This window comes from Rhopilema esculentum, unplaced genomic scaffold, assembly GCF_057945365.1.
Source record: "Rhopilema esculentum isolate cy_ngs unplaced genomic scaffold, ASM5794536v1 HiC_scaffold_37, whole genome shotgun sequence".
Classification (NCBI taxonomy): Eukaryota; Metazoa; Cnidaria; class Scyphozoa; order Rhizostomeae; family Rhizostomatidae; genus Rhopilema; species Rhopilema esculentum.
In genome coordinates this window covers 1356801-1645158 of record NW_028300848.1, presented here as the reverse complement: position 1 = coordinate 1645158, position 288358 = coordinate 1356801, and the positions used below count along the sequence as shown (strand labels likewise).

Genomic DNA, 288358 nt, shown 5'->3' with positions numbered 1-288358 from the left:
TAAACACAAAATTAAGGTTTGTCGACCCATTTCTATGGGAATCAATGCATTTTGGAGACCTATATTTAGGGAATTTGAAGACTTCCAGCTCACCCATTTGGGCGGCACAGACCCGTTCAGCTCCACATATAAGTAACCCCACCCCCAGCCCCATACCCGGGGCTGTAAATAGGTGAGAGTGAAAGAGTCGAGGAACCAGACCATAAATATAGCTTTTTAAACAAATGAGTAAAGCAGTTAAATTCGGTTTAGAAGAACTAATGTGGAATTTTACTTACCTTTTAAAGCAATTATGGACATTGTGACACTGAGTGGAAAGCTCTACTTTCTTAGGATAGTTTAATATACTGCAAAAGCAAATTTGTCTTTGCTGAAAAGTCTGCAAGCACATTTATCCAAAAGAGGGCAGAGTCATCTTCCACATCTCTCCAAGGCGTGCTGTACATAAACAGCTTAAGTCTGGGCTTGTTCTTTGTCTGTTTTTGTGATTGTGATTGAATGCTAGATGATGCATTGAAAAATACAATCTTTTCAATATGAGAACAGTGGTAAATTATGAGAACAGTGGTAAACACAGCTCGGAGGACAATGAAGATAGCGTATCGGAAATGTTTAATGCGGAATCGAAACTGCTGCAAGGCTTATATGTATGGAGCAGGCAACTGGCTCAAGCAGCGGGTAGGAGCATAAAATACACATCATTACGAAAATATACTGGCTTGGGATGGGAACAAGAGATATTTCATTTCCCAAAATGTTTGTCAAGGTCCTTTTTATTATTGCTACACCACTCTACACGGGGCACGCACTCATGATGCCGACGTGGTTGCTTTGTGCGTCATTACTGTAGAGTTAATTCTATGAAATACCTTGGCACAATGAACACAGATTATTTATCGAACCGACTGAACTTATTGTAAACAAGACAACAGAAAAATAGGAAAGTAAGAAAAAACGATTAAGAACTTTGCTCCAGGTTTTGAATGGGTTTAAGGGTACAAACACGAACCTAAAAGCTCTAGGTTTTGATTTCATTTCGTTATTCTTTAAGGGGCTTCACCCTCCCAAAGAAGAAACTTTTTCGAATCTAGAAAAAATCCACCTTAATCAAGCTGACAATGAAAAGAAATAGAGTAAATTTAATTTCTAATACGAAAGTGAAAAATTTCTTTTTCTAATTTTTTAGCCTGTTGTACCTGGGAGTAAACTATTTCTTGAAAACTCTTCGAAGTAGCTTTTCATTTCTTGAAAACAAACAGTTTTACATGTTAACTCTCATAATATGGTACAAAATGCTGTCTGATAGCATTGCTGAATGTTGTTGAGGATTTTCACAGTTTTTTCATTATTATGAGTTTTTAAAAGAAAACTTAGTCGAAAGCGAGATTTGGTAGCAAGACTAAGAAGATATATGACTAGATGCTTTTTTACATAGCTTCGTTGTGAGAATTACATCGATTTTCTGCAGTATAATTGCACATATGCACAACGAATATGTAACGTAGTCCTGGTACTGTAAAATATAACATATAAACAAATTCTACGACTCTTAATGACTTCTTTTCTGATTCAAAATCAACCATTAACCATTAATAAATTAATAAGCCTTTTCTGTGGTCGTCTTTTCTTCAGAATTTCCTTTTCTTCAGAATTTGAGAACGTAGTTACGCCACAATCAAAGCCTCGATTACCTGAAACAGCCATACAAAAGACCTCTTTGTGGATCCGTGACAAAATCGTCTCGGATAGGTGTTTACACTGTCCCGTTCAAAAACGGAACCGTGACGGTACAAAATTCGTTCGCTTTCAAAGCAGGGTAAAAACTGTTCCGGATAGCAGAGCAAAATCGTCACGGTTCCACAGTGCTAGTGTAAACGCAAGGGCGAACCGCGACAGTTTTGTCACGGTTCCAAACTTGCACGGGACAGTGTAAACGGGGTCTAAGCCGTATGTTTTGAAAATAACTTATTAAAGCATTCCAATCTTTCCTCGAACTTAAATAATTTCCGTTACTGAATAATATCTGTCTTAAGAGATCCTTTGTCCTTTTTACCATGTCTTTCTCATACAGAAGGAGCCCATCAATCTGCAAAATTATCAATTTGCATAAACGGGTGGCATGAGGATCCCTTAGAACCCATTTTTCCAAATGATGTTGTCAGTTATCTTTTTGAAAAGTCAATAGTCTTATAAGCTCATGTTCAATGCCTGACCATAATTACGCATAATTGTACGGGCATCATACTAGGCTAGTAGGAGCTAAAGCCCCTTTTTATTCCTTCAAAGAAACGCTTTAAAACTTTCAAAAATTCATAAATTACCTTTTGAAGAGAATGAAGTCATTATTTTGCTAAATTTCAGAAGATTGCGTGTTTAATCGAAAATAATATCGTCTCCTACGCTGATAAGAGAAGTTGCTTTCTCTGTAAAATCTTAGAAGATAGTGTCGCACTAACTGAAAAATGGCTTTAGGCTTTTGGCTTTAGTCTAACTTTCAAAATCTGCAAACCATTCTACATCTAAATATTTTGCCAACCAAACTACTCATTTCACACCTAAATATTTTGCCACGCTTTCAGAGTTTCAAATACAGTCAATTTGACTGAGAATCTTCTTCTCAAAGCAAATTGTGAAAACAAAAGACATTAAATTTCGGCATTTTCTGAATTTCCAAATAGCGTGATTTAAAATATTTTCACGGGGACAACAGGGATGGCGCCACCGGGGGTGCTTGGGAGGGGGGCAAGAGCCCGGCACTTCAATTTTTGAAAAATTTTAGGCAATGTCGGCACTTTCGTAACTTCAACTTCGTGATTTTTTTTTGATTGTTTGATTTTTTTCAGTTTTTTTATCATATTTGAACTGGATTACCACAGCGGAAATGGTGTTATATTAGATCTTTGTTGGTGGTTCACTCACTGTCGGCACCCTGACAATACCCCCACCCCCACCAGCATTTCTTTTCTGGCGCCATCCTTGGGGACAAGCCCCCGTTTTGCTTGCAATATAATTCCCCATTCCGTCATACATTGCATGAGATTTTAAGAATGAATAATGACATAAATATACTAATTTGATAACGGGCTATGCTCGAAACGTCGTTTATTAATCCGTTAATTTTTTCAAGTATAATTCCTAGTTTAATTGAATTATGTAGTTTGCAGTAAACTGATTCCCAGCTACACAAAATTGAGACACACTTTGCTTATCCGACATCTCTCCTGGCTGTGTGCAAACTTTTGAGACATTCATCGCACTTGCAAGGTACACTCAAGGTAAAGTCACTTGAAGCTTTAAGATGAATAAACCTGTTTGAATAAATACAGTCATACATTGGATACATGGATGTGCCATGCGATATTGTAAAGGAGACATGCGACCAAAACCACAAACTATGGGGCGCCAAATAGGCCAAAATTTCAAGACGGGACAGAATCTTGTGAAGACCCTAAAATATCATCAAGAGTTGGATATATCTCTCTTTACAACAAATATTCTTCACAAGATAGCAAATCTTCATAAGATTCTATCCCGTCTTAAAATTTTGGCCCATTTGGCACCCCATAGCAAAGCAACGATAATCGGCTTAACAGGTCAAGAGATTTTCAGACCTCAACTAGTAGTTTTGATAGAGTAGTTATGGAAACTTCCATTTACATGGAAATTTTTGCATTTTCAAAACTTCTGCCAGTTTCAAACATGGTTATAATTGTGTGCCTTGAAAGTTCGGCTCTAGAAAAGTGGAGAAATCGAAAAATGGTTTCGCCCAGAAAACTTTTACCGTAACCTTAAAGTAAAATAGAAACCACAAGCTGTGAAAAAAGATGCAGATAAAATTGGCACCTTTTTCAATTCACAACCTTATTCCGCATGCGCAGTAGAAAAGTTAACCAGGCTCAACCCTCTTTCGTGATAACAATACATTATTTCAAACCAGAGTCAGCCCGGGCCGAGTCAGCCCGGGCCGAGTCAGCCCGGGCCGAGTCAGCCCGGGCCGAGTCAGCCCGGGCCGAGTCAGCCCGGGCCGAGTCAGCCCGGGCCGAGTCAGCCCGGGCCGAGTCAGCCCGGGCCGAGTCAGCCCGGGCCGAGTCAGCCCGGGCCGAGTCAGCCCGGGCCGAGTCAGCCCGGGCCGAGTCAGCCCGGGCCGAGTCAGCCCGGGCCGAGTCAGCCCGGGCCGAGTCAGCCCGGGCCGAGTCAGCCCGGGCCGAGTCAGCCCGGGCCGAGTCAGCCCGGGCCGAGTCAACCCGGGCCGAGTCAGCCCGGGCCGAGTCAGCCCGGGCCGAGTCAGCCCGGGCCGAGTCAGCCCGGGCCGAGTCAGCCCGGGCCGAGTCAGCCCGGGCCGAGTCAGCCCGGGCCGAGTCAGCCCGGGCCGAGTCAGCCCGGGCCGAGTCAGCCCGGGCCGAGTCAGCCCGGGCCGAGTCAGCCCGGGCCGAGTCAGCCCGGGCCGAGTCAGCCCGGGCCGAGTCAGCCCGGGCCGAGTCAGCCCGGGCCGAGTCAGCCCGGGCCGAGTCAGCCCGGGCCGAGTCAGCCCGGGCCGAGTCAGCCCGGGCCGAGTCAGCCCGGGCCGAGTCAGCCCGGGCCGAGTCAGCCCGGGCCGGGCCGAGTCAGCCCGGGCCGGGCCGAGTCAGCCCGGGCCGGGCCGAGTCAGCCCGGGCCGGGCCGAGTCAGCCCGGGCCGGGCCGAGTCAGCCCGGGCCGGGCCGAGTCAGCCCGGGCCGGGCCGAGTCAGCCCGGGCCGGGCCGAGTCAGCCCGGGCCGGGCCGAGTCAGCCCGGGCCGGGCCGAGTCAGCCCGGGCCGGGCCGAGTCAGCCCGGGCCGGGCCGAGTCAGCCCGGGCCGGGCCGAGTCAGCCCGGGCCGGGCCGAGTCAGCCCGGGCCGGGCCGAGTCAGCCCGGGCCGGGCCGAGTCAGCCCGGGCCGAGTCAGCCCCGGCCGAGTCAGCCCGGGCCGAGTCAGCCCCGGCCGAGTCAGCCCCGGCCGAGTCAGCCCCGGCCGAGTCAGCCCGGGCCGAGTCAGCCCGGGCCGAGTCAGCCCCGGCCGAGTCAGCCCCGGCCGAGTCAGCCCCGGCCGAGTCAGCCCCGGCCGAGTCAGCCTCGGCCGAGTCAGCCTCGGCCGAGTCAGCCCCGGCCGAGTCAGCCCCGGCCGAGTCAGCCCCGGCCGAGTCAGCCCCGGCCGAGTCAGCCCCGGCCGAGTCAGCCCCGGCCGAGTCAGCCCCGGCCGAGTCAGCCCCGGCCGAGTCAGCCCCGGCCGAGTCAGCCCCGGCCGAGTCAGCCCCGGCCGAGTCAGCCCCGGCCGAGTCAGCCCCGGCCGAGTCAGCCCCGGCCGAGTCAGCCCCGGCCGAGTCAGCCCCGGCCGAGTCAGCCCCGGCCGAGTCAGCCCCGGCCGAGTCAGCCCCGGCCGAGTCAGCCCCGGCCGAGTCAGCCCCGGCCGAGTCAGCCCCGGCCGAGTCAGCCCCGGCCGAGTCAGCCCCGGCCGAGTCAGCCCCGGCCGAGTCAGCCCCGGCCGAGTCAGCCCCGGCCGAGTCAGCCCCGGACTCGGGGCACTTTGTGTTCGCACAATAGAAAATATAACTTGGGTTCACTCTACCCCCTACCCAGGCTAAAACAGGGTTCGATAGTATAGTGTAGACAAGACATTTGATATTCATGATAGGGTCATACATAATGATATCACCTATAATTTAAAGATTTTTAGGGCCCCCTGCCCCCCTGTGTCACCACCTCTCTGAACCCCTGTATCATATTGCCAATGACATCACTTCTCACACTCCCTCCCCCGCCCTTCGCTATACATACATTTGAAAAGTAGAGTAAAGCAAGAAAGCATAATTTCTATTTTATAAAAATTTTTTGCAAACCTAAAGTTGCGAAAATTATATTTTTAAAAAGTTGCGAACATTAAAACAACTCTGAAAGGTACCTTCTTATGTCTGCCTAGTTCAGGATTTCTCCAGGCTCCGAATTCCCAGGAATATCCTTTATTTATGATTCTTTTTATGCAAATTTTGGTCCACAGTTTTGATTCATGTTTTATCAAAGTAATCAAGAAAATCAACAAAACTGATTTCTCTACGATGTTCGTTGCTTCAGCGTTTAGTCTATAGAAACTAATAACTTTTACAAATCTGAACGCGTTTCAAAGATATGGTGAATTTTTTGGCAGTTACTGCGATCGGAGAACAATAACTCACAGCGCTGACTTACAGCTAAAATTTAACTGTACCCAAGAGAGGAAAAGATTGAATGGTGTAACCTGTTGTTTAGAATGCATTGAGCATATTGTGTCTACGCACAATTGAACTGATAGAATGACTGATAATACATTTAGAAAACTACAATATGAGTACAAGGAAGAAATAATGTTCAAAATAGCTCGGGAAAGTGGAACAAAATTCACTTGAACTCTTCGTCCGACGCTTAATAATGAAAGCAAGTGAAATTATTTCCAGTCGAAAGCCCGGTTTACACTACAAACAGCTACCGAGGTTCAACCTGTGTTGAGTTCACCCAGGGTAAACTCTTTTCAATTTGTATTCTAAACGGAAAGTGGGTCTAAACTTGGTTTCCAAACGCAATTGTGAGTCAGCCCGGATTGAGTCAACTGCCAACTCTGATTCTTTCTTGAATACTTTTTAAAGGTTTTCTGCCAAACGTTACGTTTGTTTTCACTTACATTTTTTACCACCCCTTCCTTTCTCTTCCTGCTTTCTCCAATTGTTTCTACTGATTTCCTTCTCATTTCTTCAGCTTTTTCCATTTTTGCTGTTTGTTTTTCTTTAACTTGCTGGGATGCTGCTTGCTGATCAGCAATTGCTGCATCAAAAATCTCCCTTAAAGTGCAAGGAAAACATGTTTTTTTTTGTGTGCTCAGGATTAATTCCACTTGCACTTTCTTCTCTTCTATTTTTGGACTTTTTGTTGGTGAAAATATTCTGGAAGCGATCTCTCACTGCTCTGCAAGATACACCAAATTTTGGCCTCTCTATCTGCGAAAAATTATCCACAGTTTTTCTCCACCCATCGCTTCTCGGCCCACCAGGACACGGCGAAATTTCCCGGTACGCTCTTGCTTCGAGTTATATTTTTCAAAGAACTTTCGAAAGGCAATTATCAATATTCGCACAGAACTAAAATTGATTACAACCATCAATTGACCTCTCGAAAGAACGTTTGCATAAAAAGTTTGCCGTGGTTATGGTTTCGGCGTCATAGATTTTACAGTTTAGTTTAGCTTCACCATTAAATTGCGAAAAACTATATCAATGATGTAACAAATTTCCACCAGTTTTTGCAAATTCCTCGTAATTGTAAAATTTATTGAATGGTCTTCCGAAATCTTCAAAAACGCCCAAGACTTGTCATTAACCAAGACTTATGACCAGCGCAAATACGTTTCTTCACTTATGACTAATGCGAATTATTTCAAATGATATCGAATAGCTGAGAGGGTTCTCACTTTTGAAGCATTAACTGAGTGCAATCCTATGTTATATTTCCATTCAGAATGGTTGTATCTGGATAAGATTATCGATGCGTTGGCAGTTGGGTATGGGAACGTTCACATATTACCTACAATGCCTGCCAAAAGTACTTGGAACACCCACCAATTTACGCTGCATTTGATATCTTTCGTTCCTTTCATGAAAAAAATTTGCTACTTCCGCCCCCTTCCCCCTCAAACAATGTTGATGATTTAGGGAAATATCATAAATGAAGCGCAAAAGAAAGTGCTTCCTAAAATCCTAATCCGTTTGATGGTAAACCAACATTGTTCCGTGGGGGAGAGGGGGATGATTGGTTTTGACCTTGGAAATTGATGTCAGTGTTCCAAGACTTTTGGCAGGCATTGTCTGAAAATTATCTTGAAAACAGCAATCTGCGATATCAAAACATTGTGCTACCCTAGGGTTTTCGATGGTGCTGATCTCACTGCTACTAATGAAAATTCGAAATTTTCACTCTTTACCCAGTTAAAAGGGGGGGGGGAGGGGGTTGGGACTCTGAACGATTGATATAGTAGATATCCGAGAATTGTTATTTGTTACAAAAACATTCTACTGATTTTTTCCGTCAATATCATTTAAATCATTATTGAATACAGTTATTTTGTGCAGAATTCGATCATCGGTTTAAGAAAACTATCAATCTTCAAAGGAAAAACAGTACAGTTTAGTGCTTTTGAAAAAGTGTTTTTTTGCTGAAAAGTCCCCTTATTTATGGTTTAATTGTTGATGAAAAAACAAAAAAATTCATGAGAATGTCTACAAACCATGCATGATATAAATAATTGCGAACAACATGCTGGTGAGAAACTGTTCAAATGGCTCAATTTTATCCACCATAACCCTTTAAAAACCATCTACGAATTTAATAAATTTGCTTAGACTATGCTCCTTCGCATTCACATGTGGCAACATGGTAGCGCTCATAGACACCCCATTCCCTATTATTTTCTATCTTCCCTTGTCCCAGTAATTGGAAAATGGTTTGTGCCAATTATAATTGTTCGTTTTCCATTGTTAAAGTATGCTAGGAATTGAAAGAACGCTCCTTTCCTAATGGGCACGTGATGTAGTATGAAAATGCCTATTGCCAATGGTTACCAACGGTCTACAGCCACGGTCTACACATTTAAAATGTTCATAAAAATCGTATTTTTCAAAGAAAGTAGACGAAACCTCGTCAGTAGGTGTGCATGGCTAGTATAAAAAATATTGTAGGTTTTCAGATCGATACAAGTTGTAAAACTGAAGAAATTCAGGAAAGTGTCAACGGTCTACACTTTCTGAGAATTGAATTTGAAGTACTCTAGATCTTATTCTCCTTTTGAGTGTAGACCGTGGGATTTTCGTCATATTTTGCCGTTTTCTTCATGGAATTCATACAAAGGTTAATTTTATCTTTGAGGGGTATTATTATACACCTTTTGGGTGAATTTGGGGGCAAACCTCCCCCTGACAAGTCAGAAAATTGCGAAGAAACAGCCACGGTCTACACAACGGTCTACAAGCGTTCATTTCCGAGGGTGAGAGTTGCCTTGCGGGGCCTTGTCCTTCACATCGACGCGCGCTACATTCGATGAAATAAGATATTTTGTTGTGGCAAATGTCACGCAAACAAATACAGCAATCAATTAACGATGAAATAATCTGCCTTGCGCTTTATGAAGATAAAAGTAGCAGGTAGAGTCTAACTTAAAGGCCATTTTGGCAATGCAGTAACAGTAGGGAAGAGGGCTTTCTTTGTAGTGCTTCTGGGCCAAGCATTTAGGAGGGCAGGAAGGCGAGTGGATGTCAGTTTTATTTCAGTTCCCTTACCAACCAACATGGAATAGTAGATCAATCAGTTGGGAACTCTGATGTGGGAAACACGGGGTTCCTTTCTACAATTTAGGTAAACACTCTGAAATTTGTCATTTGGGCACTGAATTGCACAACAAGGGCCTATATGAATGACAACTTGTAAACCCGTGATAAAAGGAGAGCAACTACCCGACATAATTCTCAAATACGACCATATCTATAATTAGAAACATGAAACAGAGGAATCGATGTCACTTTTATAAAATTGCATCCTTTCCATTTTTAGATTATTTTCTAGCTGCCACTCATATTTGTCTCCTTCATCTATCCCATTATTTCTTAGACAGCCATCTGGCTACGAGCCTTTGAAAAGATTCAAAATACAATCTTGATCCTATTTATTGGAAATCGATTTTGATTTTAGCAATTTTCACCTTAATTGAAATATGGCATTTAGTTTTATGGGGGTAGCTTACCCCCACCCCCGAAAAATAACAATACCCCCATATCTCCTTATCGGTAACACGTACGATGTTGAAAATGGCAGAAATGGAATCAGCACCATCAAAAACCTATAGGAGGATATTGGTTTTGGTGGAATATCTAATAAGCTTCAAAATGAAATTCAGACAATGCCTGCCAAAAGTACTTGGAACACCCACCAATTTACGCTGCATTTGATATCTTTCGTTCCTTTCATGAAAAAAATTTGCTACTTCCGCCCCCTTCCCCCTCAAACAATGTTGATGATTTAGGGAAATATCATAAATGAAGCGCAAAAGAAAGTGCTTCCTAAAATCCTAATCCGTTTGATGGTAAACCAACATTGTTCCGTGGGGGAGAGGGGGATGATTGGTTTTGACCTTGGAAATTGATGTCAGTGTTCCAAGACTTTTGGCAGGCATTGTCTGAAAATTATCTTGAAAACAGCAATCTGCGATATCAAAACATTGTGCTACCCTAGGGTTTTCGATGGTGCTGATCTCACTGCTACTAATGAAAATTCGAAATTTTCACTCTTTACCCAGTTAAAAGGGGGGGGAGGGGGTTGGGACTCTGAACGATTGATATAGTAGATATCCGAGAATTGTTATTTGTTACAAAAACATTCTACTGATTTTTTCCGTCAATATCATTTAAATCATTATTGAATACAGTTATTTTGTGCAGAATTCGATCATCGGTTTAAGAAAACTATCAATCTTCAAAGGAAAAACAGTACAGTTTAGTGCTTTTGAAAAAGTGTTTTTTTGCTGAAAAGTCCCCTTATTTATGGTTTAATTGTTGATGAAAAAACAAAAAAATTCATGAGAATGTCTACAAACCATGCATGATATAAATAATTGCGAACAACATGCTGGTGAGAAACTGTTCAAATGGCTCAATTTTATCCACCATAACCCTTTAAAAACCATCTACGAATTTAATAAATTTGCTTAGACTATGCTCCTTCGCATTCACATGTGGCAACATGGTAGCGCTCATAGACACCCCATTCCCTATTATTTTCTATCTTCCCTTGTCCCAGTAATTGGAAAATGGTTTGTGCCAATTATAATTGTTCGTTTTCCATTGTTAAAGTATGCTAGGAATTGAAAGAACGCTCCTTTCCTAATGGGCACGTGATGTAGTATGAAAATGCCTATTGCCAATGGTTACCAACGGTCTACAGCCACGGTCTACACATTTAAAATGTTCATAAAAATCGTATTTTTCAAAGAAAGTAGACGAAACCTCGTCAGTAGGTGTGCATGGCTAGTATAAAAAATATTGTAGGTTTTCAGATCGATACAAGTTGTAAAACTGAAGAAATTCAGGAAAGTGTCAACGGTCTACACTTTCTGAGAATTGAATTTGAAGTACTCTAGATCTTATTCTCCTTTTGAGTGTAGACCGTGGGATTTTCGTCATATTTTGCCGTTTTCTTCATGGAATTCATACAAAGGTTAATTTTATCTTTGAGGGGTATTATTATACACCTTTTGGGTGAATTTGGGGGCAAACCTCCCCCTGACAAGTCAGAAAATTGCGAAGAAACAGCCACGGTCTACACAACGGTCTACAAGCGTTCATTTCCGAGGGTGAGAGTTGCCTTGCGGGGCCTTGTCCTTCACATCGACGCGCGCTACATTCGATGAAATAAGATATTTTGTTGTGGCAAATGTCACGCAAACAAATACAGCAATCAATTAACGATGAAATAATCTGCCTTGCGCTTTATGAAGATAAAAGTAGCAGGTAGAGTCTAACTTAAAGGCCATTTTGGCAATGCAGTAACAGTAGGGAAGAGGGCTTTCTTTGTAGTGCTTCTGGGCCAAGCATTTAGGAGGGCAGGAAGGCGAGTGGATGTCAGTTTTATTTCAGTTCCCTTACCAACCAACATGGAATAGTAGATCAATCAGTTGGGAACTCTGATGTGGGAAACACGGGGTTCCTTTCTACAATTTAGGTAAACACTCTGAAATTTGTCATTTGGGCACTGAATTGCACAACAAGGGCCTATATGAATGACAACTTGTAAACCCGTGATAAAAGGAGAGCAACTACCCGACATAATTCTCAAATACGACCATATCTATAATTAGAAACATGAAACAGAGGAATCGATGTCACTTTTATAAAATTGCATCCTTTCCATTTTTAGATTATTTTCTAGCTGCCACTCATATTTGTCTCCTTCATCTATCCCATTATTTCTTAGACAGCCATCTGGCTACGAGCCTTTGAAAAGATTCAAAATACAATCTTGATCCTATTTATTGGAAATCGATTTTGATTTTAGCAATTTTCACCTTAATTGAAATATGGCATTTAGTTTTATGGGGGTAGCTTACCCCCACCCCCGAAAAATAACAATACCCCCATATCTCCTTATCGGTAACACGTACGATGTTGAAAATGGCAGAAATGGAATCAGCACCATCAAAAACCTATAGGAGGATATTGGTTTTGGTGGAATATCTAATAAGCTTCAAAATGAAATTCAGACAATGCCTGCCAAAAGTACTTGGAACACCCACCAATTTACGCTGCATTTGATATCTTTCGTTCCTTTCATGAAAAAAATTTGCTACTTCCGCCCCCTTCCCCCTCAAACAATGTTGATGATTTAGGGAAATATCATAAATGAAGCGCAAAAGAAAGTGCTTCCTAAAATCCTAATCCGTTTGATGGTAAACCAACATTGTTCCGTGGGGGAGAGGGGGATGATTGGTTTTGACCTTGGAAATTGATGTCAGTGTTCCAAGACTTTTGGCAGGCATTGTCTGAAAATTATCTTGAAAACAGCAATCTGCGATATCAAAACATTGTGCTACCCTAGGGTTTTCGATGGTGCTGATCTCACTGCTACTAATGAAAATTCGAAATTTTCACTCTTTACCCAGTTAAAAGGGGGGGGGAGGGGGTTGGGACTCTGAACGATTGATATAGTAGATATCCGAGAATTGTTATTTGTTACAAAAACATTCTACTGATTTTTTCCGTCAATATCATTTAAATCATTATTGAATACAGTTATTTTGTGCAGAATTCGATCATCGGTTTAAGAAAACTATCAATCTTCAAAGGAAAAACAGTACAGTTTAGTGCTTTTGAAAAAGTGTTTTTTTGCTGAAAAGTCCCCTTATTTATGGTTTAATTGTTGATGAAAAAACAAAAAAATTCATGAGAATGTCTACAAACCATGCATGATATAAATAATTGCGAACAACATGCTGGTGAGAAACTGTTCAAATGGCTCAATTTTATCCACCATAACCCTTTAAAAACCATCTACGAATTTAATAAATTTGCTTAGACTATGCTCCTTCGCATTCACATGTGGCAACATGGTAGCGCTCATAGACACCCCATTCCCTATTATTTTCTATCTTCCCTTGTCCCAGTAATTGGAAAATGGTTTGTGCCAATTATAATTGTTCGTTTTCCATTGTTAAAGTATGCTAGGAATTGAAAGAACGCTCCTTTCCTAATGGGCACGTGATGTAGTATGAAAATGCCTATTGCCAATGGTTACCAACGGTCTACAGCCACGGTCTACACATTTAAAATGTTCATAAAAATCGTATTTTTCAAAGAAAGTAGACGAAACCTCGTCAGTAGGTGTGCATGGCTAGTATAAAAAATATTGTAGGTTTTCAGATCGATACAAGTTGTAAAACTGAAGAAATTCAGGAAAGTGTCAACGGTCTACACTTTCTGAGAATTGAATTTGAAGTACTCTAGATCTTATTCTCCTTTTGAGTGTAGACCGTGGGATTTTCGTCATATTTTGCCGTTTTCTTCATGGAATTCATACAAAGGTTAATTTTATCTTTGAGGGGTATTATTATACACCATTTGGGTGAATTTGGGGGCAAACCTCCCCCTGACAAGTCAGAAAATTGCGAAGAAACAGCCACGGTCTACACAACGGTCTACAAGCGTTCATTTCCGAGGGTGAGAGTTGCCTTGCGGGGCCTTGTCCTTCACATCGACGCGCGCTACATTCGATGAAATAAGATATTTTGTTGTGGCAAATGTCACGCAAACAAATACAGCAATCAATTAACGATGAAATAATCTGCCTTGCGCTTTATGAAGATAAAAGTAGCAGGTAGAGTCTAACTTAAAGGCCATTTTGGCAATGCAGTAACAGTAGGGAAGAGGGCTTTCTTTGTAGTGCTTCTGGGCCAAGCATTTAGGAGGGCAGGAAGGCGAGTGGATGTCAGTTTTATTTCAGTTCCCTTACCAACCAACATGGAATAGTAGATCAATCAGTTGGGAACTCTGATGTGGGAAACACGGGGTTCCTTTCTACAATTTAGGTAAACACTCTGAAATTTGTCATTTGGGCACTGAATTGCACAACAAGGGCCTATATGAATGACAACTTGTAAACCCGTGATAAAAGGAGAGCAACTACCCGACATAATTCTCAAATACGACCATATCTATAATTAGAAACATGAAACAGAGGAATCGATGTCACTTTTATAAAATTGCATCCTTTCCATTTTTAGATTATTTTCTAGCTGCCACTCATATTTGTCTCCTTCATCTATCCCATTATTTCTTAGACAGCCATCTGGCTACGAGCCTTTGAAAAGATTCAAAATACAATCTTGATCCTATTTATTGGAAATCGATTTTGATTTTAGCAATTTTCACCTTAATTGAAATATGGCATTTAGTTTTATGGGGGTAGCTTACCCCCACCCCCGAAAAATAACAATACCCCCATATCTCCTTATCGGTAACACGTACGATGTTGAAAATGGCAGAAATGGAATCAGCACCATCAAAAACCTATAGGAGGATATTGGTTTTGGTGGAATATCTAATAAGCTTCAAAATGAAATTCAGACAATGCCTGCCAAAAGTACTTGGAACACCCACCAATTTACGCTGCATTTGATATCTTTCGTTCCTTTCATGAAAAAAATTTGCTACTTCCGCCCCCTTCCCCCTCAAACAATGTTGATGATTTAGGGAAATATCATAAATGAAGCGCAAAAGAAAGTGCTTCCTAAAATCCTAATCCGTTTGATGGTAAACCAACATTGTTCCGTGGGGGAGAGGGGGATGATTGGTTTTGACCTTGGAAATTGATGTCAGTGTTCCAAGACTTTTGGCAGGCATTGTCTGAAAATTATCTTGAAAACAGCAATCTGCGATATCAAAACATTGTGCTACCCTAGGGTTTTCGATGGTGCTGATCTCACTGCTACTAATGAAAATTCGAAATTTTCACTCTTTACCCAGTTAAAAGGGGGGGGGAGGGGGTTGGGACTCTGAACGATTGATATAGTAGATATCCGAGAATTGTTATTTGTTACAAAAACATTCTACTGATTTTTTCCGTCAATATCATTTAAATCATTATTGAATACAGTTATTTTGTGCAGAATTCGATCATCGGTTTAAGAAAACTATCAATCTTCAAAGGAAAAACAGTACAGTTTAGTGCTTTTGAAAAAGTGTTTTTTTGCTGAAAAGTCCCCTTATTTATGGTTTAATTGTTGATGAAAAAACAAAAAAATTCATGAGAATGTCTACAAACCATGCATGATATAAATAATTGCGAACAACATGCTGGTGAGAAACTGTTCAAATGGCTCAATTTTATCCACCATAACCCTTTAAAAACCATCTACGAATTTAATAAATTTGCTTAGACTATGCTCCTTCGCATTCACATGTGGCAACATGGTAGCGCTCATAGACACCCCATTCCCTATTATTTTCTATCTTCCCTTGTCCCAGTAATTGGAAAATGGTTTGTGCCAATTATAATTGTTCGTTTTCCATTGTTAAAGTATGCTAGGAATTGAAAGAACGCTCCTTTCCTAATGGGCACGTGATGTAGTATGAAAATGCCTATTGCCAATGGTTACCAACGGTCTACAGCCACGGTCTACACATTTAAAATGTTCATAAAAATCGTATTTTTCAAAGAAAGTAGACGAAACCTCGTCAGTAGGTGTGCATGGCTAGTATAAAAAATATTGTAGGTTTTCAGATCGATACAAGTTGTAAAACTGAAGAAATTCAGGAAAGTGTCAACGGTCTACACTTTCTGAGAATTGAATTTGAAGTACTCTAGATCTTATTCTCCTTTTGAGTGTAGACCGTGGGATTTTCGTCATATTTTGCCGTTTTCTTCATGGAATTCATACAAAGGTTAATTTTATCTTTGAGGGGTATTATTATACACCTTTTGGGTGAATTTGGGGGCAAACCTCCCCCTGACAAGTCAGAAAATTGCGAAGAAACAGCCACGGTCTACACAACGGTCTACAAGCGTTCATTTCCGAGGGTGAGAGTTGCCTTGCGGGGCCTTGTCCTTCACATCGACGCGCGCTACATTCGATGAAATAAGATATTTTGTTGTGGCAAATGTCACGCAAACAAATACAGCAATCAATTAACGATGAAATAATCTGCCTTGCGCTTTATGAAGATAAAAGTAGCAGGTAGAGTCTAACTTAAAGGCCATTTTGGCAATGCAGTAACAGTAGGGAAGAGGGCTTTCTTTGTAGTGCTTCTGGGCCAAGCATTTAGGAGGGCAGGAAGGCGAGTGGATGTCAGTTTTATTTCAGTTCCCTTACCAACCAACATGGAATAGTAGATCAATCAGTTGGGAACTCTGATGTGGGAAACACGGGGTTCCTTTCTACAATTTAGGTAAACACTCTGAAATTTGTCATTTGGGCACTGAATTGCACAACAAGGGCCTATATGAATGACAACTTGTAAACCCGTGATAAAAGGAGAGCAACTACCCGACATAATTCTCAAATACGACCATATCTATAATTAGAAACATGAAACAGAGGAATCGATGTCACTTTTATAAAATTGCATCCTTTCCATTTTTAGATTATTTTCTAGCTGCCACTCATATTTGTCTCCTTCATCTATCCCATTATTTCTTAGACAGCCATCTGGCTACGAGCCTTTGAAAAGATTCAAAATACAATCTTGATCCTATTTATTGGAAATCGATTTTGATTTTAGCAATTTTCACCTTAATTGAAATATGGCATTTAGTTTTATGGGGGTAGCTTACCCCCACCCCCGAAAAATAACAATACCCCCATATCTCCTTATCGGTAACACGTACGATGTTGAAAATGGCAGAAATGGAATCAGCACCATCAAAAACCTATAGGAGGATATTGGTTTTGGTGGAATATCTAATAAGCTTCAAAATGAAATTCAGACAATGCCTGCCAAAAGTACTTGGAACACCCACCAATTTACGCTGCATTTGATATCTTTCGTTCCTTTCATGAAAAAAATTTGCTACTTCCGCCCCCTTCCCCCTCAAACAATGTTGATGATTTAGGGAAATATCATAAATGAAGCGCAAAAGAAAGTGCTTCCTAAAATCCTAATCCGTTTGATGGTAAACCAACATTGTTCCGTGGGGGAGAGGGGGATGATTGGTTTTGACCTTGGAAATTGATGTCAGTGTTCCAAGACTTTTGGCAGGCATTGTCTGAAAATTATCTTGAAAACAGCAATCTGCGATATCAAAACATTGTGCTACCCTAGGGTTTTCGATGGTGCTGATCTCACTGCTACTAATGAAAATTCGAAATTTTCACTCTTTACCCAGTTAAAAGGGGGGGGGAGGGGGTTGGGACTCTGAACGATTGATATAGTAGATATCCGAGAATTGTTATTTGTTACAAAAACATTCTACTGATTTTTTCCGTCAATATCATTTAAATCATTATTGAATACAGTTATTTTGTGCAGAATTCGATCATCGGTTTAAGAAAACTATCAATCTTCAAAGGAAAAACAGTACAGTTTAGTGCTTTTGAAAAAGTGTTTTTTTGCTGAAAAGTCCCCTTATTTATGGTTTAATTGTTGATGAAAAAACAAAAAAATTCATGAGAATGTCTACAAACCATGCATGATATAAATAATTGCGAACAACATGCTGGTGAGAAACTGTTCAAATGGCTCAATTTTATCCACCATAACCCTTTAAAAACCATCTACGAATTTAATAAATTTGCTTAGACTATGCTCCTTCGCATTCACATGTGGCAACATGGTAGCGCTCATAGACACCCCATTCCCTATTATTTTCTATCTTCCCTTGTCCCAGTAATTGGAAAATGGTTTGTGCCAATTATAATTGTTCGTTTTCCATTGTTAAAGTATGCTAGGAATTGAAAGAACGCTCCTTTCCTAATGGGCACGTGATGTAGTATGAAAATGCCTATTGCCAATGGTTACCAACGGTCTACAGCCACGGTCTACACATTTAAAATGTTCATAAAAATCGTATTTTTCAAAGAAAGTAGACGAAACCTCGTCAGTAGGTGTGCATGGCTAGTATAAAAAATATTGTAGGTTTTCAGATCGATACAAGTTGTAAAACTGAAGAAATTCAGGAAAGTGTCAACGGTCTACACTTTCTGAGAATTGAATTTGAAGTACTCTAGATCTTATTCTCCTTTTGAGTGTAGACCGTGGGATTTTCGTCATATTTTGCCGTTTTCTTCATGGAATTCATACAAAGGTTAATTTTATCTTTGAGGGGTATTATTATACACCTTTTGGGTGAATTTGGGGGCAAACCTCCCCCTGACAAGTCAGAAAATTGCGAAGAAACAGCCACGGTCTACACAACGGTCTACAAGCGTTCATTTCCGAGGGTGAGAGTTGCCTTGCGGGGCCTTGTCCTTCACATCGACGCGCGCTACATTCGATGAAATAAGATATTTTGTTGTGGCAAATGTCACGCAAACAAATACAGCAATCAATTAACGATGAAATAATCTGCCTTGCGCTTTATGAAGATAAAAGTAGCAGGTAGAGTCTAACTTAAAGGCCATTTTGGCAATGCAGTAACAGTAGGGAAGAGGGCTTTCTTTGTAGTGCTTCTGGGCCAAGCATTTAGGAGGGCAGGAAGGCGAGTGGATGTCAGTTTTATTTCAGTTCCCTTACCAACCAACATGGAATAGTAGATCAATCAGTTGGGAACTCTGATGTGGGAAACACGGGGTTCCTTTCTACAATTTAGGTAAACACTCTGAAATTTGTCATTTGGGCACTGAATTGCACAACAAGGGCCTATATGAATGACAACTTGTAAACCCGTGATAAAAGGAGAGCAACTACCCGACATAATTCTCAAATACGACCATATCTATAATTAGAAACATGAAACAGAGGAATCGATGTCACTTTTATAAAATTGCATCCTTTCCATTTTTAGATTATTTTCTAGCTGCCACTCATATTTGTCTCCTTCATCTATCCCATTATTTCTTAGACAGCCATCTGGCTACGAGCCTTTGAAAAGATTCAAAATACAATCTTGATCCTATTTATTGGAAATCGATTTTGATTTTAGCAATTTTCACCTTAATTGAAATATGGCATTTAGTTTTATGGGGGTAGCTTACCCCCACCCCCGAAAAATAACAATACCCCCATATCTCCTTATCGGTAACACGTACGATGTTGAAAATGGCAGAAATGGAATCAGCACCATCAAAAACCTATAGGAGGATATTGGTTTTGGTGGAATATCTAATAAGCTTCAAAATGAAATTCAGACAATGCCTGCCAAAAGTACTTGGAACACCCACCAATTTACGCTGCATTTGATATCTTTCGTTCCTTTCATGAAAAAAATTTGCTACTTCCGCCCCCTTCCCCCTCAAACAATGTTGATGATTTAGGGAAATATCATAAATGAAGCGCAAAAGAAAGTGCTTCCTAAAATCCTAATCCGTTTGATGGTAAACCAACATTGTTCCGTGGGGGAGAGGGGGATGATTGGTTTTGACCTTGGAAATTGATGTCAGTGTTCCAAGACTTTTGGCAGGCATTGTCTGAAAATTATCTTGAAAACAGCAATCTGCGATATCAAAACATTGTGCTACCCTAGGGTTTTCGATGGTGCTGATCTCACTGCTACTAATGAAAATTCGAAATTTTCACTCTTTACCCAGTTAAAAGGGGGGGGGAGGGGGTTGGGACTCTGAACGATTGATATAGTAGATATCCGAGAATTGTTATTTGTTACAAAAACATTCTACTGATTTTTTCCGTCAATATCATTTAAATCATTATTGAATACAGTTATTTTGTGCAGAATTCGATCATCGGTTTAAGAAAACTATCAATCTTCAAAGGAAAAACAGTACAGTTTAGTGCTTTTGAAAAAGTGTTTTTTTGCTGAAAAGTCCCCTTATTTATGGTTTAATTGTTGATGAAAAAACAAAAAAATTCATGAGAATGTCTACAAACCATGCATGATATAAATAATTGCGAACAACATGCTGGTGAGAAACTGTTCAAATGGCTCAATTTTATCCACCATAACCCTTTAAAAACCATCTACGAATTTAATAAATTTGCTTAGACTATGCTCCTTCGCATTCACATGTGGCAACATGGTAGCGCTCATAGACACCCCATTCCCTATTATTTTCTATCTTCCCTTGTCCCAGTAATTGGAAAATGGTTTGTGCCAATTATAATTGTTCGTTTTCCATTGTTAAAGTATGCTAGGAATTGAAAGAACGCTCCTTTCCTAATGGGCACGTGATGTAGTATGAAAATGCCTATTGCCAATGGTTACCAACGGTCTACAGCCACGGTCTACACATTTAAAATGTTCATAAAAATCGTATTTTTCAAAGAAAGTAGACGAAACCTCGTCAGTAGGTGTGCATGGCTAGTATAAAAAATATTGTAGGTTTTCAGATCGATACAAGTTGTAAAACTGAAGAAATTCAGGAAAGTGTCAACGGTCTACACTTTCTGAGAATTGAATTTGAAGTACTCTAGATCTTATTCTCCTTTTGAGTGTAGACCGTGGGATTTTCGTCATATTTTGCCGTTTTCTTCATGGAATTCATACAAAGGTTAATTTTATCTTTGAGGGGTATTATTATACACCTTTTGGGTGAATTTGGGGGCAAACCTCCCCCTGACAAGTCAGAAAATTGCGAAGAAACAGCCACGGTCTACACAACGGTCTACAAGCGTTCATTTCCGAGGGTGAGAGTTGCCTTGCGGGGCCTTGTCCTTCACATCGACGCGCGCTACATTCGATGAAATAAGATATTTTGTTGTGGCAAATGTCACGCAAACAAATACAGCAATCAATTAACGATGAAATAATCTGCCTTGCGCTTTATGAAGATAAAAGTAGCAGGTAGAGTCTAACTTAAAGGCCATTTTGGCAATGCAGTAACAGTAGGGAAGAGGGCTTTCTTTGTAGTGCTTCTGGGCCAAGCATTTAGGAGGGCAGGAAGGCGAGTGGATGTCAGTTTTATTTCAGTTCCCTTACCAACCAACATGGAATAGTAGATCAATCAGTTGGGAACTCTGATGTGGGAAACACGGGGTTCCTTTCTACAATTTAGGTAAACACTCTGAAATTTGTCATTTGGGCACTGAATTGCACAACAAGGGCCTATATGAATGACAACTTGTAAACCCGTGATAAAAGGAGAGCAACTACCCGACATAATTCTCAAATACGACCATATCTATAATTAGAAACATGAAACAGAGGAATCGATGTCACTTTTATAAAATTGCATCCTTTCCATTTTTAGATTATTTTCTAGCTGCCACTCATATTTGTCTCCTTCATCTATCCCATTATTTCTTAGACAGCCATCTGGCTACGAGCCTTTGAAAAGATTCAAAATACAATCTTGATCCTATTTATTGGAAATCGATTTTGATTTTAGCAATTTTCACCTTAATTGAAATATGGCATTTAGTTTTATGGGGGTAGCTTACCCCCACCCCCGAAAAATAACAATACCCCCATATCTCCTTATCGGTAACACGTACGATGTTGAAAATGGCAGAAATGGAATCAGCACCATCAAAAACCTATAGGAGGATATTGGTTTTGGTGGAATATCTAATAAGCTTCAAAATGAAATTCAGACTGTCTGAAAATTATCTTGAAAACAGCAATCTGCGATATCAAAACATTGTGCTACCCTAGGGTTTTCGATGGTGCTGATCTCACTGCTACTAATGAAAATTCGAAATTTTCACTCTTTACCCAGTTAAAAGGGGGGGGGGAGGGGGTTGGGACTCTGAACGATTGATATAGTAGATATCCGAGAATTGTTATTTGTTACAAAAACATTCTACTGATTTTTTCCGTCAATATCATTTAAATCATTATTGAATACAGTTATTTTGTGCAGAATTCGATCATCGGTTTAAGAAAACTATCAATCTTCAAAGGAAAAACAGTACAGTTTAGTGCTTTTGAAAAAGTGTTTTTTTGCTGAAAAGTCCCCTTATTTATGGTTTAATTGTTGATGAAAAAACAAAAAAATTCATGAGAATGTCTACAAACCATGCATGATATAAATAATTGCGAACAACATGCTGGTGAGAAACTGTTCAAATGGCTCAATTTTATCCACCATAACCCTTTAAAAACCATCTACGAATTTAATAAATTTGCTTAGACTATGCTCCTTCGCATTCACATGTGGCAACATGGTAGCGCTCATAGACACCCCATTCCCTATTATTTTCTATCTTCCCTTGTCCCAGTAATTGGAAAATGGTTTGTGCCAATTATAATTGTTCGTTTTCCATTGTTAAAGTATGCTAGGAATTGAAAGAACGCTCCTTTCCTAATGGGCACGTGATGTAGTATGAAAATGCCTATTGCCAATGGTTACCAACGGTCTACAGCCACGGTCTACACATTTAAAATGTTCATAAAAATCGTATTTTTCAAAGAAAGTAGACGAAACCTCGTCAGTAGGTGTGCATGGCTAGTATAAAAAATATTGTAGGTTTTCAGATCGATACAAGTTGTAAAACTGAAGAAATTCAGGAAAGTGTCAACGGTCTACACTTTCTGAGAATTGAATTTGAAGTACTCTAGATCTTATTCTCCTTTTGAGTGTAGACCGTGGGATTTTCGTCATATTTTGCCGTTTTCTTCATGGAATTCATACAAAGGTTAATTTTATCTTTGAGGGGTATTATTATACACCTTTTGGGTGAATTTGGGGGCAAACCTCCCCCTGACAAGTCAGAAAATTGCGAAGAAACAGCCACGGTCTACACAACGGTCTACAAGCGTTCATTTCCGAGGGTGAGAGTTGCCTTGCGGGGCCTTGTCCTTCACATCGACGCGCGCTACATTCGATGAAATAAGATATTTTGTTGTGGCAAATGTCACGCAAACAAATACAGCAATCAATTAACGATGAAATAATCTGCCTTGCGCTTTATGAAGATAAAAGTAGCAGGTAGAGTCTAACTTAAAGGCCATTTTGGCAATGCAGTAACAGTAGGGAAGAGGGCTTTCTTTGTAGTGCTTCTGGGCCAAGCATTTAGGAGGGCAGGAAGGCGAGTGGATGTCAGTTTTATTTCAGTTCCCTTACCAACCAACATGGAATAGTAGATCAATCAGTTGGGAACTCTGATGTGGGAAACACGGGGTTCCTTTCTACAATTTAGGTAAACACTCTGAAATTTGTCATTTGGGCACTGAATTGCACAACAAGGGCCTATATGAATGACAACTTGTAAACCCGTGATAAAAGGAGAGCAACTACCCGACATAATTCTCAAATACGACCATATCTATAATTAGAAACATGAAACAGAGGAATCGATGTCACTTTTATAAAATTGCATCCTTTCCATTTTTAGATTATTTTCTAGCTGCCACTCATATTTGTCTCCTTCATCTATCCCATTATTTCTTAGACAGCCATCTGGCTACGAGCCTTTGAAAAGATTCAAAATACAATCTTGATCCTATTTATTGGAAATCGATTTTGATTTTAGCAATTTTCACCTTAATTGAAATATGGCATTTAGTTTTATGGGGGTAGCTTACCCCCACCCCCGAAAAATAACAATACCCCCATATCTCCTTATCGGTAACACGTACGATGTTGAAAATGGCAGAAATGGAATCAGCACCATCAAAAACCTATAGGAGGATATTGGTTTTGGTGGAATATCTAATAAGCTTCAAAATGAAATTCAGACAATGCCTGCCAAAAGTACTTGGAACACCCACCAATTTACGCTGCATTTGATATCTTTCGTTCCTTTCATGAAAAAAATTTGCTACTTCCGCCCCCTTCCCCCTCAAACAATGTTGATGATTTAGGGAAATATCATAAATGAAGCGCAAAAGAAAGTGCTTCCTAAAATCCTAATCCGTTTGATGGTAAACCAACATTGTTCCGTGGGGGAGAGGGGGATGATTGGTTTTGACCTTGGAAATTGATGTCAGTGTTCCAAGACTTTTGGCAGGCATTGTCTGAAAATTATCTTGAAAACAGCAATCTGCGATATCAAAACATTGTGCTACCCTAGGGTTTTCGATGGTGCTGATCTCACTGCTACTAATGAAAATTCGAAATTTTCACTCTTTACCCAGTTAAAAGGGGGGGGGAGGGGGTTGGGACTCTGAACGATTGATATAGTAGATATCCGAGAATTGTTATTTGTTACAAAAACATTCTACTGATTTTTTCCGTCAATATCATTTAAATCATTATTGAATACAGTTATTTTGTGCAGAATTCGATCATCGGTTTAAGAAAACTATCAATCTTCAAAGGAAAAACAGTACAGTTTAGTGCTTTTGAAAAAGTGTTTTTTTGCTGAAAAGTCCCCTTATTTATGGTTTAATTGTTGATGAAAAAACAAAAAAATTCATGAGAATGTCTACAAACCATGCATGATATAAATAATTGCGAACAACATGCTGGTGAGAAACTGTTCAAATGGCTCAATTTTATCCACCATAACCCTTTAAAAACCATCTACGAATTTAATAAATTTGCTTAGACTATGCTCCTTCGCATTCACATGTGGCAACATGGTAGCGCTCATAGACACCCCATTCCCTATTATTTTCTATCTTCCCTTGTCCCAGTAATTGGAAAATGGTTTGTGCCAATTATAATTGTTCGTTTTCCATTGTTAAAGTATGCTAGGAATTGAAAGAACGCTCCTTTCCTAATGGGCACGTGATGTAGTATGAAAATGCCTATTGCCAATGGTTACCAACGGTCTACAGCCACGGTCTACACATTTAAAATGTTCATAAAAATCGTATTTTTCAAAGAAAGTAGACGAAACCTCGTCAGTAGGTGTGCATGGCTAGTATAAAAAATATTGTAGGTTTTCAGATCGATACAAGTTGTAAAACTGAAGAAATTCAGGAAAGTGTCAACGGTCTACACTTTCTGAGAATTGAATTTGAAGTACTCTAGATCTTATTCTCCTTTTGAGTGTAGACCGTGGGATTTTCGTCATATTTTGCCGTTTTCTTCATGGAATTCATACAAAGGTTAATTTTATCTTTGAGGGGTATTATTATACACCTTTTGGGTGAATTTGGGGGCAAACCTCCCCCTGACAAGTCAGAAAATTGCGAAGAAACAGCCACGGTCTACACAACGGTCTACAAGCGTTCATTTCCGAGGGTGAGAGTTGCCTTGCGGGGCCTTGTCCTTCACATCGACGCGCGCTACATTCGATGAAATAAGATATTTTGTTGTGGCAAATGTCACGCAAACAAATACAGCAATCAATTAACGATGAAATAATCTGCCTTGCGCTTTATGAAGATAAAAGTAGCAGGTAGAGTCTAACTTAAAGGCCATTTTGGCAATGCAGTAACAGTAGGGAAGAGGGCTTTCTTTGTAGTGCTTCTGGGCCAAGCATTTAGGAGGGCAGGAAGGCGAGTGGATGTCAGTTTTATTTCAGTTCCCTTACCAACCAACATGGAATAGTAGATCAATCAGTTGGGAACTCTGATGTGGGAAACACGGGGTTCCTTTCTACAATTTAGGTAAACACTCTGAAATTTGTCATTTGGGCACTGAATTGCACAACAAGGGCCTATAGACGGTTTCCCATTGTTTACTATTTCCGTGGCCTCTTTTGATGCGCGCGCATCCTTGTAGTCAAGAACCTTGTTTATGTTTACAATCGGGTTTGATTTACTTCTTGTTGCATCGAAAATTATCTCTCGCGTTTAGCAAAATGCCTCGAACTTGTTGTGCGGTCGGTTGTACGAACAGAAAAATTGGAGAAAAGAAAGATGTTCCTTTTTATAAGATGCCTAAAGGATCGACACCAATTGAGAAACGTCGAAGGCAAGATTGGATGACAGCGATAAGGCGGGCGGATTGGAAATCGTGGAGCGAGGAGAAAATATCAAATGCTTTCATTTGCGGGGAGCATTTCATTTCAGGTTCGTTTTCAAGTTTTCTGATTTACTAGTCATTATATGTGTTTTCCCCGTGACCAGCGTAAATACATGTAATTGATAGCTCGGACTATATCAATGTTGTGGTTGACATATAGGCCTAAGACGCCAGCCAAAATTGGTGATTCCGAAATGCTCTCTGTAAATGCTTTCTTGAGCATTTAGTGCTTCTGGAAAAACTGCATTGCGAATATGGTTAATCATATCCACATTAGCAAATAAAGCCCTGTAATATTACGAAAGAAAAACCTTTTGCAAACCGCAAGAAGGTTGGTTGTTCTTCGGTATGAAAATTAGAACATTGAACTTCATATAACATGGAACTGTATAAGATGATTGTGCTGTTTGTTAAACTGTATGATTGTGACTTTTTGCATGTTTTTTAGTTTTAAATCTAATTTGCTTCTTCAGAACCTTGAACAGAATTTCACTGTTTATTACCCTGTTTGATGCTTAGAGACAACCCCGAGTGATGACAGTGTAGGTTCAAAAAAATTTAATTTTGAGATGAAACGAAGTATTGTCTTAATTCACCAGGTAAAAGATCGGAGAACCCTGATGATCCCAACTGGATTCCTACAATATTCCAGCACACATCTGCGAGAGATATCGCAAAAGTTGAAAACAAAATTGCAAAACAAGCAAGGTATGAAACACTTAAAAAGAAAAGGGGGAGATTTCATGTCAGTTGGAAAGTAACTGGAAGGGTGTCATCGGAAGAAGCAAGTCCGCATTCCGATTCATCAAATGATGGTGTCGTGCCTCCATGTAACAAGGAAAACCAGGAAGATGATGAAAGTGTTTTGGCTACATCTACCATAGCAAAACTAACAACCAAGGTGTCTCAGCTGGAGGAAGAACTAAGGGAAAGGAATGCAGAGGTATACAAATTGAGAGAAGAAAATGAAAAACTTAAAAAAGGGAGATTCGGTTTTGAAAAACTAAAGAAATCAAATAAAGATCTAAAATTTTTTACTGGGCTACCAACTGTAGCTGTTTTCTTATGGGTTGTTTCTTTGGTAAGAAGCAATTTGAAAAAGTGCAGTTCTGTCCTGTCAGAAGAGGACCATGTTCTAATTGTGCTGATGAAGCTTAAGCTTGGCCTCATGAATGAAGACATTGCTTATAGATTTGGTTGCACAAACACCATGATCTCAAAAATTTTTCGAACCTGGCTTCCAGGACTCTCTTCATCCCTCAAGAACTTAATTGTGTGGCCTAGCAAAATAGAAATCAAGGAAAATCTTCCCCAGTCCTTCAGGAGAAAATATAGAGACTGTATCTGCATTATTGATTGCAGTGAGATATTTATTGAAAGACCAAAGAATCTGACAGCAAGGGCTCAGACTTGGTCAAATTATAAGCATAATAATACAATTAAATATCTCATTGGAATCAGTCCTGCAGGTGCAGTCACATTTTTATCTGAAGGCTGGGGGGGCAGAGTTTCTGACAAGCAGATTACCATTGATTCAGGTTTCCTAAAGAAGCTACACCCTGGCGATTGTGTTCTAGCAGATAGAGGGTTTCTAATTGAAGATGAATTGGCAAAACATGGAGCATATCTAAAGATCCCAAAATTTACACGTGGGAAGACACAGTTGTCAGCAAAGGATGTAGATGAATCCAGGCAACTATCAAACGTCAGAATTCATGTGGAGAGGGTCATTGGGCAATTGAAAAAATTCAAAATTTTACAACACACTTTACCTATAAGTCATGTAGATTTAATTGATAAAATAATGGTTGTTGTGTCCGGTATTGTAAATTTAAACCAAAGTGTTGTTAACAAATAGAACATGTTTTGATTTTATTTACATGTACTGTTTAATGAACATTAGAAATTTAATGGCTAAAATTTACAATCTCTACAGTACCAACTTTCATTTGGACGCCTTTTCATTTCTACACAAGGATAGTGGTACCATCTAATTTTACAATCTTTGTTTTCACATAAGATCATTTTTCCAAACTTTGGTCTCCTACATGTACAATATAAGGAACGATTTGTTGGTGTTCCAAGCTCTGTCTTCCTAGACACAATTTCAGGAAGGATAGATGTAAAAAATTTGCTTGTAAGAGTCTCCTTTAATTTAGTTATGAAGTCATTGTTTTTACCTACAGGGCAAATCATCCCTTCCTTTTTATTGCCAGCAAAAATGTAAAAATATCCAAACTCTGCTCCAGATAGTTCCATTTGTAGCTGAATTTGGTAGTAGTAAGGGTGGTTCTTTTTCATGATAAAGCCAGGACCAAGGCTTGCAAGTGGAAAGTTCTTATCGTGCTGCCAACCATCAAAACCATCTTTGTAATTAAAGGGACATTTTATTTCGAGCACTCCTTTTCCATGGCAGCTGCATGTAACAATACCATCTGGAGAAGCTCCAAGATATGGTTCTTCAGCATTAACAATTAGACCTGATAAAATAACACTAAAATTGGCGTGGTTGTCCTCCTCAGTTTTGATAAAGCTGCTTCTTGCCAAGGGTTCCATGGTCTTTCCGAAATCTGTGAATTTTGATGTAAAACCATCATTGTATTGCATTATATTCGAAATCAAAGATTTACTGTCTTTCATACGAGAAACTTTGTAGCAGATTGATGCTGTGATCCTTCCTGCTCTGTGCATCATCCAAGCTGGATTTAACGATTGCTTCTCTGTCAATTTTCTAAGGTTATCAAAAGCCCTTTGAAAGTTATTTTCCCGATATAAATTAAATTGTTTCCTGGCATGCTCATCCAAAGTAAAATCATCCATGTTGACAGCAGTAGGATCAAAAAGAGAAGTCAAAGGCTCAGGGATAATACTTGGGTCACTCTCAATATCAGAATCAGTGTCACTTCCCTCCATTTCTTGAGCAGCTGTGTTCTCCCTTTTGTTTTCTTCAACATTTGTAAACTCATGTATGGGCAAACTTGTAAAAACAGCAGCCTTGGGAAAAATGTTGTATAGTTCTGAAAATTTTTCAATAGGGATGGCCCCTTCTCCAATCGTTGGATCTTCACAACTGAAATTTGTACTGCTCCTTATTTTTTCATGAGATTTTGGCAATGTTCTTTTCTTTGGCCTTGAAAAATCAATGGCAGATGCAGGGGCAGGTGTTACATGTTTCCTGGCTGCATTCCAAGAGCATAACTGACTTGTAGATGCAGTTTTCTCATTGAGGTTGTAGTGTACTGCAGCCTCGAGTTTGAACAAGAGCGCAGCCAAATGGCTACATGCAGACCCTAAGCCAGCCATACAGGTGCAGTTTCCAGTAAGGACCCACCCAAATTTCTTGTTCAAACACACCCATACTTTATACAAAGTGGTTTTCTCTCCTTGGCGTTGGCTTGGCAGTACCTAAATGAGAAAGCAAAGTTTTAGTCAATTGAGAATTATGCTTGAAGCTTTCAAATATTTTAAAAAGTATTTTCTCTCAATTATTAAAATACAAGTGATAATGGAAAGCTTTAGTTCAGCCTTTTTTGTTGCTGTCAATGAAATCTAACTTGTCACGTTAAATATCTTGTTCTGTTTGAGAAATAATTTGGTATACTTTTCCTGTAGAAACATGCATCTAGGACAATCAGATTGAGGTTAAAAGGCATAATTTTCCATGTTGTCTTCATATTATCAAAGTAGCAAGGGGCTGGCTATTCCCGACCCTGTTCATACAAAAAAATATCATACAGATTAAACTTACCTCCGATTTGATAAAACAAAACTCGCTGTCTTTTGAAACTTCATGGTAATAGCAGTCATGCACATGATTGCATATGAAGTAGTCGTATGCTTCTAGAGACTTGTACGCTTTTAGTGCCTCTTTTGTAAATTTGCTCGGAGTGTCGATAAGGTACTCAGTCACGTCTCTCCAAGACAAATCTGGTAATAATGTGATGTCGTTGCTCCAGCCGCTAGTCAGTGCGAAAGGATCCGGGAGCTGTTCGCCAGTTTCAAGCCGTAACTTTGATTTATAGTGATTTCTGTCCTCTGGCTCGAGGCTCATTAAATAAACAGAATCCATGTTTCGATCAATTTGGCACCAGACTGAAGCTAACGGGAAAACACAGTTCTTTATATAGGCCTAACATTGGCGGGTTCAAAACAACATCAGCTGTGAGGATTTTGGTTCCACAGCGTGTTTTACTGCGTGTTCTTTTGAATACCTGTCACCATGTTTAACTTAAACGGTGTTCACTTGTAATTAACACGTTTGCAAACTCAGAATAAGTGTGCCCGAAACATGATCAGCTGTGCATTACCTGTTTTCACAGCGCGTTCAATTCAATCGATGTTTTTCTGACTACACGGATGCGCGCGCAGCTTGTTTACATTTCCTTATGACGTCAACCGGCAAGCCGTCTATATGAATGACAACTTGTAAACCCGTGATAAAAGGAGAGCAACTACCCGACATAATTCTCAAATACGACCATATCTATAATTAGAAACATGAAACAGAGGAATCGATGTCACTTTTATAAAATTGCATCCTTTCCATTTTTAGATTATTTTCTAGCTGCCACTCATATTTGTCTCCTTCATCTATCCCATTATTTCTTAGACAGCCATCTGGCTACGAGCCTTTGAAAAGATTCAAAATACAATCTTGATCCTATTTATTGGAAATCGATTTTGATTTTAGCAATTTTCACCTTAATTGAAATATGGCATTTAGTTTTATGGGGGTAGCTTACCCCCACCCCCGAAAAATAACAATACCCCCATATCTCCTTATCGGTAACACGTACGATGTTGAAAATGGCAGAAATGGAATCAGCACCATCAAAAACCTATAGGAGGATATTGGTTTTGGTGGAATATCTAATAAGCTTCAAAATGAAATTCAGACAATGCCTGCCAAAAGTACTTGGAACACCCACCAATTTACGCTGCATTTGATATCTTTCGTTCCTTTCATGAAAAAAATTTGCTACTTCCGCCCCCTTCCCCCTCAAACAATGTTGATGATTTAGGGAAATATCATAAATGAAGCGCAAAAGAAAGTGCTTCCTAAAATCCTAATCCGTTTGATGGTAAACCAACATTGTTCCGTGGGGGAGAGGGGGATGATTGGTTTTGACCTTGGAAATTGATGTCAGTGTTCCAAGACTTTTGGCAGGCATTGTCTGAAAATTATCTTGAAAACAGCAATCTGCGATATCAAAACATTGTGCTACCCTAGGGTTTTCGATGGTGCTGATCTCACTGCTACTAATGAAAATTCGAAATTTTCACTCTTTACCCAGTTAAAAGGGGGGGGGAGGGGGTTGGGACTCTGAACGATTGATATAGTAGATATCCGAGAATTGTTATTTGTTACAAAAACATTCTACTGATTTTTTCCGTCAATATCATTTAAATCATTATTGAATACAGTTATTTTGTGCAGAATTCGATCATCGGTTTAAGAAAACTATCAATCTTCAAAGGAAAAACAGTACAGTTTAGTGCTTTTGAAAAAGTGTTTTTTTGCTGAAAAGTCCCCTTATTTATGGTTTAATTGTTGATGAAAAAACAAAAAAATTCATGAGAATGTCTACAAACCATGCATGATATAAATAATTGCGAACAACATGCTGGTGAGAAACTGTTCAAATGGCTCAATTTTATCCACCATAACCCTTTAAAAACCATCTACGAATTTAATAAATTTGCTTAGACTATGCTCCTTCGCATTCACATGTGGCAACATGGTAGCGCTCATAGACACCCCATTCCCTATTATTTTCTATCTTCCCTTGTCCCAGTAATTGGAAAATGGTTTGTGCCAATTATAATTGTTCGTTTTCCATTGTTAAAGTATGCTAGGAATTGAAAGAACGCTCCTTTCCTAATGGGCACGTGATGTAGTATGAAAATGCCTATTGCCAATGGTTACCAACGGTCTACAGCCACGGTCTACACATTTAAAATGTTCATAAAAATCGTATTTTTCAAAGAAAGTAGACGAAACCTCGTCAGTAGGTGTGCATGGCTAGTATAAAAAATATTGTAGGTTTTCAGATCGATACAAGTTGTAAAACTGAAGAAATTCAGGAAAGTGTCAACGGTCTACACTTTCTGAGAATTGAATTTGAAGTACTCTAGATCTTATTCTCCTTTTGAGTGTAGACCGTGGGATTTTCGTCATATTTTGCCGTTTTCTTCATGGAATTCATACAAAGGTTAATTTTATCTTTGAGGGGTATTATTATACACCTTTTGGGTGAATTTGGGGGCAAACCTCCCCCTGACAAGTCAGAAAATTGCGAAGAAACAGCCACGGTCTACACAACGGTCTACAAGCGTTCATTTCCGAGGGTGAGAGTTGCCTTGCGGGGCCTTGTCCTTCACATCGACGCGCGCTACATTCGATGAAATAAGATATTTTGTTGTGGCAAATGTCACGCAAACAAATACAGCAATCAATTAACGATGAAATAATCTGCCTTGCGCTTTATGAAGATAAAAGTAGCAGGTAGAGTCTAACTTAAAGGCCATTTTGGCAATGCAGTAACAGTAGGGAAGAGGGCTTTCTTTGTAGTGCTTCTGGGCCAAGCATTTAGGAGGGCAGGAAGGCGAGTGGATGTCAGTTTTATTTCAGTTCCCTTACCAACCAACATGGAATAGTAGATCAATCAGTTGGGAACTCTGATGTGGGAAACACGGGGTTCCTTTCTACAATTTAGGTAAACACTCTGAAATTTGTCATTTGGGCACTGAATTGCACAACAAGGGCCTATATGAATGACAACTTGTAAACCCGTGATAAAAGGAGAGCAACTACCCGACATAATTCTCAAATACGACCATATCTATAATTAGAAACATGAAACAGAGGAATCGATGTCACTTTTATAAAATTGCATCCTTTCCATTTTTAGATTATTTTCTAGCTGCCACTCATATTTGTCTCCTTCATCTATCCCATTATTTCTTAGACAGCCATCTGGCTACGAGCCTTTGAAAAGATTCAAAATACAATCTTGATCCTATTTATTGGAAATCGATTTTGATTTTAGCAATTTTCACCTTAATTGAAATATGGCATTTAGTTTTATGGGGGTAGCTTACCCCCACCCCCGAAAAATAACAATACCCCCATATCTCCTTATCGGTAACACGTACGATGTTGAAAATGGCAGAAATGGAATCAGCACCATCAAAAACCTATAGGAGGATATTGGTTTTGGTGGAATATCTAATAAGCTTCAAAATGAAATTCAGACAATGCCTGCCAAAAGTACTTGGAACACCCACCAATTTACGCTGCATTTGATATCTTTCGTTCCTTTCATGAAAAAAATTTGCTACTTCCGCCCCCTTCCCCCTCAAACAATGTTGATGATTTAGGGAAATATCATAAATGAAGCGCAAAAGAAAGTGCTTCCTAAAATCCTAATCCGTTTGATGGTAAACCAACATTGTTCCGTGGGGGAGAGGGGGATGATTGGTTTTGACCTTGGAAATTGATGTCAGTGTTCCAAGACTTTTGGCAGGCATTGTCTGAAAATTATCTTGAAAACAGCAATCTGCGATATCAAAACATTGTGCTACCCTAGGGTTTTCGATGGTGCTGATCTCACTGCTACTAATGAAAATTCGAAATTTTCACTCTTTACCCAGTTAAAAGGGGGGGGGAGGGGGTTGGGACTCTGAACGATTGATATAGTAGATATCCGAGAATTGTTATTTGTTACAAAAACATTCTACTGATTTTTTCCGTCAATATCATTTAAATCATTATTGAATACAGTTATTTTGTGCAGAATTCGATCATCGGTTTAAGAAAACTATCAATCTTCAAAGGAAAAACAGTACAGTTTAGTGCTTTTGAAAAAGTGTTTTTTTGCTGAAAAGTCCCCTTATTTATGGTTTAATTGTTGATGAAAAAACAAAAAAATTCATGAGAATGTCTACAAACCATGCATGATATAAATAATTGCGAACAACATGCTGGTGAGAAACTGTTCAAATGGCTCAATTTTATCCACCATAACCCTTTAAAAACCATCTACGAATTTAATAAATTTGCTTAGACTATGCTCCTTCGCATTCACATGTGGCAACATGGTAGCGCTCATAGACACCCCATTCCCTATTATTTTCTATCTTCCCTTGTCCCAGTAATTGGAAAATGGTTTGTGCCAATTATAATTGTTCGTTTTCCATTGTTAAAGTATGCTAGGAATTGAAAGAACGCTCCTTTCCTAATGGGCACGTGATGTAGTATGAAAATGCCTATTGCCAATGGTTACCAACGGTCTACAGCCACGGTCTACACATTTAAAATGTTCATAAAAATCGTATTTTTCAAAGAAAGTAGACGAAACCTCGTCAGTAGGTGTGCATGGCTAGTATAAAAAATATTGTAGGTTTTCAGATCGATACAAGTTGTAAAACTGAAGAAATTCAGGAAAGTGTCAACGGTCTACACTTTCTGAGAATTGAATTTGAAGTACTCTAGATCTTATTCTCCTTTTGAGTGTAGACCGTGGGATTTTCGTCATATTTTGCCGTTTTCTTCATGGAATTCATACAAAGGTTAATTTTATCTTTGAGGGGTATTATTATACACCTTTTGGGTGAATTTGGGGGCAAACCTCCCCCTGACAAGTCAGAAAATTGCGAAGAAACAGCCACGGTCTACACAACGGTCTACAAGCGTTCATTTCCGAGGGTGAGAGTTGCCTTGCGGGGCCTTGTCCTTCACATCGACGCGCGCTACATTCGATGAAATAAGATATTTTGTTGTGGCAAATGTCACGCAAACAAATACAGCAATCAATTAACGATGAAATAATCTGCCTTGCGCTTTATGAAGATAAAAGTAGCAGGTAGAGTCTAACTTAAAGGCCATTTTGGCAATGCAGTAACAGTAGGGAAGAGGGCTTTCTTTGTAGTGCTTCTGGGCCAAGCATTTAGGAGGGCAGGAAGGCGAGTGGATGTCAGTTTTATTTCAGTTCCCTTACCAACCAACATGGAATAGTAGATCAATCAGTTGGGAACTCTGATGTGGGAAACACGGGGTTCCTTTCTACAATTTAGGTAAACACTCTGAAATTTGTCATTTGGGCACTGAATTGCACAACAAGGGCCTATATGAATGACAACTTGTAAACCCGTGATAAAAGGAGAGCAACTACCCGACATAATTCTCAAATACGACCATATCTATAATTAGAAACATGAAACAGAGGAATCGATGTCACTTTTATAAAATTGCATCCTTTCCATTTTTAGATTATTTTCTAGCTGCCACTCATATTTGTCTCCTTCATCTATCCCATTATTTCTTAGACAGCCATCTGGCTACGAGCCTTTGAAAAGATTCAAAATACAATCTTGATCCTATTTATTGGAAATCGATTTTGATTTTAGCAATTTTCACCTTAATTGAAATATGGCATTTAGTTTTATGGGGGTAGCTTACCCCCACCCCCGAAAAATAACAATACCCCCATATCTCCTTATCGGTAACACGTACGATGTTGAAAATGGCAGAAATGGAATCAGCACCATCAAAAACCTATAGGAGGATATTGGTTTTGGTGGAATATCTAATAAGCTTCAAAATGAAATTCAGACAATGCCTGCCAAAAGTACTTGGAACACCCACCAATTTACGCTGCATTTGATATCTTTCGTTCCTTTCATGAAAAAAATTTGCTACTTCCGCCCCCTTCCCCCTCAAACAATGTTGATGATTTAGGGAAATATCATAAATGAAGCGCAAAAGAAAGTGCTTCCTAAAATCCTAATCCGTTTGATGGTAAACCAACATTGTTCCGTGGGGGAGAGGGGGATGATTGGTTTTGACCTTGGAAATTGATGTCAGTGTTCCAAGACTTTTGGCAGGCATTGTCTGAAAATTATCTTGAAAACAGCAATCTGCGATATCAAAACATTGTGCTACCCTAGGGTTTTCGATGGTGCTGATCTCACTGCTACTAATGAAAATTCGAAATTTTCACTCTTTACCCAGTTAAAAGGGGGGGGGAGGGGGTTGGGACTCTGAACGATTGATATAGTAGATATCCGAGAATTGTTATTTGTTACAAAAACATTCTACTGATTTTTTCCGTCAATATCATTTAAATCATTATTGAATACAGTTATTTTGTGCAGAATTCGATCATCGGTTTAAGAAAACTATCAATCTTCAAAGGAAAAACAGTACAGTTTAGTGCTTTTGAAAAAGTGTTTTTTTGCTGAAAAGTCCCCTTATTTATGGTTTAATTGTTGATGAAAAAACAAAAAAATTCATGAGAATGTCTACAAACCATGCATGATATAAATAATTGCGAACAACATGCTGGTGAGAAACTGTTCAAATGGCTCAATTTTATCCACCATAACCCTTTAAAAACCATCTACGAATTTAATAAATTTGCTTAGACTATGCTCCTTCGCATTCACATGTGGCAACATGGTAGCGCTCATAGACACCCCATTCCCTATTATTTTCTATCTTCCCTTGTCCCAGTAATTGGAAAATGGTTTGTGCCAATTATAATTGTTCGTTTTCCATTGTTAAAGTATGCTAGGAATTGAAAGAACGCTCCTTTCCTAATGGGCACGTGATGTAGTATGAAAATGCCTATTGCCAATGGTTACCAACGGTCTACAGCCACGGTCTACACATTTAAAATGTTCATAAAAATCGTATTTTTCAAAGAAAGTAGACGAAACCTCGTCAGTAGGTGTGCATGGCTAGTATAAAAAATATTGTAGGTTTTCAGATCGATACAAGTTGTAAAACTGAAGAAATTCAGGAAAGTGTCAACGGTCTACACTTTCTGAGAATTGAATTTGAAGTACTCTAGATCTTATTCTCCTTTTGAGTGTAGACCGTGGGATTTTCGTCATATTTTGCCGTTTTCTTCATGGAATTCATACAAAGGTTAATTTTATCTTTGAGGGGTATTATTATACACCTTTTGGGTGAATTTGGGGGCAAACCTCCCCCTGACAAGTCAGAAAATTGCGAAGAAACAGCCACGGTCTACACAACGGTCTACAAGCGTTCATTTCCGAGGGTGAGAGTTGCCTTGCGGGGCCTTGTCCTTCACATCGACGCGCGCTACATTCGATGAAATAAGATATTTTGTTGTGGCAAATGTCACGCAAACAAATACAGCAATCAATTAACGATGAAATAATCTGCCTTGCGCTTTATGAAGATAAAAGTAGCAGGTAGAGTCTAACTTAAAGGCCATTTTGGCAATGCAGTAACAGTAGGGAAGAGGGCTTTCTTTGTAGTGCTTCTGGGCCAAGCATTTAGGAGGGCAGGAAGGCGAGTGGATGTCAGTTTTATTTCAGTTCCCTTACCAACCAACATGGAATAGTAGATCAATCAGTTGGGAACTCTGATGTGGGAAACACGGGGTTCCTTTCTACAATTTAGGTAAACACTCTGAAATTTGTCATTTGGGCACTGAATTGCACAACAAGGGCCTATATGAATGACAACTTGTAAACCCGTGATAAAAGGAGAGCAACTACCCGACATAATTCTCAAATACGACCATATCTATAATTAGAAACATGAAACAGAGGAATCGATGTCACTTTTATAAAATTGCATCCTTTCCATTTTTAGATTATTTTCTAGCTGCCACTCATATTTGTCTCCTTCATCTATCCCATTATTTCTTAGACAGCCATCTGGCTACGAGCCTTTGAAAAGATTCAAAATACAATCTTGATCCTATTTATTGGAAATCGATTTTGATTTTAGCAATTTTCACCTTAATTGAAATATGGCATTTAGTTTTATGGGGGTAGCTTACCCCCACCCCCGAAAAATAACAATACCCCCATATCTCCTTATCGGTAACACGTACGATGTTGAAAATGGCAGAAATGGAATCAGCACCATCAAAAACCTATAGGAGGATATTGGTTTTGGTGGAATATCTAATAAGCTTCAAAATGAAATTCAGACAATGCCTGCCAAAAGTACTTGGAACACCCACCAATTTACGCTGCATTTGATATCTTTCGTTCCTTTCATGAAAAAAATTTGCTACTTCCGCCCCCTTCCCCCTCAAACAATGTTGATGATTTAGGGAAATATCATAAATGAAGCGCAAAAGAAAGTGCTTCCTAAAATCCTAATCCGTTTGATGGTAAACCAACATTGTTCCGTGGGGGAGAGGGGGATGATTGGTTTTGACCTTGGAAATTGATGTCAGTGTTCCAAGACTTTTGGCAGGCATTGTCTGAAAATTATCTTGAAAACAGCAATCTGCGATATCAAAACATTGTGCTACCCTAGGGTTTTCGATGGTGCTGATCTCACTGCTACTAATGAAAATTCGAAATTTTCACTCTTTACCCAGTTAAAAGGGGGGGGGAGGGGGTTGGGACTCTGAACGATTGATATAGTAGATATCCGAGAATTGTTATTTGTTACAAAAACATTCTACTGATTTTTTCCGTCAATATCATTTAAATCATTATTGAATACAGTTATTTTGTGCAGAATTCGATCATCGGTTTAAGAAAACTATCAATCTTCAAAGGAAAAACAGTACAGTTTAGTGCTTTTGAAAAAGTGTTTTTTTGCTGAAAAGTCCCCTTATTTATGGTTTAATTGTTGATGAAAAAACAAAAAAATTCATGAGAATGTCTACAAACCATGCATGATATAAATAATTGCGAACAACATGCTGGTGAGAAACTGTTCAAATGGCTCAATTTTATCCACCATAACCCTTTAAAAACCATCTACGAATTTAATAAATTTGCTTAGACTATGCTCCTTCGCATTCACATGTGGCAACATGGTAGCGCTCATAGACACCCCATTCCCTATTATTTTCTATCTTCCCTTGTCCCAGTAATTGGAAAATGGTTTGTGCCAATTATAATTGTTCGTTTTCCATTGTTAAAGTATGCTAGGAATTGAAAGAACGCTCCTTTCCTAATGGGCACGTGATGTAGTATGAAAATGCCTATTGCCAATGGTTACCAACGGTCTACAGCCACGGTCTACACATTTAAAATGTTCATAAAAATCGTATTTTTCAAAGAAAGTAGACGAAACCTCGTCAGTAGGTGTGCATGGCTAGTATAAAAAATATTGTAGGTTTTCAGATCGATACAAGTTGTAAAACTGAAGAAATTCAGGAAAGTGTCAACGGTCTACACTTTCTGAGAATTGAATTTGAAGTACTCTAGATCTTATTCTCCTTTTGAGTGTAGACCGTGGGATTTTCGTCATATTTTGCCGTTTTCTTCATGGAATTCATACAAAGGTTAATTTTATCTTTGAGGGGTATTATTATACACCTTTTGGGTGAATTTGGGGGCAAACCTCCCCCTGACAAGTCAGAAAATTGCGAAGAAACAGCCACGGTCTACACAACGGTCTACAAGCGTTCATTTCCGAGGGTGAGAGTTGCCTTGCGGGGCCTTGTCCTTCACATCGACGCGCGCTACATTCGATGAAATAAGATATTTTGTTGTGGCAAATGTCACGCAAACAAATACAGCAATCAATTAACGATGAAATAATCTGCCTTGCGCTTTATGAAGATAAAAGTAGCAGGTAGAGTCTAACTTAAAGGCCATTTTGGCAATGCAGTAACAGTAGGGAAGAGGGCTTTCTTTGTAGTGCTTCTGGGCCAAGCATTTAGGAGGGCAGGAAGGCGAGTGGATGTCAGTTTTATTTCAGTTCCCTTACCAACCAACATGGAATAGTAGATCAATCAGTTGGGAACTCTGATGTGGGAAACACGGGGTTCCTTTCTACAATTTAGGTAAACACTCTGAAATTTGTCATTTGGGCACTGAATTGCACAACAAGGGCCTATATGAATGACAACTTGTAAACCCGTGATAAAAGGAGAGCAACTACCCGACATAATTCTCAAATACGACCATATCTATAATTAGAAACATGAAACAGAGGAATCGATGTCACTTTTATAAAATTGCATCCTTTCCATTTTTAGATTATTTTCTAGCTGCCACTCATATTTGTCTCCTTCATCTATCCCATTATTTCTTAGACAGCCATCTGGCTACGAGCCTTTGAAAAGATTCAAAATACAATCTTGATCCTATTTATTGGAAATCGATTTTGATTTTAGCAATTTTCACCTTAATTGAAATATGGCATTTAGTTTTATGGGGGTAGCTTACCCCCACCCCCGAAAAATAACAATACCCCCATATCTCCTTATCGGTAACACGTACGATGTTGAAAATGGCAGAAATGGAATCAGCACCATCAAAAACCTATAGGAGGATATTGGTTTTGGTGGAATATCTAATAAGCTTCAAAATGAAATTCAGACAATGCCTGCCAAAAGTACTTGGAACACCCACCAATTTACGCTGCATTTGATATCTTTCGTTCCTTTCATGAAAAAAATTTGCTACTTCCGCCCCCTTCCCCCTCAAACAATGTTGATGATTTAGGGAAATATCATAAATGAAGCGCAAAAGAAAGTGCTTCCTAAAATCCTAATCCGTTTGATGGTAAACCAACATTGTTCCGTGGGGGAGAGGGGGATGATTGGTTTTGACCTTGGAAATTGATGTCAGTGTTCCAAGACTTTTGGCAGGCATTGTCTGAAAATTATCTTGAAAACAGCAATCTGCGATATCAAAACATTGTGCTACCCTAGGGTTTTCGATGGTGCTGATCTCACTGCTACTAATGAAAATTCGAAATTTTCACTCTTTACCCAGTTAAAAGGGGGGGGGAGGGGGTTGGGACTCTGAACGATTGATATAGTAGATATCCGAGAATTGTTATTTGTTACAAAAACATTCTACTGATTTTTTCCGTCAATATCATTTAAATCATTATTGAATACAGTTATTTTGTGCAGAATTCGATCATCGGTTTAAGAAAACTATCAATCTTCAAAGGAAAAACAGTACAGTTTAGTGCTTTTGAAAAAGTGTTTTTTTGCTGAAAAGTCCCCTTATTTATGGTTTAATTGTTGATGAAAAAACAAAAAAATTCATGAGAATGTCTACAAACCATGCATGATATAAATAATTGCGAACAACATGCTGGTGAGAAACTGTTCAAATGGCTCAATTTTATCCACCATAACCCTTTAAAAACCATCTACGAATTTAATAAATTTGCTTAGACTATGCTCCTTCGCATTCACATGTGGCAACATGGTAGCGCTCATAGACACCCCATTCCCTATTATTTTCTATCTTCCCTTGTCCCAGTAATTGGAAAATGGTTTGTGCCAATTATAATTGTTCGTTTTCCATTGTTAAAGTATGCTAGGAATTGAAAGAACGCTCCTTTCCTAATGGGCACGTGATGTAGTATGAAAATGCCTATTGCCAATGGTTACCAACGGTCTACAGCCACGGTCTACACATTTAAAATGTTCATAAAAATCGTATTTTTCAAAGAAAGTAGACGAAACCTCGTCAGTAGGTGTGCATGGCTAGTATAAAAAATATTGTAGGTTTTCAGATCGATACAAGTTGTAAAACTGAAGAAATTCAGGAAAGTGTCAACGGTCTACACTTTCTGAGAATTGAATTTGAAGTACTCTAGATCTTATTCTCCTTTTGAGTGTAGACCGTGGGATTTTCGTCATATTTTGCCGTTTTCTTCATGGAATTCATACAAAGGTTAATTTTATCTTTGAGGGGTATTATTATACACCTTTTGGGTGAATTTGGGGGCAAACCTCCCCCTGACAAGTCAGAAAATTGCGAAGAAACAGCCACGGTCTACACAACGGTCTACAAGCGTTCATTTCCGAGGGTGAGAGTTGCCTTGCGGGGCCTTGTCCTTCACATCGACGCGCGCTACATTCGATGAAATAAGATATTTTGTTGTGGCAAATGTCACGCAAACAAATACAGCAATCAATTAACGATGAAATAATCTGCCTTGCGCTTTATGAAGATAAAAGTAGCAGGTAGAGTCTAACTTAAAGGCCATTTTGGCAATGCAGTAACAGTAGGGAAGAGGGCTTTCTTTGTAGTGCTTCTGGGCCAAGCATTTAGGAGGGCAGGAAGGCGAGTGGATGTCAGTTTTATTTCAGTTCCCTTACCAACCAACATGGAATAGTAGATCAATCAGTTGGGAACTCTGATGTGGGAAACACGGGGTTCCTTTCTACAATTTAGGTAAACACTCTGAAATTTGTCATTTGGGCACTGAATTGCACAACAAGGGCCTATATGAATGACAACTTGTAAACCCGTGATAAAAGGAGAGCAACTACCCGACATAATTCTCAAATACGACCATATCTATAATTAGAAACATGAAACAGAGGAATCGATGTCACTTTTATAAAATTGCATCCTTTCCATTTTTAGATTATTTTCTAGCTGCCACTCATATTTGTCTCCTTCATCTATCCCATTATTTCTTAGACAGCCATCTGGCTACGAGCCTTTGAAAAGATTCAAAATACAATCTTGATCCTATTTATTGGAAATCGATTTTGATTTTAGCAATTTTCACCTTAATTGAAATATGGCATTTAGTTTTATGGGGGTAGCTTACCCCCACCCCCGAAAAATAACAATACCCCCATATCTCCTTATCGGTAACACGTACGATGTTGAAAATGGCAGAAATGGAATCAGCACCATCAAAAACCTATAGGAGGATATTGGTTTTGGTGGAATATCTAATAAGCTTCAAAATGAAATTCAGATGTCTGAAAATTATCTTGAAAACAGCAATCTGCGATATCAAAACATTGTGCTACCCTAGGGTTTTCGATGGTGCTGATCTCACTGCTACTAATGAAAATTCGAAATTTTCACTCTTTACCCAGTTAAAAGGGGGGGGGAGGGGGTTGGGACTCTGAACGATTGATATAGTAGATATCCGAGAATTGTTATTTGTTACAAAAACATTCTACTGATTTTTTCCGTCAATATCATTTAAATCATTATTGAATACAGTTATTTTGTGCAGAATTCGATCATCGGTTTAAGAAAACTATCAATCTTCAAAGGAAAAACAGTACAGTTTAGTGCTTTTGAAAAAGTGTTTTTTTGCTGAAAAGTCCCCTTATTTATGGTTTAATTGTTGATGAAAAAACAAAAAAATTCATGAGAATGTCTACAAACCATGCATGATATAAATAATTGCGAACAACATGCTGGTGAGAAACTGTTCAAATGGCTCAATTTTATCCACCATAACCCTTTAAAAACCATCTACGAATTTAATAAATTTGCTTAGACTATGCTCCTTCGCATTCACATGTGGCAACATGGTAGCGCTCATAGACACCCCATTCCCTATTATTTTCTATCTTCCCTTGTCCCAGTAATTGGAAAATGGTTTGTGCCAATTATAATTGTTCGTTTTCCATTGTTAAAGTATGCTAGGAATTGAAAGAACGCTCCTTTCCTAATGGGCACGTGATGTAGTATGAAAATGCCTATTGCCAATGGTTACCAACGGTCTACAGCCACGGTCTACACATTTAAAATGTTCATAAAAATCGTATTTTTCAAAGAAAGTAGACGAAACCTCGTCAGTAGGTGTGCATGGCTAGTATAAAAAATATTGTAGGTTTTCAGATCGATACAAGTTGTAAAACTGAAGAAATTCAGGAAAGTGTCAACGGTCTACACTTTCTGAGAATTGAATTTGAAGTACTCTAGATCTTATTCTCCTTTTGAGTGTAGACCGTGGGATTTTCGTCATATTTTGCCGTTTTCTTCATGGAATTCATACAAAGGTTAATTTTATCTTTGAGGGGTATTATTATACACCTTTTGGGTGAATTTGGGGGCAAACCTCCCCCTGACAAGTCAGAAAATTGCGAAGAAACAGCCACGGTCTACACAACGGTCTACAAGCGTTCATTTCCGAGGGTGAGAGTTGCCTTGCGGGGCCTTGTCCTTCACATCGACGCGCGCTACATTCGATGAAATAAGATATTTTGTTGTGGCAAATGTCACGCAAACAAATACAGCAATCAATTAACGATGAAATAATCTGCCTTGCGCTTTATGAAGATAAAAGTAGCAGGTAGAGTCTAACTTAAAGGCCATTTTGGCAATGCAGTAACAGTAGGGAAGAGGGCTTTCTTTGTAGTGCTTCTGGGCCAAGCATTTAGGAGGGCAGGAAGGCGAGTGGATGTCAGTTTTATTTCAGTTCCCTTACCAACCAACATGGAATAGTAGATCAATCAGTTGGGAACTCTGATGTGGGAAACACGGGGTTCCTTTCTACAATTTAGGTAAACACTCTGAAATTTGTCATTTGGGCACTGAATTGCACAACAAGGGCCTATATGAATGACAACTTGTAAACCCGTGATAAAAGGAGAGCAACTACCCGACATAATTCTCAAATACGACCATATCTATAATTAGAAACATGAAACAGAGGAATCGATGTCACTTTTATAAAATTGCATCCTTTCCATTTTTAGATTATTTTCTAGCTGCCACTCATATTTGTCTCCTTCATCTATCCCATTATTTCTTAGACAGCCATCTGGCTACGAGCCTTTGAAAAGATTCAAAATACAATCTTGATCCTATTTATTGGAAATCGATTTTGATTTTAGCAATTTTCACCTTAATTGAAATATGGCATTTAGTTTTATGGGGGTAGCTTACCCCCACCCCCGAAAAATAACAATACCCCCATATCTCCTTATCGGTAACACGTACGATGTTGAAAATGGCAGAAATGGAATCAGCACCATCAAAAACCTATAGGAGGATATTGGTTTTGGTGGAATATCTAATAAGCTTCAAAATGAAATTCAGACAATGCCTGCCAAAAGTACTTGGAACACCCACCAATTTACGCTGCATTTGATATCTTTCGTTCCTTTCATGAAAAAAATTTGCTACTTCCGCCCCCTTCCCCCTCAAACAATGTTGATGATTTAGGGAAATATCATAAATGAAGCGCAAAAGAAAGTGCTTCCTAAAATCCTAATCCGTTTGATGGTAAACCAACATTGTTCCGTGGGGGAGAGGGGGATGATTGGTTTTGACCTTGGAAATTGATGTCAGTGTTCCAAGACTTTTGGCAGGCATTGTCTGAAAATTATCTTGAAAACAGCAATCTGCGATATCAAAACATTGTGCTACCCTAGGGTTTTCGATGGTGCTGATCTCACTGCTACTAATGAAAATTCGAAATTTTCACTCTTTACCCAGTTAAAAGGGGGGGGGAGGGGGTTGGGACTCTGAACGATTGATATAGTAGATATCCGAGAATTGTTATTTGTTACAAAAACATTCTACTGATTTTTTCCGTCAATATCATTTAAATCATTATTGAATACAGTTATTTTGTGCAGAATTCGATCATCGGTTTAAGAAAACTATCAATCTTCAAAGGAAAAACAGTACAGTTTAGTGCTTTTGAAAAAGTGTTTTTTTGCTGAAAAGTCCCCTTATTTATGGTTTAATTGTTGATGAAAAAACAAAAAAATTCATGAGAATGTCTACAAACCATGCATGATATAAATAATTGCGAACAACATGCTGGTGAGAAACTGTTCAAATGGCTCAATTTTATCCACCATAACCCTTTAAAAACCATCTACGAATTTAATAAATTTGCTTAGACTATGCTCCTTCGCATTCACATGTGGCAACATGGTAGCGCTCATAGACACCCCATTCCCTATTATTTTCTATCTTCCCTTGTCCCAGTAATTGGAAAATGGTTTGTGCCAATTATAATTGTTCGTTTTCCATTGTTAAAGTATGCTAGGAATTGAAAGAACGCTCCTTTCCTAATGGGCACGTGATGTAGTATGAAAATGCCTATTGCCAATGGTTACCAACGGTCTACAGCCACGGTCTACACATTTAAAATGTTCATAAAAATCGTATTTTTCAAAGAAAGTAGACGAAACCTCGTCAGTAGGTGTGCATGGCTAGTATAAAAAATATTGTAGGTTTTCAGATCGATACAAGTTGTAAAACTGAAGAAATTCAGGAAAGTGTCAACGGTCTACACTTTCTGAGAATTGAATTTGAAGTACTCTAGATCTTATTCTCCTTTTGAGTGTAGACCGTGGGATTTTCGTCATATTTTGCCGTTTTCTTCATGGAATTCATACAAAGGTTAATTTTATCTTTGAGGGGTATTATTATACACCTTTTGGGTGAATTTGGGGGCAAACCTCCCCCTGACAAGTCAGAAAATTGCGAAGAAACAGCCACGGTCTACACAACGGTCTACAAGCGTTCATTTCCGAGGGTGAGAGTTGCCTTGCGGGGCCTTGTCCTTCACATCGACGCGCGCTACATTCGATGAAATAAGATATTTTGTTGTGGCAAATGTCACGCAAACAAATACAGCAATCAATTAACGATGAAATAATCTGCCTTGCGCTTTATGAAGATAAAAGTAGCAGGTAGAGTCTAACTTAAAGGCCATTTTGGCAATGCAGTAACAGTAGGGAAGAGGGCTTTCTTTGTAGTGCTTCTGGGCCAAGCATTTAGGAGGGCAGGAAGGCGAGTGGATGTCAGTTTTATTTCAGTTCCCTTACCAACCAACATGGAATAGTAGATCAATCAGTTGGGAACTCTGATGTGGGAAACACGGGGTTCCTTTCTACAATTTAGGTAAACACTCTGAAATTTGTCATTTGGGCACTGAATTGCACAACAAGGGCCTATATGAATGACAACTTGTAAACCCGTGATAAAAGGAGAGCAACTACCCGACATAATTCTCAAATACGACCATATCTATAATTAGAAACATGAAACAGAGGAATCGATGTCACTTTTATAAAATTGCATCCTTTCCATTTTTAGATTATTTTCTAGCTGCCACTCATATTTGTCTCCTTCATCTATCCCATTATTTCTTAGACAGCCATCTGGCTACGAGCCTTTGAAAAGATTCAAAATACAATCTTGATCCTATTTATTGGAAATCGATTTTGATTTTAGCAATTTTCACCTTAATTGAAATATGGCATTTAGTTTTATGGGGGTAGCTTACCCCCACCCCCGAAAAATAACAATACCCCCATATCTCCTTATCGGTAACACGTACGATGTTGAAAATGGCAGAAATGGAATCAGCACCATCAAAAACCTATAGGAGGATATTGGTTTTGGTGGAATATCTAATAAGCTTCAAAATGAAATTCAGACAATGCCTGCCAAAAGTACTTGGAACACCCACCAATTTACGCTGCATTTGATATCTTTCGTTCCTTTCATGAAAAAAATTTGCTACTTCCGCCCCCTTCCCCCTCAAACAATGTTGATGATTTAGGGAAATATCATAAATGAAGCGCAAAAGAAAGTGCTTCCTAAAATCCTAATCCGTTTGATGGTAAACCAACATTGTTCCGTGGGGGAGAGGGGGATGATTGGTTTTGACCTTGGAAATTGATGTCAGTGTTCCAAGACTTTTGGCAGGCATTGTCTGAAAATTATCTTGAAAACAGCAATCTGCGATATCAAAACATTGTGCTACCCTAGGGTTTTCGATGGTGCTGATCTCACTGCTACTAATGAAAATTCGAAATTTTCACTCTTTACCCAGTTAAAAGGGGGGGGGAGGGGGTTGGGACTCTGAACGATTGATATAGTAGATATCCGAGAATTGTTATTTGTTACAAAAACATTCTACTGATTTTTTCCGTCAATATCATTTAAATCATTATTGAATACAGTTATTTTGTGCAGAATTCGATCATCGGTTTAAGAAAACTATCAATCTTCAAAGGAAAAACAGTACAGTTTAGTGCTTTTGAAAAAGTGTTTTTTTGCTGAAAAGTCCCCTTATTTATGGTTTAATTGTTGATGAAAAAACAAAAAAATTCATGAGAATGTCTACAAACCATGCATGATATAAATAATTGCGAACAACATGCTGGTGAGAAACTGTTCAAATGGCTCAATTTTATCCACCATAACCCTTTAAAAACCATCTACGAATTTAATAAATTTGCTTAGACTATGCTCCTTCGCATTCACATGTGGCAACATGGTAGCGCTCATAGACACCCCATTCCCTATTATTTTCTATCTTCCCTTGTCCCAGTAATTGGAAAATGGTTTGTGCCAATTATAATTGTTCGTTTTCCATTGTTAAAGTATGCTAGGAATTGAAAGAACGCTCCTTTCCTAATGGGCACGTGATGTAGTATGAAAATGCCTATTGCCAATGGTTACCAACGGTCTACAGCCACGGTCTACACATTTAAAATGTTCATAAAAATCGTATTTTTCAAAGAAAGTAGACGAAACCTCGTCAGTAGGTGTGCATGGCTAGTATAAAAAATATTGTAGGTTTTCAGATCGATACAAGTTGTAAAACTGAAGAAATTCAGGAAAGTGTCAACGGTCTACACTTTCTGAGAATTGAATTTGAAGTACTCTAGATCTTATTCTCCTTTTGAGTGTAGACCGTGGGATTTTCGTCATATTTTGCCGTTTTCTTCATGGAATTCATACAAAGGTTAATTTTATCTTTGAGGGGTATTATTATACACCTTTTGGGTGAATTTGGGGGCAAACCTCCCCCTGACAAGTCAGAAAATTGCGAAGAAACAGCCACGGTCTACACAACGGTCTACAAGCGTTCATTTCCGAGGGTGAGAGTTGCCTTGCGGGGCCTTGTCCTTCACATCGACGCGCGCTACATTCGATGAAATAAGATATTTTGTTGTGGCAAATGTCACGCAAACAAATACAGCAATCAATTAACGATGAAATAATCTGCCTTGCGCTTTATGAAGATAAAAGTAGCAGGTAGAGTCTAACTTAAAGGCCATTTTGGCAATGCAGTAACAGTAGGGAAGAGGGCTTTCTTTGTAGTGCTTCTGGGCCAAGCATTTAGGAGGGCAGGAAGGCGAGTGGATGTCAGTTTTATTTCAGTTCCCTTACCAACCAACATGGAATAGTAGATCAATCAGTTGGGAACTCTGATGTGGGAAACACGGGGTTCCTTTCTACAATTTAGGTAAACACTCTGAAATTTGTCATTTGGGCACTGAATTGCACAACAAGGGCCTATATGAATGACAACTTGTAAACCCGTGATAAAAGGAGAGCAACTACCCGACATAATTCTCAAATACGACCATATCTATAATTAGAAACATGAAACAGAGGAATCGATGTCACTTTTATAAAATTGCATCCTTTCCATTTTTAGATTATTTTCTAGCTGCCACTCATATTTGTCTCCTTCATCTATCCCATTATTTCTTAGACAGCCATCTGGCTACGAGCCTTTGAAAAGATTCAAAATACAATCTTGATCCTATTTATTGGAAATCGATTTTGATTTTAGCAATTTTCACCTTAATTGAAATATGGCATTTAGTTTTATGGGGGTAGCTTACCCCCACCCCCGAAAAATAACAATACCCCCATATCTCCTTATCGGTAACACGTACGATGTTGAAAATGGCAGAAATGGAATCAGCACCATCAAAAACCTATAGGAGGATATTGGTTTTGGTGGAATATCTAATAAGCTTCAAAATGAAATTCAGACAATGCCTGCCAAAAGTACTTGGAACACCCACCAATTTACGCTGCATTTGATATCTTTCGTTCCTTTCATGAAAAAAATTTGCTACTTCCGCCCCCTTCCCCCTCAAACAATGTTGATGATTTAGGGAAATATCATAAATGAAGCGCAAAAGAAAGTGCTTCCTAAAATCCTAATCCGTTTGATGGTAAACCAACATTGTTCCGTGGGGGAGAGGGGGATGATTGGTTTTGACCTTGGAAATTGATGTCAGTGTTCCAAGACTTTTGGCAGGCATTGTCTGAAAATTATCTTGAAAACAGCAATCTGCGATATCAAAACATTGTGCTACCCTAGGGTTTTCGATGGTGCTGATCTCACTGCTACTAATGAAAATTCGAAATTTTCACTCTTTACCCAGTTAAAAGGGGGGGGGAGGGGGTTGGGACTCTGAACGATTGATATAGTAGATATCCGAGAATTGTTATTTGTTACAAAAACATTCTACTGATTTTTTCCGTCAATATCATTTAAATCATTATTGAATACAGTTATTTTGTGCAGAATTCGATCATCGGTTTAAGAAAACTATCAATCTTCAAAGGAAAAACAGTACAGTTTAGTGCTTTTGAAAAAGTGTTTTTTTGCTGAAAAGTCCCCTTATTTATGGTTTAATTGTTGATGAAAAAACAAAAAAATTCATGAGAATGTCTACAAACCATGCATGATATAAATAATTGCGAACAACATGCTGGTGAGAAACTGTTCAAATGGCTCAATTTTATCCACCATAACCCTTTAAAAACCATCTACGAATTTAATAAATTTGCTTAGACTATGCTCCTTCGCATTCACATGTGGCAACATGGTAGCGCTCATAGACACCCCATTCCCTATTATTTTCTATCTTCCCTTGTCCCAGTAATTGGAAAATGGTTTGTGCCAATTATAATTGTTCGTTTTCCATTGTTAAAGTATGCTAGGAATTGAAAGAACGCTCCTTTCCTAATGGGCACGTGATGTAGTATGAAAATGCCTATTGCCAATGGTTACCAACGGTCTACAGCCACGGTCTACACATTTAAAATGTTCATAAAAATCGTATTTTTCAAAGAAAGTAGACGAAACCTCGTCAGTAGGTGTGCATGGCTAGTATAAAAAATATTGTAGGTTTTCAGATCGATACAAGTTGTAAAACTGAAGAAATTCAGGAAAGTGTCAACGGTCTACACTTTCTGAGAATTGAATTTGAAGTACTCTAGATCTTATTCTCCTTTTGAGTGTAGACCGTGGGATTTTCGTCATATTTTGCCGTTTTCTTCATGGAATTCATACAAAGGTTAATTTTATCTTTGAGGGGTATTATTATACACCTTTTGGGTGAATTTGGGGGCAAACCTCCCCCTGACAAGTCAGAAAATTGCGAAGAAACAGCCACGGTCTACACAACGGTCTACAAGCGTTCATTTCCGAGGGTGAGAGTTGCCTTGCGGGGCCTTGTCCTTCACATCGACGCGCGCTACATTCGATGAAATAAGATATTTTGTTGTGGCAAATGTCACGCAAACAAATACAGCAATCAATTAACGATGAAATAATCTGCCTTGCGCTTTATGAAGATAAAAGTAGCAGGTAGAGTCTAACTTAAAGGCCATTTTGGCAATGCAGTAACAGTAGGGAAGAGGGCTTTCTTTGTAGTGCTTCTGGGCCAAGCATTTAGGAGGGCAGGAAGGCGAGTGGATGTCAGTTTTATTTCAGTTCCCTTACCAACCAACATGGAATAGTAGATCAATCAGTTGGGAACTCTGATGTGGGAAACACGGGGTTCCTTTCTACAATTTAGGTAAACACTCTGAAATTTGTCATTTGGGCACTGAATTGCACAACAAGGGCCTATATGAATGACAACTTGTAAACCCGTGATAAAAGGAGAGCAACTACCCGACATAATTCTCAAATACGACCATATCTATAATTAGAAACATGAAACAGAGGAATCGATGTCACTTTTATAAAATTGCATCCTTTCCATTTTTAGATTATTTTCTAGCTGCCACTCATATTTGTCTCCTTCATCTATCCCATTATTTCTTAGACAGCCATCTGGCTACGAGCCTTTGAAAAGATTCAAAATACAATCTTGATCCTATTTATTGGAAATCGATTTTGATTTTAGCAATTTTCACCTTAATTGAAATATGGCATTTAGTTTTATGGGGGTAGCTTACCCCCACCCCCGAAAAATAACAATACCCCCATATCTCCTTATCGGTAACACGTACGATGTTGAAAATGGCAGAAATGGAATCAGCACCATCAAAAACCTATAGGAGGATATTGGTTTTGGTGGAATATCTAATAAGCTTCAAAATGAAATTCAGACAATGCCTGCCAAAAGTACTTGGAACACCCACCAATTTACGCTGCATTTGATATCTTTCGTTCCTTTCATGAAAAAAATTTGCTACTTCCGCCCCCTTCCCCCTCAAACAATGTTGATGATTTAGGGAAATATCATAAATGAAGCGCAAAAGAAAGTGCTTCCTAAAATCCTAATCCGTTTGATGGTAAACCAACATTGTTCCGTGGGGGAGAGGGGGATGATTGGTTTTGACCTTGGAAATTGATGTCAGTGTTCCAAGACTTTTGGCAGGCATTGTCTGAAAATTATCTTGAAAACAGCAATCTGCGATATCAAAACATTGTGCTACCCTAGGGTTTTCGATGGTGCTGATCTCACTGCTACTAATGAAAATTCGAAATTTTCACTCTTTACCCAGTTAAAAGGGGGGGGGAGGGGGTTGGGACTCTGAACGATTGATATAGTAGATATCCGAGAATTGTTATTTGTTACAAAAACATTCTACTGATTTTTTCCGTCAATATCATTTAAATCATTATTGAATACAGTTATTTTGTGCAGAATTCGATCATCGGTTTAAGAAAACTATCAATCTTCAAAGGAAAAACAGTACAGTTTAGTGCTTTTGAAAAAGTGTTTTTTTGCTGAAAAGTCCCCTTATTTATGGTTTAATTGTTGATGAAAAAACAAAAAAATTCATGAGAATGTCTACAAACCATGCATGATATAAATAATTGCGAACAACATGCTGGTGAGAAACTGTTCAAATGGCTCAATTTTATCCACCATAACCCTTTAAAAACCATCTACGAATTTAATAAATTTGCTTAGACTATGCTCCTTCGCATTCACATGTGGCAACATGGTAGCGCTCATAGACACCCCATTCCCTATTATTTTCTATCTTCCCTTGTCCCAGTAATTGGAAAATGGTTTGTGCCAATTATAATTGTTCGTTTTCCATTGTTAAAGTATGCTAGGAATTGAAAGAACGCTCCTTTCCTAATGGGCACGTGATGTAGTATGAAAATGCCTATTGCCAATGGTTACCAACGGTCTACAGCCACGGTCTACACATTTAAAATGTTCATAAAAATCGTATTTTTCAAAGAAAGTAGACGAAACCTCGTCAGTAGGTGTGCATGGCTAGTATAAAAAATATTGTAGGTTTTCAGATCGATACAAGTTGTAAAACTGAAGAAATTCAGGAAAGTGTCAACGGTCTACACTTTCTGAGAATTGAATTTGAAGTACTCTAGATCTTATTCTCCTTTTGAGTGTAGACCGTGGGATTTTCGTCATATTTTGCCGTTTTCTTCATGGAATTCATACAAAGGTTAATTTTATCTTTGAGGGGTATTATTATACACCTTTTGGGTGAATTTGGGGGCAAACCTCCCCCTGACAAGTCAGAAAATTGCGAAGAAACAGCCACGGTCTACACAACGGTCTACAAGCGTTCATTTCCGAGGGTGAGAGTTGCCTTGCGGGGCCTTGTCCTTCACATCGACGCGCGCTACATTCGATGAAATAAGATATTTTGTTGTGGCAAATGTCACGCAAACAAATACAGCAATCAATTAACGATGAAATAATCTGCCTTGCGCTTTATGAAGATAAAAGTAGCAGGTAGAGTCTAACTTAAAGGCCATTTTGGCAATGCAGTAACAGTAGGGAAGAGGGCTTTCTTTGTAGTGCTTCTGGGCCAAGCATTTAGGAGGGCAGGAAGGCGAGTGGATGTCAGTTTTATTTCAGTTCCCTTACCAACCAACATGGAATAGTAGATCAATCAGTTGGGAACTCTGATGTGGGAAACACGGGGTTCCTTTCTACAATTTAGGTAAACACTCTGAAATTTGTCATTTGGGCACTGAATTGCACAACAAGGGCCTATATGAATGACAACTTGTAAACCCGTGATAAAAGGAGAGCAACTACCCGACATAATTCTCAAATACGACCATATCTATAATTAGAAACATGAAACAGAGGAATCGATGTCACTTTTATAAAATTGCATCCTTTCCATTTTTAGATTATTTTCTAGCTGCCACTCATATTTGTCTCCTTCATCTATCCCATTATTTCTTAGACAGCCATCTGGCTACGAGCCTTTGAAAAGATTCAAAATACAATCTTGATCCTATTTATTGGAAATCGATTTTGATTTTAGCAATTTTCACCTTAATTGAAATATGGCATTTAGTTTTATGGGGGTAGCTTACCCCCACCCCCGAAAAATAACAATACCCCCATATCTCCTTATCGGTAACACGTACGATGTTGAAAATGGCAGAAATGGAATCAGCACCATCAAAAACCTATAGGAGGATATTGGTTTTGGTGGAATATCTAATAAGCTTCAAAATGAAATTCAGACAATGCCTGCCAAAAGTACTTGGAACACCCACCAATTTACGCTGCATTTGATATCTTTCGTTCCTTTCATGAAAAAAATTTGCTACTTCCGCCCCCTTCCCCCTCAAACAATGTTGATGATTTAGGGAAATATCATAAATGAAGCGCAAAAGAAAGTGCTTCCTAAAATCCTAATCCGTTTGATGGTAAACCAACATTGTTCCGTGGGGGAGAGGGGGATGATTGGTTTTGACCTTGGAAATTGATGTCAGTGTTCCAAGACTTTTGGCAGGCATTGTCTGAAAATTATCTTGAAAACAGCAATCTGCGATATCAAAACATTGTGCTACCCTAGGGTTTTCGATGGTGCTGATCTCACTGCTACTAATGAAAATTCGAAATTTTCACTCTTTACCCAGTTAAAAGGGGGGGGGAGGGGGTTGGGACTCTGAACGATTGATATAGTAGATATCCGAGAATTGTTATTTGTTACAAAAACATTCTACTGATTTTTTCCGTCAATATCATTTAAATCATTATTGAATACAGTTATTTTGTGCAGAATTCGATCATCGGTTTAAGAAAACTATCAATCTTCAAAGGAAAAACAGTACAGTTTAGTGCTTTTGAAAAAGTGTTTTTTTGCTGAAAAGTCCCCTTATTTATGGTTTAATTGTTGATGAAAAAACAAAAAAATTCATGAGAATGTCTACAAACCATGCATGATATAAATAATTGCGAACAACATGCTGGTGAGAAACTGTTCAAATGGCTCAATTTTATCCACCATAACCCTTTAAAAACCATCTACGAATTTAATAAATTTGCTTAGACTATGCTCCTTCGCATTCACATGTGGCAACATGGTAGCGCTCATAGACACCCCATTCCCTATTATTTTCTATCTTCCCTTGTCCCAGTAATTGGAAAATGGTTTGTGCCAATTATAATTGTTCGTTTTCCATTGTTAAAGTATGCTAGGAATTGAAAGAACGCTCCTTTCCTAATGGGCACGTGATGTAGTATGAAAATGCCTATTGCCAATGGTTACCAACGGTCTACAGCCACGGTCTACACATTTAAAATGTTCATAAAAATCGTATTTTTCAAAGAAAGTAGACGAAACCTCGTCAGTAGGTGTGCATGGCTAGTATAAAAAATATTGTAGGTTTTCAGATCGATACAAGTTGTAAAACTGAAGAAATTCAGGAAAGTGTCAACGGTCTACACTTTCTGAGAATTGAATTTGAAGTACTCTAGATCTTATTCTCCTTTTGAGTGTAGACCGTGGGATTTTCGTCATATTTTGCCGTTTTCTTCATGGAATTCATACAAAGGTTAATTTTATCTTTGAGGGGTATTATTATACACCTTTTGGGTGAATTTGGGGGCAAACCTCCCCCTGACAAGTCAGAAAATTGCGAAGAAACAGCCACGGTCTACACAACGGTCTACAAGCGTTCATTTCCGAGGGTGAGAGTTGCCTTGCGGGGCCTTGTCCTTCACATCGACGCGCGCTACATTCGATGAAATAAGATATTTTGTTGTGGCAAATGTCACGCAAACAAATACAGCAATCAATTAACGATGAAATAATCTGCCTTGCGCTTTATGAAGATAAAAGTAGCAGGTAGAGTCTAACTTAAAGGCCATTTTGGCAATGCAGTAACAGTAGGGAAGAGGGCTTTCTTTGTAGTGCTTCTGGGCCAAGCATTTAGGAGGGCAGGAAGGCGAGTGGATGTCAGTTTTATTTCAGTTCCCTTACCAACCAACATGGAATAGTAGATCAATCAGTTGGGAACTCTGATGTGGGAAACACGGGGTTCCTTTCTACAATTTAGGTAAACACTCTGAAATTTGTCATTTGGGCACTGAATTGCACAACAAGGGCCTATATGAATGACAACTTGTAAACCCGTGATAAAAGGAGAGCAACTACCCGACATAATTCTCAAATACGACCATATCTATAATTAGAAACATGAAACAGAGGAATCGATGTCACTTTTATAAAATTGCATCCTTTCCATTTTTAGATTATTTTCTAGCTGCCACTCATATTTGTCTCCTTCATCTATCCCATTATTTCTTAGACAGCCATCTGGCTACGAGCCTTTGAAAAGATTCAAAATACAATCTTGATCCTATTTATTGGAAATCGATTTTGATTTTAGCAATTTTCACCTTAATTGAAATATGGCATTTAGTTTTATGGGGGTAGCTTACCCCCACCCCCGAAAAATAACAATACCCCCATATCTCCTTATCGGTAACACGTACGATGTTGAAAATGGCAGAAATGGAATCAGCACCATCAAAAACCTATAGGAGGATATTGGTTTTGGTGGAATATCTAATAAGCTTCAAAATGAAATTCAGACAATGCCTGCCAAAAGTACTTGGAACACCCACCAATTTACGCTGCATTTGATATCTTTCGTTCCTTTCATGAAAAAAATTTGCTACTTCCGCCCCCTTCCCCCTCAAACAATGTTGATGATTTAGGGAAATATCATAAATGAAGCGCAAAAGAAAGTGCTTCCTAAAATCCTAATCCGTTTGATGGTAAACCAACATTGTTCCGTGGGGGAGAGGGGGATGATTGGTTTTGACCTTGGAAATTGATGTCAGTGTTCCAAGACTTTTGGCAGGCATTGTCTGAAAATTATCTTGAAAACAGCAATCTGCGATATCAAAACATTGTGCTACCCTAGGGTTTTCGATGGTGCTGATCTCACTGCTACTAATGAAAATTCGAAATTTTCACTCTTTACCCAGTTAAAAGGGGGGGGGAGGGGGTTGGGACTCTGAACGATTGATATAGTAGATATCCGAGAATTGTTATTTGTTACAAAAACATTCTACTGATTTTTTCCGTCAATATCATTTAAATCATTATTGAATACAGTTATTTTGTGCAGAATTCGATCATCGGTTTAAGAAAACTATCAATCTTCAAAGGAAAAACAGTACAGTTTAGTGCTTTTGAAAAAGTGTTTTTTTGCTGAAAAGTCCCCTTATTTATGGTTTAATTGTTGATGAAAAAACAAAAAAATTCATGAGAATGTCTACAAACCATGCATGATATAAATAATTGCGAACAACATGCTGGTGAGAAACTGTTCAAATGGCTCAATTTTATCCACCATAACCCTTTAAAAACCATCTACGAATTTAATAAATTTGCTTAGACTATGCTCCTTCGCATTCACATGTGGCAACATGGTAGCGCTCATAGACACCCCATTCCCTATTATTTTCTATCTTCCCTTGTCCCAGTAATTGGAAAATGGTTTGTGCCAATTATAATTGTTCGTTTTCCATTGTTAAAGTATGCTAGGAATTGAAAGAACGCTCCTTTCCTAATGGGCACGTGATGTAGTATGAAAATGCCTATTGCCAATGGTTACCAACGGTCTACAGCCACGGTCTACACATTTAAAATGTTCATAAAAATCGTATTTTTCAAAGAAAGTAGACGAAACCTCGTCAGTAGGTGTGCATGGCTAGTATAAAAAATATTGTAGGTTTTCAGATCGATACAAGTTGTAAAACTGAAGAAATTCAGGAAAGTGTCAACGGTCTACACTTTCTGAGAATTGAATTTGAAGTACTCTAGATCTTATTCTCCTTTTGAGTGTAGACCGTGGGATTTTCGTCATATTTTGCCGTTTTCTTCATGGAATTCATACAAAGGTTAATTTTATCTTTGAGGGGTATTATTATACACCTTTTGGGTGAATTTGGGGGCAAACCTCCCCCTGACAAGTCAGAAAATTGCGAAGAAACAGCCACGGTCTACACAACGGTCTACAAGCGTTCATTTCCGAGGGTGAGAGTTGCCTTGCGGGGCCTTGTCCTTCACATCGACGCGCGCTACATTCGATGAAATAAGATATTTTGTTGTGGCAAATGTCACGCAAACAAATACAGCAATCAATTAACGATGAAATAATCTGCCTTGCGCTTTATGAAGATAAAAGTAGCAGGTAGAGTCTAACTTAAAGGCCATTTTGGCAATGCAGTAACAGTAGGGAAGAGGGCTTTCTTTGTAGTGCTTCTGGGCCAAGCATTTAGGAGGGCAGGAAGGCGAGTGGATGTCAGTTTTATTTCAGTTCCCTTACCAACCAACATGGAATAGTAGATCAATCAGTTGGGAACTCTGATGTGGGAAACACGGGGTTCCTTTCTACAATTTAGGTAAACACTCTGAAATTTGTCATTTGGGCACTGAATTGCACAACAAGGGCCTATATGAATGACAACTTGTAAACCCGTGATAAAAGGAGAGCAACTACCCGACATAATTCTCAAATACGACCATATCTATAATTAGAAACATGAAACAGAGGAATCGATGTCACTTTTATAAAATTGCATCCTTTCCATTTTTAGATTATTTTCTAGCTGCCACTCATATTTGTCTCCTTCATCTATCCCATTATTTCTTAGACAGCCATCTGGCTACGAGCCTTTGAAAAGATTCAAAATACAATCTTGATCCTATTTATTGGAAATCGATTTTGATTTTAGCAATTTTCACCTTAATTGAAATATGGCATTTAGTTTTATGGGGGTAGCTTACCCCCACCCCCGAAAAATAACAATACCCCCATATCTCCTTATCGGTAACACGTACGATGTTGAAAATGGCAGAAATGGAATCAGCACCATCAAAAACCTATAGGAGGATATTGGTTTTGGTGGAATATCTAATAAGCTTCAAAATGAAATTCAGACAATGCCTGCCAAAAGTACTTGGAACACCCACCAATTTACGCTGCATTTTATATCTTTCGTTCCTTTCATGAAAAAAATTTGCTACTTCCGCCCCCTTCCCCCTCAAACAATGTTGATGATTTAGGGAAATATCATAAATGAAGCGCAAAAGAAAGTGCTTCCTAAAATCCTAATCCGTTTGATGGTAAACCAACATTGTTCCGTGGGGGAGAGGGGGATGATTGGTTTTGACCTTGGAAATTGATGTCAGTGTTCCAAGACTTTTGGCAGGCATTGTAATCAAAGATGGAGGGAACGTTCACACAATTGTTTACGGTCATGATGATCAATAAATGATGCAAATTAGATGATAATTTAGGGGGAAGAGAATTTTTCCAATGTTGCCTATATTTTGTTATGTAATTTGTGCATGTTCCTTTCTTGAATGATAATGCTCTTTCCAGGGCCTATTTTAGTGTGCAGTATTACACACTGTGCAGTATTAATTTAAAAACGTGTAGTATTGATTTCGAAAATGTACAGTATTGAATTTTGGGATTTGTGAAAATGTCTATTTGCGGCTATCCCAGATTCCTGCTTTGTTCAAAAAATGTTAATTTTCCTCGTCAGTTCGATATGGAGTTCATGTATTGTAATTCTCGCATAACCATCGGAAAGACTCTCTTATCAAAACTTAAAACAAATCGAAATTCCCAGAACCAAAAACAAAACATCTCTTGTAAATGTCAGCATTGCTGTAAATTTCGTAATTTGATCTTGTCGAAGATAAAACATCCAGTAATAATTTATGAGTTGCCCTATGATGCTCTGGGCATCTAGCAGAAGCTCACTTAACTTAACTAAAATAAAGATAAAGAGCCTAATAAAACTTTTCAGTTTGCGTAGTATTGACTGGGATATGGCTATGTCATGTAGATCGGATGACCCCAATAAGATGGCTAGCAATTTCTACGATCTCTTTCTCCCTGTCTTGGATGTGCATGCCCCGTTGAAAAAAGGACCGCAAAGACGGGGCATGCACATGTACCATGGATTTCTCCAAGCATCAAGAATTTGATGTGCGAGAGAGATCCAGCACTATGGCCAAGATATAAGCAGCTTCGAAACCAGGGGCGGTCTGGCGTCAAAATCGCAGCCAATGAATCAGCAAATTGGCCAATGACTTGCTCGTAATCAAGTGGAAAGTTTTCTCTTCTTTTGAAATTATCAGTAGCGCTGAATAATTTTTCAAAGGAAACTTGGGTGCAGGTAAGTGTCATCAAGCATTTATACGCGTTGTAGAGGGAAGGGTATGCTGCTAGGTGGAAATAAATACAATGAGCAGCCGCCCCCCTCCCCAATATGAATTTCGTTCCCACAGCACTGTCTACGACAGTCAGATACCCTGGGCATCAGAGCCACATAAATTAGAGAAGATAAGAGTATGCTCATTCGCTTCTCTGCTTGGCATTCTGTTTACGCGCTCAAGATTGAACACATGGCTGAAATAACGGAAACCAGGGTTTGGGTGGTTTGAAGCGCATGTATTGGGACTTTAATCGCAATATAATCAGTCAAGGGCATTAAGTATTTGATATTAAGTTGAACATTTTTCTCCAACGCGGAAAGGCCCGTAAATTTTTTGTACACAGGGCCCGGGTGGTGATCGCCACTTTGCCACCAGACCGCCCCTGACCACACTCGTTGCTTGTAATTATTCTTCAGCACAATGCGTCCCTCCCCGTATCTTTAGGCCTATAAAATACCTTCGGGGTACACTTTCACGACAAAGATTTCTAATTTTGCAAACTTAAAATTCAAGAATTATATATCTAAAATGGTCTATATTATTAGGTAATAGACTTAAAAAGTTTTTTCTAATCTATATGAAGATAAAAATTGCAAACACATACTTTTTCAACTCATAAAAACACGACAAGCCACTGCCATATTCCCCCCGTAACTGCGTAAACTGAAAGAGCCATAATTTTTAAAATTCTCTTTAAAAACCCCAAAATATTGTTATGTGTTGTTGATTTATATCTCCTCTAACTACCTGCATCAGAAAAGGCACTGAAATAGTTGTGAGCCACGAGAAAATCATTCATTAAAACAAGCAATTTTCCATACTGAACCCTATTGCAGCTCGCTTTTTGTCACTATTTAAAATGGCGGAAGTTAACAAATTTGCCTCACTCGGTACGCAGCATGACCCGAGTTAGACATCTAGCGCCTTCGGCGCTTCATTGAATGCGCCAGATGTTATCCAAAAAGAGGCTGAACGTAAATGTCCACTAGCAGATTGAAAAAAGAACGAAGCGATGGAGTTATTTGTACAGGATTCAAATAAAGATGAAATTATTGATCCACGAAGCGTGCTTTTGGATAAAAATCACGAAGATTCGTGTATTAGAATGCAAAAACCCGTTAAACTGAGGTTATAATCTTAATATTTTATCGCACAATTTTGTTTTTGTTACTACTACTTTCTTCCATGCTGACGTTCTATTTCAGCCTTTGGAATTTTCCCAAACATGTTCTCGACACATTTTTATTTAGTTATCTGCTTGCATTGGCTTCAAAGAGACAGTTAATTTCTCATGTGAGTCGGTCCAACTTGTCCTGACACCCCCATGAAAAATTATTATATTTGGGATCCTGTCCTCACGGTGGGGGTCAGTCTATCCTTGACATACAAGGTTGAAAAATATAAGAGCATTACCAGACTGCCAATCTTTCAGGAAAAGACAATAATGCTAGTTATGAAGGACGCCATTTTGCTGCTGGCCCCTCCAGGCGAAAAGTTCAGGCCGCCACTGGTGTGCATCACACCACACACATGGTTGCGATGGACAAAACTTTTGATCTATTTTATGTTAGACTTATTTCATTCACCTGAACTAGGGTGTCTCATTCAAGATAAGGTTATGAGCATCTTGGCTTATTCCAAAGGTTATTTGGCAAATTTTTTTTAAAGGCTTATTATTCAGTTTAACCTGTTAAAGATATCTTTCCTGCTTTTTAGTTTTTGGAGATTCAAATTTCTCATGCAACCATGCAAAGCAAGCTTATTCTGTGATAAAACAAAAAAGCTTCTTCAAGGTATAAAGTTCTTGAAGCAATGACAGAATGACAAAATATATCTTTCAAATATACAAAGGGATCCCAAAAACACACTTTTCAATGATTGAATAACTGAACAACAACCAAGATGTAGATACCACCTCTAGCCCAATATGTCCTGGATAAAACTGATGTAGAAATAGGCTTTCATGCCTACCATATTATTTGATATATTTCTTTGTTTAAAGGCTGTCCTCCATCATAGGCTCCAATAAGTTGGGTTCGTAGCAAAATGTAAGCTGCCCTTGATTATTAGCCATACCCACCAAACCATGCAGAGATACTTGGTTTGAAATGACGGACACAGAAACTGATACAAGCCTGATTGTGTAATTAAACCACAAAAGTATACATTTCGTTGTTCAACCAACAACAATATAATGCATTATCATTGCATTGTATTATCATTAGTGTCTACGAGGGTCACTCCAAAATTATTGAGATATTCAGTAACCACTTGAGGTATCAGTTTGAAATTTTTTTGGTGGCTTGTACCATCTATTTCACCCATGTTTTGTAATTTTTGTTAATTTCAAGCGCGGGAAAAAAATAAAAAAGGGTTTTGAATTCCAGCACCTTAGATGTTCATATTTGTTAAAAATGGTGCTTGAAGGATGTGATTTTCGCGCAATGATTTATTATGATTTTAAAAGGGGGCTGAAACAAGAAGAGTGCCTAGCTCAACTTCTGCAGACATTTGGAGATAATGCACCTTCAATGGCAACAGTTTTTCGATGATTTGCCGAATTTAAGAAAGGGAGGGAGAGCCTTAAAGATGAGACCCACCCAGGGAGGCCCCCAACTGCTGTTGTGCCAGAAACAGTTGCCGCTGTGGAGAAGATGCTAAGGCAAGATGGTCGGATGACTTATTCTATGATGCAGGATAGCGTAAAGATTGGATCAGCAGCATTGCACACAATTTTGCATGAAAACCTGCAAGTTCGGAAAGTGGCTGTCCGCTGGGTGCCACATTGCTTGTCAGATGAGCAAAAAGAGCAGCGCGTCAATTGGTGCCAGTTTATGCTGCAAAAATTTAATGAAGGGGAGTCGAAAAGGGTTTATGACATTGTGACAGGCGATGAAAGTTGGGTTTACCAATTTGACCCGGAGACAAAGCGCCAATCCTCAATTTGGATCTTTCCAGGTGAAAACCCGCCGCAAAAATTTTGGCGATCCAGAAGCGTCGGCAAAAGAATGGTTGCGTCATTTTTCTCAAAGACGGGTCATGTCGCAACCATTCAAGTTGAAGACCGTCGTACAGTGAACACGGATTGGTATGTTAACCACTGCATACCACAGGTTCTAGAAATTTGGCGAAATAAACGTCCAAGGACCGGCTTAAGAGGTCTACTTTGGCACCATGACAACGCTTCCGCTCACACAGCTGCTTTGACCATCGACTTTCTGTCCGAAAATTCAGTTCAGTTGATGACCCACCCGCCTTATTCACCTGATTTGGCACCTTGTGACTTCTTTCTCTTTCCAGCGGTGAAAGAGGAAATTCGCGGAACCAAGTTTGATAGCGCTGATGATGCAGTTAGTGCCTTCAACGAGGCTGTTTCTGACCTGGCTGCAGAAAAATGGGCCCATTGTTTTGATATGTGGTTTTATCGTATGAGACTTTGTGTGGAAGCCAGTGGAGAGTATTTTGAGAAACTGTGAAAATTTGAACACGATACCTCTTGCGGTCTTTGAATATCTCAATAATTTTGGAGTGACCCTCGTATAAGTATTTCTTTCTCATTTTCTACATTATCACCCTCAGCTTCAAGGTAGCAGGAAATCTTGGCAGAATCTGGATAAGATAATGTTAGCCCCCTCGTTTATAAGCCGCCCTTGATTATAAACATACCAAAAAATAATTATAAGATGCGGCTACCATTGAAGTATAATTAAGTTAATGCTGTACTTTCATATTGCATATGATTTGTTTTGTACAAATTTTAGCAAAATTGCAACTTTACTTTTTCATGCATTTTAGGTAAACAAAGAAAGGAAAATATAACATAATTGTATAAGTTTTGTTGGTTTTTTTGGTCTGAAAGTCTGTTATATTCTGTATCTAAAATTTGCAATGCTAAGTTGTTATTTGCTCAAATTCACCTTAACTATTTGCTCAAATTTAGAAAAATTACCCTTAAAAATTTCATGATTGATCAATAACCATTTTTTGTCAATCATGTTTTGTGATAGAGTTAAAATTTGTTCTGTCAAACCAGATCACTCCAAGGGACACTATGAGATAAAATGAGTTTGCCGGGTTCTTAATTGGGTTTCGAATTTGGCAAAAATAATATTTACAGTTTTAACTAAAGGGGAACAAGACCAGAATAGAATTGAATATACGGCTAACTGTGTATGCTTCCCCCCAAGAGTTGTGAAATAATATTCTATTGGTCAAACTTGTGTCACAAAGTAGATATTTGTGTTTAGGTTTGGCATCCAAGCCAGATAAATCACCTAAGAGTGCCTGCTCCACAGAGAAACAGGAATTCAAAATCTTTCTTTTGTGCTAAAGTATTAAGCTTGTTTATAAATTCACATTGAGACTAATGCAATATTTTGTTTAGCATTACTGAAAAGACTGTTCAACTATTAAGAGTATTTTCATCTTTTAGTTGTCTGAATCATATGATATGGTGTTGTTTTTTATTAGCCACAAGAAATGGAGACGAATATGGAAAAAAGAAAAAAGGAAGAAACTTCGACAAATTAAGAGAAAGGAACTGGACAAATTAGAAGAGGGTGGGTTGCAATAATGATTTAAATAACATATTCCCTTCTCTCAGGAGATATAGGGCTGAATGTCACATCACCTTCATTTTGTTTTTCAGTAGTAGTAACCAATACATGTGTTATCTTTCTTTCTCTTTTAGGAACTTATTTATCATGGATTGGCTATTTTTACATCCATTACTACAGTGGCGTACCCAGGGCTGCAGTAGTGCGGGGGAGGTCTGGGGTGCAGCCCCCAGAATTTTTTTGACCATGCCCTTCAAACACTCGCAAATGCAACATTTCTAAGCTACTAATGCCCTTTTTAAACATTACTAATGCCCTTTTTGCAAAATTTCTCCCCATTATTTGACTCATGTTAGCTACGGGAAATAGCAAAGTATTTTACAGTTGTTTTTGAAACAAGCATACAGTATACTACACCCTCCCCCCAATGAATTTTACATCGTTTTTGGACAAATCTTGAGGATCATATTTTAGAAAGGTGGGGGGGGGGTCCGGACCCCCCTATTCCCCTCTTGAGTACGCCACTGCATTACTAATGTCTTTTTTGACCTAGTAAGTTCTTTTCAACGAGAAGGGAGCACAGATCCAAAAGGCTATCCCAACTGGCCTTTTTATGAATATCTGTTACTATTCTCAACAGACAAAGTCAACTTATTTACACATCTCTATAAATAAAAAATTCTAAAGTGAAGGCTTGCTATAAATTAATGATATGATGAATCAAGATGAAAGCGATTTGAGAAATCAGGTAAGCATGATTGAGGTGAATAAGGGTGTAAAAATTGTAAAAGGGAACAATATACAATATCAGACCTGTCAACTTTCTGGTTTTGCTGAAAATTCTGGGTTTTCTCTCTTTTCTCCTTGCCTGCAAGCAAAGATGTGAATATCCCGGTTTTTCCTAAACAAAGACAAGAAACAAAAAGCAGATAAAAACAATTTGTGTGAATTCTTGTCAATCTCTTTGCTGCATGCTTGCTCCAAAAGTGACAAAGGCTGAATGCTTCCTTGTCAAGGTTTCAATCATAGCCTGTCTTGCTTTTCAAATACATCCATTCAGTTGTTCACCAAGTTTGACAAGACTCTATAGAGAAGTCAAGTCAGTAAGATATAACCTTTGTATATATTGGACAATGAATTGCACAATTTTTAATATCTCCTCTAGTAATCACCAAATCTAGATTTTGAGCTCTGAGGTGTTTCCACTTTTGTTAGCTGTGATGGGATTTCTCTATGACCAAAGAGATAATATATCACTGAAGTATCAGAAAGAGAGCTGGAATAGATTGTGAATACACTCATTTTTTAATAAGAAACTCGCTGTAAGAAACAAGTTTTTGTTAAAAGATTTTGATATAGGTCCCCAAATTTTACAATTAGTATAATGTTAATTTAGATACTCTAAAAGGCAGCCTGTCCCTAATTGTTCTCAGAACCTGTTTTCATGACCACCATATTTATGCATCGTTTGTTTGATGCACAATAACCAATCAGAATGAAGAACCACCATAGCGAACTCTCCCTGAGAGAGTTGCTGTGAATGCTGTTTTGGTGTCAAACGTATAAGTCAGTTTCGATGATATACATTAACAGCAAAAAATCACGTCAAATAAATTTTTGGCGGATAAAATTCGAGAGGAAGACCCCCCTCGAATAAGCCCCCACTGCTACCGTAAATTCTCAAATTGGACCCCTCAATTTGATGACTTTGGCCATCTGAGGCTGCGTATGGCGTTTTATTGAATTACCACAACAAATTCATACTTTTGGTAGTAATTAATTAAATGCTCATAAAGAAATTTATACTAATCAACGAGGTCTTCTTATGAAAAAGAGGATTTTTTATGTGCAGGCTGGCAGAATTGCCCTCAAGGTTGATATTCTGTCTAAAAACAACTAAAGGTAGCTGATATCCTTAGCAGTGCCTTTGTGTGAATTTTCTTCATATATCACTTTTAATTCAAGTGAAATTAGAAACTATGATCAAAACAGGCACGCCGGAGTCAGTTGGTGGGGGGGGGGGCGCTTGGAGGGCTATAGCGCCCCATTTTCCCCTGAACTTTGCTATTCAGCTTGTGGCATCAAATATTTTGTAGGAAAACTACCACAAAAGTTTGCCAATTTCTTTAGAGCCCCCCTTCCCCCCTTCAAACTGTGTTCCGGCGTTTCTGCGCATTAGAAACCGTGACCATTGTCGCTCCTGAGCCTCTTGTCTCCGCTCCTCTAGAAATCAGGCACACTTCGAATACTTGTTAAAACAGCTCAATCATACGAGGACTCGAAAGTGAAATTTTCTGTGAGAATTGACGTAAGGGTGTCTTTAGAAATAAAGTATAGTTAATAGATTTCTATTTAGTATGGAAAAAACAGTTCGAATTTACATCAATCGCGGAATATACAATAGGTTGAAGACAATGGTGTGAAATTCACAATGCTGTTCTTTGTGATAAATGAAATTCAAAATATGCGGAAAAAGGGAGTTCGGCTTAAAACTTGCCATACAAACTTTCAGTGAGAAAGACGCCGTTTTATAAGATAGAAGGGTGTCGAAAATGAAGATGGTTTCGACTCGACCGAGCCCCTCAGTTCTTTGTAAACCGACGTGCACTCTAACCATGCATCTTGAAGACACATATTATAGAGACAAATAAACTATCCATTGTTAGTTACTTTTTCGCACAAGTTAAGAAACACCTCCATAAAATTGGGAAACTTTGTCTAGTTAGGCCCTTGCTTGATTTCTTATTAAAGATGCATGTAGACTGATTGATTGCTGTCTTTTCAAAATTCTCTTGTATCGATCGAAAAATATTCCACCAATTCATCAAACCGAAAAGTGGCTTACCCGAGAAAAGCGACTTACCCGAGAAAATATTTCCTACCCAAATTTTAATCCGAAAGAAGTACCCCGTCCCAAATATACCAGAGTACTAAGGGGTATATAATGTTTAAATTTTAGGGCTATTTAACGGCTTAAATCTTCAACCAAGATGTTTCAAAGGATAACTTTAAGTACTTGACGGGGGTTTTTTATTGGAGGGAGTGTATATGGGAGAGGGGGCAAGGCCTCCTTAGCCCAATGCTTCAGGCTGCCACGTGTTAATCTGCAAGACTGCCATGCTTCTAAGTTTGAATACTGATCTTGCCGGTTGACTTGCTAAGGAATCAAGCCAAACGTTGACTGGTGGTACCATAACGTCAATAACTTTATTACAAAATTTGAAGATTGGTTAAACTATGTGAGGATTATTGATCACATGGAACGTGGTGCTATAGGTTCAGGGGGAGGGGGGTCTTAATAGATTTGAAGTACGGGGACGTACCATTATTTAAGGGTACCTATTTCTGAAAAGTGCGGAATTATTAGTCGCAGTTTTTGAAATAGGTGTGGAATTATAGGTACAATTTGAAGAAACACGCAGAGTTATGGATACAATTTTGGGATAATTATTGCAAAATTAATAGGAGGAAAATTTTGCGTTTATAAAAGAAAGTCCAGTTAGAAATAAAAGTATGAAATATATCTAATATTGAGATTTGTTCTGTTCCTAGATTTGTGTCTTGAAAAATATTTCGTTACGGGTCGAATTATGGGTCACATTTTTTCAGACATGTGTTAAATTATGGGTCCAAATTTTAAACAAAAATGACACGTCTCCGTCCAAAACTAGGCTTAGCTACCTAGTAACCCCCCCCCCTCCCCGAGGTTGAGCAACAGCTACGCATATGAGTTTTAGCTAGGCTGAAACCTACTGTTTTCGGTGTGTAGATAAGCCACACAGACAACCAGGGGTTTTCGAAGGGTTCTGTTTGATAATCAAGACAACTGTGCAGATCAAGAATATTTTATTGGCAGTGTATGTAAGGGCGTTTGACATGGCCCTTTCCTGTATCCTTAAAAATCATATTCAGCCTATTTTTATATTCCATATTACACAGTTTAGCTTATTGAACTTCGGCTGATGGTTTTTGAAAATTTTGACTTAAACCTAGAAACTCGAGAATTCATGCTCAAATTCAGATCTGGGCTGCACCTTATGGCTGTCGTGTCTGCGATGTTTTATTTCTTTATTTTCAAGTTCAATGATTATTGCGATAATGTAATGTTTGTAACTATAATGTTAATCAAGGACATGTTTTGATATTTCTCTGCCCTTTTTAGAGGAAAGGCAAAGAAATGGATTGGTAACAAGGTAACCCATGACTGTTTTGTCTCTGTTATGATTTTGTATGATATTTTGGTGAAACTTCGGCGTCATTGTCAGGGTTGCAGGGTACTGTAAATATAGAAATGCTGTTAGAGGAGGTTGATTGCACTAGTAAATATTGGGTCCAAAGCTTTAAATTTTTATTGCCACATTCTTAATAATATGTTTGAAAAATAGCCATCTTAATAATTGCTTCAAACGATGTCCCCTCTATAGAACGAAAATGGCTCTTTTACTCGGTAATGAAGGGGATCCATAGTAGTTTTTCTGTATCATTATCAAGGAAGCAATGCCTTTACGTTTGTAAGCAATATATGCCTGCTCTGACGTTTAAGCTGCGGTTTTCCAAGCCTGTTTTTAATTTTGAAAAGGAACGATAGGACAAAGACAGTGTTTTTCAAGATACCAGTGACATGACCTAGCATCAACACGTTCAAAAGTAGGTCATGCCACTTTGAAAACACGTCATATTGCATATTCTACATTTCCTCTATTCACATTAAAAAGCATTATATCGAAAAGATGCAATTTGACATTATCGAGTAGATGGTCATTTGAGGGTTTAATGGTTATTTAAGGTTAGGTTAAAAGCGCCATGAAATCAGTTTTGCTTCATTTTTACCTCCAGCTGTGCTTTGTTTTTACCATGTATAGGTGGACATTAACAATCCGGAGAAGCACCATGTTTTGGTTGATGTCATATTTCTAGGAGAGCGTTCCATGACCCTAGGCGACCTGTGATTCGTTGATGCAGTCAAAAAATTCCTCGACGTGTATGACACGAGATTAATCGGATTATCCGAACCGGATTCTTCACCTTCGCCCCATGTATAATCTTTGTAGATGAATCAGTTTTTCACGCATAACAGGGGTCATTTCTTGCTTCTTGATTACTGTCTTAGTTTTTAATTGAATTAGCCGTCTCATTTTCTCCTTAAAGGGTGCCTCACTCTTTCGAAGCTTGCAAAAATTTTGTAAAACATCAAAATTTTTGGGGTGATTTTTCTTAAGAACAATAACATTTCTGTCAAGGCGTACGAGAATTTCGTCGAGTAATATGCCCTTGGTTCTCCCCTAGAAAAATTGATAAATATCTGTAACTATATGAATCTGTTAGCTATTTGTAAGATAAATTTACAACATTTAGTACTTTCTCTTATACTGGTTTATTTTCTCAGAGAGGCCATCGAGGCCGAAGAAAAACAAAATGAGTGGAAGGAAAATCTTCAAGAAATTAGAAGGTATTCACCGTTTTTCATTTATTTCAATTGAATGTTTTGCATAGTGTAAAGTAAGCCTCCAAATGTCTCAATGTTAAAGAAAGGTTTGTTATCATTTTGCCTCTAAGGTTAACGGTCTTTAACACAGACACAACACGCTGGGCTAAAATAGACGTAAGCCTAAAAAAATACTCTAATTCAGATGAATCTTTCCAGCATTAGAACTGTCCTGTTATATACAATAAAAGCGTGTACAGCATCAAATAGTTTATGACAGACTGGTAACCAGCAATTTTCATGTCCTAACTTTTAGGCAAAAACTACACGAGGAGTGGTTAGCCAAAGAAAAAGCAGCCCAAGAGGAGTTTGAAAACAAAAAGAAAGAAGAAGAACGAAGGCGGCAGGAGAGACTTGACCAAGAGGTAATTGGTACTCCAATTTTTTAGAAGTTAGGCGTTTTACAAATAGATTTCGGAAAATGAGCAAAGCGTACGTGTGTTAGCACGCCTGTGTGAGTTCCTATTTATTTATCGGGAGTTATAAGTCTTCGTTAAAAACTGAAACTATCCTTAAATTTCGTTTTTGCAAAAGCTGGAATTTTTATTCAATTATGACATTGGTATTTTCGCATTAGATTGCCTGGGTGGTTGGTGGCTGGATGGTTGGGGGCTGGGTGGTTGGGGGCTGGGTGGTTGGGGGCTGGATGGTTGGGGGCTGGATGGTTGGTGGCTGGGTGTTGTTGGGGGGCTGGGTGTTGTTGGGGGGCTGGGTGTTGTTGGGGGGGGCTGGGTGGTTGGGGGTTTCATGGATTATAAATCGTGAAGATGAGACTCGAAAACGTAACTGAGTGACACATTTTTTCTTTCATCAAACACCCGTAGAATATTGAGACAGAGTTCTGAAATTTTTATTTGTAATTCAAGACACCGCCCTTTTATTATCCCTCAAATGATAAATGATCAAAACCCTGGCAAATGCGTAATTTTGCTGGTAGATTGTTTCTTTCAAATACCGATCGCCTTTTTTAAAAAAAGAAAAAATGGCTGATTTCCAGTGTTATATTTTAGGAAATAAAGGCTCTGTCATTGGGTTCTTGTCTAAAAGTGTATTTCGATGATACCTTGTTGGTGATTCCTAGTAGTAGGGATGTCTCTTGGTGACAACAGATGGTCCAGGGACAATGCTCTTTGAAATTTAAACCTGACCTATTTCTTAGCCCAAATATGGATCTTAAATGCAAAGTTATTCATTGATTCTTTTTTGCGGGATTCCATGTTTGCAGATTTACGTTACTGTTGGTCCTAGCCTAGATTTTATGAAGAAATATACTATGAAACTACAATGCCTGATTGCCTGCATTTATTGACCGTCTACTGTTGAATTTGCATCTTAGAGGAGAATAAAAGAGGAATGGGAAGCACAACAGAAACGGGAGCAGAGAGGAAAGGTTCTAAAGGAAAAGGCTGTCAAGGAAAGAGAGGTGATTTCTTTCGTGCTCATTTGCTTGACGGCGAATCGTATCTTTTTGTTAGTCATGTTAACAAAAACCTTTGTATTGCAAGAAAAGTCGTTTAAATTTCACATCTTCATTTTTAACTGACTCCGTCTTTAAGCCATAGATTCGTAAACTTTCTTTCTCAACCCCCCCCCCCCCCCCATTCAATTTTCCGAGTAATAATTGTTGGCCTCATTGGATGTTGCCCACGCGCAAAGGGTTGATATGTTTCTTTATATTTCTACTTTTGAAAGCAAAGGGTCTTAAGCAAAATTGGTTATTAGGCCAATCCAAGTATTGAACTTTTAGCGACTGCTATATATCTGCTATTTATGTGTTGTTGTTAATGGTGACCGTGTTCAATAGGTGATTATCAGTTTGCAGTGCAATCTAGATTCATTTTTTGTCGCTACTGTGACATAGTGAATAAAACGGTTGCCCCTTGCTACAGCGGGCAGCCGTATACCCGTTCGAGCCTACCGCTCGAAGCTCGCAGAATTGAGAGAGAAATAAAATTGAGACCAGATTATCTGCCGGAAAGATGCTTGGAAACAATCTTAAAGCGATCAAAGGTAGCTTCATTGCAAAACTATAGAACTCACTTTTGTTTCGTTATGAACAAACTTGCAAATTTGGTAAGCCTTAACGTTCAGATACGCGATTACTGAGAATCAGCCTGTACATTTGAAGCTGACTTCAGCATTTTCGAGACAGATGTCGGCGTGACGGGAAAATGTGTCGGATGGATGTGTGATTTTGTATCTTTTAATGAATTTAACAATTTACCCGTAATGTGTTGTAATGAATTTTAATGTATGCTCCCCTTCATGCTATTTTATCCAACATTATATGAATAATGTATTTACTTCCCAACAAAGGATATCTTCAGAAATTGATTCTACTTCTCATTTTAAGTATGGTATTTCGTCAAATTTCTATGAAGATAATTTTTAGTAACAGATATACTTGAATGCTTTTTAATACTTGAAAAAAGAAAGGAAACCAATTTGAATTTTTTTATAAAAGTGTTTTTATAAACTTGAACAATAAGAGATATTTTGTTCTGTCTTGACAAATAGATTAATATCTATCATTTCCTAAACTTTGCTAGTTTTTGAAGCATGTTTGCTTCCTTTTCTGTCTTAGAATATTGCTAACTTTTTTCAATAAGCTTATTTCTTTTCAAAAGGACTTGAGATTTGATAACTGTTAAATATGATAGATTATAAATACTGCACTGTAAAACTGAAAATCAGATCACTTGTCGATCTACAAATAAATTTCCCTTGACAAAGATGCGGACAGAAATTCAGATATTTCTTCAGATTCAAATATTTATGCAGTCTGCAACTTTTCAATTTTTCATTTATATTCGGTAAGTAGTTTGGTAAAAGGTAAAATGTTTCTTTGCTTCCCGAAAGAAGTAAATATTGTGTGATGTTAAAAAGTGTGAAATACATACACTTGGATTCATCTTGCTTGTATCCAAAACCTTTTAGAGCATTTTCAATTTTTTACTGAGTTTGTAGATTGCCTTTCACCCTTAATGTATATATTGATAGAGAATGCCAGGGAAAGCAAGGAAGATAGGCCTATTGTCTATAGGCCCTTATCAAAGCAAGGGATGGAAGCATTGACGTTAAAATATCAATTTTCTTTGTTGTGGCTTAACTTGAAATTTTGCGAATAGTAGCAAGAAGGGAATACTGCACAGGGGAAATAGAATTAAGCAGTGCTAAGAATGAAGGGAAATGAATGAAAGTCAGAAAGTGAAGTTGCAGGGACAACTGAAATGATAAGCCTTTAACATTTATCAAGTCGTTTAGCTTCAGTCTAAAGCCATATGGATGATTGACAGTTTGCGAAAGAGAGGCTTTTGGCTAGTGTCGAATGTTTCTTCACACTTCATTTTTGCATTTTATTTAGTAATTACGTCGTAATCACTTTTGATGACTTTTTCCAAAAAGCTAGAAGAGTATGCATATCAATCTATGCTTATTTTTCTTCGTCAGCCTTGATTTTGTATTCTTGATTTTGTATGTGTATTTTCCATTGGGATCTTAAGGGTTGGAATATCCACTTTGCTTGCTACTACCACATATTAAGCCTTTTAATTATTTCTGTTTCAATTTTCTTTTTAGGAAAATCTGAATCAAGAACTGGAAAAGTCAGGCATACTTAGATCCTCTAATCCGGTAATTTAGATATATGCAATTAGATATCGCATTGTGAAATAAACGAACAAAACGTTTGCCAATATTTTTTGTTCTTTTCAAGTGAAATTTGTTCTTAGTCTTCAACATTGATAAAGTGTAATTCTCAGGATCAGTTTCGGGTATTCCATTTTTATTTTCATTATTCTCGTCTGCTCCAATATTTGCATTTTTAGTTGACCGCAGAAGTAACTTTTAGTTGACCGCAGGTCTAATTTTTATCTTGGTTTGGTATACAGGACGACGAACAGCCTTGGCACAATCCTATTGCCACCAAAGGTGGCAACAGTACCAATCTGTATGGCACGGAAAGGGTATTTATTTTTCTCCTTCATTTCAAAAGGATTTTGTCCAAAGGAGCCAATTATGAACTCATAAATCTTCCAGATGTGTTTTGCAACCAGATATTGCCAGAAATTTTGTGAAATAATCGGGAGGCGACAGGATGTTACTATCAGTTTTTAAAAAATGATTCAACAAAAAATTGACGTAACCCAGATACCAAGCTCTGATGTATAAATTCGAATTACTTTCAACAGATTTGAAATTGTAACTGCATTATAATTTAATTTTAATTTGATTATTGCAGCTGTTTTCTTGTCTTAACAGGATCCAAATAATTGCTCTTTTTACTTGAAAACTGGTGCATGTCGCTTTGGAGAGAGGTAATTATAGCCCTCTACGGTTATTTTGAGAAAGGAGGGTCTTATTTTATAGAATCATTGTCAAGTAAACTGGGATATTTTAGCAAACAGTGTTGATCACTGTTTCAGATTTCCATCGAAGTTTCGGTAGAGAAACATGAATGCCAAGAATAAAACTTGCTTTGGACATTTTAAGAACGAAAGGGATTCTCTCAAGGAAGGCCATTCAAAACTCTTCTTTTTTTTAAACTCTATTTGATACAATCCCATTCTAGTGTCAATAATAAATTTTTTGCTACAAACTATGCAAATTATTAACAGCTTCATCTTTATGTCTTGAGGTTCGAAGTAGGAAAATTCTGGATGCAAAATTATTGTGCTTTTGAGAAGTAAGGTTAGCAGGATTCTTCGCCAGAAACCACGCCCTATTGGTCAATAACTTCGATTATTGCAGAATTGAAATGCTTTTTATGTAGTTACCACAAGTAACCGCCCAAAAACATGATGGTAATACGATAAGCGACCTTCAGGAAGGCCAACAAAAACAAAAGAAAGTAATTGCCGCACACAAACCTTGTTTTCATTGTTTCTCTAAGGGAAGTTTTTATGAGCTTAAAAAAGACAGGTTTGGAATCAGAAAACATTTCTCTGGACTCTGAATAATTCGTTTTAGATGCTCCAGACAGCACCCGAGACCACCCGTCAGCCAAACGTTGTTGATTCCAAACATGTTCCAAGATGTTCGTCTCATGGAGGTGATGTTGGATGAGAAGGATAATGATGTCGAGCTCGAGGTACTTTGTTTCATTTTTTGCCTGTATTTCTTTTGTACCATTCTTTTGCCCTAGAATATTGTAATTTATGCCGCTGGGGAAAGATACTTTTTCCTACTTTGTGACTTTTTGAACATTCTGCAACATTGCCATTCGTGAAGAAAGAGAATCGTCTTCATTATTATGCAATGCAGACGTGATGGATTTTTTTCCTGTAATCTGGCAAAATTGTATTCTTTTTTTGGGAACAAGGGCCTTGTTGCGACGAGTAACTTTGTGGATGATCTCTTGTTAAGTTTGTGCTTTAAGATGAATACTCACATTGGCTTGACAGTTTAATTGTTGAATGCAGACTTTTTCTAGAAAGCTATAAAAAGTGAACAAAAGTGCAATATAAATAATTGTTGCTTATTCTTTTACATTTCATTCATCGTGGCATACCTGTTTTTACCAAATTGGTTTTACACAACACCTGTACATGTATGCCATTTTGAAGACATTTTATCTTTGTTACAGTTTGATGAAGACGAGCTTTATAGCAATTTTAAAGATTTCTATAAAGACGTTCTTGAAGAATTCAGAAGTGTCGGACAGGTGCAGCAGTTTAAGGTAATCTTAGTTGTAATCTTAATTTACTTTATCCAAATGATTTTTTAAAGAGTCATTGACATTCAAAAAGCCCAACAGGTTATTTTAAAATTTTTCTTTAGCAGATTCGAAATGCATTTCTATTGCTAGGAAACCAGTTTTAACCACGCTAACAGAGCCTTAAGTATTGAAGTAGTTGATTAAATTCGTAGAAACAGTCATTTTTTTGTGCTGATTTAGGTTTTTTGAAAAACGCTGTTGGTAATATTTCAACATTTCTGAAATTATTATATCGATATTTTCAAAGCATTTCTTTATTAGTATTTTTTTAATTCTCACTCGTCAAGCCATGTTTTTTAGTTTAATATTAGTTCCTACATGCTCACTAGCGACTCACATCCCATGTTGTTTTGTTTCTTTAAACTTCGTCTGTAAGCAATTTTTATTCCTGCTCATTGTTCGTCTTTACAGGTCTGCTGCAATTTCGAGCCGCATTTACGTGGCAATGTTTATATTCAGTATAAAAGGTACTTTACAATTTGAAAATTTTATATTTATTAAAGATTATAAAGCAAATCATATTTCTGTTTCAATGTTTCAAAGTGTTGTTCTACATCAGAAATCGATAAGTATGAGAAAAGGCGGTTGCACGACTGATCATCCATTGTGTTGTGGATCTTGCGTTCAACGTGTTAGAATTTCAACAGAAAATTCTTCAGCTTTCGATTCGATTTGATGATTTATAAGATACAAGCTGATGACATGTTACTTTGGTGCTCAACTCCAAACCTACGCCCTCTTCCTTCACCCCCCCCCCCCCCACTCCTACCAACTCTTACTCTCCGACGATACGTGTGCTTTTCTTACTAGGGACCTGGGGCGAGGTCTCTAACACATCGAAAGGAAATTACATTAAAGAATTTTCAGTTGCCACACTTATGTCACGCCCAATTTTTTATAATTTTTAAGAAACAATGGCTCTTTTTCCAGGGAAACGATTGTTTTATTGACTTTAAAAATATGAAATTTCATGTAGATAATAAGGATAATGAAAATATGAAATGTTATATAGAATAACGATAATTTTCTATTTGTAGATCTTGCTTTGCTTAATTGATATTTATATTCGGTTCACATTGTTTGTGTTGGATGGACTGTGTTATTTGCAATTCCAATTTTTTTTTCAGTGAAAACGATGCACTAAATGCATTTGCAAAATTCAATGGTAGATGGTATGCAGGGAAGCAGCTATCACTCCAGTTTTCACCTGTTAACAAGTGGAAATCAGCAATTTGTGGTCAGTTACAACATTATATTGCGATACGATTGTTGGAAAATACGTCAAAAGCAACGTTAAATCCTTTGTCTTTATTGCCTCTCATCAGAACACAACAATGTGAATTTCTTATACCTTAAGAACTTTTACAGTTGAGAGTTTAGAAACTTTTTAACGAATAAAGGAAGACTGAAATGTTTTTGGGGATATATAATTTCTTGGGTTTCCCTAATGGTTGCTTGATCTACATTTACTATCCAACGAATCAGACTTATCGTTACAGAGTTCACAATCTTCTTCCAACCTTACATTGCTCCAGTGCCCCTGCTCTGTCAATTGTTTATACTTTCCTAGGGTGCTTCAATTATAACCATTTTTACAAAAGGCATAGATTACAACACACTGATTAGTCATTATTTTTTAGTTTTAAGCCTAAGGCTTTTAACAAGCTGTTCTGTTTTAGGTACATTTGCAAGAAATAGATGTCCTCGTGGCAAAAACTGCAACTTTTTGCATGTCTTCCGAAATCCAAACAACGAGTTTAAAGATGCAGATCGAGATATGTGGGACAGTCCTGCTCAAAGTAGAAAAAATAGTGAAAGAGAATGGAGAAGCAGCACAAGGGAACTGGAAAGGTACAAAAAGCAAGCTAGAGCAAGCATTGGTTTTCTTGTGCTCTACCTGTTTACTATAATTGTAATACATCGATTCTTGGCTAGAACATGGCTTATTTTAGTGATATAATGTTGTTCTATACTTAATTAAAATTTGAAGGCAATGTATTCCTAAATTAATACCTTACTTTCTTAATTTTCTCAGACGTTGGGATCGTGCTGAAAGCTACAGTTCCGAAAGAAGCAGATATTCCCGTGAATCAAGTAGTAGAGACTATTGGCGAAGAAGAAAACGGTCCAGATCTCGATCACGTGAACGGAGACGAGCGAGGTCTCGTTCAAAAGAAAATACCCCTTCATCAAGCCATTCACATGGACGTTCGTCTACCAAAAGGAATTATCATTCTAGCGCAAGGTCGAAGGACAGTAGACGACCAAGATCACGATCGCCAGACAGGAAACGTAAAAGGACTTATATTAGAAGTGAGAGGGAGAGGTCCAACAGCAGTTCAGATTCGCATGGTGAAAGTTCTGATGAAAGGGGTACATCAGATAGGCAAGTGTCTTTAAAAAAACGTTCTAGAAAAGTCAATGCTTTGAAAAGTACCAGTAAAAGAAATAGTGACAATGAATTTGTGCCAGAATTTGACTCTGAATAACGGAAGCAGAATGCTAACATTTGAAGGGTTACATTCCTTAACTTTATTTTGCTTTCTTCCCTTGAAGAAGATGGGTCTGTAAAGCAGACTAAAATATTGTTGGTCATATGTAATATTTTCTTTTGTACATTTATAAAATATGCTATGTACAGTGTTCTTCATCTCAAGGTTCCATCCAAGAAAGAGAATGTATCCCATTATTTCATATGTATATATATTGATATATTGTTTGTACTCTCACTTGTTCAAATCAACTACAGGAAACGCTTTTAAGGGGTGGTTTATGTGTTGAGCCTGCCATGAATTTAATGCTGGTTGGTTCGGCACAGCTTGACCTTAAAAAACTAATTTCCCACTTGGTTCGACATTGTATGGCTGAGTCAGACCATTAGCCTAGAGCTCCTCGCCCGGTTGGCCCCAGCACGGCCAGGTTCAACTTATAAGACCAAATTCATGTCTTTCCATGCTGACCCTTACAAGCACATCTGCATCATAACATCAACACAACAAATGGCAGTCGATAAACACTACCGTTTTACTATGAGAGCTTTTCTTGACAAAAAATTGGCCCGAAGAAGAAGAGAAATCAATATGATGGCAAATTTAAATATTGTGTCACAATATAATGTAGCAGAAAATCTGAACTATGTTTTACAATAGCAATTTTGCAGTCCACTGGACAAACAAGGAAAATCTAAGGTCCTATCACTGTTTGCTCCGAAACTCAAGCTGGTTTGAAAATTTATGGACAAATAACTCTGTTGAAAGATTTAAAGAAGGATTTTAGAGTACACAAGATGAACATTATGCATATAATTTGTGTGGTTGATATGTTGCACACAATCTGGTGAAGATACGACATGTAACAGCACAACTTCAGCACAGCATTATAAAAACCAAGTTGTACCACTACTTGTCATACCAATGCTAAACTACATGTCCTCAGATTCAGCTTGGCACAGCACTATGTATAAAATGGCCCCTAAGTCCTTTTCGGTTTGATGTGTGTGGCTGCAGGTGCTCAAACACAATAAAATTTTGTTGTGAGATTGAGTGATCAGTTTAATATTGATGTTCATGCTTTTATGGCTCTCAGGAACAATACATATTGCTGCTGCTGCATCCTTTGGCATTAAAGGATATATTTTATAATCTGTTCTCACAGAAGAAACAATCAAATTCAACATGCTAATTATGGAATGATATGAATGGAATGAATTCAATGCAAAATTAACATTTGCATCCCTTCTTAGGGTAGGGTTCCCAATTTTTTATAAGTGCTTGGCATTAACTGTATATTAAGCTTCTGATGAAAGTTACTGTTTTCTGGTCTGTCATGAAGTGTTCGATACTGCATAGGCAAAGCTCTAGCAAAGAGAATCATACTGTCTGATCTTGATGCTAAAATGGTTAAATAACTTCAGAAATTGTAGACAAAAAATACTAATTCAAGAATTACATCATGTTTTGCAATATGACTGAAAAATATTGAATATAAACAGCCTATAATATAAACATTATTGTACTTATCAGAAACAAGAAACTAAACAGCAGAGGTTCACTAAGGGCCTTAAAACAATGCTGTCTTAGAAGGTTTTTCAGCTTATAAAATTGAAATGAATATTAGTTTATGGTTTTTCAACCTCGTCTTAACAATCTTTACACTAAGATAACTCTAGTATGGTAATGTTTTATGCTAGTTCAGGGCAGTGAAATGATTTCCACTGGAATATCATATGAAAGAAAATACTGAATTACTTTTAATCATTATCATTTCAATGCCAGTAATTTAAGATCATAGTGTATGTAAAACCTGATACAATTTAGTTTCCACAGGTTCATGGTCAATGGAAAAACACGTAGATGTTTGCTAATTTGCAAGATGGGAGAAATATTTTAGAAATTAGCCATTCATATCAAAGTAGGGATATGTTGACATATATACACTAAATTGTTTATTTACATACAAGTGCAATAATTATACAGCACGTCCCACCATCTTGAAGACAATCAAAATATTGTTTGTTTGGTTGATTAGCTTGTTGGCACTGACAAAAACACTGTCCTGCCTGCAATGTGATAAATTATCAAATCAATCATAATATTTATGATGAATTTTAATTGCCCTTCAAAATGAATCAGTATAAAAATCTCAAAACTGTTAATTGCTAATGAGGTTGAGGCAACAATTTGTTGGCTGCAGGTAATAGAAAGTGGGTGCTAATCTCAGGATAGTGGAAGTTTTGGTCAAGTATTATGTTAAAGATATTGTGTCATTTTGTTAGTTAGTTAGTTAGTTAGTTAGTTAGCTAGTTAGTTAGCTAGCTAATTGGTTAGTTAGTTAGCTAGTTAGCTAGTTAGCTAGTTAGTCACACTTTGTCTCCTTTGACTGCTTTGGGCACTCCTTCATTTTACATGAAGATCATCATCAAGGGATTTCAGTGGGGATGAAATGCAGCAAAATTGTATGTAGTTACTTTTACATACCTTCCATCTTTGAAATACTGTTTTAGAGTGTCACTGAAACTTTTTGAATATTTCACGAATTCTCTTTTATTTTGTTCCAAAGTCTGTACGGATAGGAAAAATAATACTAGGTGCTGTGTAACATTTTTAATAATATAACCAAAGACAAATGTTTTAATAAACACCAGCATTCTGGAGATATGAACTGATACACACTCTGTTTCACTGCATATTTTAACATGAAATGTGAATGGTTTCCCGACGTTTGAAAAGGGCTTTCATTCATTTTTCATTAACAACACAAAACATAGAAATTTAATGTCTATGGTGTTTCATAATTTATCAATGTTTTACAGTCTATAGCATGGAAAAATATATGATTTTTATATCAAAGTTAAAGGTAAAGAAGCATTCTAGTAACTAATTTCTTACCTTTCTGTATTCTCTCATCTTACCCTGAGCTTGATAAGTTTTTAAAACCTCATTTACTGAATCCAATAAAAATTTAATTGCACTTGCAATGTCCCTAAACAAAAGAGAGTGTTAAAGATGTAGCCAGATAAAATTCATCTAAAGTATATCACTAAAGTATAAAATTGTGAAGAAATATATCACTAACATTGATATCAAGACACAACAAAAATAAAAATAAAGTTGAGAACTCACTTGATTGTCTGAAGAAACTTTGAGCGATCTTGTATTTCAAGAGGGATTTTCCCTAAGATTGTTTTCAATTCTAGGAGATGAATGATATTTATTTTTACATTATATACGAGTTGCAGGGGATTTCCAGTTCACATCAATTTTCTACTAACTAATAAAGGAGAACAAATGTTTTGAAAATTGAAGATCAGTTTGCTTTTTACACTATATACGAGTTGCAGGGTCTATGAAATAAAAAGCTCACATGAGATTAAACTTGATAGATAAATACACTATATATAACAAGATTGCTAATTGCAATAAACATGTGTCATATAAACTGATTTATGTCAATGTTCAGACAATATTTTAGAGTTTTAATTTTAGGTCATAAAAGGTGTTTATTTAAGTGATCATAAAAGTATATACCTTGGGCCTTTTCTCCCAATTTTACAAACTCAAGCTCTTCCCTTTCTATTTGAAAATCTGTTAAAAACAAAAATATATTGGTTAATGAAAAAATAAACTATGGCAATTGATTTTTAATTTGCACAATATTTTTGGCTTGGTTGATTTTCAATGATAATATATTTAATTATATACAATATTATTTATATTTTTCAAGACTGATTTTCAATGAGTATATATTTAAAACAAAGTTAAGAAGAAAATACCTTTGGAGTTAACGGATGAGCATCTGAGCAAGATCTCACTTATATTCATTGTGAATCCCTCTAGAATAAGATATAATACTTCATCAAGTTGCCAAAGCTTTTAGACTCAAAAAACATGCTGATACCAAAGAATAACTAAAATTTACTCCAGCAACTTAAGAGCACTATGTTCTGATGAGTTTTAATGTGCACCTAAATTTCTATTGGTTATGATTATTGTCATATTTTCCAGTGGACAATATGGATCTCATTTTTAATGATTCCTCAATTATAAATGTACTATAGAGGTTTTTATTTTTTGTGAATGCTGAAATGACAGGACAATGTGGCTTTAAAACAAACATAATAGGTTTTGAACATTTAGATTTACCTGATCTCAAAATTCCTTCAAGGATTTCTTGAGTTATTCCAGGAATAGCATCTTCCGCCTGAAGCAAAAGAGGAAATCACATTCAATGCATATAAATCAATAAATTTAGTTTCAAATATGACTCAAGCAGAAGAAACTTATAATTAGATAAGTTATCATTTCAACTTCATTGCCCTGACAGAGCAGGAAAGAGATTCCATTTGAACTTGGAGCCTTAATCTGTTTGTTCATAACATCAAATATCAACTTTAAAAGCTGCTTGAAAGTTATCAAAAATTGTAAATCAAAAGTATATAGAGGAGAAGTAAACTTAAACTAAGTTCCTAAATACCCAGAACAAACTATGAACAAGCTATAGAACAAATTTAAAAGGTGGTAACATAAGCAGACATTTTTACTTCTGGTTTGAGTCCATGTAAACCTCGCACCTGATATTGGCCATTAATGTATGAAGCTGCACTGAACGTGTAACAGTTTACATTAATACTCTATAAGTTTATGATAACAGTGCATTAAAGAAATTACTAATAAGCCTTCCCCTCTTTTTTTTGTCAGTACCCCTAACTATGAATCTTAGGTGCAGCTTCACAGATTCCCCATTGGTTCTTCCCTTATAAATCTAAAGTTTAATCTATAAAATCCTCAGATCATTTAAAGTTTAATTGGAGCAATAAACATGTTGCTGTTTTGGGATGCTACTGCAGAGTTCTTGCTAACAGAGAAGCCAATGTCACACAGGGTGAAAAACAGCATCATGGTTTGTGGCCACATCAATAAATATTTATTCAGTTCTGTGTTTTGAACTATGATACCAAATGTTGTTATTGAAATTCAACTAAACAAAGGTTGCAGAGCTGTAAGAAAGCTTTCAAAACCATCCAATGACAGAAAAAGAAGAGAAGAAGGGCCCTGGGTTGTCAGAGTCCCTCAATGATTTTAAATTTGCACTTTTTGTTGCTATTAAAATTTAAGGTGTGCAAGTACCATGCAGTTCATTACGGAAATAACATCTAACACAGAAAGCCAGTAATTAGTTTAATTATTCAATTACTAACTGCTTCAAATGCGGAGATGAGGTGATCTGCTGAGGCTTTGTCTACAGTTCTGACCTGGAATAAGAACAAGTCAACAATAACATTGTTTGTGATTAATTCATAATACAATTACTCAATATTGGATTTTAAGCCCTGGTTTCACAGAAAAGCTACTAAAATATTGCCAAAATTAAAATTCATTGCTGTAAAATGAAGTAGATTTATTTCATATTTGTCTGTCAACATTTACTTTACAGGAAGTTAACTACACAATCTGTTTTCAGACCACATAATTTCCTCAATAAAAATAAAAGGGAACTTTATTCAGCTTTAATTTATTTGCGAATAAATTGAACTCAGCTTGTATTAAAAGAATAATGATGACATCATGTTACCTGTTTCAAAGCTGGACGAATGATGGCTCGTAAAGCTAGGTTTGGGATCGGGGCAGCTTCATCTGACATGGTCGAATCAGACGAATTTTGTGCCATTTTTAATTCCGAGTCGATTCAATTAATTTTACAAACGTTCCAAAAGTGAAAGAGATGACTTGGCTTAATTAAGATACATTTGATCAGCACATAACTTGGAATCAAATACAAAATTTTCCATTATAAAACATTTTATTTTCGTATGTGTGATGCTTCTCCGCTTTCCTCCTGCTAAACCCCTGCACAGCCGCAAACGTAACACTTGACGTCGTCTCCCTGTGAACGATCAGACGTTCGCGTTGCATTGTGGTTCTGGACTCGCCTCCGCCGCTGCTCTTCAGCAAAGTGACAACAGCTCGTCAAACCTGTTTTCTGATAGACTAAACGGGTTTAAACGTCTGTATTGTTTATCCAGACCAGTCAGACCTGGTGGTTAAAGCTGATTGGTTCATAGGATAAGAGACGACCAACTTGGTCTTGGTCTAGCTCAGAGCACACTCAACTAGCACGTCTCGAACACTCACTTATATTTCCTGCTTGTTGTTCTTGTATTTCAGGCGCTTTTTGGCGAGTAAAACGCGACGAAGATTTTGAAATCAGTTTTCTAAAGGAGCTTGTTAGAGTTTGGTGGAAAAGCGGACGAAGAATGTATCTCTCCACGCAATATTCGATATCTGTGAACGAGTCACAAGAAAATGTTGGCCTTTTGACAAGTCAACAACGTGGAAATTTTTTGACCTTGAATGAGGTCCCGACTTATGGCCTGTATAATCGAAATGACTTTATGCAAAGGTGCTACAAACGAGTAAGAAAGTTGAATGACAAAGCTGCACCCCATTTGAGAAGACTTTTGTGCTTTGGTGGCGAGTCGTCAAAGAAGGGGGACTGTTTGTCAACTTTTTTCTTTATGATGGTTTTTATCTTGCCACTGATGACCTTGGCAATTTTGATTCCAAACGAATCTTTGAACGAAGTCCAAAAAGTGTCCGTAGTTGCATGCTGTCTGGTGATTTTGATTTTGCTGTCTTCGTGGCACGCCTATTCTATTTATGCCATTATCAGAAACGTTAGAATATGGAAGGACAGCTGGTTTACTATGGAGGTTGACTCTTGTCTCATTCCTATTCCAACTGGGCCAATTGGCACTGGGAGCGCTGGTGACAGATTCTTTGACATCAGAAGCAATATGAGGTATTATGACATAACAAAAGAAGGTATTCCCAATTCTCCCCTTCTTGGTATCAGAGATAAGAAAGCATTGCTAAGGAAGTTTGAAGAGCTCAAGATTACAAGAGCAAGGCTGATCCTTTACACAAGTAGATTCGTCAACGCAGTGTCAGCTGTGCCAAAAAACTTTGCCATAATTCTCTTAGTTCTCACATTAATTTGTGTCGTGATCTCAATAGTCGAGCTTTTATCTGCAGTCAAAAGTATCTAAAGCTGGTATTTGGTAAACACAAGTGTTTAAATGGGACCCATTGAGTATCACTTCAGTAGTTTCTGGAAAAGGCTTCAGGGAGAAATCTGCATTAAGATGATTTGTTTTTGGAGATTTTTAACATGTTGATATGCTAATGACTTCTTAAAGAGAATTCCTTTACCTCTAAATTTACTAGATGGAAATTATGACATCAATGTGATGATAAATATTTTTTAAGCTGTTAATGTCAACTTATATGTATGAAGTTTATTAATCCAAAGCCCAAGTGATATAACCCCATTTTAGAGGACTAGATTATTTTGTTGTCAGTAAATGATACTTTAGTTATGCTTGAACATTTTTACACACCGGGAAAGGGATTTTGTCATACAGTATTTGGTAATTTGATTTCTTTACATATTTAATAATTAAGAAAAATTTTTGTGTTTTGAAACAAGATTATGAAACTATTTTTGTTTTATTCTCTCTAATTATCTTTATGAAAGAAATTGTTATTTGCAAATCCACCACCATTAAACATTGACAAACAGTAGTTTGCCATGGTCTGACCATGCCCAGCAATACCTGCAACTCCTGACTATGAGAAATACCATGATTAGCAGATGAAGTTTCTGATTCAGTAAATTTTCATTGATGTGAATTTTTGCGCAAGATAAAAATTAAAGCATCAAACAACTCTATGCTCATTAATTGATAAATCATGTTTTCCCATGATGCGTCAGCACCGGCTACCCATGTTTTTCTTGGCAAAACTGTCTCTCAATGGTGAAATCAAATTTTAATAAACAGTGAAGCTTCTTGCCTGAAATGATTTGGTAAAGTAAATGCCCTTTGAAGACAATTTTTCTATTTGTAATACTGGTAAAGTTTCAAAAAGAAGAATTTTACAACCCCCAACAATCTAACAAGCCATGTGCAATTAATGTAAAAACAGAAAAACATTTGATAGCTTGATTGATTCAAATAAGAAGAAAAATTCAGGGAAATTTTTTTGAAAACACAAGACCTTGATGATGGGGGGAGGGGTGGGGTGGGATGGATGTGATAGATATTCCAGAGTCATTTGGTGGTTTACTGCAGGTTACCTATTCAGCAAGAAACATTTGGCTTGTTGTGTATTGACTGACTTTTTGCCATACCCAGGGCTGCAAAGAAGTGGGCAAAGATATATCCGAGAAATATATCCGAGAACCTGCGCTAAATAGTAAAAAAATTAAAAGATATATTTGAGAAATTATAAATGAAATTCTTCTATTTTTTGAAACACTTTTAATAAATAAAAGCTAAGATTCAGGATCAAAATATATTTGATTCTGTATCCATCTATGCTACATCCTAATGCCAATTTAATGACATTCAAAAACAAATATAACAAAGACTTCTCTAGAATTTTAGCACTTCTATATTTGTTTATTTTAATTCTTTTTTCATAGAAAATTTTTTAATCTAGTTTTAGCATATGCATAATACGTCAGTGAGGTCAAAATTTCCATAATGGAATTTCTAAATATTCTCTCTATTTGGAGTTTGTACTGTAGAATTGCCGAGTCATGCGCTGTGAAGGAGCACTTGGCGCAAGCGCAACGAAGGTCAACTTCGGTCAAGGGAATTAAATGGCGTTCACAGAGAAGAAGATGGAAATTCCACTTATCTGCATCGTATTGTTGTCAATAGGTATTCCTTCTTTTAAGATACGCATTTTTAAAATTATGAGTTTTTCATATCCTAAGTCAAATGAACAATCATTTGGCCAGCTATCCGACAAAATCGATGGGTAGTACTGAGTGCAGGGGCATGACCCGTTGAGAAAATGGGCCTAATATGCAAACTTTACGGCTAAAACTGATATTGTTTTGTAGCTAGTGTTTCAGGCTTTCTCCCTAGTCAAACCTTATTCATGTTGTAATAACATAAAAAGCTGCCAAGATAGTAATTCGTGATTATTAGGAGCTCGATTTTGATATCATACCATCCTAAAATTGATAATCTAAAGATCCTTACCCTCACTTTTGTTTGTGTATAGAATTTATATTAAGCCAGTAAGCGAAACCGTAACAAGCACAAGGGATCTACTGTAAGGTATTTAATTGAAAATAGCAGAATACATAGAAATAGCCAACTTTCAGATTGCAGGCAGAAATATTTCAGGAACATGTCACTATAAAATTGAGAAAAAGAAGAAATTTCTCAAAATAATTATTTATGTAAATGATCAAATTTCAACATTGTTTAAATGCTTTTTATTTAACAAGGAAACTTTCCCTAACAATATAGACCATATCCTCATTAGAATGGAAGGCTTGACTAATTGTAAACATAACTATCTTGCCCAATGAACATCTAAACTCTCTCATCAAAAAATGCTCCACAAGTAATTTTTTTTCAAATAGTTACCCCTCAATTGAACTCATTGGTTCTTGCCTTTGGTAGTTCCTTGTTTCATTATTGGTGCTTTTATTGATTCATCTTTTTTGTATATATATATTTCTTTGTCAAATTTTTCAGGGTTTTGTGTGGAAGGTAGTTTGCTTGGTAAATTTGTGCAGAACAAGGTGAGTTAATTGTAATTTGAATATCTTTCAAATATGAAATAGGTATTTGTCCTTTGTTCATTAATGGCAAAAATCCAAAAAAATGCACACATGAAAACTAAAATGACATTTCATGTCAAAGAAATGTCCACCCTTTAAATTTACACAGAGAAATAGTATCTTGAAAATCCTAGCAAAATAGTCTACACACTTTGAGCTGATGATTCATGAAACCAGAAAGATGCATTTAATTTTTTAATTGAAAATATACACAATTCACCTTCAACTGCTTCTAATCTACTGCAGTATATATTTAGATTTAGTTTGCGCATGAAAATGATGAGTTAGTAGCTAAAATAACAGCTCATCTTCCAGGAGGCTGTGTCTTAATTTGTTAAGTCATTCCAGAATCGAATGTTCTTTCACTTTAATTACTTTTAAATGAAACAAAAGGAACTGCCTTGCTTTATCAGCAAGAGTCATTGGATGAATTGATAGTGCCATTGGTAATATGAACATTAAACAGTCAGTCTTGGTTAAATCCCAAGATGCTTTGTAGTGAACAATTTGCTTATGTGCACTATGGTATTTCTATCATTTACACATTTCTACCTCCTTTCATCAGGGATGATGCTTAACCAGCAATAAATTTGTAACACATTTAAGAAGTTGTGTAAACCTTTATCTGTACTTTCACCAAAATACCTCTGTTGTACAACAATGACTATTACTTGATTTATATTTTTGTCACATAAATTTAGACTCAAAAATAAAAAATAAAATGATCAAGCTTTTAATTTAGGACAGCAAAAATGTCAGTTCCTTTTATACTTTGTTGACTGTGAAGTTTTATTAAAGCTTTAGAAGTGGTCAAGAGGGATCAATAAGAGTTTTAATTTCAACAAGTTATCATCAATAAAAATTTTCATGTTCTGATTCAAATGTTGTGCTAGTTATGCTGTATGATATTACAACTTCTGTAGCCTCCAAGTGATGAATCTGCACTCAGCATCCTCAACAAGCCTACTTCTGTGATGTTTACAAGGGATCCAAAGCCACTTCCAAGCACTGAAATCACAAGTATTCTTTCCCTTGCTCTTGGGTTTTCTACTCCTAAGGTAAGATTGTATCTTATTTGAAATGTTGAAAAATATGTTCTTTTAACCTGTGTCTTACTGTGTAAAGGCAAATATCTCTTATATAGAAAGCATTGAGAATAAAAGATTGACAGTTTCCTTGAATACGATTGACTAAAAGTAAATGTTTGGTAAAAGTAATCAAAAAAATTGCTTTTCCTCTGAGTAAGTGCCCTTTTGCTAGTAAATGTCTTTTAGTTCTGGGCTTACATTGTTCATCTGGAAAAGTGGGTAGTTTTGCTAACACACTTTGAAAATAGAGCAGAATGAAAGAATAACAAACTACAATCCTTGCCAAAAATAACTGGAACGCCTTCCCATTGCAGCATGCAAATAAACAAAGCAAGTCTAAAACTACCTCACCAAAATATCACTGCCACTTCAAAAATTTTGACCCTCTTCCCCCGTACAATGTTGATTTGTTTTTTCAATACTTTCATACAGCTTCCAGTGAAAATTTTTCATCTTCAGCGTCAAAACAGTTGAATTGAACAATATTGTAATGAGGGGTAGGGGGGGGGGGGGGATTTTTCAAAAAAAAGCTTCAGCTTTGCACAAGTGTTCCAACAATTTTGGCAAGGATTGAGCGAGGAAAAGAAAAAAACCAGAGTTAGCTGAATGCACACTACAAATCATGTTAGGTTGTTGCAATTGCACTCCATGCTTTTAAAAGAATAACATGAACATCCTTTGCTTTATGTGCCTTAGGTCTGCAAAGGCTTCTAGTTAATATGGTTAGAAGGAAAATTACCTTAATAAGCTTAGCACAGGGAAGCAGTTTGAGGCAGGCTATAACCCACATGTGTCTCAGTGCCTTCCTAGACCACTTGAAAAAGGAGACCAATGGCTTACCTCTCCACCAATGTTTAATTTAACCCGATACCTCTGATTTTTTGTTAAACAGTAAATAGACCTATTAAACAGTAATTAGAATCTGATTTAGTTTTTAAAACCCTCTTGTCTTGAGTGTTTTGTCTCTACTTTCTAAGATAATGCATTGACTCATGCACTAGATTCAGACTTAGAGAGTCATTTGATACTTTTCACTAAATCACCTAGATTAAGCACATTCATTTTCAGAAGGTTAAGAAATAACCTATACTTTTGTAATAGCCAGTTTTCTTGCATTGTGCCTCTAGGAGATTGAGTGGAGAGGGCTGCTCTCAGGAAACCCTTTCAGTAGACCAGATGCTGTTGTCCTGTTCACTATTGATTCAGTTCAAAAAGGTATGTATGGATTTATGTTATTTTGATGTTATGCCTCTTTTGCTGGACTTCTATTATCATAATAAAACTTGTGATAAGAATTATATATATGGCATATGCTCTTTAGAAGGTCTGATAGGGAGTTTCAGGCCTCTCCGTTTAAGGCGCGCGATCACGCGCGCGCGCCTTGGCACGCCCCTGTCGTTGCCGAGACGCGCAATAAATCACGCGCCTGGTTTATAAGAACCGCGCTCCTTGTGTTTTGGTTTTGAATAGTTATTATACAAAGAGCCTCTTTCGAGGAAATTGTTATTGCCAAGTTAAAGCAAACACCACTTGAATATATTTCCGGTCAATAACCAATAAACTGTCATTGTGATTCCTGATTGTTATAAGTTTTTTAAGTGGCCATTAATTCAAAAGGTCAAATAGAGCTACCTACTTTTCGTAAGTATCGCAAGGACGAAGTTATCGGATCAAAGACCGAAAAATGGAATGGGAAGACAATGATGGTTTCGATTTGGTGTAAAGTTTGCTCAAAATACAAAAGCGTTATTTTATCAAATCCTCTTTGTAAAGGAAGTGCCAAGAAAGCAATTGAAAATTACGTCAATGGAACGAAATTTGATTCTTCCACTTCTTCTGACTCCGATTCTTCATCGGAATTCGAGCTGGAAATTGACGAACTGCAACAATGATCTGTATTTTTGCCTTTAGTGCTTTATTAAGTAGTTTGTTTAGATATTTCTAGATACAAAGTATTAACATGCGAAAACATGCCGTTTTTGCCTACTTTAACATAAATATATTTTTTGGTAAAACGCGCGCCTTAACAAGGCGAGGCGCGCGTTTGAGCACGCGCCTGCTAAAATGCTCACGGAGAGGCCTGGAGTTTCTTGGGTGCAAAAAATTCCCCCTTTGACCCAAGTTCTGCTAATTGGGATTATCTGGTATATTACCTTCAAAATTAAAAAAAAATTGAAGACAATGTTCACCAAAAATTAGCTCAAAATAATGAGAGGTTGCCCCCCTGGATTCCACTAGAGCATCAGGTTGAGCCCTTATGGAAGGGAAGTTTTCATCGTGCACTTCAGCACCCTTCTAACTTGCTCAAAAGGGAAGTTTAATATTCCCCTTTGTATTTAATTGCTCAGTGTTCTTACATCATTTAAAAAATTAAGAATGGTTTGCATTTTGATTTGGCAAATAACAGTCATTATGTCCTTCTCAATAGTCATTCTGTCATTATGTCATTTTGACAATAACACTAAGCTAATTAAGATAATGTATTCAAAAGTCTAATTGCTAAAAGCCTAAATTTTGAATAAAAATAACAGTGATTTGAGTACTGAAATTATGATATCAAGGTTACAATATCAAGGTTATGATACAAAGGTAATGATATCAAGATTAGTTTGCCATTATTTCATGATTTTTCCCATACAATCTATGACTTAAGAAGAGCTTGCAATAGAGCGATAACGTAAGGTCAATTTTATTAAGGCATTTTTATTTTCTTGAAATAATGGTATGCCCTTTTTCAGGTGTAGATCTTAACATTCATGCTTCAGAAAGGTTTCCAGTTAAAGTAAGTGTAAGTGCATTATTCCTTATTTTTCTGTGCCATTCATTGGCAATAAGTATAAAGTAATGAGGAAATAGAAGGAATATTTGTTGAAAAATTTGCTTGAAAAATTGTAATTTGATTCAAACATAAGAAGGGTTTGTGGCCACAGATTAGTACGAACATTGGGCCTACCAGAGGCGCTATATTCCATATTTCAAGCTATTGATTGTCTGCTTGTAAATCTAATTTCTGCTTACCTGTTGATGATTTTCTGTTATTTCATTCTCTGCAGGCTGCTTCAGATGAACAATGTTCTAAGTAACTTGCAAATCCCAACTATGACATACTTTCCTTGCTTTTGCAGTCTCAAATAAATCCTAGTGTGTTAAATATAAGAATATTAATGATAAAGAAAATGTTCATCATGCTTTTAACATTTTAAATTGCTGTTAGAAAAACACTGTTATTCTATTACCAAATCTATTTATCACTGGCTGTTTTCTTTTTACCAGATAGCATTGATCAGACTGCTTACATTTTGTAGGAAGAAGATGCTTCAAGAACAGAAATGTTGTCTTTGTCACATCAAAAGACTCTGTCTAGCCATCTATCCGACATTTATGATGGCAAATCGTATACACTTTCAATATCAGCTGATGAAGATGTAAGTTAATGATATTTAGTCAAATTCTGACCACTTTAGACAGCCTTATCATACTTCTCAGTTATTTCAAGTTCAATTTTGATTTTGAAATTCCAAAAGAAACATACAAATTCCATTTAACAACAACAACAAAATAATAATTAAAAACAGTTTACAAGGCCATAAAACTACATTTGAAGGGAATTTGTAAGTTAGGAATTTCTCAAGGTGAAGCTCTTTCAATAGATAAACTAATCGAGGCGAGAGCACCCTCTTTAGATTTCAAAAGAATGTTTTTCAATGTTTTCTGCTCATATATATATTTTGAATGATATTCATTCTTAGTTTTATATTTGATATCATTAAATGTTTTTTTGCCACTTAGCAAGATAATTTTGCCCTACCATTTTAACATTGCTTTTGTTGATAACATACATTGTTTATTTTTAAACATACCGCACATCAGCGTCAAGATATCGCTAGATAAAACAATATTAGTTCTTGTTCAAGCATATGTATTTAACCATGCTCTTGTTGTTTTTGGTAAAATCTGTCGTCATGCAAGAAAATTATAGTCTTTGCTGTTTCCTACGAGACATTTCATGTATGATGCCATTTTTAGAATTAAATCTCTGTAGGAAAAGGAGAAACTTTTCGGCTTTTTGTATGCTCAATTAGAAAAATTGACAGGGTAGCTGGTGAATTATAGACTAATTACTTATTTGGTCAGCAATAAAAGGTATGCAGCTTGAAAGTGCTCTTGGCAGATATAGTTGAAAACTGTCAAATTAAGAAAATGTTTGTGTGATTTTGTTAACATACAGATATTACATTTTTTCCTTGTATTTCAACCCAACCAATTTTTGTCAAACGACTTTACATGCAGTGGCCAATTGTATTTCAACAGCGGAGCCCTCAATATTGAGGTTGCTAATTTACCTATGTAAATGTAAATGTACTGTTTTTATTTAGCTTGCTGCTGCTGGCTATAGTGATGGTGAAAAAAGTCAAACAGTAGTTTGGAACAAAAAGGTATTTTGTTTTGTGTTTGTTGCTGTGTTTAAAGAAGACTTTATCTGCCTAGACTGTTGCGACAATCAAATTTTGTATCCCATTTAAAATTCTTCCATAGTTTAATTTAACCAATCAATAAAAGCTATTAATCATTTAACTTCTAGCAGCAAGTATTCAGGCCATAGTTTTGTTCTTTTTTCCAAGCTATATCGAGCTTGGTTCATCTCTTTATTTAAACATGATTGTATTTATACTCTGTTTAATGTGGAATTGAATAATTTGAATGCTGGAGATCAGCCTAGGCATTTTGAATTTTTCGTAACATACATCAATTGTTGAAAGCAGCCAAATTTCATGTACATCTTCTTAAAATATAATCGTGAATTAAATGGTTTTTTCTCAGGAAAATGCCTGGGTTATGCTGGATTCTAAAAGTCCCAAAGGAGAGGTCATTTACACCAAGGAACAGGTAAACGGCTTGTCAAAGCAAACTTTGTCGTTTTGAACTGACCGAAGCATACTTAAGCAACGTTATATAGACGAATTTTAGAGACACATCTGTAGCTTTAATGGTGAGTTGTAATTCCAACGATTGTTCCCAAGCAAAATATCACGTATTTTGTCAAGATTTTAGATTTTTACACTTTACTGACACCCACTCAAGTTTGGCAATTTCAGTTTCAAGAACAATCCCCTTTTTCATCTTCTTAACAGCTTCTTTCTTGATTCCTCTACATTGTCAGCTAACTTTCCTGTTCATAAGGAGGCTCCTTACCCCATCACTGTTGACTTGAAGATCTTTTATGTCTTAACAACGTTTTATAGATCATCCTGCTTGATTTGTGCCTATTCGGTATTGTATAGTGCAAGGAAATCTGTTTACACTTTCCATAACTTCTTCAAATGAACTTAGTTTTCAAATTAACATCGTTCCTTGTTCTGTTTTATGTAGTCTTTAACACATTTTTAATGAATTGTGATATTCTTTTTTAGCTTTTGAATGAGATAGACTCCATTTTCAATAAAGACGGTATGTAGTCTTTTCTTATTCCCTCAATTCAAAGTCCAAAGAAGATCACCCCTGGGTACCACCCTACAAATTTTTTCCATTAGATTTTCTGCCTCTCATTTTGTAAGATATCTTTTAATCCAATCCAAGAACGTTCCTATTTTGAGGAATTATGGGCTTGATTTTTCTTATTTTCTATATGCAGCTAATATTTGTTTACTTAGAAATAATATTCATGATTTTGCTCTGTAGCATCAATTGCTTGAAACAGTATTCTACTTAATATGAAAAAAATACTTTTTTGAATATCATTTCATCATTTTCTTAAAAAGTAGCTGTATACATTTTTGCATTAGGTCGTAAAAACAGAATTTTCACTAAATGATTCAAAAATTGTTAATCAAACTATTATCCCATTTATAGGAATCAGATATAATGCAAAAAAGGAGCAACTGGTTGTCAAAGTAAAAACTGCTGAAGTTCATTTTGATTTAAAATCTGAGGTAAGTTTCCTCGTGTGCATGCAAAATTCATTTTTTGACTTTTACGTAGGTAGTTGCTCAATAATTGCATGAAGCGTGAGATTTGCAACTGAGTATGGATATGCGTTGTAGGACAAACATGTGTTGTGCTTTTTGTTTAGTATGTCGTGAAGTGATTTCTGTATGTCGTGAAATGGCTTCTGTATGTCATGGAGTGGCTTTTGTATCCAGTGGCGTGGCTTCTGTGTGTCATGGAGTGGCTTCTGTGTGTCGTGGAGTTGCTTCTGTGTGTTGTGGATTGGCTTCTGTGTGTTGTGGAGTGGTTTTTTTGTGTCATGACGTGGCTTCTGTGTGTTGTGGAGTGGCTTCTGTATGTCATGGAATGGCTTCTGTGCGTTGTAGAGTGGCTTCTGTGCGTTGTAGAGTTGCTTCTGTGCGTTGTAGAGTGGCTTCTGTGCGTTGTAGATTGGCTTCTGTGTGTTGTAGAGTGGCTTCTTTGTGTTGTAGAGTGGCTTCTGTGTGTTGTAGTGTAGAGTGGCTTTTGTTTGTCGTAGAGTGGCTTCTATGTATCGTGAAGTGGTTTCTGTGTGTCATAGATTGGTCAAGTTCCATCCCTCCTAAGAGTCGTTGATATTTGTCAATTATTATGAAATGACTGGATTGTGTATTTCATGTTTTCTTCTAGGCTGATTTCCTCTTCTTTTCTGAATTGGCAGTGACAAAAATTCTTCTTAATAAGGTGAGTTAATCCTCTAGGTATTAGCTGCCCAGGTTGTGCATTTCTATCTTAAACTGCATCAGAGAGACTTTTCATTCTTACGTTGTGGCAATAACTGCCTAACCCATATTTTTAAGTTGGTTTCTCTTTTTTATTTCCTTAAAACTTGGGTTTATTTGAAAATTTGTTGTCTTTATACAACTGCTTTTAGAAATGAGATTGCAATCTTAGTGCCGCCACTGAATAACAGTAAATGACTTTTAGGTTGCAGTTAAACACGATGTAGTCGGGGACAGAATTCCTGATGTCTTCATGATTGGATTTTCAAGCCTCAAGGTTTGTTTGATATATTAAAGTGGTCGCTGTCTCATTTAGAATTCCAAATACATTTTTGAGAGGATCTCCTTAAAGATGCCGTATTCCTCACGTAACATGACGTAAGAACCTTTCATGATGTGACGGTTGTCAATAGCCGCTCAATAATCGGTAATGGCAGAGCGTTTTTTTCAGTTTATATTCCTATAGTTCCGATTCTTCATAGTCACAATGACGCATATTAAAAAGTCACAATGGAAAATTGTTATTAGAGGTAACTTATTTTCGATTCAGGAGCTTCAAAGGACATATGGTTTGAACTCGCCTCAAGTTAAAGCTGCAATTCTGATTCTGGAGAAAATCATTCCTGAAGTAAGTAAAATAGCCACGTCTTGTCTCTATCAACCCAATAGGTATGACTTATGAGAGTGATTCTTTAAGTATCTTTGGTGATGCAATCTTGGAAGAGGCGCATTTCCAAATATTGGAGAAAACGCCAAGCTTAGGCCACGTTTACACCAGCCTGGGTTTGCTGCTACCCGCCTTATAGGGTGGCCCGTATACGGTCAAATATCTTCAAATGTTTACATGATAACTGGAGCCAACCCGGGTCAACCTGCCTTGCAGGGTTTCCTTTTTCTAACGTTTTCTAATGTGATGTCGGGTCAGCTATAGTTTTTTCCTTGATAAAGTATTATTTCATGTTCCTTCTTTAGCTCACAGAAAAACTTGTCAAGGCTTACAATGGCAATATTTTGGCTGCTCAGCTCACATTGAAGACGTCAAATCAGTAAGCATGCAATCATAATTGTCAGAAACTCATATACTCACAAACATAACTCATACATACCTTGTTTCTATTCTAAGGAAAATGCACAAGGAATCTTCATGCCTTGCGAACAATGCGTAGAAACAGCATTTTTCATTACATTGAAGTTGTGAAGATCCTGGATATAGTATCAAGCTCATATTTCTATTTAAACAAAAATTGTACAGAAAATATGTAAATAAAACTTAATGAAAGTTATTGTTTACCGGTCGCTCATAAAGTCCCCGATGTCTTATAGGCAGAGCTGTACATGCTTTTGGTTTATAGAACAGGACAGTTCTTAGTTGCTTTTTTTTAATGCGATCATCAGGTAAACACTGATATATGAAGTATGCACCTTGCTTCGCCGAATCTACGTGCAGGTCTTTATATTTAGGCTTTTCAAGTTTCTTTTGTTATGTAGAATTCCTTTATTTTTCGCATCTGACTATACTATTTGCTTTGTAAGGGATGCTGTTTCAGAGAGTGGTGAACACAAAGGGATTTATGACAAAGTCAAGACACATTTAGGACAGAACGGAATTGAAGATTTTTACATTCGCTTTCAAGAACTCCATGTTGCCAATGAAATTGTAAGTTGTTGATTTCATTTTGCTTTACAATTAGATTTGGAAGCTTGTTCTCGGTAGGCATTCAGATTTAAAGCCTATCCTACTCAACAATCAAAATTCTACCTGTACCCACTCTTTCCAAGTCTCCTTGCCAAAGTCGCTAACACTCTCCGACAACCCACCTCTCCTTCCATAAGCTTGTTAACCTTGGAAAGCTTTAGTCACGTCTTACCACCTAAAGACGTCTTCAGACTCTTATAACCTGTTGTTTTTTCAAAACTAAAATAAACAAACTTGGTCTCCAAATCTTTTCCCTTTACCGGGCTTTACTAATGTTTTCTCTTGATAAAAGATTGCATTATACACTGAGAAAATAAATGTTTATTTACAATACAATGCAACCATTATTTTAATTTATTCAAAGCTCTTCCATTCATTAGATTCTCGAAAGCAATGCTTAAGCTCATCCTAATACAATTTATATATAAGTTTTGCAGTAAATATACTTTATTTTGAATTTGTTTATAGGAAAATCACGCACGCCAGTCCCTTTGCAAGCAAATGGCAAGTCTTGTCTCCGGATTCGGTGGCAATATGAATGTAAGTACTGTTTCGTCAATAGGGAATTTTTGTACTGGATGGGGCGACATGTAAGGACCTTCGAAAGTGCGTGGTCAAGCAACATCTTATCGTAAGCCATCGGGGATATGGTTCTTAGCTTTCTGCTGCATCAGAAGCTATGCATTCTACATATTCTGAGTGTATGCTGTAGCAGAAAATAACGTATTAGCGTTGTGCGAGGATGGCTTATTTGTTAGAGGCGCTGACTACAGACCCAAGGGTCCGTGGTTCGAGTCCCTGACATTACCAAACTTTCACCCAGAGGGGGGAGAGTCGCCAGCTCTCTGTTATTCCAGGCGTAGGAATCACGAGGTGTGGTCACATCGACCAGGACACTGCTCGATAAGCATAGCTTCTCAGTGTCTTAAAAACTACCTTCGGATACTAGGTAGCAACAAATACAATTACGTATTACTTATCCTCTGTACCATGTGGTTCTGCAATTTAACCTATCAAACATTTAATTGCCAAGCTTCATGGCCAAGTTACTAGGGAGTTTTTTTAGCGAATGTGTACAATCTTCACTGGTTTTTTTATATTTGTCTGTTTTGATACAAAAGAGCTATGCTTTTGTCATGTTTATGTCTTTCCTTATGTTAGTTACTTAGTTTGTTTGTCAACTTTGTTTCTAGTTTAAATGTGCTAATGAGGATGACAACCGTCGTTTGACAAGAAGATCTTTATTGGCCAAGGTTGGTTGCATTTCATTTTATGAGAAATTTATGCCAGACACGTCATCTCATTGATAATGCACTCTGGAAATCAGCATAAATACTTTATTTTTGATTGGTCCATTTCAGCCAACTATTTGCATCTAGTGCAAACTATCAATTTCCCAATGTCAGGCTACAGATATTCATATAAAATAAATTCTTATTGAAAATGTGTGTATCAAAAACAGTGCCTTCTTGATATAGGCCATCTCAGAAAAATTTAGTATAACTGTGACTATCAAATCTGGCTATTCAATTGAAGAAAAAGTCTCATGCATAATTGAAGCTGTTTTCGTCCATTGGATGATATGCGAAATTGCTGCCCATATATTGAACGAAATTATTAAATGAATTCCAAGCCAATATGAAATAACATTGTATTAGCTTGACCTGCTTTCTGGTACTTATTCATTGCATAGTAACACCTGTCTTAAGGGTCAGAGAAGGGAAGCACGTAGTTTTGTTTCCTTGTCACCTCTTCATCGATGAGGCAGGTCATCATCTATTTTCAGATTCTAGCTGGTTGTCGAAAAGCCAAGGCATTTTGTCAATACATATTTTTTATTGTAGCCTTGAGTGGAAGGTATCTTCGATCATATTTTTGTTTTTTTTAGATGGTATCTGGAGATCAAAATACAATCCAATTGGCATCGTTATACAACAAGAATTTTCCTGTCATTTTCAACTTGTGGTTTTGGTTAATGGTTGTTCTGTTCCTGAGTGTTTACGCCATCTCACTTGTAATGTGGTACATGGATCCTGGAAGAGACAGCATAATTTATCGCATGACAAGCCAAAGAGTTAAAAATGACTGATCAGTTATTAAATATGACGTCACTTTGATTGTCCTCATTACTTGATGCTTTATTTTAGAATGTCCTTTTCTTTTGTACTCCCAATCGTTTGTTTTCGAATGAATAAAAACATTATTGAAAGATCAAGTTGCTTTCTGCTAGATACTTCATTGCCTAGAGTTCAGAAAACCAAGTGAGGCTTGGGTCGTTTAGGAAGGTTTTTTGGTGATAGTATGGTTTACTGTACAGCCTTTCTAAACTAAATTATCAATATCACATGTGATTTCTTTCGCACAAAGGTGCTATTTCAAGATGCAGCTACTTTTTGGGCATCTAACTGTATCTCGGAGATATTGCTCATTCTGAGTTTTTAAAACCTGGACCTTGGAAAAATGATTCTTTTCGAAAATTTGTTTTCATATAATTTGCAGATATGCACTCCAACTTTGGTGTACCTTTACGGACACCCTAACCTTGGAGCAATGTTCGGTTCGTAAAGGTCCTTCCTAGCAAGTTCTTTTAAACAAATTAAAAGGGCACGCCAATACAATTAATCGAGGAAAGTTTACTCTAAAAGGACGATTTCAAAAATACAAATATAGATTTGTCTTTCATAAGATACTGTTTTGCCATATCTTGATACGTGTTTACCATACCAGATGAAATGTTGATGAATCCAAATCGTGGCTGTGCCGCCTCTGGAAAAAGCTAAACACGGTTGGGTGAGCATCCCTAAATGAGAATATGATAAGGTGGAAATTTGATGTCTTCCAGGCCTGGTCTTGTCTCTCTCTCATTTTCTCTCGATTAAAGAAACGATTGGTCTGCGCGCGTTATAGACATTTGAAGTTCCACGATTGGCCTGCGAATCTGTCTTGGATTTTTAGGGGATTGTCCAAATTTATTATCATGTCGTGCCGAAGAGGGAAGTTAAAGATCAAAATGCGAAGTCAGGGACAAAAAATCTTGGATTGCGGGCAATGTGGGGAAGTTTAACTAGTTCTGGGTCATAAGATTTTTCGAAGGGGGACTTCTTTGTCAGGAAAATTCTCGTCGTGGACGGTTTTCCCGGGGCTTGTAACACATGCAATGCAAGGACCGAGATACCGGAGGGCCCCCCAAAAAACTTAAGTAGTATAAATAAAGTAATTTTATCTCGTAAAATATGGCTGTTTTACACTTTTTTATCAGGGCTGCCCCCCCCCCCCCCCCCCCAACAAAAAGTTGTATCTTGGTCTTTGTACACAGGCGTGATTTCATCGCATTGCCCATTTTATAACCATTACGCAGGCATTTTTGTGAAGCCTCGTTTAGAGGCAGATTTAGTTTGCGGAAAGAACAAAAAGGCCTAGGTAGCAACTGTTTAATTGGCGGGAGACTCAATACTTTCATAGCGACTACGAAATGGCCTGAAGTAACATCCTTTTTTATCAGTGGAGTGAGGAAAACTTTGCAAAAATGAGGCTACGTCGCTTTCTACTTAGATATTACCCGCCAGGTAAGTAAAATAGTAACAAGATAGATGGCATCATGTTACTATTTTTGGAAGTAAACGAAATAGAAAAGAAAATTCGATGTTTGTAGTTCTTAAATAACTTCTTGCTTCCTTCACAGCTTAGCAGATTTATAATTAAAACCCGAGAAACGTGAATACAAATTAGAAATTACGATGACGGTGCAATGTAGTTCTGAAAACGAGGGCTGGTTGTGTTTACTTGTTTTTTAGGATTCTTTCATAATATAGGCAGACCTGTAAATTGAGTTTCAAAACTATGTTTGAGTTTTGAAAATGAGTGAGTTTTTTGAAAAGAAAGGGTCGTCATAGGAGGGGTCTTGTAGAACATTCCTGACCGCCACACAAGCAAAGCAAAGTAGGGTCACAGGGCGTAGCCCCAGAAACTTTTCCTTTGCCATGACCTCTAGTTCTTCAGAAACACTTTTTTAGCAGTGACTGCAGAAGTGGCAGGGGGATCGACGGGGCTTTGTTTTTCGCCACTTTATTATGTTTTTATTGAAAAAGAATTTATAACAGTACATAATCATGAAATAATTTAATCTGGTGCATTTGCGCTGCGCAATTGATTGCAAAAGTGCATAGCACTGTGGACCAGAAATGCAGAGGAAGGAATGTATGTATGAGCAAGCAGAGCTTCATAGTGTAACTGATATCCCAAATAGTCGCAATAGAGCTAACCTGCTATTCATGTAGGCTTGCCAATAAATTCGCTGTTATCTAGTCATCTTATTATCTAGTCGCTGTTATCGTGCCAACATGCCTTGTTAAGAAAGAGAGATTTTGCTAGGATTTGAAATAAAAATTGAATGAATTAAATAAACCAAGAAGTTTGTTGCAAAATGCATGAGAATCCTGCTTCGATGCATGTGAGCGTGAGAAAGGACCAAAATGGGTGTGTCTCGCGCAAAATGTGTGTGACTTGGTAGGTCTGTATAGGTACGAAATCGGTGAGAACCCTTTCTTGGTATCAACATTTGCAGGTGCACGTGCTATCATATTTAATAATTTCTTCATGCATCTTTATGTAACTTAGCTTTGATTAAAGGCAACACTTTAATGAATTTGCAGTAGGTTGAGGGATTTGTGGGAGTCATTCCTTTCCCTTTTTTAAGACGCAAAGCATTTTCATTCTTGGTTATAAGAGAGGTAAACCATATTATTCTTTATTTTCACAATAAAAAGCTTGTTTAAACCATGGAGGTCTTGATTTTTAATAACAATTCTGAAATAGAGACACTTTTCTTTGAGGATCTCTTGGATTTGTGGCTATTTTTTTAGACTCGAATTGTGAACATAAACATTTTTTTGTAAAGAACACTAACCTCCTGCTTATTACAACCTTCCTTGTTCAAGGTTTTTAGTAATGATTCTAGTAATGACTCCTCTTGGATCTCTTCTGGATTTGGGGTTATTGATTCAGACAAACGTTGTAAGCTTAACCCTGGTTTTGGAAAGAGCTCTAACATCCTGCTTATTCCTCTAATCTTCCTTATTCAAGACCCTTGAGTAGTATTTATTGTGATTTTCTTAGTTATCACATTTTCCTGCTTATAGGAAAATGTAGAGAGATGGTGATTGGGTTCTATCTTTGCTTCCATTGTAAGGTGTAAATATAGTTTCTGCTAAATTGTAGTATAGGGTCACAGTATTAAAAATATAACTCGAGAACTTTTCTCAAAGGTAACAGTCATGAAATAACTATATATAAAACCTAGAATTTCTGCAATATTCCTGCCTGACTTGTATATTTCTTTAGGTTCAGGTCTAGGCTAAAAAGCTAATAAACATTACAGTTTTCAACTTGTTTAGACATAAGGGCAGCAAAGTCAGACAAAGTCTCACATATTTTGTGTGAGAAACACACATTTCAGTCTTTATTGCACATGTGAAGCAGAATTCTCAGGCATTCTGCTTCAAAACCCTCTTTTTTAACAAGACGTAGCAGCGATAAGATAACTTGAACTAGATGACTAGATAACAGCGAAGCTGCACGGGTTCAGTGATGTTACATTAATCAGCCAGCTGGTTGGATATGATTGTTTCTGCCTTGCCTACATGAATAGCAGCTCTATTGCGACTGCAGCTATGACTATAAATTGGTTTGAAATATATAGCAAGAGCATAATCTCCCTTTAAGTTAGTTTCACTATAGCAGATTGTTATCAGAATGGGGCAGAGCAGAGTAACTTTTTCTCCAGAGTGATATTTCTTGATCACGTACTGTTGTAAATTCTTTCTCAATGAAAGCTGTATTAAATGGTGAAAGCAACCCTGAATATTTAGAGATAAAGAATAGTGTCAAAGCATATCCATCCGAGTGCTACTTTAATGTAATCAAATGAAATCTAAATACTAAAATATTAGGCTGATTTTCATTGGGTACAAACTCCAAAAGCCAGCCCATTTTCTCAAAAATTGCCATTGTTCACTAATGATCAAATTGTTTAAAAATAAAAAATAATAAGAAATTGCTAGATTTCAAAGTGGAGTATATTGGACCCCCTGGAGAGTATATTTGTGATTCCTGCTCAAAAAAGACATTTCTGAAGAACTAGAGGGCATGGCAAGAAGAGTTTTTGGGGCTATGCACCTGGAGCTGCTTTTGACTATTGTGACAGTCAGGATTTATTCTGGATTGGCCCCTGCCCCTAAAGATCCCATGGCAGACAAAACATTTTCCCTACCTTCATTCACAAAATTCACTAATTTTCAAAACAGAAACTTGCAGGTCTGCAAAATTTTACCTGCCTTGGAATCTTTTATGTTGGAAATGCAGGTGTAAATGGCTCAAAAGGTTGAAAAATTTAATTTTGAAATCTCTGGAAAATTGATAAAATAAAATTGAAAAAAAAGAATTGGTTTGATATTTCCAACCATTATGCACTGGGTGACAAATTTATAAACTGTTTCCACAAATTTAAAATTTTTAAAATTTATATAGAGCAAGAACTGTATCCACATGTATATAAGGAATTATCAATACTTCTTTAATTGAGTCTTTGATTATTTCTTTAATTCAATTATGATTTAATTGTGTCTTTAAAGAAAACTTTAGTCTTCAAGTTTTTAGTGACTTCAAACTAGAACTTGTATTTCAAGTCCACTGTGGAAATATTCATGGACACTTTTAGATAAAAAAAGGTTCAGTTATTTACATAAACTAAAGTAACCAAAATTGAGTTTTTATCTCCCAGTGATGATCTCTAGGAAATATTATCTAAATACATTATTTTTATTCTTGATAAAATTTTCAATTTCTGCAGGTATTATCCTTGAATATGAACAGTCAAAGACATTGAAAACAAAGTCAATTGACCTTTTGGATTTGAAACCAGAGTAAGTTGAATATATCTAACTGAAAAATATGCCAGAGTAGATCAGTTCTTGCTATCAGCATGAAAGTGCTTTTAAAACTTGTGAAATTTATGCCATGTTTCTAACCTAGTTTAATCTTGATAATACAGAGCTTCAAGAATACACCTAAAACAGTGTTCTTATTTCACTGCTTTGAATAAGGGTATTTATGATGAAAGAATAATAAAGAAGGTACAAACTTTTGATCTAAAAGAACATTTTGTTTTAAAATGGTAGTTGTTAGTATGGATCAATGTTGAATCAAAGCCAGTCAATTCTCAGACTATGTGTGTCAAGATGTATGGGATAGTGTTGATTTGAGATAGAATAACCCTGTGTTCATTTTTTACTTTGTAAATGTTTTAGCCTTCCTTACTTCATCAAATATTTGATACAGTGTCTTTTTTGCAAAATTTTGCAGTGAAACAAATATCTTGCTTTAAGCAAATGTTTTTATGTTTAAAGCATAAATTAAGTTGTTTATAATTCTTTTGTGTAAGGTCTGATGTTGATGCAATCCTTGATGATATTGTTGCAAAGGAGCCGTTGGTGACACCATCGAAAATGGAGCAAGTTAGAAAGCTCATCTTGCGTATCCTTTCTCCTTTCAGTTGAATATTTATTGTGAATTTTTGCCTCATGAGAAAGAGAATAGATATGCTTCTCTGCTTGGGGTTTTCCTTTTACTCTGATTCCTTTTTGTCTGTCCATGATTTTGTACAGAAGCAAATCCTGGAATATTTTTGCTTTCTTTTTACCTACAATCTGAAAGGTCTCCTGGTTGTGGTGGTATTAATGTTCACTGCTTTGTTTAGACCCTGTGTCTGAAACTGTGTCTGACTCTGTTTTTGACCCTGTGTTTGACCCTGTGTCAACCCTATGTTTGACCCTGTGTCTGAAACTATGTTTGACCCTGTGTCTGACTCTCTGTTTGACCTTGTGTTTGACCCTGTGTCTGAAACTGTGTTTGACCCTGTGTCTGATCCTATGTTTGACCCTATGTTTGACCCTGTGTCTGACCTTATGTTAATGAATCAGCTCCACAATACAATCAGTCGATAAACTCAAAATTTCATGTTTTCGATTGAAATTGCTATATCAAGACATTACTAGATTTATGCCCCCCCCTCCCCCCCAAAAAAAATTTATTTCTGAGTTCTTTTAAAAATATTGCAACAGTTTCTTTACAAATGATGATTAGATTGAAGTAATTACTTATGAAATTTTAATTCAATCCTTTGAAGTTGCTATTTGAATAAGAGAGGTTTTTTGCTTATAATTCTATGGCATAAATAAGTATATTAACACTTTGCATCAAAACTAATTCTATTACCCCTCAATTAAATTCTTTTATTGAAATTTTATTTGACTTCTGTATATTTTTAAAATTTGCAAATTGAACTCAGCAAACAAATACACGCTCAATTTTAAAGTCCTTGTTGACAGTCTGGGGGTGCAGATTCACCTGTTAGGAGCACTTGGGAAGTCCCAATGGAATTTTGGAATCTATGTTTTGTTTCAATTTTGAAATTCGAATATGATTTCCTTGATTCAACCAAGGGTTACAAGAAAAGCTAAGTCAACAAGACAGTAGAAAGTTCTACCTATTCAAGGTAGGTGCCATTTTTGTTCGTTGTCTCATGATCAAATTTTTTATTTTTTGTACTTGATGTTTGTAAGTCCAGATTAACAAAGTTATGGTTTAATGAACATTTTGACAAAACCAAAGAGGGTGTAAATTCTGATAAAGTTTACTTGAATTCTTTGGATTTTGGATCTTGCGTGCGACTATTTCTCATGAAAGGCCATATACTTGTGCAAAGAACAAAAGAGCATTAGACTATGTAAGCAACTAGATTGGAAACCTTGAACTATTAGTATTGAACTATGTAAGCCTGATGGATGCTTTTGATGGGATGCTTATTCAGGCAAATATTTTTCACAATCTACCTGTTGTTCATAATCCATGTGCTTCCTATTCATTCTAGCAGCAATTTGATTTTTGCACTACTTTGGCTCAACTTTTTGCATATTTTTGCACTTCTTTATTCAACTTTCCTAATCATTACTTTTTTGTGCGATGCTACCCTTACATGTTCACATTCCTCTTGCTTTCAGGTTCTACGTGCCCATATTCTCCCACTTACAAATGTAGCATTCAACAAATCTGGTTCCAGGTGAGTTATTCGATAGAAACTTTATGTTTATACTTTACTCCCAAATGTTGCTGTTATTTCTACTTTTTTGATCTACTGCTGCCTTTCTTTGCTATTCAAAAGTTTATTGTATAATATATCGTTTTCTTTGGCGATTTATACATTTGCTGACTATCTTTTTAGAACAAGGAGATGTTATGATATTTTACCCATAATATAAAGCTGAATAGAGTGCTGTCTTTTTACACTAAAAATTCCGATTGTAAATTCATTGCTGTTTGGTAATTTTTAATATTATTTTGAAACTGTACTTGTTGAAATAGGTGTTCTGTGCTGATAAAATTTTTTAAGACGACTTCATAGTGCCTTAAATTTCCCTTTTAAAAGTTGATTTTTTTATGTTGCTCTTTGGCTTCTTTTCTTATGTTTGTGAAAATTCTTTGTGGTTTTCTTTCCCCTAGCTTTATAACTGGCAGCTACGACCGAACTTGCAAAATATGGGACACTGCCTCTGGGGAGGAGCTTCACACTCTGGAGGGCCACAAGAACGTGGTTTACGCCGTCGCTTACAACAATCCTTATGGGTGAGTGCCTCGTTTTCAGAGTAGCTAATGGATGCCTCTCTTGCTTGTATCATCAATGCAAGTATTTAAATGATAGATACAAAAATTTTTCTTAGAATTCTTTTGAATTTGAATTCAATTCAACATAGATGAATTGAAGACCTTGATTACACAATACTTTCTTACTTATGCCGTCGGATTGTTTTGAAATTGTTAAAGACAAAATGGCATCATTTTCCTTTGAGCCACACCATACCTGATTCTTTGCCCTGCATAGTGCGGGCAGAGGTGGATCCAGAGCAAATTTGAAGGAAAGGCATTTGGTAGTGGGGGCGCTGAAAAATTTTCGGAAATTGGTGACGAGTGTACGCTGTATACAACAATTCCAGACCCTAACTACTGACAGAAGGCTCTCTATTCACTTTGTTAGGGATTTATCACAATATTTGTTGTATACTTCTAGGTACTCCTTGAAGTAAATTAACCGCTAAGTCTCATTCTTCAAAAGAGGCACACAGTTTCCAAAAAAGGGGCGCCAGACTTGCTTTAATTCGTTGAGGGAGAGGCAACTGTCCCTAGTTGCCCCCCCCTTAAATCCGCCATTGAGTGCGGGCATAAATTTACTGTGCCATAAGACTCTAGGACCTATACCATTCTTTCTCTCTCTAAAAGAAGATTCGAAAGCGATACTGCATCGAGCCTATGCAGTCACACCAAACAGAATGGGATGGGGACCTTTAGAATGGGCATTTTCACTCCGTAAAACGGGTCCGAAATAAGGCCAGATTATTGCGATGTCGTGTAATTGTAACTACCCTTTTACCAGATATGAAATATAGTTCCTTACTGGATGAATCCGGCTTGGTGTAACGAAGGACCTAGTTTGGATTCCAACGAAGAACCTATGCTCATTGCTGTTTTTAGGACAATGTAAAGTAAGAATGCCTTGTAGATCTGGAGATGGACCCTGTCTTTGAGGGCAGATCTGTTCAAATAGCTTATTCAAGCCAGCCTACAACAGCATAAAAATGTTCTTCTGCTTGAATCCGACCAATTTGCGAGAAACAAGACTGGTTTGATGAGTTGGAGCTAAATATACTGGAAGCAGCCAGCTGAATCCACTGCCATGTAAACAATGGACTGTGTAGTATAAGTCTCCCTGTGCGTAAAAGTCCCCAAAATAGGGAGAAAAATAGGCCGTGTTTACACTTTGAGGTTAATGTAGCCCGGGTCGAACCCATTTTACCTTTCGTCAGACATTATGGACATAGATTTGAGTTCGACCCGGGTTAACTTGGGCACATATGCGTGTTTTACACTGTTGAAGGTTAATTTGAAATGTCGTTGGAGATGGAATCTCGCTAACAAATTTTTTGTTGAAAATATTCATGTATATCCTTCTTGCCTTTTTAAAAAAGGCTTTTGCTAGGAGCATTAAAAAGTGAGATTGGATTCTAGAAGCCGATAAGCCGTGTAGCTTAGTGTTTAAAAATGAGGTCGAGAAGGAGATAAGAGGTTTCGCTCTGAACAGCAAGATAACAGATTTCGCCCTGAAAATGAAGATAAAAGATTTCGCTCTAGAATATGCAAAACTTCGACCATCTTTATGATGTGAAAGGAGTGAGTGTAAAGTCGGAAATGTCGATGACAGTGACTGAGAGGGATTTGGTTGTGAGAGGGGCTCATCTTAAAGGGACAAAAAAGAAATTTCCTCCGGAGATGTGACATCGTTTTCATTGTCATCACCTTGCTGACTTGCTCCATTCTGCTCAACCTTGTCGTGAGCTAGTGTCCTATCTTTGAGTATTTCGGCAAACTTGTTCACGAATTTGCAAGTTTACCGTCCCTTTCATCGATCCTCGTCAATTTTTTCGCCCTTCATCGTTAATACTTTGACGTTGTCTGGAGTGGACGAATGTAGAAATGAAATGATTGTTCGACGCGTCCTTTTATATAGAATAGCATTGCACATGCACGAGATCAAACTAACCCGGGTTCGTCCCAATTCGTGTAGTCGAACCCACCTATCGAAGGTGGGCTAGATTAAAGCCTGATTTCCACTAGGTCAATTCTTTCGCGCGAATCGAATAAATAGTCGTCGTGATAGAGTCGGACCGTGATCTACTTTCTGCCAATCGAAATTTGAGCACATGACACCATGCATGCTCATGTTGGCAAAAATCCGATTCGCACGAAAAGATTCGCCTAGTGGAAATCAGCCTTAACACGGGTCGGATTGGGCTTGTTGCCTTCACACTGATGAAAACGAATGTGGATTACTTTTACGCGGGATGTACATGAGTTAAATTTGAAATGTAAACAGGGCTACACATCCCCTTGTCTATAAGGTCTACAAGGTAGTGAATTCAGCTGGCTTCCTCCAGTATTGTCTTGTTAATTTATTAGTCCGCAGAAATTATTGCATTGAGTATAAAGTTACAAAAAGTACACCATTTCCAGTCGCAACCTTTAAATAACTTTCGCCAACTCTGCAAAACTTGCGAAAAACTAAACAGATTTGCAACACTTGCTATATATTCGAATTTCCCGCCCTTGCTTCATCTCTTTAAATGTCCCCCGTTCCTTTCCACGTCTCATTAAAGTTACTTCCCGCACGTTCTTTTACACCACGCATCGCAAAATGCAAAAAAGTTTAATTATGTCCACCCTCGTGATGACGCTTGAAAATCAGTCCACCCTCGTGAGTTACCTTTCATGAGAGTAAACCCCTCCTAAGAAACCATCGTTCCTTTTTCCCTAAGAAACAATCGCGAAAGCTACCGATAAAAATAGATAACAATAGAGATAAATTAAGCTTTACGGTGTATCAATAGCTCCTTATCAAAAGATTTGAGCAAATAGTAAATATGAATTGATTTAACTTATCGCTGTTCACATAAAGAGAACCTGTGTAAAATAGGAACGTCTTATATTGAAAACTTATCTTAGATATGCATCTGGTGTGTTTAATACTTATCCTAGCAATAATTCTGGCAGATAATTTTTGTTTGCCATTACAGGTGATCTTTAACTATTGTCCCCTTAACGGCAGATTATCTGTATTGTTTTTTCAGCGATAAAATCGCTACCGGGTCATTCGATAAAACTGCAAAGGTAGGTTCCCTTGTATTTCCGTCCCTTTTGCAGCTCTCTATATTGCATTCTTCTCATATCACTCAGGAGAGTTACCAGACAGAAAATTGTAAAACAACAAATCAAATTCTCCATTCTTCTAATTGTTCGTATCTGCAAATGCCACACAATCATCTAGTCATCGAAATATCACATAATAAATTCCAAATGAAATTCAAAGTTCATTTCATTAAGCAACACACTTACAACGTGAATATTAAAGATCTATTTACTCAAACACATCTATTGTCATAGTAACAAATAAGTAATATATCATGAAAGAATGTTTATGGGGTGTTTCCAGGATACCGAGATAAACCTAAAAGTTCTCGAGCCCAGTGTCCTATTACATACGTTAGTGTTGTACATATAGTTCTTAGTATTACACAATCTGAATTTCAAAAATCTTGAATAGTAGTGAGAGAACAAAGCTACAAGAATAAAATAGAAAACTTACGTAAAAGGGAAAAGGGGAGACACGGCAGCTTATAATTGAAGGTGAGTTTTTTTAGGAGAGATGAAATAGAGGTTTTCAGAATTCATTAGTATGGAATGAAACAGAGAGCTTGGTTGTATAAACGTACCATGACAACTAAGCATGTGTTTTTCCTTTGCAGTGTTTTGCGATTTAGGCCAATTTTTTTCGAGATTACTTGCCATTTTTACTTCCACATCCTTTAGTTCACAAGCTTTATCTTGACTCCCATCCACCACTCCATCCAAAACCTCCATGGCCCCTATCTGCTGCACCACGCTGAACGGCATAACAGTCTATCTTTCTCCCCTTTTCAGCTTTGGAATTCTGAAACTGGAAAATGCTATCATACATTCAGGGGACATACGTCAGAAATCGTACGTATGCATATCTGATTGTTTGAATGTTTTCTTCGCCTTTAAGAATGCTGATATGTCAGAAACACCGTTATGTTCAGAAATGCTTCTTATTAACGCTGTGCTTTTGTTTCTACCTAGAATTCAAAGGTAGTTTTTAAGACACTTAAAAGCTGTGCTTATCGAGCAGTGTCCTGTTCCTTCCTCTCGATATAACCACATCTCGTGATTCCTACGCCTGGAAAAACGGAGAGTTTGCGACTCCCCTCACTCTAGGTGAAAGTTTGATTACGGCAGTGATTCGAAACACAGACCCTTGGATCTGTAGTCCGTCTTCTAACCTCTGAGCAATCCTCTCACCTGCTGTTGACTTTGTTATGGCCTAATAAGAAGTACGCTCAAGAGGAGATTGCTGCTACATGATTTCAATTATCTAGACCTGTAAAACATATTCCACAAATCTAACCACTTTTCTAGATTAATCAAAATTTAATTATGGGTAAGCCTATCGCATACTAGTGCAAAAGCTAACACGTTGTGTGTTTATTTTATATCGCAGACAGCAAATTTTATGGCTTATTCTCTTCAGTCCCTTGTCGCAGAAAAACAAAAAACCAATTGCTTGTGACAAAAACACAGTCAGTAAATTTTGTTATGACATTAAATGGGTCTATTTTCTGCCTTTAGATTATATATGCTGACGAGAATATACACCAGCCACTCTTGTATGCATGTGTGCAAGTTACTCGCTGGTTTCCAATGTTTTCAAAATTTATCTCATTGTATAGGTGTGTCTCTCCTTCAATTTGCAAAGTACGGTTATTGCAACTGGAAGCATGGATCACACTGCAAAACTGTGGGATTTGCAAAAAGGAGTTGAATTGTGTACACTCTCTGTAGGTTTCTTCTTTATCTCTTCTGTACTTTAATGAGTATTTAGCTTGCTCCTCACTGCCTTATTGATAAATAAAATCAATCTTGTCCATCTATTCATAAATAATTGATCTATTGAATAAGGAATGGCCTTATTTAAACTCCTTTCTTTATTCCTTGACTCGATTTGCTTATTCGCTTTTCTAAAACCCGACTTGAACCTTTTTGTTCTCGTCTGTAAACAGTGACAAATGCTGAAATTTAAAATTACGGTTAGGTCTTTACAAAACACAGAGGTAGTAAAAAATGTGCGAAATTGAGAAAATATCGATTCAACATCAGAATAGAATGGTGTAACATTCCTATTAATCCTCAACGTTTAACGAAGATTTAAATGGCTATTGATCAATGTATCTTAGAAAAAGTAAAATTCATCATGTTGTTACTATTTATCTTGGATTTAGCTTCACCTTATTTGACAAGTATGATTTTGTCTTTATTCATCTGTTTTTGAGATTTCATCTTTTCAAAGCTCAATAAATTTTACTCAACGACGAATTGTGATATCTCATTAGACTTTTATCACGTTGATTATTTACTTTTTAATTTCGTCCTGTAGGGGCATTCTGCTGAAATAATTTGCGCGTCCTTCAATACAGTGGGTGATCAATTGTTAACTGGCTCATTCGACCACACTGTGAGCATTTGGGATGTGCGAAGTGGAAGGCTAGTATCTGCTTTATTAAGTTTCTCTTAAATTAAACCTATAAATTTCTAACTAGTTACTAAACACAGTATACACTTGATAAGTGAAACCCAGGACCAGCACATTGAAAAGGCTCAGCCACCCACCCCCCCCCCCCCTCCCTTAAATCTCTTCTAATTTTGACAAGGTGGCTGAGTCCACTGAGCGTCCTATCCATGACATTACAGATTTCCCTCTAAGCTGCAAAATGAACTCCTTGAAAGTATTTAAATTTGGGTCATCAATGAAAACTCACTAAATTTGAAGATGGCACGAGATTCTGGAAATATAGCATACTGAAGCACTTTTCGTCCGACACTCTTCAGAGTTTAAACGTCGGATAATGACCGGAAGAAAGCAGAACATTCTTATCGAGATACTGAACGAAATTAACATGAGAGGAAAAAAGACGCATTTGATTGGTCCTTTCGTTTTCTAAGAGGGGAATAAATGGAGAAGAGGGGTGATATTTATGAAGAGTTCTCCAGCTTGACAAGCGATTTCTTTCTTGAGTTTCTGGTTCTAAGGACATTTCTTAGCCGTCTGTCTATTTTGTTTTTGAAAATGTAACCTTGCAAGATTCTTACCTCATGCAAATTTCCCATTTCAGGAGAATTCACACGCTGATTGGCCATAGAGGAGAAATTTCAAATGCACAGTTCAACTTTGACTGTTCTCTCATAGTCTCCGGCTCGATGGTAAAGAAGTTGTACTCATCTTTTTTTGTCTTTTGGGAATGTGTATCTGATACAGTGCATCCTAGTTTATCCCAACACCTTTGAATGTGAGATGAGCCGTTCGGTTAAGCCAAGTGTTTGATGCTTAGGGATGAAATTTCGGTTAGGAAAAATCACACAAAAGACACGAGAAAGAGTCAAAAATATAATTTACTTATCAGTAGTACTCATGGCATGAAATATAGAAATAGAACTTTAATATAACAACTTAATTCTTATATCTATTTAAAAATGAGTCGATGGTTGTTTTTCTCGGCTACTTTCACGTCTCTCGGCTGGAAGTTTACGCAAGGAAAGAATACAAACTCATTTGTATGTTTTTGTAACTGGATGGATTCATTTTAGGGCTCGAATATAATTGGAGGTGAGCTTAAATTAGTGTTTTGTAAAATGAAAATATATTCGGGTATAAAATATAACGCCTAAAACGGTGTTCGGATAAACAATGTTCGCATAACTGAGTTTAGAATAAACGAGGGTGCACTGAACTCTAAAGCCCTGAGTTTTCCCTAAATGTAGAGTATGCGTTTGAGGCTAGTAATAAGGCTTCATTATACCAACTGCGCACACTTTTCCGCAAGCACAGCTTTGCGGGCATTAGTGGCTAAATATGAAATAATACAGAATATTATTCTTGCTTCTTCGTCGCCAACAAAACAAAACTTTTCGGTAGAAGAGTTGGAAGTTTCCACTTAAGTGGCATTATTCCCCTTAACCTTCCCCTGTTAAATTAGTTAGAGATACTAAACCCCATTTTTAGCATTTTAGCAAAGGATGTATGATGACCTAATGTCATCAATCGCCATCAATTCCTATCTCAAAGATTAATTCAACAAAAAAGAATCAAGAAACAGTAAACCTCCTTTAGGTTAACTTTTAGAGATCTACCTTAACCCAGAGATAACATATCTGCAGGAAAATCTTTTGCAGTCAATCAATTTTTCGTTCCCTCTTTTTTAATGGAGTTCATTTGCATAACGGTAGAGTGATTATTGTCTCAAAATTTAATGTCAGAGCTAATCTCGGAGCATTCGCTTTACCTGTCCTCCAAGAAAATTATGATTCTTTTTGTCACTGTCGCTCTTAGTAATTTATTCTTATGAAATAAAGTACTTCTCTATCGAGGAATAATTTAGAGTACAAGGTGTAATATCAATTTCTATAAACTAACTTTCTTTTTGCTGAAGTTAAGAAAGTGTCATATTCTGCAAAATCAAGAGCTTTTTCTGTCACGCAAAACTTGCTGTGAAATAGGAGTTACATGACCTGTAAAGGCTGCCATTTTTGCCGTGGTCATTGAGTTCGTCTGATTTCTTTTTCAGGACAAGACATGCAAAATCTGGGACACATCGAGTGGAAAATGTATAGGAACTTTACGGTAAGGATGCCAGAGTTATAGCAAACCATTTGAGGGATAATCGCGAGCATCCTTCTGCGATTTTGATTTGTTAAGCCACTCGCCATAGCAGATATTGCAGTTTCGTTGTTCTTGAAAAATAGGTTCATATCTTACGATAAAAGCCGTGATTTCAGATTTATTTCGGATCTTTTTTAAAATCGTGATTTTTTGTGTGTAAAAATAATGTATAATGATAATGATGATTATGATGCCACTGTATTTAGGACAAAAATGGAGCCTGAAAACATGTTTATTTTTAATATCACTCTGAACTATTTTGATGAAATTAATGTTTCCTAATATTGGTCATCTAAAACAAATCAAGAGAAAAGAGGGCAGGGATACATGACAATTTCCTGTCATTCTCTGTTCTTTATCAGTCCCTTTATGACCAGGTGGTAGTGTATTCTCTTATAGAAGCTTGTCTTATAGAAGAGTTTAAGCACCGGTCTGAGCTCCCTTGTACTTTGCTTTTTAGTGGCCATGATGATGAAGTACTCGATGTGTGCTTCGACTATACCGGGCAATACATTGTCACTGGCTCAGCTGATGGTTCAGCCAGAGTTTACAATGCTGTCACGCATCAGTGCATCTGTAAGCTAGAAGGTCACGAAGGAGAAATATCGAAGGTGGGATATTTCAGTTAAACGTTGTCGTGAATAACCAATTTCTAAATTTTGGTCTTATGTAGCATGTTTTTCAGCAGATGCAATAAATGAATAAATAAATAAACCCATCAACCAACCACTAAAGCCAGTCAACCAATCACTTCAACCAATCGTTCAATCAACAATCAATCAGTCAATAAAAATTTTATCAGTGTGTCCAAATATCTAGCTTACAAGCTAATTTGGGACAAGTTTTTTTAAAATTTTGAGAAAGCTAAAAGAATTGGGCTCAAAGATCGAAACTCAAATATGTTAAGCAAAGGCAAGAAAAGCAAGAAAGATCAGGAATTCGTGTCATAATCGTTTTCATTGTTTTCCAAAGATAATGGGCAAAATAATCAATTGAAAGTTAGCCTTTGTGGTTAAAGGAAGTATTTTTAACGACGGAAGCCGATTAATGATGGGAATTAGTTAACATAGCTCAAGAAAGTTTAAGAAGAGCAAATTACGAGTTTATTCTTGGCTAACAGAAGAGATTCATGATAATGGTTAAGGTAAAAAATAATGTTCTGTCCAAATTGGTAAATTCGGAGACCCGTCATAAGATAAGCTGCCATATTCCGCTGAATAGGACATATTTTCAGTCAAATTTTTTTCCGGCGAAGTGAAAATGCCTAAAATTCACAGTTGAAATCAAGCTCGTTATGGGTTCCATTAATTGTGTAAACTATCTCGTTTGTTATAGCTTTCTACTTAGGATGTTTCTAGATTTGATAGCTAATTAATTGAATGACGTCAAAATTTGGAATTGACGTCAATATGACGTGAAAGGATAGATGAAACTCAATACTTCCTAAAGCGTTTTCAGAACACACGTAAATGCAAAGAATTATGCATGAACAACTAAAAACAATCTCGTTATCGTAACAACCTCGTTAAATGCTGTTTTCTCGCTTTTCCTTTTGTATTTTTCTTATTAGAAGTCATACGTAATGATCATCAAATCTGACAGAAATGCGTCGATAAAACTGTTAGAGGTATAGAGATGGCACATTGGTTAGGGTCACGGACTCTAGCCTCTGTAATTCCAGGCACAGGTATTGTGAGGTTTGGTCCATTCTAAAAGAAAGACAGGGACACTGCCTGTTATGCATAGCTTCTTAGTGTCTTAAAACTACCTTCGGGTGCTCGGTAGAAGCAAGTTACTGTCACTAGTTTTCAAATGCAAATAAAGTTTAAAGTTGCCAGTTGACAATGTTGCAAAATCACAAGGTTTTTATCTTTGTAATGCAAAAGCATAAAACGACAGTTAGAGGGAACAATTACGTCAAAATATTGTAAGTCGCACAACATAAAGATCGAAATTAACAAAGTACAGCTGAATCGAATAACATGAATTGAATAATTTCTTAAGGAGCCAAAGCATGATTTTTCACTCAACACAAGACATATCACAGAATATAATAACAGACAATAGATATGCAATCCATTAAATGTTGCTTACACGACTCAGTCACTGCAGTCAGTCATACCCATTTCGAAAGTGACACGCCCTAATTTGTATATGCACTTTCTGGTTTGTACCTTTGTTTGTACTTTCAGATAGTTACGTGCCCCATCTGTCATGCGTCATATAAACCTTTTTACCAATGTGTTTGTAACTGATCCCTTACCTGAACACAATTACAGAGTTATTCACTCCACGATGTCTTCTAACAGAAAACTACATTTAGGACAAAACATACCAATGTTATTTTCAAAGCCATCCATCAAAATCAAAGCAAAATTTGGTATTTGTTATTGGAATTCAAACTTAAACGAAATCTTAGTGAAACAAATCAACTATTAAATCGCTTTTTGAAATGTTTTATCTTGCTAGAAATCAAAGCTTCTTTCTTCTATTGAATTAAATTCTTTCTAACATCAGCAAGCGGTATATCATTTAAGCCTGTTTCTACTGCAGCAAACGCTAGGAGGACTACCAAAATTGTTCCTTGTTTTATTTCCTTTGCGTTTTAAACTCTGTCAGCTGCATGCACTCGTCTCATATGAAGATCCCAAGATTTTTATCGTGAGATATTTACAAACAATGCAATGCAGCTTTGTCTATCAGATTTATGTTGTTTTCGAAAGTGGCTTGTTTCCATTTGTTCCTGTATGGAAATATTTTTCTACATATGATTAGTGTATGACATTTTGCCACAGGTTGGTCTTCCAGGTTTCTTTAAGATTGTTGATCTAATAATATTATTAACCGAGAAGAGGTTGTTGATCTTTTGGGCGTTTTTTTATTCTCAGGCAACTGAAGAGGATACTGTGTTTGTTATCATAGGAATAATAATGTTTTTGGCAATAAGATCCGATCTCAGTGGAATCTATTACGCAACCTTATCGAATTTTCCAGTATATGCCGTCTTGGTAATGCTTTGATGCAGAATGAATTTGTCTTGATTCACATAAATGAAGTCTGGTCATTCTTCCTTCGTAAAATATAATTAAAATGCCAAAAAAGTATCCAGTTCGTGTTGATCTGACCTTTTGATTTCCTTTTCGATTAAAGTAAATCCCACGCACTAAACATTGTGGATGAATAAACCCACAGGGTGAATTTTTGGAAGTAGGACCCCACCAATAAGAATCCTTTCAGATTGAAAAAAATAGATTTTTTGGTTTGCAGATCGCTAAAAAATTGAAAATGAACCATCAATACCCTATTAATTTTTTCAATTTATTTCAAGAAATTGGCAATGTTGAAAACTCTACTTTTATCGACTTGTCTGAGATTTTTTTACTTTAGTTTTGTTATCCCACTGAAATCATTGAAGGTTTTCATCCAAGAGTATCCAAAGTTTATCGTTTTCTGGAAAATTCTCATTTTGTTTTCAGCCGCCATTAGGGTGGAAGGAGGGGGGGGGGGGGGTATTCATACAACATGGTAGGCCATAATTTTTCTCGTAAACCTTTCCTACAGCAACTTTTATCCCGTGAAGCGAGAAAGAAGGCAATATTTGCACAATCCAGTAACTAAGAAAAAACAATATAACTATACGTTGCCCAAAAGTGTACCTGAAAAATGACTTTTGCCTTCAGTGGCCAGTTAAAACAGGGTTGAATTTCTACCTTAATGAGAATCATAACCTTCAGAATCATATTTGTTAATGATATCATACATAATAAGATATTGCATTTCATAAGAAGACAAGCTGCAAATTACAACAAAACTGGATTTTTACTCATGCTTACTTGTCATAAATAAGTCGTTGTACTGAAACCTATTCTGATCTCATTTTGAATATTCCTCTGTTGCTTTTTTGAAAAAGGAAGATTATTTGTAAAAAATCTCAAAGTCAATCTTGCAACATGACCATGATCAATTTTCGTCATATTGGTACTCAATTTTTTGTTAAAACTTCAAAGATTGAATAAGGTTTTCATTTGATACTAAATTCATTGCTGTAGGTACTGAATTACGGAAATTATTTCTATTGGCTTTAATGGCCGCAACTTTGCACATTTGCATTTTCTGACCAGAGTTAGCGTACACCTGAAATCTTCGAAGTGAATCTTTCTTATCAAACTCTTCATTTATGTAAATTATGAAAAAAGTTTGTAATGGTTCCTCGGCTTGAGTAAGTGGCGCTGTCGACGTCCGAAGGTTGATAATTAGAAGCTGTTTTTAGTCCAAACAGAGTCTTTTTTCTTCATGATCGTTTAGGTCAACTTTTAATAGCTCAAATCTGACATTGTATGCATTTGATCTTCACCTGTTAGTTAGTGAAGTGGTTAACTTGATCATAAAGTGAGAAATCAGAGAGAGAAGGAATTAGATTGAGATGAAAAACTTTTACTAGCTATAGCTGAAAGGTGCACTAGCATTGCTACATGGGGAGGAAGACTTCAGTGGGTGCACTAAGAGCCACTGCAAAGAGCCAGTTAGTCCTACCCAACTTTTTTCTACCTAAGTTTTTCAAATTATGATCGGTTCAGGTTGAAGAAGGCTTTGTATTGACGGTTGAAATTTATTTCTTGTTTCTGATCTTGCTAGCATTCTTTGTAACCATTTTCTTTTACAGGCGATTTTCAACCCACAAGGTAACAGAATTCTTACTGCTGGAAGTGACAAAACGGCTCGGCTATGGGACCCTTTCACTGGTGAATGCGTCCAGGTAAAATTTCAAAATTTCTAAACTCAAACTCACCTCAATAACCTGCAGACTCAACGAGAACCTCGTGCCATTTTTTGAACAGGCCAAAATTTTTTCAGTTGCACTTACACTTTCAAGTGTTTCTCCACTGCAGTATTTTATCTTTCAATCTTTAATGTAAACATATCATTAATAAGCATATTTTATATGTTTCAAATTAGATTTTTTTATTCAAAACTGCAATAGATTCCGCCTAGGATAAGTCTGATACAAAGCACGCCTATTGTACAAGGAAGAAAAGATCGAGCATACAATACCGCTTATAAACAATGTGTTAAAATAATTAACGAGGAACATCTTCGTGATATAGTATATCTTTGCTATCATATCACTGGTTTCGTTGCATTTGACATATGACGGTAGCAAGTTGCTTTTGACATATGACGGTAGCAAGTTGCTTTTGACATATGACGGTAGCAAGTTGCTTTTGACACGGTTGAATCGAATCCTATAGCATATTACCTGATATTTTACAGTTTTTACATATATTTGACTAATGCCTTTCATTGCAAGGAGTATTGACTAATGGTAAGGTAGTTCAGCTTTTTTTAAGGATTGTTTTTCTGCAATTAGCTATACTCATAAAGTATCGAGACCTTATAGCCCAAAAGATGCCTCTTCACCCTACAAGAATCACAGTCACAGTGTAAGCACGTGTAATGACAGAGTTTGACCACTTAAATGTCTGTTAAATGGGCCTTTGCAAAAAAAGTCTTCTTGGAGCATAGATATTTGATTTAACACGCCTATTGTTCGACTTATTCTACGAATTTCTAGCAATGACTAAGCTACTATTTTTAGCCTATTTTCAGCTACTATTAAAAGTAACTGAACAGGGGGTGCTTGGGAGGAGCTTAGAGTTATAAAGAACCTTTTCCTGCAAATCTACAATTTCTGCTAGAAGTCTTGGGACACTAAAGTTTGACATTTAGTGTGAATCCAGCCAACCCTTCTTCCTTTTGTTGGTTTTCAATAAAATGACGTAGGACATTAAGATTAAGAATTGTGCTTTTGTGTGACTTGTATGATATTCGTCTAAGCTATCAACACGATTATTGGCAGAAGGTGAGCAGAAGTAGAAGAATTTGGGATGATAGCGAGAAATAAGCAAACAGGACCCGAGCTTTTGGCTGTTCCAAGTAATGTTGGCAGAGATTGACCTTCACTTAGCGTTGTTAATCGAAAATATGGCTTGCGAATGTGATATCGAAATACACTCATTTTTTATAAGCAACAAAGGTCGATGTTGAATACTCCAGTTTATTAATGTTCTAGAAATTTCAATACTCACTTTTTCTTAAGAGTTTCTTAATTATGATGTCATGAATGATGTTATGAAATTTTCTTGACCCTTTTTTCACGTCTTGATTTCTAGGCCATCTGGTCAATCATGTTCTTGGATTTTACAAAATTTCATTGTTCTCAGTTTTATCACGATTTAATAGTTGCTTTGAGTACGGAAGTTTCGTAATTTTTTCTGACCGTCTAGTACTCGTTTCTTATAGCCAGTTTCTTTTAAAAATTGAGTGTACCGTTCTCTACCCATCAATCTACAGGTGTTTTGTTGCCAACTTGAGATTCACACCATTATTTTGCAATGCTATTTATATGTCACATTTAAATTGACACATTCGATCAGTTTGCGTAGGCCCAAAAAGAGCAGAAAGGAAATCATAAAAATGTTTGGCTGTTGAGAAAATCGGATCTTCTTCTCAGAACCTGCTTCGTGTCAGCTGACCCCGTAGCGCTACGAATTTCCAGGGCATCTGTCATCTGTTAGTGTGAATTCAAATTAGACTGGGGATCAAAATTCAGCTGAAAAGCTGAATCCTCAGTTATTTTTTCTCTAAGTAAGAAAATGATATAGAGTTCTCCAAATTTTCACACCAGTATTTTGACGGTTTAATTATTCTTGTGATTTCTATAGACTTTAATTTTGCATATCAGAAGCTGGATGACAACATTGATTTCTAGAATTATGGGTTGTCTTGGGAAAGGTTCTGAATTAAAGAAAAGAAGTATAAGAAGCTCTCAGCCACCCTGCATAAAGAACCCGGCTGAAGAATTAAGAGAGCCCGAGAAAGAGTAATTGAGACCGTAAAAGAATCTATGCCATTGGCTTGCAGCATTGGTGTAGCGAATGAAAAACGTTTAGGGGGGGGGGGGGGGCTTGATATGGATTTTGCTCGATTATGGTTGCCTCATAGAGATAGAACATATGATAATTGTTGCCTGATTAAGGGGGCTGTAGCCCTCCCAGCCCCTATGTCTCCTACGTCCAAGGCTTTCAGGACAACTTTAGATATTTCTTTATACCGATGAAGATACATTCTAAAGAAAACAAAATTCGATGCTGTACGGGCTGAGCCATGTTAGCTAATGTTTGAAACTATATATGACAGAATGTCCTTTTTGAAACCCAAATCCTTACCGTTGAAGATCCTTTACCGTTTTTCCCTACCGTTGTAGATCCTTGAAGGGCACACAGACGAGATATTCAGCTGTGCTTTCAATTACGAGGGAGATATTATCTTGACAGGTAAGATCTTGTATTTTTCTGCCATAGATTTTGTCAGTTGACCTGGCTGTAGGCGATTTGATTTCTAAAAAATCCGTTTTTATGCAAACATCCTGTCAATTGTCCTGTCTTCCCGCTAATGCAAGTTTATAAATAATTTCGGAAATTATGCTTCAACTTTCTTGCATCCAGTTTCCTCTCTTCCTGTGCATCCTAAATCCTCTTCTCTTCACTTTGCAAACCAGAACTACGGTTGTTTTCATAAAACTGATATTTCTCTACTGCATTTGTTCATCCATCCATGTATTTGACTTTTTATCCATTTCGTGATGTTATTTCCGTTTCTACTGAACTACTGATGCCTGTGTGAGAATCCTCTTGCAGCAGGCAATAGCCAGATTCACCTTAACTGCTATCGTCACGTGTGCATGCCAGTTATTCATGGACAAATTCCTCCTTTTCTATTGTTACGCAACCATTGATTTGCAATGGCGTGATTATTCACCATGAGACACTTCCCCTTTGCGATATGTATTTTGAGTGCATAGGTTTTGCACCATTTATTCTTTTGTTTGATCTGTAGATTTGCAGTATGCAACATTTGCAATTATTTTTCTTTCCACTGCAAGATAACCTTCATGTTCAAAAATGAGAAGATTTTTGATATATTTTTGGTTTTGCAATTCTTTCAATATTTTATTATTTCCAATAAAGCAGTGATTCTTAATTTATTGTTTGTCTGCATTGGTGCAATAAGATATACGTTGTTACTGCTTGATCTTAAAACAAAAATAAGATCATTAGCCTATTTTGATTATACAGGCTGAAGCGTAACACGATTGAAAACAAGATTTTTGCTGCGATTACTTTTCAAGCCTTGTTGTAATCACTTATATTCACTGTCCTTATTGTTTTTGGAACACAGTTTCTGATTGCCTTGACACTGCATTTCAGCCTTTCGTCCTTGTATATTTGCCATTTGCTGAGAAATTCTACTTTTCGTATTTACAAGGCTGTTAAAAATTTCGTTATTTCTGCTATTGACAATATCAGTGGCACTTTCCCTCCCCCCACAATTCATTTTGCGACACTGCCCCCCCCCCCCCACACTCAGCAATTTCCGCCACTGGACCATATTTTAATGAAGGGGAATGTGAGATACATAAAGGTGTTTTAGAACGCGTCATTCTCTATTTACAGGGCCTTTATATGTTAATTCTTTGGATCGAATGTAGCAATAGTATCTTATTAATGATATGAGCCTCATTTTGTAACAGTGTATTCATTTTAAAAAATGAGCCACCCCTGGGTAAACGGAAGTCAGTGCCAATGTATATGATTTTTGTCTTTTCCAGGGAGCAAAGATAACACGTGTAGAATTTGGAGATAGCCACTGTCAGCCACGCCATATACGATGTAATATTTTCCTATGCTACAGATTATAGATAGAACGTGAAGGTCAGTCCGTTCTGGTATAGACGTTCTCGTCCTTGATTTGATCGCAAAGTTACCCTGAAGTCATTTGTTCGTAATTGACTGTTGTCGAAGTTCTTTACAATGAATTTTGTATTCAAGATTAGTTTTTATTGCTCTAAACAATATAAAGTTCTTTCACAACCAATTTGCTCTTCATTGTTGGCGTGGGATTCGATGACAGCTGAAGCGGAGTAATACTTCAACTGCCCAGTTAATGTCGAAGCTTTCGGACCTGTTTTGAAGCGTTCGAAACTTGACTGGCTACGACAGTCAAAACGATAATTCACGCCTCTTTTTCCCTTTTACTGAACCCCCTCCCTCCTTACCGAACCAACGCTTCATTGTTTCAAACCAATGTTTTTAGAGACTTCATACTTGAAGTGCAATTTTCGCATAACTGAATGGTTAGCATTGTAACCCTTACAATTCTCCAGATATTATTGACTGCTTCACTGGATCCATGTTTTAGTCTTGATACATGTGAACGTAGACCCCACTATCTGTTGGAAAGTGGTGATAGGGCCACTGAAAAGGTAGGAAAACCAGACTTTTTCGTCGGCAACATTGTCTCAAAAATCTGACCTTTTAACTAATGGTCTTTCTGTTCCCGTGTGACTAAGCTGCATTTCATAGCAAGTCGTCTACCGATCCTTTAGCATTATGATTTGTTTGCTAACACGGAAGTTGATTAGGTTTTCTCTTGGTTTTGAAAGAGGAGGAAAAGGGGCAACCTTGGTTTCAACGATCCACTCTGTTTCAGTAAGGAGTTGGTCAAATTTAAAAATATTTCAATTCAATTCTCCAATTAAGAAATATTTCAGGTAGATTCAGGCCTACAGGCCCATCACTATACAGGCACATCCATGCTTGTGGAATAGATTTAATGAGACACTCCCTGCAAATTTGTTTCAGGATGAGTATTATTCTGCTTCTTGTCACTTTTTGGTACGATTGGTAAGATAAGATTGGTAAGATTGTCGGGGTTTCTTGCTACGGCCTACTTTGGTACTCTTATTCTCGCCCATATAACCCTTTCAACGGAAAAAAATAGCGAAACTGGGTCAGGATTGCGTTCCTGATCATGTATACGTGCGTTGAAACCGGTTAAGATGCTCGATAGTCATCCCTAAACTCCCGATCATGGTTGCAACTTGAATCCGTGTAAACTGCAACCCCGACCGGGACCCCCATTCCGGTTTTGATACATTTGGTTCGTCTCAACCCAGCTACAGGTGTCTAAATACTCATTTCGTTTGATGATATCAACTTTTCAACGTGAAATTCATTTCTCTTTGAAGCATTCTTTAATAATGAATATTTTTCGACTTCTACTGTGCAACTGTTGATGATCCTGTTCACTTCTGTTATCATGGGTCAAAAGAGACCTAATTTTGGTCCTAATACACAAAAGCCATTCCTCTATCATGTTTTCCCATCTGTTTTTCTCTGTTTTTTCACGACACTAGGCCTTTGTTGCATAACTTAAGGATTTTCTTTCTTAAAGCTGTACTTTTAAAATGCCGCCCATATGCCTCAGAAGAAAAACCAGACGATTTAAAGTCTTGCTCGCTTATTGTCTGCAACGAAATTAAGGTACCGATTTCCCTACAATTTTGCTGCTCAGCTCATTCGTTAAATTCCATTCAGTTATTCTGTATTTCTTTGGTTGAGCACCTAGTGCTCAAAGACCTATTTGAGACATAAAAACCGTAAGGTTTTCACCCTAAATGGTTCTACAATATCTAATTGTATTTTCAAAGCAAATACCCAGTGGCAGAGATTCAAAGAAGCAAATATTCTTCCTAAAAACGTTGGTTGTTTGGGTGTCCTGTTGATAACGAAACATTCTTAACGTGTTCCACATAGTTTCAAATGTGCTCGTTCTCCCTCCAACCAAAGAGTCGGAGCTTGCAAAACTTATATAAACAAAGTATACGTCTGCCATTAATGACTACATCTTTGTTGCTAGACTATGAGGTTGCAGCTCCACGATACTTGTTTCATTTGTAACTGCGACAGTAAGGTCTTGCGTTTCCACTGGACCCGAAGGACCAGTTCCATTTAGGACTACTAGCCGTACCAAAGCTAGGCCGGTGACGAAGCAGGTCCTATTTTGAATCTTACGTGAATCCCCACTTTTTGCCAAAAATGCAAAAAATTTACCTATGAATCACCAGTCCCCACTTTTTTTAGACCCCCCCTCCCCGCTCAGCGGTGCCTGAAATGTTGCTAGAAAGTGTACAAATCCATGATAGAAATGTAAGAGCGACATCTCACTCGCCCCTTCGAGGCTGACTCGTGTCAAAGGTAGTCTTGTTTTGGACAAAGAGCCCGTTTCACTGAGAATTTGACAGCTAAATGGAAGGTAAGTCGAGGGGTTTAGTTAGACTATCTAAGTTATATTTTTTCTTCTTGCTTATACGGATAGGAACCGAAACGTTGGTTCTTGCTTTCAAGCAAAGAAATATGCTGTACTGTCACTATGGTCACTATAGTGTCAAGTTGTCAACTTGCCGGTCTTTGACATCTAAAAGCAAAAAGAAAGCCTCCTTTTATATCCAGATATTCCAGGCCTAATAGTTGTTGATCTGATAGTGCTGCAGCCAATGGCGATGCAAGGATGAAAATAAGTAGAGATGGGCCGGTTCACACGAAAAGAAGCAAAAATAATGTAATTATCACTGTTTGGGCCTGGGTCCTAGTACCCCAGTTCAAAAATTACCCAAGTTTCCTAAGTATCATTCTAGTTTCTGATTCCGCACGATATTTTGGCTTGTAGGCCTGTTCGTTTTCACCCAAGAACTCCACTGGCAACATTTTCAATAGTCAAGTCGCACTGGCTGGGCAACATTTACAGTCATGTGCTCGCGTTTCTGTGTATATATATATATATTTCCTAGATTTTATTTTCGATGTTCTGTCGTTTTATGCTCCGAGTGTCAGGCGAAAAGCTTTTGTATGAATCAAAATATTTGCTTTTTTAAAGCCATTTTCATTTTTGTACCACCGAATGACTCCATACATCCCTGACTACCACGAAAACGAGAAGCCTAAACTATAGCAAAGATACGGCTTGAAATTGAATTGTCCAAAGCTGTCTCGTATAAACGCTGCCTGATAGTTTCCTTGCTATTGCTAATATCATTAGCATAAACCATTCATTTCATCAAGCCTTACGCTTTGTGTTTCTGCTCAAGAACAATATTTTCTTCGTAATAGCAGCTGCGGAAACAGTTTTTACTTTCCTCTGACATCAAGAGCTTGAGACAGCAATTCTTTTAAGTTTGGCATTGTAAAAATGCTCGTCAATTTTCAAAGAAACGTTTATAGTTGCCCTTGTACCATATTCCCTGCCACAGTTACTGTTTCATTTCCTTGGAAAAAAACAGTAAGGATGTTTTTAATTGAACTCAAAAGTCACATTTTCTTGACTTCCGTTAAGGATTGTCATCCTGCTCAGTTACTTTTGATATCATAGTGGGCAATATGGGATTGTTGCACAGTTTTAATTCCTTGCCTTTCGACTTCCAGGCGCCTTGAAGATTCCTAAACGTCAGCCATTCATCTGATTTATCATTATATCGATCAATCATCTATCCATCACGTGTCAATATCATTCAAATGTGCAGTCCAGACAACAAGCTTTTCGCATCCGCTCATCTTTTTTGAGCTTTGTTTGAACCTTGAAAGCTTTGTGCTCGTGAGAAAGCGCCTCTTTGTAGAGTTTGTTCTCTGCTCTTGTCTCGAGACGATTTATTTTGGAAGAGTTTCGTGAATGTTCGTCATAGCGATTTTAAGTTTCCAACGCAAAAATGCAATAAAGCGTAAGATTTGAATTGAGCGAATGGAAAAGATTTCCCATGTACAGTACATTGGGGCTGGATAGATCACAATAAGATCATCTACATATTTATTATTTATAACAGCGTCACGCTGTGGCTTGATATGGCTACTTTGGTGTTTTGCAGAGGTTTCTTTCTCTGGCCATCTGAAAATGAAGCCATTTGATATATACATCGATCTTTTGATCTCTCCATGTTTCATTGAATAATAAGTTGTATAGGCTCTTGTGACAAGAAGGAACAGCTCGAGGTTTATAGATCAGTTGGGTACTTAATTTGGATATTTAATCGATTTTAATTTTTGACTACGAGAGGAGCTGAACGAAACAATTGCACGAAGATCCTGCAAGGCTCTGAATAGCAATCCTTAAAAAAGAGTTAATCTTCCGTGAAATGCCTCATAAATTGACACTATCCGATAACGGACACCTGTTTGTAACGGATACCCAAACTATTGGGCAAGGGCTTTGTCTCGATCGGTATCCTGCTGTCAAATCTTTGCACAGGCAATGGATAGCTCTCTACAATGGAGAGTAACGCTGGTCCTTAAAATTTTTTGTGAATTAGAAGTCTCACTGTACTCAATAAAGCTAACTCTAGAAACAAGTTTTGATGCCAGTGATTCACCTTGACGCCTATACTGTCGTTGATTCGTAAGATAACTCCTGGTGGCAAAACGTGTTGTGGTGTACGCCTCACGGATAAATGGAAGTGATTTTCAGGACTCCTCCAAATTCGAAGAAGTTGGACTTTCCAAGCTCTGTGGAGCGAGTCGTACCGGATAGGTCTGGTTTTGTGTAAAGAGCTCTCATTTGATCCAAAAGTCGTTGCACTGTGCTAGCTGGCCGACAGACGACACAACCTGGGGTTCACAATTCAATGAATAATCCCCAATTCAAGCTATTTCCTATTCAGCTCAGGGACCCAACCTGTTTATGACATTGTTACATGAAGATAGGTTTCAAGTAAGAGGCGATTTTACTTCATTTCTCCTTTTGTACAACAAAATAAAATATTACTATTATGTTAACAGTAAAAGAACAACGAAATGAGAGAAATTTTCAGTAACAAGGCTGCGAACTGTTATACTCTTCAAATTCCAAGTCCTCACTGCTGCCTACGTGCTGCCTTTGTGCTGCCTTCGTGTCCCCCCGTGCCGCCCCCGCTATAGCCGCGGCTCTAGTGCCCTTTGCCTAAAAAAAGGATCATCTGCCTATCACCTTGACATAGTTTGATCCTCAATGTACGCTTTACAAATCTGCCTGCTTTCTATTGCTCCTCTGCATCAATTCATCCCTTTTCTCCATCAATTTCGTGATATTTTGATATTTTGAATAAAATACCAACAAATTAGCCATACGAAATGATCACTAAAGTATGTTCATATTGTTACAACTTCATATCGTTTTTCTTTGTCCCTCTGAAAATCTGAAGGTATTCACTGAACTAGTTTAAATAGATCCTATCATGACTAATAAGACCAGAAAAATCATTTTGAATCAATGTTCGCCATCTTTCTCTGTTGTTGGCATTATCGATTTAGGCCATTACAGCCTTCAGTTATAACCTGTCTGGTAAATAAATCAGTGCGAAATAGGTTTTCAACGACTTCAACACTCATACAGTTTTCATTATCATGTGTTGTGTATCAGAACCACCTGGTGAAAACGTCTCCTTCAAGCTGTTCTGTTTACAACACACACGTTGTACATTGCCTGAATATCAGATAGGCTTATTCTTCCCGAAGTTTCTCAAATTTCCTCAATTTGTAGGCTAACGACACAGGCGATTTCGTTGATTTATTTGCTTAATAATTTAGATAAGAATGAATTTTGATGTATTTTCAGCATTGCTTCTTTGTCAGTTAGTGATGTGTTGGTGATGACCGTTTGTTTGCCAATACAGTTAGAAGCACATTAGAAACAGCCATTGACCGCTGGTGTTTAAGCACGCTTAAAAGCATCCATTTTCTCCTTCCCAATTTTACTAACCCTTTGTAAACTTGACTGTACCATGAAGCATTGCCGTAGCTACTTTGTTTTTAGCATGGTCGAGCCTTTCACCTTTAAACATAATCATAAAAACCCTCTGTTTTCAATTAACAATATCTTTTGTTCCTATTGTTCTCAAACACTTATTCATCCTATCAGCATTGAGCTTTAAAGTGGACCTGGATGGGGTTTCGTTGACGTTTCCTTGATGAAAATTCGATGCTCTTGGCGAAAGAGAAAGGCTCTGTTATGCAAAGTTTCCTTTAGCTTTAGAGATCTGTAGGTGTTTTGCACCCAGACGGGCACCCAAAACTAGCCATAGCTGATGCAAATTTTTCCAGCATCAAATAACTCATTTGCAGGAAGTAGGCATTTTGGGCCATGGAACCCTCATCCCACCAGCTAGGAACTGTCATCAATTACTAAGCATAAATTTCGCCATTTCCTAAAGGTAAGACTCGAACCTTATACTTGAAAATCCCGCCTTTCCATTTGTTGTATGTAAATAAAGAAAAAGCCACGGTAACTGGCAGGCTGCTCGACGGACTCCAAAAGGAATGCTTGCGGCGAAAAGTCAGTGAAAACGTAGAAAATAAGAAAAGGCCGCAACGCGCCGAGCACAAACAACAATAAACCCAAGCAAATACATAATGGTTAATAATCGCCCCGGCATACGGGGCTTCATCAGAGCAAAAGTGTGTTATTTCCATCTGTTATTTGATTTATCCTTTGAATAAATTCGTATATAATTCAAATTTAGAACAAGCACTTTAGTAGATACGTCAGTGAAAAGTGCATATTCATTTTGTGGGTTGCTGACTCTACTTTCCACCTGGGCATTCACTAGATAGATTTATTCGAAACTGCAAGTACTCCGAATCTAATTAAGATTAATGACAAGTGGGATGGCTCAGATTGATAGCGATGTTTTGTAACTTTTGCTCTCGTTCTATGACCTAGGATGTGGCATTAAAACGAGGCCATTCACACCAGAAGGAGCGCCTCAGTCGTGAAGAAACGGTTTGATTTTTAGGGACAAAAATATAAATAGTAGCTTACTGCTAAAGACTCGGCAGCTAGGCAGATTTTCTTTATTCATAAGATCTTTATTAATGAATCGGCTACTTGCTTTAAGGAGACTGTAAATTCTTGATGTTTCAACTTGGCCTACTTTTTTCCTGCTTTCCTTTTCTCTCTTTCTCTCTTCCTTTGCCTAAACATAACACGTACATTGAAAATTACACTCCACTTAGGTAGAAGAGTCATCTTGTGCAGCTTTTCACTTTCCCAACAGTTCGGAACAAGCACCGTGAATAAATGGCAGGTGATTTTTTTAAGCAATCGATTCGCGTTCACTCTTAAGTTGATGCTCTGTTGTAGCAGATGTCTTCTCAGAAAACATTACTAGATCCTTGAAATGTCTTCTAGAGGCAAATTGGAGTATCGAGAATAAGTCTTCCGATGCAACGCAAACTGCTGGAGCCATTGCAGATGGAACTGCTAGGCATGCTTAAACGGGTCCACACTAGTGCAAATCTACTTACGATTTCAAGTTGCGTTTAGTAAATGTGTCATTGACCCACAAAGGTTGATTGGACATTTCCAGAAATCGCCAACTGTGGAACACTGATCCTGCTTCGCAGCGTTGTAAGGTCGTTTTCCCAATGAAACCGGTCCAGTTCGACTAAATCTCAAATACCCTTATAGACTGACTTAGAAAGCCTTGAAACGAATCTTAAGGTCTTCTCCTAATTATGAAAAAACTTCCAACTTGCAGATGGGTGTTGCTTGTTTCGTGTGACTTGCCGTGATTGAAAAGAGGGCACATAAATGTAATGATTTTCTGAAAAACACAAAAATGAAGTATTATGTAATAAGCTAGTATAAAGGTGCCATTTCACTCGTCCCAAACTAAGGCTGCGTTTGCACGATGCTTGAAGGCTTTACGTTTACACTAGTACTGGGCTACCCGTATCAAAATTGATTGGGTTACCCGTACAACTTTTGGTCCTTCTAGCTAGACGATGTCAAAGTTATCCGGCATCGTGTATACGGGGTATCCAAACAACTTCTGTTACGGATTCATAGCGAAGCGGCGATTTTGACTGCACCGCATAATGTGACAATGGCAGTACGATATGACCGCATGTTTCGAATACGCCAACGGCAATTATTTTCTGTTGTTGATCAGAGCTCTTTAAGGATCCAGCACATCAGAAAATCTCTTAAAAAGGCATCTAAGAAGAGAAGTATGTGCCTGGCAGAATTCATTCATTTTTATTCATTAATTTTCAATTCTTTTTACATGGTGGCACCGCAAACCAAATTAGGCTGCTTTTCAGGGTTTATCCGTACTCTGGTAAAAAGGAAGTCTATCTGTATCAAAAGTTGTTCGGCACCGTGTATACGCGATCAATCCGCATAACATTTTATCCGGATCAAAAGTTTTCCGGCACCGCGTAAACGCAGCCTAAGTAGCAGTCTTGTTGAGAACACCTGTAAAATCTAGCTTCAGAAAGAAAATGGATTTTGGCTCATGTGAACAGAGACACATTTTGTCATCTGCACACGGTAGTATAGAGTGATTCACCTAACCATTGCTGACATTTTCCCAGATAAACCAGTTTACAAACATGGATGAGTCCTCTAGGCGATCAATGTTCAGTGGTAATGGACCTGGCAAAAGTATGCTTTGCCCATCGCTTATATCTTTGAGTTATGACTTGTTGTAGCCATAATTTCTGTCTTGTTAGATACAATACAAACTTTAGAATATTGACAAAAGCGTAGTTTCTCCTTAAAATGCTACAATTGGAAGTGCGTTTTGAGCCCCAACTAAGACATGCCAGTTTTTCTAATAAAGTATGATGTAAATTGGAGAAGTAAAAGTGAGCAATGGTAGCTGGAGTTAGATTGAGAGGCAGTAGCAAGCTCTCTGTTATAACATTTCAAATGCTCAAACAAAAGCAACCTCGTTTGAAATAAACTCGAAATCATTCAGGGGGAGCATTCCACTCTATGTTCGATGGGATAAAGAACAACCAAAATAAAACTTCGCTTAAGAGAATAATGAATGAACAAGGATGGGTTCAATGCTTTAGTATTATACTGAAAATTGATTTTGTATTTAAAATTTCGTTTTTAATTTTAATTTTGTAGTTAAACCTGTAACTAGAATAAGCTTTAAATATTGTGTAGCCTACTCTATTTACAGAAAGAGCAAGTATTTCTGACCAGGGATTTCTTTAGAACCATATTTTTCGTTGTCCGCTGTATGAAAACATTAACCTCCGGGCAAACGCTCGCAACATTTTCAATAAACAACGCTTAACATCGTTGTGCCGTGTATAGTGTGATCTTGCCAAAGGGTTAACGAACATTTAACTAAACATTTGACTTCAGATTGATACTTGACCAAGTATCAATATGTTCCAATAACAATAACTTTCTACAAACTATTGAATCTAACTTTATCTCGTCGTCACTCCATTCTTACTTTTACTTCAGGTAAAGATTCCTTTGTATCGCTAGACTTTCTTCTTTTTGTGGCCTAGCCTTCACGTCTTCTTTTACTGTACCATTCCCAGTCCTCTGTTTCCTTCATGAGCTTGGGTTTGTGAAGTGTTAATGAAAGAGGCCGATTGCGTAAATTCTTCCTATCCACGGTCCAAAGCTGCAAGTTCAGCACGGATATTACCTAATGTGCAATGAGAAACACATTTACAGTAGACCGTATGCAAAAACTGTCAGTACGCATGCATGCAATGAACATTGTTGAGAAATGTGGCCAAACGGTCTCAACATTGTTCAGTCGAGATAATTTTCTCAACAAAGTCCACTGAAAGTTTTTTAACCAATACAGAAATTTGCTGAACAACTTTAAACAGAAACGGTCTCAACATAGTCCACTGAAAATTTTCTAACCAATATCGAAATTTGCAATAGCGAAAACAACTTTAAACAAATCTTAAGTGTTTGAACAAGGCTGTCAAAAGGTCTCAACATTTACTGAATATGAATGCTGGGGAAAATGTTCAATGAAATTTTGAGAGTGCTTGGCTGGGGATTTAGTGAAACGCCTATGAACTAGCAGTGCTGGGATGACGTCATAGACGCTTTCTCGGTAAAATCGTTGGTCGACCATCTATATGTTGATCAAACACTGTATGTTCCTACTTCATTAGACGGATGTGTCAAATATGTTTTTATTATTTGATTGTTTTGACGATAAGTGCTCCAGCCAAACAAGTTTGCAGGTAGGTATAATGGGATGCGTCAGGCTATTTCTTGCAGGATAATCAACTAGAATAATAGACTCAGGACCTTGGAAGATTTTCACAACTGCAGCATTTCAATTAGACAGCCAGCTTCAATAATAGCATAGTAGTGATAAGAAGATGGTGATTTGAATTTGTTTGTGAAGAGCGTGTTTTTATCTCTTGAGTCACACGCGGGCACGTTGTTGCTGAGTTTTAGATAACGTTATCACAACAGCGTAGTTTTCGTATTGTCTGATCTATGAGCATTCACAGAGCGCTCAAGGGAAAAGGAGTTCTGAATTGGTACATTGCCTGGTTTTTTATTGTATTAGTTAAACGATTGTCAAATGACCTCATTTCCATTTCATCAATATTTGAATACGATACCCAATCATCTCACAATAGGAGGAACTTTCTTGAAAATTTCCAACTAAGGGGTATAAAAATAGACTATTTACAAAATCGCACATCAAACAATCAATCGACTCCTTTCTTCTAGATTTCCTTTTACAGCAGCAAGCAGAAAGAGTAATTTCCTTTTGAAAGCCTAATCCAACATTCGTTAACATGGTGTATTCCTTTTGGTGTTGTACCCGAGATCTTCAAGGTCTTACGCTGTAAGATTTGGGGTGTTTAGTCAAGCAAAAGCGTTGACTGTTATCGAAATAAATTAAAGGCCGTCTGCAACCTAAGATGTCCGCTATGCTTTGCCCAATTCGCAGCATTGTTATTATGTCATCCACATAGAGACGGAGTGCAATTCCTCTTAAGGCAGCAGAAAAGAATTGATTGCATTGAACCCAAGTAACTGATGCAGGTACGCAGATTTTAATGTTTCCTATCATTTGTGATAACACTCATGCAAGTAAGGTTTTTTCGAGTCCAGAAAAAATGTCGTTGTCGGACTAATTACTTGAAGGATGATGGCCATTTTTATAGTATTTGTTTTAAAAAGCATCAACTACCTTGCCCTAGTACCTAATAAAGGCATGGCTTCAGGAATCAAATTGAGTGTCAATATGTGGTTCCCTTTTTCTTCAAGAATGACTTGAATATTTCATTATGTCAGGCGATAATTAATCGCATTTTCTGAATATCATAGCTTTGAAGATTCCAGTAACTTTTCACCACAAACTATTGATTGTTGGCCAACGGTGCAAATTCGGTTCAATGCTAACCTGCATTTTTCTACTCGTCAATTTTTAGCATGCACCTAATTTAATTAGATTTTTGCCTACGTGAAAATTTTGAATTTGTATTTGACAATAGACCGGGAACAACTGAAGCTCCTTTCGAGATGGTGTCTCCTTCGAAGGAGCGCTCTGACATCCCAGAGGCATATTTGCTACCCCCGTCTTCATGAGCATAGGAAACGTATCATCTAAGAGGCTTGTAAGAAAGGCAACGGTATTGTTATATAGCAAAAAAACTGTTTGCTTTCTATGCAACTCGTCTAAACCACCTACTCTTGCTTTTAGAAATAAATCCTGTCTGGTGTAACAGCAAAGTAGGCTTGCTTCGATTTAGCCTGTTCCAAGAATATGCAAATGAACGCGCGATCAACTACATTAGCAAGAGCAGGTGCTCACTAGCACAATAGTTAGTATTTCTAAATCAGATGAACTTGGCCGGCTGCATCTTTGTGCAAAACACTCATTAGCGCTTTCACGTTGTGTACGTGTTACAACAGGAGCAGGCTTAGATTTCCCCGTTTATTGCTGGTCGCCAGTTCTTATAAAGGGTTACGTTAAAGCAACGAAGTTGTCCCCATCAACATGGCAGGTATGGTTTTCGACAATTTGTTTATCATTACCCTTGCTCATGAATGTTATCATTTAATTTATCAAATCCTTTTAGTTTCTAATGAGTTTTTCCGATAATCTATTAGTTAAAGTTTAATAATTTTCGTGTCGTGTAGTGAAGAACCACCCACGACTTTTCAGATATGTTAGAGGGAATTTTTACTTTTTTTGATAGGAATAGACTCCCAAACACCCGATGAAATAAAAAGAACACTTCACTGTCTATCAACTTTTGAAACAGGCTATTTCTTTTAATTCGTCACTAGGAAATACGGAGAAGGTACTCCGAATTTTCTTTTTTTTTAATTTTACGTTCTGCATTTGAATGCCAGCTGGAGTTATTTTCTTTTTACATTTACGGGCCAGTTTATTTTCTTGAATCAATGGAGGCATTTTTTTCTTCATTATCCTCCGGGAGCATTGTTTGTCAAAGGCAGTCAAGATTGTAACTATTGGAATAGGCCATATGCTAAAAAGTCCCAGATTCTAGTTATATGTAGGAATGAATCTCACAATATGAATGAATTGCAAATGCACCTGTCTCTGAATCTCCGCCTGTTTGAGTCCAACAAGCTGAAATCGATATTAAATCGGCTCCTTTTATTATATTTTATTTCTTGTTCTTACTTTTACTGTTCACCTCTCATTTCTTCATATTCTGAAATCCAACAGTTTGATAAAAGTTGCTATGAAGGGGACTTCATCTCGATCAAAGTGATTAATTGTTCTGTATGAGTATCGCTGCATGATTTAATATTTTGCGTTGCAAGATTTGACTTCAAACCGATCGTCAAATACGATTGAAGTGTATTTGACGGCTAAATCTACGGTATGACTCTTCATTAAAGTTTTTCTCTGACAGCCTTAAAGCATGTAGAACTTTTCTGTATGCAAACAAGATTTCAAGCCTTATTTCACTTCTTGATAAATGTCTTGATAGAGCCTTCTTAGGCCCCAGTTACGTTGGGTCTTGAGGGCTCGAGTCTGAGCTAGGATTTTTCTAAAATGGGTTCCGGCCGTCCCTATCAGCTTTTTCCTGAAAAACTGCTATTCGGAAAAAAGCTGGTTTTTACCTCATTAAATAAATGACAGATATAATCATCCTCTCTCTATCAAAAGGACCTTTTGAAACGTTCACACATTGCAAAAAAATTAACCTGCTATCCTGGGAAAGCTATATTTTGGCTTCTATGAGAACGTCTTCCAGCAAACTTTTACTGTGAAGCCTTTCTTACACACCACGATGCAAGGAACATTTCTTTTAAAAAACTATTAAAATCGAAAAAGCCATATCAAAGGAGATTGAAAGTTTGAAGGGATGCATAAAGACCAATTTTGTAACATTTCAGGAAACTCTTATGATCACATGAAAAAGAACATAATCAATTTTATAATTGCAAGCCCACTTTATCGCAATTAGCTACCGAAAATCTGTCTTCTCCGACAACTTGGTTTTAATTCCTGCTATTGGGTACCACAGTCACGCCTTCTTTGTTCATCCCTTCTATTTTGGAGGCTATCGTAACTCTTTCTTCGTATGCTGAAACGTTGTTGGTTTTTTTCGGGTTATTGCTTGCATCAAAGAAGATTTTCCTTTGAACAAAGTTCTCGAGAACAGTGTCAACAACAAAGCACTAATGTATGCAATAATGTAATGTATGCAATAATGTAATGTATGCAATAATGTAATGTACGCAATAATGTAATGTATGCAATAATGTAATGTATGCAATAATGTATGGTCATCATTGCTGGTATTCAAAGTTCACCTGACAGTTGCATGTGCTTGGTATTCTTGCTTGTTCCTCGCTTTTACGTGTTAACTTTTTTCTCGATCTCAGTTTAGGTAGCTAGCTTCTTCGTTAGTTGAAATCATGCTCACAGTAAAGGTGAAGATTTTTGTCTGTTTCATCTTGTAATTTTTCTTCTCAAACCAATCTGTTATATCTAGCATTCATTTTCTTCTTAATTCTTTCTGTTTGTTGCGCCATCGAAGCACCTTTCAGTATTTGTTGTTGAAGATGGTCTCGCTGTGTCAGGAAATGACTGCTCCATGGAAGCGGAATGAAATAGTGCCTTACCCTGCTTACAGGTACGCAGATGTCATTTTGTCGCACACACTGGCTTTTTTATTGTTTGTTGCTAAATTTCAGTGAAAATCAAACCGTGTGAACGTTAACCTGAGGCTAATATAACACAGTTCTGGTTTTGTACCGGCCTATTGTAAACGGGTAACACTCGGCCTTTGATTTAGGGGCAGGGAACTAGTGTCCTAAACGGTTCACAATAATATAACTGAAATCAGCAAAATACTGATGCAAAATGATGACAATCCATGGATTGAGCCCCTATAAATAGAACAATTCTGATCCCCTGCCACACGAGGAGTCTAGAGCCATGAACGAGAGAGGCCCTCGCAACAAAGGTTTTTAAAACATTTATTTGAAAGTAGTTCAGAGTTGTTATTTGGCTTCAGAGCAAATGGGGCTAAACCGCTAAACCCCCCGACAAGATGTAGATACTTTCTTGGATTAAACAGACAATACCCCCAAGACTAGTAAAAAATGTTTGCCAATCAACAGTGCCTGCAACTCTTCCACGCGAACCCACCAATTCCAATCCTATATGGTGCTGGCTAGATGGTGCAAAAAAGTGCGTTTTTTATAAAACATTGAACAAAAGACATTTTAACTAGCCTCTGATTCATTGTTGTTGCAAGAGGCTAGCAAGAAGCCAATAATGTTTGTTTTCTCTGTTGGTTTTCTGCCTAGTTTGAAAGAGACGAGCTTCGACTTTTTCTGTTAGACAAGTAGCCTAAAACCCTCAATTGCAGAGTTAATTAGCAGGTAGGATGACCATGATTCTCAAGAGTAACAGGCCTGTTTTCCCATATCAATTTTAAAGCGATTCAATATCAGGCGTGCTCATAAGGCTGATTTGCGTATCGTCGACCCATTGTTCATTATTTCACAGCCACATTTGATAAATGTATCTTTTTTTCAATTTATTTTCTTTTTGAATCATTATATTCAGCAAATAACAGGGCTATTTTCTGCAAAGCCTCAGATTTCCCAGCTTTTTTCTTTTTCCCTCTTAACGTCCTTTCTAGCCAGTTTCTTCCTATCTTGTCCTCGTTTCATTATGCCTCGTTACCTTATCTATACAATTTTGCGTCACCTCATTGATGTTCTTAGTTCACTACACGGTGATTGCATTTTGGAATATGGATTGGTTGCCTCCTTTTTGGCCTATCCCCAGAGTCTCTTAGAATTGTCAGTCTCAAAATGTATTATAGACCAAAGGCCTTCAACTAGAGACTCTGGGTCACTTCCACTTCACTTTCTTGTGGCTAATCCAGTATGGAAGTGTCTCTGACGTCGTATTCAATTGCTCCTCTCTACCGAATTCTTCCTACCTGTATCTATATTAATTTCTTCTCCACTACAATATGTTGTCTCGTCTGCTGTGAAGACCACTGACAAGTCATTTTACCGTTACCGTTCTTTTTTACATGGGACTCTATATGGGAGCTTCCCTCTGTGGCTCTTTCCTGTTTCTCGCGTTAATCAAAAGGCATCTTGACTTTCTTGTTTCTTTCTTTTTCTTTCAGCACCCCGTACGAAAAGAGGTGCTTGAATTGGAATTTGACGCTCGATTGAGGTCTGCTATTGGTCAATTGCACCTTTTGTTGGATCGGCAGCTTGTCCTGACTTTATCTTCCCCCTACCTTTTTGTTCTGTCCTATCCTCTTGATATTTAATAGGCCAATCCCTTCCTAACGTTGTCAGTTTTAAAATTGGTTCTAGGTATCCACCAATCTTGAACAGCTTTCCAACTTTAGACATTCCTATTTTGTGTCCTGTAACTCACTTGACCTTCCTTTACCGCCTATTCATTTGTTTTGCTCCCGTCTTTTCTAATGGTATGCCTGACTTTCAACGGCCTGAAATATTACTAGCCTCAGCTTCTTGGCGCACTTTCTCTGCAGCTTTCACTGGGCTGTTTGCTTTGAAGATTGCAATTTTTATTAACTTCCTGTATGGAGTTTTCTTGCTGCCAAGTAATCTTGTTTACTTATGAGTTGTATCATAGAGAGGGTCACATAAAAGAGTACTGTTGCGTTCAAAAGAGGTTTCCAGTTATAAGAGAAAAACTCAAAATTTGCTTTTTCTTCTCTACAACTATTTGCACAGTTCTTAAAGGCACTGCCCCTATGCATTCCGCTGGCCATTTACATTTCCTATTGGTTGGAATTCACAATAGAGTATTGCTACGTATCCAATCGGCTCATTCTCAATGTTTTCTCGATCATTAACGCGCTGCAAAATCCATTGTTTACTGTAGACAGTTGACTGACAGGACATAGTGCCTTTAAGAACTTGTATCAAAATATTGGTAACTTGTATCAAAATGCATAAATGATGATGGTCGCTAATAAGATATCATTCTGTAATCATATGTAGTCAGTTCAGAAATTTTCTTCAATGGATCGATGATTGCCATGTTCTCATTAAACAGCTCATATGGATTTCCATTTTGAATATTTTTATTTGCATTTACTAGTAAAGTTAATAATTTTATTAGTGCCTGGAAAAGCAGGCGAGAATTTTGAATCATACTTCCTTTAATCTTTCGCCTTCTAATATTTTTATTCCAATCTTTCCTTTTTTGTGCCCCCGGACAGAAAAGGTTATCAAGGCAATCCCTTTTGTCTTGTTTGTAATTTTGAGTTGCTTTCCTTGCTTTTATTTATTGGCTTGTGAAAACCACTAAATGCCTCAATAGGGAGCGGCTGTCTTGTAGACTTCAAAAATATGATAACGATGTTTGACCTGATAGGTAGTCAGAGACGTTGATTAAAGCAACAAGAAATCCTTCTTTTGTTGTTTTTAATAAACCCGTTAAACTGATATGAGGCTATCGGATTCAGGCCAACTTGTGATAGCATTCTTTGCGGGAATCGATGACGTCATCTCGTAACTGTATTTTAGAAGCCGGTCATTGCTCGCTGTCTTGCTTTTTACACTTTTACGAGGCGTTTATTTTCTTTAAACCGACCTCCAAGGCACCACACAGCCATTGGACTAGCAGGGGCTGTAGCGCCCCCATCCCCCACCCCCACTTTTTTGCAATAATAGGTTAGACATTTTTTTGGAAAGTTTACTCTTACGCAACTCTGGATAGTTTGCTCTAACGGATCCTAAGTAGTAGCAGTTCTTCTTGACTAGGAACCCTTTTATTCATTTTCTAGGTGTTTTATCTTGTTTAATGATATGATGTGTTTTATTGTCTCCAAGCTAAATGTTTTATTCCATAGTTATTGATATCTTCTCTGAATCAGATTGTTTATAAAGAATCAGTAGAATTAAGGGGTATTTTCCGGAGTTCTAGAGTTTGTGGTCTCAAAATATTTTCGGTCACGCCCTTTCCATCCCTCTTCTTTTAGACTAGTGCGCGGTGCCTGCGACCGTCACATCAATCTTATTGTACGCGCGTGCTTTTCAATTGAGCATACTTGTGCATACTTCTAGATGGCGCTCAATATAAATTTTGCATGCCCTGGTAGTAGTCTTTGATCCTTCTCCCGAAATCAGTCCGCGCGAACAAGCTGCGAAATACAAGTTAGGTCAGGAAGATGCGCAGTGTGCGCTTGAGAAAACAAAAAGACTGAAGTGAGGTCGGTCTTTATGCACCTCTGAGATTTTAGTAGTTGCATATCAATCTCTGAGTATCGAAAAGGCGTTGCATTTTAAATCTGTGTGTCTTGTTTGGAAACGCAAGCAGTTACAATTAAATAGACTTGCTCCAAACGCAAGGAAACACTCGTTTTTGATTGGCTCAATAAGAGAATTTCTCTGTCTAAGCTCTGTCTTATGGCTGATTTCTTGGATATCTGCATCTTTTCGATGCTAGTGTTCTTCTTTCTGTTTCCTTTTCCTCTTAGAAAAGCCTCTTTTTGTTGATTGAAGCAATGCCTAATTCAGACATTACCGGTCTTTAAGAGGGTCTTGACTTTTTAAGAAGGTTCTTAAAAGCTGGAAATTATCTTTTTTATTGATTAGTTTCGTTAGTTCAATATTTTACCTGAAGAAGATGTTTTGAATTACGGGGTTTGCCGGCCGACCCAAAGAAAATCATATTTGTCGTAATAATTTTAATTTTCAACACATTGAGATGAAAATCTTCCAGACGTAGATGAATTAATTAGTATCTACAAGCAAAAATCTTTAAATCGTTTCAATAATTAATTACAGCATATTTTGTTAATTCCTTTTTAAGCGCACTGTGATGCAAAATTCACGATAAATTTATCCCTGTTTGTATCTTAATATTGCTATTATTTACTAAAAGAATAACAATTGTACTTTCCTGATACCACCTGGATTGTGCCTTTTAATGGAGAGAACTTGTCCTAGAAATGTTTATCCTTGAAATTTGTCATTACTTGAGTATATAATGAACTCTTGCCTTTATCATTCTGCTTTTCACGCAATAGAATGTTCCAGACTTGTTTACGTTTAGGAAAGATGATTTTATCTAATGCTGCCAAGAGGAGGCCCTGACATTGGCTCCTGCCCTAGTGCTTCAGAGTCTAGGGGCTTTCGTGTAATTAGCTTCCATTCCTTCAATTTTAATGATCCAGGAAAGTCATGTGTCATACAAGCCACAGTACATATGTCAAGAAATGTTTTTTGACGTATTGTATTTAGGGAGTGATCACCAATATTTTCTTCACAGAAGTTCCTCCCATACATCTTGGGCAAACAAATGAGTTTTCATGTTAAAGCATTTTTCTTAATGAAGTCTTTTGGATATTCAAAGGCTCTTTGAAGATACTTTGAAATCTCAATGTCTATACTGCCGGTGTAATTCTCATTGCAGCCCGGTGAACTGCTAGTGTCATGAACTCGATGCTGTATCAACAGGAACAATGCGGGCAGATCTCTTTAACATATATTGAATATCAAGATCAAGCCATAAGCTATTAGATAGATCTTCTGCATTCTTCTCTCCGTACTTATATGTGCATGTTGCCTACTTTTTGAGAAAAGGATTGGCTTCAGAAAAGATTCTTGTCGCAAACCTATTTTTAGCATTGGATTGAATAATACCTTTGGCTAAACATTTGTTTGGATTAGTGCTGCATTGAGCATTTTTCTCTGCCAAAATTATTCACCCTCACCTATGTTGAAAATGCAAGGAAATCGGCATCTTCCTACTTGCGAACGATTTATATTTTTGCCTTGGATGTGAAGAGCCAGACTGCGATACGTAGACTAGCAATACACAGACACTGATCTTTACACCAGCATTTTTTAAAAAAACATTAAATTTCAACGAGACATGAAGTTAGATACGGCTAGTCAAAACTGTACCAAATATCTTAAAATCTTTCTGACAGCCTTATATCAAAAAATTTTTCCAGTAATGAAATATGGCATTCAAGGACAAGAGTGTTTTCTCGCTATTTTCCAAGTAACGAACAGCTTCGGTCATCAGATTGCCTGATTTTGTTGCGTCTAAAATTAGGAAGGGCGTTGAATGTGCATTGCAATCTGATCTGCACTATTCCACGGTTTTGGCTGAGAATATGCAGCGTGGTAGTAAATGTTTAATGAATTATAGCACATAGAGTTGCTTGCTGTGCTTTTCCCTAACAATGATATTTCAGTTTTGCGGATTTTGCTTCAAGATTCATCCAAAATGTCTTCACTTCGACAAACGTTTCCTCAAACATCAAATTTCGACATAATTAGCGCTTTATTTCGAGGTTTATCTCGAAAAATCTGCTCTTTACGTCCAAATTCCTCTCTTCATTTGCCGCACTGTTCTTTTTTTCCACTTTTCTATGTGAATATTCCTCTAAATTTGCCTGAATTTTGACAACTTGTTTGCAGCATCCGACAGAATCAGTTGCTACAAGGGCAGCGTATGACTTGCAGCCGTAGAAATGATCGAAAATTTCCGATGAAGCAAATGATCGAAAGTTTGCCTTTTTCTGATAGAGGGAGATTGAGATCGAGATTAGAATGTTTTCCTATTTGCTAGTTCCACGGAACATTTACCACTAGTTTTTCTCTTACTGTTCTAGATATGGCCTTAAAGTCATCTTAGGCATGTTTTCTATATGGTGTTAAGGCATTCCATTTGCATCTAAATGGGGAATAATTCGCCAGAAATTAGTATTTTAAGGTAGTATGTTTTTAAGGTCACAACTGTTTATTATAGGTTTGCGGCCTACGGATTTTGAAATGAGTTTTCTAAGGATCGCGGCTATAGCATGGAGCTGTCTAGTTTCCATACTGCTCGACCTGATGACGTAATTAGTTTACCCTATACCTGAACCTAACCCTAACTCTAAACCTAGCCCTAACCCTAACCCTTACCCTAACCCTAACCCTTTACTTGAAATAATTAATCATACTAATTTATGACTATTAATCATGCTTATTTATGACTATCAGGTCGAGCAGTATGGAAACTATAGCATAAGATGCGTCGTGCGTCTTTTGGTGTAAATTTACAACGGTTAAGGCCTTTAGGATCTGAATGCGTTTCTTAGAAATCATACGATAAAAGTGTTTGGACCCCTTAATAGGCTTTGATTAAGACATGTTGCTCTATCTTTTTATAAACGGTATATTTGTAGTTGCTGCTGCAGAAGGAATCATTTAGGCCATGGCTGACAAAATAATAGTTATATATGAACTTATAAACTTATTGTGTATCTTGCATAGTCTTTCTCATGTATGGCTGTCACCTTTATTCGACACTGTGGTATAATGTGTTAGGTTCTTTTGAGTTCCTAGATCTTTCAAAACGCATTTCCGTTGAAGCTAGCCATTTTCTGGTGGTGAATTTAAAGAATACAAATCATCATTAATTTGTCAATATGAAACAGCTACACCCTCAAACAAATCCGTCATTAGATATGGAGAACTTGCATTTCTTCAACCTTCGACATTACCGTATTTTAATTGTCTTCTTCATGTTTTGTCCCTGCTTTTTTGCCCAATAACCAGTAACATATATAAAAACAAACAATTGTTTCAACTGACATATTACAATTACATGAAAGTTTTAGGAAGGTTCTATGTGGCGCATCTAAGAAGACAGGAATATTTGATGCCTTCTTTAATTGAATTTGCTAAATTTCTAAAGTCACAGTTTCTTTCCCACCTGCCATTCAAGAAAAAGTCGGCCTTGCAGCTGCTATTGAATGCTAATCATGATTGCTGCTTTTTGATACGCTTGGAAATTTTAAATATATCCCCACGCATTGTGACGCATTGTGAATTTCTTGCTATAGCAATGTTTCAAGGGGCACTTGTCCCCTGTTTCACGTGCCCGATTTTCAGCCAAGCTTGATTTCAGTACTTTATTTCTACCTTCAATGGATCTACAGTTAACCAACCTAGAAAAGATCGTCCAACAATGCCACAATCTTTATTCTGTATCGCATGCATGGTGTGATGTCAAGTTCACTTATGATGATATCATTTAATAACAACGAATTTAAGTTAATGATAAATAACAATCCTTATTTATGCAAGCGTATTTGTGCAACATTTTCCAGTGGAAGAACAATACGAAGTTATAAGATCTTGTGCGTGATTCTTGGTTAATCTTAAGCATCAAAAACAAAGTTTTCTCGTTTAAGTTAAAACCAGTAAATGCTTTATGGCGTTTCAGTCGTGAAACAATGCTTGGTACCTTTCCTCCTCCATGCCCATATTTTCTGCATCCATTCCCTCCCCTGCCCCAACCCACATAGAATACTTTCAAGTGCCGAGCTTAGTATACTGGACTACTATCATGAGTCTGAGTATATGGACTACTATCATGAGTTGAAGGTAAACCAACCCGAAATACCAGCGTTTTTTCGAGTTGATCTGAACAAGTCTCTTCTCGAGTCTTTGCAAACAGCTTCCTGTTGGGTTTGCTACCAAGCATCTTGAAGGAATACTTTGATATCGGAAGTGATTGATTCGATAATATGTCTTACAATAGCATCAAGGTTTTCGAAACCAATCTATGATAGCAATGCTTTGCTATATTGCAAATAATTTGGGAAGCGAGTTCCGTAAGGCAAAGTCTCACAAAGTCGCAGAGAGGCAATTGTATCAAATCAGCATTGTATTGGGTGTAGAAGATCTTTTAAAAGATCAATCTTAAAAATTGCAAACCTGTCTCACACCCCAGCCTTTAAAAGGCTCATTTATATTTCCATCGCTCTAGTTTGCCACTTTACTTTTTTCTACTTGAATGCAAAACACGAACACGATGAGCAGCTGCCTTTTATATTAAACGAAAGCAAACCCATCTTATGGAATACTCTACTGCGAAGCAACCGGCTTTAAGATGAAAGCAAGCTCATTTAAAAGCAAATGTTTTCCGTCATTGCGTCAGTGAGCCAAATATAACGCATGGTGCTTATCTTCGACAAATTACTAGCAGTGAAAGACGCAGTTTGCTCGCATCTATTATGAATCCGCGAATGTATATAGCAAGAATTTCGTTCCTGTCCTACCAGTTTTGACAAAAGGTGGAGCTGCAATATCATATTCTGCCAACGTTTAAAGCTAACAGGGAGTCCATTCAAACAGAGAATGTTCCCAACAGAAATTCCGAAACTCACGAGACCTCTTTCTGAAGATGACTGTAGAACGAGGCAACATGGCAACAGTACTGCTATTAGCATAATCCGCATTGGCTTCTATTGGCGGCTTTTCTAAGCGACTAGATTTCACCTGTTCATCCAGAAAAAGATGCATCGTGATTTATCTTATTCAGGGACAAATAATGTTATTCTATCAATTTTGTAAGAGATAAAGCGGTGGAGTTTTCTTGGAGCAACTTGGCTGGTAAGGACAAGTAGCAAAAGTTTCATCATATTCTAGATAGAATATAAAATCGCACAGCGTTCTGGTAAGAAAAATGTTAAAACTGTTAGCCATTTTTTGTTAGACATTTGGTAATGATGGCTTAATATCCATAGTCAATCTAATGCCCATTTATGACCTCTGGATACAAATTTCATCACGAAAATTATTTTGCTATTTGATCACTGCACGTTTGCTACAAGTTTTCTCCAATTTTTAAATTGAATTTCTCCAGACATTCTAATGCTTTTTATATCTTAAATAAAGTTGCTTTGATGTAAATTTTTCGAGAATCAATGTATTTTTTTAAATTTAGTTCTGGAAAATTCAAATTGTGTGGCAATGAAAAAAAAATCATAAGTACTGGACCTACTTGATACCATCGTTAAAGGGAAAACATTTACTGAACCAAAGACGTGGAGCATTGTACTAGAAGAATTTTCCCTGTCCTACTTTTTCACTTTTTGAGACCGTTTTTTTCAGCTGCTTCTTCAACTAGTTTTGTAATCAATCGAAGGAATTTTGCAACAATAAGGGTATTTTAGTTTGGAAGAAAGTACACGTTTTAGAAATGACTTAGAGTTATTGAGAAATGTTATTTTCAGAAGAAAAAATCTTTCGACTGACATAAAAGATTTTATTCAGCAACGTACATAATTATTTTGCTTTTGACCGCTCGCTATAATATTTTAGCCATTAAAACATGTTGCATCCTCCCCAAATTTTCTCAAAAAACTGTTTTGAATTTGTTAGCCCTGCGATCGCGGCTCTCTTTAGCCCAACTGGTCATTTCTGCTACATTTATTTTCCCGTTAGGTTTCAACAATATTAATTTAGAGCTCGGCAAGTTTCCCAATCACTTTTAGATATACATTTACCCATTCTAGCAAACTATGCCCTTACTGTAGACAGGTTATTTTATTATAAGATTCTATCCAAGAAATGAAGGCCAAAGCTGCCCTTTATGCTAGCATTTGTATCGTGTCTTATCAAAATCATTTAGTGTGTGATCTTTAAGATGTTTCAAGTAGTAATTATTTCATGCCGCAAATCTATTAAAATTTTGCAAAATATCACCTCCTTCTCATCGTCATCCCTCGGCGGTGTAGTTCTGCGTCGCGCGAAAAAATGTTTTTAGATTAGCCACTGCTAAATATTTTCTCATTGTGAACTCTCTGCAAAGTTTCACCATTCTTTGTAATAAAAATGAGACTTTTTCAAAAAGGGTGTTCTATATACGAAATACGAATTAATTAAAACTAATTGAAGTTTTCGTTTCTCGTGATAGATTTCAGATTAAAGAAGTATGTTATTCCCAGGGTCATCAAGTGGGGGTAGCTAGGGTGAAACACCCAGAGCTAGGGTGAAATTTGATATTACCTACTGTCTATATCACGTTTCAATTCTTGGTCAGAGCGAAGCAGTCCGGTGGGGTTCCATTTGTATCCTTAAGTCAAAATGATAGCGGAGATTTTCAAATATCAGATACACGTGCTTATATGTTGGTAACTTTTATGAATGTATTTATGTCTGGCGCAGGGCATTTCTACCCACATGAAGCCCATTTTGTGTGTTTTATTCAGATTCCGTAATCCTAAGCTGTAAGTTTCTCATTTTCTTTGAAAATAAAGGTCGCAGTTGTTGACAGATGTTGTTCGCTATTAGCAGAAAAGGTGTTGAAAAATAGCAGCGAAGGTACCTTTAGTTCGCAGCTTTTTCTTTCGAGTTCATAACTCTTTCACGCACTTTGATTATTCAATTAATAGCAAAAAAAACTCTTACAATCAAAACACATATTAACAATCAATTCTTGTAAAATCTGCTAATATACTCGCTTTTCATCAAGATTAAACCTTCCTAAAGCGCTGAAGAATACTAACTCAGTTATTCCTGCCTCAGTCATTTATTTCATGTTCAAAGATTCCACACTATTTATGGTTCAACTCAGATCAACATTTCTTATGTCTATCCAACCTGCTTTGATGAGCATAGTGTAACAGCAGTTTTTGATCCCCTGAATCAGTTATGAATGACTTTAAAATGTTCCAAAATAGAAATATTCCTCAACCATCGGCTATAAAAATCTAAGGTCCACCGAAACTCTTATATGCTTGTTTTTGCTACGAAATACCAATGAATTGGATATGGCTTAGAAACATTGTTCTTCAGCTTCGATTTTCACATATTGTTTCATGTGCATTGCCTTCTCTACTTTTACGCGTTTTATTACATTTATTGATGAACCAGGCCAATTTTTACAACACCAATTTATAATTTATTCACTCGCACTTGAACAATCACAATCTAATGTTTACGTTTATAATCCGTGATGCTGATGGCACTGTTTCCTGCTAGATTCTCTATCTTGAATCGATAATATTTTAGATCTTCGCTCCCACAAGGCTCTAGTTTGGTAACAATCATTACCTATGAGTTCCCTCTATACAGGTTACCCTTTCCAGCGGCTTATCTTAAATCAGCAAAACAATATGATAGTTTCAAAGGTTTTTCATCACTCGTGCTTGATACATTGAAAAGCTTGTTCTATTAAACGTTTGAAAAATGCTATATTCTATAACAAAAATAGTAGGCAAACGTAAATTATACAGCTTCGTAAAATGTTTCGATCTTCGTCTTCACCAGTAATCTGTATACATATTCCTAAAAACATTCATCAAGAAATATACTGCATTGTTTTATGAATAGTTTGCTTGCTAATTCTCTCCGATGCAAAGATCTCAATAGAAAATAGAAAATCAAGCATTAAATTGTTCTCGCTTTTTAATTGTCTCGAGTGTCTCAGTTTGTAGATACTCAGCGATCTGTTTGTGAAAATTCTGCGAGAAAAGGCAAATCTATTGCTAGTTTTCAAAGCAATCAGGAAAAAACCTACTGCACCTGTGTAAACCACAAAAGAACTTGTAGCAATGGATATTTTGTTTTTGTTGTCTTGGAAACAGATGCCATTTGTACTTGCAAACTCGCAATTTTTTCGGAATAAATGCCCCAGTCAATGCTGTTGCCGAATGGCCATCCTAGATGGTTTTTGCAAATTGTATAAGTTACTTGAATTGTAAAAAGTTGGAAGGTAAATATCCCCTTTTTGTAGCGATAAGGTATTTTCTTATCTGCTCTACTGTCTTTTTCAAATAGTGACCCAGCGTTTAAAAATTTTATGCAACGAGTCACGTGATATCAGACCTGTAAGTTCCGCTTTAACATATGTACATTAACTACAAAAAAAATTCGCCGGGACAAAATTTCGAACAAACATTTTGACGAAATTTTCTTCGACTGAATTCAAATTGAGACGAAATTTTTCCACGATGAAATTTTTTGCATTTAAAATTTTTTTAGAATTCGCGTAGAAAAGCTATTTTATGAGGTAAAGAATCAAATTTATGTACATATTATTTAAACCATCTTCACAATTATCTTTATCGTAGGCATCATCATCATCATTATCATCATCATTGTCGGTTCTTGAACTAACTTCGTTTTCACCATCGTTAGATAAAATAGTTCTAACTCAGTGGCATAGCAAGGGAAAGGCAAGAGGGGCAGATGCCACCCCTAATGACAAAAAATCTCTTTGAAAAAGGGCGTTTTCTTGGGTCCAAAAGGATGTGGACCCCAATTTTCCCTTGCTCAACTCGCCTTTGCCTAACCCTCTCTCCCCCAGTCTTACCAGCCTAGCTACGCTTCTGTTCTAACTGTGTTTTTTCGCCAATTTCAAAGGATTCCACCTCTGTCTTTTTATACTCAACTGTACTATTTTTTCATTCGTTCAAGGTATTTGTACTTTTCAATAAAAATTTTGAACTCTACAAGAAGTACAATTTCGAGACCAACTTTTCCTGTTGGAGATGGTCTCGTGCTTTCCGAATCTTTACTTATATTCACACTAATACTTTTAAATATACTCTGTTTATGAACTTTCATGCCTTATAAATATAGGGTAGAGACTCTTGCTTAAAGCATCTCTTTTGACTCCACCTTTATTTAAACTGAGGAAATATAGCGCTTTAAATTGGTTTTCCTGACGTGCTGCCTGGTGAGATGAGCCAAAATCCGAACGGGGTACTCAACACTGATCAGTGGTACTCAAGCCCCCAAGTCTCCACGAAGCCGGTACCTATGGGATTGAATATAAGGCAACCTGTATGGTTTTGCCTCTTAAGGTCTTGGTAATATGTTGCTATTTTTATGTTAAAAATCCACGATGAAATTTTGTCACGACGAAATTCTAAAGTTGTCCGAAATTTTTTTCGACGAAGTATATCCGCCGAAAATTTATCTGACGAAATTTTTTGCTGTTAATGTAATCATTTTTACCTTGGGGAGGGGGGCAGTTTTGGGGCCTCAGTCTACCCCATGTTTCATCAGCTCTTAATTTTTTGCATTGTGGAACTAAGTTTTCTCCTGTTTCTTTGTAGTAATTGAAAAATGGGCATTTATGTTATCTTTCAAAACAAAAAGGCATCTTCTGTCCTAAACTGAAAAATATTTTGTATTATATAAATTTCTATATACGATTCCATATTCATATCAGAAAATTTTATAGTAATCCCTTTTTGCTGGAATGGCTGCTCCAAAGCATGGAAAAGGGATGTGATGACATCGTTAGCAGGAATAAGAACATTTTGATACTCCGCCTGTAAGCATCTGAGAACTTTTACATCCATCAACATGAGAGTGGAACATGCAATTTTTGTAGCTCTGTTGGTTACTTTTTCAGGAATTTGTGTTTCGCCACCTCTCAGTCGAGATGAAGACCGGCTCCAACATCGTTAGTTCTTTCAGAAGATTTCGCGCCATGTCGACCCAAAAGGAAAACAGTATCGACAGTACTACTCCTCCGCAGTCAGCGTTAGGTAATGGACGCAGCACCACCAAAACACAACGGACAGCAAAGCGTGGTCAGCGGTAAGAACACTACTTTCAAGTTAATTTTAAACTTCTAACGCCACCTGGAATTTTGTTTGTTATTTCAAATTTTGAGTTTCAATGGCCTATATAAATGTTTCGTGTCCGTTTTGTCATTCTATCAAGTCTATTTCCAATGTTTAGAACTACATTTAGGTCAGTGGCGGATTTAGGGGGGGGGCAGTTGCCCCTCCATCACTAAGTTGAAGCCAGTTTAGCGCCCCTTTTTTGGAAATTTTGCGAAGAATGAGAAGCAGGTGAAAAAAGTTTCTGGAACTTCTAGGTTAATTTACTTCAAAGATTTTCTCAAAGTATACAACATCATCAAATACAACATCATCATCATCAATTTCTGAAAAATTTTCAACGCCCCACTACCAGCTGCCCCTCCTTCAAATTTTCTCTGGATCCGCCCCTGACTTAAGTTAGCTATTTTGTTCAGAGAATGTTGCAGACATTTGATAGAATGTTTAAGAGACTGATCCTAATGCAATGGGTTGTAAATAACAGCACTTGTCGATGCTGACTGTCATTTAACGAGGCCATGTCGCCATACTATGAAAACTGTTTTGAAAATATGTACAATATGTAGAATATGTAGATCCTAGGGGAAAAGGTACTCATAAATTTCTAGGATTGGGGTGCTCAGGTTAATTTTTTTGTTACTAGAATTTTAGTAAAAATTATCTTTTAGGGTCAGCCAATTGTAAAAATACTTCATTGGTTAATGAAATTCTGAATTAATTTTTGGTTCTTGAATGTAAGGAAAGTTTAAAAAACTAGAGAAAAAATGCAAGGATGTGAAAAATTATTTTTTGGGTCCATTTTTGCACCAAAAATTTTCTTTATGGTTTGTACCTCAGCCTAAACAGCCCTATTCTAAATACTGTATATATGAGTACCCCCACCCCCTGGGAAGTAAATTCCGTTTTCAATTTGTTGTGCTAGGCGTTGATATCATAAAGCCTTCCCATAAATATCTCGAGCCCCCACAAGAATGATTGGCCTAAAGGAGCCTCAACTTTTACATTAGTCTTCCCGCCTTACAATCTCCACTTGTTCTCTTACAGACTTTCATTTGATGAATATCAATTTTTCATTTAGGGGAATCACACTTGGTACATTTCCATCCAAGCCAATGCGGAGGCGATCGACATTTTTGAATGTTCTTGATAATGGAAAAGAAAGACAATATACTGAAGATGAAAAAAGGTTCCTGCGAAAACTTCATTTTGTCAGCACAATATCCCCAACCAGGGAGGAACCTTCGAAAATGAAAGTCTGGGGTATAGCTTTCAAGGGACCGGACAAAAAATTTGTCATCGATCCATCAGGTATAAAATGTATAATTAGTAAACTGGAAAGTTTTTATTTGTGGCTATTCATTTGGTTTGTGATGGTCATGTTAAAATCTTTTACTATTTGCGATTGTTGTACGTGCTTGCGTCTTTAGCCTTTGGAGTAGATATGAGTCTTAATACTAACATGGTCTCAAAAATTAAGATTATCAGAAATGTCAGATATAGCAAATTATCCGATGAATCTTAACGAGAAGTGCGTTTTTTGTGTCTGTTAGCCTTACTTTTGTATTTTATTGAATTCAACAACTTACTAAACATTGCTTATAGAAATATTATTTGAATTGTGAATTATCATTGTTACGTGTTAGTTACGAATGTAGTCATTTTCCTGCACCCGTTTTAGTTTCGACAGCTAAATGCAAATTTGTAACACTTGCTTTATTCATTTTCAGGCCGGCTGAATTATTACTGGCACATGTGGCTGGCAATAATGTTTATGTACTCGACGAACATCATAACCCTTCGAGCTGCTTTTTCAGAAATTCACAAGCTGCATCTTGCTGTATGGCTGGCAATTGACTATCTACTGGATGTTTTCAATGTATTGGACATATTCATGCACACCAGACTCGCTTATATGGATGAGGGTATCCTTGAGTGCAATATAAAGAAGATCCAGAGACGTTACATGCGTAGCTACTCCTTTGCACTTGATATTATTGCGGTTTTGCCAATCGACCTGTGCTTCCCGACAGCAACGTTCCAGCCAGCCCTTCGTTTGAACAGACTTTTTAAAATACACAGACTTTTAAAGTTCATCGAAAAGGCAGAAAGCTCGACAACTTATCCGAATACTCTAAGAGTGTCAATTCTTGTCATTTTTATGTTCACCGTGATTCACCTAAATGCATGCCTTTACTTTAAGGTTTCAGAGGCAATAGGTAAGTGCAAAATTTAAAGTTAATCTATTTACGATAAAACGGGGGTTTTGTAAACACAACGAACATCCGTTTATGTAACATCTCAAATGGAGACCCAGTTTTCAAGTCTGTGCTCTTTAGATTTCTCAAGTGTGACGCCACAAAAAACTTTTAGAATTTTCGAATTTTGACCACATAACACAAAATAACACCATAAAATTCTCCCATTTATGCAAAATCAGTTAAATTTGTCAAAAATCGGGTGAGCTATGGCCAATAGAAAATTTGAAGTTTGCTAACGGATAACTGTTATTTTGGCTCAGTTCATAAAATCATGAACTGAGACCAAATTACAGAGATTGGATGGGGCCAGAGCTTGTGTTCATCAGGATATATCTTAGCCAATTCGTAATACCTTTAACTGATTTTGCAGATTTAGAGGTATTTCATGATGGTGTTTCAGATTACGGGAAAAAATTTAAAAAATCCAGAAACAAATTTTTTGTGACGTCATCACTTGACAACTCTGTTTCTTCTGTTGCCCTTAAACTTTGAGAACATCACATTTCTTTGTCGTAATTATTTCGCATTTTTTGCTTAATATCTTTTGTACTTGTTATTTCTCTAATTTTGTTTTATCAATCTTCTTATTTCTCCTACTACCTTTAGTGATTCTGGGTTCAGTCCCCATATGCATTTTCCTTGGTGTTTCTTTCTTGCTCATCAATTGGAATTTTTTTCGCATTTGCCTTTTTCTCACTGCCAAGCTGAGATAATTATCTTCAAGAAATTTAATTGCCCATTCCCACCTCTCCACGTCCATTGTTTTATGTCTTTCTTTCCATCTTGGTGAAAACTTGAGTTTGAATATTCAGCAGAAGCTTTTTGTCAGGTAGCCAAAGGAAGCTGGCTGTTTGGAGGCCTGCTAAAGTTTTACCTTTTGTTTGAAAATTCTGCTTTGCCATGTTTCAGGTTTTGGCTCAGACGAGTGGGTATATCCTGGAGTTCTTGGAATGACAAAACTGAATGAGACCTACGCCTCATTAACGCGGCAGTACGTTCAGTGTTTCTACTGGTCCACATTCACGTTGACAACGATTGGGGAGTTGACGAAGCCACAAACAACATTAGAGTTTTCATTCGTCATTTTGGATTTTCTACTTGGTGAGCAAATGATTTCGTATTTACTAAATTATGGAGACAAAATTCCCAGGTTTCAAAATTCAAAGCATTCCCGGGTTTCTCAAAGCTAAAAAACATTGCAACGGGCTTATAAATTTGGCTGTCAATTTTGTTTGAAAATTTGAGAGCAAGCACGAACAAAATAGATTTAGGCCACTTCAGCAAATCCGAACATAACGAGAAAAGCTAATAGCAAGAAAGAATCGAACGATCTAAAAGAAATACGTAAGCTACTACGCAGCGGTAAATTACTAAGCAGTGATCGTCGTAATAAAAGATTTAATCCTTGTCGACCCATTTGGATAAAGTGTATGGGATCAGTTATTAACTTGTGTTTTAAATAAGTTAGTCCCACTCTCTGGTTCAAGTCCAAGAAAAAAACTAAGACGATGCTTTGTTTATCTATTGTTACCTTTAACGTCGATTGTCTCCTCCACAGCGGTCATGGCCTTTTAGGAACAAGAAGGTTACTTGTTAGTTTGAGGAAATGAACTTTGAAGTGAAATAACAGACACACAAAAAACTGGTCTACCGTTCTACCGGTCATAAACGCGCTCGATGTGCGATTAAGCTTGGAACTAAGATCTGTCTTGTTGTACAGGCCAAAATGTGTACAGGTCTTCCTATACCGCTATATAACAGGTTGGTAAACAGTAATCCTCAAAATTTGAGTTAAACAGAAAAAAGAGACGGTATAGGTTAGGTTCATTTTATTTTTATTTTATTTCCAGGGTAGTGTTGGAAACATCCAGGGTAGATATGAGAGTGTGAAATACTTTTCAGCTTGCCCGAATGTCTGACAAGGCCTCTCGTTACATAAATTACACTTTAGCAAAGGGCAGGTGCTTATTGACGGATTCTTTTAAAGCATATCTGCTTCTTTTAACAGTAATATTGATAAAGGACCTCGAACTAATAGATAATCTTTCACGATTTTGTCAGCTTTTGCGCAAAATTCACACAAAAGAAGCACCATATGTCGGATTATTTTTGCACAACCGAATAAGGCCTGCGAATAAAATCTCCCAAATTAGCCTTTTTCTGTTCCCTGAAGCTACTCTTCCAGACAATGAATCTTAATCCCCAAGTAATAAAGTTTAGGTTTAAAGGAATCGCACGGTTTATATTTTTGCATGTTTGCCTACTGATGGGATACATCCTTCATCTTTTCTAAAACATAAACCAAGGACATCTGCAGCACTGAGGCTTCGGGGACACCCGTACCCTTTTTCCTGCCAACAGGAGAAGTGGGGGCTGAATGTGCCCTAGTAAGATACAAAGAAAAAAAACACATTTGGTAGATTTGTCGTGCTCTCTCCCCTTTTTTCTGCAGCTGTCCCGCAAAAGACACTATTTATTTTTTTGTAATTTACTGTTGTTTAGATACTAGCAGTTATATTTAAATTTTTCATGACTTTATTGTCTTGCAGGCATTCTCCTGTTTGCATCAGTTGTCGGTTACCTAGGCAATGTAGTTCAAAATACCCAAGTTGCAAGGTCACATTTCCAGCAACGGTTAGATGCAATCAAGGCAAGCAGAATGTTCCTTTCTAACTATCATCCATCTCTAACTATTGATATGTTTGACAATATCTGACTTATGACATATTTCAATCTGATATTGAAATCAAATGTATTCTTCTAACTATATTGCAACATTATTAGTGAGATTTTCTTAGCGCATGCACAATTTTTCGTTGAATATAGCCAATTTGGTATTGTCTCATAGATTGATAAATATTCGAATGTTTTTCGTTCCAGTTTTTTGCAAGAAGTTGCTAACGACCTTTTTCCTATACAAATCCGTATTCACTTATTCCCAAACATTGATATAAGTTTAATGTCTACAACTTTTAGAATGCCTGCAATATTTTCATAATACCATAAAGTTATCGTTATATCATTACATTTTTATTTTCAAGACATCGGTAATTCAAGTGCTTCCTATGCCCACCTGGTTCTTAGTTTAATGGCCTTCTTATGAAAGAATTTAAGATACCGCAAGGTATTTCTGCATTGTGAGATTTCTTCAAGTGTTTAGGAATAGAAAATCATAATAAACCTCAGAATTCAGTACATAAAAACCAGGCTTTGCAAAATGGGCCTCGATGGGTAGTGGAGATGGTTATTATTATTTGTCTCCTCTTCAGGCATACATGCAGCACCACCGATTGCCTTATGGTATCAAAAAGCGCGTGATTCACTGGTTTGATTATGTTTGGTCCAACAACAAGCATCAAAGCAGTGATGAGGTACTGAGTTGCCTGCCGAAAAAACTCCAGGCTGAAATTGCTATTCACGTCCATCTTGATACCCTACGCAAATGCAACATGTTGCAAGACTGTGATACTGGTTTTCTTTATGAGTTGGTTCTTCGTCTCAGGATACAACTCTTTTTACCAGGTATGCAGTGAAATAATGATATTTATTAAGGTGCATTTTGTAACTAAAAAAGGGTCGTTAGTACTGTATTGAATTGAATTGCATTGTTTATCTAATGTTAGCCGTTACAATAGCGGAAAAACACGTGTGAAGCATGAAGCACTTTCTTCAAGCCCTGTATATAAAAGTTTTAATAACAGCTGCTAAAAGGTATCGTGGCAGGGGTGAAACTACCTCCTAGCACAATCTAGTGAGAAAGTTTCGTGTTTTTTGTAAACTGCGCATTATTCATGCAAGTTCGAATATATTCTACTAATGTGGATCGGAGAACGGAATTTTATTCTATTTTCCAAGCCAGACAAAATTTACAGATTTACAAACATTTGATGGTCACACTTGAAGTACAGTTGAACCTCGATATCTCGAATTTTCAAGGGAAATAAAAAGTAGTTCGAGATAGTGGGGTTTCGAATTATCGTGTTTTATGGGCTTCTAGCTGCTAAACAGCCTAAAAAGGTTTCTGTCAATAAGAAAATCAGAAAATATTGGCATTAATGCACAAAATTTGAAAAATCGTTTTAAAGAACTATGTTAACGTTGACTGTTGCTGACGCGATACAAATTCGATTTCAATCATGCGTGTGATTAAACGCAGGTTATGTCTCTCTTCACTTCCTTTCTCAAGGAAGGCACTTTGCAGATACAAGGTATCCAATGCATCTCTAACTTCTCTTTTAGAAGGGGGACAGCTCTCCTCTTCTTCCTCTTCCTCACCTTCGTCTTCTGGTATAGAGCCCTGACTATGTTTTGTAAGTTTTGCAAGGATGTCTTCATCATTGATGGTAGCAAAATTCTCGCATTGAATAACCACATTATCGAGCTCTGCAAATTGCTCAACTGTTATTTCTGAAGGTGCTAACTCTGCATTCCTTTCTCTGAGACTCGAGAGTTCTTCAGTGAGTTCTCTGAACGGATCATCTTCGTCGCTTGCAGCGTATCGTTGTGAATCTATTGATATGCCTGCTTTCTTAAAGCTGTTTATGACACTTGAGGCTTCAATTGCATCCCAAGACGCAACAAGAATGTTCTTTGCTTCCAAAATAGTAAACTTAGGAAGGAATTGCTTGCGATCAATTGCACTGATACGTTTTTGTACGGCACGCAGTCGATTCTTGGCTTTCAATGACCTTATTACACCTTGATACATGAGTTGCGTTTTAGGTGTTGTGTTTGGGGTGAAAAGATGAGCTTAATTGCCTTTAAACCTTTCGCCATAGGATGTGCTGGGCAGCTGTCAATAATAAAGGCAATGCTCCGCTTTCACCTTCAAATCGCCTGTCTTGTTTTTTATTCACTCCTCAAAAAGCACTCCACCCATCCAGCTTTTTGCTTGGGCTCTGTATCTGCAAGGTAAACTTTTGACACCTGTAAAACAGCATGGCTTGGTGGACTTGCCAATAACAAACATGGGAAGTTTCTCTCCTGTAGCACTAGCAGCTGCGAAACCTGTCAATCTGACTTTGCTCATTTTTCCTCGGATGCACTTCTCTGATTTTAAAGATTTTAAATGGAGGCTCTTGCTTGGTAATGCCTGTTAATAGAGGCCCATCTCATCTGCATTGTAAATGTCCTCCAATTTATACTGGTTTAGAATCGTTGGCAACACTGTTTCTGACCATGATGCCGTCATTACTGGTGTGCATGAAGCAATTTCTCCTGAAACAGTTTGAAAGGAATGCCATAACTGGCTTTCCATCTTTCTATCCAACCGTTTGATGCTGGAAATTTTCGATTTCAAGCTCTCTCGAATACTGTGTGGTTTTTCCTTTAAAATTTGTCCACTTATTGGAATATTTGAGCTTCTTGCAGATAGAAACCACTTAAAGATGGCTTTGCCTAAATCTTCATTTGCTGCTGCTTTCAGCTTCAATCTTTTCGGGTTGTTGCATAATTCAAATCCTTCAAAAATCTTATCCTTGTTTTTTGCACCAAGTGGACAAAGTATTGCGTGGTACCCCGTATTCAACAGCAACATCCTTTTTCCAAACTCCTCTCTCACTTTCTTTTAGGGCTTCATAAGATTTACACGAAAGTTATCTTTCCGGTGCATTCATTTTTGTAATCGTGAGGTTATGTGATAATGCAGCACAATGGCTGTATCGATCAGTCCAGTAAAGTTGCAAATGCATGGGTTTGTGAGAGGAAATACAAATCATTAGATACGTGAGGGCCATTCCAACAAGTGGGTATTAATTGGCTAGTGCTATTTTGTCAACAGAAAGCAAAGCATCAGGAAAGGCCTTTGATAAAAAGTTAAAAAAGAGAGGCGAAACAAAAATGGAAAGCTTTAAATTTGAATCATTTGTGAAAGGATATCATGGGTATCGTCACACATGGATACCCATTATCAGCGAGTGACTAACAGCAATCCAAGAACCAACAAATCTAGTTGACAAGTATGCCGTGTGTGTATTGAAAAATGAACATGTAGTGTAGTGGTTCACTTGGAGAAAGGACAAACTGGAAAATTGGCGAAAACCATCTTTTACTTTCTCCGTGCGGAAAAACAAGGAATATTGGAATTCAGTGAAAAAAGACTTTATTGACGTTTTAAAAAGACAGATAAGCAAAAGCTAAATATTTTCATGAAATATGTGTCCAGTGAAATATTTGATTAGGAATTGAATTGACAAAATGATTTACATTCCTTTCTCACGTACTTAATAGGTATACGAATTGGCGCTTCGTGCCGAGTTGATTTCCTGCTTTTGCCTGTTGTTATTTTTAAATGTTCGAGTTAAGCAGTAGTAAATGACCTGTTTTGGCCACAAAAAATTGTTCGAGATAACGAGGAATTCGAGTTACGCGGAGCTCGAGTTAACCGGAGTTTCGTTAGTACTTAACATTATAGCAAATCCAAGGGAAATGAAAGCCAGTTTGAGTTATCAAGGAGTTCAAGATAAACCGTGTTCGAGATATCGAGGGAAGCCACAGCCAAACTTAGCTAGGCCTGTTTCCTCTACGACTACAATGCCCTTACTGCTAATTCTTCTTATTTTGGCTTTAAGAGCAAAAAATTAGCTAGCTGAAATAAATTGTTATTTTTTTAATCCCACTTTTAATACTCTCACAGTTTTTCATACTTTCTCCATTTCCTACTTTTCCTTTTTTAGTGGAAGCTATCTAATTAGTATATGCATATGTTTATCAGCCATTACCGCTATTTAGCTTTATATCTTATCTATTTGAACCTTTTCCCATTTTTCCATCTTTCTTTTATAGCTATCCAAACTTTAATTTCTCCTGCAATTTTTATCAATTGCTACCCCTTTCTCGGCAAGTCTTGTAGACCCTGAATCTGGCTATGGCCATTTGAAAAGCCTTCATCTGCACTATCCCCATAAGAAAAAGCTGATGACTTTAAAATTTCAATGGATCAGCTACTTTTGAGGCATGTTATTTGTTTTAGGGGATTACATATGTAGAAAAGGAGACGTGGGGCATGAAATGTACATTATACATAGAGGCAAGGTGGAAGTCGTATCTGCAGATGGCTGTGCTGTGTACGCAACACTGGAGCCTGGGTTCTACTTTGGAGAAATCAGTTTGCTTAATATAGGACCATTTGGTAATCGGCGGACATCAAATGTGCGGTCTGTTGGCTTTAGTGAACTATTTGTCATAACAAAGCAGGATTTGAACAATATTCTTGCAGAGTACCCGGAAACTAAAGATAAAATCATTTCGCTAGCGAATGAACGCTTAGCGCGAGATGGCAAGACAAAAGAGGAAACAGTATCAGGATTCAGTACTCCTCAAAGGTAATGTTGCAACATCCTACTTTAGCAAGATGACTTCTGTGTTGCCTTTGTGCTTTTAGTTTGATAGCACAGTATACAATTTCTTAAAGGGCGTTGGCAGTCTAGCAGGTCTAAACGTTTAGAATAGAATTCCACATTACATTTCTGTTTCTTAAATTTTTACTGTTGTAAAAATTCATCCTCGATTCCATGCTTTGTAATTGAACAAAAGAAAATGATTGTCTTGCATTAGCCAATCATGTCCACGGCACAATCCCCTTAATACCATTAAACAAAACCCATCAATATTATTTGCCCGGCTTTTCAAAATATCTCAACTTATTGTTTTTTCTTCTATTTAAACTTTAGATCAAGAAGGCCATCTGCGATAGCGGAGCAAGCCCCTTCATCACCAAGCAAACAGGGGTCTGGTGAAGAGAAGTTTTCAGATAGACTAGATCAGCTAGAGAACCACATATACATGAAAACGAGACTCGATCAATTACGACAAGAAGATAGATTATCTCGCATGGAGAGTGCTATCAATATGTTACTGGAGGAGAAAGAATAAGTCACTTGTGATTGCAATGTGCAAATTAATCGCCTACAGGAAATTAATGTTGGGCAATTTTCTAACATAACTGATTCTCAATAGGCTAACTCTAAGCCAGCAGTATTTATCTTACAGAGAAAGTGATCTGTTAAGAGTTTATTTGATCTACGTAATGGTGATTGGGTACAGGCAATCTGCACATTAAATGGTTTATATTTGGGCGTAGAGTGAAATTGCAAAGGTACTGGACACCTTTAAATTTAGCTGCACTTAGTATAAAGAATTCTCTATATTTTTTGTCATGGAATTACGCGCGGAATGGTGACATGATTTGTTTACCACAGTAAAATAACATGCAAAGCAATTATTTGTATCACTATTACATTAACAACTAAAAGGACACTTAAAGTGGGCTTACTTTGTTGAAACTGGTAGAACTTTAATTTGTTGATCATTGAGTGAAACAGATAAAATTTTCTAAGGTTTTTTTGATTCCATAGAATCTCTTGTAATTTAAAGATAAATGCGATAATTGAATTTAAAATTATTTTTAAAGGACGTTTTGAAACACATTCAACTCTGTCTGATTCATACAGGTGTAATTCGGACTTTTACTAATTCAAAAGAAATTCTCCGGACACTTGAAAATCTCTGAATAAACCCTTGTAAAAACCTCTGTAATCCGGATCTCTGTAATTTAAACCTTTCGTTATGCGACCAATTTTGTTGATCCCTTGTGGAAAAACCAGAGTTTTCGAATTACACAGAGTTGACTGCAGTTATTAGAGGGCAATTGCCCCTCCAACCCTAGTAACTTAAAAGGGTTATGCTTTATCAAATCTCTAATAAGGGTTATGCTTCATTGGAGTGAATTATTTTTAAAATTAGTTACTTTTGGTATAATTGTTGCAGACAATAATGTTGCAACCCATTGAATCATTAAACTTTGCTATAACAACTTTATGCTACTGAAGAACTACATTTTCTGTAACCATTGTGTATGTCGAAAAATATTTGGTGAACATTGCATTGACGCAGCTGGATCTGCTATATAATTTTTGCATGACGCCTGGCCTGTTTTGGAAGAAAAGCGGTAAGCCAGCTATCTTTCACCACCACTAACCTGGTGTTCATTTGACAACTTATCATTTGCATCCTCTTGGTTGCCAATGTATGCATTTACAAACTGTATCCAACATACCAAATTAGTTAAACATTCATGTTTACCAGATGTTTGAAATCTTTTTAAGTTCTCTTACTGTTTTTTATCCTCGTCCTCTCATTGTTTTTGCTGCCTGAGATTGGAAAACATTTTGCATCTTTGCATGTTATAAATGTGACTTCATTGTTAGTCTTCTCATCCCTGTTGTTGCACATTATAGCTGTGTACCTTTTGAATGAATCAAAAGATAATTACACTCAGTAGAAAGGAACAAAAATATGCTTGGCTCATTAGTAAATGATATCTTTTAAGATGTCTGCTTATCAAGCCTTGGTTTATTACTATCAATTCTTGCCCTCAAAAAATCATTTGAATTTGTTCTTGGCTTGTATTTCAAGACAGTGTTCATTCAATTGTAAAATTAATATGCAAATCAGCTTTATAAATGATCTCAGAATATTAAAGTTGCATGAAAGTGTTTGCATATGATGAAGAACTTTAGTTCAAGAGTTTCCTCTTAAAACCTTGTCGCTCGATTCATTTCACAGTCTGTGACAGAGTAGTATGCACTGCAGACCAAACTCATCATTGAAGAGTCAGGTCTACCTCCTACTCTTCCATGAGAATTCGAGGTTACGGCCCAGGCTAGCATTTGGTTGGATTCACACAATCTCGATACATTTGAAGGAAATTCTAATAGCTTGTTTATCACGGACGCCGGTGTGAGCGCAAAATTTTTTCCTAAATTTGATGTCGTGATAATTTTTTACATGCTGGCATAGTGGTGAGGTCAAATATTTTGCTTCAAGCATTTTTATTTTGAACATGAAACCTGAAGTAGACCATCCTTTGCAGATAAGCTGAGATATTGTCAATGAAGTATTGGAAATTGCTTATGGGTTACAGTTACTTAGCCTTAGGTCACAGTCATTAGAAACAACGTCAAGTTTGATCCAGAAATAAGCCTGCGTTCAAGTGGTTATCTTTAATAGATAAATAGGCCGAAATGACCCTTAATCTATTACAACAGAACAAAATGACATAAAACTTTAATAAAGAATTTAAAAGGCCACAATGCCAGTGATAGGTCGCATATTGCAATATTTTGCAGATTTAAAGCGATCTCTTCAGATTCAACTAATATTTTGTGTATAGAGGCATCTTATGGGATTATTTTAAAGCGTGTGTTCTGATTTCGAAATCTTTCAAAGTAGCTTTTATCATTACATTAACAAGGACAGCGACACAAATGCATTGCAATAGTGGTTTCCTTCTATTGAATCCATTGACAGCCCAATACTTGATAAAATCAGTACATTAAATCCATTTTAAGGATTTACTCTACTGATTTAAATGTTAATTTTAAATGTAAATAGTTGAGTATATATGACAGGTAATGCCATTTTCCCAAAAGGATATGATTTAATGTGCTATACAACGGCAAGATATTAATATTGCATTGATAGACATCAAACTGCCTAAACTTAAAAATTAAGACGCCCGAAGAAACAACTGGAACACTTGGGAGACATGGGTGATAAAGATATACCATGCTTTTTCTTTGCACTTTTGAAATTTGCTGACAATGTATAATTTCTCCCGCGCCTCATGGGACAAGGCAGCCATTCAATTCAATTTGCCACGCGTACAGCCACATAAACAACAACACGGCCTAGGCGACAAGGCGGCAAGTGAGCAAATGGAAAGTGTATGTGGGTAATAGCTCTTTTGAGAACAGCTTGCATCATGAAATACTTTGGAATGAACTACATTTGATTGAAAATTGATATCGTGGATTGAGCGTCTTTTCGTGTGCGATTGTATTTTGACGCTTCATCTCAGTGAGTTGGTGAAAGCAAAAGTCGAGGAGGTTTAAGAATGGTCCTAGTTTTTTTATAAAATTTGCGAAAGGGTAACAGGCAAAATGGTGAAAAACAGCGTTAAGATGTTGTTCAAAATATTAGCGGTTCTACAATTTTTCTTTCCTGTAAACTTTATTTATTGTAATTTGCTGACAATTGAACATCTTCCTAGTTATCTAATTGAAGACATTCTAACCTTGCCGGTTTCAGTTCAAGTTACAAATCCTCCAACAGTTATATTGGTCAAAGTATATTTAGAGAGTTCAATTGGTTTAGAACAGATGTTATTTCAACGGAAGTACATATTGCATAAAGATGGTTGTATAACAGCTGTTTTTGATATACCAAGAAAATATTTGTATTATGATTCAAGAAATTTGGACCAAGCAACAGACTACTTTGCAAAGAGTTTAAGGTCACATATATGTGTTTTTGATAAAAGAAAAGGAAATTGTGCTATGAGTGAGGAGGTTAATATTACCTTACCTGGACCATTTGATAGAAGTGAATTGCCAACATATAGTAATTCGTGGAGTTTTGAGATGATCAAGCTCAAACAAAAGAAGATGGTTCCATTGTGCCTTGATGTAGCTGGTATGTCTTGCTCCATAATCACAGAAATTTTGATGTAACAGAGGAAAATTCACAAGAAGGTCTAAAATGCATGGGTTCTTCCCCAACCCCCATAATTATTCCTACTGGGTACTTTTATGGATAATCAACAAGGGAAATGAAACATGCAACTCAACATGCCAATTGGCTATGATTTCTATCCGAACTTACTAACATGTACAAGAATAGCACATTACACAGAAAATATCTATAATCCAAGAAAATTATGGCTTTAGTTCCCAATAGGGGGCAGTCTATGCTTAAATGTGGCTTTTCATGGTAATTAAAAGGCAACTTCTAAATGAATAATACCTGATACATTTTGTTTCTCTGAGAAAATATGTTAACTGTCTGTCCTTCTATTGCCTGTAAAAATAGCACCAAAATATGATTTGTTCTTCATCTAGCAAATAGCAAAAAATTCCCTCCTCTCCTGATTCTTCTTTTTTCTTCTAAGACTCTAGTCATACTATAGTTAATCCAGGTTTGATACGAAACCACACATAATTGTTGCTTTGAAGGAAATGTAATATTGTGCCTAAAAATCAATTTCATTTTTATTACTTTTAACTTTCAGATGTTGTAGAGTTGACATCAACACCATTGGCAATTTCTGGAAAACATGAACAAGGATTTATAAAGTAATGTAAATTTGCAGATTTTTATGGCTTTTGCCTCATTTGAATTGTCAAGCTCTTCAATTTTATTTTTTAAATGTCTGCTATCAAAATTCTATGTAGCGTAATTAATCAATTCTCTCCATCCACTTTGAAGTGATACTTAGAGATTTTATAAAAGCTACTCTAAATAGAAGGGGGAGTCTTGATAGTTGGGGGGGGTCAAATATTTTTCAAAAAATAAATAAGCAGGGGGTCTTAGTTAATGGGGGGGGGTCAGAATGTGAAAAATCTGGAAAATCATGTGATGATTCTTTTTTGGGGTCAAATTAGATTTTCTTCTGAATACAATTGATAGCAAAATGACAATTATCACCATGTAATAATGCATCGTTGTATTACTAAAATGAGCAGACTAATTATCATTGTGTACATCAGCAAGGCCTATGTAATTTTTTCGGATGCTATACTACTTTTCTATGTTAAAACTTTTGTACAATGCAACCTCTTCAATTAAGAGAAACTTAACAGAAATTTCACACCTGAAAAAACAAAGGACAAATGAAATAAGGTATATGAATGACTTCATATAAAAATTAATAAATGGGGGGTCCAAATGAGCTCCAGTGGGGTCAGGAAAAAATCAAAAAATTAATAAGCATCCCTCTGCTTCTATTAAGGACCTTAGAGTATCAATCTGTCACAGCCCACATCAGATAGCTTATAAGTAGCAACCCCTCACTTTTAAATTTCATTTGTTTTTTGTCAGCGAGGGATGTAGCCTTTTCCCCCAGCCTATGTTATCCTTTTGAGGTTTTGAGAACATGGGTTGGTAAGTATGTTTAGACAATTTGTAAAAGCCTCTTTAATCTAATCTTTACTTTTACAGAAAAATTCAACCAATAAAGTGGCCAACTCATGTCCCAGAATGGGTAAAAGATGGTGTTTTGTCTAGTCCAAGGTAGGAATTCCGTTTTCAATTCTGCATGTCACCCTAATATCTATTCATTAGCGCTCAATGGAGCATGGGTTTGGTTGCCACCTAGATTTCTATGTATGTGGGGTCAACGCCACATATGAAAAGGGTACTAAACTTGATCCACTTGTCGCTTTTGCAAGGCAGACCCCATAAGTGAAATGCACACCCTTTGCATGGAAACTCGTGTTACCTTTCAATGTTGGATGCAGCCAGACTCAAAGCTGCCTTTTTTAAAATATTTTCGAGAATATCTCAATGCTAACATGTCACATAGAGGCTACATCAATGCAAAACAGTTTGCCTTCTAAAAGGTCTGTAATGAACTTTGTCAATTATTACGGCTTTGAGCATTTATTTGATGGTATTTATTGAAATGTTCAGAAATTTGCTTGATAACACGTTCTAAAATATCAAAGCAAAGTATATCAAAGCACAACGTTATATTGCTGGCCAAAATATTGATACATTCATTGTCTTCAGCAGTCTCATTATCAATCTTCATTTCATTTTAGTTTTTCTTCCAGGATTGTTGCTAGTTATTGTGCACAAGGGGATTTCCATGTCCTATTTGCCAACCAAGTGGGTGAACCATCCTCATTTTTGCAATATTATTTTTTTCAAGGAGAGTGCCACACCCCACACCCCCTCCCCCCTTTTATAGCGATGGGCCTGTTTTCTTCATTCGCTGCTGCATTTGTTATTGATCATGGACCAAAATTGTGTACCTTTCTGTTGTATCTTGATTAAATCACCATGGAGCTTATTAATATGCAAAAATTAGGCGGATACTTATACGGGGGAAAGCATTCGAGGATTTATGGTATATTGATACTTTGTTTATTTTCAGATTTACATTAACATTATGGGCCTATGTTTCGGAGCCATGCCGCTATGACTTTTGTGAAATTTTGTCACATCGTGATTCCCTGAATTTTCTCACACCTGTCTTGTTATTGACCAAAGCAGGTATGTTTGCAAGTGTCATTAATATGCAGTTAAGTGTATGAAACACAGAAATTGTCATGTCTAATCATAGGCAATAAAGAAGGTTGCAGGCCTATTGTGTTCTCAGAAGTTTTTCTCGAGAATTGCGGTCTTGTGCCCAGTTGATATTGACTTTGGCGAGTTTTTCGAATCATCAGGAGCTGCAGCGATCAGTTTTTGCAAGAGTGGTCTCTTGCTACTTTTGTTATTGATTCTTGCTACCTTTGTCATGTTTCTCTGTGCCTTTCAGTAATATGCTTGTATATAGTTACATAAATACTTCTGATAAGATGGACTCTCTATCGCAGGCCTGATCCATGTGCAAGTTCACAACAGTGAAGGTTCAGGAGAAGCTTTTGTTACCAACCAACCTGCACCTTTGAAGGAATGGTTTTACTTAGTTTTCACTTTGAATGGAAATGAGGTAATCTGAAAAAACCGTAAGAGCTCTTTTTTTTATGAATTTTACAAAAGTACTTGGTTGTCTAAACGTGTTTTCTCTGTAGCGTTTACATTTTTATTTGGATGTTTATTTGGTATTAATTCATGATCACTTGACATGCTTCTCATTTAGGCCCAAATCAGCATAGGAGACACAAAAAACAATGATACTTTTAAGAAATATTTTCACAGGTAATTTCCGGTATCATTTGAGGTTTTCCTTCTTGTTTTGAACCCTTTTATTTATTTAATATTGTTGTTGTTAAAGAAAGGAGGCATTATCCTTGGAAACACATTTTTACAAACGTATTATTTCTGCCAGATTGCAAGGTTAAACGTATTGAAAATCCCATTTCAATTTTTTGTCTTGCTTTGAATATCTCATGGAGCATCAACCTTTTAAAGTTGCAGATTAAAAACCTAGATCGTTAGGCGAATAAAAAATAAACTAGAATGACATGACTTTCCTATTGTCTTAATTCCTCGTGTCGAATGTAGATAAATCGTTGCTTGGTGATTATATGAAAACATTTGCCGTAAATCTTCGAATTAGCCCCCTGGGGGCATATTTATTCTTGATATTTTTGGATGGGGGCTTATTCGAGGGGAGGGGGTGTTATACAAGGGGAGGGGGCCTATAGAATTATTGTAGACATTAAAAAGACATTATTAAAAGACCGCGTTTATTTTAGTTGGAATTTCTTTATGAGCATTTAATTAATTACTACCAAAAGTATGAATTTATTGTGGTAATTCAATAAAACGCCATATAGGCAACCTCAGATGGCAACAATCATCAAATGGAGGGGTCCTACTTGAGAATTTATGGTAGCATTGGGGCTTATTCGAGGGGGGGGGGGGCTTATTGACAATTTGTAGTTCTAGGGTGGGGGCTTATTCGAGGGGGGGGGGGCTTTTTCGAGTGGGGGGGGGGGCAATTCGATGATTTACGGTACGTAGATGGAAGAAAGAGAATATCTCAATCTTTAGATAAATTTATTTTGTAGGTTCAATTCACTTGAATTCAAAAGTGAGGCTGGTGTATGGAATATTGGTGGGTATTTCGGATTCGCTGGCATCCGCGGTCTGGTGTGTTGCGTGAAGCTTTATCGAAGGAAGGCACTGCAGCCAGAAGAGGTATTTATATCAACGTTGTATTAAAGACCTTACCCTCAAGTTTGAGTTTTAGACCATACAAATACTGCAAGGGATTTTAGATAATTTTTGTTACATTGTCGCTTTGATAAAATCTCAACGCAGCGCTCTTCAAATCTCTTCAAATGGCAAATGTGTCATTTCCAACTTCTTGCATCACGTCCTATTTTTGGTCAGGGAATATGGAGCCAGGGAAAAATTTCGTGTATATAGTTTACCTTTGGTAATCGCGACTTATCTTGACTAATCTTGACCAGGGACGGGAATTGACTGATATGTTTTGGAGGGTGTGGGGTAACCTATTGCAATTTTGTATTCTTATTTTACTAATTCTATACTTACAGAGCTTTAATATTATACTCTGCCGTTTCCTTTCTGAGAATTCAGTTAATTCTCGGAATTAGCGTTGCATAAAATTTTTCTCTGACGCAAAGAAGCATTGACAATCAAGTTATCAAGGTTTCCGAATAATTCAAAGAATTTAAAAGACTGAAGGGAGGAGGGGGTGCGGCACCGCAGACCCCCACACACCCAATATTTACGCGCATGATCTTGTCAAAATCAAAAACTATGAAAGATAAGTACCATGTTTCGAGCATAACTCTTCATTGCTGATCGCTCGACGTACAGCACGCTGATTACTCGACTAAACTCTTCGTTGCTGATTGCTCGACGTACAACACGCTGATTATTCGACTAAACTCTTCGTTGCTGATTACTCGACACGCAACACGCTGAACTACATTGATTATCAATTTATATAAAAAAAGACCTGCTTAGATTGTTGTGAAGCTGTAAATAAAGCACGCAAATGAAAAAGGAACTGCAAGGAAAGATCGAAGGAATAAATGAATTAGTGAATTGATAAATTTAATGGGCCTTGCCTAAAAGTCGAAATTTGCTACCGCAAATCGAAAATAAAGTGATGTAACATAACGTGGACTTTATTTGTGTTTGAATGGCTACCCAGGAACTTAGTTTTGAAGCTGATCTTCAACATTCAACTAGATAGCTTAAACCAATGTTTAGCTATTTTTCTCAGAAGGTCTCAAAAAGTGGCGGAAAATGCTGGAAAAATGGTTTGCATGCTAAAATGCCATTTATAGTGTCTCTTAATGCGCGTTTATCAACAATTTTGCATGCAATTTTGAAAGTATAAATCGATGTTGTCCTCATTACCGAAAACTACAAACGTTAAAGTTCTTTTAAAATAGCTAAAGCTGTTCTTGGCACAGAATAAAATGTTCAGACCCCCCTTTCGGCGTCTGATCCTAGTTTCCAGCTCTCTTAGAAACTTAAACAATGGCCGTTCTGTAGAGATTTTTCTTTTTTATTTCTCTTATTGAGGTCTGCCCTGCACAGTCTTATGAACTTATTTTGCCAATTTTGCGACTTTTTAATACTTTTGCCTGGACACCAAAAGGATTGTTCCAATTTGACTTGAGGCTTACACACTTACTTGCGAGATTAACCAAGAATCACTGTTCGAAATCGGTGAATAATCTGGTCCATACTGCGAGTATTCAATCTTTTAAAGTGATAAGACATGGTTTGAAAACAGATTTTTTTCAATTGCTTTCCCAAAGCCCTAAATGCAAAATCACTCTTATTAGGCTTCATGTTGATCATGCTGTGAGATCTCCACATGCAAGAACTCAGTTCATTGGTTAGGAAATTTCTACCATGAATCGAGCACATGAAGACAAGAAATTTTTTTAATTTGCACTTGAGAATATGTTATTTTTTAACATACACGTCTTTGTAGTGGACACTTAACAACAAACTAAGCGATCGCGTTCTAGAAATTCATCTCTACCTCCAAAAGCTTGTAAATGTAACTTGTAGGCAATGTACAGCTATACACAAAGGACAATTACGGTAGTCCTACGTGTGTCTAAAATTACAGTACAGTGTTTTTATGGACTCAGAAATATTACATACAGATTTGTAGTTGTTCGATTAAAACTTGATTTGGTAAAATGATTAGGAAGATCTTGATATATTCTTTACTTTTATTGAAAAACACGCTGCCTCATGGCCTTTGAAGTAGTGAGAAAATACAAAAAACGACTGAACGCTATAGTTTTTTAACTCTTTTCAGGCATTTGCTTCTCCACCAACCCCCCCCCTCCCCCTTTTTTACGAACCTAACTTGAGGGGTTTCGAAATATGCTATAAGTAGGGAATTTGCTTCTCCAAATAGCGTCACTTTTTGTAAGAGAGCTGCTTAATGCCCTCAATAAACATATCCTAAAATACAAACTGGGATATTCCCTTCTTGCATAGATATAAAAGTTTATTTCTATAGAGCAATTTTCAATGAATTGCAACTTCATTATGCATTATTGACAAGTTGTTCTTTAATATGAAACTGCATCATAGTATTCGTCTCTCGTCCTCTAGATAAACACCAGAGAAGAAGACAAGAAAATCTTCACAGCATATAGTATGTTTTCTTTATATCCAGACATACCTTTATGTTACATTCAAGCAAATTTTTTTCAAGAAGGTTATGACGTGTAATGCTCTTACTTCGAAAATTAGTTACCACCAAACAAATTTGACAGACCACGTTAGATCCAAAATTTAAAGATATAATAGCATAGTGTTGTGCCTTTGCGAAACCCCAATCAACATCTAGAAGGGAATGTTTATAGCTCATCGAAGTGCTACAAATTCGCGTTATGCAATGAAATCTTGCAGTTTTAGTTAAAATCTAGTTTTAATTCTCATTCGACATTACCGAAATATTACTTAGAATATCAATGGAAGTTGATCTAAACAAAAAGTGAAGTAATCAGGACCTGAACTCAACTCCAATCTCAACAGGCATGTCGACCTGAGCGGAATTCTCTGCAATCTAAAAAATTCATGACCATTATCAAACCTTGCCTCTTGTGGCCTGCGAACATCAACATATGGCGCAAACATCAGATTATTGTGGCAGCTCTTTTTTCTCAATATTAAAGACCAGTTTTCAAACCGTTACTAGAGCAACAGTTAAAAATCTAATCAAAAAAAGGTTTATGGTATTTTTTGCAAAAAATGTGCTATAGCTTCATGCAATAACGCTTTGGGTGTCAAAAATAATCATTGTTTTTGGCATTTATCTTCCTTCTAACATCACTTACTTAAATTAAATCTCCTCACTTATAAACGTTCTCCGCAACTGCACAAAATCTAATTTCGCATCTGATCAATATCCATTCCGTATCTGAATACCAACCCCCCCTCTCCCCCTGAAAATGCATCATTAGCAGGTCATACAACAATGTCCATGTTATTGAGCTTTTAGTTGTCAGTTTTAGAATCGATGTACATAAAAACCGCTTCATTTTAAAATTAAGAAGTTTTTTCACCTTTGGACTTGGATTTCACCTGAAATTTGGTATATACCGGCAACACAGAGTGGGCCTGGGCGACCCTCAAAGACATCTGCTTCCATTAATCGGCCTATTTCTATATAAAACTTGTTATATATATATTCCCTAGCTTAAGCTTTAGATCATTACAATGACGTTTTATACTCTGAAAAGTGTCACAAGAAAAGCTTAGTTTTAGAATATTAAAATGATATCAATTGTGCCTTTGTCACAGATTTTTCACATGTATGTACATATGAAAGCAGTTTAAACTAAGTAATTTTTTAAATTTTGATAGTGACATTTTACCTCCCAGATTTTCCAAGTATATCCCATCGCTGCTCAGTAATAAGACGCAGATACTACTATCTTTGGAGAAAATATGTGCTCACTAAAACGGCATGTATGATAAAAAAGTTCTTAGATGTGTATGGAAAGCAAAGATCCCGGATGTTACAGTGTAGTCAACGAACATCTATTCCAAGCGACCTCCAACCCTCTGTTGATCTACTTGAGAGCTTCTTCAAAGATGGAAAGGCAAAAAACATAAGGAATAGAATTTTATTTGCCAAACAATTAAATATTCGTGGTTTGAATAAAGTTGTAAGTTTTTGTGCTAAATTCTTTGTTATTTATTGATTGCATTTAAAACTTTTCTTTTGAGCTACATTTCGCCTTTAATCCATCCATCATGTTTTAGCAAGCAATTTTCAGTGGTCAATTTGGATAATGGCTTGCTTTCTACTCCTGTTGTGTCCATGGTTTTGAAATCTCAAATAATTTTACATATCTTTGCAGACAAGGGCTGATTGGCTGTTTGTGTGATCCCCGTCTTGAGAATCCCCCAGAAATCCACCAATCACGCTGCTAGAATGAAGCTTTGAAGGCCACTTCTGAGCGTTTTAACTATCCCTCGTTAAAAACCCGGTGTAAAATTCGCCAGCATATTTTGATGATTTTTATGACTGAAATAATCATGAATCTTAAATATATAAATAAGGCGCCATACTCAAAATATCATAGACAGTACAGCACAAGGTCTTTCTAATTTAGCAGTCATAACTTTTGTTTTTTATACTTTTTTCAGATTTTGTATCCAACAAATGCAACTCATCTGCTCGAGATATCTGGTTGTCTTGGGTATCTTGAATCATTCGTGTCCTCTTCTATCTCAAAATATTTTGCCCGAGACGATTCTATAAGCAAGAAAGAGGTATAAGCTTTGTTTGCTTACATATTTAAGTCAAACTTAAATTATTTCCTATGGGTAAAAAATATGCGTTTAGAAAACCAATATTTTGCAATATTTTTGTTTCCAGTGCATAGATTTTGGACGAAGTAGCTTTTTTTAGGCGAGAACCACTAAAATGATTAAAACTACACGCACAGTAGTCGTTTGTCGTTTGTGGTATAGTTATCCTTTTTGGATGCGATTAATTTAGCATCATGAATACTGAATGCAACAAATATATTCTTTTTAGGCCATATCAAAATTGTTTTATGCTGCAATACAAGACAGTGAGCTAGCCCAGCTTGCATTATCGTACAAGCACCAGCTTGGCATTGATGATATGCATAAAGATTTGAACATAGCTGCTGGTAAGTTGTTGTTGTTGTTTCGCACATTTATGCAAATTCTTAAAACATTGCTTTATCGAAAAAGAGCCTTTTTGAAGAAATGATATGAACTGAAACATCATCCCTGTAGATCTAAAGAAATATCCGATTTTAAGATGAGGGGATCTTTATTTTGTAATTGGAAAGTTGACCCATTTCAGTACAAAGTAACAAGGACCGTAACTTCCGAACTGTGTTTGTTGACTTATCCGTAAATACCAGATGTAGAGAAGGCGTTTACGGGACAACACTGCACTCTAAGATCTTATTACAATGTTGTTTGATAAGGTGTGGATGTCATTGAATTTTGAAAATCTAGTGAAATATTCCAAGATGTTCATATGAGCATGTTTCTTAGTCTTCAGTGATTATTGAAATTGCGCATTATCATTACCTCCCGTAGAAAAGAAGAAACTTTATCATTATATACCTTATCTGCTCTAACAAGCAGGGGGGGTTTTATTGATTAAATGGATAGCAAATGGTCCTGTACGACTTATGGTGGATGGTGGAAACAATGGTCTTGAAATTCCAGTATAGAAATTAAGTGAAAACATTTAACAGTGCAGCTGCCTATTCAAATACAAATATTTGCTTCGAAATGCTCGATGAAAACGATACATGTTGCCAATCAATAAACATTCTGTCCGTAAATCATACGCTACCCTGCCGCTTCGTGCCAAAAATATATTTTTAAATTAAGTTTCCAACTGTAGATTATAAACGCATCGGAACTTGTATTTAACGTAAATCCTTCTGGCTGTGTCCCATGTCGTTGCGAAACTTCCATTCTTTTTTTGTATTTTTGGACACAAACCTTTTTTGAACTTGCCGTAATGATTTTAATGATCTTTTATTAAATCTTGTCTTTTTTCTTCCATGGTGTTTCTCCGAAAGGGGTTCGTAAAACATTCTGGGCAGTTAGCCAGATCATTGCAGTCTAGTCCTGTTTTTCTGCGAAGGAGGTTTTGTTGTTATTCTCGCTTTGAGTGTCCTAGCTACATAAGCTCTTTTTCTTAGGAATACGTTCATCTTGCTGAGGCTCAATGTTCTTAGCAATTTTTGGTTCTGAGCCTAATATATTTTGTAATTCAATCTAAGTGACACAATGTGTAAATTTGGCAAGAATCGAGAAAGGAAGTTCAAATCTTTGCTACTGTCTCTTTTTCATCGTGAAAACATTTTAGGGAGTGAAATATACCAGCAAAATACAAGCTAGACGAATGTTCCACAAAATTTTTATTTTAATGCCATCCTTTGATAGAAAGTTTACTCAAAACACTGGATTTAAACACTGGATAAAAATTCAAACTATCCTCGAAATCGTGATCGCTTTATCTTTTTGAATTGATTTATTTAATTTCATCCAATTTTGAGTCTCAAAATTATTATTTTTTCTATATAAAAGACGCGCACATCCTTGAATATATTTTATTATAAGGGTGCACAGTGAGCTCGTTCGAGAAATATGCCACGTTCAGAGCAGACTTAAAGTCGAAGCTTTCCTTTTTTATCTTTTAAGGGTACTCAAAGGCTGCTGCAATGGCGGTGAAAAAGATTTTGGAAAACGAAGAGCAGTATATACACGTAAGTGCAAATCTGTATCTAATGTTTAATGATTGACTCTTTTCTTGGCAATGAGAAAACGTAATATCGAGTTGATTGCAAGAAGTAGAGCTAGTTTGTATCAATATGCTTTCACCATAAGCTTCAAATAATCTTCCTATTTTTCATGATCTACTAATAAGCGCTAATTAGATTGGGGCATTTCTATCAAATTAAGCTTCTTTTTGCCACAGACACATTCGGAAATGATACGATTAGATGAGGCGCATTTGTATGCAGGAAAACGTGGCATGTCTTCTGATGTGATGAAATGGTTGAAGAGACAAGCTGATTGGGGATCCACAGATGCACAGGTTGGTTTAAACGCTTTTTTTAATAATCATGGCCAATTTCTGCACAGAAGGGATGTGAATATGACTAATAGGGGAAAATAGCACATTTCCGAAAGTGCTTGCAGGTACAAATCATATCGCTAATATTGGGAACAAAACGCCCCCCCCCCCTCTGCATCTCACAGTAGCTAAAGCACAAAAATCCTCCCCACACTGAACGGCTACTTAAAGTTACTGCAACACTCACATGAGATGCAAAATAATTTTGTAAGTAATTTAGTATTTTCAAGGGTTAGATTTTGAAAGGGGATTTTTTCAGAGTGCCATCGAAGACTGGCAGTCTTTAAGAGAAGGCTTTTGGCTGCGTTGTAATTTGATCTTGTTACATTTTAGAGTAAAATGGCAGATATCCTGTTTCATGGGCAGCACGGCATTGATGCACAGAGGCACGAGGCAGTCAATTTGTACCGAGCTGGAGCGGAGCAAGGCGATGCGAATTCAATGTATAATTTGGGAGTGCTTCATTTACGGGTAATGACAAGATGAACACTTTTAGTTGGTTATTCGAGAGCTGGGACGTGCCATTGTCATAGAAAGAAGGCTACAAATACTCTTCAAGATGAAATTGTTTTCTTAGTAAAGTCATATGCTGTCCGTTCTCTTCTTGATTATTTTTCGTGCTTTTCGCAACTTAAAATTTCATCAGAGTACAGAAGTGTTGATTCTAACTAGTTGCTGTCTAGTTTTATGGCGATATTCAAATCGGTACTTGACCAGTCAATGTGTCAGTATAGTTGCATGTAGAAAATAACCTATTAACAGAAGATCGATTCCTGCTGACCTCTAAGCCGATTCCAAAACCCTTTCTGATAATTGATTATATAAATCTGCTTAGACTTTTACCCATGTCATTGGTTTCCATACACTGCAGTTATCTGGCAAATCCTGTATGCAAAGACAATTTATTTCAACAGCAATTTTGCCCCCTTATCAAGGACTAGCTGGCAGTTTTCCATACAGTTTTCCACGACTTTTGGTCCAATGCTCTTACATTTTATCTATTTAAAAACCTTCTTTATCAATAGCATCATCTATTTTGTAATTACCTTCTTGCCTCTGTTTGTAATTTCCGTCATTTTTAAATATTTTGTTGGTTGTGAGCTCCAACACAGAAGGTGTTTCTAACAGATTTTGATTTGAAATTTTAACTTGGACTCTGTTTTAGGGAATTGAAGTGGACAAAAACGAGACGAAAGCGGTGGAGCTTTTTCAAAAGGCGGCTATGAAGGTAAGACATACGATCACACAACGGATTTTGTAGGTAGCTTAAAGATGATAAATATATTCGTATGAAACTTGTAGTAACAATTTGGAACTGTCCTGTTCTATACAACAAAGGCGTGTGCAGCTCTGCCTAAACGGCATCGAAGACTTTAATTACTAATTTAAGTAAACACTAATTTTCATTAAGTATACATATGTGTACTTTTCAGATGAATATTTCGTTGATAAATTTGCGTAGAAGTTGTCTTAACCATGCTAGGTTTTCTCTAGACAACAAAGTCATTCCTGTGGCTTCTTACAATGCAGTAACTATGAATTGGAGACGCATTCCCCAAGCTAAGCAAAGTTCTCCTATATTTTCTGATATATCCAAAGCATTAAGTATGTCGTACTGGCTGAAATTTGTCTGCAGTTAGTCCGCAGAATACTTACAGGGGTATCAAGAGTGTTTTAAATGGTTGGTCATGTAATAGATAACATTATTTATTCAGAATAAGAATAATTGTCTGCGAAGCTTACAAGATTCCCTAGAATATGAAGCTGCGCTGTTGCTTTCTAAACAGACGGAATGTGTCATACTTGAATAGGCAGAAGGTCTTAAGACAATCAAATTTTGTATTTTACAAATAACCAAGAACAACGAAATTACGTCAAACCTCAGCATACTACCTTTGTAAACTCGTCGAAATCAAATTCTACCAGTTTTATTCAGGCACGAAGCCAGCACTTAAAAGGTGGGCGGGCAACAGGGGCGAAGCCTTAAAAGTTTTTTGGAGGGGTACCGTATTGCTTTTTGCTGAGAAAAAGGCGTGTCTCACTCCTTTTGGGTGTGGTCATAAGATAAATAATTTTTATGCTGCCTTTATGTGTTTCTACTTCAATGTTCAGAATCAAAGATCAATTTGAGGCATTTTTAGTGCCATACTTTGCAAGTTGAGCTGCTACAAAAATATTATAATTATACTACAGTTTGAGAAATAACTAATATTATGTGCCGACAGACAAAGTATGGGGGTAAAGTGCCCTCCTTTAGCGACGCCCATGGCGGGAAATGCCCATGGCTAGTCAACTGAGCGAAGCGAAGGAGCTCGTTGCTTGTTGTTGGAAGGCAAGAACTTAAGTAACGGCATTGAAGAGCTTTCAAAATTTAATATCTTGCAATTGATGCAGACTTTGATACAGATTTAACATCTTGCACCGGATAAAAGTTTTTTGTAATTTTCTTATTTCTAATTTGTGATTTTTGTAGAAGAGTATTGTTATTTTTTTTCACTGGCGATTAGAAATGCAAAAATCTGAAGAGAAGTCTTGTTTTGTATTTTGTTGCTTTTTGTTCATGCATTTCTCTTTTATTTGGTGTAGAATTACACAATCGCTTTCAACAGTCTTGGTTACCATGAACTCGTTAACAGAAAGAACATATCTGGAGCACTGCATTTCTGGAGATTGGCTGCAAACATGGGAGACAAAGATGCAATGACAAACCTTGGTATCCAGTATGAAAACGGTATAACTGGCGTCCTGGAGTCAAATAAAGTAGGTTGATTTTCTTCATTCTCTTTGCGTTTTTATATATTTGTGCCTAATACCATTGTCTACCTTATACACGAGAGCCTTTGAAATACCTAGGCTGCCTTTGGGCAGCAGATATTTTCTTTTAGGTTTGTAATACACTTTTCGAAACCAAATTGCAAATTTAAGTTCTTACCATTTGCCCTTTCATCTGCTCACCTTCTAGACAAAAGCATTCAATCTGTTCAGAAAGTCAGCAGAACAGGGGCAGAAGGATGGCTGTATCAAATATGCAGACTACTTGATTACAGGAGCGGCTGGTGAATTTAACAGCTTTCTTGCTATAAGGCAGGTGTTATATTGTATTGCTCAATTTTGCTTCTGTGATTTTTTGGTCTGGTGAATGGTATGTGCTTTAATGAGTTCTGTAGACAAGGTAGGCGGTCATGGAAAGAAATGAAAGATGGTCTTCTTCTCTATTATTTCTTATTCCGAAAGGGTCTGTTTTTCAATTTTATTGTTGTAAGAATGGCTGGATGATATTTGAAAATGTCTTATCAAATCTCTCGCAACCCCAATTTTAAGTCTAACTACGGCGTCTTTGCTTTTTTTCTTATTAGAAGATTAAAACAGTCCATTTTGAACTCATTCTGAGCTCCTGTATATTTTTCTCATCAACTTCTTATTTCCCGTCGGTCAACCTGAAAAATGCAAATAGAATTTTTATAACCTTAAAAAATTTGAGTGTTTCCTTTCCTTTTTTAAAGTTTCCTTTCATAGCTAAATGAAGCTTCTTGAAACCAAATAATTAAGCTAGAAGACGCATTGCATAACTAACTACATGCTAATTACAATAAATTTATTAGTAAAATAATTCTTGCATATCACACAGGTGCATTTGAAATACAAAATTGCTTTATGAAGAACCGAGCTTTTTGTATTAATAAAAATCTATTTAACAGCAAGGAAGCAATCTCAATACAATTTCCAAAATAGATAACAAGCTAAAAGTGGAAACGTATTTGAACGTTAAAATAATGCATAAAATTGATGATCTGTATACACAATAAATAATAGATAACAAGCTCTTGCCAGCAAAAACAACAACAAAAAGGGAACTTTGTTGCTTCGTTTGATTCATTCCCTATGATCTGTAATTTATAAGTTTGTATATTTCGTTTGAGGGAATATTACCTCCAAGAAGGTTTAATTAACCCTGCCCTGTATCTTTAATAGCTAGATATTATTCATTACTTATCCATTACTATTACTTACAATTTGGAAAATACTAATAACATTTCCGCGATTGATAAACTACTTTTATTGTTTTATCAGTATATGGAGGCCTATTGGTGCTATCTTTGTTGGTGTTAAGAAACATGATTTCACAACGGGCAAACAGCCGTGTAGTTTGACAATCTCGACTTTTTTGAGATTTTGTTGGTTTTGAGATTAGGTGACGTTTTATATTTTCGTCGCAGGTTCTACCGTTACGTCGCGGAGCAGCTCCCAACAATCGGTCTTTACCTGCGGAATGCTTTTGGTTCATATGAAGAGGGACAGTGGTAAGGAGCAAGCTTAGCTTCTTTATATGCTTGAAGTATGTAGTGCTACTAGTGCTGCCTTGGGTGACGATGTCAAATAATTATACACTGTTACGAATGCTTCTTTGGATGACATTGTTGTTTATAATAGAGCTCTCGCCAGCACCCAACATCTCCTTTAGTGACTAGGCCGTTGCTTATTTTGCAATATACATCGAAGTTTTTCGTGATGTTTTATTCTACGGTTTTTCAGTTTGCGTTATAGCGAATTGTTTTAAAGCTGTTTTAAAATATGACGCCAAGTATGCATATCATCAGTTTGTTTGAAATGTTTATAAGAATTTCGTTAATAGATGGAGGAAAATTTTCTTTTTTATCTTAAACAGACAAGAAATTTTCTCTAGTTTTTACTAACACTGATGCTTGATGTCAGCTCAATCCGCAAAATCTGCAAATCTGCAAAAAATCTTTTGGTGGCACAAATTTAAAAATGGCTTTTAAAAAAGCAAACATTTTACAACATGCTGAACGTGTCAGACGAAAAGCTTAATTATGTTCTAAAATGCTTACTTTTTTCTAATCCATTTTTAAACACGAAATTAGTTGCTCGATGTTGCTATCAAGATTCTAACAGGCTTTCTTCAAAAGTTTATTTACATTTTGGTTCTAAAAATTGCTACTTTTTCTGCAGGAACACATCTCTGGTCATGTATATGATAGTGGCAGAGACTGGGTTGGCTCTCGGCTCTTTCAACACTGCTTTACTTTGTGAGGAAATGCTGGTTAGTTCTTACTGAATGTTGGTACTTTAAATTTGTACTTTAAGGGGACAGATCTATTCTCCATCTGATTCAGGAACGATATGATGTATAGATAATCGCCAATCACCCCCTGGAATTTGGTTGTTCAAAAATGGCAAAGGTTCAATACCTAAAGAACGCAAAACAGAAATTCACAGAAACTTACCAGCCGAAGAAAGAAGTGTCATACGATGCATGAAATCTTCTGCAGAATGTTTTGCTGGGGTTTTGCTTGACAATTCTATTCACTTTGAAAAAGGATTTCATTTCCTAACGGGACATTAAATTCGACCGGTTCAGGGGAATGATATTCTGCTGCTCAAATGCAAATTTCGTTCCGAATACAAATTCCAGCTTACGAATTAACTTTGGGTAGCTGATTTCTTTATTTCCCACGGCCATAAACACTTGGCCACCACTGCATCAAGCAAGCCTGCATTTTAGCTCAATTTCTCATCAATTTTCATTTGCAATTCTTATTTGTTTTAATGATTTTTCTAGCCATACCGCATGAATACTGGCTCATTAGGTGGCAACTGCTCACTTCACTTCTTTAACATATCTGCAAATCTTGGTTGGCCAGCCTGTAAGTAGCATCTCTCTTTTATCATTCTTGTATCTACCCTCCACCCAACAGTGAGTGTGTGTCTAGGCTAATGCGGTAAGGACAGCGAGTGATGGGATCGATCTCTTACTTATCATGTAATCTCAAACCCGCCCATCTAGAGCACCACGAGTTGCATTTTCGTCTGCTTTTGTCCACGGGCTGTTCTGCAATTATCCAAAGCCATGACTCCTTACAGTAGCTACTTCAATGATGATTTCAAAATAGTTTTATACAATATTTTTCAATTGGGTGTGTACTGTATTTTTACTACCGACTACATAGTTTTACAGTCCAGCACTGCAATAGGAAATGAAGAAGAACTTAAACCGGTTTTGCAGTTTAAGAGAGCTAAATTCGTTTAAACGACTATCATTCCGTTTCGTTCTCCAGCCATTGTACGAATGGGTGATGAATATTGGTACGGAGACAGAGTTGAGGCCAATTTGACCAAAGCAGTTATGAATTATATTTGGATTACGAAAGACCAGGATTCGCCACAGGTAACGAAGCTCGTCTCATTTTCCTTCTTTTACTATTTTTTAAATGCTCTAACGATAATAGAATATCTAATTCATCTTTCTTCTTCATCTTCAGCTAAATTCCGTTTTGCATTTGCAAAGCTTCTTGTTTAGGAGAATGACTTGATAAATACCGCTAACTGTCATAACCAGAGTTGCCAGATGCTTGGAATGGTTGGCAGCCAATTATTTTACACTTGACGGTCAAATTCGGTCAGCCAAACAAAAGATACGAAAAAGCTACATTTTGGCTAATTCTATTGTGTAATAGTGTAATCACAGATTGGCTTTGTTTACCACAAAAGCTCAAACTTGCTTTCATTTTTAATTTTCTGTTACCTTTTACTTTGTTTCTTGCTTCGTTACTTCGTTAAAACGGCCAAATGGCAATCCTGGTCATAACAGTTTCTGTATATTTTCAAGCATTTATATTTTCAGCATTTCCTTTTTCTTCTTGTTTTAGGCTCTTTTCAACCTTGGCTATCTGATAGAAAATAATATCTCAATCAAGGGGATTAATTTTGGAGACACGTCCCGTGCAGGTTATGACCGAAAGTCAGTGGCAAAGCTTTATTACCAAAGGTACAAAGACAATATTTTGATTCTTTAGGCTGGCATGCTTTCATTCAGAATCGTTCAATCTTTGAGCTGATCCCCAACCTTGCGTTAATGAGTACATTAAGAACCAAAGACAGGCGCCAAAAGTTTCGTTGGATTGATTTTCGGTGAAAAAATTCGGTTAAAATTTTGAAATTTTGGTGTAATTTCCGGTGAGAATTTAAAAATTTCGATGGAAAGAAAAAATTTCGGTGGGTGAAAAAATGAAACACTTTCTATAGGTTATTTCTATTTTCAAAATAAAGTTTTCTGGAGCGCAATCATAAAAGGTACACAAATCGAACATTTTGATGTCAGCCCAATAAATGGACGGAAGAGTAGGCAAGAAGGTCCTAAACGTTTATTTAGAAGAGGTCTTGTTCGCAATATTTTCCAAGGCGTCCAAATTGAAAATGTAGGAACGTTAGAAAGAAATTATTGAAAGAAATAATGAAAAGACAGTAGAAGCATCAGTTCAGCCCATGAAGAATTTAAATTGCTCGGATGTAGAGGGCGAAAGGGATGTATAATAATATTATAACGATGTCAATGAAAAATTTTATTTGTTATTTTGAAAGTCCATCGACGTAAAACGAGATTTTTCTAGTGTTAGAGAATTTCGGCAAGTTTCACAGAAAATAAATCCCATCGGAATTTTTTTGTACTTAATGTAGTTTGTCTATTCGATCTATAAAGCAAACAGGTATAATATCCTCGGTGATGGTTTGAATGTTTTAAAGTTCTATATCTTAAAGAGTGTCAAATAAAAATCTTAAGAATATTTTAAAGTATTTCAATTTCTGTACCGCCATAATATTGCTTGAATGTTTAATCGTGTTTTATATGATTTTTCCAAACAATCTTTTGGTGGTACAAAACTTGTAAACGGCTTTGAAAAAAGCAAACATTTAGTAAACTAAAGCTTTTCGTATGACACTCTTCTTGGAAGTTTATGAAATTCCCGAACTGTCAATATATATATATATATATATATTATTCCACTCATGATAAATTTGGCTAAACTTCGTTTATTTCTTTTTATCTAACCAAGAGACCTTTAGTAAACTTGCTACTGTTTCTGTTTTTACCACGCTACATCTAACTGATTAACATCCTAGATGCCAGAAGTCTCTGCTAGACAGTGGGGATGGCTACTATCCATGTACAATTGCATTGATGCGTATAAAACTGAAGTCGATCATCCATGAGAACCAATTAACCGTGGTAAGTACTGCAATACCTCGCCGTTAACTGCTTGTAACCTTGCTGCTAACTACCTGTAACCAGTCAGTCAATATTAAATGGCTGATCAGATAAATCTTTGCAAGATTTGGGCTTTCCCTGAATGACCAGTAACCGATCGAATCTTGTAGTAAGCTTGATCGTTAGGGTGAGACATGTTTTCGCCCTGCGCTTTCGCCGTATAAGCACTTTACTTGATCCGTAATTAAGAGTCACCATTAGTTTTATGCGTGTGGTTGTTGCTGTGGATGTTGCTATTAGCACTGTGAAAGTTTCTTATTATCAAACTTTGTTAATTCCAAAACTCTGCATTCCAACAAGCAGTTCAAATCAAAATTTACAATGTAATTAGGGGCACATTGCCTCACTTAAACATTGGCTATGTAATAACATTGATGAGCAGCTAGTAGTAAATTTTTTTAATTTAAAGTTTGTATGCATAAAAAGCTAAAATAAAACTAGTGCACAATTAAGCCGTAAACTAGACAGAAACGCCTTGGTGAATTATGAAACAAAACCTGCAGCTATACATTTCTCTGGTGGACAATTTGATGACTTAAAATTTACCAAGTTTCCAGTGTTTCTCTTACTTTTATCGATTTTTGAATGAAACGTTGTGCAGGAAATCCAGTACAGGCATAAAATACAAATACTATTTAAAGCTGTTGTCGTGAATTAAAGCAGATATGGCTTCTAGTGCTCTTTTGATAATATATATCCAAGGTCATGAAAAAGAAGCAATGGGGCAATTCTTTCACATACAATCCATCGCTAAAATTTTAATTCAACGCTTCATCTAACAATAAAATGTTTCCATTTGAAATGTCATTTACAAAAAGCTAAACTATCATCAAATTTAAAGTAAAAAAAACTGGTTTTATTGATTTTAATCACTGTTATAACAGATCTTTCGGTTCAAAACTTTTCCTTGTTAACCAAAGGACCTTCAACAAACTTGCTACTTGTAGGCTCCTCCTACATTGTCTTTTTCAATACCTTTTTCGTATTGACCACGCTTCTCTTTCTCTGCTTTTGATTTTTCGGAACTGCTGACTCCTTTGTGGTAACTGCTAGCATCGTTATGTTTAACAGCCTTGCCATCTTCATTTTTCATAGTATCATCTGCTACAGTACTCTTTCTGATACACGTAAACCACCTCTGCAAAAGAGGGTGCTCCTTGTCTTCTATGCGTATTTTTCTTAACAGCTCGACAAACACGCGGAAGTGATATTTAACGGCGTTTGCCGCGCAGAACACGCGAAATTTTGACGGCTCTGAGTTTTCTGTATTGATTGGAAGAACTTTGTCTAGTAGCTGTGCATCTACATTTTTGTGTAAAGCCAATATATCGTCACGAACAAGTTTATTTTTCCCTTGCAACCCGAGACGATAAAGAAGCAGTGGTATTAGTAGCTCATTGTACGAAACAAAGCCTTTATCGTCTGTTGGTATATTGAGAGTAACAAGTTTTGCAAATATGGTACGTCTAGGGCAGTGTTGTCCGAACCCAAGAGGAGGTGGTAGGCGCCGCATCAGTGTAATGATGTAGCTGGAATGGATCTTTCCTGATTCATCAGAATCAAATTCACGCCATAGGCCCATGAAGTGGTGGATATGCTGACAGTAAACTACAGACGAATCCAGTGTCAAGTACATGAAGTTGTCCATGATGACTGCCAGGAATAGATTTGTAATCATAAAAGCACTCAGAAATATAAACGATATGTAAAATGGGTAGCTGAGCAGCGTACCGCAGTTCTTTGTAGGCGCATCAATGCAATTCAATGAATGCATGTCAGAACATGCTGTCATCAGTTCCCGCCAGTTGTCCAATGTAGTCGTCCGTAACAGTACAATCAGAGCTGTCATGAAGTCTTGAAAATGCACTTGTCGATTCAATGGGTTGCCATCTTCAAGCCGAATTCTTCCAAAGAGCTAGGAACGAGTTTGATTTAAATGTTTTTCCAATTTAGTTCAATGCATATCAAAAATCTACGTGCAAGCTAATTGGGTTTCTAATAGGTAGACATTAAATTTTCTTTTATCATGTATGTAAAAATTTCATTTGTATAGTTATGTTTTTGATGAGATTGTAATTCAGATAAAATGTAAGTCGTGAGCCTTTAATAGCTGCTATATTAGCTGCTTAATGGTTTGTTTTTCTAGTCTGCTGTTAATAAATTACTGATGTTGATGATGATAATGCCATGAATTCTACTCGGTGTACTTTTATCAAATGCTACCTTTGCCCTTAACTGTTTAAAGCAATGAAATGGAAAGAACAAAGACTGAAGCTCTAGAACAAACAGCGTCTAGAGAAAGGATGGGAAAGCAATAGCAAACAATTAAAATTTAACAATTACGCCGAAATGAAGCTATGAGATATCAATTATGATGATATCAATGTAGCTTAGCAACCTCGATGTTAATGAGAGATTCAGTAGAACGAGGACTGCACAAGATCGAGCAGTCTTGAGCATGCGGCGGCCGTCGGCCACCAGCAGTTAATAGTGGCAATGATAATGTTGATGATGATGATGATGATGATGATGATGATGATGATGATGATGATGATGATGATGATGATGATGTTGATGATGATGATGATGATGATGATGATGATGATGATGATGATGATGATGATGATGATGATGATGATGATGATGATGATGATAAAATGAATTCAGCCTTTAAGAACTTTAACTATGAAACTCAAAAAAGTTTCCAAAGGTTCGGCACAAGGTCTTATGCAACGAAGTACTACATATATTAATGGAAGTCAGTTTAAAAAGATACTTGAATTGTGCTCACCTGCATCCCCATAACCGCGTAGATGTATAAAACCAAGACGACTAGAAAGACGATACTAGGCACTGACTTGATTGAATCGAGAAATGTCGCTAAGATCTGCCTGAGATTACCAGTCTTGCATATGACTCGAAAGATGCGTATGGCTCGAAACAGACGAAAAACTGTCAGGTTTATATAGATGTTAATTTCAAAGAACAACAAAGTGATATCGATCCAACTGCCAATGACGAGGAGAAGATCCAGGGTCGTCCAAGGGTCTTTAAAGAAGGGTTTAGGCGTCATAGCAAATAGCTTTAACAAGGATTCAACAGTGAATAACGAGGTGAAAAACAAGTTGGAAACCTCTTGCATTGTGGCGAAAAATTGTGACTGACCATGATGTTTCGTCATCATAATTATGCAGTTCAGTGTGACACAAATAAGGATGACGTATTCGAACGGGGCCGACTCGAGGTAACTGCGAAGCCGCCTCTGCAGCCCATTACCATGTTTCCCTGTCGGTACTATCTTCACATTCAAAGCCAAGCGAATGCAGTCTTGAGCTTGTTTAGTCAGGATACAAAAGCCCTCTTGCTTGCCTCTTTCGATTTGAAACGCCACGGCCACAAACCCAACGAATACGTTAAGCATTATGAACGTCATCACGAGCAGGAAGGAGATAACAAAAACATACGTTGCTGCTGATGTGACGCCGGTATAATGCTGCGTGATGGTCTGCATATCCGTGGTCCAGTTATCCAGCGTACTTATTGAGAACAAAGTCACCATTGCGTTCAAAACATGGTTGAAATTGAAATCAGCGTCCTTGCACGTCATTGTTGTCGTCATCACTGTTGTATTAGGCAACATTGTAGTGTTCCCTGTTGTTGTTGTTGATGATGTCATGTTTGCAGTCATCATGTTTTCATTTTCTTGACAATTTTTTAACTTTCCCGAATATAACTTGACGCCTATAGAATCAGAAAATTCCTGTTCATAGGATGAGTTGATGAAGAAACGAGGCATTAAATGATTCATGACTCGTGTTAATACAGTATGTCAAAGAAACGGGTTTGAATGATAAAGTACCTTCAAGAGCTTCTGCCTAATGTTTCCTAGAAGGACGTTACAATGCCTTAAGGAACAGCGCAAATAGCAGAAAACATTCCCAAAAAAATAGGTTTAGGTACATTGTAGCCACTTGTCCCTCAAGAATGTCCCAAGATGCAAATTTCGCCACAAACTTATATTTTGATTTCGGCCAGCCTAAACGTTTAGGCGCCCAATTTCGAAATTACAAGCATGGCCGTTGCTTAAAACCAAGAAAATTTACCATGCTCTAATTGGTTATTACTTGCTGCGAAGTATTTTGCCGCTAAAAGTAGAGCTCTTTCCCTCTTTCGTGCGTGTTTTCTGCGAAATCAAAATCAAAATCGCACATGTGTTCATATATTTACAAGCTATTCTGCTGCAGAATTTTCCTCATGGAAATAAGCCTTTAAAGTGTTTCAACTGTGCAATTTTTCAAATATGTTTATTCACACCAAAAACTTTTAGGGGTTGATTTTTTTTATTCATAAATCAGTATATTTAAATTTGTGTTGGATTTAATGACTTTGATACTCGTGAGGAGCAAACGAGATTTCAGGGAAATCTCGTACATCTTAGATAGAAATCCTATTGTTTTTTCTAAAAATTCTAGAAAATCGTTTTCTTCTCGTTAGAGATCTCGTACGCTATAGAGTTCTAAAGTGTGACGTCACAAAAAACTATTTTTAGAATTTTCGAATTTGACCACATAACATGAAAGAACGCCAAAGAATAATACCATATATGCAAAATCAGTTGAATTTGTCGAAAATCGGGTGAGCTATGGCCAATAGAAAATTTGAAGTTTGCTAACGGATAAAGTTATGAACTGCGGCCAAATTATAGAGGTTTGATGGGGCCAGCGCTTGTGCTTATCTGGTCATATTTCGGCCAATTTTTAATACCTTTAACTGATTTTGCAGATTTGGGGGTATTTCTTGATGCTCTTTCAGGTTTTAGGAAAAAGTTTCAAAGATTCTAATAACAGATTTTTATGACGTCATCACTTGACAATGCAGGAGTAAATTCTTCCTCAGATATTTGTAGGAATAGATTTATCAGAACTAGGCTACAGCGAATCAATGTTTACGATATGCAGTTTTCACAGGAGTTTCAAACTTACCGATCACAGAGTATATGAACAGCAAAGATACATATAGCAGGAAATAGTTGAAGATCTTTGCAAAGGACGCCACGAGACAGTCGACGACGTATCGTAGTTCTTGTGATATTTTCATTGCGCGCAACACACGTAGTACGCGCAGGACTTTGAGTTGCAGTGGCAAGTTGACTCCAGCCTCTTCGATACACAGACTTGCTAGGGATATCAGTGTGACAATGATGTCTATAACATTGAGCTTATCTCGCAAGTAGCATGCTGGATGCCCAATTACCAATCCAAATGCAATGATCTTAACAAGGATCTCTGCCAGAAAGATTCCTGAAAGATATTTATTAGTTATCAACTGTCTTCTGTAGACATTGAACAGTTAAATCTTCACCACAAATTAAGCTTAGCTTTCATTTAACGACCCCATTCTTTAGAGACCAGTAATCGAATTGCCTCTTTGATTAAAAAAAAGACTTTTTCGCAGATGTTTGTTTTGCCATAATTTATCAGAATCAGCTGAAATTTTAAATCTCTATCTTGTAAAAAGTACTGTTTTCTTTTTAGCGTGCTAAAAGAGAATCCATATCATTTACCGAACGGAATAAGCTCTATAGGCCAAACGGTGAAAGGAGGTGCATTTACCGTGGGGGTAACCCAATGGGGAAATTTATGAAACCAAGTGAACTTTTTTAATTTAGGGTTGCTGCGTTCAAAACTTTTGGTATACCGACGGTGACTGTCGCTTTCAAACTTTTTAACTACCCTAATCCTCATCTCAGCGAAAATGGGGATCCATAAGCCCAAAATTCCCTACATGCCATAGCATTTTGGGCAAATTGATCATTTCTTTTAACTTACCTGTGAAAAGGTAGTCGCAATAACGCAAGCCTCTTGTTAACTGCTTATCTCTGTTCAGTGGGTCTTCGAAAGCCAATAAAATTGTACTGATTATGATTGATCCTAGGCACAAGTTTAGAAACACAGCATGTGTTGCTGTTTTATAGCAAGCTATCCGAATCTTATTATGAGGCGAAAAGATAAACATCGACCAGTGTTTTGGGATGCCATCTACTTTTTTTGGAATGACTGTGTCAGAGTGAGCTGTAATGGAAGAAATCGTACACTGGTTCTTTTCCTTGTGTTTATTTTTTCTTTCAGGATCCATGCCTCTTTCTTCTTTATTTATTGGCTCAGTTTTTCTGTCACTTTTTTCGGTACATGTTGTCCCTATTGCAGGGGCTGGTTTAGTTCCACTGCATGGCCCACAACTTGAGCCATTCAAAATGTCTTGGAACTCGTTGTATGACGTCCTTTGTGACTCGGTCTCAGTTTGCTCTGCTTTTTTTCCACCACCATCTTCATTTATCGCATTTAAGTCTTCTTGAGTTTCATTAGTCAGGTTTTCTATCATTATTCCAAGAAAGATATTCAGAAGAATGAAATTTCCAAGAACTATGAATGATAGGAAGTATAAAACAGGAATGATGACCCTCGCTTTATTACGTTTCCAGAATTTGTCGACCAGCTCTCCCATCACCCCAGGCCAGCCCTCGCCAGTTAACAGTACAAATACAAGCAGCATTGATTCCTTTGCATCGGCGAAAGACCCAATTCGATCGTCCGAATGCGACAAATAATTCTTGAACAAATGGTTCCCAAGCATAGCGTAAATAAACAGCGTTAGAAGCAAAACAATTAGCAGGCTGAAAATTGACCGTGAACTTCGAATAAAGGAATTTTGCATCTTGAGCATCGAGTCTCCGAGTGCAGTGCCCCGAAACAGCCGTAGAAGACACAGTGCCCGGAGGACACTGATTCCAGAGTTCGTATGTCCGTTGGCATGCTTATATATGATATCAGCTATGGACCAGAGCACGACAAATAAATCAAGTAGACGAACTTTGACCTCTAGATAGTGGTTGAATCCATACATCCAGTACCGTAGTAAGTGCTCCAGGCAAAATATAGCGTTACAGACTATGTTCACAATATCCAATTTGTTTTGCACGTTCGCTGGTATCTTCGTCCCTGAAACAGCAAGGCAAATGCTGTTTAGAGCAATAACCGCCATCACCGAATAGAAAAAGTGTTTCGAATCGATTACTGTCTTGAGTGCATGTGGAGCTTTTGGACACGGTACAATTTCAAAGTTGCATTTACGTCGATGGCTGCTTGGCAATTCAATGTCAACGTCAAGACCGATGCTTTTTACATCTTCATTCAATGGGCAATCGTTATCGTTATTTTCTGCATTTTTTTCAGCGTTTAATCTCGTTCCACCTGCCCGCTTCCTAATAAACCATTTCTTTACTTCAAATATTGCACCTAATAAAGGAAATGGCGAAGTTAGTTTGGTACACCTTGCTCGAGATGTCAGTAATCATAGACGTAAACTCAGGGGGGGGGGCTCTGGGGCTTCAGCCCCTCCTGACGAAAACTGAGGGGGGGGCTGAGCCACCCTTGGAAAATAAGGAAATGCTTTACCAATTTTGAGATTAGTTTGTTATATTATTTGTTTCACGCATAAGATTTGTTGCATTAGATAATTGCGTTTACAGCAAAATAAAGTATGAAATTATTGTGAACATAAAGTCAAATTGTGTGTTTCTTCTTCCTCGATAATGAAAAATGCACGGAAAAATCACCTTTAAGCCCTTAGCTAATCCACTTTCTATCCTGTGACATCGGCAGCTGCCATTAGGGATTGTCATTAATTTTCTGAGCCCCCCCCCCCCCCCCCCCCTGAAAAAAATGCAAGTCTACGCCTATGTCAGTAATGTCAGATTATGGTCGAGCTATTGCAAAGAGTGGTAAATTTTGATCGGTTACGATCATCATCAGCATCAATCATCCTACTCTTTAAAACATCATGTCATCATATCATTGTATAATCGCACCATCGTATAATCATATCATCGAATCATTATACAATCATATCATCATATCATCGTACAATCATCTCTTTGTATCAGCGAATCATCGTACAATCATATCATCATATAATCACATAATCATATCATCGTATCATCATTCCATCATGATCAACTCAGAAAGAGAACTTACTGTGTAGTTTTTTTAAGCTTGCTTGGGTTGATTTCTGCTTGAGGGTGACAATATCTTTCGTTCTTATGTACTGGTTTGTCAGCACACCTAGCATCAAGTCAAGGCTGAAGTAAGCACCAAGTAAGATTAGCGAGACAAAGAAGATGCAATGCCATTGTGATCCCATCGCATCGCTAAGCTATTGATAAGGAGAAGAGAATTAATTTTTAATAGGTTGAACTAGGTCTTTCTCTCAAAATGTTCAAAGTTAAAGTGGATTCAACCATCTGTTAAGGTGTGTAGAACAGGTGCATTCATCTTGTTAGCTCTTATCAGACAATGAAGTAATTTAAGAAGTAGCCTTTTGTGTGAATAGGTAAATTTGCGTAATAACTGATGGTTTTTTTGAAAGGATCCAATGGTAAATCAAATGGCATTAAAAAGAAATTAATATTTAGAGACAAACTGGTATTTTAAAAAATATGTCACAGTTTTCTATATTTTACCTTGCTGGGCAACCGATCATTGAAATATTTATTTCTAGCATACATACGTGATAATAAGCAATAATCCAATCTTCCAACGTTATTATTTGGAATACTGTCAGTAGTGAATAGCCAATGTTGTCGAATGACGTCATCCCGAAATTAGGCCCAGTCCAGTTTCCAACACAGATCGCTGTGCTTCCACATTGTGTGTCCGCTTTGGATCTGCAAGCTCTAGTTGGGTCTGTCAAAGTTGCTGATTCCAGGTCCTGACAAACATGGTGGAGCTTTCCTTTGAAAATTTGCAGTCTGTATGAGTTATAGTTAAATTGAAAACAAAGAATCTGTATAAAATGATTAACGTGGATACCACCGTATCGGCTAAGGACAGATCTGATAGTATACAGAAATAAACAGAAATTTAAGGATGCAAGTTGTGGTGTAGATCTTTAATGAATGACCTGTGTATGTCATGTTGGTATTCATTGATAGGATCAGAGGTTTCCCAATAAATTATCTTATTGATGGGAGGAGCAAAAACAACCATGAAAAGGCATTTTCTCGTATTATGTCATGTCTGTGAAAGTGACATTAAACGCCGTGTCACGTGAGCTGATGTCAGTCAGTCTAACTTATGAGAATTTGTTTTAACAGTATGTCAAATTCATAACAATATGCAATATGCAATATGCAATATTGGCAGTCAAGTATATAATATTGCTACATTAACACGTCGCAATTTTGACTGTGTTTAATCGCCACTACATACAACGTGCTTTATCAGTATGTTGAAATCAAGATAATGCTCAGACATTTTTCGCAGTTTTCTGCAATAAATCTCTCACTTTTTGGAAAATTGAAAGACTAGAGCTAATAAGTTATGATAATGGTATACTGTTAGCTGTGAGGCAATGGAACAAAACTTTGAATTGGTTTGTATATTTAGGTGTCATTGCCTTATAAAAGATCAGATCGGAATTTTTTGTCAAAGTCTGCTCAGAAGGGCTTATTACCGCTAAAAAGCTCCAAGCCAACGATAGCGTAAAGCATGAGTAGCAGCAATATGAAGACAGCAACGTGGAAGAGTGCCAATGAAGATTTTAGAATGGCGTCCAACACAATTCGAAGCTCTTTTGCAACAACGAGCAGCCGTAGCGGCCTAAATATCCGCGGTAGCCGTAGAATTAGAAGATTTAGGTCTTCTTGATCACCAAGAATTGTTTTGACTGAAGCAGCAAAGCCTAGAAAACGGAAAGATTCCTAGAAATCATTATCAAATATACGAAGGAATCTAAAATACCTTAAAAAGCATTACTAAATTCCACTATGAAATCAGTTCATCTAGTGTCCCATCCAACCAGTGCTTGTCCATTGCTCTCTGGTATTTTCTATATATCTTTATTCATTTTTCCCGCAACGTACAGTATTCTCTAAGGGACTGTCACAATTGTGTTCGGTTTCTAAGTTTGTATCAATTGAATTTCTGATATGAACAGTAACTTTTGATATCATATTTGTTGAGAACTGGTCTAGCCATATCAATGATTTCACCTGCATTAAATTACGATCCCGTATTGAGTCTCTCCCCCCCCCCCCCTCCCCCTCAATAAACTGATCCACATTTTTTCCTTTCCTCTTACCTGTTAAGACGATACTTGCATCTAGAACATTGAGTGGATCTCTAAGGTATGCTCCAGGGTGCAATATAAAACCGTATGCTATGATCTTAGCAATAAACTCTATCAAGAATATGCAGTTCAGAATCATATCCACGATAATAATTGTCGCCGTTTTGTTAACTCCAATCAGGCAGCTGCTAACAACAATTGAGATTAGAATCAAGGCTTCAAAGCTTGCATGGTTCACAAGTTTGATGCACATATGCCTGAAGCTGTTACTCTGCTTGAATACGAATAAGGAACGGTGCCTGAGTGCTTTTCGTCGTGCAATTCGGCCTTTGATTGTGCGCTTCTCTAGTCTCATGACTTGCTTTTCCATAGTTGATGACTGTGTAGCCGCCATTATCATCAAATGTTAAACCAGAAAGACTGCAGTACTATCGCTTCTTCTTCTGCACCTTTTAATTAATATGACGTCATGTATGCTTTCACGTTGATTTTACCTATTGATTAAACGTGTTCCGAAGCTCTTCAAAAAGAGGTTAGAAGTGATCATACGAGGCTCCTTATCTTTAGTTTCCTGATCTATAGATCTGATTTCGTAATAATTTAACTAACTGGAAACAAAAGAAAAGAAAGCCTGTTTGCACCATTCATAACCATTAATGGATTTTCAGAAATTAGACGCAAAAATCAGTGAAAGGCCTGCTGGAAGTTCACCAACCTTTTGTCACTTATGTAAATACTGCTGATCACTTTTTGGTACCATAAATAGTGCTGCAGGATCGGGATGCACATTCAATGGCATTTGGGAACGCTTATACGAAGAAAGAGATACCTTTTAAGCGATTCCCCTCTTAAGTTTGATATTAAATATTTACTTATATCGAGGTTTTTCTTCGCAGATATTCCTTGGTGTTGCTGTAACTGCCTGTTTTCTTGTGGCCCTCTTTACCGATGACGAAATTTAATTGGAAAGATGCCAATCGACATTTTGTGAAAGAACAGCTAAAGCAGAGATCTGAAATGAAGTAAATCTTCTAGCAGCAATTGTTATACAACTAGTTTTGTCTGTCGTGTATCATGTTTTTGGTTCGTTATTGTTAATGAGAATGTCTTTCGATGTTTGCGTCAGTCATTTTGTTTGTCATCGTGCCATCTCTATTTTAGTTGTTATTAGTCCATTTTTATTAGTCCATTTGCCGTTAATTTGTGTCATTAGGGTTTGTGTGCGTCACTCATGTTGTTAAAAGCGTATGTTCTTTCAGTGCAAGTCAAGTCGAGTCGAAGTTGTCGTTGAATGAAGTCGTTATGTTGTAATCGTTGGTTGCCAGTAATTTATACTATCCCTCCTGAAGAATCTTGGTTTAAAAAAAAAAAACGTTATTTTACATTGGTGACCACTACGTGACGAATTCGCAGAAAAAAAAATTGAAATGATTTCAACAGAACAATTCAGAGAAATTCTGTTGGATATTATAAAGACCGTTGTATCTCACATGGCCGAAAGGGTGAGGTTGGCAGAGGAGAATGGGAGAAATTTCTTCGTGAATCGAACTAATGTCTATCGTGCTGAAGATGGCCAGCCCATTTGCTATTGTTGTTTGCGCGTTGGTCACGTTGCCAAATATTGTAGGGACAGGAAATTTTCTTTAGCATCCCAGGAGAAGTGTGATCAAAATGAACCTGTGATTGTTGCCTCGGTAGCTGAAGAGCGACCTCGGGTTACCTTTATTGGCAACATCAAAAGAAATGAGCCACACTTTCAAGATCTTCAAACTCGAGTTAAGAAATTGGAGGAGATTGTCAATGAATTGGAGTCACATAAACTATCACGACCAATGGTGACGCGACTGCTTTCTTCAAAACCAATGGAAGTTGACGAGGGTTTATTAGCCACAACATATGAAAAAAATTTGATTGACACTAAAAGAAGAGAAGGACCTTTACGTGTACATAATGTTGTTATAGCCTCGGGTAGAGAACCGTATGGACGGAATAAACTTGGACAGGGACATTATTTCTTAGATGGTACTTGATTTACTCATTTCAGTAAAATTATTTGATTTGATTCTTCGTGCTGCCTTATAATACTTTTATGTTTCTTCCCCTTCGAGAGATCAAGCCAGGAGGCTTGTCTTTCAAAGGGGGGAGTAATGTTATACAACTAGTTTTGTCTGTCGTGTATCATGTTTGTGGTTCGTTATTGTTAATGAGAATGTCTTTCGATGTTTGCGTCAGTCATTTTGTTTGTCATCGTGCCATCTCTATTTTAGTTGTTATTAGTCCATTTTTATTAGTCCATTTGCCGTTAATTTGTGTCATTAGGGTTTGTGTGCGTCACTCATGTTGTTAAAAGCGTATGTTCTTTCAGTGCAAGTCAAGTCGAGTCGAAGTTGTCGTTGAATGAAGTCGTTATGTTGTAATCGTTGGTTGTTGCTAATTTATACTTTCACTATTGAAGAACCTTGGTTTAAAAAAAAAAAAAAACGTTATTTTACACAATACCAGCTGCTCGCCGACAGTACTCAGTAATAGACGGTACTTTTTTGTTTCCACAAACTAATTAACTTGTGAGTTTATTTAAAGCCAAGTCACTCTGCCCCATACCCTGTTGAGATAAAATCATTCATAATCCCTTGTTGAATTTGCATAGTTTAGCATTCCTCGATCTTATTGGCAAGCAAGACTGGATTGGATGAATGTTTGATATATAAGAATTTTAGATACTATTTTTGCCAGAGCATATCTTAACGTAGTTTTTAAGTATTTCTGTACTGTAAACCTAATCATACATATTTTCAAATAATATTGATCACGGAGTAACAAGTCTATTGATCACCAAGTAACAGGCGTTTTTAAATGCTTAATGATTGTCTTGTTTCTAGTTACACTCTAATACTTAGACATAGGGGCCGGGGGAGAGCATTTTTTCTTCAAATTGAAGGAATCTCCTTTTGTAAGAGAAAGGGCACCTTTTGAGAGAAAATTTGCCCTTTTTGCTACATTAAGAGACTCTTTGAAGGAAAAATCTATATTCTGGCTGCAGTTAATTATAGTAAGTGTTTCTCTTGCTTTGTGTATGGGCGTGGCATTTTGTAGTCAATTGCCATTTTTTGGCCCCCTACTTCTGACTGTCTTCCCACGATGCCTATCCATCCAAGTGTCTGGACAAGTGTTCTGACACCTCGGGTATAGAGTAAATAACATTCAGAAAACACTTTTGTAGTTGTCATTTGAAATGCTGAAATGCTTCCATGTAGCGTTTTCAGGGGCCCCAGAATACATTTTACAGACAGCAGAATTGGGTATACTTTCGATCCCGAAGCGAAATTTTCTAATTTTTCAATCGGGGAGACATGAAACGAAATGTCCTACGGATGCGAAATTTACTTGTTTTGGTTAAGTGGAATCGTTAAGCTTTTGTTTTTTTGCGAGAAATTACTCATTTGAATGACCATTGAATGGTCTTTAGAAAATGGCAAGTCATGTCTTGGATCTGGTATGGTCAACATTGCCTACCAGATTTTTTTGGAAAGTAGTCTTTCCCCTTAACTCCAACTCCCTCTTCAGTATTCTGAACCTTTAACGTTTTTCTCGCAGCTAGGAAGTTGCTGGAGTAGCTCTCGTATAAGGAGGGTCTATCTGATGAGAGATACACTCTTTTTTTATAAGAACCAGTAAATTTAAGTTCAGGCTGATTGTTCTTAATTTTTTCGAAAATCTGAGGCTGGATTGTTCTTAATTTGTTCTTAATCTAATAGGGTGTAAGCAGTGCGAGTGCTAGCTTTTTCGCTCTAGGGAGGTGTTCAGGCCTCATTTGTCAACAAAGTGAGTGAGAGAACCTTCATTTGCCGAAAAGTTTGAATATTCGATGAAAAAGCACCCACACATCGCTCAAAATCCCCGATTTTGAGAAAAAACGTTGTTCAAAATTGCATTTTGCAGAGCTCAACCTCAGCTTGTTCTTAATTTGTTCTTAACTTTTGACCAATTTTGAGGCTCGTGTTCTTATAAAATTGTTCTTATAAAAAAAGAGTGTAAAATTATATTGCGAAATTCGTTCAACCAGCTATTTCAAGTCATAAAATTTCTAGAAAGTCTAGCGTTTGATTATTTTTCATCGATATCTGGACTGAAACAAGCTTACTGAAAACAGTCTGGCTATCGCTCCTTTAACTTCATTGTCACATGCACAAATTCAACATTGACGAAACTACATTCTCAGCCTTGCCGTTCTTTATTTGCCGTTCAAGAAGGTCTTGAATACCATTTATCTTGGCTTCTTTTTGATGAGATGAACTCATAAGTTATATTTGGCCCATTTTTTGTATTGTATTTTTTTTTCTAACTACTGTTATCGGTCTTCTGGTATAAAATATTTCTTTATCGGAGTGTCGCAGGGAACTTCCCAAGGACCACTCCTTTTAATTTTCAAATTAATGTACCTTAACTACAAAAAATTTTGTCGTAACAAAATTTCAGACAAATATTTTCACGAAAATTTCTTCGACTAAATTCGAAATGAGACGAAATTTTGCCACGACGAAATTTTTTGCATTTAAGATTTTGGGAATTCGCATTGAAAAACTAAGACGAGGTCAAGAATCAAATTTATGTATCCTTTTGATCTATTCCATGTAATTTACATCATTTTCTCATTTACATAATCTTCATAATTATCTTTATCGTAGGCATCATCATCATCATCATTGTCATTTCTTGAATTAACTTTCCTTTTCACCATCGTTCAATGAAAATAGTTCTAACTCAATGGCGTAACTAGCCTGCGTCACAGACCATCACCTGGCGTAACGAGAGGCGGACGCCACCCCCAATGAGAAATAATCTCTTTGGTTTGGTTTAAAAAATGGCGCTATCTTGGGTCAAAAAGTATTAGGAGGACGCCACCCCTAATGGCAAATAATCTCTTTGGTTTGGTTTAAAAATTGGCGCTATCTTGGGTCAAAAAGGGTCAGGAGGACGCCACCCCTAATGGCAAATAATCTCTTTGGTTTGGTTTAAAAAATGGCGCTATCTTGGGTCAAAAAGGGTAGGAGAACGCCACCCCTAATGGCAAATAATCTCTTTGGTTTGGTTTAAAAAATGGCGCTATCTTGGGTCAAAAGGGTCAGGAGGACGCCACCCCTAATGGCAAATAATCTCTTTGGTTTGGTTTTAAAAATGGCGCTATCTTTGGTCAAAGAGGGTCAGGAGGACGCCGCCCCTAATGGCAAATAATCTCTTTGGTTTGGTTTAAAAATGGCGCTATTTTGGGTCAAAAAGTGTTAGGTTTGTCACTTAAGATTTTGGTAATATGTTTTTAAGGTAATATATGATTTTGGTAGATTTTGGTAAAAATCCACGACGAAATTTTGTCACGACGAAATTCTGAAAAGTTGTCCGAAATTTTTTTCGACGAAGTTTATTCGCCGGAAATTTATCTGAGGAAATTTTTTGTTGCTAGTGTATTCTCTTTGGCGGTATGCTGAAATGGGAAAGCGGGAGATAGGAAAGCAGAAATGGAAAATTCTGCCTTGCGGGAATCTTATATCTTTGTACCCTTGCTATCAAAAATAATTATCGCTTCTGTCATTCAGTCATTGTGAAGGAGAATGTAACATTCAAGGTGGGAAGGAGGTTACCGCTGTGGATCAAGAAATTAAATTTCCTGTTTTTGGAATTCTGGAAGGAAAACAACAGCGTACGGAATCATTTATTGCAGTGAAATCGTACAATCATACCCAAACTCAGGTAAGCATTTGATACAAATCTTCGCTGTTTTTATCGGAACGCCAACTTATTTGACAGCTGCTACTGCAGTTAAAACCCGCCACTCGCTACGTAAGTAGGCTAGGGTGACATGAGGAAGATATTTTTCAAGTTTGACAGATAGCATTGTCCTGCAATTGATATATAGCTATTTACTCCCGTATCTGTTTGCTATAGTAACAAGTATAGTCGATTAATACTGTTGGTATTTGTGTGCGTGGACATATTCGTCCAAGAAAATGGCAGTCAGCTCTCGTTCCTGCTGTTTGTTGGCTCATTGCTGAGCCCGCCTTGGACGTTTGTTCATTGCATAAATTAAACCTGCAAATATATGATTTACCTGTGACTGTCATAGACAAAATATGTTTTGTTATGAAGATGAGTAGTGTCCTTATCAAGGCTTATTCAAGACCACAGTAGCCTATATTTTTATGTAAAACATTTCAAGTTTATAATGTTTTACATCTCAAGTTAACAACAAAAACGTCTGGGATACAGTTTTTTTCATTGTTGTCAAGTTTTAGATAAATGGGATTCATATTACATATTACAAACATGATCTCGTTTTTAGCAACACGGAATTTTCTTTGGATTATAAAAATCCACGAACCATTATGGAAACAAGAGGAGGTTATCCTATTCAATCAAAGGGGTTAAAAATTCCTTAACTTTAAAACATACAGGTACAAATATTTGGCTTTTGGCAAGTGAATCTTAACCCTGCTGTCCACGAGATATCTGTTTTTCGTGATAAAGACACTTGAACATGATTCTCTCACCAGCTGGCATTCCACACTCTACAATGATAAGAAAACTACCATTCTTCCTACATACTATACACTACAGGGCCATCTGAACTGGGGGGCTTGGGGGCTGCCCCCTGATAATTGTCAAATTGTAGTATATCTCCTTTATAACAGTGTACTGAATGAGAAGGAATGCAATTGGCAGCTCTACAAACATGAATTTCGTTCCAATAGCACTGCTATATGGGAATGGAACCTTTGCATGTGATGTCAGTTAACAAGAAATTTAGTGTGCATATTTGCTTCCAAGCTTTTAAGACTAAAAAAGTAGCATGGTAGCTCCATAGTCTTGACACTAGTTTTTGAAGCTTGGGTCAAAAAGCTATTAAGATGTTTATTTTTTAAACCTTGATAATAAAAAACGGCAATGATTGATTAATATTCAAGTTAAAAAGCCTTGCCAATTACCAATCATAACACTTCATGTAGTGTTTGGCAGGTTAAAAAATGCACTCAGGTACAAGAAAACAGTATATAACTTTGCAAAATGATCAACCATCTTCTTTTTTTATTTTCCTTTTGATTTTGCAAAATGATGGTTGGTCATAGTCAACTTTCTTTTTTTGTTATACACTGTTTGTGATAAGAAAAATTTTTCTAAGAACATGAACCTCAAAACTTGTCAAAAGTTAAGAACAAATTAAGAACAAGCTGTGGTTGAGCTTCTGTAGAATGAAATTTTGAACAACTTTTTATCTCAAAACAAGGGTTTTTAGCCATGTGTGGATGCTTCTGTCAGTGAATGTTCAAACTTTTTGGCAAATGAAGGTTGTCTCACTCACTTTGTTGGCAAATGAGGCCTGAACACCTCCCTAGAGTGAAAAAGCTAGCAATCACACTGCTTCCACCCTATTAATTTAAGAACAAATTAAGAAAAATCCAGCCTCAGATTTTCAAAAAACTTATAAACATTCAACCTGAACTTAAATTTACTGGTTCTCACAAAAAAATAGTGTATTGCAAATAATTTCCTATAAGAAGCAAGCAAACAGCTATAATTTGCTGCCAGCCAATTGAAATCTCAAAGATGCAGGGGATTGAACATTTCAGACTTAAAACTTACTATAGCGTTTTTGTAGCTGAAGTATATCTCAAGCTTAGAACGTGCTTAGCTAGTAGCCATCTTAGTTTTCCGAATACAGTGCTCATCACATGACGATAATAGTGTAGTGTGTTTAGGATCCCCCCAATTCAGCATAAGTTTGTTGGTAAATTTTTAGTTGGTAAAAAAATCCCCTGGTTTGTCAGTAAAATCGTCTATTGGTTGGTGAAATAGCACCTAAATTTCTCTCCATCCATATCTTTGTTGGTAAATTTTACTACTCAAGACCCTCCACCCGCCTAGTCTGGAAGGCCAAGCTATGCCACTGACTACACTACACTAAGAACAATTTATTTGCCAAAAAGGAAATTAGTTTTTGGTTAAAATTATTTTTTGTTGAAACATATTTAGTTTTACTGATGATAGGTTTGGATGTTTTGTTATAATTTATGTTTGAGCCGGAAATCCTGCCAATTAGAGAAACTTTGAGGATTTACAGTATTTGACATATTTAACCATATTCAGGGTCACCAAGAGAGGGGACAAGGGGCAAATTGCCCCAAGGCCTTGACGTCTAGGTGTCCTCATAAAGTAATGAATTCCATTTTAGGAATGGAATGGATCAAGTGTAGCAACAATATGCCTAAAAATTATAAAAAGTTTTAGATGATCGCAAGAAATAACTGCAAGAAATTTTTTGAGATGCATTTTTAACTAATCTAAAGGGTGTGGTCACGAAATTTTATCCTCGCTCTGCTCGCAGGGACCTCGTCTTTCCGTTTTGCTCCAGAGCCTCTGAAACCTCTCAGCAGCCCCAGCCATATTTGCCACACAAGTCTTATAAGAATTTTTATAGATTAGTTGAAATTTCATAAACTGAAACTATTGTTATGAAGAGCTCAAAAGAAGCTTTGCAGATTACCTATAAATGTAAGTAATATTTGCATCCATCACAAAGTAATGTACCATAGAATATTTCCAGTCTGGAAGTATTAGTATGCATTTGCCTACATTTATTGATTTTATCTGTTTTAGGGTCCAATACCAGGTTTGAAACATCAATTAAAATTCCAAATCTGCTATGTGCTCATCCCAAATGTATATTTGTTAAAAAAGCAAGTTATATTAAAAGCTGTACCACAGATACTAGAGAATTAAAAATGTATATATATAATAACACTGTTTATTAATCTTTCTTAAAGTTTTTGTAATAAAATTGCATTTGATACACACATATTATCAAAGCATCTGTTTTTAATTGAATTTTTGTACCCCTCCAAAATCCTTGATTAAGCAGACGCCAATAAATTGGATACTGGACCTTCCGTATTGCTTTGCTGTTTCCTTAATTGTCACATTAGAAAGCACAAAAGATGAAAAATGTGAAAATGATATTTGATGATCTTATCCATGAGTAAAAATCTCCCATTTTATCGTTCAAATTGTATTTCATATTAGACTGAGCTGTAAAACGATTTGAGAAGCAAATTTTCTTCATATAGATCCATCTGTTGTTGCTTATTTTCACCATCTAATATTGAATAGTTCAGTGTGTGTTGAGTGAATGTCGATTTTCACTATGCTTAAGAAATGTCTGCACTTTGTAAATAGCCTCAGATTGAGATTGTTTTGAATCATCGTCATAGACATCCATTTTGTTAAATTTCACTTCATAACATTTCAGTTTCACAAGAAAATTGTATATTTTAGGTTCATAAGGGACAAGGAGAGACAATCATATTTTGAAGATACACAATGAAGCTTTTAAGATCTGGTGAAAAGTGGAAGTCAGATATTTACATGCAATATCAAAACGTAGATCTTTGGAAGAATCTTATCACCAATCAAAGGTTCTTGCAACTAAAACAAGCGATGCTAGGAGCGCTAGAATAAGATACAATGCAAACAAATTTTTCAGTGAAAGATAAATGGCTAGGAAACGTGGTTCACAGAAGGGAGAATCGCGATTTTAGATGGCAGGATTGGAGAAAAGAAAAAGCCTTGTCATGGCCAAAGTCTTTTGCAACGGTTTCCGACATCCCTGATGTAATCCGAAGTCACCAACAAGACGCTGTGAACCAAAACATTGACAATGAAGCAGAAAGGCACATGCCTCGAATGAACTTCCTCCATGGACGATCGATGGGTAGGCTGGTAGAAGACCCTGACGAGTGCAAACTGTATTTAGATTCCCCTCTTCTATTTGACAAAAGTAATGCAATTAAAAATAGACAAAATCTCTCAGATGATTCGACAAAGGATGCTAATGACATAGACAATGCTCTCACAGATAAAAACTCTCGATTTCGAAAGGCAAGGGGAGGACTACGCGATTTAATAAGGTTACACGAGGAAGAAATTGCAAGAGCATCAGGATCAAAACAGATCTATGCAAAGCGACCAAAGCATGAAGATATGCTACAAGCCCAATCCTCATGTTTATCTGAAGAGGAAGGCAGGATAAACCACGAAAAAATACCATCTGATGAAGGGGTTATCGATTACGTGAAAAGTGAGACTAAGGATAATATGTTTGTGGAAAACAAGGCGATGGTATTTGAAACCACTACACCTACTGCTAGTTTTGTAAATGTTACTAGTATGAATATTGCTAGCAATCTGCCAAAGATGGATAAAAGCACGTCAACAGAGGATATCGAACTCCATCTACGAGAAGATATCGCACTAAGCTTTGATAAAAAAATCATGGAGAAAGAGGATCTGATAAACACTTTGATACAAGAGAAGGAGAGTTTGGTTGTTAAGTTAGAAGAGCAGAGGAAGGTTGCCAACGCATATCAGAAGTTGGAAGATCGTTATCGAAGGAGGGTTTATGACCTTGAGAAGATGATGTTTTCATGTACCTGCGGTGTCCTAGACTCGAGGAGCACTTCAGAGCAAGATCTCACAAAGACTTTATCATCGAGGTTAGTTTACTTTGATTTATGAAGTATGAGCAAACATTAATCTGAATGATCACATTGCACTAAGCAAGTCCATTTGCAGCTATACCTTTCCGAGCGTTGGTGATGTATCACAGGGATCAGTTATCTAGCCTTGGCTGTTGCTCTTTTCCTTATTGGCTTGGCTTTCATGATACAAAATCGTCACTGTTTTACGCTTATTTTCGTATCATGCAAATATAACTTGCTTACAAAAAGAAACGAAAAAAGTTTTTAGCCTTCTATTTTCAATATTAACTGTGAAATTTTCTCTTACAAATCTTGAGTACCCAAATTTTGTACACAGACCCCGTTTTGCTCCCATCCTAAGAGAAACTGAATTTTTTTCTGCGTTCCAATCCTTGTACATTCATTTATCTGTATATAACTGATAAGAATTCCTGGATAGAAGCCGCAGAATTCTTGAGCCAGGCTGTCATAGGTGTGCCAATTCGTCCTCAATTCATACTTTTTTCTTCAACAGAATAGAATTTCGAAGGTCCAATTCGCAACTTGAGATGCAGCAGCCAAAAAAGGTAGATAATATTATCAATGAACTAGAAAGCTGGATAATGGATCAAAAGGGGATGCAAATTCTGCATGATAACAGCTCAGACATTCAAGACTTTATGGCAAGCGAAAGCTCGCTGAGCTCTCTTTCAGACGTCCGGTTAAGTAATTTCCCGTTTGAGTTTATCGATCAGTTTGATGCAACCTCTGTGTAGATATCTAAGCACTAGCACAACGTTACCTAATACTTTTTAAATGTCGTATCCTACCCGTAGTCTACAACCTAAAGCTGTTATCTCCCTACCAAAGTGGACTTGGTCGTGTAGAGACACACAGTCATTCAGGCACTAACCTCAGTTTCTGCTTGCAAGAGAACGTCGTCCGCCCCACTGGCTACGAACGTGTTTTTCTGTTCTTACTTACAGTAGGCAAAAATGGAGCTTTTCCTAAATTTATCTATCATTTCGAGCTGTTTTCGTCTCATCATATCGCTGGGCAGAATAAAGTGGCTAAAATGAATTCTGAGAATTGGCAGAGCCTCTTTTAAGCAAAACCAACTACTGGGGAAAATCTTAGTTTGGGGCCCAAGCCAGTACACAGAAAAAATAGCGCCATTGTTATAATAACTTTGAATAAAATGTATATGACATAACAGAAATTTTAACATGCAAAACCATTTTAAGTGTTCAAATTGAGGTCCACACTTTTGAAAAAGTTACTAATAGCAATTATAAACAACCATTGTCTTTTTGAAAAAACTTTTTAATAAAACTACTAGTCTGATATATTTCTTGGTCAGGCTGTCTGTCACGCCTCTCTTTTTGCTTCAAAAATTCAGCAACTGCATTTCTTGGATCATAAAAGGCTGTTCCTTTACCATTTAAGGAGATGTGCATAATGCTGTTTATTGACTGTTGGCTAAGTGAAGCTCTGTTTGAGGTCTTGATATTGTTGTAATGAGAGACTGTTCTTTCAGTCCCCATGCTATGTGGGGTTAAGGTTAAAAACGATGCTAGAAATGTTTTCAAAAGACCACAGCTTGCTTGCACCATTTTTCTTAATTTCAATGCGTAAAATGTGCCATTGTCTTCAATAGCAGGATCTTCAATGGCAACTATCTTCCTCCATGACATACATGTGTCAGAGACAAAATCTTCAATCTTTTCTGGGCCAAATAGTTGACTGGCTAAATCTCTGCTTGCTGTGATGAGCTCTGTAGATGATTTGGCATCTAAAATTTTCATCAAATTTTTTAAAGTTCCATCATTTTCAAGGTTCATTCTCTCATCTAAAAAATTTATTGCTGATTGGACAATCTCTGTTCTCACTGCCATGTCATTCCTGTGTGTTGTTGTCACATATTTGCTCATTATGTTTCTTTTCTGTCTTGAATTAGTTGGAGAAGAAACTTCTTCAAAGTTTCCACGACATTTCTCCTCTCTCCCACCTGGTATTGGTATTTCATTCATTACTTTGAGATTCTCAACTGCAGCATCTCTTGCAGTTATAATATCCAACAAAATTAGGTGTGACGTTTGAAAAATTTTCTGGAGATTCTTAAATATTTTGCACAAATCAAACATCAAAGTTGTTAACCAAAACTGTTGACCATCATGTTTCCATTTATCTAAAAAGCCTTGAGCCATTCTTTTTTCAATTTTTTCAGCGTGAATTTCACCAGAACACATCTTTGTCCACACTTGCTTTGCTGCTTCAAGATTATTTAGCACTGCCTTCAGCACATTCAAAGTGTGCTCAGCAAATCGCACTTCAAAGTGCTTAGGAAATGTCAGACATTTGGGATCTTCTTTGTGAAGGTACTTTACTCTGCGAGGTGATTGTCTGAAAAATTTGGAAACAGCAAGTACATTGGTCATCCACAATGACAATTCAGGAACTTCAGACTGTACAGACTCCAAAGCCAAATCAGAGCGATGGCATATGCACCATGCAGTGAGCAATTCTTTTCCAGTGTAATCCTTTAGAAGTTTCCAGAGTCCACCATTCTTACCAGTGTTGGCATTTTCACCGTCTGTAGTTATTCCAACAAGTTTCTCTGTATCAACTCCCACACTCTTTAAACAAGTGGTAAGTGCATCAAGCAAACCATCTGCACCCCCAAGGTCACTACTTGAAATACCCAGAAATACAGTTTTCACAGAAACTTCATTTTGTGGGAGAAATCTTGCAGTGATGAATTTGGAATCCACTTGTTGTTTGTCTGAACTGCCATCAATTTGTACTGAATAGCAGACACATTCTTTTAACAAATCTGCTACTTTTTTCATTTCATGTTCACTGATAATTTTTCTCATTTCAGCATATGTCATAGAGTCTCTGTAATGGTAGGCAGAGCCTGGTTGATTGTAAGGAACAAAATCAGCATCCCATCCATTATCTCTAAATATGTGCAACAAATTGTTGCTATGATCACCAGACAAAGATCTTGATGCCCAGCTCCATGCACTGACAGTTTCTACTCTGCAGTCATTGTATACATCAACTGCAAGTTTTAGAAGCAATTGTAAGGTCTCAGCTTTACATTTCTTCACTATTCGTACCCAGGGATGGGCATCTGACATATCCTTCCAAGCATCATCAAGCTTTTTGAGTCGTAATGCCTCTTCATGGGCAGCAGAACATAAATGGTCAACTATCAAACGAAGCCTGTCCTTACCATCAACACGAATTCCTTGAGCCACAGGTATTCGACCATTGACGGTGAACCTTTTAACATGCATTTCAAGCTGGTTACAAACAAGGCATTTCATGATAGGCCTTTGCCTTTTGTCTTTTCTTTCATATCTAACTTCAAGACAGCTCTCAGACATAATAAGCCAGTTTAAGTCTAATTTCTTTCCTTTGTACCAGTGAGTTCCAAATTCATCTTGTTGTTTTGCATTTTCAGTTGTAACATTTGTAGTGTCACTCTTTGCCACTTTGCTGGGGGGTGGCGAGGATTCATCATGTAGTAGGCCTTCCTCTAGTACTTCTGCTGTATTTTCAACCTCAACAGTGTCGCTATCCTTCTTTCCAAACATTGAGAAAATCGACTTCTGACCCACAGCTGAGGCACATTCCTTCAAAGCTCTTTTCTTGCTTTCGAGTCGCTTTTGGTGTCCACTCTTCTCTTTTTTCTTCATTTTGAAATTACGAGATTAGATATAGGTCATTTGAGATAGGTAGATCGAAAATAAAAATATTAAAAGCACGTGCTTGAGTGGCATGTGTACCAGGCTCGCAGATTGAATTGAATTGACCAATTCCTGGTAATCGAGATCAAAAGGCGAAACTGAGGCTCTTGAGGGCAGTCAAAGCTTCGAGAGAAGAGACGGGAGAAACTTGTCCCAGTCGCAGACCCTTGCACAAAGTTGAAAGAACAATGGAAATGAAAACAACAAAACAAATCATGGTACATAATGTGAAAAGGGCCCCTAACTACTGGGGCAAAATTAGATTTTTTTGCTTCACTACTGGGCCAGATGAAGGGCCTACTGGGGCAGAAACCCCACTAGTTGCAATGTTAAAAGAGGCCCTGAGAATTGGACAAGTCTTTTGGATTTGAAACGTTTTATCTGAAAAAGCACCTAGAACGTCTTGTTCATGGGCGATGTCACTTGAATATACTTCAAGTTGACTAAGATAGCTATATCTAAGTCTTTTTGCAACAGACTTGGCTCATTTGGCACAGCGGGTCTGATTTCCGAAATTCTCGTTACTTTTTAATTTTTTCCATTCAACAGATTTCAGTGAATGAACTGTAAGGTAATTTTATTGAACCGGTCTTCCATATCCAGCAGCGATGTTTTCCTGTTGTCGTATCAGGATAATACGGCTGGCAGGTTTTAAGAAGTAATATTTGCATTAGTTTGTAAATGTATTCATTTGTAGCAAATTGACGTCATATGTATAACGTTTTTATGACATCCCTCGAAGATTCTTATAGTAGTAATAAGGTTTAGATAGTTGTGAATTTTGTGAATTATCTCAATTGAAAATTGATAAAATATTTTCAAAGGTAAAGTAGCCCTTAGAAGTGGGCTGGTCATCAGAATCATTATTAAGCACATTTTTGCAATTTTGATGCTTTTCTAGATTTAGTAGTGCTAGATTGTAAAATATTACGGCTAGACCATATTTTCAGCGCATAAAAATCTTGAGGTCTATGAGATGCCAATTCACTGTACCAATATTACTTGACAAGCGCTATAGCCAGATTCATGGTTGATATATACATAACAAAATATCTTTTAGCCATTGTAGCTCATCGATATATTCTACGAAAGGTTCTTATAGGGTGGCTAGGGCTTCTATTCGACCGCCCCCCCACCCATTGAAAAAATTCAAGCATATAAAGATAGGCAAGGCCTATTGATTGGTTAAAATGGGTCTGCTTTTCTCCGAAAGGAGTTTCCAGCCGCTGGACATAGGATCCGTTAATGTTGGCCTGTTAACGTATATTTCTAAAGGCGGACATAGCGAATGAAGGTGGGCAATCTGTTTTGCTAGATTTCATATTATCAGGAGGAACTTCCCTGACCATAGGCAACTCAATACAGCCAAAAACCCCTTAAAATTGACGATACGAGGCTTATCGAATAATTATAACCAGATTTGCTAGTTCCAGCTTATTATATATTATATATATCTTTCGCTTCGCATTCGCAATGCTTAGAAAATCTTTAGGAATTTATACAGAGTTTAAATGTTCACTTCGTAGTGTTTTCATTGCCTAGCACCGTGATGATCATTATTGCTGGGCGTCAGATTTAGCAGCAGTAAGAAATTTTTGCCTCGTATCTTTGTGAAGTATTATATTTTTTCACCCAGTATCTTTTCTTCTATTTTGAAGAAAGTGGTAGAATAAATCCTCGACCTCATTTTCTAACAGCAGCCTCGTTGTTTGACTGTTGATGAGCCTTGCCATCAATGCCGTGTAATTTGGTGGTTGTTACTTACATTAAAATGGTAACAGAAGTCTTCGAATCGAATCAGTGTATAGGGTTGGAAAGGACGGGTTGGGGATATAGGGAAATATCAAACAATTGTCTATGAAATTAGAAGTTTTTATCGAAAGTATAATCCCAATTGAGTTTATTACAATTTTCCGAAGCACATTTCCGATGCTTATAATCTGCTCAGTTAACGGACAAAAAGTTCTTTTAAATTATTGCAGCATTACACTTCGAAATTCCCATAACGTCTGGATCCATGAAACTGGGTTAATTGATTTTTAGTTTTTCTTCACGGACAAAATCTATAATTTGCTGTATGAAAATAAAATTTACATTTGGACCAGTGCAGATAGTTTTTAACAACCTGTGTTGTTAATAAAGTAACAGTCTCGAAGGACGAATTATTGAAGAGCGAAGTCGATAGTAAGAGACGTACGTCGTGTTATTGTCTTATTTCGAACCAACTAACTATTTCTAAAATAAACACAGCGGTATATACAAGCAGCGAAGCGTAGCATGAAAAACACAGCGGGAACAAAACAAAAGCTTAGATGTTATCACTACAGTACCTCCCCCCTAGAATGCAAGCTCGAGAAAAGCATTTGGGATAAAAGTTAATTAAACGTATATACGAATATTCAGGCATGTCCATATCTGTCGGGAAAATGAACTTGTCTCCCTGAACGTGTCCAAACAGTACCAGGTACTTGGTTCTCTACCGGCTTGGCCCTCGCTGAAGCATGGTTTGATGGGAATGATGTGTTTTTGGCAGTTGAACGTTGGTTATCTGCATCGGTATAAGCAACTTTAAGACGATCTATGCTTATTGTTTTTTGTTTTCCATTGACATCTACGAGGAAATGTTTGTCAGAGCGCTTGAGAACCTTAAAAGGACCGTCATAGGGAGGTTGAAACGGCTTTCGAACAGCATCATGGCGAACAAAAACGTGCGTACAAGATGGAAGATTAGCTGGGATGTATGTGTAAGCTTCTTGAGAACGGGGAGGAGTTGGTTTTAGTTGTTGCATAAAACTTTGTAGACGATCAACGAAAACAGAGGGATCAAGGGCTGTGACATCAAATGTCGGAGATATGAATTGACCTGGAAGACGAAGTGTGGAACCATAAACAAGTTGGGCAGGTGAACAACCGAGGTCAGTTTTAATCGTTGTCCGTAGTCCGAGGAGAATGAGTGGAAGAAGGTCGATCCATCTTGTGGAATCCGGTTGAGCTTTGATTGAAGCTTTAAGCTGTCGATGGAAACGCTCAACCATGCCATTGGCACAAGGGTGGTAAGAAGTAGTATGAATACGTTTGATTCCAAGTAAATCAGCGAGGGAACGGAAGAGAGCTGATTCAAACTGAGCTCCTCTATCAGTGGTTATCGTTGAAGGAACACCGAAAGCTGCAATCCAACGTGAAACAAAAGCTTGAGCGACGGTTTCTGCGGTAGCATCTGAAATTGGAATCGCCTCTGGCCAACGAGTGTAGCGGTCGATGCAAGTAAGAAGATATCTACAACCGTTTGATGGTGGTAGAGGGCCAACAAGGTCAATGTGTATGTGATCGAAACGTGTGTCAGTAGATTGAAAAGTTCCAATGGGGGAAAACGTGTGACGGGTGACTTTAGCCTGTTGGCATGGGATACAGGACCGAGTCCAATTGCGGATGTTTTTGTTGATACTAGGCCAGATGTAATGTTGTCTGATAAGTCGCTGTGTTGCACGAATACCAGGATGTGCAAGTGAGTGGAGGTGATTAAACACAAGGCGGCGATAACAGACAGGAACATATGGGCGAGGAGTGCCGGTTGATATGTCACAAATGATCGTTCCAGAATCTGCCGGTAAAGGAAACTCTTTCAGATTAAGAGAGGTGTTTGACTGTACCTGGTGGAATTCAGAATCTTGCTGTTGAGCTGCAGACAGTGTGACAAAGTCAAGGCTTGGAATATTGAGCAAGGAATTGAGCTCAATGCGAGAAAGAGCATCAGCAACCACATTCTGATGGCCTTTTACGTGTCGTATGTCAGAGGTGAATTGAGAGATAAAATCAAGATGGCGAATTTCCCGTGGCGAATATCGATCAGATGAAGAAGACAGTGCATGAAGCAATGGCTTGTGGTCTGTCATAACATGAAATGCGCGTCCTTCCAAAAAGTACCGAAAGTGCTTGATAGCTAAGTAGACGGAGAGTAGTTCTCGTCCAAATGTGCTGTACTTCGTTTCGGCTGGTTGCAGGCGCTTTGAAAAGAAAGAAATAGGTTGCCAGGCACCGTTGAGGAATTGTTGAAGCACTGCTCCTACAGCCACATTCGAAGCATCAACAACTACACTGCATGGTGCTACTGGTGATGGGTGAACAAGAAGAGTAGCCCGGGAAAGTGCTGTTTTGATCTCTGAGAATGCAGATAACGAATCCACAGTTAGTTGGAACGGTTCTTTGGTAGACTTTGCAGAGAGAAGGTCGGTGAGAGGCTGTATTAATTGAGCACAGCAAGGCACAAAACGACGGTAGAAGTTGATCAATCCCAGGAACTCGCGAAGCTTTTTGAGCGAAGTAGGAGGAGGAAAATCTTTGATCGCTTTAACTCTTGTGGAAAGCGGTGAGATTCCTTGTGGTGAAACATGATGTCCTAGGAAGTCAATATGAGATTGGCCAAAAATGCATTTGGTAGGATGAATGACAATACCATGATCGGAAAGACGAGAGAATAAAATTTCAAGATGCAACAAATGTTCTGCTTCAGAATTGCTTGCGATAAGTAAATCATCAATGTAAGCAAAAACGAAATCCAAACCACGAAGTACTTGGTGCATGAAGCGCTGGAAGGTCTGTGCTGCATTACGCAATCCGAATGGCATGCGAACGAATTCAAATAGTCCAAAGGGAGTTGTTATAGCAGTCTTAGGAATGTCACTAGTTTCGACTGGAATCTGATGATAGGCACGCACGAGATCAATTTTCGAGAAAACGGTTTTTCCATGCAGAGACGAAGAGAAATCTTGGATGTGTGGGATGGGGTAGCGATCGGGAACTGTAGCATTGTTCAAGCCACGATAATCACCGCAAGGTCGCCAGTCGCCTTGAGTAGCCTTAGGAACCATATGCAACGGAGAAGACCAACTGCTTTTTGACGGTCGAATGATGCCAAGTTGTAACATGTGATCAAATTCAGCCTTGGCAATGGTCAAACGTTCAGAAGCAAGACGACGGGGACGAGCAAATACAGGAGGGCCTGAAGTTGTGATGTGATGGGTGACGGTATGCTTTACTTTTGATTCGTTGTATGAAGGACGGGCAATGTCAGGGTACTTTTGAAGTAAGGCTTGGTATGGCGAAGTAGTATCAGGGGTTGCCAGCATAGGATGAGGTGAGCTGTCGGCGGACAAAATACCTTGAATGGTCAAATTTGTTGTAGTATCAATGAGTTTCCGATTTTTAACATCAACTTTAAGGCCAAAATGAGCAAGGAAATCAGCGCCAAGAATAGGGAACGGTATTTCAGCAATAATAAAAATCCACCTGTACGTGCGGCGAAGTCCGAGGTCTATCGTTAAAGACTTTTCTCCGAAAGTACGAATTGGCGACTTATTCACAGCCTGTAAAGAAATGTTTTGAGAAGTTTGTCTGTCAGTAGAAGAAGGAGGTAAAACGCTTACATCAGCACCTGTATCTACCAAGAAGCGTGTACCAGTGATACGGTCGGTAATATAAAAGAGGCGACTGGAAGGAGCAGGACCAGCAGAACTAGTCGCCCTTAGTTGCTGGTGGCGTCGTTTCCCTGGTTTGAGGTGAAGCTTGAAAAGTTGCATGGTGGAGTGCAATTGCGAGCAAGTCGACCATAACGTTGATGGTACCAGCAGTAGGTAGAGTTTGAGGGTGCTGGGCTGGTGCGGCGATTACGGCTGATAGAGCGGCTTCGGCTACGCCCTGGGAAATTATTGGTTGGCTGTGTGTGGCTTATGAGGGCTTGGACTTGAAAAGTCAGTTCCTCTACTTGAGATCTGAGAGCATGAACTTCAGATGCGATAGGCGGTGTAACAGGCGTGGGGGCCGGCGCTGACACGGTAGGTGTTAAAGAGGAGATGCCAAGAGGGGTCGCAACCTCTAAAATTTTGTCTGCTAGTAAAGCAACCTGCTCAACGGGAAGGGAGTCAGCAGTGGAGGCTAATATCAGCCTGACATTGGTTGGTAACCTTCCCAAAAACAACTGTCGTAAAATGTTGTTTTCTAGTGTATTGTCTCCAAGCAGTTGTCGCATATGGCGCAGTAATTGAGAGGGCTTCCGGTCACCCAGTTCTTCTGCAGTCAGCAGTTGGTGAAGCCGCTTTTGTTAAGATGCGGAAGTACGCTGTATGAGTTCAGCCTTGAGTATATCGTACTGCGTTGCTTGAGGGGGGTGGATCAAAATGTCGCGTACCTCCTGTGCGATTTCAGGCTGGAGAGCGGAGATTACATAAGCAAACTTTGTAGCCTGTGAAGTTATATTTCTTGTGAAAAACTGGGCCTCTACTTGAGCAAACCAAACAAGGGGATCGTTAGGCCAAAAAGGTGGAAGTTTGACACTTACCGAAGCAACTGGTGCTGGTTCTGAAGTCGTGGCGATGGCTGCAGTTGCAGTAGTGCTGGCTGACGGTGACGTGTTGGCGTCTGTATTCATGTCGAATTGTAGACGTAGAAATAAACGAAGTGGTCACCAATTTAACAACCTGTGTTGTTAATAAAGTAACAGTCTCGAAGGACGAATTATTGAAGAGCGAAGTCGATAGTAAGAGACGTACGTCGTGTTATTGTCTTATTTCGAACCAACTAACTATTTCTAAAAAAAACACAGCGGTATATACAAGCAGCGAAGCGTAGCATGAAAAACACAGCGGGAACAAAACAAAAGCTTAGATGTTATCACTACAAGTTTTCTACAGTTGCTATGAATTTTCAAGTTTAGGGTATAAAAATGTTCTGAATTTTCCTAGTTTTTCGATAGTTGTCCTTGTTGTTCTTAGTTTATCCACAGAGCCCAGAAAATATTACGGTTCCAAGGCAAGTGAGCTGGAGGAAGGATATCAAACGATGCAGTAGTTTTTGGGAAGGCAAATGCATAATTGCCAAAGTTATGCAGCCAAACCATAGATGGTTTTACAATATATAAATATTTTCAATTTCCAAAACACTTTTGTTCAAAAGATTTAAGGACAATTTGAGGAAGGCAAAGGCAAATTTTCTCCGGAGAAAGATAGTAACATTTGTGATCTCAGTTTATCCTTTTGTTCAGACATTTCATTACATCTGAATTTATTTAGCCCCAGGAGAAAGAAAAGGAGTAGAGTCTTTAAGGAGGTTACAATAGAGATGCGTATGCAGGCGTGATGGTGATTTCAAGTTGTTCTGCACGTGAAGTTGTGTTCTGTATTGAATTTTAAGGTCACGCGTCGATAGCTTGTTTGTGCATAGGACGTTTATGTGCATGTTCAACATCGCTACGCCATGTCTTCAACAACATCCTCATCGACTTCTTCAAATAGCAAGAGTGACAAGGACAGCAAGGCCATATGCATAGGACGTGACACGATCAACATATACATAGGACGTGACGTGGACGGACGTATTTTCAAGTGCTCCCCCTATTTAGATTCTAATCTATTATTTAGAAGAAATAAAACGCACTTGCCATGAGTACTGCAGAAACGAATGCAAGGTAAACAATGAAGATTTTATCTACAAGGTAAGAGATTCGCTTAGGAGGGTGGGACACAGTGAACGAATATTTATCTGATGAATTTGCAAATGATAGCGAAGACCAGAAGAAACTCAGGGCAGCAGAGAATCGTGCCTTAGAAAGAGCAAGACAGCAAGTTTATTTTTTCCGAGCCCAGCCAAACATTGACAATATCAACCTCCAGAACCAACCTTTTTGTGGCCAGTCCTTCGACGGCGATAGATTCATTTGAAGACCCTTCTTCAGGAGGGATGATACGACGACAAGCGGCAGATTTCAGAAGACAGCCAAGCCTACAGACATCTGTCTCGGATGCGGGAATCGATGTCATTGGCGAAGAAACTGCCCAAATGGTAACCCAAGCGCTTTTAGAAAGGCGAAGAATAACTTTAGAACAAGATAGGTATGACTTTTATTTTCACCCTGATTAGTTGTCTAAATATGAGGAAAATACATAAATACAAATACAGGACAAAATATCAAGGGTAGATTAAGAAAGAACTTTGTTTGCTGGGAAACTATGCATACAAGTAGAAATGTTTTTTAAATCATTTCTTCAGAACAACAAAAACTACTTGCGCTTCATGCAGATACCCATTATCCGCTTCTACAAATTAAATGCCCATTATTAAAAAAGACTTATTTAGACAGGGCATTTACTCTAACAGTCTACCAAACATGCTAACTTTCGGTTTTTCAACAGATCCCGTTAAACTAAGCTCAAAACTTGAAAATTTTGATTTGCCCCTTTTTACAAAATCCTTAGTTGTCATTTGAACGGTGACGTCATTGAGCTGATTACGAAATTGCTATGATGGCGGATAATAAACACTTCTAGAAAAGTATAGGGAAGTATTCTAAACAAAGGTATGTTTTTCAGAATATCAATGCTATGTGAAATGCTTACAAGCTTGTTTGGAAGATTTACTTATGCATAGCCGCATAACAAAAGATTTGCTTGCGACCATGCTCTCCGAGATTACAATACTTTTTTTTGGTTATGCTAACATATCTTGACTATGAATTTAAGAATACTGCAATAAAATAAAAATTTTTGGAAAAGTTCGTGGATTATCCAGAAGTACATTCTTAGCAGTCAACTTAACATGACAATTCTGTGCAAAATAACTCGATATGGAAACCTTTGGGGAATTGTGTGGGTGCCACCCTATTCCCAACGATTAGATGGAATGTTTCGAAACGTGCAACTATGGTATGGTCCTCTCAGATTCTGTGAATTATTGCCACTATCTTCAAGAACAGAAGCGCAGTGAAGGGGAGGCAAGAATAGGCGAACGCCACTTCCCCTCAATTGCCAAAATGTCTTAAAGTATTGGCGTTTACCGGTGTTCCAAAGGGTGTGGACCTCCATTCTTCTCTTGCTCAACTCGCCTTTGCGCACCCACCCCCCCCCCCCACCTTACTGTTCAAGAAGGTAAGGCAAAAGGTATATGTAAATCACTTGACAGCACTTGGGGGGGTGATAACATAATGATTAGATTTGTGTCCCACACCCTTCAGGTGACTGGAAAATGATAGAAAAGCAAATTTTTAACCTTCAGTCAATATCCATTCTAGGTACGGTTTCTGGCCATCCCTAGAATAACATGCTTCTTGAATTTTCCTTCCTGCCAACCATACTGGCGGCCTTTACCAAACCCTTTTACACAGCCTAAATATTTTGGCCCCTCTGCTTTTAAATACACGTTTTTTTCTATAAGGCCGTTCCATTCACTTAGAGCTATCAAGTGTTTCATTGTGTAATGTCAAGTGTTTCATTTTCCCTCTTGACTGAATTTCAATTTTTTCATACATTAAACGTCTGTTACATTTTTGAATACAGTTGAATTTCTAAAATGAAACTGAACTGAATAGAATAAGGTAACATTCCTCTAAAAAGTTTGTGATCAGTGTCACAGTATCTAGAACTCTTACAAAAGTACGGGCGGATCTAGAGAAAACTTTAGTCGGAAGAAATTTTATTTCATTTTCACTAACAGGTTTTTGACATAATATAGGATACCCCTCCTTCAAAAGCATGACTTACAAGTAGCATAAAGCACCATTTGTTCTCATGGCGGTTTGTGGACTGGGCGCTAGTAGGCAATACCTTCGATTGAGGAAGGGTTGACCGTGTTAATCTAGGAGTTTTTTGTCAGTAGCACACATCCTGAAACTCAGACATCTTAGTTCATCAATTTAAGATTGGATACAATTTTTTTTCGAATCCATAATAGATTATTGTGCTAACAACGAAAATGGATCGATTTGTTTTGGAAATGATATTGTTCTGCACACTTGCCGCACTTCATGGGAAACTCTCAGTTGGTATGTACAATGTCAGTATTATTAAAAATGTCTTGAGGTTTTTAAGAGATTAAAAATCAGAAAGTAAATTGTATCTTTTATTCAACATGAAAATAACTTTGTTGGCTGACAAAGCATGCTTTAACTTAGTTGCAGTCAAAGGGCCCATTCGGGTTTGCACTACAGAACCATGACCTCCTCCCCTCCCCCCCCCTACTTTGTTGCGAAGCAAGTAGTTTAAAAGCTACAGTTAAAGAGGTAAGAAGCCTTGCCTCTTTCAAATTTGTGGCGCGGGCCCTGGAAACTGCATGAAAGACAGAAGCAAGTGCCAGCGCTAAATGTAGAGAGTTTTCCTCGTCCAATTCAACAAAAATTAGCAATCTAAGGCCCCGGATTACCCTTCACACGATACCAAATTCACGACCGGATTCATTTCGTATCGCAGCAATGCTAAATTTTAAGGTCAGGCCAAATCAATTTTTTCAGGCCAATTTTTCTGAAATTTGGCCATAAAGAGGCCAAGTTACCAACCCTCATCGTGAATTTGGTAGAAGACTGCCGTCAATCAAATGTCACAAATGACAGCGTGATGTTATCCTATGCCTTATATATTGTTGGTGTCGATGTCGGTGTTGTCGGTAAATATTTTCTTAATTGCCGTGGGATTGTCAACTTTGACAAAGTCGAAACAGATTGCGAACGGGCCCAATGTCTATTCTGTGACTTGGTAGATATTGATAGAGGTGGATTCAAAAAAAAAATTGACGAATTCCAGGCCAAGGGTCTATCAGAAAATGGCATTATTCATACAGAGGACTCCTGATATAAGGAACCCGGATACAATTAACCTCCCGGTATAGCGAACTAAATGTCTGGTTCCTTGGAATAAACTCCATAAAAATTCTTTCTTTATAATGAACTTTGGTTATTAGATTCCTTCATCATTAATACCCTAGACATAACGAACGTTTCACCTGATAATTTTATTTAGTTACTTCATGTAATATTTATGTTCATTTATCATTTTCTTTTGGGGGGATCTCTCTTAGGTGGGGGGGGAGAGGTGGGGGGAGAGGTGGGGATTTCTCATTATTGTCATTGGCAAAACATGCTGATGATACATTTCAAGCAATGGCTGATAGACTCAGAGCACGAGATGAAAGTTTGATCGAGTCAGAAATACTGCGAATGAGTACATTGAAGCTAACGAAAACCTTCTTACATATAGGCAATGAGCGATGATAAGAGGAACATATATGGAATATATATAAGAGGATAAAAAGATTTTCATTTTTAATGACTAACCGTTAGTAACATTTCAATTCAGCTTGGTTTTTTGGGGTTGAATGTGCACAGAAGTTAAAGATCCTAGGTTAGAGAGGCCTAAACAGGCCCATCGCAGGTTTTTCGTTATGTTCTGCAAAAAGATCTAAAAAATTATCGTTATATCGGGATTCCACGTTAATACGCTTGTGTCATGCCCTCAAGTTACACCAAGTCACACTACAGCCCATCTCTCCCCAACAACCCTTCATATCAATTCAAAGGAAGCATTTGCTATTTGGCTGCTAGGAGGTGGGTACCCTGGGTTCCAGAGCGTCAGTAAGAAATAGGGTGTCGAGGAAATAGGGGGTTGCGGGAGAGTGCGGAGGAGGGGAGAAGAGAGGAACCCAGGGTAGGAGGTGGGCTTTCATGTGTGCCAGTAAACATGTGATTATCCGCTGTGATAATCAAGCCGCTGTAGCCATGATTAATAAAGGCACTTCTGCTGCTAACCCTGTAGTAATGTCATGGCTTCGTCACCTGTTTCGGTTGTCAGCTATTTACAATTTTTGTCTCACTGTCCAGTATGTGCCTTAGTTGGAGAATGCCAGAGCTGATGCTATTTCTCGTATGCACTCAGGCCGTTCTCCGCTACATTTGTGTTCTCTGCTTTGTAAGGACTTCACCCCTACCCAGCTTCTTAGTGTGCTCCTAGTAGACCACATGTCGTCCAACAGCACCTCGTTCCAGGCACCGCGCAGCCATTGGGCTAGCAGGGGCTATAGCCCCTCCACTTTTTTGCGATAATACGTTCGAAAACGTTTTTGAAAGTTTACTCTAACTATGGTCTAACGCAACATTGAATAGTATTCTCCTAAGAAGTAGCAGGTTTTCTATACTGGGAACCCTTTTTGTTCATTTTCTTGGTCTTTTTCTTCATGTTTTATTCTCCCCAATCTAATTTTATCTATTTCTATAACTTCTGGTATCTTCCCTGAACCAGAGAATTACATGAAGACAGAAATCAGAAAGGTGAATACCAATCAAATCGGCATTTGAAAAATCATGTTTGCTTGTGGAAAAGAATTATTCCCTAATCTACCCAGTAAAATACGTAACTGCAAGTCAGTTACACTGCTACCAAGTTCCGGTTGCTGTGAGGATGTCATCTTGCAAAGGCCTATTGTGAAAATCACGCAGTTCCTTTGTCCTATGTTTACCTCGAATAATTTCGCTTGACGAAAAGTAGAAACTAGTTCAACTATTCGTCAAGCGAATTTTTCGATGTGCGAACGCTTTTCTCTCGATATTTTTTTCTGCGCATGTGTCGTCGCGAATTTTTCAGACGAACGCTGCAAAAAGCGTCAGTGGTGATTTGCCTTAAATGCAAGTGGCCTTCACAAGAGAGCGTTGGGTTCCCATTCCGGCCGACGCAGTGAGGCATCCTCCGCATTTCAAACAAATCTTTCAAACTAGTGGGGGACTGGAAATCAGATGCTGATGCAACAATTTGTGTGCTTTGGCATATTTTGCTTCCATTGATAAAAGCATTTTTGAGTAGTCAACAGTAATCAAGTAACGCCAAGATTTTTCTTTATTTATCTTTTTATCTTAAAGTTAAAAACCGAATTTTAAAGGTAGGCGTTTCCATCATTTTCCAGTGACATAAAAAGTGTGACACCAAAATCCAACTATTATCTAACACCTCGCACCACAATCCTGCCTCCCGTCCCTGACTATGCATCCAGCCTTCTTCAGACCTGAAGATTAATGAAATTGGCATAAAAATTACCGGTAAGCCATATTCCGAAATTTCACAACGAATTGCTCAATAGAGAGACAAACATTACATCAGGACCTTTTCGATACAGCTTTATATAAACATACATGGAAGTTGATACATGATTTAACACAATTCATAGTCATTGCCAGAGTCTAGAAAACAACGCGACCCTACGACCTCAGGTCGCGTATGAAGGTTTGGCAAAGACGGGGAATATTAGGAAAGAAAAGTTTTATCCAAAAAATTTTAAAAAGTAAAGAAAAGGGTTTTAAAAAAGCAAACCTTCTACAACAAATTGGCTAAAAGCTTTTTCGTCTGACACTCCTCAGAGCATAAAACGTCAGAATAAGCTACCAACGAAAAAAATTCGCTCTGTTGTAAATTATTCTTATGTGTTTTTTTGTAGATGGGCAGTCATTCATTCCTGCTGCTGGAACTTTTGTTGATAAGTTTGGAAAGAAATCTCAGAGCATCGACATTACTTGGACATACAACGTTAGCAGTCTTGATGGTGTCAGTATTTTATGTGGCTTTCCATCAGATTTTGTGGTCAGAAAGAAAGGTACTGCTGCAGCTTCTTTGGTTCCTAAATATCATGGCAGAGCTTCAGCTATTGATAATGTTGGCCAAAGAAAAATTGGATTTCAGCTTCTAAATATTGGTTTTGGCGATGCAAAAGATGTTTTTTGCATACTGTTTACAGCTGATCCTACCGTTTTTTACAGTGGAACTTACAAGCTAAAAATATGTGGTTTGTATATTTTTGTACTAAAGATTTTCTTATTTTCAAACATTGGTACATGGAAATCAGTTTAAACACATGGCTTAAATCTGCAGTTTCTTTCCCTCTTAAAGAAACATTGGCCACTGTAAATGACATGTGCCAGTTCAGATATGATTAATTTAAAATGTACATTTTGACTTTTATGAAAAAAGTTCAAGAAAACCTCCGATTTAGTTTTTTAAAGAAATTTTATCTCACTATTGTTGTGAAAGTCTTACCCAATTATTTCCATTTCTACAACCAAACCTTGTTCCAGTGTTGGACTATTTAAAGCCCTCATATATGTTCTCAAGCTGAAGAGTGATTCAATAAAAGGTGGGTCTTTGGGGGGGTATCAAATCCCGTGATTCCGCAAGAATATCTTGATATTACGGTAATACCAAATTTTCAAAATGAAAATTACCGAGCAAATTACAGTTTGAATTTTAATTAACTTCGTTTAAGTTTCGAGTAATTTCTTGGGAAATCTTCAAAATTCAAACATGTAATATAAGCTCATATATCGGCGGAAAGTTTACAATATATCAAAAACTCATCCGCCCACAAAATATGAAGATCATGCAGGGCCCCTTTTCATCAATCTTTCTAATATAAATTCTCTGAAAATGTCATCATATTAAGCTGACTTTCTACCCTGACTTTTTACTTCCTTGCAGTCTTCTTGATGGACACAACTAGCCTTATTCCCTTAGTGCTTTGAAGCTTAGTAGTTTTCTCCGTTGTGAAACAATTTTGTGAAAATGCTGTTTCACTCAATTTATTTATGATAGCAAATTTTTTACTGAATGTTGAATAAAAGTTTTCTATAAATTCTAGGGGTGTATTGCTAGGGGGTGGGGGGATGGGAGGCTGAGCAATGCGCTCACAAAAGATCAGATAATCCCTCAACAATTAATGTAATCCTCGACGGTTCATTATTTTCAGATTTCCCATCTTACCTTAGCATATAAACTTAAACGGCGCCGTACAAAAAGTTAATTTTTTGACTTGAGCTTCTTCCCCCTATTTAAGTATAATTTTTAACCCAAATTCACCTATCTGATGTTTTTATATCAAATCCTGTACTCAAAGTTTCAACAACATTTGTTATTTAAGCGGCAAAAAATGTTTAGAGAAGATTCATTATCATTGATGAATCAACTTTGGGGTTAAAATAAGTTTTAAAAACAAATATTAATGAAATTAAAATATGTTTCTTGTCACACTTTTATGTTCAGTGATGTTTTGCGTTGTTTGTTCTTGTCTTTTGCTTGTGGTGTTTTGGATCGTATTGTTTTGCGTTAGAGTATTCAATAGATATTTAAGCATAGAATTAATTGCCCCTAGAGGACTAGACTTGGTTTTTCGTTTGATCTAGGGAACAATATGATGTGGAAATTGTGGTTAATTTTATATCTATAAATTTGTTGTCTTTGGCTTTGGATCGCTTTTGCCATTTTATTCTTACTCGCGACATTTCTGAAAGTGGTAACCAAATTCCATGCTTAAATAGAATATTCAAGCAGTTACGCGATATTGCTCTACAATTCTGAAAGCTAAATCGAATCCAAAATAACTGTAAAGATCTAGGGAAATAATTCCCTTGAAAGTTTATCTAGCTTTATCCCTACAACCGAAAATACTCTTCTACTGTGCTTTGCAGTAACTGTAAGTTTATGGAGCCAACCCTGGCTAAAAAAAAGGACCACATAGATATGCCCAAACATAATCGGATGGATTTTGTTAAGACTGGTCAGAAGAAAGTATGAAGATTTTCAAACAATCTTTTGGTGGTACAAAACTTGTAAATGGCTTTGAAAAAAGCAACCATTTAGTAAACTAAAGCTTTTCGTCTTACACTCTTCAGAGTTTAAAACTTCAGAACATAGATCGAAAACTCTACGCTAAGAAATAATATATCAAGTTGTGGATCGCAATAGGCCAATCAGAAACACGAACACATGACTGTATAGGTTGACCAATCAGTGCCGCTTGCCTATCAGTGGAACTGAAACAGCCCAAATTGTTCTGGGTAACTCTTGCATTTGTTTACACAACTCTTGACTTCTTACCTCTTGATTTCCCTTTATTCCAGAGGTACCAGAGTTCCGAAACTGCTTGACTGAAGGAACAACATCCACTACTGGTCAAACTATTTTTGCTCTGCAAGAAGGCCAGACTTTAAACTCAACTTGCTATGTTTATGGCAACCCTGTTCCGAAGCTGTCATGTGGCACCTACGATGATAAAAATAATCAAGTTGGGCAAAATGCTGAGGTAACCGGGAATTTTACAACCCTCCCAATAAGCAGTCGTTTGCGTTTTTACAATCTTCAAAAAGGTGTGACCAAAGTAAGATGTGTTGCTGATGGAGGTCCTGCTGGAGAGATATCAATGGAAGTAAAAGTTCAAGTTGATCGTAAGTAACACATTTTTAATCCAAAAGTTTTCAGTGAACTGTTTTGATGCATATGTGCAGCACTCCAAACCGAAACATTCATTAGAAAATCCTTTTCTTGTTTTTGATACAACCAGCGTAAACCTATCTGACCTTGTTCATTTTTTAGCTTTTCGTAAATTTTTTTAGTAATTTCTGCCATCGAATATCTACTTATGTGTTAGAAAATGCAGTTACGTCCTTTATTCGTAAAAAACTGCTTACTAGAAAATTAAATGATTACGGTTACGATAAGGTTGTCAAAACTTCTGTTCTAGAGGGACGTAGACACAAAAAAGGGCGAAAAGAAACTCATTCATAAGAATTCGATGCTTTCCAATTTGTCAACGGCCAGAAAACTCACTTACTTAAGGAAAATTTGTCAAAATAGGGCAGAGGGTGGCTTCACTCACAGGTTTCAGCTAACCATTGTTGTTTGCCACATAAAACTTAGAAAAAGAATGATCACAACATTTCTTCTGGTCTGTCACTTCTTGATTAAGCAAACGAAAAGGGTATGAATTATTTTCCGCACGTCAAAAAGATTTTGGCAAGTTTCACGACAGCTTTTTCTTGAAACCACCAAAGCTAAATACAAGCCTGATTGGAATTGATTCAGTATGCTAGGATCCTGCTTTAGTTGGTTAGGTCAAAAAGAGTTTGAAGAATGTCCATAGGGAAGGAATCCTCGAAAATATGTTTGTTACTTCAAAAGGTAAACTTTTTTGAGTAGATTGTTTTTCTAAAACAAATTAACAGATATTAATGTATTCATGATTAATATAAAAAGATTCAAGAGCTTTTCTAATTCTCAAATGATTCCATGGAATGATTCAAATGGTCACTTGCATTTTACTTTAAACTCCAAAAATATTGGTTTTTTTGGGAAGCAGTGTCCACCAAGGGTTCTCTAGAGTAGCAAAGAAACGGGAAGGGTGGAAGGGTCGAAACTATCAGGGAGAGCTAGAAACCTTTTTTCAAAATGAAAAATGAGGAGAATTATTGAACAGGAATTTGGTAACAGAGAACACTGGTTATCGTTGAGCTGCAATAACCGCAATTTTAAACCTTTTCTATAGTTTAATTTCTCTGCTTTTCGAATACCTTTTGACAATGTAAATAGCGGACATTATTTTGTTGTTTATGTTTTCTGTTTTGTCGCGTGTAAAACAACAACCAAAACATGCGATTCTGCTATCGGGCAGCATTTACTGGAAAACCAGATTGTGCAAAAAACTATAATGGTGACATGTCTTGGATTATTGGTAAAGCCTGATCGTCGTTCTATCGAGAAGTTTTGGAATCTATCACATAAACATGAAAAAACCTATATTGTGTAGACAGAAGGAGTTTTTTTTACCTTAGGACTCCATTGCTAACAATTTCCACAGGCAAGCGGCACTGATTGGGCAACCTCAACTGTCATGTGCTCGCGTTTCTGATTGGCCTATTTTGATCAACAACTGGGTTTATATCTTTCCTAGAGTATAGTTTTTTCGATCTATGTTCCGACGTTTTATAATCTTAAGAATGTCAGACGAAAAGCTTTAGTATGACTCAAAATTTTTTCCAAGTCATTTTTAAATTTTGTACCACCAAAAGATTTTTTGGATAATCATTTTCGCTGTTTCTCTCTATCAGACGTCCCAACTGCTCCAGTGGAAGTACGATTGATTGAATCAACGTATACATCTATTATAATCGGATGGAGGAAGCCTGCCAGTCCAGGCTATTCAGGAATATCCAATTATCTTATGGAGTTGTTTTACCCAAATAGAACAGAGACAGTGCGAAATATGACCGTCACAGACGGAAGCCCCCTGCTTGAATACACTTTCCTTCATTTACACCATGACCAAGAATATAGAATTCGTATCTCTGCATACAATGCTGTTGGCAAAGGGGCATACGCTGAAGGGTCGTACAGGACGGTCCGGATAAAACCAGGTGGGTTTTTTGTGCCAAAATATTTTGGTCAGTTTGTTTGTCTCTCCTTTCTGCTGTATGGTACTTATGGGTTTCGAGAGCTCGAAACACTGTCCAGGAATGTCAAAATATTTTTGCTTGCCTACCACTCAAATATCTTGTTCCAAAGGTACACAACTTTTTAGAACAATGTGATTTAAACCCCGTTTGAACGATCCAACATTTACCCAATAATTGTATGTCACAAGTTACCTCTAGTTCCAAAATAGGTGTTGAATGTATTGTTGGGTAAATTTTGATCCGTTTGAACACCTCAACCAGCATTTGACTATTTTTTGCTTTCGCTGTTTGTTGTTATTTTGGAATGAATCGAACTGCCTTGCTTCACAAGTTTGAGTAGAAAAATGTTGCAGTGGATAATGTGCAGTTAAAATCAGAAATGTTGGATGAATTTGTGAAACAGTTCCAAAATCATCAAAGAATATTAAACATTTTTAACCAAAGTTAACTTACGTCAAGATCGCCAAACATCATGCAACTCTTTTGCCAAAACCAACTTTTTTGCCATCGTCCAACGAAGTCTAACATGGTTGGCTAAACTAGTGCAACATTTTATTCCAAACGTTGTTTGTTGGACTTAGGACGAGATGTTGCACTGGATTATAGTGATTAGTTTTTATAGATTGCACGACAGAAATCTGAAACTTATAAAAATGTAAATGGGTTCCGTAGCATTTCTGACCAACTACTTTAAATTTCTAAACTGCTCAAAGGTTTCTGATTGATAATGGCCTTTTAGAATAAACTAGCCTTGAGAGAAAACACATGAGTGAGATAAACTCTTTTTTATAAAAAACAGTACGATAAAGCTCATGCTGACTGTTGTTAATTTTTCGAAGATCTAAGGCTGGAATGTTTCAAATTTGTTTTAAATCAATAAGGTGTAAGCAGTGAAATTGGTAGCTTTTTCGCTTTAGTGAGGTGTTTAGGCCTCAGTTGCCTCAAAGTGAGCGAGATGTCCTTTACTTGCTGACAAATTTGAATATTCACCGAAAAAGCACCTACACATGGCTAAAATTTTATCATTGCCTTGTAGATGGGGGATTTGAAAACATATTCGTTGTGGGCAACATTTAGACGCGTTGGTGAAATGTCATCTACTTGAAATCAGAATACTTCCCATGTTGTGGACAGTAGGCCCAAGAAAACAAATTTTTGAAATTGGTTAACCAACCTTCGGTCTCAGTTGATTTTCTTTGATGTGCAGCCAGACAACTTCACTATTACTTTCAAGTCTAAAATTTATGCAAAGATATATTTCAGGGTGGGAACTGTGTATAATCTGAGATTTTATGTCACTTTTGTAGATGATGGTGGAAGATCTGGAGGGTCTACGCGCGATGGAACTACTGTTGGAATCGTCTTTGGTGTCATGCTGCCATTGTTCTCATTATCATCATTTTTTTCTTTGTACTGAAGAAGAGGCAAGAAAGTAAGTCATATTAAGTTTTCTTTCTTGCCCTATAGATTGGCAAAGTAAAACGTTCTAATCATTTCTTTTTAAAATTGTAAAATTTTGTCAACAAAACCTTAAAGAAAACTAAAAATTTCTCAACGAATTGACAGTTGAATATTTGTTCTTCTTATCATTTGGTTCGTCTAGTTATATTGGCAATTCGATTGATTCTTTGATGAGTTTAGAGTGGGGGGGGGGGGGGTCCTTTTCCCTTTGTTTCTTGTTTGGATGTCTTTGAACGAAACCGTGAGAATGATGAAGCCAACCAGTATGTTCCCCATTTTGATAGTCCCTCTCAACAAACTGACACAATCCGATATTGTAAAAAGAGCTGACATCATCGCGTTGTTCATACTTTCTAGTTCATTCTGATTATCAATGCGTACTTGATAGTACCTTAAATACATTTCTTAAAATAGTATCTAAGCCAAGATAGCCTCTAACCTAATTGCAACAAAAAATAACAATAACATTAATAAATCACAGCAACAAGTTGATAAATTACAGGTATTAATTGCGAATGGACAGAACCCAAGCTTAACTCTTCCTCCCTTCCTTCTCCCAGAAACAATATTGTTAGTACAGACAAATATCATACATGTAGCATAAATAAAGCACTATTCCTAACCTCCTTTGTCGTTTTATTGAAATCCAACGTCATTAAGACAGAGGGGTAAACCTGTGGTGTGTATGCAAGGACGGTTTTAAGTTGCAGTTCCTGGTTTGAGGCTAAAATCATGCTATTTGCTTGATAAAAGAGTCGAAAGAAAAAGTTGTAAACTTTTCTCTCTATTCTCAATTTAAAAAGTGAAGTTTGCTAATTTCAACTTTTTTTACAAATCTTAAATACCCACATTTTTTACACAGGCCCTTTCTGCTCCCATCCTAGGACAAGCTGAATTTTTTTCTACGTTTCATTTCTTGTACATGTGTGTATCTTTATACAATTGATAAAAATACGAGCCGCAGAATACCTGAGCCAGACTGTCATAGGTGTGCCAATTCGACCTAAATTCATACTTATTTCCTCAACAGAATAGAATTTCGAAGGTCCAATTCGCAACTTGAGATGCAGCAGCCGAAAAAATTCTTGCCTACTCTTCAGTTCCGTTTATTGGGCTGGCTGATATGGAATGTTGGATTTTTGTGATTTTTACGATTGCGTTCCAGATAATTTATGTTAAAGGTGATTTACAAAATGTGTTTATTTCTTCACTAACCAAATTTCTTTCTTTCCACCGAAAATTTTTAAATTTTCACCGAAATTTACCCAGACAAATTTTCCATCGAAAATAAATTCACCGGGATATTTGGCACCGAATTTTTCGTACGTAACGTATGGCAAATTGACTGAGAAAGCTATATTTCAGTCATTTTGCAATGGAATAAGCCTATTTTTTACAATTGGTCTAATTCTCGAAATTCTGTGAATTTTCGAAACTTTGCGATTCAACATATTTTTGACGGTAAAGTAGCCCTTAGAAGTTGGCTGGTCCAGATCTAATATCAGAAGCATCATTAGGCACGTTTTTGTGTTTTACGGGAGATTCACTCAAAACAGCCCCCCCCCCCCCACCCCTGAAATAAAATTCTCCAACATGAGTTTCAACCCGCCGGACAACAGAACCGCCAATGTTGGATAACCGTAAATCTTCAAATTGGCCCCCCCCCTCAAAAAGCCCCCCTCAAATAAGCCCCCATCCTAGAACTAAAAATTGTCAATAAGCCCCCACTGCTTCTGTGAATTCTCAAGTTGGAACTCCTCAAGTTGATGAATTTTGCCATCTGAGGCTGCCCCCCCCCCCTCGAATAAGCCCCCATCCAAAAATATCAAAAATGAATATGCCCTCAGAGGGCTAATCGAGGATTTGCGGTACATAAGAACTGTGTTTCTTGTATGCAATATACTTTTTTTTAAAGGTATCTAGGCCTCTAACCTAATTACAACCATAACATAACAATGAATTAGAGTAAATGTAACTTTAATTGTGGCTTGGAGTCAACATGCTTTCTTAAAAAGCCTCTCAATTTTCAAGGGTCGAGTAATTGAACTTAATAAAGCTCATTGCACATGTAATCTCAACTCCTTTGCATTTATGACACGAGATTTAGCGGATTATACTATCCAGATTCGCTAGTTCCACCTTATCTAAAGATATCTTTTGCTACGAATTTGCAATTATAAATATAGACAATCTTTATGAATTTGTATAGAGTTTAAATCGTAACTTGATGTCATAACGTAGCACAGTGGTGATCAGCACTGCTGGGCGTCAAATCTAGAAGCTGTAAGGAATTTGTGTCTCGTATCTTTGTGAAGTATTATATTTTAAAGGTACTTTATATTGTTTTCAGCTAGTGTCTTTTTATTTCTATTTTGAAGAAAAGAGAAGAATAAGTTAGACTTTCATGGTTATCTCTAATATAACTTGACTCTTCGGAATTCTTGCAATATCTTGAGCTTGACTTCGATTTCCAACAACAGCCTCGTTGTTTAACTGTTAATAAGCCTTCCTTTCAATACCTAGTAACTTGTGGTTGTGGCCTACATTAGAATGGTAACAGACGTCTTCGGATCGAATCAATATATAGGGTTGGAAAGGACTGGTTGGGTATATAGGGAAATATAAACAATTGTTTATGAAATTGGAAGTTTGTATTTAAAGAAGAATGCCTATTGCATTTATTATAATTTTCCGAAGCACATTTCCAATGCTTATAATCTGCTCAGTTAACGGACAAAAAGTTCTTTTAAAATATTGCAGCCTTCAAAGAACACTACGAAATTTCCACAACGTCTTGGTCCGTCAAACTGGGGTTGATTAATTTTTAGTTAATTCGTGCACTGACAAAGTCTATAATTTGCTGTATGAAAAAAGAAAAATCATAGAAAGCTTTAAGCTTTTTAAAGGAGATTTCGATTCGGACCAGTGCAGAAAGTTTTCTACAGTTGCTATAAATTTCCAAGGTTAGGGTATAAAAAGGTTTGCAATGCTCTGAATTTTCCCAGTTTTTCGATAGTTTTCTTTGTTGTTCTTAGTTTATCCATAGAGCCCAGAATATATTACGGTTCTCAGACAGGTAATACAACTGTATACCTCTAACTTAGGTTTTTGTAACTTTTATATACATATAAAGACTTTGTTGCTCCTGTGTAAGAGCTCTTCAAAGCCCTTACACAGGACTTTTCATTACGTAAGATATTACTTTAACTACTGCTTTTTTCTGATTTTTTGAAGTATGCACAAAAGCAGATACAAGAAAGAGTGAAAAATTTTTATCCTTTAGAGATCAAGGAAAAATCACGAATAGTATAAAAAAGGAATTTGAAGTCAATTGGCTTTATGGGGAGAAATTAAAAAACTTTTTTCAGCGTTTTCTCTTCTGTAGAATGGTCTATCGGGACCACAGATTAGTTAATAAATTTTTTTTCAAAAAACAGCAATTTCTGTTTGGTGAAACTTTATTACTTTATATTACTTTACATACTTTACACGCAGAATTCACTTTTACATTTAGAAGATTCTGCGAGTATAAGAAAAAAGACAGGTGCTGGATTAAAAACTGATTGCGAAAGTGGAAAACACATTTTTAGAAGAGTAAAAAGATGAATTCTAATTAAAGGTAATTTTTTCGGAATATACTTTCTCTGGGAATGATGGGCTGATAAGCTCGCTCCGGTACAATGCATCGGGACCGCACAACCATGCTTTGTACCGGGGCTAGCTTAATGTTATATGAAATGCTTATAAGCTTGTTTAGAATCATTTGTGCATAGCCGCATAACGAAAGGTTTGCTTACGACAATGCTCTGAAAACAATAATTCTTTTCCACTATGTTAACATATTTTGACTATGAAATAATAATAATGCAATTAAATAAAATTTGTCGAGAAATTTCGCGGAAAATCAAGAGGCATATTCTTAGCAGTCAACTGAACCTGGAAAATCTTTTCGGAAGTTGTGTTGGTGCCACTCTATCCACAACAATAAGGGGATGGAACGTTTAGAGAACACAAAACTATGGTCCTCTTAGCTTCTTTAAATTTTTGCCCCAATCTTCAAAAACTTTAGCCTGTGCGCAGACTCGACTGGTTTTACCAGAGATGCATTTAGTTGATCGGAAAATTCAGTATTTCTCTCTACTGGGAGAGAAACCCTAAATTTTCCGTTCAACAAAATTCATCGCCGGGAAAACCAGTCGCGTCTGCGCGCAGGCTGCAAAAACTTTTGCTCTCGTGAAATTTTACAATCATCATGTTGGGCGTAATGTAGGGTGAAATGTTGTATCGTTTGACCGGGGCTTTATTATAAAAATGTGTAGGTGTCACATGGGCCCCGCAGAATTTGAACGAGGAATCAATAAGGAGGAATTTTAGCGTTTATCCATAAATCTATAATCATGCAGATAAGCTTTGCTTCTTCGAAATAATATGGCTGTCACATCTAATTTTTCTGGACCACAATCAAATGAACACCTTTTCACATTCAGTAACTGAAATCGTCTCGAGGAAAACTATTCATTGTCCCTCATCGACGATGATACAAAAAGGAACAAGAAAACAACGGAAAATTCCGATATTAAAACGAAGATTCAGAGACAACTGTATTTTAGACAGATAAAATACAAGAAAATCGAATGAAACGTCACTACAATAAAAGTAGTAATTATTGTTATTTTACAACGATATCCCTTTACAACGTTCTTGGGGGCTTGAATTGATTATCAACGCTGATCAAATGCCTTCATAGATGTGTCATTAGATGCGGCTGTTGTATGTATACCATCCTTTATGTTATTAGATGTGAAGTATGTGTAACATTTGCATAAATATTTGCTTTGGAGAAGCCCAGGGGGGGGGATCTTAGCAGTGGCAATTACCTCTTCCCCCACTTTTTTTCAAAACATGGTCCACATATTTCTTCTAGAAATTGATTAAAAAGTGTGACATTGCAAGGTAGGGGTAGATCAAAGCACTGAAACGAGGCAAAAAGGGTGTGACCTTGCTGGCAACGCCCATTATCTTCCCACTCTGCAGTAGATGGCGCCGCCACTGAACCTAAGCATGATCCCTTGTGAACGCCGCACAAAACTTCCGCAGTCATTGACTTTTGACCGTTTACAGAAACCAAAACTGCTTACATCCACCTCACTTAGCTAAGTTTGACTTAAAACCATTCTCTTACTTTTTCTTTGATACCATATTTGAAAAATTTACTTTTCAACATTTTGTGGTCAACTCATTTGCGTGCCTATATGCCAGAGAAACGACAGAAATAGGTTATTAACAGGGACGTAGCTAGCAGGAAAGTGTAGGAGGATGTAACAGCCCCAATTCTTCATGTTTTTGTCGGTAAATCTTCAGTTGGTCCACACAATCTTTAGTTGGTCGGTAAAAACGCATATAGGCAGGTTAAATAGCATGTAATTTTCCTTATGTATGTCATCGTCGGTAAATTTAACACGTGATGACCCTCAGCCTCCCAGTCTTGAAGATCATGCGAAACGACATTTTAGGAAACAATATTAAAGAAAAGGATTTTGAAACATAGGACCCATTCATATCTCACGTTTTGCAACAGGATGGATAGGGACGCCTGAGCAGAGTTTGGGGTTGGGGATAGTAAACTTTCATGGTAGTTTTTCCACCATTATCTTTTATGCAACAACCTGAATATCATACTGCAGCAAAAATGTGAAGGGGCTATAGCCCACCCCCTCTGACGTGCCTGATCTTCAGTTTCATGCTAACACTGATCTGTTAATAATGTTAATGACTATCCAGCTTGACTCCATACCAATCTTCTCAATCAATTATATATTAGGTATAAACCTCGACCATTTTAACATATTTTCCAATGGCGTCCAATGTCAAACGTCCAGTGTATTTACCGTATATGTATATGTTGTATTTTATTGTGTATGTATTATTATAATCTAGTATATGCATATGTAGTGTTATAGTTTGATTATTAGTCATATTTAGATACATGTCATATCCCAGGGGGCAGTCTTGATAAATTGCTTTTCCTGAGTTCCGTCCGAAAATCAAAATTTTCCCTGTCCGGACATGAGTCTGGACACCCTAAACAAGACTGTCCCCGATACCCTAAACACAGTCTGTGTGTGAACTATGAGTGCTGTGTTCCTTACACGAAAGAATTTAACTACGTAAGTTTCCTGACAATCCTCTAAAAAATTGATTAATTTTTTCGCCCCTGGGAACAGTACGAGTGTTTTGTGTTGATAATACAGTACTAAAGGGGCACAATGACGTGCCCTTGAAATAAGAATGTTCTAGGGGGCGTTACCCTGGGTACCAGACTCACTATATATAAAATAAAATAGAGAGTCTGGTCTAGTGCGCCCCATTCTCGTTCTGGTGTGCTGATATTAACCAATCAAGAGCGAGTGTGCAGATTTCTGTACGTTCAAAGGTCACAGCGAAACAATAAACTTAGCTCTGGTGTAAAACATTGACCAGAACACAACATAAATAAATGCTAGCGACCGTAACGATTGAGTTTGAAGATGCTGTTAAAACCGTACTCGAAGAATATTTTCCGCATGTTCTGAAACTAAACACAGAACAGCATGTTCTGAAACGAAAGCCTTGTTTGTAGAGAGAAGAGACACCTTCGCCATATTGCCAACTTGCTTTGGAAAGTCTCTGATATTTCAGGCTGTGCCTCTCATTGCAAAGAAATTAGGCCTTGTAGTGAAATGCAGTAAATAAGAAACACCGCAAGGCGCCGAGAACAAACAACAACAAACACAAGTAAATCAGTTATGGCTAATATTTCGCCCGGCATACGGGGCTTCGCTTGTCGTATTGGCCTTATTTGCTGTGGTGAACTTCCAACATGATGATTCTAACCACCGCAGTGTCCAAGCGCGCTGCCTTCACAGTGAGGAAGTAGACTTTGAAAGTACACACAATTTATGAGGAAATTTACAAAAGACTTATTTTAAGTTGCATACGAAATTTAATAATGATAAACATTTAATAACTGCACTGTGCTAACTTTAATTTGATGCTTCGCACATGTTTTTGCTGACAAATGGCGTTTTAAACCTGATTTGATTGGAATCTTGAGGCAGAAAAGTCTATTACCAGACTGTATTAATAATGTCGACTTAACAGAACTATATAAGATACATTTGCTTGAAGATTTCCCAAAACTCCTCTGACTACTGAGTACCTTTGTTATTTATCCGACAGTTTTGTTTCACAGGCCTAGTCTGTGAAATAGACTTCAGTTCTTTCAAGTAAGTTCACCAGAACGAGAATGGGGCGCACTAGACCAGACTCTCTATTATTTTATATAGTGAGTCTGGTACCCAGGGTAATAGGCTACTAGCTCGGTGAATGATTTGCCAGTTACTATCGTGGCAAGCGAAAATGTTGGCCGATAAACTCTTTTCAGCTCAGGCGCGGATCTAGCCAAATTTTTGACCAGTTTTGGTGTACTTTATCCCATTACAGCCCTGTGTTTTTGTCCACACTTTCATCTAATATGTCAAAATTTTACTCCATCCAGCATGGCCTTTGATCCTCTTCTTGCAACTTCGATTCTAATTTTCATGAATAGACAGGGAATTTTGTAGAAAAAACTAGCAAACTGCCTAACCTCAAATTTTATTTCATATTCTTACTAAATCGACCATGGAGATTCCAAATCCAAGATGGGCCAAAAAAAAATTATCATCGGAAGTTACTGTTTTTGATGACGTCATCAGAAAAAGAGAAAAATCTTTAAAAATCGGCCAAGGACACGAACTCAACTTTTTTGGCATTTTTGCACTAAATTAACTATGCAGATTTCAAATCTGAGATGAAATGAAAAATATCTTGAACGGAAGTCAAATTTTGTGATGACGTCATCAACTTGGAGAAAATTCACTTTGAACCTTTTTAATTGTTTTCTCGCAACTATCATTGTCAAATATGTTCCATATTCGAATTGCACACATTCAGTGCTTTTAAAAGATGTATTGAATTTCTATTATACTTACTTTTAAACGTTCTTTTATGACGTCATCATCATTTTATGACGTCATCGCCTTTTAAAGGTAATTGAATAACGCGTGAAAGGATGCCTAAAAATCTTTAGCTAGTTAAAATAGTAATTCAAAATTAAATTTCGTTGTATAGAAAATGATATGGATCCATTCATCCTTCATCACTGTCTCCTTTGCTGGAACTCCAGAAGAAAATGTAGTTCCACTCATCATCGTCTGCTTTAAGCTGATCACCTAATTTTTCCCATGGTCTAGTCCTCATTGGTTACGGAATTTTCTTCGATTTCATCACTAGAGCGCTGCAGATCTTGCAGTTTTTTTAGCGGAGGGTGTGCGGGGCCCTGCACAAGATGAACATAATTTGTGTGAAAAAAATTTTGGAATTATTTTGCTGACTCCAGTATTTTCTGCAGATATTCACAGCTTTTTTAACGTTGAAGATCGGATATTTTTGTCATCAAGCCGTTAAGAAACGTTTTTCTCTGTATATCCTCTTCGTGCCATTTCTTATTTATTTTTCAAATGTATGTTCAAAATTAGAATATGTAAAGAAATTTTTTTCCCATAAACCGCACTAATACCACCTGTAGGCCAGATCATTCTTTCCATCGTATGTCTAACCAAAGCTTAAAGGCAATTTCTCTTACAATCTTCTTTTGATAATGTAACCTATAGTAAATGCTTGTGTCAACCAGTATGGATCTGGTTGTAGAGCTTCTGATTATCTGTTTTTCATTGCCTTGCGAATTCTTAATTTTATCTGCACAAATGTTTCATCACATTTCCCTTTGTATGATTATTTTTGCACAAATTTTATCGCTTTCGTGAGAATGTCTTTGCAGATTTCCTGTCTCATCCTAACTCTCTCGAGCAATTTTCCCTTTCCAGAACACTCCTAAAGCTTTTTAAAATGTTAGCTTTCCTTACAACAAACATTACCAGTGTTGTTTCGCAGCCAATAACTGCATGAACAGCCGGTAGAGTTTTGGAACTATCGAAACACAGGTAATATACGACGTTCCAAAATTAACGTACTTCTCGTTGTCAACCTTTAAGGAATATTTCCTTGAAGGCTTTTCACAAAATAAGCAGAAAACTACATTAGTGTCCTTTCGACAACTAATAAATTTTATCGATGAGGAAAGAATGGAATATCAAGTGGATGTCAGCCTCTTCATAGCTGCAATTAAGCAAGTATGTCGTGGAATCTTTGATTATCATTAAGGTTTGTTATTTATTGGTAAACTCGAGTGCTTTCAAAATTAACTGCTTGGACTGAAAGGACACTAATGTAGTTTATCTGCTTATTGTGTGAAAAGCCTTCAAGGAAATATTCCTTAAAGGTTGACAACGAGAAGTACGTTAATTTTGGAACGTCGTATCTTACCTGGGTTTAGATAGTTCCAAAAATCTACCGGCTGTTCATGCAGTTATTGGCTGCGAAACAAGACCAGTAATATTGTTGTAAGGAAAGCTAACATTTTAAAAAGCTTTAGGAGTGTTCTGGAAAGGGAAAATTGCTCGAGAGAGTTAGGATGAGACAGGAAATCTGCAAAGACATTCTCACGAAAGCGATAAAATTTGTGCAAAAATAATCATACAAAGGGAAATGTGATGAAACATTTGTGCAGATAAAAGTAAGAACTCGCAAGGCAATGAAAAACAGATAACCAGAAGCTCTACAACCAGATCCATACTGGTTGACACAAGCATTTACTATAGGTTACATTATCAAAAGAAGATTGTAAGAGAAATTGCCTTTAAGCTTTGGTTAGACATACGATGGAAAGAATGATCTGGCCTACAGGTGGTATTAGTGCGGTTTAAAGGAAAAAAATTTCTTTACATATTCTAATTTTGAACATACATTTGATAAATAAATAAGAAATGGCACGAAGAGGATATACAGAGAAAAACGTTTCTTAACGGCTTGATGACAAAAATATCCGATCTTCAACGTTAAAAAAGCTGTGAATATCTGCAGAAAATACTGGAGTCAGCAAAATAATTCCAAAATTTTTTTCACACAAATTATGTTCATCTTGTGCAGGGCCCCGCACACCCTCCGCTAAAAAAACTGCAAGATCTGCAGCGCTCTAGTGATGAAATCGAAGAAAATTCCGTAACCAATGAGGACTAGACCATGGGAAAAATTAGGTGATCAGCTTAAAGCAGACGATGATGAGTGGAACTACATTTTCTTCTGGAGTTCCAGCAAAGTAGACAGTGATGAAGGATGAATGGATCCATATCATTTTCTATACAACGAAATTTTAATTTCGAATTACTTTTTTAACTAGCTAAAGATTTTTAGGCATCCTTTCACGCATTATTCAATTACCTTTAAAAGGCGATGACGTCATAAAATGATGATGACGTCATGAAAGAACGTTTAAAAGTAAGTATAATAGAAATTCAATACATCTTTTAAAAGCACTGAATGTGTGCAATTCGAATATGGAACATATTTGACAATGATAGTTGCGAGAAAACAATTAAAAAGGTTCAAAGTGAATTTTCTCCAAGTTGATGACGTCATCACAAAATTTGACTTCCGTTCAAGATATTTTTCATTTCCTCTCAGATTTGAAATCTGTATAGTTAATTTAGTGCAAAAATGCAAAAAAAATGAGTTCGAGTCCTTGGCCGATTTTTAAAGATTTTTTATCATTTTTTTTGATGACGTCATCAAAAACAGTAACTTCCGGTGATAATTTTTTTTGGCCCATCTTGGATTTGGAATCTCTATGGTCGATTTAGTAAGAATGTGAAATAAAATTTGAGGTTAGGCAGTTTGCTAGTTTTTTCTACAAAATTCCCTGTCTAGAATTTTTCCGAGAAAACACGTCAACTCCCCTTAATATAAAAACCTCAGATTCTTATTTGCATCCGTATTCCATTTTGTATCATTTTGTTTTCAAGCGTCCATCCTTTCGAGCTATGGATATCGATATCGAGTATGCTTTTTAGTCGCCGGTTTTTCTCGCATTAGGGAAATATATGGGCGCCGGTTTTCACAGGTTTTCAGAAAACAATAGCCACCAGTTTCAATATTGGCGCATAGATAGCATACTCCAAGCTGTCACATCGAATGGCTGCTGATTTGCTCGATTTTGAATGAGATAAAAGAGAAAGTAGAAAGCTGGGAACTCTGTCAAACTCTTGTGAAGGTTCAATTCAGTATATAAACAGAAAAACTGTAGTCAGTCAGGGAGAAATGCAGCAATTGTTGCAATTGAAATTTAGATCAAAAATTCAAGATTTAAAAAGAAACATAGCTCTTAGGACTTGACCGGTTTTTTGAAACCTGTGCAACCGGCCTAGATCAGCGCCTGGAGCTAGTCTAATTATTAGTACTGTAGTGCTTTTTGTACCTATTCTGCTTTTGCTCACAATGCACATCAATACTTCATTTTTAGAAAATTTGTAAAGGAACTCGCTCGAGGAAGTTTTGGCTTGTGGTGCAGGTTGGCATGTGGTGCAGAATGTACAGTATGTAATTTGTGATATATTCTTCTTGGAGTTGTCCGCTACCATATTGGCTGCGAAACAAGACCAGTAATATTGTTGTAAGGAAAGCTAACATTTTAAAAAGCTTTAGGAGTGTTCTGGAAAGGGAAAATTGCTCGAGAGAGTTAGGATGAGACAGGAAATCTGCAAAGACATTCTCACGAAAGCGATAAAATTTGTGCAAAAATAATCATACAAAGGGAAATGTGATGAAACATTTGTGCAGATAAAAGTAAGAACTCGCAAGGCAATGAAAAACAGATAACCAGAAGCTCTACAACCAGATCCATACTGGTTGACACAAGCATTTACTATAGGTTACATTATCAAAAGAAGATTGTAAGAGAAATTGCCTTTAAGCTTTGGTTAGACATACGATGGAAAGAATGATCTGGCCTACAGGTGGTATTAGTGCGGTTTAAAGGAAAAAAATTTCTTTACATATTCTAATTTTGAACATACATTTGATAAATAAATAAGAAATGGCACGAAGAGGATATACAGAGAAAAACGTTTCTTAACGGCTTGATGACAAAAATATCCGATCTTCAACGTTAAAAAAGCTGTGAATATCTGCAGAAAATACTGGAGTCAGCAAAATAATTCCAAAATTTTTTTCACACAAATTATGTTCATCTTGTGCAGGGCCCCGCACACCCTCCGCTAAAAAAACTGCAAGATCTGCAGCGCTCTAGTGATGAAATCGAAGAAAATTCCGTAACCAATGAGGACTAGACCATGGGAAAAATTAGGTGATCAGCTTAAAGCAGACGATGATGAGTGGAACTACATTTTCTTCTGGAGTTCCAGCAAAGTAGACAGTGATGAAGGATGAATGGATCCATATCATTTTCTATACAACGAAATTTTAATTTCGAATTACTTTTTTAACTAGCTAAAGATTTTTAGGCATCCTTTCACGCATTATTCAATTACCTTTAAAAGGCGATGACGTCATAAAATGATGATGACGTCATGAAAGAACGTTTAAAAGTAAGTATAATAGAAATTCAATACATCTTTTAAAAGCACTGAATGTGTGCAATTCGAATATGGAACATATTTGACAATGATAGTTGCGAGAAAACAATTAAAAAGGTTCAAAGTGAATTTTCTCCAAGTTGATGACGTCATCACAAAATTTGACTTCCGTTCAAGATATTTTTCATTTCCTCTCAGATTTGAAATCTGTATAGTTAATTTAGTGCAAAAATGCAAAAAAAATGAGTTCGAGTCCTTGGCCGATTTTTAAAGATTTTTTATCATTTTTTTTGATGACGTCATCAAAAACAGTAACTTCCGGTGATAATTTTTTTTGGCCCATCTTGGATTTGGAATCTCTATGGTCGATTTAGTAAGAATGTGAAATAAAATTTGAGGTTAGGCAGTTTGCTAGTTTTTTCTACAAAATTCCCTGTCTAGAATTTTTCCGAGAAAACACGTCAACTCCCCTTAATATAAAAACCTCAGATTCTTATTTGCATCCGTATTCCATTTTGTATCATTTTGTTTTCAAGCGTCCATCCTTTCGAGCTATGGATATCGATATCGAGTATGCTTTTTAGTCGCCGGTTTTTCTCGCATTAGGGAAATATATGGGCGCCGGTTTTCACAGGTTTTCAGAAAACAATAGCCACCAGTTTCAATATTGGCGCATAGATAGCATACTCCAAGCTGTCACATCGAATGGCTGCTGATTTGCTCGATTTTGAATGAGATAAAAGAGAAAGTAGAAAGCTGGGAACTCTGTCAAACTCTTGTGAAGGTTCAATTCAGTATATAAACAGAAAAACTGTAGTCAGTCAGGGAGAAATGCAGCAATTGTTGCAATTGAAATTTAGATCAAAAATTCAAGATTTAAAAAGAAACATAGCTCTTAGGACTTGACCGGTTTTTTGAAACCTGTGCAACCGGCCTAGATCAGCGCCTGGAGCTAGTCTAATTATTAGTACTGTAGTGCTTTTTGTACCTATTCTGCTTTTGCTCACAATGCACATCAATACTTCATTTTTAGAAAATTTGTAAAGGAACTCGCTCGAGGAAGTTTTGGCTTGTGGTGCAGGTTGGCATGTGGTGCAGAATGTACAGTATGTAATTTGTGATATATTCTTCTTGGAGTTGTCCGCTACCATATCAGCGCTATTTATCTCAACATAATCTTTGCAAATATGAAATCATGTTTATTTCCTCAGGCATGCATTGATTTGTTGCAGAAAATTTTGAAAAGTTTCCCTTCCGGACAATAGCACGTGACAATTGCATCTTGTGCTGTGATTGCATCAGTGTCTGTTAATATGTTTTTTGTATTACGTAAATGTTATTTCAAGGTTCTGCTAAGGGTGCATGAAGGGTTACTTCAAAACCCCCTTTTAAGTGGTTTTACAAAAGGTATTGTCAAAATCAAGCGAGTAGTTCTGGCCATTGGAAGCATATCCACGCCACTCACAATGTCAGCCTGAAGGACTTATCAAGGAAATCCTTGTTTTTGAAGCCTTTTTGCTGTGTGTCAGATTGACTGTCAGGTTCTACGCCACGAGTTTGAAAGTTGAGAGGGAGCAAGGCTGACAAAAGTGGGGCCAAGGCTTCTGTCGCCCTTTATTGCAGCTCTGGAATTATTTGCTTCGTAAAACAATTGGTGCATGCATGATCCTAGTTTGTCTGTCACACCAGATATTTATTTAATTTTAAGAATCGTTTAAATCGCAAGATGAGACCAAATTTTCCCGAGCATTCTCACAGAGTGCCCAAAATATGGTTTTTCATTATCGATGAAAATATAAGAGCCAAAATTTATTGAAAATAGTTTGCCAAAAAGGGAAGACTGCAAATAAGCAGGTCGACGGAGTGCCGCCTGGGAGCAGAAGCCTAGCCTGTGCTCCAGACAGGGGTCTGGCTACCAGAAGCCGTGTCCCCAGTAATAAATACATAAGCCCTGTTCACAGTACACAAATTAACCCGGCTTCGCTCTAGGCTAAAAGTAACCTGGGTCGAACCCTGATGCGTTTACACTGGAAACTGTCGACTTTGTAGTATAAGGCCCCATTTACACGGGAACGGATCCGCATAGATCCGTACCCAAACTGGCTACGATAGGCCTTGCGTTTACACGGGCACGGTAGGATCCGTATCTTTTTTAGGAGAGATCCGTACCTTTTTGGGTACGATTCGAAAGCGAATCCATTTGGATCCGTACCTTCGTCGGCGCCGTGTAAACGGGAAGATACGGATCCACAAAGGCACAACAGAAAAACGAGACTGTTGCTGGGGTCAATGGAGGCCATTTCAATTGTACGCAGCACTCATCATACAACAAAGAAATTACTCTCCCACCCCCGCTCCTTCTTCCACAGTCGAAAGCCTTTCTGAACCCTGTCTTCATCATGGTTTAATTTTTTTTCACCTTTTCTTTTGTAATTTTTTTATCCTGGGTATTTGGAAAGTTCTCTGTTGCTATTTCTAGATAGGCCTCGATAAATTGAAGGAGAATGTCTTCGTATTTTGACCTAACAGTCTCTAAGTTTTCTTCATTTTGCATTTTACCTTGTCATTGCGCATGCTTAAAAAAGCGATTCGATTTTGGTCCGTTCCCGTGTAAACGCTTTATAGTTAAGGATCCGATCTCGTGTAAACGCTTGTGGATCGTACCCATATCGTACCTAAAAGGTCCGGATCTTTTGGATCCGTTCCTTTTTCTCTCGTGTAAACGGGGCCTAAGAGGCATCAAGGGCGAACCTGGGTTAGTCTGATATCGAGCTAAAGCAAGCGACTTTGCGGGGGTTTTTAGAAACATGTGATTTTTCATGTCATCGCCCCAGCCATTACGGTCGTTTTGTTTATCGATACTGCTGCGAGGTTAGCTTTTCATGTGAACAATGAGAAAGCTGTGCATTCGCGCTTTGCTTTGTTTGCACTCGGCAACATTTCTGCCACTACGCATGCGTCCTGAAGAAACTAACCCAGGCTCGCCCCAGCTTTGCATTTACACTTTATCTAAACTAACCCAGGCTCGACCTAGGGCGAACCCACCTTTTGAGATGGGTTGACTAAGGGCCTGTTTATATGAGGCGGGCCAGCCCGCCTGACCGAGCTTGCTCACCTAGGCGAGATCTGAGTAAACAATAACATCCTTTGTTCAATCAAGTTGCGTTTATATGAGCAGCGGGCCAGCTCGGTCAGCCGGGATCTGTGAGTTGGGCAGGCGGGATCCCGGTAAGGCGAGCTCATATAAACAGTGCCAGGCGGGCTGGCCCGGTTGACCGAGATGAAAATGCATGTTCTGCACAAGCGCGGGGTGACTGTGTTGTGTTGGGTCAAAATTTTCTTTGTTTATCAAATTTTCTTTTCGCAATTCGCATCGATCTCCGTTTCACTGTTTCATCTGTTCATCATGTCAGCGTTCGCTTATACCGAAGGTGAAGAATCAATGCCAAGTGGACTTGCAGAGAAAAAAAAATAATTTCGCTGGACAACGGAAATGGTCCGAAACCTTATAGAATGTTTGAGAGAGTACAAAGTTAAAATGAAGTTCAAAGGCCTAGACTTCGATGGTGATAGGCCAATGCAGTATAAAAATGTGAGAAAGGAAATGGTAAAGGTTTACCAGGAACAAGCAGAATTTTTTGGACCAGTGGAAATTCTTGCCGTCAGATCTGCCTTTAAAGGAATTATCAAAGGATGAAAGAGATCATTTCTTGAAGAGAAAAAACTGTTAAACAGTTATCTCCAACGAGGACATCAACGAGTTGTGGAGAAGGTAAAGGAGATTCGGCAAAACTTTCTTTTTCGTTGCTCCACTGCAATCATCAACTCTTGTATGTGTCGTTGCAAGGCAATACACAATAGCATCAAGCCATGTAACTGGGAAATCATCAAAAGTAATCCAGTTAACTTTAAAATCCAAAGAGCAATAATCGTTTTGTTTCTCGACATTTTGTGTGGTGCTTGAATAGTGCTTGAAAACTTCTTTAATCAAAAACAAAACAAGCGCGCCAAAAATTGATATCAACTCGAGTCTATCAGTTGAATCAATACGAGGCCATCCCGCTTTGCCGAGATGAACTCTGCCTCATATAAACGCAATTAAAATTCATCTCGTCTAGGCGAGCCAGCTCGGTCAGGCGGGCTGGCCCGGCTCATATAAACAGGCCTTAACCTGGGGCTAGCCTGGGTTAGTTTGTGTTTACACTACACAAATCTAACCTGGGTTAGTTTTAACCTGGGGGCGAACCCAGGTTTCTGTAGTGTAAACAGGGCTACAGCCTGTGCATTTGTTGAGGTAGAATATAGGACCGCTTTGTGAAATCACTGTTAGGAAATCGCAAATCGACAGAGAACAATACGATGTTATGAGAAATTACCTTTGTTGTGTGAGAATGAAATAAATCTAATTAACATATACAATAAAAATTTCGATTAATTTTATTATCATAACAAAGCCATTTGTTAGTCGCGACCAGCCCCGGGAAAGGTTGTTGCGAACGTGCGCACCCTCCGTAGCTAGTTTCCCACCACTGGTTCCCACCGCACCACATCGTTCATGAGAGCTTGTGACTGCGACGGATGCCTTCTTGTTCGCGCACTGTCACCCGGCACCAGGCTACATCGCGTTCACTTGGAAACGGACACTCTCAGAACAAGATGTTTTCGTTTTCAGTACCGTCGTTTACCGTCCTGACTCATATACAAAGGCCTCCATTGTTTTTTGGATACCTCATCAACATCCAATGAAAGCCTTACATAATCCAACGAACTTTTATTATGTCATAGGTTTCAAGAATATTTAATTATTTCAAGGAGACGTGAATGAAGAAATGCTAATTGAGATGGACGCCATATTTCAAGGGACATTTATCGTCTCTATAAACATAAAAAGGCATATTACAAATAAGGGACTCAATTTTTTGCGGCTCCCCATTTGTACGGCCCCTGATTCAGCTTTCTAATGTTTATGAGTGATTACAAAATGCCTTGCGCTTATCAGGGGCGTCACAATATCCTTTCTCAAGCGGGCGTTTGATACCAAATTTACCTGAAATACGAAAATCTTGGTTGAATTATATGTATGCAGAGGGTGTCCTGCCCCCATATCCCTTTCAGGTATGCTTGCCTCCTTCTGCAGAGCCCTATGGATTCAAGTTGCTAAACAACATATCTTATTTGACAGCAGGGCCGGCAAGACCGGTGGCTGCGAGACCTTCCCTTCGCTTTAGAGCAAAATAATTTGTTTTAAAGAAAATCTGCAAAAATGTAGTCAACCATCTTATACGTTTGCGTGCTTAGTATTCTCTTAAAAAAATGTCTTTACCTAAGCTTGGCTAGTAGGTTTTTACAGGAGAAGACATAAAGAGCATTGGATACGGGAATTTGATCGAAGGAATAGGCAGTTTTCCAAGTTGTACAATGCATATATTTGGCAATTGATCGAATAACTTGATCCAGAATAAACTTGATGCTAAAAAAAGTAGTTCGGTTTTTTCTGGGGCCAAAACCTGACTCATAAGGTCTACTAACAGACAAACTCTCAAATGGTTACAAAAAATGAAAAATCAGCTGTCGAAGGAAAAGAAACTGCTTGAAAATTTTTGAGAATATAAGAAGTGAAGAATCGGCAGCTGGAGCAAATTTCAAGGGCAAGGATTGAGGGAGTTGTTACTGATAACTGGATTTTGGTGTCACGCCTTTCAGGTAACTGGTGTGCGAATGGTACTTTTAAAATTCAGCTTTTCAAATCAGATAAAAAACAGAGTAGATTTATGTATCATTTCAATGCTGATTTACGAAAAATCCTTTCTCTTGAATCGAAGCAACATTGTCTCTTCTTTTCCTTCAGCCAAAATCTATTTTAGATGCAGTTTCTGGCCATCCCCAGAGTCCTATTTTTCTAAACTTTGCCTTCCCGCCAACTAAGGACTAAGGTAGCGCCATTTACTAAACCCTTTCACAAATTTCGTAACCTAACTTTTTGGCCCTTACCCTTTCATATAAGCTTTGCCGGCCCTGAACAGGGCTTTTTGGCACATTTCTAAAAACACCTGTAGAAGGTTAGTCTGCTTTGCATTTTTGCATGCAGATGAATTTTTGATATGAAACTGAACTGAACATAATTAGATTACACCCCTCTAAAAAGTTTGCGATCAGTTTTAACCGTATCCAAAACTCGTACAAAGAGTACGGGCGGATATAGAGAGAAATTTATTTCATTTTCACTACACTCTTTTGTGTAAGAACCAGTAAATTTACTTTCAGGCTGACTGTTCTTAATTTTTTCGAAAATCTTAGCCTGGAATGTTCTTATTTGTTCTTAAATTAATAGGATGTAAGCAGTGTGATTGCTAGCTTTTTCGCTCTAGGGAGGTGTTCAGACCTTAATTTGCTGATAAATTTGAATATTCACCGAAATTCAAAGTCCTCGAATTTGATATAAAACATTGTTCAAAATTGCATTCTACAGTAGCTCAGCTCTTACTGAATTTTTCTTTAACTTTTGAGCAATTTTGATGCTCGTGTTCTTATAAAAATCGTTCTAACAGAGAAAGAGTGTAACAGATTTCTGACATATTCTAGGATTCCAAACCTTCAAAAGAATGACTTATTAATAGCATGAGACACCATTTGTTTTCATGGCTGTTTGTGGACTGGGCGCTAACAATTGTTCGGTAAAAAGAATAAAGGCAAGTGGGCGGTATCTTCGATCGAGGAAGGTTTGACCGTGTTATTCTAGGGGTTTTTTGTCAGTAGCACACATCGTGAAAATCAGACATCTTAGTTAATCGTTTAAAGATTGAATGTCATTCTGTTTGGAAATCACAGAAGAGTATCGTGCTAACAACGAAAATGGGTCGATCGGTTTTGGAAATTATATTGTTCTGCACACTTGCTGCACTTCATGGGAAACTCTCAGTTGGTATGTACATACATGTCTTGAGGTTTTTAAAGAGATTACTAAGCAGAAAGTAAATTACACCTTCCATTCGACATGAGTTTATCAATTTTGATTGGCAAAGTATGCTTTAACTTGCTATTGATATTAACGTACTGAGAAGCCTGTTAACCATGCACGCCGCACTAATTTGAAAATGGCGGTTAGCAGAACAGGGATGGTTCTCCCTGTTAATGACCCCGAAGGATTTGCATTAAATTTATTGATAGGAATAAGAAAGCGTGATTTGCACCAAAATTTTACCGCGAAAGTGGTCGATTTCCAGATGGCGGTTATGTTGCGGATGTTGGTTTAGTCAGGTCAACGCCCGTTGGCCGATAAGTTTCCGCGATTCCGCCACAATAAAGTTCGAAAGCGATGACGTCACAAGAATCTAATTTTAAAATTTTTGAATTTGGATCCTATAACCTAAAAGAGCATCATGAAATACCTCTAAATATGAAAAATGAGTCAATTGTGTTACGAATTTTCAGGGATATGGCTCTTTTCCCATCAAACCGCTGTATTTTGGTCTCTGTTCATAACTTTGTGAACAGAGCCAAAATAACAGTGATTCGTTAGAAAACTTCAAATCTTTTATTGGCCATATCTCAGCAGATTTTAGACATATTTGGCCAATTTTGCATATTTGAAAGTATTTCATGGTAATCTTTAATTTTATGTGGTTAAATTTCAAAAATTCTTAAAATAGGTTTTCGATGACGTCACACTTTAGAACTCAATGGCATACTTCCAGTACCTATTCAAGTTTAGTGGGCCTATTTGAACGTCAGATCATTAGGATTTTAACATTGTTTAGGATTTTTATTCAGTAGTTTTGACTGCAAAACAAAGTATCTTTCAAACAAGATTTTATTTACGACACAGTGGTGTTCCTTTGAGAAAAGTAGGCCACATTCGCAATCATGTTGGTAGCGCTCGAGGTCAAATAGGCAACGGGGTCGAATAGGGAATTCTGGGTCATATAGGGAATTCGTTAATATCTCCATATATTGGACTGATATCTCAAAACAAACCTCAAAATCGGATTCGGCATTCTTCAAACTACCTTTTAGATGCTTTTTTAATTCAACTACAGTAATTTTTAGCAGTATAAATTGCAATGTTTTGCTTCTACGTTAGCTTGAGGCTTGGCTCCTCCGTAGCTACGACAGCAAATAGACAAAACTCGTTAAAAAAGCACCGTTTTAATTCAAAATAAATAGCAAAAGGTAGTAATCGCCAAGAAAAATACACACTCTCTTCATATCAATCCAAATTTCAAACATCCTGCACCAAGGTTACAAGATTTCTCAAATAGGGAAAACGCTGTTTGGGGTCAAATAGGAAATCTTCAAAAACAGCAAGGAAAAAACACGAAACAGGGAACTGATCTTGTTTTAGGGCGTAAAATCATCCAATCTATTGTTAACACCATTTAGCATGTTAGAAATACATGTATATTATTTGATAAATTCATATCAAGTCAATGCATCACATAAATTTAGGCCCTTGTTTACATAGAGATCTCCTTCGCAGTTTCGGGGTCAAATAGGGAAGCAGTTGAATTTTGCATTATCAAATCCGGTTTTTTTTTTGCCGGAAATCATTATTCCAATAACCTTTTTGATTCAGGAGAATATCCTCAACTAAAGATTATTGCAAATTAATCACTCTGAGTCCTTGAAAATGATGAAAAGATTTTTCAACTGACAATGGTGTTTTTCAATTCATTTTCATTTTATTTTCAATTAAGAACTAGTTAACCAAATCTAGTAGATATTACAACAGTGAAAAAATTATATAGCAGAAAAGTTACAGTCTAACGAAAACCCCCAAAAATCAGGCAGCAGTACATGGACCCCAGAACGGCCAAGGGGCAAGGGGGCAGGCTTCAATAAAAAGGAATCTGAAAAATTCCCAGCTTCTATTGATTCTGTTGTAATTGTATTTTCATTTTGGTTTCGTATAGGTATCTTGTAAATGAGTTAACTGCTCTTATAAGAGATGGTTGTACAGGTTTTGAGAAATTTTGTCATCAACAAGGCTTTTATATGAATTTCTTTAGTGATTAGAAAGGGCTGATATCAAGGGCACATTTGGTCCCTTTGTCCCTCTTAGGAATTTGCAGGTGAGGTTGTTACCCACCCAATTCCCCATTATGCTTTCCCTGCGGCAGTAACTGAATAGGGCTCTGCCGTGATTCTATACAGTTCTTTTTCTAGGAAAGAAAGGTAGTGTAGAGATTGTTCTGTAAACCTTAGAATGCTAATACCTCTTTAGGTCTTTTTGGGGTCTTTTCCATTTGAGTTCTTGATCCACTAGAACTCTTAGGCATTTGACGTTGTTCACAAGTTTGATATTTCAATTTGAAAACAATCGTTGAAAGACAAGTTCAGGTATTGATAATTTCCGCAACTGTATTAAGGCGGGTTTACACCATCGTTTTTCCTTAAACTTTTTTTCGATATTGGACCGCGATGAATGACAACGATCGTGTAAAAGGCTAAATTGCTGAAAAAAGTTTGATGCTATCTGTCGTTTTTAATCCGCTTAATTGGCGATAATAATCCATCGTTGAAGATTTTATTTTGACTCCGGGTCAAAATAAAATCTCTACCATCATTTTTTTTCAAAGGGGCCGACAAATGCTGACGTCATGTCAGCCCCGGGGAGAGAATTTCGAGACTTTTTACTAAGTATTCGCGTGAAGAAAAGATTGGATTCATGCTCTGAGAACTAAAATAGTCGGGGAAGGTAGTTAAAACGGGCAGGGGACTATTTTTAGATAAAAAGAGGTTCGGGTTTCACAAGTTTTCTTTGAGAATGGCCCGTCCTTATTAATTTTTGAAAATCTATCTTCATCCCAATAGACGTACTTTTTAAGATTGTTATTAACTCACAAGAAACTCGGAAGAATCTCTACTGAAAATGTAGGTTTATAGATATCATTCTATTTTTTTCATTTTGGTGTGACTGTATTTTGAACATAAAAAATGCGACAATTAATAGTGTACAATCAAAAGTAATGAGTAAAAATCTATGCCTAGAAATGGAGTTTTGATTCAGTTCACAGGAGAATTTCCAATTTTTTGCCTTGTCTGATTATTTCTCGTACAAACTTGGCAACATTTGTTGTTAGTTTATTGAGATTTTACCTGAAATTTCTCATTGAGATACTATCGGGGAGGTGTGACACCCCCACACCCCCGGTCCTTTTGCCCCTTCGGTTGCCATTAATATATTCTAAATATTATCCCCCACCTCAATTTTCGACCCCTCAATTTGGGCTTTTTGTGTACCAGCCCTTGCCTTGCTATGTCGGTGTTTGATTCGAGTGAAAAACCACAACGACAGGTTTTCTGATCCATCAAACTATGTACGGTTGTGTGAAAAGGAGGGAAAATGGCCGCGAACTGCCAAAAAATTACATAACGAAAGTGTTTGACGGCCTCTTGATAGTGCACGTGCTAGCCCACACGAACTTTAGAGAGTTGACTTATAAACGCCCCCATATGTTATTTACAAAACAATAACTTCACATTTCCGCTTGTTACTGGGTTGTTCTGCTTGTTCCTGGGTTGTTACTGGGTTGTTCCGCTTGTTCCTGGGTTGTTACTGGGTTGTTCCGCTTGTTACTAGGTTGTTCCGCTTGTTCCTCGTTTTAGCAACGTCGGGGCGTTCCCGCCTTGCCAAAAGAATTGTTGCCGCTGTTTCACGATGATAGAAAGTCGAAGCGTGTGTCACTTGAAAGACGTCGCTATTGTCCTGTGCTACAGATGTTGTAGCACAAACATAAAGTTTATTTGTCTACCCCCTAAATCTGGCAGAAAGTTTTGAGCCAGATTCTTAGGTTCCCAGAAAGAAGAAAAATTTTTTCCACCTCTGCCTGTGCCTCTGGGAAAGGCCTGGCTTCCAGGCCAAGGTTTTTTCTATTTGACTATGGCACCACCATATAGTCTATGCATTTAGTCATTCTAATGTACAGAAATTTCCACCAAAACAATTTAATGTTTCCTATTCCTGTTTTAAACTCCCATGATTTAAATTTCCTTCCCAGGCTTTCAACATTTGAAACTGTGCTTGCCCCCCACCTGAGAGTCACTAACATCTCTGCTAGGAACAATATGCCAACCTACCTGACTTTTGAACATTTTTGATAAGCTCACATGCTGGATGATATATGCTTCTCTCAAATCAACAACACCCTTTTGGCTTGGCATATATATATATAAATTGACAAAGAGCAATTTAGTACACACCAAAAGCATACAACCTAATGCTGATTAAACATTGTGACAAAATTTCAAAAGGTTTAGTTATTGCAATCTCCATGATAATTATGGTCTGTCAAATATTCCTCCTGTGCATGTTGTATTTGGTTAGTGAGACACATTTTTCTCAGTGCAGTTATTAGGTTGCTTAAGTGGTACTGCGAGGGTGTTGGCATGGGCAAAGAAAAGGGCAATCAACTCCCTAGATAAGGCCTAGAAAGGCCTTCAGGAACACTTTAAATTTAACATTTTCTCCTGTCTCAAGTGTTGTTATGATTGGCAGCTCACACCAGCTCTGTTGATGACAACATAATGCATCTGGAGTGTCAATGGAATATCAATTAAAGACTGTACTCTTCTGTTGTAAAATCATATTTATGTGGTTTTTGTAGATGGACAGTCATTCAATCCTGCTGCTGGAACTTTTGTTGATAAGTTTGGGAACAAATCTCAGAGCATCGAGGTTACTTGGACATACAACATTAGCAGTCTTGAGGGTGGCAGAATTTTATGTGGCTCTCTATCAGATTTTGTGATAAAAAAGGAAGGTACTGCTGCAGCTTCTTTGGCTCCAGAATTTCAAGGCAGAGCTTCAGCAATTGATGATCCTGGGCAAAGAAAAATTGGATTCCAGCTTCGTAATTTTGATTTCGGCGACGCAAAAGATGTTCTTTGCACATATTTTGCATCAGATTCTACCCCTTATTACAGTGGATTTTACAAGCTAAAAATATGTGGTTTGTATATTTATGCATTCTTGTACTAAAGTATTTTTAATTTTCAAAAATTTGTACATTTAAATTAGTTTAAACAAATGGTCTAAATCTGCAGTTTCATTTCCTCTTAAAGAAACATTGGCCACTGTAAATGGCATGTTCAGATATGATAAGTTCAAGAAAACCTCCGATTTAGTTTTTTAAAGAAATTTTCTCACTATTGTTGTGAAAGTCTAATTACTCAATTATTCCATTTCTACAACCAAACCTTGTTCCAGTATTGGACCATTTAAAGCCCTCATATATGTTCTCAAGCTGAAGAGTGATTCATTAAAAGGGTGGTCTTTGGGGGTATCAAATACAGTGATTCCGCAAGAAAATTTCCCTATTACCGAAATTCCGCAAGAATATCTTGATATTACCGTAATACCAAGTTTTCAAAATGAAAATTACCAAATGCATTGCATTTTTAACTTTAGTTAACTTCATTTAAGTTTTCAGTATCTGAGGAAGTCGTCAAGATTCAAACATGTAATATAGTTTCGGCGGAAAGTTTACAATATATCAAAAACTCATCCGCCCACAAAATATGAAGCTTATGCAGGGCCCCTTTTCATCAATCTTTCTAATATAAATTCTCTGAAAATGTCATCATATTAAGCTGACTTTCTACCCTGACTTTTTACTTCCTTGCAGTCTTCTTGATGGACACAACTAGCTTTATTCCCTCAGTGCTTTGAAGCTTAGTAGTTTTCTCCGTTTTCAAACAGTTTTGTGAAAATGCTGTTTCACTCAATTTATTTATGATAGCAAATTTTTTCCTGAATGTGGAATAAAAGTTTTCTATAAATCCCAGGGGTGTATTGCTAGGGGGGGGGGCTATGGGAGGCTGACCAAAGACCTCACAAAAGATTAGATAATCCCTCAACAATTAATGTAATCCTCGACGGCTCATTATTTTCAGATCTCCCATCTTATCTTTGCACATTAACTTAAATGGCGCCGTACAAAAAGTTAATTTTTTGACTTGAGGTTCTTCCCCCTTTTCAATTCAAGTATAATTTTTAACCCAAATTCACCGATCTGATGTATTTATATCAAATCCTGTAATTAAAGTTTCAACAACATTTGTTATTTGAGCGGCAAAAAATGTTTAGAGAAGATTCATTATCATTGATGAATCAACTTTGGGGTGGAAATGTAAGTGAAATTGAAATATGTTTCTTGTCACACTTTAGACCCCGTTTACACTGTGGCGGATAAATTTTATCCGCATCAAAATTAGTTGAGATAGGCGTCGCGTCTACACTAGATCCACGCTATCCGCACGAATTTAAGAGTGGCTATCCGAACAATATTAGTTCACCTAGGAAAGTGGATTAAATTAGTTCGGATAGCTATGTGGTACAGTGTAAACGCTTTTATCCTGATAAATTTTATCCACATCGTATCTTGCTCGAAAGCGATTGGCTATTTCATCCAATTTAGTTTTCACTGTCTCCCAATCGAGACCTTTCGCCATCTTGGCTGCCTTGTTGTCGATAAGTACTCGTGTTAAAAATGCAGTATCTTGCCAGTCCACGTAAAATTGGCATCCTTGTCAGCTTTCCCTACTTTCGTTGCTAGTTCAGTGTCATTTTGTTTCAAGAACAATCTATTAAAACAAACTATGCCTAATTTGTATTGAAAATATCTTTGGCTTTGGTCTAAAAGAGAAGCAGATGAAAGATTATGAAGAGAGAATGAAGTCTTTTTACGTTGGCGGGAATTTTGTTTTTACTTTGTTGCCCAGAGAAGACTTCATTTTGGGCGTTCTGTGCATGATTTAGGTCGTGTGTCTGCAGTTATCCGGCACAGTGTAAACGGGAGGGCAAAGTGGACAAAATTTGTGCGGCACAGTGTACATAAATGCAAATCAATCCGAACAACTTTTATGCGGATAAATTTTATCCGGCACAGTGTAAACGGGGTCTTAATGTTCAGAGATGTTTTGCGTTGTTTGTTCTTGTCTTTTGCTTGTGGTGTTTTGGATCGTATTGTTTTGCGTTAGAGTATTCAATAGATATTTAAGCATAGAATTAATTGCCCCTAGAGGACTAGACTTGGTTTTTCGTTTGATCTAGGGAACAATATGATGTGAAAATTGTGGTTAATTTTATATCTATAAATTTGTTGTCTTTGGCTTTGGATCGCTTTTTCCATTTTATTCTTACTCGCGACATTTCTGGAAGTGGTAACCAAATTCCATGCTTAAATAGAATATTCAAGCAGTTACGCGATATTGCTCTACAATTCTGAAAGCTAAATCGAATCCAAAATAACTGTAAAGATCTAGGGAAATAATTCCCTTGAAAGTTGATCTAACTTTATCCCTACAACCGAAAATACTCTTCTACTGTGCTTTGCAGTAACTGTAAGTTTATAGAGCCAACCCTGGCTAAAAAAAGGACCACATAGATATGCCCAAACATAATCGGATGGATTTTGCTAAGACTGGTCAGAAGAAAGTATGAAGATTTTATCAAAGAAAAGGCGCTTTCTTAGCGTCCTCTTCAAGTCGTTGATACTCTTTGTAGAAGATGAGATCCTGTTTACCTGGCAGCTTTTTAGATCAAAGGGAAACTCGTCGATACCAGTTATAAATAGGAGAGGTCCAAGGAAAGATCCCTGTGGAACACCAAAATGTAATTTTCCATTCGTGACGTAAGACCTTTTTAGAAGCAAACTCTGGACTCCGGGGACTATATAAGGAACTGAAACAGCCCAAATTGTTCTGGGTAACACTTGCATTTGTTAACACAATGTCTTCTTAATTCTTAATGAATATTTATTCCAGAGGTACCTGAGTTCCGAAACTGCTTGATTGAAGGAACAACGTCCTCTACTGGTCAAACTATTTTTGCACTGAGACAAGGCGAAACTTTAAGCTCAACTTGCTATGTTTATGGCAACCCTGTTCCGAAGCTGTCATGTGGCACCTACGATGATGAAAATAATCAAGTTGGGCAAAATGCTGAGGTAACCGGGAATTTTACAAGCCTCCCAATAAGCAGTCGTTTGCGTTTTTACAATCTTCAAAAAGGTGTGACCAAAGTAAGATGTGTTGCTGATGGAGGTCCTGCAGGAAAGATATCAACGGAAGTAAAAGTTCAAGTTGGTCGTAAGTAACACATTTTTAGTCCAAAAGTTTTCAGTGAACTGTTTTGATGCATATGTGCAGCTGTCTAAACCGAAACATTCATTAGAAAATCCTTTTCTTGTTTTTGATACAACCAGCGTAAACCTATCTGACCTTGTTCATTTTTTAGCTTTTCATTAAATTTTTTAGTAATTTCTGCCATCGAATATCTACTTATGCGTTAGAAAATGCAGTTACGTCCTTTATTCGTAAAAAACTGCTTACTAAAAAATTAAATGATTACGGTTTCGATAAGGTTGTCAAAACTTCTGTTCTAGAGAGACGTAGACACAAAAGGCCGAAAAGAAACTCATTCATAAGAATTCGCTGCTTTCCAATTTGTCAACGGCCAGAAAACTTACTTACTTAAAGCCCCGGTCAAACGCATCCAACATTTATTCCCAAAAAATTAGAAAGTTCGTTGATATTTTTCAGCGGGTGGTCAAACGCATCCTACATTTCGCCCAACATTTCATCCAACATTTCATCCAGCATTTCGCCCAACATTTCATCCAACATTTCATCCAACATTCATCCAACATTTCATCCAACATTTCATCCAGCATTTCATCCAACATTTCATCCAACATTTCATCCAACATTTCATCCAACATTTCATCCAACATTTCATCCAACATTTCATCCAGCATTTCATCCAACATTTCATCCAACCTTTCATCCAACATTTCATCCAACATTTCATCCAACATTTCGTCCAACATTTCATCCAACATTTCATCCAACATTTCGTCCAACATTTCATCCAACATTTCATCCAGCATTTCATCCAACATTTCATCCAACATTTCATCCAACATTTCATCCAACATTTCATCCAACATTTCATCCAACATTTCATCCAACATTTCATCCAGCATTTCATCCAACATTTCATCCAACATTTCATCCAACATTTCATCCAACATTTCATCCAACATTTCATCCAACATTTCATCCAACATTTCATCCAACATTTCATCCAACATTTCATCCAACATTTCATCCAACATTTCATCCAACATTTCATCCAACATTTCATCCAGCATTTCATCCAGCATTTCATCCAACATTTCATCCAACATTTCATCCAGCATTTCATCCAACATTTCATCCAACATTTCATCCAACATTTCATCCAACATTTCATCCAGCATTTCATCCAACATTTCATCCAACATTTCGCCCAACATTTCATCCAACATTTCATCCAACATTTCATCCAACATTTCCATCACCGTGCATCGCCTGCGCAGCGACATGTTTGCAGCACTTGTTTACAGAAGATAAAAAGGCACGTAAGATAAAAGTGAAAAATGATAGCTGATTTCGAAAACAACACGTTGAAACGTAAAGCTTCCCGTTAGGACTACGCCTAAATCTAGATCGCCATCCCTGCTGTGACTCTCCTCGTCAGTGCTACGTTCATCCTAATCCGACACCCTTTCCCCAGCTATTAATTGTTAGATTATTTCATTCTGCACTTTGCTTTTGCTTTACATTTTTCACTCGATAACTTTTAAAAAAAGTTGCTCACAAATCACTCTGGATTCACCTCGGCTCAAATAACAATACAGAAGTTTGAATCATGCGCATGCCTAGAAAAAAAGATGTTGGATGGAGTGGTCAAACGCAACCAACATTTCATCCAACATGCAGAAAACCAATGTTGGACGAAATATTGGATGCGTTTGACCACCCATGTTGGGTCACCCAACATTTGCAAATCGATGTTGGATGATGTTTGATCACGGTCAAAAACAAATTTTGTTTTTCAATGTTGGATGTAATGTTGGATGCGTTTGACCACTCCATCCAACATTTCACCCAGCATTTCATTTTCTAGGCATGCGCATGATTCAAACTTTTGACCACTCCATCCAACCTTTTCTATAGTTTAATTTCTCTGCTTTTCGAATACCTTTTGACAATGTAAATAGCGGACATTATTTTGTTGTTTATGTTTTCTGTTTTGTCGCATGTAAAACAACAACCAAAACATGCGATTCTGCTATCGGGCAGCATTTACTGGAAAACCCAGATTGTGCAAAAAACTATAATGGTGACATGTCTTGGATTATTGGTAAAGCCTGATCGTCGTTCTATCGAGAAGTTTTGGAATCTATCACATAAACATGAAAAAACCTATATTGTGTAGACAGAAGGAGTTTTTTTTCACCTTATGACTCCATTGCTAACAATTTCCACAGGCAAGCGGCACTGATTGGGCAACCTCAACTGTCATGTGCTCGCGTTTCTGATTGGCCTATTTTGATCAGCAACTGGGTTTATATATTTCCTAGAGTATAGTTTTTTCGATCTATGTTCCGACGTTTTATAATCTTAAGAATGTCAGACGAAAAGCTTTAGTATGAGTCAAAAAAATTTTTCAAAGTCATTTTTAAGTTTTGTATCACCAAAAGATTTTTTGGATAATCATTTTCGCTGTTTCTCTCTATCAGACGTCCCAACTGCTCCAGTGGAAGTACGATTGATTGAATCAACGTATACATCTATTAGAATCGGATGGAGGAAGCCTGCCAGTCCGGGCTATTCAGGAATATCCAATTATCTTGTGGAGTTGTTTTACCCAAATAGAACAGAGACAGTGCGAAATATGACCGTCACAGACGGAAGCCCCTTTCTTGAATACACTTTCCTTTATTTGAATCGCGACCAAGAATATAGAATTCGTATCTCTGCATACAACGCTGTTGGTAAAGGGGCATACGCTGAAGGGTCCTACAGGACAGTCCGGATAAAACCAAGGGGGTTTTTTGTGCCAAAATATTTTGGTCAGTTTGTTGTCTCTTCTTTCTGCTGTATGGTGCTTATAGGTATCGAGAGCTCCAAACACTGTCAAGGAAAGTCAAAATATTTTGCACACCACTCAAATATCTTGTTCCAAAGGTACACAACTTTTTAGAACAATGTGATTTAAAACCCGTTTGAACGATCCAACATTTACCCAATAATTGTATGTCACAAGTTACCTCTAGTTCCAAATAGGTGTTGAATGTATTGTTGGGAAAAAATTGATCCGTTTGAACACCTCAACCAGCATTTGACTATTTTTGGCTTTCGCTATTTGTTGTTATTTTGGAATGAATCGAACTGCCTTGCTTCACAAGTTTGAGTAGAAAAATGTTGCAGTGGATAATGTGCAGTTAAAATCAGAAATGTTGGATGAATTTGTGAAACAGTTCCAAAATCATCAAAGAATATTAAACATTTTTAACCAAAGTTAACTTACGTCAAGATCGCCAAACATCATGCAACTCTTTTGCCAAAACCAACTTTTTTGCCATCGTCCAACGAAGTCTAACATGGTTGGCTAAACTAGTGCAACATTTTGTTCCAAACGTTGTTTGTTGGACTTAGGTCGAGATGTTGCACTAGATTGGCCTGGGATTGTTGTGATTAGTTTTTATAGATTGCACGACAGAAATCTGAAATATACCGTCTTCCATTTTCCATCCCCAGTCTTGCGGGTTTAGACAGCAAAGGTCTAAATGCTTCCACTGTGTACCTGGAAGTTCAAAAAAATTTTGGGAATTGATTTCATATTGTGAATAAAATAAAGAAGCTAATATGTCATTTTCCTACTTAAATTAACTATTAATTAGAAAAGGAATAAAAACAGTGTTGGTTATATCGTCCACATCAGTTATTTGAATTGTCATAATTTTATTAAATAGAGAAAAAACGTCATGAACCTGAAGATGCACTCGTAAAGCATGGTAGTATGTCGCTCTTCCAGTTGGAGGAAGATTATCTGGTTCTACTACATTGCTCGTTGTAACCATTTCAATGTATTTGGTATGTCGTATACTAGCCAACGAGTCACATTTCTTGCCACCGTAGCTGGAAAATAAAGTGTGCAAAATTCAGTTAGTTGATTCAAATTGGTGATACTATTGCTTGATATTTTATTTCAGAAGCTTATTAAATATCTTAAAAAGAAATGTATTTACATTGTAACCACCAGTTGAACACCTGCCTCTCCGATCTCTTGCTGAGTCATTGACAAATTCCCAAATTGTTTTGATATCTCAAGTATTCACCTTCTCTCGATTCTAACTGCTTCAGGATTTTCAGCTTCCCTATAACAAACAGAGTGCTCTAATAACAGTTTTCTAAATGATGAACAGTGGCATATCATTGTAGTATTACTAGTACCTAATATCAACTGCAAGGTATGTCATTATAGGTAATGCAGTACAAAGCTATCATGCTATTATTATTTCAGTTTTATACCTTTTTGGTGCATAACTGAAGTTGTGTCACAGCCACTCCAAGCATGAGCAGAAAGAAGTGCTTCTTGGTACTGTTGTGTTGATAAAAGGTCCCGCATGCTCCAGTATAACAATTTTGAATGTCGCCTTTTCTTTTCCTTTTTCTCTGTTCCAAAAAACGATTCTCCCAATCCATCTCTCCAGTGGCTCATCATGAGAACCAATATATCCGTACCTTCTTCCATCACACTAACATATCTACCAGTTTCTGCGTACTCAAGGACAGTCTTCACAATTGAGATATCCGCGTCTCCATTACTTTGAACTGCGACAAACCTTTCCCTCTCTAACCGAGTACAAAGCAACTTAATCAGCCTATCCTTGTTATCTATGTTCGCCAGAAATGCTTCCCTGCTACAAGTAATTTTTGAGCTTTCAGTGATTTCAAATCTAGCTGGCGTTTTGCTCATTCGACGAAGAGGCTCCTGACCTTTTGTTGACATTCTGTCTAAGTATCCATCAAAAACAACGTTAACGCAAGTGTAATTCCCAAATCTTTGCTTTACAAATGCAATGTACTGCTCAAGCACCTCAGAATACGTTGATTTTGGCCAGTGGACTTTGTGGAGCAATGCATCACCATCAACCACGCAAACGTCATTTGTAGTCGGGATAGTTGCATTCTCTGTACCCAGTAAGTGATTTCTAAGAACAGCTTTAGTCGATTTTCTCATCATACCTTGTTTAAAGAGTGACGTCGGCTCTAGAGTTAGCTCATAGCAGAAGTTTTCAGTAATGTTACTTTGGAAGTTAGCCAAGGCAGACAAACGGCTAAACAGTATAGTTGGATTGATGGTCACTGTATTGTTCCCCATTTTCGTCTTAGGTAAGAGATCTTCAAATGTTTGAACTCTTTCTTTTCTCTTGATGCTCGCACCATCAAGCCAGTTGAAAGACTTTTAAGATGTTGCCCGTCTTCACCAAAAGGGTTGTGGCGATCAAACTATTCTTTGATTAACGTAAGATCTTTATTGTCTCTCTGCTTGGGCCTAACTGAACATGCTGTTCACTTGTTTTCCTATATGCGCCAGTCGATTCACTCATTGCATTGGGTATGTCTGCACACCTATGGATACTTCCGATCCATAACTGGCGAGTAGATTCCGAAATACCTCTTTCTCGCGTCAGCCCACCGTTGCTCTTCAATGCTCTAATCATCACCTGTTCAATGTCCAAATCCATCCATAAGCCTGACCAAAATTGCTCACTGCGCCTGACAGTGTGCAGATTGCCTCTTGCAAACTGATCATAGACCTAAGGATGAGAGCTTTCCAAATCAAGCATGTTTTGTTGATGCAATCTTGCACATGTAGCATAGTTAACATGGGCTGTAGCAGCGAATAAGTTCAGCATTTTGTTCAAAGACATCAAATGCAAATTCCAGTCACCAGTTCTCTCCGCACGAATAAATATTTTTACCACGGCGATGTAATTCAAATATTGCAACCATAACTTTAATGTCCAAGACGTTTTAGCGAGGTACTTCTTGTACGCTTCGAGATTGAACGTAAGCTTTGAGAGGGTTGGGAATCATTGCATATTGATGTCACGGTGATGCTTTTCTCTGAATTCATTTTTCAATTTTTCAAAATCAGAGCACAAGTCCTCAATCTTCACTGTCGCTTCTTCAAATGTAGGACGTTCCATCTCTTCACAGCTATCACGATTCTCTTGTCCAGATGCAATCAATTGTGTCATTAATTTGCAAACCAATGCAGACTCGATAAGGATGTGTCCTCTAAGCGCTCTCGACACAGCCTTCCCAGAAAGGATATGGGGAACAGCTCTTCCCATAAACTTCTTCAAGGGCTTCTTCTAATCCACTTCCTTTCATTACAGCATTCAATGCTTCCAAGAAATCTCATCAGAAGATGAACCCTCCTAAGATGCAGACTACATTAATCGATTTTGCATTTTATTATCTCCAAAGCTTTGATGGATTTTTATCCCTAATCCTAACCCTAACAAGCCTCGATATGTTCGATAGTGATGACGTCACCGATGACGTCATCATGTTATTTTTAAACTTTGTTGGATTAAGCGTGACATATAGCGTGACAACAAACTTTGTTACTACTTTAAATTTCTAAACTGCTCAAAGGTTTCTGATTGATAATGGCCTTTTAGAATAAACTAGCCTTGCGAGAAAACACATGAGTGAGATAAACTCTTTTTTTATAAGAAACAGTACGATAAAGTTCATGCTGACTGTTGTTAATTTTTCGAAGATCTAAGGCTGGAATGTTTTTAATTTGTTTTAAATTAATAAGGTGTAAGCAGTGAAATTGGTAGCTTTTTCGCTTTAGTGAGGTGTTTAGGCCTCAGTTGCCTCAAAGTGAGCAAGATGTCCTTTACTTGCTGACAAATTTGAATATTCGCCAAAAAAGCACCTACACATGGCTAAAATTTTGTCATTGCATTGTAGATGGGGGATTTGAAAACATATTCGTTGTGGGCAACATTTAGACGCGTTGGTGAAATGTCATCTACTTGAAATCAGAATACTTCCCATGTTGTGGACAGTAGGCCCAAGAAAACAAATTTTTGAAATTGGTTAACCAACCCTCGGTCTCAGTTGATTTTCTTTGATGTGCAGCCAGACAACTTCACTATTACTTTCAAGTCTAAAATTTATGCAAAGATATATTTCAGGGTGGGAGCAGTGTATAATCTGAGATTTTATGTCACTTTTGTAGATAATGGTGGAAGATCTACGCGCGATGGAACTATTGTTGGAATCGTCTTTGGTGTCATGCTGCCATTGTTCTCATTATCATCATTTTTTTCTTCATGCTGAAGAAGAGGTAAGAACGTAAGTCATATTAACTCAACTTTTCTTTCTAGGCCGTAAAGACGTAAGAACGTAAAACGTCCTAATCATTTCTTTTTAAAATTGTAAAGTTTTGTCAACAAAACCTTAAAGAAAACTAAAAGTATCTTTACTAAACTGAACTAAAATAATTTAATAAGTATCTCAACGAATTTACAGTTCAATATTTTTTCTTCTTATCATTTGGTTCGTTTTGTTATCTTGGCAAATGGCCTTTTCCCTTTGTTTTCTTCTTTGGATGCCTTTGAACGAAACCGTGAGAATGATGAAGCCAACCAGTATGTTCCCCATTTTGATAGTCCCTCTCAACAAACTGACACAATCCGATATTGTAAAAAGAGCTGACATCATCGCGTTGTTTATGCTTTCTAGTTCATTCTGATTATCAATGCGTACTTGATGGTACCTTAAATACATTTCTTTAATATACTATCTAAGCCAAGATAGCCTCTAACCTAATTGCAACAAAAAATTACAATAACATTAATAAATCACAGCAACAAATTGATAAATTACAGTTATTAATTGCGAATGGACAGAACCCAAGCTTAACCCTTCCTCTCTTCCTTCTCCCAGAAACAATATTGTTAGTACAGACAAATATCATACATGTAGCATAAATAAAGCACTATTCCTAACCTCCTTAGTCGTTTTATTGAAATCCAACGTCATTAAGACAGAGGGGTAAACCTGTGGTGTGTATGCAAGGACGGTTTTAAGTTGCAGTTCCTGGTTTGAGGCTAAAATCATGATATTTGCTTGATAAAAGAGGCGAAAGAAAAAGTTGTAAACTTTTCTCTCTATTCTCAATTTAAAAAGTGAAGTTTGCTAATTTCAACTTTCTTTTACAAATCTTGAATACCCACATTTTTTACACAGGCCCTTTCTGCTCCCATCCTAGGACAAGCTGGATTTTTTTCTACCTTTCATTCCTTGTACATGTGTGTATCTTTATACAATTGATAAAAATACGAGCCGCAGAATACCTGAGCCAGACTGTCATAGGTGTGCCAATTCGACCTAAATTCATACTTATTTCCTCAACAGAATAGAATTTCGAAGGTCCAATTCGCAACTTGAGATGCAGCAGCCGAAAAAATTCTTGCCTTCTCTTCAGTTCCGTTTATTTGGCTGGCTGATATGGAATGTTTGATTTTTTTTATTTTTACGATTGCTTTCCAGTTAATTTATGTTGAAGGTGATTTACAAAATGTGTTTATTTCTTAACTAACCAAATTTCTTTCTTTCCACCGAAAATTTTCAAATTTTCACCGAAATTTACCCAGAAATTTTTTCCACCGAAAATAAATTCACCGGGATATTTGGCACCGAATTTTTTGTACGTAATGTATGGCGAATTGACTGAGAAAGCCATATTTCAGTCATTTTGCAATGGACTTAGCCCATCTTTCACAATTGGTCTAATTTTCGAAATTCTGTGAATTTCGCGATTCAACATATTTTTGACTGTAAAGTAGCCCTTAGAAGTTGGCTGATCTAGATCGAATATCAGAAGCATCTATAGTGAACTTATAATACGACATTTTATTTGCACTTACAGCCATATACTCAGCCACATATTTGCACTTACGCACAACAGCTTATATTCCTATTGTATTTACATTCGCTTTTTAGCCTAGCTTTTCTATTCGCTTTGTTTTAGTTAATCCCCTATAATGAGAGCTGTTTTATTATAGTTGTGTAGATAGTTAAAATGATTAATCGAGTTCAGATACAGAGAAAAACAAGTCGTCTCAACTCTTTGCTTCTGCACACACCTAGGTGAGAAGTTATATATATATAAACTAACACAAAATTTAGTTAGTAAAAGAAACAACAACGCTTTTACTAAACATCTTTAGGCACGTTTTTATGTTTTAAGGGAGGTTCACTCAAAACAGACCCCCCCACCCCTGAAATAAAATTCTCCAACATGAGTTTCCACCCGCCGGACAACAGAACCGCCAATGTTGGATTACCGTAAATCCTCGAATTGACCCCCCTCAAAAAGCCCCCCTCAAATAAGCCCCCATCCTAGAAATAAAAATTGTTAATAAGCCCCCCCCACGAATAAGCCCCCACTGCTACTGTGAATTCTCAAGTTGGAACTCCTCAAGTTGATGAGTTTTGCCATCTGAGGCTGCCACCCCCCCCCCCCCCCCCCTCGAATTGTAATAGGAATATTCTCCTTTTCAGTATTAACCTCGTTATCATGTTACTTATGACGCACTTAACTTAAGGATATATATTTCAGCACGTAGTTAGTTATAGGACTTTTGATTTCGATGATGAAGCAGAAAACATAAACGAAGTTCGTTTCTCTTCGTCTCACTTCTTCGAGAAAGATCCCGCTACAAAAATTGGTGTTGGACCCGGTTCTCCATTTATGGATAAATAACCGCTACAAAAATTGACACGGTTCTCCATTTATGGTTAATAACCGTCAGTCACGTCCACTATCGAAGAAGTTGTTGGTCTTGTTGGTGGTCTTGCCGAAGTGGTGAAATCCCAACAACATACCACAAAAGAAATCACTGCCGAAACGCAACGACAGTTACAAAGCCTCTCGCAAGCTGTTGCTGACCTGTCTCTCTCCGTTCGTCCACAAAATTCAAGCAGCTCTACACTACGTCTCCCACAATTAATTCTACCGGAGTTTACAGGCAGGGAACCTCTAGATCGTTTCATAGAGCAGCTCACACACATCCTTTCCTCCTCTGGTGTCTCTCCAAAATTTTGGTTGACTTATTTAAAGCAACAATGTCAAAAAGACGCCAGAGCCTTCGACATCGTCTGCAAATTCGAGTCCGAAAATACTATTCAATTTTCTTCTACACGGACTTCAGACGAATTCATGACTCTTTACGATCAATGTTTGGCCACTCTTACAGCCCACCGTGGTTTACCCAAAGAACAACGTATCCGAGAACTTCTTGCCACGTACTACGCCATGCACCAGAGTCCTGGCGAGTCTGTTTCCGATTTTGCACACCGTTTTCTGGTAACCCAGCACTCCCTCGAAAGGCTCATTCCTGGTATCCATCGTTCTTCCAACCCACACACTGGTGACATGGAACTCATTCATGCCTTCATTATGAAACTTTCTCCTATTTTATCCAAGGAACTTCTCAGTCGTGATTCTCCTTTTCCCAATCTGACTGCTGCCATCGAAGCTGCAAAACGATATGAGTCAGTTCAGCACGTCCTTTCGCCTCGAGACACGCCCACTCCATGGAAGCCGGAATCTCTCCTTACCGCTACTACGCAATTAGCTTCTCCAGTCCAGCAAAACTTAAATTCTGGACACTCGGGTACAAAAATTTGCTGGTACTTTAATAAATTTCATAAAGCTCATTGTGAATTACCTAATAACCGATGTAAGTTTGGCTTTATTCATACATGCGTGCAATGTTCCAAGTCTAATTGTAAGAAATTCTTACATAATTTTCACGATTCCACACGTAACAAGCCTTCTCGTGGCCAGAATCACTTACAGCCACGAGGCACCTTTAAACGTAATTCACATGATACTCGTACTTCTCCTCCTGAGTCTCGCTATTCTGTATCATCTCGAATTCATAGCAATTATGCAGATATTAACACAGATCGTGATGCCTTTATCGTTGATACAGTAAAGTACGTATTTAATGAATCTCTTGCATCTTTAAAACAGGATCCCTCTGCTTGTATTGCACAGGAGGTAGAAAAACGTCTCCCCTTTTCAACTTCCACCCACCTCCCCGAGGCTACGCCGCAAGACCCACTTTACAGTATGCCTGCCATATCCGCCCTTACAAGTAATCTTACATTTTCGGCCCTTCGTCTTGCGGATAAAAACATCTTGTGGACTAAGGTTACTTCCGCGGGGCTTTCCCTTCCATTGCCTTTAGATACTTGCTGCTCGGTGTCCCTAGCAAGTCAAAAACATGCTGCGCACGTAGCCCGTCAGCATCCCAATCTCAAATTCACTAAACTTGAGCAGCACGTCCCCGTTTCGGTAGCTGGGCCTACCTCCAATCTACATGCTGTAGGTATCATGGAGGTCCCTATTGTATGGGAAAATGGTCGATCAGTTATATTTACAATGCTTGTTGTTCCTAATTTGACATGGCCTATTTTGTTCGGGCAGAATCATTTACGCAAGACAGATGCTCGAATTTATAGCAAAGATCTCAAGGTGCACTTGGCTGATTCTGCCATGAATTTCGAAATTTCATGTTACGATTCCAGTCCGTTATTGGTATTTCCTAGTATGCAATGTCAAGGTAGTATTGAGTCTTGAGGGTCATGTGAAATGACATTTTAGGAAACAATATTAAAGAAAAGGATTTTGAAACATAGGACCCATTCATATCTCACGTTTTGCAACAGGATGGATAGGGACGCCTGAGCAGAGTTTGGGGTTGGGGATAGTAAACTTTCATGGTAGTTTTTCCACCATTATCTTTTATGCAACAACCTGAATATCATACTGCAGCAAAAATGTGAAGGGGCTATAGCCCACCCCCTCTGGCGTGCCTGATCTTCAGTTTCATGCTAACACTGATCTGTTAATAATGTTAATGACTATCCAGCTTGACTCCATACCAAACTTCTCAATCAATTATATATTAGGTATAAACCTCGACCATTATAATATGTAGTGTTATAGTTTTATTATTAGTCATATTAAGATACATGTCATATCCCAGGGGGCAGTCTTGATAAATTGCTTCTCCTGGGTTCCGTCCGAAAATCAAAATTGTCGCAAAATTTGCGACACTCCGCCAATAGTTCTGTGTCCTTCGGTAAATTTTGTTTCATTCGGTAAAAATCATTTTCCTCTTTGGCCTACCAATCTTCCAAACCTGGCTACGCCACAGTTAAAAACCAAATTTCAAAAATGGGCGTTTCTATCATTTTCCAGTGACTTGAAGGGTGTGACACCAAAATTAGTGCCTAACACCCCCAATCATTGTTGCTTATATCCGCCCCTGCTTGCACCCATAGCAAGAAAATTGCTATCTGGAAATTATTGGCCCCTTTATGGCTGGCTCCTGTTTTTTTTCTAGTAGCCGCAACGCCCGTGTTGCAGGAAACTGTAGACGCAAACAATGATATTTTTCACATTCAACTCAAACGCTTGTTTTTTTCTGTAATGAAATAAAACACTAAAATAAGAGATAAAGATTTTTCTATGCCTGAAAAGATGACCACAAATGTAAACACTTAATGTCTGTGTCTACCCTTGTTTCTTTGAAAGACTGTGGACTAATATCCCATGGTAGACTCAGTAGTTTGACCATCATTTTGATCGGAAATTCAGAAGCTATAACTGTTGGTAGCATAACACACGTAGCCTGCGTGCAGACTCAAGTCTCTCACAAAGAACTGTCGAGTAGTAAACCGATCCGTTGAGTCTGCACATAGGCTACTAGCTCGGTGAATGATTTGCCAGTTACTATCGTGGCAAGCGAAAATGTTGGCCGATAAACTCTTTTCAGCTCAGGCGCGGATCTAGCCAAATTTTTGACCAGTTTTGGTGTACTTTATCCCATTACAGCCCTGTGTTTTTGTCCACACTTTCATCTAATATGTCAAAATTTTACTCCATCCAGCATGGCCTTTGATCCTCTTCTTGCAACTTCGATTCTAATTTTCATGAATTTTTCCGAGAAAACACGTCAACTCCCCTTAATATAAAAACCTCAGATTCTTATTGCATCCGTATTCCATGTTGTATAATTTTGTTTTAAAGCGTCCATCCTTTCGAGCTATGGATATCGATGTCGAGTATGCTTTTTAGTCACCGGTTTTTCTCGCATAAGGGAAATATATGGGCGCCGGTTTTCACAGGTTTTCAGAAAACAATAGCCACCGGTTTCAATTTGGCGCATAGATAGCATACTCCAAGCTGTCACATCGAATGGCTGCTGATTTGCTCGATTTTGAATGAGATAAAAGATAAGGTAGAAAGCTGGGAACTCTGTCAAACTCTTGTGAAGGTTCAATTCAGTATATAAACAGAAAAACTGTAGTCAGTCAGGGAGAAATGCAGCAATTGTTGCAATTGAAATTTAGATCAAAAATTCAATATTGTAATAGGGTTATTTTAGTCAAAACGAATACATCCACCCTATCGTTACCGTCGATATAAACTAGTCCTTCAATGAGAATTGAGACAAAAAGACGAATAAATAATGTTTCAAACGTCCATCTTCCGATCATGTGATCTTTCCGCGAAAGGTTATAAACTTCACAATGTTTCTCTAACAGGCACAGTCTTTCACAAGCACTGTCCGTTCAAACTATACTATAATAATGCACAATCAATAAATCATCACGCGCGATTCCATAAATGCAAATACGTATTCTATAAATCCATACTTCATGTCGACAAGATCTTTCACAAGCATCTTGCCACATAAGTGAAACGTCGAGAACCTAAATATACAAAATATCAAACTTAACCTAATCGCTCTTAACCGAATTCCATTTCCAACTTCAACTCCAACTCCAACTCAAAAACTAACTCTATATGAAACACGCCCAAAATATAACTAAACAAGAACTTATTGTAATGCTACATAGCTACGAAAATTTACATAATAATAGTGAATACAAAATATATTAGTCCCAAGATTAATTACATAAACTGAATAATGATACTAAAAATCCCAAAAGAAATAGTTAATGAATCTAAAGGTGCAATTAGAAAACAAAAGGAATTATAAACAATCGAATGTGCGAACGGTGATAAAATTACTAAGGTTACAGGATGCAAAACAAACGAAATCCAAACTAGCACTATTACATACCTCCCCATCTTGAAAAAAGGAATCGTCCTCGATTCTATATAAAAATACTATAAATAAACGACTGTCCGAAATTATCTGTCCGTTAGTGTTAAAATGACAAGTCCAGTGAGTTAAATGTTAGCCAAATGCATTTCTGGATGGTATCTAGGGTATACGAACTATCGTCTCTTTGAACAGTTGTTCGTCGCCTTCCATCGATAAAATACATGCTCTTTCCGCGTGCAGATTCTTCAAATACTGTTTTAGGGTATTCACCTTGGTATGCTCCAATGACATATAGGTGTCGCCTTTAGTAAGTGAAAACCTGAATGATTGTCCGAGCTGAGTTTCGTCGCGTTGAGTTCGGGTCTGTTTCCAGCACCTTCGAATACTGTATTTCAAGTATCGTTTCGAATGTATATCCCACTTCTGACACCAAATGTAATAGGGTTATTTTAGTCAAAACGAATACATCCACCCTATCGTTACCGTCGATATAAACTAGTCCTTCAATGAGAATTGAGACAAAAAGACGAATAAATAATGTTTCAAACGTCCATCTTCCGATCATGTGATCTTTCCGCGAAAGGTTATAAACTTCACAATGTTTCTCTAACAGGCACAGTCTTTCACAAGCACTGTCCGTTCAAACTATACTATAATAATGCACAATCAATAAATCATCACGCGCGATTCTATAAATGCAAATACGTATTCTATAAATCCATACTTCATGTCGACAAGATCTTTCACAAGCATCTTGCCACATAAGTGAAACGTCGAGAACCTAAATATACAAAATATCAAACTTAACCTAATCGCTCTTAACCGAATTCCATTTCCAACTTCAACTCCAACTCCAACTCAAAAACTAACTCTATATGAAACACGCCCAAAATATAACTAAACAAGAACTTATTGTAATGCTACATAGCTACGAAAATTTACATAATAATAGTGAATACAAAATATATTAGTCCCAAGATTAATTACATAAACTGAATAATGATACTAAAAATCCCAAAAGAAATAGTTAATGAATCTAAAGGTGCAATTAGAAAACAAAAGGAATTATAAACAATCGAATGTGCGAACGGTGATAAAATTACCAAGGTTACAGGATGCAAAACAAACGAAATCCAAACTAGCACTATTACAATATTTAAAGAGAAACATAGCTCTTAGAACTTGACCGGTTTTTTGAAACCTGTGCAACCGGCCTAGATCCGCGCCTGGAGCTAGTCTAATTATTAGTAATGTAGTGCTTTTTGTACCAATTCTGCTTTTGCTCACAATGCACATCAATACTTCATTTTTAGAAAATTTGTAAAGGAACTCACTCGAGGAAGTTTTGGCTTGTGGTGCAGGTTCGCATGTGGTGCAAATGTACAGTATGTAATTTGTGATATATTCTTCTTGGAGTTGTCCGCTACCATATCAGCGCTATTTATCTCAACATAATCTTTGCAAATATGAATTCATGTTTATTTCCTCAGGCATGCATTGATTTGTTGCAGAAAAATTTGGTACACACAGTTTTATTAGAAATCTTTAGATGGTGTCTCATTAGATGGTTTCGTTGATATCTTAGGAGAAGAGCGATCAGATTAGAAAAGTGTTACGACGCAGGGTTCCCTTCCGGACAATATCAGGTGAGAATTGCATCTTGTGCTGTGATTGCATCAGTGTCTGTAAATATGTTTTTTGTATTACGTAATTGTTATTTCAAGGCTCTGCTAAGGGTACATGAAGGTTAGCCTGCGCGCAGATTCAACTGGATTTCCAATCGACGAGTTTAGTTACATGAATCCTAAAACTTTCCATTCAACTAAACTTAGATTCATGTAACTAAACTCGTAGGTTGGAAAACCAGTGGAGTCTGCACGCAGGCTACATGAAGGGTTGCTTCATCAGTTTTGCCGTGCCTGTTAAAGCCGTGCTGTTATTTGACGAACTTGTTGTTTTCAGTCGTTAGTCGAATAATTGCGGTAAAAAGAAGAATTTTGATTTTATCTGCCGTTACCGTATTTTTGAGCATTTCAGCCTACAACGAACTCTCGTTGGTAAAACCCCCTTTTAAGTGGTTTTACAAAAGGTATTGTCAAAATCTAGCGGGTAGTTCTAGCCATTGGAAGCATATCCACGCCACTCACAATGTCAGCCCGAAGGACTTATCAAAGAAATCCTTGTTTTGGAAGCCTTTTTGCTGTGTATCAGATTGACTCTCAGGTTCTATGCCACGAGTTTGAAAGTGGAGAGGGGGCAAGGCTGACAAAAGTGGGGCCAAGGCTTCTGTCGCCCTTTATTGCAGCTCTTGAATATTTTATGTGACTATTGAACTTCTCAAGCGTATCCCGCGTGCTGCCATTACCCTTGTTCGACATAAATATTTTGCTCTCGAGCAATTTCATTCCCGATATGCCTATTTTAACCTTGCTTGCATAATCTATCTCATTCTTCACATACAGTGGCTGGTTTTTAGGAGCATCCTGCTCAGTGGTGATGTTGAAATGAATCCTGGTCCAGAAACTTTTGATTTTTGCTGTTGGAACCTGAACAGTATTGCAGCGTATGACTTTTTAAGAGCATCACTCATTGAAGCATATAACTCGGTTTTCAACTACGATTTAATTGCCATTGTAGAAACTCATCTTGATAGTACCGTTAATGAAGATGGTCTCGCACTTGGTGGCTATTCATTCATTAAAGCAAACCATCCACAAAATGTGAAAAGAGGTGGTGTTGGGCTTTACGTAAAAGATTCTCTCCCCTCAATAAATCGTTCTGACTTAGTGACCCTAACCGAATGCATTGTTTATGAGATCCGTATAAATAGGAAAAAGTACTTTTTCGCCGTTGTTTATAGAAGTCCAAGCCAGAATCAGACTGAATTTGATAGCTTCATGATGAATTTCGAGCTTATGTTATCCAAAATGCATGCTGAAAATCCATTTTGTGTCATTATTACGGGTGACTTTAACTGTCGATCAACTCAATGGTGGGAAAATGATATAGAGAATAATGAGGGAAAGTTGTTCGAGCCACTAACATCTGATCTAGGCTTACATCAATTAATTTCAGAACCAACACATCTGATGGGTGATTCCAAATCCTGTATTGATTTGATTTTCACTGACCAGCCTAACCTCTTTATTGAGTCTGGTGTTCATCCTTCTTTGCATGACCAGTGCCATCACCAAATAATCTATGGACAACTATCTGTTTCAAATGCAAAACTACTCCCCTACAAACGCAGGATTTGGTACTATGACAAAGCAAATTTCACTGCCATTAGGAGAAGCATTGAAATGTTTCACTGGCGAGAGCACCTTGGCAACTTGACGTGTCCTAATAGGCAAGTAGAATTACTTAATGAAGTTCTGCTAAACATTTACTCAAATTATATACCCAACAAAGTTAAAACGATTAGACCCCATCAAGCACCTTGGATAACAGATAAGGTCAAAACCTTCCTAAGGAAAAAGAATCGTGCCTATAGAAAATTCATAAAGAACGGTCAACCAAATGACAGGCTAGAAGGAATGAAACAAATGATATCCGAAGGTTCAAAGTTGATTGAGGATGCCAAACGCAATTTCTTCCTTAGAGCAGGAAACACCTTAGCCAACCCTGGGACTTCTAGTAAAACATATTGGTCTTTAATTAACACTGTCCTAAACAAAGCTAAGATTCCAATAATACCACCTCTTTTAGAAAATGGTTTTTTTATAACGGATTTCACTGAAAAGGCGCAGATATTCAATGATTATTTCCTTCTCCAGTGTACGACGATTGATACAGATAGCGTAATTCCACTAAATGTTCCAACTCCTTCTTCTTTCATAAGCGAGCTTCTTATATCTGAGGAAAAGATTCTTAACATTATAAGGTCTCTAAATCCCAATAAAGCTCATGGTTGGGATGAAATATCAGTCAGAATGGTAAAGTTAAGCGATGCTGCACTAGTTACTCCTCTAAAAATTATATTCGAAAACTGCTTGAGGCGGGGTGTATTTCCCGAAAGATGGAAATATGCAAATGTAGTGCCAGTTCACAAGAAAAACGAGAAAAATCTTAAAGGAAATTATCGACCAATCTCTCTCCTTCCCATTTTTGGAAAAATTCTTGAAAAACTCATGTACGATCCTTTATATTCTCACCTGGTGTCATGCAAGCTACTCAATCCGAATCAATCAGGTTTTCGTCCCGGTGACTCAACGATTAACCAACTAATCTCAATCACCCATACTATCTTTAAAGCCTTTGATTGTAATCCTCCACTTGATGTTCGCTCTGTGTTTCTCGATATCTCTAAGGCATTCGATAGGGTATGGCATGACGGCCTTATTTATAAGCTAAAACGTTGTGGCGTCACTGGACAATTACTTTTGCTTATTGAAAGTTTTCTGAAGAATAGAAAACAACGAACTGTCCTAAATGGACAGAATTCTCTCTGGGGAGATGTTTCGGCGGGAGTACCCCAGGGTTCTATACTGGGACCCCTGTTGTTCCTTGTTTATATCAATGATCTAGCTGCTGGTATGAAGTGTAATATCAAGCTTTTTGCTGATGATACATCGCTGTTCACCGTTGTGGAAGATCCAAACTCAGCTGCCAATGACATGAACCATGATCTTGAATTGATAAGTCAATGGGCCTATGATTGGAAAATGTCCTTCAACCCCGATCCACACAAACAAGCTGTTGAATTAACTTTTTCGACGAAACGAATTGAAATCAACCATCCAGAGATTCGTTTTAACAACATACCAGTGAGAAAAGTTGATGAACATAAACATCTAGGTATTATTCTGGATTCAAAGCTTTCTTTTTCGGCTCATATCAAAGCAGCGATCTCTAAAGCAAGAAAGGGTATCGGTCTTCTGAAACATCTCTCCAAATTCCTTCCCAGACATACCCTAAACGAACTATTCAAACTCTATGTGCGACCTCACCTTGAATACGGAGATGTGATCTATCATATTCCAGCCAAAGCATGTGAATCCAGCGGTAATGTTATTTTGTCAAGTTTGATGGAAAAGCTTGAGTCCGTTCAGTACTCAGCTGCTCTAGCCATCACAGGAGCATGGAGGGGGACATCGCGAACGAAGATATACGCCGAGCTTGGTTGGGAATCGTTAAGTTCCCGACGCCGGAGTAGACGCCTTACGTTGTTTTACAAAATGATGAATAATCAAACACCTGCATATCTAATGGATCCAATTCCAATACTTCAACAGTCGCATTACCCACTTCGCAATCGTGACGTCATTGGACGAATAAGAGCAAGAACAGAAAAGTTCAAGTCTAGTTTCTATCCCGATTGCCTGGCTGAATGGAATGAACTAGATCAGGAGATTAGACTTGCACCATCGGCTACTTCCTTTAAAAAAAAGTTGATCTCCAAAATCCGTCCTTCTGCTAGCTCTGTTTTTGGGATTCATGACCCAATAGGTTTATCCTATCTCACTCAAATTAGAGTGGGTCTTAGCAAATTAAGCTTTCATAAATTCAAGCACAATTTTAGGGATTCCATAAACCCAATGTGCCCTAACAACGATGGTATCGAGACTACGGAACACTTTTTGTTGCTCTGCCCCGCCTTTGAAATTGAACGACGAAATCTTCTCGCTAGAGTCTTTGAATTAGTACAATCATAAGGATATAACGATCTTTCAAATGAGGTTTTGATAGAACTTTTATTATATGGCGATAAAGACCTCCCAAACAACCTCAACAGAAATATAATCGAATTAACTCTCCAATATATTCACACAACTGGTAGATTCGAATAAGGTCACTGTTACCTTGCCACCAAGTCTCTTTTCATATAGTTTTGTATGCCTACTTATGCAGTATTTCCCGTTTATGTATATGTTGTATTTTACCATGTATGTATTATTATAATCTAGTTTATATATATGTAGTATTATTAGTTATATTCATATACATGTCATATCCCAGGGGGCAGTCATGTTATATTGCTCCTCCTGGGTTCTGTCCTTGTAATGTAGTTTAGTAGTTTGTACGTACTGTTTTAGGTAATTTGTTGTGTAAGTTTTTATACCGAATATATATATAAAAAAAAAAAAAAAAAAAAAAAAAAAGCTCTTGAATTATTTGCTTCGTAAAACAATTGGGGCATGCATGATCCTAGTTTGTCTGTCACACCAGATATTGATTTAATTTCAAGAATCGTTTAAATCGCAAGATGAGACCAAATTACCCCGAGCATTTTCACAAAGTGCCCAAAATATGGTTTTTTATTATCGATGAAAATATAAGAGCCAAAATTTATTGAAAATAATTTGCCAAAAAGGGAAGACTGTAAATAGGCAGGTCGACGGAGTGCCGCCTGGGAGCAGAAGCCTAGCCTGTGCTCCAGACAGAGGTCTGGCTACCAGAAACCGTGTCCCCAGTAATAAATACATAAGCCCTGTTTACAGTACACAAATTAACCTGGGTTTGCTCAAGGTTAAAAGTAACCCGGGTCGAGCCCTGATGCGTTTACGCTGGAAACTGTCGACTTTGTAGTATAAGAGGCATCAAGGGCGAACCTGGGTTAGTTTGATATCGACGCATGCGTAACAAAGACAAATTGAAGGTGAGGATAAACGAAATGGCGGCAGTCGACATGTATAGTGTTTGCGAACTTTACAAAATATAATAAATTCACTTTAAAACAATTATTCCCAGTGCGGGCTTCGTACAATGAGAAAACTGTGCATTCGCGCTTTGCTTTGTTTGCACTCGGCAACATGTCTGCCACTACGCATGCGTCCTGAAGAAACTAACCCAGGTTCGCCCCAGGTTTGCGTCATGGGGCGCACTAGACCAGACTCTCTATTTTTTTATATCGTGAGTCTGGTACCCAGGGTAGCGTTTACACTACACTTTAGTCTAAACTAACCCAGGTTCGACCTAGGGCGAACCCACCTTTCGAGATTGGTTGACTAACAACCTGGGGCTAACCTGGGTTAGTTTGCGTTTACACTACACAAATCTAACCTGGGTTAGTTTTAACCAGGGGCGAACCCAGGTTAGTTTCTGTAGTGTAAACAGGGCTATAGCCTGTGCATTTGTTGAGGCAGAATATAGGACCGCTTTGTGAAATCACAGTTAGGAAATCGCAAATCGACAGAGAACAATACGATGTTATGAGAAATGACCTTTGTGGTGTGAGAATGAAATAAATCTAATTAACATATACAATAAAAATTTCGATTAATTTTATTATCATAACAAAGCCATTTGTTAGTCGCGACCAGCCCCGGGAAAGGTTGTTGCGAACGTGCGCACCCTCCGTAGCTAGTTTCCCACCACTGGTTCCCACCGCACCACATCGTTCATGAGAGCTTGTGACTGCGACGGGATGCCTTCTTGTTCGCGCACTGTCACCCGGCACCAGGCTACATCGCGTTCACTTGGAAACGGACACTCTCAGAACAAGATGTTTTCGTTTTCAGTACCGTTGTTTACCATCCTGACTCATATACAAAGGCACGCCCATTGTCTTTTGGATACCTCATCAACATCCAATGAAAGCCTTACATAATCCAACGAACTTTTATTATGTCATCTGTTTCAAGAGGATTTAGGTATTTCAAGAAGACGTGAATGAAGAAATGCAAATTGAGATGGACGCCATATTTCAAGGGACATTTATCGTCTCTATAAACATAAAAAGGCATATTACAAATAAGGGACTCAATTTTTTGCGGCTCCCTATTTGTACGGCCCCTGATTCAGCTTTCTAATGTTTATGAGTGATTACAAAATGCCTTGCGCTTATCAGGGGCGTCACAATATCCTTTCTCAAGCGGGCGTTTGATACCAAATTTACCTGAAATACGAAAAGCTTGGTTGAATTATATGTATGCAGAGGGTGTCCTGCCCCCTTATCCCTTTCAGGTATGCTTGCCTCCTTCTGCAGAGCCCTATGGATTCAAGTTGCTAAACAACATATCTTATTTGACAGCAGGGCCGGCAAGACCCAGGGCAAGACCGGTGGCTGCGAGACCTTCCCTTCGCTTTAGAGCAAAATAATTTGTTTTAAAGAAAATCTGCAAAAATGTAGTCAACCATCTTATACGTTTGCGTGCTTAGTATTATCTTAAATAATGCCCTTACCTAAGCTTGGCTAGTAGGTTTTTACAGGAGAAGACATAAAGAACATTGGATATGGGAATTTGATCGAAGGAATAGGCAATTCTCCAAGTTGTACAATGCATATATTTGGCAATTGATCGAATAACTTGGTCCAGAATAAACTTGATGCTAAAAAAAGTAGTTCGGTTTTTTCTGGGGCCAAAACCTGACTCATAAGGTCTACTAACAGACAAACTCTCAAATGGTTACAAAAATAGAAAAATCAGCTGTCGAAGGAAAAGAAACTGCTTGAAAATTTTTGAGAATATAAGAAGTGAAGAATCGGCAGCTGGAGCGAATTTCAAGGGCAAGGATTGGGGGAGTTGTTACTGATAACTGGATTTTGGTGTCACGCCTTTCAGGTAGCTGGTGTGCGAATGGTACTTTTTAAATTCAGCTTTTCAAATCAGATAAAAAACAGAGTAGATTTATGTATCATTTCAATGCTGATTTACAAAAAATTCTTTCTCTTGAATCGAAGCAACATTGTCTCTTCTTTTCCTTCAGCCAAAATCCATTCTAGATGCAGTTTCTGGCCATCCCTAGAGTCCTATTTTTCTAAACTTTGCCTTCCCGCCAACAAAGGACTAAGGTAGCGCCATTTACTAAACCCTTTCACAAATTTCGTAACCTAAATTTTTGGCCCTTACCCTTTCATATAAGCTTTGCCGGCCCTGAACAGGGCACATTTCTAAAAACACCTGTAGAAGGTTAGTCTGCTTTGCATTTTTGCATGCAGATGAATTTTTGATATGAAACTGAACTGAACATAATAAGATTACACCCCTCTATAAAGTTTGCGATCTGTTTTAACCGTATCCAAAACTCGTACAAAGAGTACGGGCGGATATAAAGAGAAATTTATTTCATTTTCACTACACTCTTTTGTGTAAGAACCAGTAAATTTACGTTCAGCTCTTAATTTTTTTCGAAAATCTTAGGCTGGAATGTTCTTATTTGTTCTTAAATTAATAGGATGTAAGCAGTGTGATTGCTAGCTTTTTCGCTCTAGGGAGGTGTTCAGACCTAAATTTGCTGATAAATTTGAATATTCACCGAAATTCAAAGTCCTCGAATTTGAGATAAAACATTGTTCAAAATTGCATTTTACAGTAGCTCAGCTTTTACTTAATTTTTCTTAACTTATGACCAATTTTGATGCTCGTGTTCTGATTAAAAATCGTTCTAACAGAGAAAGAGTGTAACAGATTTCTGACATTTCTAGGATTCCCCTCCTTCAAAAGCATGACTTATTAGTAGCATGAGACACCATTTGTTTTCATGGCTGTTTGTGGACTGGGCGCTAACAATTGTTCGGTAAAAAGAATAAAGGCAAGTAGGCGGTATCTTCGATCGAGGAAGGTTTGACCGTGTTATTCTAGGGGTTTTTTGTCAGTAGCACACATCGTGAAAATCAGACATCTTAGTTAATCGTTTAAAGATTGAATGTCATTCTGTTTGGAAATCACAGAAGAGTATCGTGCTAACAACGAAAATGGGTCGATCGGTTTTGGAAATTATATTGTTCTGCACACTTGCCGCACTTCATGGGAAACTCTCAGTTGGTATGTACATACATGTCTTGAGGTTTTTAAAGAGATTACTAAGCAGAAAGTAAATTACACCTTCCATTCGACATGAGTTTATCAATTTTGATTGGCAAAGTATGCTTTAACTTGCTATTGATATTAACGTACTGAGAAGCCTGTTAACCATGCACGCCGCACTAATTTGAAAATGGCGGTTAGCAGAACAGGGATGGTTCTCCCTGTTAATGACCCCGAAGGATTTGCATTAAATTTATTGATAGGAATAAGAAAGCGTGATTTGCACCAAAATTTTACCGCGAAAGTGGTCGATTTCCAGATGGCGGTTATGTTGCGGATGTTGGTTTAGTCAGGTCAACGCCCGTTGGCCGATAAGTTTCCGCGATTCCGCCACAATGGCAAACTTCCAGTACCGATTCAAGTTTAGTGGGCCTATTTGAACGTCAGATCATTAGGATTTTAACATTGTTTAGGATTTTTATTCAGTAGTTTTGACTGTAAAACAAAGTATCTTTCAAACAAGATTTTATTTACGACACAGTGGTGTTCCTTTGCGAAAAGTAGGCCATATTCGGCATCACCTCAAGTTACAGGTGATTTTGACGATCGCGAGACAAGATTTTACGTTACAGTACCATGAATCAACCCAAGATATTGGATGAGTTATTAAAAAAACATGGCTTCTATTATTGTATTGTAATATTTGAAAATAAGACGCGTGGTCGCGGATGACGGTCTCGATTTTGGAATCGGTTTGTCTTTTCACGCCAATTAATTTCACAGGTTTCATTTTCGTACACTTTTTAGAATCTGAGTAGGTTTTTGTGCCTGTTTGAGTTCGAGAAGGCTTGAAGATCCTTTCCCTTGGCCTCCAATGTTATTTCATTGCTTTTAAGGTGCTTTTGCAATAAAATGCCTCCAGTGGCGAAGCTGGCCTTAAGTCAATGGTCATGCTTTGTATGGGACAGAAAGGGGATGGGGGTCTGGGGGCTACGCCCCCAGGAAAATTACACACAACCACACCCTATAGATGCTCGGAAAAGGGGGGTAACGCCCTTTTTAGTATATTGAATCAAATAGCTCTTGTTCAGATCGCAATCAATGATGTCAAGGACTTCAACATCTAAATGTTCTTTCCACCCCATTCTCCAATGTTGTGTTTTGGAAATATCTTTGGGACAATGTTTTTGAAAAATTGTGCATTTGAAAACCCCCAACAAACACTACTGATTATACTGGAAAAACATTGCAGATGAGAGAGTATTATATCTACAAATATTTTTCAAAATCTAAACTTTTGATAAATCAGCAAGGGGTTAAAAAATATCCACTCTCTTACTATTAATTATTGACACTTGATGATGTTTCTGAATTAAGATGAATTAGGCAAGATAAGCCCTCAGTGATAGGTAGGCCCTCCCTTGTTTATGATACAGGGAATTGTGGGATGCTTGTTTCTTGGTTCAGAATTTTATACTTAGCTTCAATTTTATAAGCTTAATTTTTACATATCTAAAACAAATGTATCAAGGATAGTACTGTTTAGCATATACAAAAAGTTTTGACCCCTGTATTTAAGGTGTAACATGCCATAAACATCAACAAGTTAAGTCCAAGCCCAACATCAAGGGCTTTCCTATAACTTTGGTCTTCCATGTTTAAGAAACCCCATAGTTTTCCTGGCAACTGAAAGCCCTGGGGAAATCAAACTGCACTGAGAAGGTTGGCTGTGTTGAAGCTACATATATAGTGTGATTAAAAATCATTTCTAAATTCTATCCATCAGCAAATTATAGTCAAATATCCAATAACAGGCAAGTTCCAAAGTGCAATTTCATTATCAGCATCAAGTCATGGTGTAATATTGAATAACAGGCAAATTACAGGGTACAATACATTTGCATTGCATAGGGTACAATGCAAATTACATACATGTATTAACAAAAGTTATAGAGTAATATTGAATAAACAAGCAAATTTAAGGGTACAATTTCATTTATCAACAAAAGTTATGGTGTAATATTGAATAAACAAGGAAATATAAGAGTACAATTTCATTTATCAAAAAAAGAGCTGGTGTAATATTGAATGCAGGCAAATTTCAGGGTACCATTTCATTTATCAGCAACAAGTCATGGTGTAATATTAAATAACAGGCAAATTGCAAGATGCAATTTGAATTTTATTTTATACACAACAAGTTATGTTGTAATATTGACTAAACAAGAAATTCTTAAGAGAACAATTCTTTCTATCAACAACAGGTCTTGGTGAAATATTGTATAAACAGGCAAGTTTTCAAAGTACAATTTCGTCCCTCTCAGCAACAAGTAAGGTTGTAATATTGAATAAACCAGATGGAATGGACAGGCAATTTCCATCCATCATGTAAAATTCCATTCATCAGCAACAGGTTATTGTGTGATTTTGACAAAACAGGAAATTTTCAAGAGTACAATTCCATGAGCAAGAGAGGTTTTGGTGAAATACTGAATACACAGGCAAGTTTCAGGGTACAAGTTCGTCCATCAGCAACAAGTTATGGTATGATCAGCAACGTAATGGTAGGATTCTCCATCGATAAGGGTCGGTCTTTGGTTTTCAATCACAATTTTGGTTTACAATTACCTTGCTCAGCCACACGCAAGTGATCCCTGTAGCAGTTAATAAACAATATATCTCTCGGAAATAGCTTCGATTGAATTTCCCCACTCCCTTGCAGCAATGTTTCTCAGCTCACAAGTTGACCTTAGATACTTCATGTATGGGAGATTTAGGTCGGTCATGCTGAAAAAAATGAGCATGACTTGGGGTCCAAAACGGGCCAAGATAGCATGCGCAAGATAGAATTCAGCCAATCAAATCAGTGCTAGGTTTATGATTATAATGACGAGGTCATGCTATTCCAAATGAGCATGACTTACCGCAGGGATACCAACTGAAAAGTCATTGAAACTCAGCCGACTCACAGGAGCGGTTGGGCTCTCTGAGGAAAGAAACCCTATGGCAGGTCATGCTCTCCAGAATGAGCATGACTAACCACAAGGGACCAAGGTAGGGAAGGGCAGTGAAATAATAAGAATCAACTGGACGAATGGAGTTTTGAGGGTACTTTTTCAATAAAGAAAAGTTTTAATCATTATAATAAATGTCTTTAGCTCTGAAAATTTTTAGTCATGCTCAGCATGACCAGCATGACCGCTAGCTTCGCCACTGAATGCCTCCCAATAATTTTAGACAGAGGCACTGCTTTATAAAAACCTGTGAATGTCGATAGGGACCTTAAGTTTAGCAATCATGCTGAGATTGTTTCAAACAAAGCAAATCGGCTATGCAGAATGATAAGGCGTTCTTTTAGTTAAATGAATGGAGATTTGTTCAACAGCCTTTTTAAGAGTTTGGTAAGACTGCATCTAGAGTATGGAAATACAGTATGGTCACCTTGGTATGTCAAAGACGTGCAGTTAATAGAGAACGTCCAAAGGAGAGCCAGCAAGCTAGTTGAAGGCCTAGAAGATCTAGGTTATGAAGAGCCCTTTAGACAACTGAAGCTGCCAAGTCTTTTGTATGGAAGGATTCGGGATGACCTTATTCAAGTCTACAAATATACGCATAATCATTATGACACTGAAAGCCTGTTTCGTATTGAGGAAGAAAGTAGAACTTGCAGCCTAAACTTAAAAATTGTTAAAGAGCACTGCAGAAAAGACGTAAGGAAGAGGTTTCTCAGCCTACGGATCAACACTTCATGGAATAAGCTACCATCTAGCATTGTAAATGCAGACCTTTGGGCCCCTGGGCCTGCAGGCAGTTATTACAGGGGCCCAAACCCATTGATGATGCTTTGGGAGGCTGCCACAGTGAATTAACCCATCATCTCCAATTCTGCTCCCAAATATGTTTTTCACAGGAGTAAAACAAACCAATAAACTGGATGTATTAATGTGTCAACTTTTAAACTCTTTTCAATCTTCTTCTCCAACATTTGTGGACTTTCTTCAAATCTAATTCTGTGCACCACCAGAGTCAATATGGAAGCCTTTTGTTTGAGTCCTTTAATTGCAAAATGAACTCGAATTGACCAACAGTTGTGCCACATGATCACAAAGTGTTGACTGGAGAAGCTCTTGATTTAAAAGAAAGTTGACTACAGAGAAAATTCGATACAGAATTTGACAGAAATGACCTTTAATTACATACCTATGAAAATTTACACTGCATTTGAACATTTTCTTCACCATCTACTTCTATCTTTTCTGATCTAAAAATGTTGAAGTTGTATGATCTCTCTCATTTAAAGCTATGAAATGATTTATCAAACATATCCTTTATATTAACCGACCAGTTATCTAGGTGTTGCTAGCATAGATTTTAACCATGTGACTAATATTTTGGGCAACAAAGCGTTATAACAATAGGCTTCCAGCAGGCCTCTCTGGGAAAAAACAACACAGGCTATAAAAAGCCCTTGCCAGTTGGGCGATGTGGGCTATTTAGCGCTTGCAGAAATATTGTTAATTTTTTTTTAATATTTGTTCCAGGTTACTAAACAAAACCATTAGCATATAAGGGTAAGATGGTTCTCAGAATGTTTTACCTTTGTCAATCATAAGACTGAAGGTGGTGTTCTCTCATCATTTGAACCATTTATTTTTGGGCTGTCGGAGCGCCAATCGCAAAGACGGCCATAAATAAAACCCCAACCATTTTTGAGGGGGTTGAGAAGAAGAACAATGGCCTTCTTCCGCCGACTAGCAGCACCTTGTTCTTGCAAAAGTCGCAAGCCATATGGCCATTAACTAATGCATGAAGAAAAAGAAATAGAAAGACAAAATGCATGTAAATAAAAACTTGTAGTGACTCTACTTTGGCCATTTTACACGCACTTCCTACTCCTTCATTGATCATGCCATCACCATGACATCCACCTACGTCATTCATAGCATCACCTAGCACATGACATTCCCTTCAGCATTGTACTCACATTCACACATCTATGTCATGCTGACTTCTTCCCAAGTCTAGATCTTTCCTTCTCCATTCCATCATCATTACATCATCCTATCTCATCCTTAGTCAGCAATTTGATTTCTGTATATAAGTATCTTAATTTGTAAAAAGTTCAGTTCAGTTCAGATCAGAGTTGTACAGCAATGCACTGTCTCTCTCACTGGCTCTGTGGTCTCTGCACGTTAAATAAGATTCAAAGCAAGCACCAACGATGGAAAGTCAAAGGCTAAAGATAGGAACTACGGCAATTCTCGCAATGTAATATCGTTCCTATAGACTCCTGAAGATATCTAGACATGGATTGGGTGGGCAGGGTCGCAAAGGAAAACCTTTCCTCTCCAAAGTCCAACTTCGAGTTGTAGTGCAACGTGTGAGAATGAAACTGTGCTAAGACAAAGTTTATATACCCAAGGCCAATGCACACTTGCACGCTTGTTGCTATAGCCGTATAAAAGACACAATGTAAAGCTTACTCTAGCACTGCTACAATAAACACAAACTCTACAATTGTGCAATCTGTGCCCAAAAAACAAAAGCCCAAGGGACACCTAAAAGGTGTATCCTGTCACATATTAAACGTGATTAAATTTCATTTAATCAAGCTTATATTGAAGTATTTTCAAAGACAAAAATACATTACCTTGCAAATTCTCTAAACATTATTCACCTTAAAAAGACATTTTTGTGTGTATTACTACCTTTAAATTTAGTATTACCATTCCTTAAATTGAGACAAAAAATAACTTTTTTGGAATATTTTGTTAGGTTTTGCTGGTCAAATGTAGCTTTTTGGGAATGCCTAGTTTATATGTTATGACTTGAAAATAAATTGTTTCATATTTGAAAGCATGGTGTAACGTTTCACACTTTAATTATTAGTAGCATTAAGCATGCTATATGTCATTCCTTTCATGTGAACACATGTCTTATTCCATTGCAAGTTTTAGCAGATAATACAAACATGTGCTATATAAAGAAACGGAAATTTCCTATTTATAACTGCATTAAGTACAAACATTGGGAAGCTAAACTATGCGGAATAAATGAGACATTGGTTTGAAAAACTGCGCGGGCTGAAAAAAGCCCTCGCTATAGCCCGTACCTCCGGGAAAGGCCTGGCTTCCAGGCCAAGGTTTTTTCTATTTGACTATGGCACCACCATATAGTCTATGCATTTAGTCATTCTAATGTACAGAAATTTCCGCCATAACAACTTAATGTTTCCTATTCCTGTTTTAACCCTATCCAGACTAGGCTTTTTGAAACTTTCGGGAGACTAGGGGGGGCACAAAGTGCCCCCCTCCGTAATTTCTTTGTTCCTCTAGCTAGGACAATGAACTTTGTTTGGATGGTACTCTTATCTTTTCTCCACATTTTAGTATTATTGTTCAATTTTTAAGTCACGTGGTTTCACGATGACGTCATCATAATGGTGGCCGGGTGAAGCAAAAATTTAGAAAATTTTAGAAAATCTTAAAATATTAATTAATTCCAAAGCATCGGGCTAAGATATTAAAAAAAGCAAATTTGATGCATTTTCTAATAGAAACAAGAAGATTGGCACAATTTTAATGTTACTTCTCAAAATTATTAACGTTCCTAACAAAAGAACTCAACATATTTTGTATTTGGCTATAGTTTTTTCTAAATAACTAAATGATCGATACAACCAAATGTCATGTTTGAGTTCATTTTTAATGCCTTAGCAGACAAATTTACCTAAACTTGCAGTTTTATTAATGTAATACCTATAAATCTGTCAACAAATGTGTGCGCATGCGCAGCAGAAAAATCGTAGAAAAGGATGCTGAATTTGAATTTTCTGGTCAGAATCATAAAAAGAGCACAAATTAATGCCTAGATACTAATTTTCATCAATATATCTACTTTTGTTGCGAATCCGTGGCAGATTGAACTATTTTTTACTTGACTAGTTTTGAAAACGCCCCTACACAACCCCCTGATTAATAATAAAAAAATTATCTTTTTATATGAACATGTGTCAGATAGGTTAAAACTAAAAGTCAGGAGGTCTGAGGGGTATTGCTTTCAAACTCCTGAAGTTATGAAAGAAAAACCAACTAGGGGGGCACTTTGTGCCCCCCCCCTAGTCTGGATAGGGTTAAACTCCCATGATTTAAATTTCCTTCCCAGGCTTTCAACATTTGAAACTGTGCTTGCCCCCCACCTGAGAGTCACTAACAATGACATCTCTGCTAGGAACAATATGCCAACGTACCTGACTTTTGAACATTTTTGATAAGCTCACATGCTGGATATATGCTTCTCTCAAATCAACAACACCCTCTTGGCTTGGCAAATATATATATATATATATATATAAATATATATATATATATATATATATATATATATATATATATATATATATATATATATATATATATATATATAGATATATATATATGCTGATTAAACATTGTGACGAAAATTCAAAAGGTTTAGTCATTACAATCTCCATGATAATTATGGTCTGTCAAATATTCCTCCTGTGCATTTTGTCTTTGGTTAGTGAGACACATTTTTCTCAGTGCAGTTATTAGGTTGTTGAAGTGATACTGCGAGGGTGTTGGCATGGGCAAAGAAAAGAGCAATCAACTCCCTAGATAAGGCCTAGAAAGGCCTTCAGGAACACTTTAAATTTAACATTTTCTCCTGTCTCAAGTGTTGTTATAATTTGCAGCTCACACCAGCTCTGTTGATGACAACATAATGCATCTGGAGTGTCAATGGAGAATGAATAAAAGACTATACTCTTCTGTTGTAAAATCATATTTATGTGATTTTTGTAGATGGACAGTCATTCAATCCTGCTGCTGGAACTTTTGTTGATAAGTTTGGGAACAAATCTCAGAGCATCGAGGTTACTTGGACATACGACATTAGCAGTCTTGAGGGTGGCAGTATTTTATGTGGCTTTCAATCAGATTATGTGGTCACAAAGAAAGGTACTGCTGCAGCTTCTTTGGTTCTAAAATACCAAGGCAGAGCTTCAGCAATTGATGATCCTGGGCAAAGAAAAATTGGATTCCAGCTTCGTAATATTGATTTCGGCGACGCAAAAGATGTTCTTTGCACATTTTTGGCATCAGATCTTACCCCTACTTACAGTGGAATTTACAAGATAAAAATATATGGTTTGTATGTTTGTGTATTAATGTGCTAGAGTTTTTTTCAAATGTTTGCACATTGAAATTAGTTCTTAACAAAAACTGGCCACTCTGTGTGCCAGCTCTGACTTAATTAATTTGCAATGTGCATTTTAATGTTTATGAAAAAAGTTCAAGAAAACCTCTGATTAAACTTTTTAAAGAAATTTTCTCACTATTGTTGTGAAAGTCTCTCACTATAATTCCATTACTAAAACCAAACCTTGTTCCAGTGTTGGGGTATTTCAATCCCTCACATATGTTCTCAAGCTTAAAAATGATTCAGTAAGGTAAATTTTATTAAGTAGAAGTGGTTTCGTAGAATAGCATCACATTCTCATTCATTTTTTCTGCAGAAACAGCTATACCTCATATCATCAGATGAATTTTACCTTTCTTCCTTTGGTCTCATAGGCATGAAAGATATCTCCCTTGTCCTTTTCTTTTATTATGGCCTTAAAGACTCATTGCTAACAATGGGCCTTTGCGAGCGTGGCGACGGTCCAAACAATGGCAGTAATTTTCTACGGATTAACCAAAATTGATTTCACACTGTCTAAAAATGCATTATGTGATGCTCACGAAGCGCAATGGCTCATTGTTAGCAATGAGTCTTTAAGTTTATTTCTTATTAGCATTTTTGAATATATCCAAGTTCACCTAGATAACCACAACTTTTCTGAAGTAGATTTTTCTACTCTCCT

At 37.4% G+C, this 288358-nt stretch overlaps 13 protein-coding genes across 23 annotated transcripts in view; 9 read left to right on the top strand and 4 right to left on the bottom strand.

Moving 5' to 3' along the window:
• LOC148957147 (uncharacterized) overlaps nucleotides 1-984 on the bottom strand; it is a 13614-nt gene extending 12630 nt beyond the window's left edge. Inside the window, exon 1 of one of the 2 annotated variants that reach the window (XM_089115853.1) lies at nucleotides 279-984. In XM_089115853.1, coding sequence (XP_088971979.1) covers nucleotides 279-300 — 22 coding nt within the window. In that variant the 5' untranslated portion in view covers nucleotides 301-984. The remainder of the gene's footprint in view (nucleotides 1-278) is intronic. The other variant, XM_089115855.1, reaches the window with a different exon arrangement.
• A 24114-nt stretch (nucleotides 985-25098) lies between these two features.
• On the bottom strand, nucleotides 25099-30055 carry LOC148957145 (uncharacterized). Of its 2 annotated transcripts, XR_016145271.1 has the most exons (3): nucleotides 29735-30055; nucleotides 26088-29391; nucleotides 25099-26050 (listed from the first exon to the last, which is right to left on the bottom strand). XR_016145271.1 is itself a non-coding variant. In XM_089115837.1 (2 exons), exons 1-2 carry the CDS (start codon nucleotides 30053-30055, stop codon nucleotides 27901-27903), a joined length of 1812 nt encoding a protein of 603 aa, XP_088971963.1. In that variant the 3' UTR covers nucleotides 25099-27900. The 2 variants fall into 2 exon arrangements, 1 of the variants encoding a protein (XP_088971963.1); XM_089115837.1 differs by having other exon boundaries at nucleotides 25099-29391.
• Nucleotides 25724-27844, top strand: LOC148957146 (uncharacterized). The gene is made up of 2 exons (XM_089115849.1): nucleotides 25724-26033; nucleotides 26586-27844. Exons 1-2 carry the CDS (start codon nucleotides 25724-25726, stop codon nucleotides 27842-27844), a joined length of 1569 nt encoding a protein of 522 aa, XP_088971975.1.
• Nucleotides 30056-61162: 31107 nt separating the features above from the next.
• On the top strand, nucleotides 61163-79436 carry LOC135684912 (uncharacterized). 2 transcript variants are annotated; one of them, XM_089115839.1, is made up of 15 exons: nucleotides 61163-61332; nucleotides 64675-64763; nucleotides 68923-68953; nucleotides 70147-70209; nucleotides 70502-70610; nucleotides 71582-71668; nucleotides 73825-73878; nucleotides 74136-74210; nucleotides 74506-74561; nucleotides 75214-75334; nucleotides 75830-75922; nucleotides 76373-76428; nucleotides 77089-77198; nucleotides 77641-77812; nucleotides 77997-79428. In XM_089115839.1, exons 1-15 carry the CDS (start codon nucleotides 61217-61219, stop codon nucleotides 78448-78450), a joined length of 1686 nt encoding a protein of 561 aa, XP_088971965.1. In that variant the 5' UTR covers nucleotides 61163-61216; the 3' UTR covers nucleotides 78451-79428. The 2 variants fall into 2 exon arrangements, with proteins under 2 accessions (XP_088971965.1, XP_065056685.2); XM_065200613.2 differs by lacking the exons at nucleotides 61163-61332; nucleotides 64675-64763; nucleotides 68923-68953 and adding an exon at nucleotides 72989-73058 and having other exon boundaries at nucleotides 70181-70209; nucleotides 71582-71705; nucleotides 77997-79436.
• A 467-nt stretch (nucleotides 79437-79903) lies between these two features.
• Nucleotides 79904-84330, bottom strand: LOC135684913 (programmed cell death protein 10). Its single transcript, XM_065200614.2, has 9 exons — nucleotides 84032-84330; nucleotides 83658-83711; nucleotides 82603-82660; nucleotides 82233-82292; nucleotides 81988-82044; nucleotides 81583-81652; nucleotides 81349-81442; nucleotides 80938-81020; nucleotides 79904-80519 (listed from the first exon to the last, which is right to left on the bottom strand). The coding sequence occupies exons 1-9, from the start codon at nucleotides 84125-84127 to the stop codon at nucleotides 80429-80431; spliced, it is 663 nt and encodes a 220-aa protein (XP_065056686.1). The 5' UTR covers nucleotides 84128-84330; the 3' UTR covers nucleotides 79904-80428.
• Nucleotides 84331-87068: 2738 nt separating this feature from the next.
• LOC135684920 (renin receptor) lies at nucleotides 87069-99778 on the top strand. Of its 2 annotated transcripts, none has more exons than XM_089115850.1 (18): nucleotides 87069-87182; nucleotides 88014-88060; nucleotides 89023-89157; nucleotides 90315-90402; nucleotides 91926-91969; nucleotides 92493-92612; nucleotides 93564-93623; nucleotides 94009-94074; nucleotides 94599-94635; nucleotides 95038-95117; nucleotides 95782-95835; nucleotides 96079-96150; nucleotides 96424-96501; nucleotides 96846-96919; nucleotides 97407-97530; nucleotides 98038-98109; nucleotides 98763-98822; nucleotides 99458-99778. In XM_089115850.1, exons 1-18 carry the CDS (start codon nucleotides 87122-87124, stop codon nucleotides 99656-99658), a joined length of 1473 nt encoding a protein of 490 aa, XP_088971976.1. In that variant the 5' UTR covers nucleotides 87069-87121; the 3' UTR covers nucleotides 99659-99778. The 2 variants fall into 2 exon arrangements, with proteins under 2 accessions (XP_088971976.1, XP_065056695.2); XM_065200623.2 differs by having other exon boundaries at nucleotides 91926-91975.
• A 1170-nt stretch (nucleotides 99779-100948) lies between these two features.
• Nucleotides 100949-123891, top strand: LOC148957144 (uncharacterized). The gene is made up of 16 exons (XM_089115857.1): nucleotides 100949-101135; nucleotides 104417-104489; nucleotides 105008-105099; nucleotides 106068-106120; nucleotides 106626-106684; nucleotides 107125-107247; nucleotides 110301-110340; nucleotides 111151-111210; nucleotides 111978-112085; nucleotides 112682-112788; nucleotides 113418-113505; nucleotides 114867-114922; nucleotides 115422-115572; nucleotides 119625-119717; nucleotides 122226-122295; nucleotides 123630-123891. The coding sequence occupies exons 1-16, from the start codon at nucleotides 101096-101098 to the stop codon at nucleotides 123662-123664; spliced, it is 1248 nt and encodes a 415-aa protein (XP_088971983.1). The 5' UTR covers nucleotides 100949-101095; the 3' UTR covers nucleotides 123665-123891.
• Nucleotides 123892-124033: 142 nt separating this feature from the next.
• On the top strand, nucleotides 124034-163106 carry LOC135684918 (cyclic nucleotide-gated channel rod photoreceptor subunit alpha). The gene is made up of 9 exons (XM_089115880.1): nucleotides 124034-135624; nucleotides 151266-151453; nucleotides 152558-152787; nucleotides 153207-153695; nucleotides 154647-154838; nucleotides 156287-156387; nucleotides 157007-157259; nucleotides 160708-161059; nucleotides 161408-163106. The coding sequence occupies exons 2-9, from the start codon at nucleotides 151296-151298 to the stop codon at nucleotides 161607-161609; spliced, it is 1977 nt and encodes a 658-aa protein (XP_088972006.1). The 5' UTR covers nucleotides 124034-135624; nucleotides 151266-151295; the 3' UTR covers nucleotides 161610-163106.
• A 1294-nt stretch (nucleotides 163107-164400) lies between these two features.
• LOC135684916 (protein sel-1 homolog 3) lies at nucleotides 164401-197384 on the top strand. 2 transcript variants are annotated; one of them, XM_089115835.1, is made up of 25 exons: nucleotides 164401-165209; nucleotides 165805-165868; nucleotides 166734-166805; nucleotides 167671-167789; nucleotides 168116-168231; nucleotides 168382-168440; nucleotides 169256-169385; nucleotides 171807-171849; nucleotides 173082-173368; nucleotides 173853-173978; nucleotides 174247-174364; nucleotides 175905-175969; nucleotides 176182-176301; nucleotides 176674-176811; nucleotides 177506-177568; nucleotides 178927-179100; nucleotides 179303-179424; nucleotides 180558-180641; nucleotides 181312-181402; nucleotides 181922-182006; nucleotides 182418-182527; nucleotides 183009-183127; nucleotides 184261-184366; nucleotides 195427-195497; nucleotides 197110-197384. In XM_089115835.1, the coding sequence occupies exons 1-24, from the start codon at nucleotides 164678-164680 to the stop codon at nucleotides 195490-195492; spliced, it is 3009 nt and encodes a 1002-aa protein (XP_088971961.1). In that variant the 5' UTR covers nucleotides 164401-164677; the 3' UTR covers nucleotides 195493-195497; nucleotides 197110-197384. The 2 variants fall into 2 exon arrangements, with proteins under 2 accessions (XP_088971961.1, XP_065056691.2); XM_065200619.2 differs by having other exon boundaries at nucleotides 195427-197384.
• Nucleotides 185126-194924, bottom strand: LOC148957143 (voltage-dependent L-type calcium channel subunit alpha-1S-like). The gene is made up of 8 exons (XM_089115931.1): nucleotides 194543-194924; nucleotides 193916-194143; nucleotides 192971-193194; nucleotides 192510-192616; nucleotides 190234-191735; nucleotides 189388-189705; nucleotides 187197-188146; nucleotides 185126-186320 (listed from the first exon to the last, which is right to left on the bottom strand). The coding sequence occupies exons 1-8, from the start codon at nucleotides 194922-194924 to the stop codon at nucleotides 185343-185345; spliced, it is 4689 nt and encodes a 1562-aa protein (XP_088972057.1). The 3' UTR covers nucleotides 185126-185342.
• Nucleotides 197385-200119: 2735 nt separating the features above from the next.
• Nucleotides 200120-212931, top strand: LOC148957142 (uncharacterized). Of its 2 annotated transcripts, XR_016145274.1 has the most exons (4): nucleotides 200120-200275; nucleotides 203852-205068; nucleotides 205568-211531; nucleotides 211751-212931. XR_016145274.1 is itself a non-coding variant. In XM_089115856.1 (3 exons), the coding sequence occupies exons 2-3, from the start codon at nucleotides 204041-204043 to the stop codon at nucleotides 205806-205808; spliced, it is 1269 nt and encodes a 422-aa protein (XP_088971982.1). In that variant the 5' UTR covers nucleotides 200120-200275; nucleotides 203852-204040; the 3' UTR covers nucleotides 205809-212931. The 2 variants fall into 2 exon arrangements, 1 of the variants encoding a protein (XP_088971982.1); XM_089115856.1 differs by having other exon boundaries at nucleotides 205568-212931.
• A 4728-nt stretch (nucleotides 212932-217659) lies between these two features.
• Nucleotides 217660-238332, top strand: LOC148957141 (uncharacterized). 2 transcript variants are annotated; one of them, XM_089115863.1, is made up of 6 exons: nucleotides 217660-218595; nucleotides 222027-222371; nucleotides 224479-224802; nucleotides 226462-226767; nucleotides 228114-228238; nucleotides 231782-238332. In XM_089115863.1, exons 1-5 carry the CDS (start codon nucleotides 218526-218528, stop codon nucleotides 228221-228223), a joined length of 1155 nt encoding a protein of 384 aa, XP_088971989.1. In that variant the 5' UTR covers nucleotides 217660-218525; the 3' UTR covers nucleotides 228224-228238; nucleotides 231782-238332. The 2 variants fall into 2 exon arrangements, with proteins under 2 accessions (XP_088971989.1, XP_088971988.1); XM_089115862.1 differs by lacking the exon at nucleotides 231782-238332 and adding an exon at nucleotides 229298-230672 and having other exon boundaries at nucleotides 217669-218595.
• On the top strand, nucleotides 237806-266738 carry LOC148957140 (uncharacterized). 4 transcript variants are annotated; one of them, XM_089115858.1, is made up of 8 exons: nucleotides 237806-238683; nucleotides 239705-239777; nucleotides 240741-240788; nucleotides 241810-241882; nucleotides 252380-252724; nucleotides 255540-255863; nucleotides 258341-258788; nucleotides 262870-262977. In XM_089115858.1, exons 3-8 carry the CDS (start codon nucleotides 240771-240773, stop codon nucleotides 262871-262873), a joined length of 1212 nt encoding a protein of 403 aa, XP_088971984.1. In that variant the 5' UTR covers nucleotides 237806-238683; nucleotides 239705-239777; nucleotides 240741-240770; the 3' UTR covers nucleotides 262874-262977. The 4 variants fall into 4 exon arrangements, with proteins under 4 accessions (XP_088971984.1, XP_088971986.1, XP_088971987.1 ...); XM_089115860.1 differs by lacking the exon at nucleotides 258341-258788 and adding an exon at nucleotides 264051-266738 and having other exon boundaries at nucleotides 237806-240788; XM_089115861.1 differs by lacking the exon at nucleotides 258341-258788 and adding an exon at nucleotides 263883-264043 and having other exon boundaries at nucleotides 237806-240788.
• Nucleotides 266739-288358: the final 21620 nt, after the last annotated feature.

What these genes read in the sequence shown, in the direction of transcription:
- LOC148957146 (XM_089115849.1), top strand. Translation starts at nt 25,724, where the DNA reads ATGCGCGCGCATCCTTGTAGTCAAGAACCTTGTTTATGTTTACAATCG. An exon ending in CGGGGAGCATTTCATTTCAG is followed by an intron (nt 26,034 to 26,585) that starts GTTCGTTTTCAA and finishes TTAATTCACCAG; the next exon opens with GTAAAAGATCGGAGAACCCT.
- LOC148957145 (XM_089115837.1), bottom strand. Translation starts at nt 30,055, where the DNA reads ATGGATTCTGTTTATTTAATGAGCCTCGAGCCAGAGGACAGAAATCAC. An exon ending in TTTGTTTTATCAAATCGGAG is followed by an intron (nt 29,392 to 29,734) that starts GTAAGTTTAATC and finishes TTTCTCATTTAG; the next exon opens with GTACTGCCAAGCCAACGCCA.
- LOC135684912 (XM_089115839.1), top strand. Translation starts at nt 61,217, where the DNA reads ATGGAGTTATTTGTACAGGATTCAAATAAAGATGAAATTATTGATCCA. An exon ending in AGGAGAGACTTGACCAAGAG is followed by an intron (nt 70,611 to 71,581) that starts GTAATTGGTACT and finishes TTTGCATCTTAG; the next exon opens with AGGAGAATAAAAGAGGAATG. An exon ending in GACAGGTGCAGCAGTTTAAG is followed by an intron (nt 75,923 to 76,372) that starts GTAATCTTAGTT and finishes TCGTCTTTACAG; the next exon opens with GTCTGCTGCAATTTCGAGCC.
- LOC135684913 (XM_065200614.2), bottom strand. Translation starts at nt 84,127, where the DNA reads ATGGCACAAAATTCGTCTGATTCGACCATGTCAGATGAAGCTGCCCCG. An exon ending in AGATGAGAGAATACAGAAAG is followed by an intron (nt 81,021 to 81,348) that starts GTAAGAAATTAG and finishes CTATCCGTACAG; the next exon opens with ACTTTGGAACAAAATAAAAG. An exon ending in CAGTATTTCAAAGATGGAAG is followed by an intron (nt 80,520 to 80,937) that starts GTATGTAAAAGT and finishes ATCACATTGCAG; the next exon opens with GCAGGACAGTGTTTTTGTCA.
- LOC135684920 (XM_065200623.2), top strand. Translation starts at nt 87,122, where the DNA reads ATGGCGTTCACAGAGAAGAAGATGGAAATTCCACTTATCTGCATCGTA. An exon ending in GTAAATTTGTGCAGAACAAG is followed by an intron (nt 88,061 to 89,022) that starts GTGAGTTAATTG and finishes CAACTTCTGTAG; the next exon opens with CCTCCAAGTGATGAATCTGC. An exon ending in TCATTTACACCAAGGAACAG is followed by an intron (nt 94,075 to 94,598) that starts GTAAACGGCTTG and finishes ATTCTTTTTTAG; the next exon opens with CTTTTGAATGAGATAGACTC.
- LOC148957144 (XM_089115857.1), top strand. Translation starts at nt 101,096, where the DNA reads ATGAGGCTACGTCGCTTTCTACTTAGATATTACCCGCCAG. An exon ending in CATTCGATAAAACTGCAAAG is followed by an intron (nt 110,341 to 111,150) that starts GTAGGTTCCCTT and finishes TCCCCTTTTCAG; the next exon opens with CTTTGGAATTCTGAAACTGG. An exon ending in GGGAGATATTATCTTGACAG is followed by an intron (nt 122,296 to 123,629) that starts GTAAGATCTTGT and finishes TGTCTTTTCCAG; the next exon opens with GGAGCAAAGATAACACGTGT.
- LOC135684918 (XM_089115880.1), top strand. Translation starts at nt 151,296, where the DNA reads ATGAAGACCGGCTCCAACATCGTTAGTTCTTTCAGAAGATTTCGCGCC. An exon ending in ACAGCAAAGCGTGGTCAGCG is followed by an intron (nt 151,454 to 152,557) that starts GTAAGAACACTA and finishes TTTTTCATTTAG; the next exon opens with GGGAATCACACTTGGTACAT. An exon ending in GGATTCAGTACTCCTCAAAG is followed by an intron (nt 161,060 to 161,407) that starts GTAATGTTGCAA and finishes TTTAAACTTTAG; the next exon opens with ATCAAGAAGGCCATCTGCGA.
- LOC135684916 (XM_089115835.1), top strand. Translation starts at nt 164,678, where the DNA reads ATGGTGAAAAACAGCGTTAAGATGTTGTTCAAAATATTAGCGGTTCTA. An exon ending in TTCAAAAGGCGGCTATGAAG is followed by an intron (nt 177,569 to 178,926) that starts GTAAGACATACG and finishes TATTTGGTGTAG; the next exon opens with AATTACACAATCGCTTTCAA. An exon ending in GCGTCCTGGAGTCAAATAAA is followed by an intron (nt 179,101 to 179,302) that starts GTAGGTTGATTT and finishes CTCACCTTCTAG; the next exon opens with ACAAAAGCATTCAATCTGTT.
- LOC148957143 (XM_089115931.1), bottom strand. Translation starts at nt 194,924, where the DNA reads ATGGCGGCTACACAGTCATCAACTATGGAAAAGCAAGTCATGAGACTA. An exon ending in TGCAAGTATCGTCTTAACAG is followed by an intron (nt 194,144 to 194,542) that starts GTAAGAGGAAAG and finishes TCCGTTTTCTAG; the next exon opens with GCTTTGCTGCTTCAGTCAAA. An exon ending in TGGCTTGGAGCTTTTTAGCG is followed by an intron (nt 193,195 to 193,915) that starts GTAATAAGCCCT and finishes AAATTTTCAAAG; the next exon opens with GAAAGCTCCACCATGTTTGT.
- LOC148957142 (XM_089115856.1), top strand. Translation starts at nt 204,041, where the DNA reads ATGCAAACAAATTTTTCAGTGAAAGATAAATGGCTAGGAAACGTGGTT. An exon ending in ACAAAGACTTTATCATCGAG is followed by an intron (nt 205,069 to 205,567) that starts GTTAGTTTACTT and finishes TTTCTTCAACAG; the next exon opens with AATAGAATTTCGAAGGTCCA.
- LOC148957141 (XM_089115863.1), top strand. Translation starts at nt 218,526, where the DNA reads ATGGATCGATTTGTTTTGGAAATGATATTGTTCTGCACACTTGCCGCA. An exon ending in TTACAAGCTAAAAATATGTG is followed by an intron (nt 222,372 to 224,478) that starts GTTTGTATATTT and finishes CCTTTATTCCAG; the next exon opens with AGGTACCAGAGTTCCGAAAC. An exon ending in GACGGTCCGGATAAAACCAG is followed by an intron (nt 226,768 to 228,113) that starts GTGGGTTTTTTG and finishes TCACTTTTGTAG; the next exon opens with ATGATGGTGGAAGATCTGGA.
- LOC148957140 (XM_089115858.1), top strand. An exon ending in CATGTGGTGCAGAATGTACA is followed by an intron (nt 241,883 to 252,379) that starts GTATGTAATTTG and finishes TGGTTTTTGTAG; the next exon opens with ATGGACAGTCATTCAATCCT. An exon ending in AGTAAAAGTTCAAGTTGGTC is followed by an intron (nt 255,864 to 258,340) that starts GTAAGTAACACA and finishes TCTCTCTATCAG; the next exon opens with ACGTCCCAACTGCTCCAGTG.